The sequence below is a fragment of the Synchiropus splendidus genome, chromosome 4, assembly GCF_027744825.2.
Source record: "Synchiropus splendidus isolate RoL2022-P1 chromosome 4, RoL_Sspl_1.0, whole genome shotgun sequence".
Lineage (NCBI taxonomy): Eukaryota > Metazoa > Chordata > Actinopteri > Syngnathiformes > Callionymidae > Synchiropus > Synchiropus splendidus.
In genome coordinates, this window is record NC_071337.1 from 24,511,865 (window position 1) to 24,784,616 (window position 272,752).

At 42.0% G+C, this 272,752-nt stretch overlaps 1 protein-coding gene across 1 annotated transcript; it reads left to right on the forward strand.

Annotated features, from left to right (window-relative positions):
- The first annotated feature begins 69,194 nt into the window (after positions 1-69,194).
- Positions 69,195-231,964, forward strand: LOC128757289 (thyrotropin-releasing hormone-degrading ectoenzyme-like). Its single transcript, XM_053862460.1, has 20 exons — positions 69,195-71,043; positions 80,086-80,330; positions 92,944-93,220; positions 115,724-115,850; positions 156,876-157,030; positions 174,424-174,537; positions 181,797-181,934; positions 183,655-183,720; positions 189,574-189,639; positions 190,656-190,834; positions 197,867-197,955; positions 199,005-199,138; positions 199,225-199,280; positions 212,406-212,553; positions 212,703-212,806; positions 212,889-212,996; positions 219,795-219,962; positions 224,529-224,669; positions 224,751-224,832; positions 229,067-231,964. The coding sequence occupies exons 1-20, from the start codon at positions 70,546-70,548 to the stop codon at positions 229,217-229,219; spliced, it is 3,048 nt and encodes a 1,015-aa protein (XP_053718435.1). The 5' UTR covers positions 69,195-70,545; the 3' UTR covers positions 229,220-231,964.
- The last annotated feature ends 40,788 nt before the right edge of the window (positions 231,965-272,752 follow it).

Consider the following 272,752-nt stretch of genomic DNA (forward strand, 5'->3'; position numbering starts at 1 on the left):
CATGGACGGCAGACAATGGTCGAATAAAGAGGAAACGTGTGAGACATGTTGGGGAGTCAAAATCATTCTGACTTGTATTGAACTGCTACTGTTCGGTCTCCAGGCTCTCTCTCTTTCCAGGCAGCGAGTCGGGGAGTTGGTGCTGTCGCTGAAGTGCAGCGTCTGTTTCACCTATGCTGCGCATTAAAAAAAAAAAAAAAAAAAAAAATCAAATATCATGTTGTCAATATGAAGTGAAAATCGTCTTTCAGGGGTCATTCAATTTTATCTGCATAGCAAATTTTCCTGCTGGATGGTGGCGTCATGTTTGGCAGACACAACTGTATTTTTTTTTTTTTTCCAAAAGTTTTAATAAGCCAGAGGAATTTGAAATGAATAATTTGATGGCACTTTCTAGTGCATGTGCAACATTAATATCTGCAAAATACTGTGTTTGACATCGGGTCGTTTGCGAAGTGATCTGCAGAACAACGCGTCCGACGACAAGTGACGAGACAAGGCTTGGCTCAACTTAGCCAGACGATGACTTGGCGCAGGCGTAGTAGGGAACTTTGAATCAGAAGGTTGGATTTGGTCTGAGTGTAATCGAGTTGTTGTCGACCTCAAACGGTTTGCAGTCGACATGGTGCGTATTGTTCGCTCACTCTCTTGGCCGTAGAGATGGCAATAGTAGCAGTAGTGCCGCCTTGTCGGACAGAACGAGAAGAGGTGCCTTATCCGTTATCCAGAGGTTCAAACGGGGCACTTGTCAACCCACCCAGAAGCACCTGGATCTCCCACTTCGGACTCAACAGGGACCTCAGCCAGCGAACAAGTGGGTGATGACTAGGTGGGAAAATACGAGGAAGCTGATGATTCCGTTGACATTGCAGTATGAAAGTTTCACCACTAGATAGCACCATCGTTACATGTGGACGAGTTTCTCTTTTCTGTCCACATAAAAAGAACAGCCTGTTTGAGTGAGTCGTTTGTTGGTCTCCAGCCGCCTTTATCATATTGTCACGTTGACTTCGCACCATCAAACACTTCAAAAACACATCAAAGACTTCTGTGTCTTCCTAAGGGAAGTTTAAAGAGCAGCTATACCAACTCAAGTATTTGAATATTGAAAAAAGAAAAACCAAACAAACAAACAAAAAAAAAAAAACACATTAAGACATTTTATTTGAAATAACGAATGAACTGAGGTTATATATATATATATATATACTGTCAAACTCTAGCTGTATTATATCCAGTTTGTGTTCAGTGTGTTCTCTCCCTCCCAAAATCTACAGACCTAAGAGAGATTGAATGGATTTCATGGTTGAAAGAGAGACCAAATGAAAGACGGAAGCGGAGGTGAAAGAGACGCAAGAGGAAGAGAAGGAGTGTGTGTAATGAGGCCTGACTCGGTTAATACCTCAAGGCGAGGTCTGCCTCCTGATGCCGACACACCCGCACGTGCACGCACACACACATGCACACTCAACTTTGATTTTTTTTTTTTTAATGGAAGAAGTGAAATACAATTACAGAGATGAATGAGAGCCGTCGGTCAGATGCCGACAGGTCTGATTTACCATTCCAGGAGATAAACAACAAAGATTTGTTCAACTTCCCGCAATCAATGCTGTGACAGCCTCGTGAAAATACAACAAGCATGTCAGACGTGGATCGTAATGGATTCCCAAACGCACCTGGTCCAGAGTGGAAAAGGAAAGAATCTTACTTTGTTTATTTATTCATTTTAACCCAGCAAGTCTTTGTACACATACAGAGGGACATGGAAATGAAGAACTGAAGAACTGAATGAAGGCAGTTTGAAGATGACCTGCTCACCCAGTCTGACAGACAGGTACATGCTCGCTGCCTTCAATCGCAACACTTCCACTGAGACTTGTGATCTGTACGAGACCCAGTGGATTTCCATGTGCTTACAATAAGAGACCTGAGCTCTTGTGTGGTTTCTTCTTGTGTTTTTTTTTCAACTTCTCTGTGCTATCTGGAAGTAGAAAGACCTCAGAAGGGGGAAAATGGCAACCCATGACTGATGGGTTGAATTTCATTGAAATCTTTTCATCTGTTTTTGAGTTTCCTAAAGATAGACTCATGCAAAAATGTAAAATTACTTGTTTCTAATTATCTGTCATGCTCTCTCAATATTCATCTTATGGAGATTATATCAGTGTGCTAGATCTGACTGCCACAAGTTTTCTGTTCCTTCTTTTGCTTCCTCTGTTCAACTGTGCATGAGTCGGAGCATGAAAATTGAATGTTTATTTCACTCCCACACTGAGCTTATATACATAAAAACATTTCTTCCACTGAGTAAATTTAAGTGTAGATGGATGGATATAGTAATAGCACGGTGTGTGAGTCATTCATTTTTTTGACCATGTTGTTACACTTCTTTCGACATTCTTTATGACGTGTAACTCTCAGTCAGTCGATACTCCTCACTGCTTGCTGCCTTTGCTGATGGGCATGAAAAGCGTCCTCTGGTGTTTTGCAGATCAGCACATGACCCTCTTTGAACTTTACCCGCAGCTTTGCAGGGAAGACAATCATGCTTCAGTCTTAAATTCCAGGAACCTCTTTCTCATTGCTACTAGTTTCTTGTCACTATAAACCTTCTTTGGATAATGGTGGTTGAATGTTATCCGCGTCGGATTGTTCACGGTGACGTTTCCAGCCAGCCATGCTGCCTTGAGAACCTTGAAATTCATCACTTCCTGTTGGAATTTCACAAGAATGGGACGTGGTCTGGCACAATGCTCTGAGCATAGTCGATCACTAAGTCCTCATTGTGCCCCACCTTGTTCACCTCTGAACATCATCTGAGATCTTCCTTTGATTTGACAATTTCTTCCCTTTGTTCTCCGACTTTGTCAGCTTGTTTATTTCCACTTGTTGACTCTGATGTTGATTCACTACCATCTTTAACGTTATATGCTCTCTTTCTTTTCGTAATTCTTTCGTCATATCCTCCATTTCGTCCTTCATTTCCTTCGACATGATATGCAATTGTGCAAACGTTGCTGACTCCCCGGCCGAGCACGTAGTGATTTCTCCTGTGGAACTCGTCTTGTGGTTGTGAGGAGGCAGTTGATTTAGTTTGCTTTTCCTGTATAATTGCGACAACTCACGACTCCACGAGTTTCCACCAGGCTCTCCTCCCACTGTTCTCCAAAACGATTGTTTCACACCTTTGTTTTTGTCTCAATATCCTGCTAGCTCTCTGGAGGACAGGCGTTTTGTGACCGTACCATCCTGATGTACTTGTTTGCCATGTTTCCTTGTTCTGCATCACGCAAATGTTCTGACCCCCCCATTATACTAATTTCTATTTTCATAATGTCACTCCATTGTTTGATCACTTATGTATAGTTTCCTGTTCTTGAGTGAATGTTGACTGCAGTGTGTTTCTGTTCTTGTTTTATTTGTTACGTGTCCTGCTTGTCTCTGTTTTCCAATTCCTGTGACTCGGTTCACGTGTTCTACTCGGGATTCACTGGCGGCCTCAGTTGAGTTAACTTCCTTATTTTCATTGGCTCTGACTAAAAGTGAAGGTTAGTTTTTGACAGTGATTCAAAAAACAGTCAGGACTTTTCTCCGTACTCAGAGGCTAAAGTGCTTGTGTCGTTCAGCTCCCACAATTCAGGCCAGTTTGATAAGTGAATGCTTGGAATTCACTTCTGTTTCCAACTTGACCAAAGCAATGATCGCCATCCACAATTCTTCTTCTGCTGTTCTCCAAAACACGTCAAATGATTATAAAGCGGTGCTCTTTCATGACTGACAGCTGGTGTATCCCGGCAGGACACAGTTTCATTCAACATTTGTCAGAATCTGGATACTTTCTAACACGTGACAACAGCTCCTCGTCTGAGGCTTCAACTAAACACGAACGATGGTGACTCACTGACATGGATTTTTCTTTCAGTGTTCATTCTCAGGTAAATAAGACAAACATTCATAAAAGTATTTCTGAAGTCGTTGCGCCATAATTTATATTGTAAGAGACATCATCTTCCAACTTCAGAACTCTGAAACAATTCATTATTTTACTGCGTATCACTGGCTGTGTCTGCCCTGCGCTGTTCTTTCCTTCTCAGTCATGTTCGACGTGTCCCTCTATCACACAGCTCCTGTGTGCTTAAATCTTAAAAATGGCTGAGCATCTGACTAGGCGGGCGCCTCAAACAAATTCATTACCGCTTGGTCGCCCAAGAGGAAGCGTCTGCCTGAATCTTTCATTGATCCCCGCGGGAAGAAAGGATCTAATTAGTGATTCATCTCATCTTATCAACACTGATTCATTAACAACATCTTGCTGGTAACACCCACATCACTTGGCTTAAACCTTCCATCTGTCTCCACTGCTGGTGTCAGTTCATCACTGATCGCTCAGGAAGAGCACACAGCAGCCAGATTCATGAGAGCAGCTCAGGTTGGTGTCTGGTCATGGATTACACACACTTCCCCTAGAACAGGGGCCCTTAAGTGTTTTGACCTCGGGGCCCACCTTTCCCAGAACAAATGGGCCTGGGCCCCATTCAATAGAACTGATTCATTACTCCTGATTTCATTTGTGTCCAACAACCATATTTGATGCACTTACACGTAACCAACCAAAACCTTGTGAAATGACATGAAACCAAGACATCATTGCGGAGTTATTTATTTGTCATCGAAAATTTGACTGAATAAAATTTGGAATAAAATAAATATAATTAAACCATGTCTAAATATAACAAAATAAAAACAAATTATTTTCTTTAAACTCCAAAGAAGATATAAGTAAAGTGTAAATGAAAGTAACTCCATAAAATGTTTTTACTGTTTGGAGGGCAAATGGCAAATGTGTTAAAACTGAGACTCACGGCCCAAAGGTGTAAAACAAAAAAACTTTTAGCGGCCCTCTAGAAGGTGTTCGCAAGGACTTTTTCTCCCCCAGAAAGTTGTATATACAGACAGAAAACAAGTCTGAAGTTGTACAAATTAAAATAAAAAGAATGCATGATGGATGCATCTGATAACAACAATGCACATCTTCACGACTTTTCTCACTCAGTGACCAGTGCCGCAGATCACTCTAATTTCCTTCACTGCATTTTTATAAATTACAGGATAATAACGTCATTCAGGCTGGCTATGAAAGATCACTGATCAGACGAAGCGTGTCAAAACCTTGAGTTTGATGGACGCATCATTGTTCGGTTAAGTTTAAACGGCTCGACTCCATTTATGCTCTGTCTTGTCACAATCTCTTCTTCTAAGTCAAAAATGCTGCATTTCCAAAGCTAAAATACAGCCAGTGAAGCATGTTGTATTGAAAAGCTGCCATTTAACTCTGTCTTGAAATGTGGCAACACCACTGTTATTCAACTTTGTTACTATAGTGACCTCCCTGCATCCTAAATGTCCTTCATTTAATGCGCAAATAGGTCAAGCTGGTCAGTCTTTACAAATCTCTCTAGTTATTTTTTTAAGAGGACAGTACTACTAGACAGTCATTACAGAGTACAGTGGTACCTCAGTTTTTGAACGTCCCCGACTTTGACTCGGAGTTCCAACAAAAATTTTGAGATTTTTTTGCTTCGGATTTCGAATAAAAATCCAGAACTCGAACGCCCTCGAAAAAAGCCAGAAAAAACATAAAAACGTGAGCGGACCGATCAGCTGACCCACGTCGCGCTTTGTTATTGTGTATAACGCAGCCTCTGTATGCAGACGTGTCCCGTTAGCTACATTTACTGACTGTTTTTTCTTCATACTGAGGTGTAAAACCTTTCCTGTCTCCACACTGGACCGTGGTAGAGTGTCACAGGGGAGGTGCTCGCTCTCCACACCTCCGAGGCTGGAGCGCACACTCCAGGGTTTGATGTCCTGTTGTGGGCTGGAGCTGGGACAGGGATGAGGCGAGTCTGGGACAGAGCGTGACTTGGTTTATGACTTTGTCACAGCCAAACTGCACAGAAGCGCACATTCAGAGCTGGACACGCACCGGGCACCTCTTCACTTCTGGAGAGACGTCACTCACTCGGCAACCCCTCCCACATGCAGCGGCCACACACATAGAGGAACAGCGCACCTGCAGCAGACACTCTACATTCACTCCTACAAAAGCCTGTTTTAAGATTTGGAACGCATTATTTCTTTCTCCATTCATTGTAATGGGAAAATTCGATTCAGATTTCATACAATTCACTTCTCGAACAGGCTTCTGGAATGGCCTTCTGGAACAGTCGTCTGGAACGGATTGTGGTCAAGAACCGAGGTACCACTGTATTTTGTCATGAGAAGCATGACTCAGTGAATAATAATTTTGAACTAATAGGTATAAGCCTCAGAATAAATATACCAACTGTGTTTCAATAGGTTCTGCAAGTATATGTTCAGCTGTTTCATACGAAAGACAGAAAGCGTGTCTTCCTGCGTACAATGATCCAGCTGAGTTAAATCTTATTGCACTCAGATATTAAAACAGTTTCACGTCCTGCACCTCGGCTTGTTCCATCGCTTCCTCAGCTAAATGCCAGAGTGGGTGAATATGTTAAATCGGCGAGCTGCTGGCTCGCAGCTGCGTGATCAATGAAGCTTCTGGCTGTTGGTTCAGTTTCGGCTGCGATTGGGTGTCGGGTCATTAAAGGACCGGCAGAGACAGGCCTGAGCTGCTGATGAAAAATGATTTCAACCATTATGGAACACACATATTTTTCACAATTGAACGTTTCCATTTGTCATCTTCTTTGGCATTCTGCCTCCGAACTGTGAGAGGTTAGGAAAGAGACGAACAAGGCCAGAGCAAGGATCGATAGTTCTGTTTTCTGGGGAGTCATCAGTGGTGATGAGATGCAAAAAAGATTTCCCTCACAAATGTCCATCCTCTGCAACATTACCTGCAGACATTTGTTTTGGATTTGTGGAGAATGTTCTGGTTTGCACTACACAGTGAAAGTTCCAATCCCGACAGAGCCAATGAGTCTTTTATTTACCCATCACATTTCACCAGTTCACAAAGAATGGCATCGCTCCACATGTTGAAAGGGCAAAGAACTGGTAGTTGTCAAAATTACGATGCTCTGCATGCTCATCTCAATCCATCTAGCTCCTGAGAAGTCGCATTGCTGCTGCGGGTATCAGCATGTGACATGCTCTGCTGTCACGTTTATTCTCATCAACCAGTCACATTATTTTCAGATACTGACTATGCAAAAGCACACATTCATAAAATATATATATATATACATGTCATGTGCAACATTCAGTGACTTTATATCAACTTAGTACCGCAAAACCCTACTCATACGTGAATGAGTATATAATAATATACAATGTAATATAATAATATAATAATAACATATAATATATAATAATATAAACTTTGCTTACTACAGAAACCGACTATATTCTACACATTACACTTACACTCTTGTCCCTTATTTTAGGCCACGTGCAGGCCTCATGGAGAAGTCAGAACCCACCTGTATGTACGACCAAAAGGCACACATCTTTGGCCTGTGAACATGCTCTGATGTCAGGTTTATTCTGCAACTTCTGCCTCTTCTGGATGTTGAGTACATCACCAGCACAAAAAAAAAAAAAAAAAAAAAAAAGAAGTAGCAATATTTAAAAAAACTAAATTACCTGTCCTCGACATGTTCATGACAAAATTTGTAATTTTTAATATGAGGAAATATGTGGGTGGAAAAACATGACAAGGGAACACAAATTGGTAGTGATATTGCAATGAATTAATTGTTCATAAATGTAATTTATTTAAGATAAAATAGTCCTTTATTCATCTCACAATGACCTGCTTCATAAAATAAAAATGTCTTACATTTACATGGCTTTTTTCATGACCACCAGAGCTTTATGGAAGCCATTATTCATTCATACAAATGCGGAGGTGGTGGTAAGCCGCGCCTGAGGCCGCAGTTGCCCTTCAGCAGACCAAGAGAGGTGGACCTCTTGCCTCCACCATGATGCTGCGAGCACATTCATATAAGGGAAGGTGTCATTGCAGACCATGGCAGCAACAGGGATGGAGCAAGTTTCAAAACGCCAGCCCAAAGAACACATCGGAACACACCCACCTGGAACAAATTTTAGGCTCCTCAGAGAACTAAAGTAAGTTTTTTTTAAACAAAACAAACACAAAGGCATCAATGTGAAACTAAAAAGAGAAACTTGAAATTTGGTGCAACTACAAAACAACACTTTCAACAAGCTCATTTCCATGTCCTGCCTCTTTCAGTGGGTGACACTGAGTCCAGTGATTCAGACGCACTTGAAAGTATTGCACAGATAATTGATAATGACTTGTTTGTCAGTAGATTCTAAAACTCTAAGAACACGAGAACTAAATTGCATCTGATGCCACATGATGGGTGTTGGGCGCTGAGAAGTCAATGAAAAGCGCTACATAAGTTAGAGCCATTTAGCAGTGAGTTTGGCCTTGTGGCCGACTCAGCATTCTGCAGTTTCACCAATCTGACTCACAAACTTTTTCTTTTCTTTTAATTTGTCGAGTGCTTTGTTGAGAGTCAGCAGCAAGAGGGAGCAAAGTCATGAAAGGTCGCTGCATCAACAGCTTGTTTCTGCGCCTGTGATAACATTAAACGGTGCGGTAGTGTCAGAGAGGAAGCGGTGATTTATTGGAAAAGTTGCTCACCATTACACTGAGGGATGAATATTCACCATCTCCTCCTTCCTTCTGTTTAATTCTGGGCTGGATTCCATTCCTCCTTCCCGCTGAGGGATCGAACCTGCCCTCCGCTGGTATAAACTCACAGCAGTCAATAGCACGCTAATGGAAAGTACAATTTATGACTTTAATTTGACCAAACGGGGTCAAGCTGCTGCTTTCTACATTACTGATATGAAAGGTCAGTTAAGGATGATAAATTCACACACGTGTCAGCACCTCTGTGCTTTGAGCGTGTGACACGGATATTAGAAAACATGGCACTGCAGCTGATGGCTATTGATTCGCTTTGAATAACTCATGATTCATCACACTATCAGACAATGAATTTCCTGAGCTTCGATGGATTTTACTGTAATGACAGTTTGAACACAGAAGCCATCAATACAATTTAGCCACGGAGAAATGAAAAGACGTGGGTGTCGTCCATTAAGGGGCAAAACTGTGAGATGACTGTAAGTTTTAAAAGCCAAGGTGGTCAAGGGTGAAACTGTGGTTTTACTAGTTCATAAACTTGCACAATGTCATCAAAGAATAAATAAAATGGAATAACATGTGACTTTAACACACTCTAGACAATTTTAACAGCTGTCCTGGCTCCACACCAACGTAGCTGCAGTGCTTCTGTTATATACATTAGGCCCAATTGATTTTTTTTCAAACTCGCAACAATAGTTAGTTTAGTTTAGTTTCGATGGCCTTCATAGGTACCACAGTAGGGAAAGTCAACGTGTCACAGCAGCTAATGTCAACAAAGACACTGACACATATCAAAGACATTAAAGATACACAACAAACATCAAACGTGCAGAAAGCACGGCATAAAAAAAAAGTAAAATCAAACAACACAAGAAAAATAAATACCCATAATATATAAACATATATTATGATGGAATAAATACAATATACAAAGTTATAAGTAAATCAATAATACATAGATAACAACAAATAATATCAATAAAAAATGTCAGAAAGATAATAAATAAACAAATGGTCAGTTTGATCAGTCGGCATGCATTCAGGTTGACATAAAGGAAGTAGAATAGAGCAGGAAAAAATGCAGGATGATATCACACAGCAACACGTGAGTGTAACTGAGTTTTTAAAAGTGGAGATTCAGGCTTCAGCTCTCCGAAGGCGGAGTCTGTGTGCCCTCACTGAAAAGGCTGTGTCCCCTGTTTGAAGCAACTTTAGACATCTGGCAGGATTTCATTTCATCGTTCATTATAAGTCCTTATTCTACTGCACTACAGAACTGTAACTTACACAATAATGTGTGGTCACGTTCAACGTTTTTCTGTTAAAGGAATTTTTAGTCTTTTGTGTTATAGATCTGTATTTTCCTTTTTCAGTTCAAAACAAACCTTTGAAGCTTTAGAAAATGTTCTTGTTAACTACATTGTGGAGAAGAAGAAGCGAGGCAAAATAAACTTTAAGTTTAAATCTCTTCAGTTTGTAGGGTGCTAGCACACATAAGCACATGTGGCACCTTAACCTGGATGTTTACAAGAACTTGAGGCTGATGCTTTACCTTGTTTGTCTTTTTGAGTCTTTCAACATATGTTCCCTTCATTTGCATAATCGTGCTAGTTTTTAAGCCGCCACCGACTCCTGCCAGCCTTTTTTAGTGAGTAAACGTTTGGCTGGGTGAAACTGGAAATTCCCTTATATCATTCGATCTCTATTATTCTCGATTTGTCAAGATTGCTGTCTGGTTGCGAAGAAACTACAATAACATAAACCAGTTTACATTGAACAAATAAATAAAAAAAAACTTGAATAAAAATATTTTTATTCAATGCCTGGCACCGCAGCACGTAGCAGCCCGGCAACACGTACAACAGTTACGGCAGCACAGTATCCCAGCATCTCACTCTCACACAGCCATCTACCACTACAGTAGAACTTATAACCCTCACGTTGGATATTTTGAATGGCATTCGACTTACAGCCAATCCGACTTACGACCAGGATCGGAACCGACCGAAGTTGTTATTTGTTACTTGCATATGCATATATATATATGGTAACGCATAACAGAGAATGTAAGAACAATCTCCAGTCAACTGATGTAGAAAAATACCTTAAACAGCAAAGCTGATTAAATAAAAATAAATATCGTAACGTAACAATCTCAACTCTCCGTACTGAGGTTGAGCTGCTAGAAATGAAAACTTAATGCCAGGGTGGAACAGGTTAAGCTTCTAATGCTACAAACACCAGTATGATAAATTAGTTGAATAATTTTCAATTTTAGTATCAGACAGCCTTTGCTATATTTTGAACTGGCATATTTTCCAGTCTTCACTGTCATCTGTCAGATTCAGAACACAGCGACCTCTGGTGGTCAGGAAGAATCCAAGCATCCGGTGAGTTTCTATTTAATAGAGAAACAGAATAATCACCCAAAAATTTTAAATTGTGATGCCAGTCATAATTATTTCTGCCAAATAGAGAGCTTTTGCAATATTTCCCTTTCTGCCCAGGCTTCAAGTTACCTTGCAAATTCACCTCACCTGCTCCAAATAGACAAAACCACCACTTCCTCCCTTTGTCTCCTAAATCCTTCATTTGAATTTGCCATGAGTCCATTAAATGACCATGAAGAGTGAGAAATGCTGAGCCACGTTTTGCTCTCCTGATGTGCAAACTATTTTTTTCAATGACCACAGTGATCTAGCTTCAGTTTGTGTACAACTATTCCTGCTTGGCTTTTCAGGGTGGATGTTTTTTGCTTGAACTGTTCACCAAATATGAATGACATTATGATATCTGGAGTTCTGTTTAGTTCCCAACCTCCTTCAGGGTATTGAATTCAGGTTAAAAGACAATATACTATAAATTAGACTGCGCTCTTCTGTCCAATCTATTTTTACAAGTGACATTGCCATGAGGCGAACAACTGTGACTGCCAAATTCTATGAGCTTCACTTATCTCAGCTGGCATCCTCCCCGTCTGCACATATGGATTGTGCCGTTTAGCAAAGTCTAGAAATAAAGCCAGAGTGCACCCGGACTCCTCAGGGAAAACATGAAGGTCTCATCACAATTTAATGAGTCCTCCTAGTGGTAGTTGAGCTCTTTCATTTGAGACCAGAGAAGACAGTCATGTTCCGCCGTCCACCGAGGTGAAACGTTCACCATGAAGAAGCTGGAAAAAAGCATTGGGCTGGAAAACAAGTGAGATTTGTGTCAGGCGAAAGAGGTCCGAGATGTCTTTGGAAGTTGATCAATGAAAATAAAAAAAGACGATAAAGTCATTTTGTAGTTCCACAGGTGACAAATCTTGTCATGACTGTCGTCAAATGGATGAGAGTGAAAGGAGCAAAGATTAAAAAGTAAGAAAGTGTGCAGGAAACAACATTAAAGGAGATTAGTATAGAAGAACTGTCATTTATTCTTCTTATTCTTCAATTATTCAAGTTTCCATTTCCATGATTCACACTGGTACACGGCGTAAATACAACCCGCAAGTTCAGCAGTATAGATAAATAGATAAATAGATAAAAAGTATACAGTGTGAAGTTTATGTCAATCGTTGGTTGATATTTCACAAAAAACAAAAAAAAACAAAAAAAAAACAATACTTTAATCCTCAAATTACTTATCTGCAAATTGTTAAATGCCCATTTATACATTTTATTACTTGCTAACCCGACATGAGATTATATCCTCAAGTTGATCTCTAAATTCATGTCTGATTCTATTATACATAAGTGGGACATTGACAGACACACTGTACTCTTTTTAAGGCTTAGCAGACCTGTTTTTTCAAGTTATGAATTTATTGATAATTGTATCAGAAGTTCATTTGAATTATCCAGCCATGTGATCTTTATCATACACTGTGCAGTTTGGAACTCACTCTCCAAGTCCATATCTTGATGCTCAAATGCGTCACAATGACTTTCCTGAGGATGCATGTATTTAAATGAGCAGTTCTGCATGTCCTGTCATGTGGACCTTCCACCTGGAATGCCACTCTGAGTCCTCAAACATTTTCCCACATTCTAAAATGCTCACAGGCTTTTCCCCCTCGGCGATAACTTGAACTGAAATGCTTCAAAAAGGTGTTTGACTTCATCTTTGAATATACTGCACCTTCCCCCTCACGTGTGATAAATGAATTTTCACAAAGCATGCATGTTTAAATCTTCAGAGCCAAATTCGAGCTGCTGAACGTACAATTTGATCCTTAAAAGAGCGTGCAGCGCGACTAAACATTCATCATTTTCATGCATTCATTTTCTACTGCTTACTGCAAGGTGGAGTCATTTGCTGCTGTTTTTTTTTTAACTTATAAAACGTCTTTGAATCCCCATTTAGGTTCTCATGTGCACTTTTTCGTGTTTCCACACTTCTTCCAAGTATGTTGACAAAAAAAAAAATCTAAATTTAAATGTAATATCCCTATCGGAACACATTAAACACATTTTATTTGTTGTTCATTGCTTTTCTTTCTTTTTTATCTTCTTTCAGATGGACAAATCGACTTCAGTGTTCTCCCCATCAAATTGTAGTAAATGTCTGTTAACATTAGCCGAGCTGAATATCGTCTTCCTCAAGAGCACATTTGTCTGTAGCTCGCTGACACAAAGGAAGGAACATTATGGAGATAAATGCTGTGTGGCTTCTGATTCTTGGTGAATGAATCTGTTTTAGAAAAGAAGCCAAAGTGCTTTCAGTTTTATTAAAAAGAGCACTCGACGTGTATCATTTGGAAAATGATTCAGTGTGTTGATTCATTTATCTGCCTACCTTATGGATACCAGGCTTTCTGGTCGGTTAGACAGAATCAGAATCAGAATCAGAATCAAATTTATTGCCATGGTCAGTGGGGAGCCCACTGACTAGGAAAGTGCCTTGGAATAAAGTGCAACAAAAAACAAATAAAATAAAATAAAATAAAATAAAATAAAATAAAATAAAATAAAATAAAATAAAATAAAATAAAATAAAATAAAATAAAATAAATAGAATAGCATAACAACAAGGCTGTTGACGAATTTAACAGTCTGACAGCCGAGGGAAAGAAGCTGTTCCTGTGACGGGAGGTTCTGGTCTGGATGGACCGTAGCCTCCTGCCAGAGGGAAGAGGAACAAAGAGTCCATGACCAGGGTGAGAAGGGTCGGCTCTGATCCGACCTGCACGTCTCTGGGTCCTGAAGACATACAGGTCCTGAAGAGGTGGCAGGCTGCAACCGATCACCTTCTCAGCAGAATGTACGATGCGCTGCAGTCTGCTCTTGTCCCTGGAGGTGGCGCTGTTGTACCACACAGTGATGGAGGAGGTGAGGATGGACTGGATGATGGCCGTGTAGAACTCCACCAGCAACTTCGTCGGCTGTGGTAGTTTTCGTAGCTGCCTCAGGAAGAACATTCTCTGCTGGGCCTTCCTGATGAGGAACTTGATGGTTGGCTCCCATTTGAGGTCCTCAGTGATGGTGGTTCCCAGGAAGCAGAAGGAGTCCACAATAGGAATAGGTAAACCAGCCAACATGAGAGGGGACAGAGAAACTGTGACTCTCCTGAAGTCTATGACCATCTCCACTGTCTTCTGAGCGTTGAGCTCCAGGTTGTTGTTGTATTATTATTATTATTACTGTTGTTGTTTTTACTTTTGAGTTATGCTATGGCTCAATCCCCTAGTGCTAAAACATTCCTCTCATTAATAATTTGTCTATGAAGAAAAATTGATGCTGTCATTAGAGATGTCTGAATAATGTGTTGTTGACGTTGTGTGTGCTTTGGTGTACTTGTGTGTGTGTTGAAAACAGTTAATGTTCAATTCAATTTGCTGCAACTTGTTAGTAATTTTACTACATTTGTAATTCATGCTGCATTGAGTAACCTCTTCTCACCTTTGACACATTTTTTTTCAATAAAAAAAAACCAAAAACAAAAACATCACAATGCTACGTGATACACATTTTTTGAAGTTCAGAAACAGTACATGTGAGTTTTTTTTTTTTTCCGTAGTAGCCCAAACGCTTGTTTTTCATGTATCTAACAGAGATTTAAATGAGTGTAATGTGTAAAGGTAGAAGCCCAAACTACTTGCTGTAGGTGTAGGAATGTACTGCCAGGCTGCACTAAATGTAGCATTATGAGCTATGCTAAGTACAGTGGCTTCCCCAACACACACACACACATGCACACTGCTGTGCGGCTTGTTTCCACAGTCACAGTCACCCCCTCAATGGCTTCAGCACATATCAGTCTGTGCCTGTGTGCTTGTGTTAATGTGACTTCCTTTTTAGCTCGACTTCCTGGCGTAAACATAAAAAGTAGTAAGCATCTCACTGGGGTGCAGTTGCTGCGGATTCAGGGACACAACCTCGAACTCAAATCCATCCTCAAATGACTACCAGAGCAGATCCAAACACAAACCGACAAAGACAAAAAGAGACATGCGCACATACATCGAGTCACCACACAGATTGTCAGAATAAATTCACACCAAAACTCGTAGCATTACAGATTTGTTATCGATAAATGCAACGATACACTCAGTCACACATATTGCAGCACACTTACACATTGTTGTCTCAACACTAAGACTCAAGTGTGAAAAGTATATCCCCCCAGCAAATATATCCAGACAGAAGCTCAAACCTTCTCACCAAAGACACACAACTATTATCAAGGAAAACAAAACTGATGCAACCATAGACTGGCAGGTGCCACACACAGAACGACACTAACCCACACTTTCCAAGCAATGATAAAAGCAACACACCAATGCACAATCCTTTACGGACATACAAAAGGATTGTGCATTGGTGTGTTGCTTTTGCATCCCTGTTTGTGTAGTTACACAGACAGGGATGCACACATGCGGCAAATGAATACTCAAGAACACGAGCACACACATGCTTTTACACAGTGGCGTATTTTTAGTTTTTGTTCCTTTCATGAATGTACGCACACGCGTTTGTATTTCTATCCTTGTTCGGACAGGTTTCTCATTGCCATAATGCTTTCCCCAGCCTCTCAGCCTAAACCTAACCATGAAAAACAAATGGCTCACCTGAACCATGACTGAACCAAACTTAAATGTTATTATAATGACCCAGTTATTTTGAAATCTTCATCCTCAAATTGAGGCTTAACCTCGGGGGGTCCAGTTAAATGCCCCCACAATGTCATACGGTCCTCACAAGGATAGTGTTTTGTCAAGAATTGGCCTCCACAAAGTAAGATAAACAAACCCTGACACATAGACACACACACACACCACATTGTGTGAGTTGTCTAGTCCAAAAATAACCCAAAAATTGAAATAAATAAATACAAACCGTAATTGTTGTTCATCCAATGCATCGTCCCTCAACGGAAGAGCCCAGCCCCTGCAGAGATGAAGAAGTTGAACGTTAACCGTCGATGAAATATGTTCACTTTGGAACTACTCCCACCACATGATGGTGGGCCACATTCTGGGAGAGAAGCAGGAGGCATATCTGGCAGCAGGAACTTAAACAAGGCAAGAAGAGAGTAGCTGCTTCCTGCCTGGAGCCATTAAATTACCTTTCCTTTTTATAAGTCGGTGTTTGTCCGATCTTTCCCTTGATCCAGAGCTGTCAAATGTTTGTTGGATCTCCAGTTGGGTCAGTCACTGCAGCGTCAGTGATGGATAACTCCCACTCACCTGGGACAGCTCAAGGTTACGTGGGTCGTTTACCCCCCAGGGTTCACATCACAGGCAGATGCTTCCTCTCTCCAGGTATTAAAATATCCACGCTGAGCCTTCATGATGTGAACTTCGCTGGTGAAGCTTCATCACTTCTAAAAGGCATCAAATGAATGCAAATGTCAGTCTTGCACTTCCAAGACAAGAACGTTCTTGTCTTGGTTCCATCGACTCGCTCACAGAGACAGAACTGATCCATCAGTCTGACCCATCGATCTTGGATCCACCACCAGATGGCCGCCAGACAGACCCGATGCCACCGATCAATCAGCTGACCAATAAGGTCACGCGCCAAACATGGGCCACAGTTAGCCGCCGGGCAGAAACACTCAAAATGATCACCTTTCTTTTCCTCCTATCCCAACTTTCATTTAATCGTTGTGTCTCCCCTTTCTTGCCCTCTCACCCCCTTCATTTATGAACCCTTTCACCATGTTCAGGGTTATCTGCTGGTCTCACTTCATCCCTTCTTTATTGCTCTTTTGGGTTCCTTTTTCGATTTAAACCTCATATCTCCTCTTCTATTTCTCCATCTTTCACACTTTGTACTGAATATACACTGCGGTCAGACTTATTCCATCACATTACGCAAATGATCTGTGTAGGACAGAGGTGGGCAAATACATTTCCTAAGGGGCCAGGTTATATATTGTGACCGTTGAGACGGGACGCCAAACCCAAAGAAAGGAGGGTATGAGAAAATTCAAAATAAAAATCAAGTGATGACAACATGGGATTATGGAATTACACTATAAAAATGCACAGTAAATGTTGGTTTGTTGTGCTTTATTTAGTTTAAAACACATTATTTTCGATGTGTCTCATACATTTCAAAAACTACTCTGATTAAGAGACAAGAAATACTCGAAAATAATCAATGGAAAAGACAAACAAGAAGAATGATCAAACAAAACGCTTATGCTTCAGTTGCATCATAATGAAGAAAAAACAATGCACAAGACAAAAAATGTCAGAGACAACAACGTCATTTTTATAGTTTTACTATGATTCCAGGAGGGCCACATAAATACAGACAAAGGGCCCAATTTGGATTCTGGGCTGCACTTTGTCCAGGTCTGGTGTAGGTCATCAAACTTAAACCATTAAAATAATTTTCAGTCATTTAAAAACTATAATTCACACCATTTTTGTCAGCGTTATTATAACATTGGTGCCGCCAACCTCTCGTCTTTGTGACTGACTGTGAGTGACACTCCTCATATGAGGCACTATTTATACCAAGTGACATGTTAAAAGTGAGCCCTTAAGGAGCACCGCCCAATGCCTTGAACCAACCATTTATTTTTTAATGTGACGCACAGCAGATGGTGTCAGGAAGTGCTGCGAGAGGACAGACAGGTAACACAATGGAAAGCCATTCATTGTAACGCAGATGGCAGCTCCCACGCCGATCCCTCTTGACAATTGCTGATATTTGCTTTGGAGTGAGAAAGTGTAACCAGTTTGAGAAACTATGCCTCAGGTGGGTTCTGCGGTGAGGGAAGGCTCAGCCTCTTTGCTCTGGCTTCTGCCTCCAAGACCTTACGTTAGGTAGGCAATGGAAGATGTTTGTGTCTATCAATTGCTGGTATGTTTTTGTGTACAGTTTTTCTTTGGGTGAAATGCTTTCTTCTTGTTATGGCGCATATATTACTTCTGGTGAGCTTGTATTCCCCTGCAGTGTTATGATGACTGAAGTAGTTTAGACGTTGAAAAACAGACTTCAGTAAAGGGCACGTACTGACATGCTCTCGACAGTGTTTTGGTAAATAACTTGTTATCGGTGTAAATAGGAAGCAATCTCATCAATAATGATGGCTTTTATTGAAACCAGCCCTGCGGTTATGAATTTTGATTGGCAGTCTTCTGCTGTCTCACTTCCTACAGTAGGAAGCACTGATCTGAGCACGAATGTGTACCAACATGGACTAAATAGATCTCTATTGAAAAGGAAAGGGTCAATAAAAATCTCTAGCTTAGAAATAGATTCATGGCTAGATTGCAGCTCACCTTTCATTTGGAGGTTTAACAATCCTTCACAGGATTTCATTTTGGGTGATTTTTGTCAAGCACAATGAATGAATAAAAATGAGATCTTAGTATGGTAGGAGAAAGAAGCAGAAGTCACAGGTTAGGTAGAAGATGCTTTGGGTTAAAGTCATGAATGTGATTTAGTTCAAGGCATTTTCTAAGACAACAACACTTCTCAGCCACGAACGCAAATGACACATCACCAGCGACCCACAAAACAGATTATCTCCCAAATCAAACACCTCAAAACGCTCATTTATCTTCCCACCACTCGGCTGCTTCACCCTCGCTGGCATCAAACAGACACATCCCTTCCCGCTCCCAACTAGTCTAAAGAATAGGCTGCCAGACTGCTCACACTTGCCTCCCTCTCTCACTGTCGCTTCATTGGCTTTCCATTTAGAAATTGAGAGTCTACTGATCACTCCAATACGTCATCTTAGGGTGGAACAGCTGGTCTCAGAAGGAGTAGCAGATCCTTTTGAAACATTTTTTTCGATGGCTGGATCACAACCTTTGTCGTATTTCAGGTTACTGTTGAATTTTCTCATGCATTTCCATGAGGTTAAATGCTGCTTTATACAGTTCCCCTGACCCTCCACACTGACAGGACAGGCTCATGTACGCTACACTTTTTCTTTGTTGCCATATTTCAAAACCACCAACAACCATTAGTATTACTTGGGGTAATTTTCTCGGACCCCTTCACCAAAGGTAAAAGACCAGGGCCAATGCGCTCCGGCAAAGATCACTGACGTGGTCCATTCGGACTGGACTGAAATCACTGGTCAGTTTTTACTTGACTCCATATCCCTGGCTTAAACTAACCTTTTCTGAATTGCACTGTCGACTGTTTGCCATGTTTCATCCCCAGTTTTTCTTACCTGGTAACAATATCTGTGCTTCCACTGCTTTCCCTTTGTTAGTGAGTCAGGGAAAACAAATCAGGCTCAAGGTGACAGCAGACAATTCAGGTCTTTGACTAGTCACCAGTTTCTCTCAACTTAAATTGACATAGTTGCTTGTTAGTCTGACTGACTAAATCAACTGGTGCAAAAATCACCTGTTCATGTATTAAAGCATAGATGAAGTACAGTAGGCGCAGTTTATCTGTTCCCCTCCCAACACAGTTCCAGCACAGTCGCAGCCGACTCTCAGCACACTTCGAGCCGCTGGAGTGACCCCCCTCTTCTTGAGGGAGTGTCTTTGAGTAATGTAAACTCCACCTACTCATTGCGCTATGAGGTGTGAACTGAAGGGGGCGCTTTCTCTTCATACACAAAGCCCAGAGTGACTGGTGAAAACTGGCTCTCAGCCTCTGACTGGTTGGCCACCCCTGGCTTAAATTGATGATCTGAATTTTGAGTCAAACCACCCGCGGCGTGACCGTTTCTCGGTACACGCCATTCCCTCCAACCTCAGCGTGATGAAGTTCTGGACAGTGACTCCAGATCATAGAAAAGCCTTGTTTGTGCTCGGATCATTTGGGATCTCTGCACTTTGAGTAACTAACGTCTGATGACCATATATATCGCAATAATTTTTTGATCATACTGTTATGTCCGCGCGTCTTCTTCAGTGATGTGCAAGTCGGATTAGAGCCGACCCTTTTCATTCTGGTCATGGACTGTTTGTTCCTCTTCCCTCTGGCAGGAGGCCAGAACCTCCTGTCACAGGAACAGCTTCTTCCCCTCAGCCATCAGACTGTTAAACTTGCGATCAGCCTTTTTTATTATATTTTATTTTATTTTATTTTATTAACAGCTCTTTATTTTGAAGCACATTCCTAGTTGGTTGGGCTGCTTCATCTGTATATGGAGTCACTTTGCCTTTTTGTCTTTGTCTTCATCCCTTGTGACACCAGTTCACGTCTTCTTCTACCAGTCCCATGATTCTCATTATTAGTCTTTATATGCCTAAAAAACAAACAAGCAAAAACAAAAACAAACTCAGGGGGAGCACAAGTTCTAAGCAGTGTTGCCTTCACCTTTCCAACATGAGTTCAAGGAGCACACAGAGGCCAGCTCCAACACGCAGAGCCAACATTTCTGTTACAGACCCACTTGTCCCTGTCATCATGCGCCGAGCGTCTGCAGCCATTAGTGTCCCGGTTCTCATTCGATCAGTGACCATCATCGGTGTGAAAAAAAGCAATTCACTGTACACTGATTGGCCTGCTCCCGAACAATGCATCAATTTGAGGCGCGAATTAAACTGACTAATATCCCTAACAGAAACCGAGATGTGTCTCTCTCTCCTCTCGCCGAGCACCAATGAATCAAGATGGATGCAATTACTGCCGGCAGGCCGAGCGTACAGCGGGGTAAACTGTGGGTTAAACAGGGAGGCTGTGTAGAGTGAGTGAAGCGGTGCCGTCGTCTGTGTGAGGCTCAGATGGTGTGCGCCCTCGTCCTTCTGCAGAAGCCTTCCAGGCAGACGCAGCGTGCCGAGGGAGACTCATCTGTGCTTCCCTGTCCAACTGATCTCCGCTTGGCTATATCGGTTCATTTTCTTGGTCACAAACATTGTTACGTAACTCTTTTGCGGGTACGTAAGCTCTTATCAGACACTGAAGTTTGCCTTCCTTCAACATCATCTGATGATGTACTCTTTCTATCACTGCCTGTCAAACACAGTACAGACTATCCTGCTGTTCCTGCTCCAGCACCTTCAAAAGGGACCACAGTAAATTCAACCAACAAAGGGCCGATGGGCGGAAAAACAACAGACTTGAACAGATCAAAACCCTGATGTCGGGGAAAAGGCTGGTTGTTTTACTGCTGCACCGTCTCCGTCTCTGTGTCTGCTGCAACGATAAATCCAAGCATAACCACAGCATCCCCTCCTTTCCACTGTGATTATTTCTTTATGTTCTCCGCTCAGCTCATGATTGACTCGGGTCACTTTGTAGCCTCCGTTCTCCAAGCAGAAATTCATTCTGATCACGTGACGCATCTGAGCAGACACGTGACAGGTGAGTATGAATTAAAGGCAAATGAAGACAGACAGATGAGATGAATGGATCTGGGTGACAAATGAATCCAGCGATAATGATAAAACTCAAATCAGAACAGGATTAGTTTAATTACACTCTTGGCGTCTGTGTGTGTGGGTGTGTGGGTGTGTGTCCACACTGTGATCAGGACAAGCCGGGTTGCGTGTTTGAGCCGCTTCCGCTCATCCAGGCTATTGAATTGGTCGATGAGTTTCATCTGGTAAAAGGCTGTCTGACCTTAGTGTTGGCCTTTACTCGTGCTGCATGCTGGGATGTCCCCTCTGCACTTCTGTTCCAGGTCCAGCTCTCAGACCCATCACCCACAGCAAATCCTGCTATGAAACAGACTGATAATCATCAGCCTTTTATTTGAAATGAAAACTGGACTTGGTTGGTGTGTTAAGCTTGTATAGTGATCCCTCTCTAGAATAGAATAGAATAGAATTGATCCGTCCATCTTGCTGGCCACCCTTTTTAGATTCATTCATACGGCTTTTATCCAATATATCAAAACGTCAACTTTCACTCATTGCTGTCCTGTGAGAACACCATTGATCCTGCTCCGATGGTCAGGCTTCGCATCCTCTAGGGTCTGGTGCACAGGAGCATCTTGGAAAGGAATTCTGTGAGAAAGCAATCGTGCTACTGCGTATAATTCCTATACTTTCTATCTTATTGCCACGTTTCTTTTTGTGTTTTTTTATTTTTAGGATCAGGGAATTGGACATGTTCCTGAGCTGGTCTTCCAATAATGTACTAGCGACCAAAGCAGCCCTCAGGACCTCGACTTTCATCAGCTTCTCTTCGAAAGACTCCAGAAGAGGAAGTGGTTTCCCTCCTCTCACAACACACTCTTATCTCTCCTCTGCTTCTACTGGCTCTTGCTTAATTACAGTCCTGATTCTATCACTTCCTTATTAACCAGTGGTTTTTGTTCTTCTTCATTTTGACTTTCAGGAGTTAGAGATACTTTTGTATTTCGTCACCCATCCGTTTGTTTACTTCATTAACCTCTGGTACACATATGTGGACATTGCATTTTTGCAATTCAGCAACATGGTAATTTCTTTTTTAGAATGTTGACCGACTGCCACATTTAGGGTCACTGCCTGCACCATCATGCAGCGGTACAGCAACATTTGAGCCATTTAGTCAGAAAAAAAGAACACGAGCCGACACATCCAGCGGGAAAAAAATAAAATAAAATAAATGCTTAAAAATGTGGCGAAATACAAGAAGACAGGATTATACAAGATGAGACAATACAAAAGAATTAAAGTGCAAAATGGCAACAAGTACAAAACGTGGTCACACACCTCTTTAATAAAGTTAACAAAAAAAGGGGAGAGGGAGGGGACAGCCACGATTTAGAGACAAAACACACAAAGAAGAAATAAATAGGAGGATAATAGGCACAATTAAACAATGAAAATATGTCTGTGTTTATGTTCTGTATGTGTTTGTTGTTTCATCATTTGTTTCATCATCTCCAGCTTTTTGTTCAACTGCCTTTGTAAAAGCTCAACATGAACCGCTATATGCAGCATCAGCAACGAGTCCCCCACCACTATATTCCTGACACTTTCCTGTCTATTGGTGGTGCTTCTGGATCCAATTTTGTCAGGGATGTGATTGTCTTTTTTCCCTCCTTTTTTGGGCATTGTCACTACTCTCATAGCTCCACTCCTCTAAACAGTGTTTCCCCTATTCATGATAAAAACAAATTGTGTTTAATATTTGTTTGATGTTGATTCTAACTGTGGCAATCCAAATTCTGTCTTTTCCTGTTGCTTGACCAGTTGATCATCAAGTTTTTGTCTGAGCTCTCGAATCCTGACACGGTCGCCTTTATGAACAGTGCATCCATCCTGTATTTTTTGTCATCAATCTGCAGACTTTTCCACCATCCTCCAGGTGTTAACTTTTATTCAAATGATGACATGTTTTGGCAGAATGTTGATGTCCAATATAAAATGATACAATATTCAATTCGTTCCCGGAACGTAAGTAGGAATTAATTGAATGCATAACAGTCTACACTTCATTCCTGTTGTTACTGAAAGTACTAATCTGTGCAGAACATCGAAAGTGCAGCCGCACAATGACTCAGCATAAAATGTGTAGGAATCGAACAAAGTTGTAATACACTTTCACGAATGGGAATATTGCAAATAAATGCCACACTAAAAAAAGTGTTAAATGAAATGCACTGTTGACCGACATATGGACAAGTTGCACAAGTGAACAGTATATGTATTTATGAGATGTGTTAAATGATTTTATACTGAACCTTTCTGAAACCTGCAGTCTGAAGTGACATTTTCGGTTGTCTGGTAGCCATAAAAACATGGCGGAATATGAGAGGCCAGTGTGGATGCATATTTTGATTCGTGAGGCCAGTGCGCTTGTGCGTGCCAATCCTGCAGTTTTGTCAATCCTGTACTGACACCTGTGATTTGTGGATCCGAAAGCTGTCGGCAGCGCCATGCGGCAGAATAGCAGCTGCTGTTTTAAAGGTATAGTGGTCTTACCTGAACGACATATGCATGTCGATATAATGCTCAGCTCTATCATCCATCTATCTGTCCTTTTTTCCAACACCCTCCATGTGTTCACCAGTCATGCACCTCACCATTTCTTTGAGATTTTTGAGAAATCAATCCAGATGCTTAGTGTCTGTGACTGTGTGCTAAAATACACCATTTACATTACATTTAAAAAACATGCCACATGCAACTTTCCCAACAAACAAACCCGGCACATTTATTTAGCATTAAAAGCATTAAGGCCCCTCACTAAGCGCTAAAGCAAAATCTGTGCGCTCATCAGAAAAAAAAAAAGCAGCAGAATTGACACCAATGTGTCAGAGTGTTCCACCTCTCACTCCCACAACAATGAAGATGAAATGATGATGTGGCAGAAGAGGGAAGAACGGAACTGAGGTGGGAAGAGAACATATGGAGGCAGTCTGTCAGTCAAGTTTGTAGGAATCTACACTTCACTCCCTTTTCTGCTGTCACTGAGAGAGAGAGAGAGAGAGAGAGAGAGAGAGGGATGTCTGACTGTATAAATGTCCCCAGTAAGAGCCATGGGAGAAGGGAGGCATCTCTATACACTGTAGTAAAGAGAAGAGGAGAGCAGGTTCAAGTTTCAGGGCAGAGATAATTTGACAATTGTTTTTTTTTTTTAATAAATAGATGCAGCTTCCTTCACTGAGGCTGTGTGGTGGATTCATGGTGGGTGCATAAGCTTCTCAACAACAATTCAGTTTGAGTCAACCACCGTTTTTTTGTGGCGTTTGGAGCACCGCTCGGGCTCGGGTGGTTTGACCCCGGGCTCCACAGCTTCCTGCCGACAGCTACAAAAAATGGTTTAAATTCACATGGTTTTAAGGTGCATTTAGGTTTGCATGAGCATAAACGACTGTCTACCTTTATGTTCCCTGTTCTCATCAATCACAACAGGAAGTGGCACCAAGTGGAACAACCTGAACGAATTTTCCCTGGCAGTGAGGGTAAGTAACTGCAGGAATCAGTTCAAAGGTAACCCAGTATGTAACTGACAGCTTTATTTGTATCACAAGAGATGATCGCATGCAACAATTCATTTATTTGCTGTGGTTTGTTTCATTTCTGGGGAGAAATTGACTATGAAACATATACATTTGTGCTGTTAAAAAGCATAGCCACACTGGCTTGTCACTTGTGCACTCTTGTCTTGATTAGTGAGCATAGTGAGACAATAGTTAAAAGTCAAAAGAGATCAAAGTTTCCAAAATTGAAAGCATGTAGGGCAGACAGCCAACACATTCTTGGTACAGGAGGAGTGGCAGCACTGTACGTCTCCAGGAGCGTTTGCGATCATTTGAAGATGTGTTGCAGCCAACAGCATTTGTGTTGCTGTTGCCAGTAAAACAAGATGTTCTCGCCCCCCTGTTGCGCTACATCACAGACTCGGAACACAATGGCCTTTTTTCACATTGAGAACACCATTGGATGTGATTTGTTTTCACACCTACAAGACAGAGTTTGCATGAGGGAACAATCGTTGCTCTGACATTACTGACACCACGTCCCACGTCTCTGTGGAACATGGTTCAGGTTTATAGTGCAGTATGTGGCCAATATTTTCATTTGTATCACTATAAGAGTTTCAGTGACTAAAAACAAGCTGCGGCAACAGAAGCTGGTATGCATTAAGTTTATGAGTTTTTATGGGTGAAAACGGCATTAAACAAAAAAAAAAAGCAAAAGCAATACACTTAAATGCCTGTAAATAGTTTTAGTTCAAACAAACTATGAAGCGGAGAATTGTTGACAGAGCTGACTTCATTTGTCTGACACTTAAGGCAGATTATAAATACACAAAAGCACATCCTTCAAGCAAGCCGTGAGATGTCAGGTGCAATGTGTCATGTCACAGCAGTGCACTGAACTAAAAGCAGCTTTCTGCCACAATTGTGTGACGAACCTCTGATGTGCACAGACAGCTGCTGTAATCAGATGTAACATGGAGGACAGCAAAGAGGAAGTGGAAATCAGAGGTTTTCTCGCCGTGATGCAGACTTCCTGCTGATGCTTGACAACCGCGGCTTCATGACAAACCAGTAGGAGGCAGAAGACTTTCCACAAAAGATATGTGGAGCGAACTTACAGCTCTCACTGGAGTCGATTATAATAGTCAGCTCTATTTAGCCACGCTTCATCCTATGTTATTGACAGTAGGAAATAAGAAGAGAGCTACATCTTTCACTGAATATGAAGTTCACCTATGGATGAAATGTAAGTGATGACAATGATCGACTATAAAATCTCATCGACGGCATCAGGACGTCACTGCTGACTTTTCCGCACGTGAGCGAGGTAGAAGAAAAAAAAAAAAGTCAACCTATGCCCCGTCATGGAGGTGATGTAAAGTGTGTCTCAAGGTTTCCAAGAGTCCGCACTCCAAAAAAGAAATGATGCACAGTCTTGAAGGGCATTGGCTGGAATTGAAGCGGTGATGCAGACACTTTTTTGCCCAAAAGATTTGCGAGATACACAAACACCTTTAATTTAATTGTGCTTCCTGTTGCGAAATGCCTGTTGTTTAAAATGGACCACCAATCCACCATCCACTGCCTTCGCTGGCTGACTGATCAGACCCACTGACAGAGGCTCAATAAACTCTGATGACCAGAAGTTTTTTGAGCTACAGCGGCTGAACAATGACCCGTGACCGATAATGACCTCACTACTAGTTGACCTTCTTCACCAGCAGTAAGATGGCTACCACCAGCTGGTCAGTAATAAGAGCTGCTGATGGTGTCTTAAAAATAATAAAATCATAGTATTCCATTCACCTTTATTCACCCCACTGAGCAGTCAAGCCAGGCCTGTTCACCAGCACGTAACATGTCTGACAAGCCAGCCAGAAACACCAGTAATGGAAATAACATGTATCTGCCTCCCCACTCTGACAAAGACGAGGGGACCAAAATATTGGGGTTAGTGTTGGGAGGGAAGAAAAACCCCTGAACAGTCATTCCCCATGATGGCGGAGCTACAGATGATGACAGGCAGGTCTTTTCACAATTCAAAGAATCCATCAACCCTTCCTGCTGTAGAGAGATGATGCAATAGACAGCAACGCCATCAAACACACTCACACAAATGCACTGACATCACATCCTGTGAGTCCGATCCTCTGTTTGTGCTTGTGGGGGAAAACATCTTGAGAAAGGCATTTCCAAAACACTCAGCATTGTGTTTTGAACATGACGTGTGTTCTGCGGTTTATTTATAGAAGCTGAAAGCTGATATGATATCAACATATCCACCTGTCAGGAGAGGCTATCACCTTCTTCATCTCCCAGTTGTTGATGATGTTTTTTGTGAGGTTGCTGGAGGAGCTTACGCCTCGAATGTACTGCAGTGTGTGGTGACGACCGCAGTGCTGTGTTGTGATGGGAGGAAACTGGCATTTCCTCACTGAATATCAAAACAAATTCTCACAAGGTAAGGATGCTCTGACCATATTCTGAACATCAGCAAGTATTTTTGCCAAACTTGCATTTTGGTTGTTGACAGTTTTGATGTGAACACTGCACATACAGACAGTAACTTGCCAACTGAGTTTGCAGACTCATTTCTAGACATTATTGTTGGAATGTTTTGTAATTCAATGCTCTCTGATTTTATTTCCAATACAAAAGACAAACGATATATATAGTACAACTAAAGAACTAAAACAAACAAAAAACACTCATCTTGGACTCATCATTTTTTGAGAGGCATTAAGTGTGTTACATTAAGGATTGTATTTTTCGGTACCAATTTTAATTTAAAATCAACCTGAAAAACATATATAGTATTTTAAATAGTGTTGGCAAACAATGTAATCATACCATTGATATAATTCAAAATTATAATCAGCTTAACTCAGGGAGGAGAGTCCCCCCTCATCTGGTAGCAAAGCGCCTTTTTACACACAAAAACAAACAAAAACCAACACCCACTGCAGCCATTTTATGGATCTATTTGACACGATTGCTCTTGCTAGGTAGAATCTAATGTTGTTGCTGGCCAAGCCATCCTCACTCGCGTGGCGTAATATGTGCATTGTATGTCCATGCAGCATTTCCTTCCTCGGCAGGGGAGGACGTTTGGAATCTCTCTTCACTGACTTTTGCCAGATGTCAGTTGCTATTTATAACCCCTTGTGTGGCTGTCCTCCGTGACCGGAACACGGGCCGTTTGAGGGTCCTTAACTAGAAACTCTCACATTGTTACGTGTAGAAAAGGAAGGAGTACCATTCCATGGCTCACCTAAACCAAACCACTGCCTTTCTCTGACACAACATGCTCCCAGCGTAGTCAGGAACATCGCTTCAATTGGAAGCTTCTGCTGAAGGCTGCCGACGCAAAAGTTCCCTTTCTCAATGTCAATATATTATGCCATGGGAATGAGGATGTGTTGCAACATATGCAACCAACGACAGTAACAAGCTGACGATAGCTGGTGAAAAAAAAGTATAATACTCATAATTATGCCTCTCATAGCTTGCTTTTACATTTGAGTGCATAAAAAGTTCTGATAAAGGTGATGCTAGGGAGAGAGGCAGGGAAGGACAGCACCTCAGAGTTACAGGTAGCTCAAAAGTTAGATGTGTGGAGGCCAGATGTCCATAGATAATATCAGAATTCAGCTGTATATTACAAAACACAGAGGTACCTCGGTTCTTGACCACAATCCGTTCCAGACGGCCGTTCGAGAAGCGATTTGTTTGAAATCTGAATCGATTTTTCCCATTACAATGAATGGAAAAAGAAATAATGCGTTCCAAGCCTTAAAATAGTCTTTTGTAGGAGTGAATGTAGCGTCTGCTGCAGGTGCGCTATTCGTCTATGTGTGTGGCCGCTGCATGTGGGAGGGGTTGCCGAGTGAGTGACGTCTCTCCAGAAGTGAAGAGGTGCCCGGTGAGTGTCCAGCTCTGAATGTGCGCTTCTGTGCAGTTTGGCTGTGACAAAGTCATAAACCAAGTAACGCTCTGTCCCAGACTCGCCTCATCCCTGTCCCAGCTCCAGCCCACAACAGGACATCAAACCCTGGAGTGAGCTCCAGCCTCGGAGGAGCACCTCCCCTGTGACACTCTACCACGGTCCAGTGTGGAGACAGGAAAGGTTTTACACCTCAATATGAAGAAAAAACAGTCAGTACATGTAGCTAACAGGACACGTCTGCATACAGAGGCTGCGTTATACACAATAACAAAGCGCGTTGTGGGTCAGCTGGTTGATGTTTTTTCCGTCTTTCTTCGGGGGCAATCGAGTTCTGAATTTTCGTTCGAAATCAGAAGCAAAAAAATCTCGAAATTTTTGTTCGAACTCAGATTTGTTCGAAGTCCGGGACGTTTGAAAACCGAGGTACCACTGTATATTAATCCACTTGAGAGTATTGTATGCTAGAAGCATTTTGTCATCATTTCATGAGGAAAAGGAGAAGGCTATTAAATGTTTTCCAGAGGTTGCAGGGATCATTCGTGGAAACCCTTGTGAGGTAGTCCTTACTTTTAACATCATACAGGCTTTGTGAACAATGACCATAGATTTACTGTAGTTATTTAAGAAGTGTACTCAGAACAGTGGAATGATTCAACAAGGCCAGTCAGAGAGTTTTACACGGGCCTCATCAGTCCCAGTAATTGAGGATACAGGCTGGTTATAGTCCCTGGGCCACAGTGTTGACGCTTGCAGAAGTTCTTCAGTGCATCCTCTTGAACATTTCAATCAACACTCCCTGAAGACAAAGCTGTTCCGTAAAGCACCTCCGTGCTTCAAAAATAAACATTTCCTCAAAAGCGTTAAAGCAGTCTCGTATAGACTGGAGGCTCCTCATCACTGCCCTCCCACTCACTTCTTTTATGCCATTTTTGCCGACATAAAACAGGCTAACAAGCTTTTTTTATTGAGCCACAGAGGGAAATCAACTCAACTAAATAACCAGCTGCAGAGAACTCGACCTCATCAAGTCTTTTCATTTATTGAGCAAGGAGAATTGAAGTGGATACTAGAAACTCTACGTTGAGTAGCGAATAGTCTCATTGTGATTCAGCCGATTTCCCTTTGACTGTGTGTTCACTTTAATGTGGATTAATGCCTCAGATGGCGGTGTGGATTAAGTCAGAGTTAGTGAGCAGAGGAAAGTGGAGGAAATTAGCTTTGTCCATTGAATTACTAGTGTTACAGCATCATCCCCGGTTGAAACAGTAAAACATGGTCTAACAGCAGAGAGCAGCAGCCTGTTGTGGGTCTGTTCAGTGAAGTCAACCAAGACGCAATGAGAAAAAAATAAATGCAGTGTTTTCATTCTGCATATACAACAAATTTCAATCACATTTCCATATGCAACTATAACATGGTGATGCAGACGTGCCCAGTCGTAACTGGGTCAAACCGACGCCAGCTGATGATGTAGCCAGAGGAATCAATTCTGAAAACAAGCATGGCTGAGTGCAATGGAGCGGAGGAAGTGAGCAATATAAGCAAAAAAAAAGGGCGATTTGTCAATAGTTTTTGAGGAAGAAGCGCAGGTTCATGCAAACGATGGACTATCTAGTAGAACCACATCGTTCTGGTAGCAATGACATGCACTTGTCAGTGGATGAAGAGTCTGCTGGTGCAGGATGTAAGGGGGTCTGAATGCTAATATATATCACACTTATAAATACAGTATATTTTAATATGCAATGCATGAGGGTAGCTGAGATTTGTTTCTTGTAACAGCCCCTGTTGTTTTGCTGATCTGTACAAACATTAATGCCTGCCAAAATTTTTTTCATGCTTTCACTTCTCACACTGTTGCTTCTCTCTGCCATTTTGATGTGTTGATATGTTTCATGTCCCATTTGTGACAAGTTTCAGGCCTCAGGATTCATGCACAGCAGGTGACTGCTCAAAAATTCTCAAGAGTGGAGTGATCCATTTTCCCTTGTTCTCTGAACTTGCTTCATTTTTCACGAGCTACACTGTTGCAATTAGAACATGAAGCTGCCACAGAATGGTTTGTCAATTCCTTGCTTGTTACTGAAGCTGAGGAACTGATTTTCTTTGACATCACACAGATGAGGCGGTCGGATATTCCTCGTGTTTGTTCACAGTGGGATACTGAGCTGTTTTTTTCCTGCCAATCTCCGATGCAGGTTTCTCAGAGTGCTGATCACCTATGCCCTTCACTGGTACTGGTAAAATGGAGTAGCTATCCACCATAAAACCACATTTATTTTTTATAAATTGAACAAAATGCAAACAACCTTGCGGCCACAGCTCAGCAACTATTAGTCAAAAGGAGGATATGTGAGTACACAGCTCTGGCTACTTCTCAGCAGCACTTAGCTTGGCTCCAAGTGAGAGCGCGATTGAAAGAAGCTACTGTCTTCCTCCACTTAGAAATATTCTTCATACTCTGTTTCAAGAAAGGGTTAATTCCAACATTGCATGGTCCTGTTGTGAGATGTTTCAATATCTGTTTACCTCATTCCACTTCAAAAAGGAGTAAAAACCTGCGGCGACCTCAGAGGGTCATTACTGAAAATGAATTGCTGACCTTGTCCAAGGATTTCACATGAGATTTTTGTGAACAGGCATCACCCAGCACCTCTGCACTCGCTTTCATTTCACACACATCAACGCTTTCTGATGGTAACAGAGACAGACAGAGGAAGGGAGTACCTTGCTGCATTCATCACTAGAAAAGAATGCATTATTTCCAAATGATAATAATGGAGTGCACTCACATGTCCAAAGGATGGTGTGTGCACTCCAGGTTGCGAGTGGTTGGGAAAGTGTGTGAAAGAGTTTTTGTGTCTAAGGGTCTTGAGGGAAGGATGGAGCAAGAGATCGACTGACGTATTCAATAATTCAGATGTTGAAGAATCGCCGACAATGTCAACTTCTGTTGATGTGATTCTGTTGATGTCCTGCCTCTGACCATGTAAGCGTCTTCTCACCAAAACATGTAAGAAATGGGAGAAGCAACTCAAAAGGGACAATTTACAACCATCGGTGTCAATATGTCCACGGTATTTTTGTGTGAAACATTGAGAGATGTGCTGTCACTTGGGAGGATGCATGTCAACTAGATTTAAATGTGAGTCAGACTACTGTTCTAGTCCCACTTTAAAAATTTGGGAAAATGTTACTTTTGAATGTTAGTTGCTCTAACATCATGTTAGCTCTCACACTTGGTATTGTATGTCCTTAGCTGAGGTTTCCTCTAAATCATTCAGCAGACGACCCGCTTTTTCTTGTTTGCAGAAACAGGTGTACTTTAATCTGTTACTTCCATTAGACAGAAAATAACTTCATATCTTGTTCATGATTTCGATATTTTAGAATTGTGTTTTGTTGAGATACAAATCAGGGTTTTGTGTCTCCAGTGAGCTCATCTATAAATGTGAATGTTTTTAATTAAGAAGAGCATTGAATGAATATTTGAAAAAAAGGATGTTCTCGCTTTTGACGCCCTGCTTTTTAACGTGATCTCAGCCTTCATCACAGCTTCATTTAAATAAAGAACATTTGAATATGAGCGGAGATTCAGGATGTTCAGGAAGAAGAAGACAGACAGGAATTTTCCGCCTTTGAGCTGTTACCTTGTTTAACTGTATTTAATCTGCATCATCCACACAGCATACATTATTCATTGCATCCTGGAAATGTGTGGGTGGGTTTTGATTCAGTGCAAGCAAATGAACTTTATGTGTGTGCAAGTGTTTATAGGTAAAGAGGCTGACTTTCCCTCATGTTGTTTTAAATGTAAACATTTATTGAAATTGTGTGTCAGTGTGTGGCAACATTGTGCAAAGAAACAAAACTTTGGGGCACTGCCTTGGAAAGCACAAAAGAACCTGTCAAAATATTAAAAATACTTTAAATTAACTGAGAAAACTTCTTAGAAAATACATTATTTCATTTAGTTGAAACAATCTCTTTATTTTAAATCACAATTTGTCATTATTTGATGGAGTGCCTCAAGGCTCAGTTCTGGGACCATAATTGTTCGTACCATACATTAATAATATCTGTAAGGTATCAGAACAAATGATCCAAATATTGGTAATGATTTTGGTAATAACGGACAGGATCTAAAAACACTAATCAAGAAACATGGAAAACACGGACAAATAGCTTAATAGAAAAAGTCACTCCTTAAATTTAAGAAAAATTCATGATCTTTTCGAAGCAAAGTTTGAACAAGTGTCCTTGACTATAAATGGAAAGAGACTGGATCGAGAAACAGAGGTGTAATTTCAAGGTTTCAGTGTAGACCAGCAGCTCACATGGCAACAGCACTAAACAGCAGAATGAAAATATCAAGACAGCTGGATAAAAGGGACAAAAAACTTTTAGTGGATGTCATGTAACTCGTAACACAAATGCAAGGTATCAGAGGATTAAGATAAACATTAAATGATTTGCCCTTAAATTAAATATAATACAAACCAAAGTAATGCTATTACTGTCAATGTAAGTCCATAAGTTTATTAAAGGAAGAATGAAATAGACAGAAAAGAATGTCTACAGATAGATATTCAGGGTCAGGTGGTGAGTGAAGGTCGCGCAACTGGTCAGTGGGATCACTCCTGATGGATTTCACTGAGGAATCTGTTCTACAACTTAGTTTTCCCCCATTTTTTTCCTTACAGATAGATTTATTATAAGCAGATAACACCATGTTTACCAAATAATTGCTTTGATATAAAGTTTAACATTGTGTGGGACATGTTGAATAAGATGAATTATATACTGGCTCTAAAGAAACTGAAGAGTCACAGGGTGCTGACTGGTTATGAAACACGTGATAAATGGTGAGATTTAAGGGCATTAGTGGATTCTGTAAGGTGAGTGTGCAACTAGCTGGGATCATAAAGGTGTAACTTTTTTTTAATTTTTTTATTCTTGACACTGAAACCATTTTTGAGCAGCCGGCACCAACGTTTAACTCTCCAGTGCTGTCTAGGAGTCATTCAGTGTTTACTGATTCAATGCCCTGTGACAGCAAGAGTGTGGTGAATGTGCTTTACATTTAAAATGACCTTTTTGACCCTGAGCGGTGGCGTGCACTGACACTGCACATCTGTGCACAACTCTGGGGGGAACAAATGTGGCATTATTTAAAGTTTGGGACAAACATCTCACAGCAAATACAAAAAAATACCGTCTTATATTCAGTTGAAGCTAGAGTTGTGCGGATATATAAATGTTTTTAGTTTTATTTATTTATTAGTTAACAACAGTGACTCACGAAGTGAGCCTACACGTGAGAGTTGAAGCGGCCTACATGTGAGAGAACCAGAGGCTGGCCAAATGCTTCTGGGTTAATAGTAAATACATCCTCCAGATCATATGCAGCATAAATGTGCACGCTGGAGTTCAACTCCAGTGAACTGCTACAATAATACATCTACAGAAGGTGCCAGCAGTGGCAAATACAAAAAAGTTTGTGGACTTTTGTCTGTTATTTGAATTGAATGTAGGCAGCAAAAAGGAAACAACTACATATCGGGACTCAGGACTTATTAGTAAGAACACAGCATAAAATCAGCAGTTATTTGCTCACAGCAGTCAAACCTGTGTCACTGGGGTGAAAGTACGGAGTCCATCAAAATATATCTTGATAAAACGTAGCAAAACTGGCTTTTGGAGATGGAATGAGCTCTGTGGGTACTTGTCTAAATGCGGTAGGTCAGAGGAGACGTTTGACTCCACGCCATGATTGTAAGGGGCATCTGCGGGACTCGAGAGCGCCGCAGTGCAGGTCAGAGAACTATTCTGACAAGAGCTCAAATAAATTACCCCATCAGATGCCAAAAATATATTTGGGAGGAATTGGCGAGAGTAAGAGGCAAGTTTAAAAAACAAAAAAACCAAACCAAAACAAAAAAAAAGCTCCAGAAAAAGGGCACTTCATTCAAAAATTATCTGAACTTTTTGATTTGTCTTTGCAAACAATACTGCACGAAGAAAAAAGGCTCATTGGTTAAGGTGTTCTTTTAACAGCTGCATGACGCATGATGAAATGGTTATAAAGAGTATTTGCTGAAAAATATGTAATGACCTAAAGAGGACCTTGGCTGCTGACACGACTTTCCTGATTCAAGCATATAGTACGTTTCAAAACGTACAACTCCGTGATATAATGAATCCCGCATCCTGAAGTTACTGCTTTATTAAGCTCTTCTCCGACTAAGTTTTGAGAAGTTACGAGAGCCTGTCTGCCTGTCTGAACCCGCCCACCTCCTCGACCTTAGACCGAGCCATGGCAGATCAGAGAAGTTAGCTCAGAGTTTAACACAACCCTCAGTCCCATGGCGTAGAGTGGACTTTGCGTCCTATACTGACGGAAAAGGCAGCCTTCAGCCCTTGGAGCACAAGTGTTGTGTTTCAGTGGACTAGAATTTTAATGTTCCAGGCAGGGCTGCATGGAACATGAGGGTGCTGTAATGCAGGAGAGAGATGTGCTGAAGCTTTTTTCACAGAATCATACTGGATGTCAGTTGTTATTTATAACCTCTTTCATATCTTTCGTTTGATGGGCTTCAAATACCATTTGACACGTTATTAAACATAGAATGAATAGCGCTTCACACCATGGCTTACCTCGCCCGAACCTCTTTTTTTTCACGTATGGCGCTGCCAATCCGTCAACATGTAACCCTGAAGCCTGCCTTTGTCGTCAGTATAGGACGCAAAAGGTAACTTTCCCAACGTCAAGTTTCCCATGGGAGTGAGGATGGGTTCAGTAATATGTTGTGTGTGTGACTGAACAACACAAACTGTGAAATGATCTTTGATTTACGAGTGGCTGGGCAAAATGAGATATCAGCCTCTGTGAAACTATGCGTTTTTTTAATATGTGGGATGCACATTTTCTTCTGTAAATATCTCTGAACATAGAGGTTTTTGTGCAAACAGATACATACTGCTGGGTTCAATATCATTTTAAAAGGCAGCTGGTTTGGTCTCACACTTCAGCAACAAATGATTATCTGACCTCATGGACACGACTGCATTTGCTGTGTGACCCACACTCTTTCCACTGTCTGGTTCATGCCAGGAGTCATTGAATCATTTAAACCATGCCTCCACCACGAAAAGTGCTCTTCACTTTTGTGGGTTACAGGAGAAAACACAAGAGCACTCCTGGACCTGAGAGCTTCGTCGTGACATCTACATGGCTGAGTAGGTGTCCACCATGAAATTTTCATTTCTTTTTATTACACCTGCAGGGAGTTCAACTTTTTTCACCTCTCCACAGTCTCATTTACATGCATGGCCGAACACTGTTTTAACTATCCGTTTGTTTCAAAATGCATTGTGTTATTACCAAGTATTAATCTAAGCGCATTATTCCTGGTGTGCTGATCTCTGTGCTAAACCTCTGCAAAATCCAAAACATAAGGATGCTTTATGTCAAAATGTTGGGCTGCATGTCGAGAGTACAATGAGGGATATTCTCTTGCAAATAAGGAATGAACCGTGTTAAGGGATTTAATGCTCTCCTCGCTTCCTGAACGCACCTCCTCCTCAGACTCATTGTAAGCTTATTTTTAGTAACGAATGACACTTGTTCCTTCCTCAGGAGGGAAGTTCTTCTTCCATTAGGGGCTCTTTTAAGGACATGAGGTTTGAAGAAAGAACTCCTAATAGTCAGGCTCTCCATATATTATTCAAAGTAGAGTGGCTTTATTGTAATTGTTTCCAGCATTACTCTGCATGGTTTTAATAAAACGCATGTATTAAATGGAATGAAACCTGTTATAAATCCAGGGTAATCGTGCAGACAAACCTAATTCATCATTGATGAAGCTCGGAACATTACTTACTTTGCACTGCATTCTTTTTCTGTGATGAGTTTCGACATTGAGTAAACAATGTCTGCGAATGTGTCTTTGTGGGAGCGGCGTGGTGGCTTTCTAAACCTCAATTCAAAGTGCAAGGACAATAACATTGTCAAGCAGGATTCCTAGAAGCTTCCTGTGAAGAATGGACAACACTGTTGTGAAGAGAGCGTCTGGTTGCTGTGTCAGTTCTGGAGATCACAGCGAACATTCTTTCCCAGTCTTCAGATTTTTTTTTCTCATATCTTTGGATTCTTACTTCTGCAGAGAATCTGTGTGGCACTTGAATGAAACCTTTTATACACTTCTACAGCTCCTCTGAGGAGACAGTGGTGGATCATCACACTGAGAAGTAACATATGGGGCCACTGAACTTGGGGTTCTTGTTTCTACCACAGAAAAGCGCTCTAACAAAGCAGAACTCTCTCAAGCAGTTTAATGTGACGGTCACCGATTATTTTGTCACACATCTATAGAACTGGTTTATTTTTTAGCATTTCAAATATCAATAAAATCATCACATCCCATGATTTGGTGAATTGACCAGACGAAAAGAATTCAATATTCATCCGAAACTATTTTTTCCCTGTGCCCTTTTATGAAACTCAAGTCCCAAAATGTAATCATGACTTGTAGTGGCAACAGGTACTGTAGATAATGGTTACAGCATGAGGCTTCAGATGTGTCAATTCACTTTTTTTCCTCAATGAAAGGGCTTGTATGGACATTATTTCTCATCTCACAATTCCTCTCGAGATGCACTGCAACTTTAACTGCCCTGTCAACAATTTGCATCGAATGATGTTGGTGTGATAAAAATAGCAGGTGAGCAACACAATGGAGGAGGAGAATTTCCCATCAACTTTGTATCACACACTTTTATGATCTAGTTCGGTGCCAAATTTTGGATCAAGGAACCCAAGTTTGGGAAGAAAAAAATAGAATCCTTAACCCTCAACTTGAGCCCTAAAAACCAAATTTAAGAGCTACAGTATGTGTGGCTTAGAAATGCAAAGAATATTAACGTAACCAGTCGTGAAAATGTGTGCATACATTTCAGTGTCATTGTTCAATGTTTGTGTAGGTTTAAAGCTTGGCATACACTGTGCAATTGTCTTTCAGTCGTGTGTGATATGGTACATGTATTGTGGCAAACATGACAAAAGCATCAGAGTGTGAAAGTGTGTATTCAACTTTAATATCATCAGTACTACTATACAATACGTCCTGTGTGAGCTCTGCAGCAGAGACATGCATGATACTGAAAACAGTACAATAAAAGTATGTTTTGTCTCCATATGTTAGATATGAATTTGAATTGTTGTGTTTGAAGTAATGTAGTGTTGTTCAGTTTGTGATTAATACGTTTTACCTTTGTGTAATATTTTGTCACTTTCTCTTTCACTTTCTCTCAGGTGAATGAGTGACTGCATTTCTATCTTTATTTTGTAAACTTTACATTTAGTAATTACTCTTTAAAATCCTCTGTGTCTTACAGACCTTTTCTGATGTGACTCGTCCATCATTTGCAGTCCACAGTGGTGCGCGTGATCTCTTCCCACACTCACAGCGAAGAAGTCGGTCAAGTGCGCAGCTTCCAGTTGTTTTAAAACCTGATGCGCGTCTAACGTGACCACACACCTTCACGACAGAATGATGGATTGGTCATTGTCAGACCTGCGACGCCAAAGACTTCAAGAGCTAACTGCTAACGTGGCGTGTCGCTTCAACACTTTATTGACACCAGTAAACTACGTTTGCTCTGTGATTTGGAACCAAATAAATGTGCCCCAAAATCTGAGGAGTGAAAGAATCATTGTGAAGATGAAGCTGAGAATGTAAGATTGGAAGATTTGTCTGGAAATTCCCCAAACTAGAATCAAATCATGCAAAAGAGATCATGATTAAATTGAAACAGTTATTGAAAATAACTCAATAAATCCTGATATATTTTTGCCATTTAGTCCACCCCTTTCTGGAGACATTTTTAAACAAATATTTTCTGCAATTTTGATCTGCAAATACCCAAAAAAGCTGAGCGTCACTTGCTATAATTTTTCACAATTTAAAAGTGATTTTGTGCAGGACTTTCAAAGTGGCACAATTGAGCTTTGGTCGAGGTTCCTTTTCGGGGTTATGAGCTTCTGGATTTTTTCAACGAAAGAATTGTCCGGTGTCTTGAAAACGGTTGAAAAACACTGCACTAGATACACAATTGCAAGAGTTTGATGTTGTCCTTTAACTTCTTCTTAGCCAACATTACATAATAAAATTTATTTGGAACTGTATTATGTACAGGTATGTGTTTTGTGTTTGCATTTTGATATTAATGTTCAGCCAATGCTGCAAGTGGTTTTATTTACGGGGCTTTTGCGGCGCATACTGCTTCCGTCACTGAGACGGGTCGTGTCTTCTGTGAACTATTCATTTACTGTTCATGTCATGTATATAGAGATCGGGTGAACACATGGACACCAACCCGATTGGCATAAATCCATTTACATTTTGTGAAATAGTTGAGGATGGTTGAGGATTTTAAATGTAATTCATTCACACCAATATGACGTTGTATAACAGAGCCATCATCGAACTATGGCCAAGCTAAGCTAGTCAACAATACTGCTTGATGAAGGTTGACTAAAACGACTAAAAACAGAACATGTGCTAAACAAGTCAAAATGTAGTTCGTCATTGATCCTCTTCCAAAAAGGGGCTCACAGGAAAAGGACGGTCTTCTGTTGAGTTGGGTCAAACCAACCATTTTTGCTGTTTCACTGTGAGTATTTCTTCGGTTGTTTAAACCAAGTAGACTCATAACAACCATACAGCTCCCTCTAACAAGGCTTTAAGTAAATGTAGGTTAATATTTAATGCCACAGTATTCTCATCATTTTTGCTCCTTTATAGATCTTTGTCATGTTTCATATTTTTAATTGGTGTTTATACAGGCTCCTTGACTTTTCCGAGTTTCATGAATTATAGATGAGGAGACCACAGCTGCTTGCAAGAGTATTTAGAACAAAGTGTCATCATTATCTGTGTTTCAATGGACTGTAGATGTTTGGATCAGATTTGCATACAGCAAATAACTGTTTCTTAAAAATTGATGTTTACTTCATGAATCTGTGTTTCAGAAAAAAATCTGAATGCTGAAGGTTGTTAATAGTAATAGAATTGACATGCAATGGTTTCCCATCTAAAAGTTTATTATTCCCATAAAATTAGCTTTTTTTTTCCTTCAGAAGTAGAAGACATTGTCTAGTGTTGGTGTTGTCAAGTTAAACCTGGGGAACGGTGTCAGCCACTGTCTCTGATCTGCGATGGAGTCTCTCTGTTTTTCAAAATCATCTTTGCTCACTTGTGTTGCGTCTCCTCCTCTGATTCCGTCTTGCCTCATGTCGAATTTAAGTGACTTTCTTCTGAAACAGTTGAGTGTTGAAACACGTTCATGGATATTTCTATTGACTCCTTGAGGACTCACCAGGGCGTTCTTGGGGGAGGGGTTTGTTTGGCTTCACACGTCCAGCGGACGTCACCGTCTGATGCAGCCAGCCCAGAGTATCATTCTGCCTGCTGATGGGCTTCAAAGATCTGGAGACCCAGTGGGAAAGCCTGTTTGTGATTCAGATTCTTTGAAACTGAAGTATTAATTGCAACTTCTGAAGAAATAACTTTGCCAAACGGCTAGTTTCCACCCTAACTGCGATTTGTTTTCGGTCTTTTAAAGGAATAGGAATTTCATTGGTAGCAATTAGTGCAACGTGACAGCAGGTAGCAGGGGCACAGTGAGCTGCACGCAGCAGGTGCAGAGCTCAGGCTGCAGCACACAGAGAGAAGAAGCCTTGCAAAGATTTGTGCACCCTGATGCTGATACAGAACACCGCCCCAATTTGATCCTCTGTTCCCACGTCCCATTCGACACAGATCTGTCACTTTGCGCGGACAGTCAGATGAAAGCAGACAGTCGCGTCACCTCTTCGGGCGAGGCTTTTCTAATAGATGAATCATATTTGATATACCTGCTTAAAGGTGCCCCATTGTGCATTTCTTTCTCTCCAGTAATTGAATCTCATAATACTCATAGAGTCGCTTCGCGGCAAACGAAGATTTAAAATCTAATTTCAGTTATTTCAAGCCGTAGTTTCCAAAATTGATCTCAGCTTTCCATTAGATTAAGAATTTTAATATATATTCATAAACATTTGAGGCAGTCATCTCGGCAACAGGAGCAGTCTGCTTCAGGTTTCCCCCCAGTTTTCCCTCTGTTTTCATTGGCGTAGACCAGCTGCATATGATTACTATGCACTTGCAAAACTACTCTTACACTGTCCAGTCTTCCCATGCACTTGACTCCCCTTAGTTCTGGGTTCTAACCACTGAGAAATTCTATGGTAAAATTCCCCCCAGACTAACATTGCAGCAACAGGATTCTCACCATGTGCCAGTTACACTGTTTAATATGTATGAATTTTCTTCAGGCTGCTACTTCAACTCTGTGTAAAAATTTGGTTTGGCAAGAACTCCAACATTGATACTGCACATTACTGAACTGATGAACGATTGAGAACCTTTACAGACTGGTGAAATCTGTGCACTGCATGCTTTCGTCTGATCTAGCCCCACGGTAGCTTTCACTGCAGAGCAAACCTGCCACCCTGCTGGAAACGTCTTTCTCCGGTGAAAGTGGATCTCGTCTGTTCTCTATGTTACTATCATACCGGACAAGATAACTAACACCTGCACAGAGCATAAATATTTAAGCGGAACTGACAGGCTGCTGAGTACATTTCACAGTTTCATTCAGCTAAAATGCAGTACAACTCATTGTCTATTATGCCATGAATATGAATGAGAATAAACTAATTGAAAGGATATTTGAAGACCAGCACTCAATCGAAGTGACCTTGAGTAAGCTTTATTTAGTAAATGCAGTAAACACACAAACACTGGGTGTAGGTGGCTTGATATTGATCGTCTGTGGGCTCAGTGTTTGATGAAGGATTTATGGCAGAGCGCAGCAGACAAGCCGGATTGAGTTATTTTGGATGAAGCTTTATTTAACAAGGTTACTCCCTCGGGATGGGAAGTCACGCAGGCAGAGCAGAGAGCAGAGCTTACTGTCGAAAGGTCAGAGTTCGTCACGCTGCGTTAGTCGTCTTGACTTGAGCAGTAACAGCGTGGAGCTGAGCACGATCCAGTTCAGATGAGCTGCTGGGTGCGAGGTGAAATCTGAGAAAATCATCTCACTTGAAGTTCAGTTCTATCACTGGAGACACAAACTCAAAACCTCATCGCTTTCAACTCGATATTGACCACTCATCCATTTCTGCTCCACCGTACCTGAGATCGATTCAATACAATATAACACCTGACCGCTCATCCAATTTACTCCATTCAATTTTATTTTCTATATTTCTGCTAATGGTGTTCTTCAAATCAAACCTTTATCATCCTCCGATTTTGAGTCAGATTAACTAAAGAGTGGAAATAAGCAGAAGCCAAATGTGTAGGTGAATGTTCTTCTCCACACACTACAACAAAAACATAATAGTCAGATGGTAGAGCCAACAAACTTATGAGCTGTTGTTTTATCATCCCGCTGTAAAAGGTGCTGGTTTCACTGCATTTCTTTTCATTAACATGAGCAAACAAACAGCGCCGCAGTCTTTTACCTGAGGATGAGGTCACATTCATGCTCTGACAGTTCACCCACACAGAGGTTCAGATAATTGTCCATTATTTAGAAGAGCTGCCGTGCTGACTCCAACTCATCCAGAGAAAATCGAAAGCTCTGCAGTCTTTGGAGTACGGTACAGCTTGTAAATCCATGAGTGGTTAATTCTATTGTTTTCCGAATTAAACCATATAGCAAACACAGCACTGCCTTTGACGTTTTTGTTCACCTGCCCAGAGCAGAAGAACGGTTGTTTTTCTTTTGGCATTTCCCAACAGTGAGTCAGCCTCCTCCAGTTTATCCTATCTTCAAACTCCCCCGTCACTACTCTCCTCTTTGAGTCTTCTTTACCACATTCATGAGCCTCATTGGTTGCCTTCCTTTATTTTTCTCCATCTCATTTGTCATCCAAAACTGTCTTTCCTCTCCACATGTTTAAATCCCTAACCTTGTTTCCAAAGTTCCCTCTGATATATTTGTTTCTTCTCCCTCCAATGAGAACGTGAGCATCTCCAACTCTGCTTCTTGTCTTTGAGCTGACTTGAAACCCAGTGGGAATATGAAGTGTGGATAGATTTCCAGGATACCAAACTACTTTATTTAAAAACCATGTTGGATAGGACAAGAGGGACATTTCAGTAGCAAGGACGACTCTTCCGCTTGTTTACTTTCTCTCCTATCACACGTTATGACACAAATGGTCTACCGTGTCCGTCAACATGAACAATACAACATGTTTATACAACAACTCTAACAGATCTATCACCGCAACATAGCGGTGAAGCTGGCTTGGGCTCCGCCCTTTTCTTCTCCGTTGGTTCTCCCAACTAAGTGAGATTATCAGTGCAGATGCAAGAGGTTGCAAAAAAGTTCCAAAACATCTCCAACACTTGATATGCAGGAAACAAAACAGCACAGCAGCCAAAGACACGTCTTTACGCGTGACATCATGAAGTGTTGCCCCAATTTATATGGACATCAATCACTTCACTACGTCGTCGGAGGGCCCTCAAAACCAAGAGCTAGTGGTAAGTGCTAGTGTTCGGGTGAGAAATGGGACACAGCCTTAAGGTCCTATTATTCTGAACGGTCCATATGGATCCAGATGCAGATGGAGCCTCCTGTCCATGCTCTGTGTTCAATACGTCTGTATTTCTGCACGTTTCCACAAAGCTTTTGGATACGGACCAAACGCAGCAGTATCACTAGCAACCATGGAGCCAGAGTTAACTGTGCCGCCTGATACATAGCTCGAATGAGACTCAAAGAAGACATAGGAATGGCATTTTCTGTCCCTCAGTTGGGATATATTCAATGGCCGCACCGCCTCCTACAACTCATTGATTCATTGATCATTGACGGTAACATTGTTTGTGAAAGACAGGTACAATTTTGTTTGTAACGGGAGAATAAAGGCGCCTCTACACGTCATGCTGAGAAAACACTGAAGGGGGATAAAATATAAGAAGGTACTGTAAGATTGTGGAAGGGGGGAAAAGACAATGCTGAGTCACACATTCAAGTATGTACTTGTCTGATTCAGAAGAGACAAATGGCACAAGAGATGCATGTCTGAAAAATGGATTTTAGCTAATGCTTTCAGGAAAAATTTGCTGGAAAACCGTCAGTATTATTAATGCGTTCCATGGTGTATTGGTTGGAATCAGTTACTCCATTATCACAAAGAGGGCATGGATCACTGAAGAAGATCTCAAAGTGTTTGAAGGTGTGCAGGATGGTATCGACGGTGAGAGTAACAGTGAATCGGTGTAAAGATGACAATGGATGCGATTAAAAGAGACACACACAAGTCTTATGGGACGAACAGATATGGAACAGAGGAGTGAGCAAGTTTATCTGTAATAAATGACTCAACCTAATGAATATTTGTTCATGTCTTTTCAAGCATTGATCATGAAATTTTAGATCCATTCATTTCCGCATGAATCCGCGTTGATTTCATTTATTTTGTCCCAGTCATTCTTTCCCCTTCAGTGGATTATATTTTCCATTTGCTCTCTATAGCCCAAACTTCCTTTCCTTTCTTACATTTTTAATCCATTAGATCCTTGGTTGTCCTGCCTCCCATTCAACTTCGCGGCCGTCATTCTGGAAGAAAGTGATTCAGTCACTGATTGTGCTGAAACAAACAGCAGTTGATTAATTTGTGTTTGTCTGTGGTGTCGTTCTGACAAATGAGGCAGACGGTGGGACACACAAACTTGTCGACTCACGACACGCGGAAGATACACACGTAAAAGGAAGTGAGAGTTGGAGAAAGAACAAGTGTGTCTTTTGTTTACCACCGTGGTGCTATGTTTAGCCTTCCAGCTTATTTAAATTCAGTGTGTGTGTCCATTTGTGAGTGCTTGTTAGGTTTGTGTGGTTATTTATATGTGTGTGACTCTGTGTGTGTGTGTGTGTAGTCATTGATCAGCCTGACAGAGACTTATTATGGTGTCGCTTTATGTGACCCCTTTTGACCCTGTTGGCGGTTTTAAGTGTGTTTATGTGTGTATGAGTGTGTGTGCTGGTCCTGCTAATGACTTGTCAGCTTCCTCCACAAGTGCTAAAGGTGACGCTTCCTCCCAGGAGACACACACAAACGCACAAACACAGATATTATTTATTCTGCCGGTGCTCCACCGTACAAAAATCAACAAACGTTGCAGCTGTTCGAAGAATTTATATTCCAGCAGTTTGCGAGATGAAGCGGCCCAAAGAAGGCATAATTCTATCTTGAATAGATCATGTGATGTACCCGCGCAGAATATATCACAGGTCCGGCTGCAACATTTGGCAGTGTACATTTTCAAAGACATTCTTTTACTCTAAAATCCAGCCATGTGTGCTATCCTGCAGGGCTGTATATCTTGACATGGGTCTTTTTGCCCCGCACGGAACCTTCATGTCTCCACTATGAGAGCCTGATGAGCTGTTTTCTTGCAAGTGTATTGTTTAGTGAAATGAAAATTTGAAACATTCAATGCGTTTTATTTCTTTTCATGAATATTTACATTGTAGATTCTCACTGAAGGCATTAAAACAATGAATGAACTTGTGTGGAGTTATGCACTTAACTAAAAAGGTGAAAGGTGAAAACATATATATATATATATATATATATATATATATATATATATATATATAAATATATATATATATATATATATATATATATATATATATATATATATATATATATATATATATATAATGCTTTCCCCAGCTTCTAACTTAACCAGCAAAAACAAATGGCTAACCTTAACCAGGATTGAATAGTTATATTGAATTGCTAAGAGCATCACATTAGTATTTCTTCTATTAGCATTTCCCTCACAATAAATAAAAATATATTGAAATATATAATTTAATAAAATCCATTTATACCATTAAATGCAATGTTTTACCCATCATTTGGTTACTGAGATATTCCTATTTCAAAAGCTCTTGATCCACATTGAGATACATATTTTGTATTTTGTCCTTCTGTCTTTTGGAATGTGGTGGAAATTTAACTGCCCATCCCTGATTTAAACCCACTGTATCTTGTGCGCCACCCCTCATCACACCATTCCTCTTCAAGTGCTCCTTCAGAACATCCATGAACCTCATTGGTCGACTGCCTCTTGTCGGTTTCCCATGTGCATTTGTCGTCCCACGTATCCACTGTCTGTCCTCTACGTGTCTAAATGCAAGTATGGCCTCCCCAACTTAGTCTCTGGCAGTCATTTGTAATGTCCTTTCCAGTCATGCCCAATGACAACCTGGGTATTTTTATCTGATTACATTGAATATCCTGTCAGAAAGGCTTTCTAGAGTCCATCAATTAAATTTTTTGCTATCGAAATGAGGAGACAGAGAAGCGGGAATGAATAATGATGAGAGGACGGTAAGGAAAAACAATGTTAGGAAGACACAAAAAAGAGCAAGAGGAAGTAGAAGGACACAGGGGTGAAGATGGTGGATGATGAAAAGAGAAGGGAAAAAGAAAAGACGGCTGGATGACAGCAGGAGCGACGCATAAAAGTTTCGGTTCAATGTGATTCGCATTTAGCTGACTCATCAGAATCCTGCTGCATCATCACTTTTTCCTCTAACACTGCATCGTCTCCGTCTTTCACCATGCTCTTGTAACACATTTGGATTAGAAAATAAATGTGATATTATTTAAGAACAGATGAATACACACAAAAAAGCCATTCATTTCCGCTTCAGCAGATTCAACTGGGGTTAGAGCGATGAGTGAGTATGTGCTGTTGCTCTCGCTCCCTCGCTCCTCTTTAGGCAGTTGTCCAGAAGACGTACTGAGGAAATTCAAGTGAGTGGCAGTTCTACTCTGAGTCCCGACAAGGTGCCTCACCTTTACACTCCATTTGCTGATCTTTCTTCTACTATACATTAAGTAATTTACACCTCAATCAATTCTTCAACCTACTAACTATTCTATTTTCTCAACATTCTTTTACGTCATCTGATTGTAGTTCCTCAAATTCTTATTGAATGTTTCTTGAAAAAAAAAAAAAGTGTTTTATTGCCTTAAGAACATTGTGGCTTCTGCCTGAATGTCTGACGTGCAAATGTAATTACAGTTAAATTCGCTGTTTGGCTGCACGTTCACTCCTGCATTGTCAAGGTTTTTTTTTTATTTCAGAGGGTTTCTCATCTCTCTGGTTTTTGATTTCCATGCTGCGTTTTTATCTCCCTTCACTGTCTGATGGCACCTTTCTGCTCTGCTCCTGCTGCCCTTGTTTTTATGTCTTTTTATTGTGTTTTCCTCGTAAACGGTACCTCTGCAAACCTAATCTTTCTCAGAACAATAAAGTTTTGAATTAAGTCAATGGTTTTTATTGGAAATAACATGGCTGTACAGATCCATCGAAACACAATGACTCCTTATCAAGAATGAATGTGTGTAGGGGTGTGTATAATTTCAACAACAGAACTGTTATTCTGAGAACCTCGAATGAATGTCAACTGGAAACATGAACTTGTCTCTCTACTGTTGACTGAAGTGATGATTTTTCAGTCATCACAGCTTCAGGGTTGGAACGTTTTTATTTGACTGACAAGACACAAGCTAAAACCTAAAAGACAGTTTTTGGGTTTTTTTTTTCAGAAAATGTATCATATGAATAATAACAACAACAACGATAAAAATATTATTATCAATAATAATAATATTTTTTAATGGGAATTTCACTACGTACTTTGACGAATCAAAGACACTCAATACGAGTTGTTGTAAGGTGCCTATCAAGATTATATATAGAGTGGTACCTCGGTTCTCGACCACAATCCGTTCCAGAAGGCCGTTCGAGAAGCGATTTGTTCAAAATCTGAATTGATTTTTCCCATTACAATGAATGGAAAAAGAAATAACGCGTTCCAGGCCTTAAAATAGGCTTTTGTAGGAGTGAATGTAGAGTGTCTGCTGCAGGTGCGCTGTTCCTCTATGTGTGTGGCCGCTGCATGTGGGAGGGGTTGCTGAGTGAGTGACGTCTCTCCAGAAGTGAAGAGGTGCCCGGTGCGTGTTCAGCTCTGAATGTGCGCTTCTGTGCAGTTTGGCTGTGACAAAGTCATAAACCAAGTAACGCTCTGACTCGCCTCATCCCTGTCCCAGCTCCAGCCGACAACAGGACATCAAACCCTGGAGTGTGCGCTCCAGCCTCGGAGGTGTGGAGAGCGAGCACCTCCCCTGTGACACTCTACCACGGTCCAGTGCGGAGACAGGAAAGGTTTTACACCTCAATATGAAGAAAAAACAGTCAGTAAATGTAGGTAATGGGACACGTCTGCATACAGAGGCTGCGTTATACACTATAACAAAGTGCGTCGTGGGCCAGCTGATCGGTCCGCACACGTTATGGTTTTTCTGGCTTTTTTCGGTGGCCGTTTGAGTTCTGGATTTTATATTGCATCCAATTTATCCATAATATTTGATCACGATTCTAAGGTTATTTTTTCATATTTAATTTATTATTTATCATGTCCACTGTACCTGTTTCAATTGTCGTTTTCCATCGTCATTATTTCTTAAATCCAGTATATCAATTACACTCTTCAAGATGTAAAACAATGCCTTTCTTCTCATACATTTCGCTGCATGTGGCTGTGGTAGAATTGCTTCCATCATCTGTGCTTGTCTTTGTTCGTTCCTCCTGTAAATGGCCTGCAGTGATGGATTTTTACATCCTCCATCCGTCATCTTTGTTGAGATGTAACCTGGAGAAGCGGCCCACGCCTTTACTGCCGCTCTGCGAGCGAGGGAGCGTGTGCATGTGCACACGCAGGAATATAATAGAGGTTAAGCAAAAAAGGCAACGTGGCTTTGGCTGCCTGAAGGAAGCGGGGATGTCAGCCCGCGTGTTTGCTGAATAGCCGCATTTATTGACCTCAGTGTTCGAACCAAGAACAAATGTGTTTCCCTTTGTGTCGAACTGACAACCATCCTCTTTTGTAAGGAGATGCTGAGATGTAAACTTTAATGTTCTCATCCACAGGTAGAATGACAGGGAACAGGGAAGAAACCAGAATACAATTGTTAAAAAAAATCAAAAGACAAAAAGAATAATCAATAAAATATTTCATGATTTTGATCTAAATATTCATACACTCAAAATGAAAATATAGTAAATGTATTGTCTGTACTTTTAAACACACGTATCAACCAGTAATAACAACACAAAAACAGAAAGCAGATTGTTCAAACCATTTTCAAGGCACAGCTTGGAGTCATCCTCAATGATGAGCCTTGGGTCAATAGACATCTGGGTTGCGCTAGTAGGGTGGCTCAGGCCTCACTTTGTGTCTTACCTATATGTTAGTAGATGCACCGTTGTTTTCCTTTGTCCTTCCAGGCTTTTACAGCAGCATCTGTATCCCACTTCTATTGGCTCGCAGTGGGCTCTCTTGCCTCTCTCGCTGCTTGCCCCATGCAGCTCAAGGTATGTGGCCTTCTGATTATGGGTCTCCTCCATCCGCTCTTCGGAGGGGACTGCTTTGTTGTGCCAGATGAAAAGGACCCGTGCTGTTGCTTATCACAGGATGTGGTTCTTGATGCGACACATCCAGTCTGAGTCTCTCCCTCATCCCGATAAAGGTGCTGATAACGGATGTCTGCTCAGCTGGACCCCAGTGCTGATGGTGTCTGCGACTGCCTGTCACCACACCACATGTCACCGCCATCTTTAAGAGATTCAGGATAACAGCTCAGGGTGTGCTCCAAGGACATGATGGTTTGATGGGTAAAACTTTGTCCAGATACTTCCCTTGTATCACCAGGTGCTCCCAGCACCTTACTCTTATGTGGCATTCCTCTGCCACCATTGCACAGGTTTCTCTCTGCATCAACTGACATCCTTCTGACATCCTCCCTCGGCCCTGTGTTGTCTGGCTCCAGCTTCTCCGACTGCCTCGGAGCCGTCTGAGACACCATGCATCATGCCTTGCTCCTGCCCGCTCGACTGAGCAGGTACTAACTGATCTTACGTTCCAAAAATGATGAATGAGACGTCATACATCCTCGGTGGCAGCCAAGTTCTTGGCAGGTTGCTGTGCTAATTACTCTGTTCCTTCAATTCCCCTGGAAGCTTTAGAATAAAACTAACAAGCGAAAATAAATCTACAAAGAATCCAACGGCGCAGATTAATAGAAGTTAGCACCGCTGCAAATGTTTGGACACTAAGTAAGAAGACGATAATAAATAGACTGGAATGAGTTATAATAATGGGGTTTAAAAAATGCAAGACACAACAAATAAACTCCTTAAACTGTAGAAAAATGAAGAGTGAAAACAATTAAATACACAGTTACAATTGTTGATAACTTTTCTCATATGTTGTATTTCTGAAAACTTTAGTTAGAGTGACATTCTTCCTGCACTTACATTATTGAAACAGTTTTTTCTGGTTATGGATCTAGATATAGCCAGGAAATCTCAAACTCTGTCTATGCTTTTTAAGATTGTTTAAGATTATTTTGTGGCTTCACGATCAGTGAGATTAGGTCGATGTGCCGTGTGACCGACTTAAATAGCTATAATAAAGCATTTGCACCAGTAGTTCAAACCTGGTGGTGACGTGATATGAAAGTCATTCCCCAAATCTAGTCTGTTGCTTAACCAGACGTTATATTGAAGATGCGGATTGCTTTAGTCCAATGGCACAATTTCAAAACTTTCTGGTGTGTTGTCATAGTAACTGATGGCATTTGGTGACAAAACATCTGTACGACACATTAGCATGTGATCACCACTGGGTCGGCCGCCTGTTGCCGCGGTAACGATGGAGGAGGATGACACAATGAAGCAGCTGTGTGTGGGACAATCTGAGATCTCATCTCACTGAGACACGCTCAGCCACTCACGGGCAGATGCATTGTGGGAACCGGGGGGGCAATTCAGTTCGAGTGCCACCGTCTGAAGCACGACACACACTTGCCTTACTGCTCACACACACTTGACGTGATTCACTGCACTGAGTTACAACCCAATTTGTGGGCTGCTGGTATCACTGATGACCTGGCATCTCGGAGGCCTTCTTCATTTATTATTTTGAAACACGACACCGCATTACTTTCCCAGAGGCATCAGCAGATCTCTTAATTCAGTGAGGTAAACTAAAAGAATAAATGAATGTACTCGTGTCCTTATTTACCAACATCCTTCGCTCTAAATCTGAGTGCAACAAGCGGAGGTAACGTGGTAACAAGCACACGTTGTTGGATTCATGGCTGCCTTCTGTCCGCTCGCATGTGTGTGGCAGATGGTGAAGCCATTACCATGCAATCATTATAACAATGAACTTATTACTGCCATATTAACACGTTAACTCCAACAGGCAACTGCTGTTGTCTCTGTGGTATCAAGTGACAAACAAATAAATAAAAGTAGTCAAGTCGGGGTGGGCTGGAATCATGTCTGGTTTGTAATATGAATGTATTGAACGGACAAAAATCTGTCTTTAAAATCTCCAAAACTTTTTTGACACATTCCCAACATTCATCAGATCAGAAGCTACAAGACTAGTTTCAATTACATGGACCTTTTTAAGAACAAATATATTTCAGAGATATTTCATGAAGCATTGGTGGAACATTTAGGGACTGATATTATGCTCACCATGAATGGATTATGTTTTGAAGTGGATTATCCTTAAACATTAATTCTGTACATTTTCAAAATGACATGTATTATAAGACAGAATGTTTAAGGAAGTTAAATATTCAAAACCACAATTTCCAGCATATGACAGCACAAAAAAAGGATCTGGGTTTTCAGCTAAAAAGGCCATAAAGTCGCTGAAATTACTAAGGGAAAAAAAGTGAGTGTGTAGTGAAACAAAGCAGTGCACTTCAAAGGTCCTGTTGCCTCTGTAAGGTCTGAAGGCTGTTGTCCTCATCGCATTTTAATGCTTAACTGTCAGGATGTGACGGCAGGAATTCCTTTTGATCGAGGCAGATGTGAATCTTTGTAAAATCTTAAACAAGCCCACAACATCTGGGTGCTTGTGAGTAACATACGGACAGCAAACTTATTTAGGCCTTTCCAATGTAGACCAACAATTAGTGTGAATGGAGTTTGTTGACAAATGATATTTCATATGATATGATATTCTCTTCCTTTGCTGTTAGGCAACACAATATTTTCTTGCCTTTTGGTAGCAATCAGCAGGTATGAGAGCTGAGTGGTCACTGTCCAGGTCTTCAAGCGGCTAAATATCCAAGCAAGTCACTGCAACTGCTCCGTTGGTTCCCTTCCATGTGGCGTAGCAGCAACTCTACTCTTGATAAGTGCTCAGTTGTAGGTGCTCTTCAACATATCTCTGAGAAGAATCTCCAACATTTTTTCTAGTTTACCATGTGTATTTCATCATAGGGAGGAAAGAGAAGAAATGGTCGCCACCGTTATATTTGCCCTGTGTTTCAAATCAGTATCATGTTGTATTTCCTAAAATTAAATCAAGAATTGTTGCATCTCATAACAATCCAGAATACTTTCTGACCTATGAGCAGCCAACAGATCGACATCATCTGCATATGGCGTCATGAAATCCATATTATTGCACTTTTCACTCTGGCAGCATATACATCCTTTCAAACATAAACCAGCTACAGGACTTTTGGCTAGGTGAAGTAACCAATTTGAAGGTTGGTTACCACCGTTATCACAGTTTTCTGCCAACAGGCAAAGTAGTTAGTTAGCTATTATTTATTTTGGTGAATGGCTTTGACTGTACTGACATGTGCGGCCCAGCAAATCCATGGTGATATGTATCATAGCATCCTTCGTCTCGTACCATATTCAACCGTGATGACTAATAAAATGACATCCGTAGCTCCAAAATGATTAGTTCAGCAAGTGAACTTCACAACGAAGGGCCTCATGTTCATGTGACCCCAGTGCAACAAGTCAATGATACTGGGCCAAAAGAAGCAGATGGATGGACCTCCACAGCCCGACTCTTAATAGGCAGTGACAAAGGTTGTGGCCGACTGGGCAGTGGCTGATCTCTGCTGAACCAACAAACCTTTCTCTGCACAAGATCTTCTGCAGTGTGGGGTAACAAATGATCATCAGGCACACGGCACAGGTGGAGTAGGTCTTTAAAGAGAGGGAGCTCATTAGAGGCAAGGCTGTCTAGGACAAGTAGGTCAACCACGCTACCCAGCGCCACCCTGGACTCTGCTAGAAAACAGGAAGCATGGAGGGAAACACAAGCATAAAACACACCACAAGAACTGTATTCAAAGTCAATACAAAGAGTTGAAGTTATCATTAACTGATGCAATGAAGTTCTCTTGTTCAGCCAAAATAGTTCATTGAGTACTTTGCAGTTGTAGTTGCTGTAAGTTGTTCTGAGCATGCAGTTTACACGGAATAAATCATTTATGTCAGGGGTGGCCAAACTGTTCCGGAAAGGGCCTCTGCCGGTGCAGGTTTTGTTTCAATCCATCCATCCACTGTTTCACCAAACACAGCTACACTTATAACAAATGATGATAGAGTTCAGACACCTGAATGGTGAAGCTGTGTGGGCTAGTTGGGTTGGAAATAAAAAATCCACCCATGATGACCGGCTTGGACAACCCGGATGTACTTTCTGATATCCGGGGGGCACCACTCTGAAATCTCACAGTGCAAGTTGAACTTTGTTCGATCACCAAACAGTGTAGAAATGGTTAAAAGTGATCCCACAAAATTGAGTTGAAGAACGAGTCACCCTCACCTGTGGCTCCTGAGCCACACGCGGCTCTGTGCCCACTTTCATGCGGCTGTTCACCAAATGAGCTGAACTGGCTGTGGTTTTGGTCAAGTTGCCATTGGGATGACCGGTTATACAGGAAAAATGTGCTGAAAAAGTAAGAGCTATTCTGTCAAAATTTCCAAATACTGTTTGAAGAATCGTGTTTAACTTTGAAACATAAACAATCCCCCTGGAACTGCAACCTTATCGTGGTGGGGGAGTTTGTGTACCTTGAATGATCCTAGGAGCTATGTTGTCGGGGGTGTTATGCTCCTGGTAGGGTCTCCCATGGCAAACAGGTCCTAGGTGACGGGTCAGACTAAGAGCAGTTCAGAAGCCCCGATGACAAAACCAAAAACATCAAGGACCGTGACGTCGCCCGGCATGGCGCAGCCGGGGCCCCACCCTGGAGCCAGGCCTGGGGTTGGGGCTCGAATGCGAGCGCCTGGTGGCCGGGCCTCTGCCCATGGGGCCCGGCCGGGCCAAGCCCGAACGAATGACATGGGCCGTCCCTCCTGCGGACCCACCACCCACAGAGGGAGTCATAGGGGTCGGGTGCAAAGAGAACTAGGTAGCAGTCGAGGCCGGGGGGCCCGACGACCTGGTTCATGTGGACATTCTCTGGCTCTTGGGACATGGAATGTCACTTCGCTGGGGGGGAAAGACCCTGAGCTTGTGCAGGAGGTTGAGAGGTACCGGCTAGATATAGTCGGGCTCTCCTCCACGCACAGCCTGGGCTCTGGAACCCAACTCCTCGAGAAAGGCTGGACCCTCTACTTTTCTGGAGTTGTCCGCGGGGAGAGGCGGCGAGCTGGCGTAGGCTTGCTCATAGCCCCGCAGCTCTGCAGCTTCGTGTTGGGGTTTACCCCGGTGAACGAGAGGGTCGCGTCCCTACGCCTACGGGTTGGGGACAGGTGTCTCACAGCGGTTGCGGCTTACGGGCCGAACAGCAGTGTAGACTACCCGGCTTTCTTGGAGTCACTGGGAGGGGTACTCGACAGTGCCCCAACCGGGGACTCCATTGTTCTACTGGGAGACTTCAACGCCCACGTGGGCAATGACAGCAAGACTTGGAGGGGCGTGATTGGGAAGAACGGCCTACCCGATCTGAACCTGAGCGGTGTTCTATTACTGGACTTCTGTGCCACCCACAGTTTGTCCATAACGAACACCATGTTTGAGCACAAGGGTGTCCATAAGTGCTCATGGCACCAGGACACCCTTGGCCGGAGGTCTATGATAGACTTTGTGATCGTGTCATCTGACCTTCGGCCACGTGTCTCGGACACTCGGGTGAAGAGAGGGGCAGAGCTGTCAACCGATCACCACCTGGTGGTGAGTGCGATCCGCTGGCAGGGGAGGAAGCCGGTCAGACCGGGCAGGCCCAAACGTATTGTGAGGGTCTGCTGGGAACGCCTGGCGGAACCCGCTGTCAGTGGGGTCTTTAACTCCCACCTTCGGGAGAGTTTCTCCCAGATCCCGAGGGAGGTAGGTGACATGGAGTCTGAGTGGTCCATGTTCTCCTCCTCCATTGTCAGTGCGGCTGCACGCAGTTGTGGTCGCAAGGTCTCCGGTGCCTGTCGCGGCGGCAATCCCCGAACCCGGTGGTGGACACCGAAAGTAAGGGATGCCGTCAGGCTGAAGAAGGAGTCCTATCGGGTCTTGATGGCCTGTGGGACTCCTGAGGCAGCTGACGTGTACCGGCAGGCCAGGCGTGCCACTTCCCGTGCAGTCTTGGAGGCAAAAACTCGGGTCTGGGAGGAGTTCGGAGAGGCCATGGAGGAGGACTATTGGTCGGCCTCGAAGAAATTCTGGCAAACCGTCCGTCGCCTCAGAAGGGGGAAGCAGTGCCTCACCAGTGCTGTTTACAGCGAGGGTGGGAGACTGCTGACCTCGACTGGTGATGTTGTCGGGCGGTGGAAAGAATACTTCGAGGGTCTCCTCAATCCCGTCGTCACGTCTTCCACTCAGGAAGCGGGGACTGAGGACTCGGATGGCTCTCTCATCACCCGGGCCGAAGTCACCGAGGTTGCTCGTAAGCTCCTCGGTGGTAGGGCCCCGGGAGTGGATGAGATCCGTCCGGAGTATCTGAAATCCCTGGATGTTGTAGGGCTGTCGTGGCTGACACGTCTCTGCAACATCGCGTGGCAGTCGAGGACAGTGCCTCTGGATTGGCAGACCGGGGTGGTGGTCCCCCTGTTTAAGAAGGGGGACCGGAGGGTGTGTTCCAACTACAGGGGGATCACACTCCTCAGCCTCCCTGGAAAGGTCTATTCCAGGGTACTAGAGAGGAGACTTCGGCCAATAGTCGAACCTCAGATCCAGGAGGAACAGTGTGGTTTTCGTCCCGGTCGTGGAACACTGGACCAGCTCTACACCCTCCACCGGGTGCTCGAGGGTTCATGGGAGTTCGCCCAACCAGTCCACATGTGCTTTGTGGAAGGCGTTCGACCGTGTCCCTCGCGATGTCCTGTGGGGGGTGCTCCGGGAATATGGGGTGCGGGACCCTCTGCTAGGGGCTGTCCGCTCCTTGTATGACCGGAGCAGGAGCATGGTTCGCATTGCCGGCAGGAAATCAGACCTGTTCCCGGTGCATGTTGGTCTCCGCCAGGGCTGCCCTCTGTCACCGGTTCTGTTCATCACTTTTATGGACAGAATTTCTAGGCGTAGCCAGGGGTCGGAGGGGATCCAGTTCGGGAGCCACAGAATTTCATCTCTGCTATTTGCGGACGATGTTGTTCTGCTGGCCTCATCGGACCGGGACCTTCAGCATGCGCTGGGTCGGTTTGCAGCCGAGTGTGAAGCGGCCGGGATGAGGATCAGCACCTCCAAGTCTGAGGCCATGGTTCTCGACCGGAACACGGTGGTTTGCTCTCTCCAGGTTGGTGGAGAGTTCTTGCCTCAGGTGGCGGAGTTTAAGTATCTCGGGGTCTTGTTCTCGAGTGAGGGAAAAAGGGAGCGTGAGATTGATAGACGGGTTGGTGCAGCGGCAGCAGTGATGCGGTCGCTGTATCGGACCGTCGTGGTGAAGAGAGAGCTGAGTCACAAGACGAAGCTCTCGATTTACCGATCGATCTACGTTCCCACCCTCACCTATGGTCACGAGCTTTGGGTAGTGACCGAAAGGATGAGATCGCGGATACAAGCGGCTGAGATGAGTTTCCTCCGGAGGGTGGCTGGGTGCACCCTTAGAGATAGGGTGAGGAGTTTGGTCATCCGGGAGGAGCTCGGGGTGGAGCCGCTGCTCCTCCACATCGAGAGGAACCAGCTGAGGTGGCTCGGGCATCTGATCCGGATGCCCCCTGGACGCCTCCCTGGGGAGGTGTTCCGGGCATGTCCTTCCGGGAGGAGACCCCGGGGAAGACCCAGGACTCGCTGGAGAGATTATGTCTCTGGTCTGGCCTGGGAACGCCTCGGGGTCCCCCGGGAGGAGCTGGAGGAGGTTTGTGCGGACCGGGAAGTTTGGGCTTCCTTGCTCCGAATGCTGCCTCCGCGACCCAACCCCGGATAAGCGGCAGAAGAAGGTGAAGGTGAAAGGTGACATAAACAATACACCCCGCCGCACGTGGACCAAGCCCACCCCTTTCAATGCCGTTGAGAGTTCCGGTACTCAGACTTTGATCATCATCAGATCCACCATCAACACAATTACTTAGTGCTGCATTTCACAATGCCATTCGCTAAACTAAGCGTTTTATTCATCGTTGACTACTATGAAGCCTATTTCAATGAAGCAAAGAGCCAACATGAGTGTGTCGCTCACACACACACGCAGACTGGGGTGATGTTATTGGTGGCATGAGCCACATAAAAATATATATAAACACACACACATTTCTATCTACGCTGCTTGATATTTCAAGTAAGATTGCAGTAAAATGTATTAATTTTAAAAATAAATGCAAATGAGACATACACTGGAAGTGAACCAGCAACTGTGTGACACGCAGGGATGTGCTTTAGCCGCTATACATGCCATGTGACTTGCTGTTCAGGAGAGCCTTACTGCCTTGTTTGCCATACCTACAGATGGAGGATGTGGCTCTTTGCAGCAACACTGTAAAAAAATGTGGCTCTTTGCCTCTGACTGGTTGGCCACCCCTGCTCTAGTATTTGCCATGTATCTGCATATTTCATCATTTCATTATTATGTTACTGTGCTGCTTGTTACTTACCCTCCGCACTGGAGGTGTGCTGTATAATTTCTGATTCATTGAGGGGTAAAGGCTGTGTATCTCTTGCGCTGCCGTTATGCAATACTTACAGAAAGACAAAACTTTTCATTACAGCAGATGCTTTCTTTCTTCGCTGATTTTATGAGTTGAAAATTACTTCTTGCAAAGTGGTTGTTTATATTCCTGTATCCTATGCAAATGCCTACTAGCGAAAAAAAACCAAAAACCAAAAAAAAAAAAATGTTGATTAGATAAACGGTGTGTTTTCCTTCTGATTTGATTTACAATAAGTCATCTTTCAGCACGACTGGTTCTCAGCTTGGTTGTCAGTTTTCTGCTGGCAACGTGAAAGTACTGGGACTAGTCAAGCGTCCTGCCTTCATTGATCAACACACACCGGCTCATTCATCATTTTCACCAGCTCATCTGCATACATTTAAATACGGAGAGTTGTTGAGCGTGGCACTGTGGCTGTCGGTCACATTCTGTTACACGAGAAGCCCGGTTGTATGTGTGTGATCGGTGGTCTGATGTTTGCATACTAATAATTTCACAGAGGGATCAGGCAATCAAAAATCTCTCACTTTCAATCAGCGTCACAAAGAGGAACGCACACACACAGGAACTGATGTAATTGCGCGTACAGTGGTGAGTTTACGCATGTGACAAATTTGAAATGCAAATGAATGCGTGTAGCTTGTTGACACGGTTAACAAAATTAGTTGAAGATATTCCATGCACGGACTCAAAGCCAAGCGTCTTCATCAAATCGCCCTCATACTGATTTTGCAGCACAACTGGGAAAGGAAAAGACAAATAAAGGCCCACAGATCAAAGGATAAATGACTGATAAGAAAACAAAGTTGCTGTCTAGTCAGCCCCTCAGATCAATACCTGCCTCTGTTGCGCCTGCGTGCCGTAGCATCATCGACCCACATGACAACGACCCACTTCAACGGTCAGGAGATTTCATTTTGTGCCCAGTCTGTCAGTGCTTGTCACGCCAGCCATTTGAGTGAAGGAGTCAGCTTTACATGGCACTTCAATGACTGAGTTTTGAGAAGGAGAACTAACGTGATGATGTCTGAAATACAGAGAATGAAGTGTGAACTCAGACAGATTTGAAAAAGATGATGACCAAACACTTCTGAAAGTCAGAATCGATGGGCACTGCTTGACCGCAATGTTATCGATTATGATTGAGATGCTCCTGGTGTAATATCAACTCTCTGTTCTGCTCAAAAATTCATGAGCAGAAAAACTTTCTAGAGCAGATTTTCCTGGTTATTTACGTCGCGTCTGTTTAAGAAATCGGCTGTGAGAGGAATGTTCAGCACGTTGGACCGTGTTGGAAAATGACCCACCAATTTGTCCTCGCGGTTTCTCTAGTTTGAATTCAACTTGAGTTTGAATCACTCAGTCTGAACATAAGCTCTGCACAGAGAGCTGAAATCACATGTCCTGAAATCCGTAGTAGCACATTTTGAATTGGAGATGTTGGCAGTCCCACTTTCAAAAGCAGATTCAAAGCAGCTTTCTGACTGTTGAGGTTAATTTAATACTTGAATTGTCCACTGCAACAGTCTTTGTTAACAATTGGGGACAGTTTGCATCATCTGTCTGAACAAAATTTCATAAATACTCCACACATCTGTGATTTTATTTCAAAAGTAAATTGCCCCAGATGGTTTGGAAATGTCCAGAAATACCACTATGACCTACCTGTGTTAAGGACTACACTTAGATAGTTAGGTTAAAGCCAGATCGGCCCCTTTCCCGAGTCAGAAGTAACTCTTGTTGTTATACTAACCCAGTTTGTTTAGGGGCGTACGTGGGCGTGCGCAGAGCCAGGCAAAAATAAGGCTCACCAATTAAGAACATCTCACCTCATGCACACTAGAAGCGCTGCATCATAAAATAGGAGGCGTTGGCAGTGAGGCTGATGAGCCGAGATCTAAGTACTATTTTGACAGCTGTTATTAGTGTTGTCACATGTGTCAAGATAAGTCCCCTAAAAACACTAGACTCTATTATTGCGAGCAGATGAGCTTCTGGGGGAGGACGGCATGAATGAACTTGCTGGCAAGTTTACCTTGTTTTCTTATTATGGCATGCTTTTCAGTCTTTGTCTCACAGTCGAGGAGAATCAATGAGTTCTGAGATCGAAACAAACTAAAGGAGCTTTCAGACTATGGCCTTAGGCCTGGATCAAAGCCCATTTGATTTAAACAAATGGAATGGAAACAAAATTTGATTTGGTCCCAGACGTTTCCGGCAGTAGGTGTCAGTATGATTTTTTGTCTGAGGTTATTCTGTGTAAAAGGCAGACACAACAGCACAGTTGGTAACAACTTAGCGGCAAAAGGATGTTTGTGGAGTGGTGAGGAGTCACATATGGGACTTTTCTTCTTCATGGACCTCAAAAACAATTCTGTGTACAGTGCCCCTAGTTGGTCAGAATGAGTAATGAAAATGAGACATCTCAAAGGGCCGACATGTGCAGTGATGTGGGTGAACTGACATTGGCCCTTCATGACCAGGTTCCCTTGTGCGGCAGTGACAAAACGCAAACAGCTTGTAGTACAGGGGCCATGAACCCAAAACTAACTGGCCCCGTGTGTGTAGTGGCTGGAAACTGGGAGAGTTGACAAGCAAGAGTAGTTTAGTCTATTTTTTTTCCGTATGGAGTAACAGACATGAACCTGAAACACACACAGATGGTCACCAGAAACAAACACGGAAATACACAATGGGAAGAATGATGAACAATAATAAACAGAAAATGATGTGATATTCAACACCCACATACAATACATCATAAGAACAGATGTGCACACAGTGGAAGAGTTCACATATACTCTTCAGCGAGATTATGGAAAGTGAGCAGAGGTTCAGTGATGGGAGAAAACTAACCAAAAGCACAAGAAATATAGACAAGAGAAGAGCAGGAGAAGACTAAAGTCACAATACAGCTACATAGAAGCATAAACAAAACAGACTATGACACCAGAAGCAAAAAAACAAAACAAAAAAAAAAAACGCAGCACCACAATTTACCCCAAGAATCTACAGTGTGAGAATAATGGTACACCAATTAGCCATGTCTTGGGACGAGCGTTGAAAAGAAGGCCTCCTTTAAGAAAATAAAGTAAGTCTTTCGTATACAGTCTCTGTAACAGACATGAAAGCCTGAAGACTGAAGGACTATACTTTAGAATTGTGAAGCCTTTCAAGGGTACAAGACTCTACATGGAAATGAAAAGCCACTTTTTGGATCATTATTTCCTTTCCTCTTTCAAGCACTACACGTCTGCCTTCGCATTACAATCTGTCATATGGCAGTGTCACACCTTCATGTCGTTCGGTTCTTCAGATATAAGTGTTAAGCTTCAGGGCGTACCGCATGACTGTAAAGTGCTTGACAAACCAAAGACAGCATTGGAAAAATAAACAGAAACATCATTATCACAGCGGCCGTGACACTAATGAGGTGATAAACTGTGTGGAGAAAGATTAATAGAGATTGTTGACAGCAGCTGATCATCCCAAGTGTTGTGTTGCTCCATGAATCGCTAAAGCTGACAGTGAAGGATGGAGACGGAATAATAAACAGTCCAATTACTGGGCTGAGAGTCGCTCTATGAAACCGCCTCAATGACTCAGTTCTGCACAAAAACAATAGGTCTCTGTTTCGTCTTTTTCATTTATCATTTTTTTTTCAATGTTGACTTCAATTTGACCACAGGATACTCATCTGCATCCCTGTTTCTTTGCCATCAATGTGAGAGTTTGTAGCTGTGCCTCTGACCTGCTCTTGCAATGTCTTTTTGCTGGCTGCTGCTGCTTCTGCTGATGCTAGAATGGCAAGTGCAGCACACACACACACTTCGCACACAATCATAGGCACACACAATACCACAATCGAATGATGCACATTCATTACATTTTCTGCCTAGCATGTATGTTCACTTGACACCAGCCTACCCTGAGGTGGAAGCCGCCCACTCACCCCGCTCTCTTATTTTCCCTCTGCTATCTTCCACCTTGATCCAGTTGGCTGGAAACATGATTCTAATTGCCAGCTCAGTGTCAGAGCCATTGTAAGACATTGGTGAAATGTAGTCCCAGTGGGTTGGCGAACACATCCGAAAGGCTTCATCGATGGCTGGCTGAATTAGATTTGACTGCTGCTTTTCATTCAGACTGGGAGCCTGAACTCTCTTCACAATGTTTAAGTGACGTCTCCTCAACATGCTTTTTGTGCCTGTAAGTATACGTGACAGTTTGCTGACCACCACGGAATGGTGAGCTGGAGTGAATACATCTTTGAAAAGAAGGAGGCTGATTGGAAAATGATTGCACGCAACTTGCTGCTGCTGAAGCATTTTTCAAATCAAAGTGTTTTTGCAACAAGATGAGCTGTTATTTCATTCAGATAAAAAAACCTCAGAGCCAACCTTTGTGCTGTCATTGTTCTTGAATCTTTTCAGTGGCATTAGGGTTTAGTTTGGACTTACTACAGGGTCACTGAATTTTAGAAAAAAATACAAGGAGATGCTTATTAAAAACAATATTTTTGCGATTTTGTATCAGAAACAATATATTGTAAAACTGATTTGTTTTCCCTTTTTCACCAAAATAATAAACCAAAATATCTCCAAAATAACGCAGAAAACAGAAACAGCAAAGTCTCTGGGATTCACTGTGTTCAATCACCACTTTATTCATATTATTCCGATTAGTCCCGGAACTATTTGCAGGGAGGCAGAGGTTCATGGTTCATCCCAGCCACATGGGGTGAATGATAGAGAACACCATGTACTTGTTGCGTCCAAGAAAACCCACAGACAATAGGAAAACACTCTCATAAATGTGTAATTCTTATTCTTAAATTGGCTTCGGGAAGAAAGTCCAACATAGAACCCGAGAACTCCACACAGGTTTGGTCCATGACTCGCTTCATGCTGGATTTAAACCCTGGTTTCCCATAATTCTTTACTTCTTCACTGAGTTTCTGTATTCTCGTTCCCTTAAAGGCATCTGGAGTTGTTCCCTACAGTACTTGAAAGAGCCACAAGTGCATCAGTAAGAGCACAAGTCTTACTGATGCTCTCAGTTTGAAAATAATCCACTCATGTATAAAAACACAAAAATCCATAAAAAAAGTAGTTGCATTTCCATCTATGAGAAACAAAAGTCTACTTATTGCTCACTGTGTCATTTCCTATTTTAGGAACACCCCTTACAAAGGAAGACATACCTTTGAAATGAACCAAGCATTATTATAAAATTAAAATAATTATAAATTATTATAAAAAGATCTAAAATTGGCAACAATATCATTCTAAACCTCAATTTACAAGATGCAAGTCCATTCTAGGGTCAGTGTAAACATGCTGACATAAACATCAGATGATCAAGTGGAAAAATCAGTGCAAGACTGAATGGCTGGCAACTGATAGAAAAGCAAGCGTTTAACTTAGTTTTCCTAGATTTGTGGTGCAGATGAAGTCAGTGGTGTAGAGATGAACCGCCACGTGTGTTTATACTGTGGCAGTAACGTTTAATAAGGGATATGCAGGTGGATTCAGAAGATTCATTTTAGCAGTTAGTCCAATTGATCAAGATTCTTTGCCATGAAATGTGTCAATATGACTTTCATTATGAGTCACAAAATGAACAAAACATGATGCATAACTTAATTATCTCAATGGGATTCTAAATGAACAACGATAACAGAAGCACTAGCGGTTTCATTCCTGCCGTTTTAGTATCTGCCACACAGCCAAAAATCAATCTGACACATTCCCGCTCACTGCTGTAACTTCTTGCTGTATCCCAAATGTGTTGAAATGAATCATTGTTACTGCAGCATGGCTAAATTGGAAGCCAAAGAGGAAGGAAATGTGATGCTTTTCTAATTACTTTAATTTGCTTTGCTGCCACAGCTAAATAAGAGTTGTATCATAAAGCCGATGTATAGTCGCTTCATTCGTTTTCGGTTATTGATCAGCGCTTTTCAGTCATAGGTAGGTGTCGTGATCTAGAGTTGTCTCATGTAGCCTGCTCATTGCTCCTTTGAAAAGTCACCGCCCACTGTTCACATGTAAGTAACAGAAATGAATAGAACGTCTCTATTAGACTGGAAGGTTGTACTAATAAATGGTTCCTGTGATCAATACATCCACTAGAGTTGACCTGAAGGCCACCGCCAGAGTCTCCACGCTGGTGGATCACATATTGACACTGCTGTAAAATCATCAAGAATGAATGACTGTGAGCAGATGACAGCACAACACAGCCTTGAAAATTCATGCTGCAGTGATGTGGTTTAAGGAGGTCCAATATCAGAGGGGAGGTTTGAGCAACCATTTTTGTGCTTTTGGCTTCCTCAAGCCTCAAATTTTTGTGCATATATATATATATATATATATATATATATATATATATATATATATATATATATATATATATATATATGGCCAAGACTTTAGGTCATATAGAGATGTTTACTCTGCTACAACTAGAAGCTAACCAACTGAATAATACAACAGTCTATGCTGTCGTGAATGGCAGTCACACTCCAGTACATTCCTGACATTACAATGACAAAGACTGGTGTTGCCAGGTGAGAAATGTTGCCGTGGCTGTTTGACAGGAAAAACACAATCTCAGATTCACAGAATAATCATTATCCAGACATATGGCCCCTAAGATGGTATATTTTAAATGTATGAATTGGACAGATGAGGTTGTTATACAGCTGACAGCTCTGATAACTGTTTAAAGGGTTTTTTTTCTCTTTGTTTTTTTTCAGTTGAGGAATATTGTAAATTTGAACTTTATCTCTCTTTGATGCATACACTTTTGATTTGAACTGCTTGCCTGAAGGCGTTATAATGTGAGGGTAGGGTATAATCTAATGCTGCATTTTATGGAAAGCCTCTGTACTGGCTAGAGGCTGAGTATTACGAATCAAACACATTTTAAATGGATGGAATGTCATAGTAGTCGAGACAGGTTTTGTACTCAAGACCATGGACTCAAGGTCTTGGCCTTGTCTTGGAACAGACTGCAATTAGACTTGGTTTTATCTCCGTCCAGCTTCAGTTTGATTAGGTTAGGGTCTTTTAAATGGTCCGTCAAGACCATAGGTGTGTTATAAGCTTCAGTGCAATAACGTCATTTACCATCGTGCCCGTTAATTGATCTGAAAGGGGAACATGAGAGCTCTGGCTGTGTGTGTCATTCTAGCGCTAAATGCAACATAAATTGAATCAATAACTACACCTGCCAATCATGGAGGGGTCTATGTAAAATAAAAACTGTATATATCTATCTATATACTTTTAGGGCTGGAATGAGCCTGTTTTTGATGGTGTTCTACAGGTCTGTTTGGGTGTACGATGGCAAATAGACTGCATTCTGTATTGATCTAGGCCTAAGTTCTCTTGTCTGAGTCTTGGCTCCATCTCCGGTTAGGTGGACTCCACTGCTTAAACATATATTATCTATACATCTGACTGTTAAAAATGACAGTCAGGGGAGCGAAACAATTTAAAAATGGACGAACAAATCTCAGATTTTTAGCAGAACACAGGATGCTGATCGTAAGTTTTGGTAGTGTTCCTGTTATGATCTGAATCCATGTTTTGAAGGATTCTTTATTGTGGACAGAGTCCAGCAGTGCAACGTCGCTGGCTTCCTTCTTCTCACCAGTGTGTGAGGTGCGCGCCAGCTGCAGAACACTGCCTCCACCTGCTGTCTCATTGAGCTCATAATTACTGATGATATTTCAAATGCTAAGAGGCCTGATGCCGTGACAGATGGAGCGATTTAGCAAACTATTCTTGTGAAATTAATGGCTCATGTGATTGCCATTCCACCACTCGGCAGTCCGTGTCAACGGCAGGTCAAGCAGCTGCTTACGGGACTATATATGAGCCTGATGTCTGTCAGTGTTACCTGTGTAGCATCTGACCTTCAACATGAAAGCAGACACCAATTAAAGTGCTTGTTTTAATAGTCAATAGGATTGGACCCTTGGCATACATGAGCTCACCGCACTCCCACTTTGACGATGACTGAGTAATAAATTGTTGCAGATGTTCTATGTTTTTGTTCTCTCTTCTTGCTGAGAAGGAGGCAAAAATGTGCCAAACAGCTACAATAATATACCAATGTAATATGCTATTTTCAGTAGAATAATCTAAATGGCTTCCAACTGTGGCAAAAAGATGAACTCTGGTTCTGAAGTTAAAAACAGACATAATCATAAATTCAGAATGGCTGACTCTGAATGTCCTTGTGTAGCGGAATGTCCTTGAGCACTGCTAGCAACAGATGATGAACCACAAATGCTATTTTCCAAGCAAAGTACCACATTTGACTGGTTTGGGACGAGTGAGTATCTTCCACTGTTCACGACAGATGGTGTCAGAAACGAGATGGACATGAAAGGACATACTTTAGTAAGCTGATCCATTGTGTTTTCATTAGGAACCCAGAAGAAAAATGGTATGTGAGATGGACCCAAGACAACTGCTCAGTGAAGCCAGCGAAGCTCAGGGGTGGAGTAAATGTGACGCATAGGGTTGGGTATGCACACCGACTGCCACTATGTTGAGTTGGTGTCTACATTGTTCCAATGTCATAACAGGTCACAAAACCTGGAGGGGGAAGGCATTACCCACTCTTCAAGACTCTTCAAGGTGTCAAGGAAAGTGTTCGCCATCTACGATGGACCTAGAGTTTGGTGAAGAAGGATTACTGCAGGTGGAGTCTGTGATGGTGAAGTAAGTATGATGAGTGTGTAATGTAATGTAATGCATCTGTGGGAGCACAATGACTGGTATCAACAAACCTGCTTTTGTCATAGGATATCCCACAAGGGACCATGGGACCAGGCCAGGTGTGGGCAGATATTTTACACTCTCTGAGACATTTACAGCATGGTCATCTGAGGCTATTTGTGTTTGATGTTTATAGATATTTAAATCCCTGAGTTCCCAAAGTGATGGGAACTTAGGGGGCATTTACTGAGTAAGGTGCATGGGCACACTCTGACTGAGCTCTGTCAGAAGGTCAACCACAGACATATGCCTCTCTAGTCACAGGTGTCAAGGTCCGCATTTCATGAGGAAGAGGGTAAAATATGGGCGCATGATGGCAATGAAATTTGATCTGTGAGTAAAGGACCAAGACAGTTTACAACAATGAGTACAGTTGGGACCTCAAATCTCAATAAACATCATGCACTTTCAAGCCAATAACAACTACAGTCGAACAACCCAAGTTACTCACCTCAAGTAAGCTAAACAAAACAAACACGCAATTCATTCATGGTGAGATTGATATAGCTTTTTAACATCACATTGTCACATTTATATGTACTGTACTATTAACCTTGCATACATTGCATTTGTATTGGTGACATGTTGTATAATAATACATAATTACGCTTGCATTGTTTAATCTATAATTTTGTAGTGTTTTTCACTTCTGTCATGGAATCTCATGTACTTTTTAAGTAGCTTCACATCAAAATATTTGAGAGGTTCATATTGAAATGTTGGTTTTAGATAGCATGAGCAACAAAGACGACAAAAGTGGGCGATGTGCTGTGACAGTGATGCAATTCAGCTTCAGAATCAACGAAACATTTGGAACAGTGGCGGCTGGTCAGCAGAGGGCACCACCATTCAGCAAAGTACAAAGATTTGACTGGACGAGTTGCAGCAAGAAAACCATTGCTAAGACGTCAGAATACGACACAGAGGCTTGCCTGGGCCAAGAAACACTGCCATTGGACTACTGAAGACTGGAAAAAGGTGTTATGGACTGATGAATCCAAATTTGAAATCTTGGGTTAATCGCACAGGATGTTTGTATGGCGTGGAGTAGGTGAAAGGATTCTTCCACAGTGTGTGGCTTCAACTGTCAAACATGGAGGAGAAAGTGTGATGGTCTGGGGTTGTTTTGCTGGATTCAGGGTTGGTGACTTGTTCAGAGTGAGAGGCACCCTGAACCAAAACGGCTAGACAGCATCCTGCAGCGCCATGCAATACCCTCTGGTATGCGTCTAGTTGGTCAGGGGTTCATCTTACAGCAAGATAGTGACCCAAAACATAAGTCCAAGCTATGCCAGAACTATCTTAGGAAAAAAGAACAAGCTGGTAAACTTCAAAACATGGAGTGGCCAGCAGTCTCCAGACTTAAACCCCATTGACCTGGTTTGGGATGAAATGGACAGAAGAGTGAAAGCAAAGCAACCCACAAGTGCCACACATTGATGGGAACTTCTGCAACACAAGCATATTTGATTTCTATTGTAGAAAGAATGCCTCGCGTGTGTTCAGCTGTTATATCAGTTATAACAGTTTAGAATACATTTTGGTCTATAAATTTCTTTTTTGACTCCAATTGCTTATTTATACTATGCTTTCACATCTGAGTCCAATGAGACATTAAACTGCATAATTTTCAGTAAAAACACTGGAAGAATTGGGGTGTTTTAAAACTTTTGACCGGTAGTGTATATTGAACAATGAATAGAACAATTTTTAAACCTGAAAATAGTGTTCTGAACAAAGTGTTAGTTCTTTTACAGGAGCAACGTTTTGAACGTGAACCTCCCTCAGCGCTCCCCTGGGATTTTTTTTTTTTTTCCACCTGCCACCACTGATTTAGAGCAGCTGAAACAATACACGTTTGCTAATATAAACAACATTAACTCACATGTCATCTTTATAAGGTTTTTGTTGCTGCATTTCAATAGTGTGCCGGAAACCATGTGGTGTCACAAGAACTCCTGAGTGAGACGCCAATTTGAAGAGGGCTCATCTATTGTATATATATATATATATATATATATATATATATATATATATATATATATATATATATATATATATATATATATATATATATATATATATATATTGAGATTGAGAAGTTCTCTCTGTCAGTTCAAATGTTTGCCCTGGTTCTGGTTGTGGACAATGCAGAGCTCAGTTTCATTCACCAAAAGTTACTGGTCTTGGAAACAGGAAAACTGAGCAGGTGTCCCAAATTCGCTCTCCGTGGTCCTGATCTGCAAACAGCGCAGAAGTGACACACGTGAGCCTCAACTTCAGTCAGCTCGCGTCACTGATCTCAGTCTTCGGTGTGAGACTGCAGCATCAACCGCAGAGCTGCCTTCACCTCCCTCTCTCTCTCTCTCTAGCTCGCGCTCTCTCTGTGAGCGCGTGCTTCCCGCTCGAAGCGGCAGCGGTGGCGCGTGCTCAATCACATCCCGCGAGCGAGCGGACCGACTGAGCAGGCGGCGCCGACTCTTCCTCCTAATCCTCTTCATCTTCCTCTCCCCTTCCTTCGGTGGTTCATCTCCTTCTCCACCGGGCGAGAGAGAGAGAGAGAGAGAGAGAGAGAGGGAGTCGCTCTCTGCAGAGGCAAAAGTTAAAGAGCTTTAATAACGTGGAGCACCGGAGGAGCTGCAGCTCACTGGGATGATCCGCTGCCACGCAGCATTTTCTCTCGGAGGATGTATTGCTTTTAGCGGACCCCTCGACTTACGGACGACTCCTGGCTCTTTCTAGGCGGATGCTCGTAAAAAAAAAAAGTGCTCCTCGTCCGGAAGGATTGTTTCTCCGGGTCCATTCTGAGGGTTTCCTGTCAGTTCCCAAGGACTTCGCCGAATCCCACAGTCCGCGCGGACAGCGACGCCCGCCTCCAGCGGGAGGCTTGTGGTCAAGTTCACCAGAGGAAGAAAGTAACTGAAGGAGAAGATGATCCCCGGATTTTGAAAAGCTTTGCAGACGGTGACCATATTATGGATGTTGTGGGATTTTGAAAGGGATTTTCTGCCTGTAAACCACTTCACCTGGCAGCCTCATGAACAATAACTAGGGATCATTGATAACCTCCTGGGCAAATGATCTGCTCCACAGCCAAATAAACCCTCGTGCTGCTGAAAGATTAACCACTTGGTCCTCTCCGGGGCATATGAAGACGAGCACTCACTGGAAATAAGCCCTTCTTTCAGGGAGGCTAGCAGACAAATTGCTCAAGTGATACTGAACTTATCGTCCCTGCCTTCACTCTAAACTTAAAAAAAAAAAAGCATTGCTCGACGGCGTCTAAATGCTGGGATAGCCTTAACAGTGCACCAGTTCAGGGCTAGTTTTTCTTACTTAATACATTTCATTATCTACTTTCGTCTGAGCAGACGTGTCAGCAGCTCCTGCAGGAGGTCGAGCTACTCAGCTGATTTCTGTATCGGTCTATGGATGAAACGTTTACTGTACAGCCACATCCTTAACAGCATACCTCCTCCTCCTCCTCCTCATCCTGTTCCCTTCTTCCACTCTTGAAATCAAGCCCTGCAGCATTGATCCCACCCCTCCTCGCCGCAAGTATTCAAAATCACATGACCGCCTCTTCCACTCTGCTCGTCACTTTACTGAAAGCATGTTGTGCATGTCCTGATGGAAATTTTCCACCAGTGGCAGCAAAGAGGTCAAAGGTGAGGCGCAACAAAAATAAAAGTGGAGGAGCGGCAGACTTGAGCCACTCCAACTTGGACAGGTAGAAGTGGAGTCTTGCTGAAAGCCCTGGACCAACATCAATGGTTGTTTCTGGATAGCGACATTGTTCGAAGATCAATGGGACTCAACGACAGCAGTCCTGGGGCCATGCGGAACGGCAGAGGTCTCTCAGATCAGTGGGCCGAGTCTGTGGTGGTACGGCCTCGGACGACTGAACGAAACATAACAGTGCACAAGCGCCTGGTGCTGGGCTTCGCTCTCTCCATCCTTACCCTGATTATTGTAACAGCTGTGGCTGTTGTGCTCAGCGTTCGATTTGAGGAATGTGGAGGACCTGAGCGCACTGTGCTGACAGCGGGTGAGTCAGGCACGCGGGTTTCTGGAGGATCAGCAAAGTTAAATGGGAGCAGAGGAGAGAGGAACGGGGAGAGAGGCGATGAGGAGGGGGTCCAGCCATGGAGGAACACTCGGCTCCCCGGCACATTGAGGCCACGGCACTATGACCTCCGGCTTGCCGTCCACATGGACAACTTTACATTCTCGGGAGAAGTCAGCATCGAACTGGAATGCATCAATGCCACCCGATTCATCGTGCTACATGCGGATCGCCTTGAGGTACGGAGGCATGAATGGATTCATTAGCTTTATCTCCCCACATTCTGACTTTTTGGTACGTGAATTACTGACTAGTGCTTATCATGCTTCATCTTCTTAATTTTATGTGGGTAACTCTCATCGTCTAAAGAAATTCAAAGTAAAGCCACTTCTCCTTTTGTAGTCTTCCTAAGTCTAAAACAGATCCACGTCAGTCGTAAAAAATGGCTCTTATTAAAGAGAAGCTTGCTTGCTCTTGAATATATGTGTCACCTAGGGCAGCACAACAGTCTAAGTCGACAAAGTAGTCTTACTCTTCCTGTGTTATTTAAGATGGGGACCATTGGATGACTTAGCAGTTTTACAAACATGTTCGATTAAATTATATCATATATTAATATACATTATATCATATTGAAACTGCTCCGTATGAGTTGAATGCCTTGAAGCCAAAACCACGATGGCTTGTTGTCTACTCTTCAACACTCTCAACAACTAGACTCTCTCATTATGCTTCATTAATGCGTAAAGATATGCTTTATGGTCTGAGCTCTGGGTCTCGGGCAAATCTCTGTAGAATATGTAGGTTGTCCTCGGTTTACTTCAGGGAGGCCGGTTTCCGTCCACAATCCCAAAACATGAAAAAAAACAAAACTATTTAGGTTTGTGAGGTGAGTGTTTTTGCCATTGTTGTGTCGCTATACGTGTCTATGTGTGATGGACTGCTCCAAAGAGAACGTCCGTCGCTGGTCAGGCTGAAGCTGTCAAATATTTTAGTAATTGACTATTCTACCCAATATAAAATGGATAAAACATAATTCAGTGAGTTAAAGTCAAACATGACTTTTTTACCTTGAACGGTGGAAACCACCCATTTGTGTTGCGGTTGACAATACGTATTCCTTCCCTTGTCAAATGTATTAAAGAGAAAGGTTGGCCTCTAAAGTTTTCAAGGAAGCGCCCCGTAATGCACCATAATTGCAAAGTAGAGAAGCAGTAAGAACTGTCCATATTGTCACGAGAGCGAAGGGACGAGGGAGCTAAAGCCACGTAGGAGGACGTGACCAAGACCCAAGTGCGAGTGGTGAAAGGCACTGGAGGCAGGACGGAGTAAAAATTAGATATTTAATAATTAAACAAACAACTGAATCAGAACTGAAAGCGTCACCGAACCGGGAGAAACTAAGCACAAACTGAATATACAATGAACAGAGAATAAACTACAAAAGGGAACAAGAAACACATGGAGACTGGGGAGAAACAAAACACTAAGCTCAGGGCACCAGGGTTAAACAGAGAAATCCAAAAACTAGCTAACAGAACAGGAGAAGCCGAACACAGGAAGAGACACGAGAACCAGGAGTTAAACGAGCTAGCTGCACACAAAACAAGAAGCTTAACAGAGAGGGAGCGAAACGAGAACCGGGAGTTAAAGGAGCTAGCTAGCGCACAGAACAAGACAGAACAAAAAGCCGAACACAGGGAGAGACACGAGAACCAAGGAGTTACCACAGGGAACGAGAAGTCCAAAAAACACCGGAACGAGAGGAATAATCACAGGGACTTCCGGCAAACACAGGGAACAAACAATGGGATCAAAAACGGTCTGGCACACGTTGCTGGAGCCCAGGTGTTCTTGTAGACCAGTCATTAGAGGTTAATCGGCTCCAGCCGTGTGCCAAAGGAAGAGAGGGGAAAAAACCAAAACCAGGATTCGGAGCCTGGAGAGCGGAGTCATGACAGTACCCCCCCCTTAAAGAACACCTCTCGGTGTTCTACCAGTCCTGGATGGACGGTCGTCGTAGACGAGGGGAGGAGGAGGCCCATTGGAGCGACTGGATGAGCCGGGCTGCAGCGACCCGGAAGACAAGCTGGGAATTCGCGGCTGGGGTCTTCGGGAGGACGCGGCGGCGGCTTGGGGGTCACGCTGAAGACGTCGGGAGGCCGCGGCAGCGGCTTGGGAGCCACGCTGGAGACGTCGGGAGGCCGCGGCGGCGGCTTGGGAGCCACGCTGGAGACGTCGGGAGGCCGCGTCGGCTGCTTTGAAGCCACGCTGGAGACGTCGGGAGGCCGCATCGGCTGCTTTGGAGCCACGCTAGAGACGTCGGGAGGCCGCGGCGGCGGCGGTGGCGGCTTGGAAGCCACGCTGGAGACGTAGGGAGGCCGCGGCGGCGGCGGCGGCGGCTTGGAAGCCACGCTGGAGACGTCGGGAAGCCGCGGCGGCGGCTTGGGAGCCCCGCTGGAGACGTCGGGAGGCAGCAGCGGCGGCTTGAGAGCCCCGCTGGTGTCGTCGGGAGGCGGCGGCAGCTTGAGAGCCGTGCAGTAACGTTTGCGAGGCGGCGGCTTCAGAGCGGCGCAGAAGTCCTCGGGAGGCGGACGCTTGAGAGTCGTGCAGGAGTCTTTGGGCGGCGGCGGCTTGGGAGCCCCGCTGGAGTCGTCGGGAGGAGACAGCGGCTTGGGAGCCGCGTAGGGGCCCTCGGGAGGAGACGGCTTGGGAGCCGCGTAGGGGCCCTCGGGAGGAGACGGCTTGGGAGCCGCGTAGGGGCCCTCGGGAGGAGACGGCTTGGGAGCCGCGTAGGGGCCCTCGGGAGGAGACGGCCTGGGAGCCGCGTAGGGGCCCTCGGGAGGAGACGGCCTGGGAGCCGCGTAGGGGCCCTCGGGAGGAGACGGCTTGGGAGCCGCGTAGGGGCCCTCGGGAGGAGACGGCCTGGGAGCCGCGTAGGAGTTTTTGGGAGGCAGCGGCCTGACCAGGGGAGGCGCCGGCTGGAGAGCCGCGCCTGAGACCAGGGGAGGCGCCGGCTGGAGAGCCGCGCCTGAGACCAGGGAAGGCGTCGGCTGGAGAGCCGCGCCTGAGACCAGGGAAGGCGTCGGCTGGAGAGCCGCGCCTGAGACCAGGGAAGGCGTCGGCTGGAGAGCCGCGCCGGAAAACACGGGAGGCGCCGGCTGGAGAGCCGCGCCGGAAAACACGGGAGGCGCCGGCTGGAGAGCCGCGCCGGAAAACACGGGAGGCGCCGGCTGGAGAGCCGCGCCGGAAAACCCGGGAGGCGCCGGCTGGAGAGCCGCGCCGGAAAACACGGGAGGCGCCGGCTGGAGAGCCGCGCCGGAAAACACGGGAGGCGCCGGCTGGAGAGCCGCGCCGGAAAACACGGGAGGCGCCGGCAGGAGAGCCGCGCCGGAAAACACGGGAGGCGCTGGCTGGGGAGGCGCCGGCTGGAGAGCCACTGGCTGGAGGGCCGCTGGCTGGAGGGCCGCGCCGGAGACCACGGGAGGCGCCGTCTGGAGAGCAGCGCCGGAGACCACGGGAGGCGCCGTCTGGAGAGCAGCGCCGGAGACCACAGGAGCCACCGGCTTGAGAGCAGCGCCGGAGACCACAGGAGCCACCGGCTTGAGAGCAGCGCCGGAGACCACAGGAGCCACCGGCTTGAGAGCTGCGCCGGAGACCACGGGAGGCGGCGGCTTGAGAGCCGCGCCGGTGTCCACGGGAGGCGAAGACGGGGAAACACAAGAGTCACGAAAGAAAAAATCACGTACGGGAACAGACAGAATTGGCTCCGACGGAAGAGCAGAAGAAGCAAGCGGAGAACCGGACAGAGCAGAGCGGGAGGAAAGCCGTGCAACCGCCTCAGACATGGAGTCCAACAGCTCAAAAATAGACACCGTCATCCTCTCCATATTGCCTATACTGGTGACCTGAGCGTCTAGCTCGTCCTGCCAGCCCTTCAACACTGCTGGGTCTATTAACATGGCCAGACCGTTATGTCACGAGAGCGAAGGGACGAGGTAGCTAAAGCCACGTAGGAGGATGTGACCAAGACCCAAGTGCGAGTGGTGAAAGGCACTGGAGGCAGGACGGAGTAAAAATTAGATATTTAATAATTAAACAAACAACTGAATCAGAACTGAAAGCGTCACCGAACCGGGAGAAACTAAGCACAAACTGAATATACAATGAACAGAGAATAAACTACAAAAGGGAACAAGAAACACATGGAGACTGGGGAGAAACAAAACACTAAGCTCAGGGCACCAGGGTTAAACAGAGAAATCCAAAAACTAGCTAACAGAACAGGAGAAGCCGAACACAGGAAGAGACACGAGAACCAGGAGTTAAACGAGCTAGCTGCACACAAAACAAGAAGCTTAACAGAGAGGGAGCGAAACGAGAACCGGGAGTTAAAGGAGCTAGCTAGCGCACAGAACAAGACAGAACAAAAAGCCGAACACAGGGAGAGACACGAGAACCAAGGAGTTACCACAGGGAACGAGAAGTCCAAAAAACACCGGAACGAGAGGAATAATCACAGGGACTTCCGGCAAACACAGGGAACAAACAATGGGATCAAAAACGGTCTGGCACACGTTGCTGGAGCCAAGGTGTTCTTGTAGACCAGTCATTAGAGGTTAATCGGCTCCAGCCGTGTGCCAAAGGAAGAGAGGGGAAAAAACCAAAACCAGGATTCGGAGCCTGGAGACCGGAGTCATGACACATATGCTGGTTTAAAGGCACATTAAACTTCAATAGTAGTAATGGTAGTAAAGAGTCTGACATGTAAAGAGGAGGGATGATAAAGATGTGCGGAAGAAGCATGCTACTAAGATGCTGACCTGTCAAAGAAAGCCACTGTTACAATGATCCATTTCATGATTTAGTGTCTCATGAACCTCATGATGTTCTCTACATCCTTTATGCAAAGGGTTGGTCATCATTAAAACGCATCATTCCGTTTCTATCTGATGCTTCTACACTTTGTCTTCAGAGTGAGCTATAAAGGTATTTTTGGACTCAGCTATTTTTAACTTTTTTTTTTTTATACATATTCCAAGTCCACCTTATTTGCATGCATGAGTTCTCTCTGTGCAGCGGAGACAACCCCGCTCTCTAACAAAGCATGTTTATTTCCAGTTTTAGCCTCAGAGATTTCCTTAACCAGGCTAATTATCCGTCAAAGTTGCTGCTTCAGCCCAATTTTCGGAGCTTGTGGTGAGAGAAAGCCTCAGAGAAACGTCTGGGCAACTCTATTTTTCAGACCGGTCATTTTGGCTCATGTGAAAAAGGGATGAATCTGTCGTCCGACGTTGGAGAGGGCCAATTAAGAACCCCGCAGCCCCTGCTTGCAAGAGTGTGTCCTCAGCAACACACTGCGAATTAGAAGGTGTTGTTGGGCAGTGAAAAATGCTTTCCTGAGGTGTCCTCCCAGCTAATGCGACATGAAAACATCATTTGTTAGGATGTTGAAAGGCTAACCGAACAACAATGCGGATGAAAATAGAAGCCGTTGGTAGTTGGAGAAGAAACACTTTTCTCTGAGGCTGAATAAAATGTCAGGAAATGTCATTCAATATTATGTTAAGAGCTAAACAGAAAAGCACTCCAATAGGCCAGTGGGTGTTGTGAATTTGCCTCAGCATTAATAATCACACATAACAAAGAAGTTTTAAAAGGATGCAACTGGCTCTTGTCATAACCTCTACATTTATATCTCCCATGGTTAGTGCAGTGATTTATTCACTTGTTTGTTTTTTCGTCCTTAATGATGAAAGACATATCTGTAAAGCAGGAGGCTGTTCACCTGTGGTATAACATTACTTTATTTCTTCTAAAATTTAATATTGCTGGATTATGGAGGCTGGGCTCCAATGACATGGACATGCAAATAGTAGTAGGGATGGTTTATAAAGGGTTTTAGGTTGGGATGCACCGAACGTTTGGTGGCTGAAAATATTTGGCCAAATAGTGAAAACAAGGCAACATTCAGCTTCGGTGGTGAAGAGGCACTGTAGCCGGATAGTGGTGTGTGGCGTGATCAAACACTGTGCAGTGCTGCCTGAACAATGATTTTCACTTCAAATCAACATCAACGCAACATTAACTTTCTTTGACAAACGTGTAAATACGTTCACAACTATTTATGCAACTTTTTTTTAAACATAGTAAAAATCCTACTGTGACTACAATGGATTTTCGGTGTTTGGCCTCAAATTGTAAATTCAGTGCATTAGACAGCCAGGTAGTTATGATAAGTGGAAAGGTAGTTATGATAAGTGCTATATGAGGTATATTGGTATATGATGCAGAAAAACATTAAATCACCTCCAATGAGACACATTCATTTTAACCGTCTGAGAATTTAAGAATGTGTTTTTTTTTTAAAGCATAAACTTTGCAGGCACAAACCAGCAAATATTCAGTCCGAAGGACAACTGGAAAACATCTCATTCAAGGGGGAGTAAACGGCTGTGGCTGGCAGGGCTACATTAGTGAAATGTGCGTCCCCGTACCACGTACCAAGGCGCTGTCTTCAACCACTGGAACAACCGATCATTTAGCCCAGTGAAATTGTTTTTCAGGTTATTAACTTGCCTTGTGACTGTCGCACCCATTTTGACTCCATCAAGGCTGTAAGAACCAGCGGTCGTCTGTTAATATTCTGCCGTCAGTTTACCATCAAACCTTGTCACGTGTAGCCGCGGCAATGTATTTTTTGATTGCATTTGTTGCAAGATACAAACTTTACATCACAGACTAAAATTTAGCGCCATATACTGTAGCGACCATGTTTGGTTCGCTGCCATGTGCAGCTCACCGGCTCATTGTGAAGGGGGAAAGGCTCAACACGGCACACAGATTTTCTACGGCAGGGGAACAGAGAAACAAAGAAGCAGATGGGAATGTTTTGACTATCACTGTATTGGTGACAATAAAAATGCTAGTTTTTAGTCATGAGAAGTAAATCTCTCTCCAATCGGCAGCGGTCCGTCTCTTTATATGTCTAGCCGAAATGCATGACTTGAGTTCCGCGACCATCAGACTTCAGCCATTCTCAGGTTTCTTTCGTGATTTTTCTGTTAAAAACACGCCATCTAGCGGAAACTATGTACATGCAGCAGGCTGCAATTGGTCATTGTTTTGGTTATCTGAAACAAAAGGCAGAGGTGGGCATATACTGAACGCATACTTTTTAATGGATATCGGCCGATCAAATAAATAAATGAATGAAAAAACACCCTTTAATAGTGTATAAAAGAGAGAAGGTAAACAATAATAGTGATACAGCGACTAGCACTTTAATCAATACACAGACAAAAGCAAGTTAAATAAAATGGAGCTTCAAAACATTGCACAAACTGGTCCATATCTAAATTAAGCCACATGCGTCTCTCAACATCCAGGACCTGGTATGAAATTGCTAGAGCTGAACTGGTCCCCAGAAGAGTGTATATTTTTTCAGGATCCTCTCAGGGAAGGGTGAACCCGATTTTCTTCCTGTCTTAAAAAGTACAAGGCGTCACTCAACCAATTTTTAAATGTGTGTTGGTTGATGCAATTTCCTCAGAATGAGGATTGCACACCGAGCTATCTGGAAAGTCAACACAACAATATTCATCTTTGCCCCTGATGTCTGGGTCGTTGCTGGAGGTCTACCAGACAAAGCGATGTGTGGATATGGAGTTATTTATGACCCAAGAACTTTTGACATTGTGCCCGAGATCAGCTTCCATCTATTGTGAAACAAGTATGGTGCGCTTGGGCATGAATTGCTTTTATCTCAAATGTTTTCTCCATATATCAACAGGCTCTATTAATCCACGCCTTCACAAAAGAACGAACATCCACACAATACTTTATTGGGCGAAGGGTTGCTTTCGCCCGATGATGCAGAAGTTTGTAACGGCTTCATGTGCTGCCAATTCCTGCCCCCTGATTTCCTGTGCATATTCATTTGCATTTCTCTTTTAGGAAATTAGTTTGATTGATTTTCTCTGTCTGTTTTCGTTGTTGAGTTTTCAAAGCATATTAGCAATTTTAATTTCATGAAAACACACGAATGGAATAGAGGTCAAATTCGCAATCAAGTATGGGCAGGTGCTTATTTGCTGGCGGTGCCACATGTGCAGCTTTGAACGTGCTGGTGCATTTTCATATTTGTGTTCAAGCTTTAAGATGACAATAACAACATTGCTCAGTTCATGAAGATGAATCCAATCTGAGCAGTACAGGCCCTCGACTTTGTCACCATAAAATTATTGGAAATTTTTCCTTATCGTGAGCGGAATGATCACGAATATGTCAAGATGTTCCTCACTGGCACGTCATTGACCGTGGTTCCATGCAGTTGGAATCCCACTGATTCTCTATGTATTGGTCATGGTATGGAGCTGCTCTCCTGCAGTCTGCATAGAAACCTGCACACAATTCTCCTGCTGAAGAATCTGGTAAATAGAACATGCCAGCCATTGAGATTATTAGAGAAGGAACCTGGCGCCGTCTGTTCCTATTTAGAATTGTGATTACAGCAGCGACCACCTGTTTGAATTCTAAATTGACCTGTAATGAGATTAAAATGGTAATTTCTGTCTTAAATAAGTCTTTTTTTTTTACCTCAAGACTTTTCTCTGAATCTTAAATCTTTAATCCCAAAGTTAATGAAACTATTTTGCACTCACATTTCCAGCATCTTCCTGAACAGGCTGTTGCGAAACATACTTTGATGCGATAATATTAGAATATCACCTACCTCTTCTTCATTTTGTTGATAATCTTTTTATCGTCAGCAAAGTCCTCCTTGCAGTTGTTGATCCCCACAGGTGCTTCTGCATATTAGGCACGGTGCTGTGTGGGTGAGGTGACTAACCTGACCGTACTCATGAAGTGTTTCATCCGATGGGAACAGTTTTGAGAGGCAGTAAGAGTGAAGTCTTGCCAGATCAGGAACAGCTTCTGTTTCATTTTGGTGTGTCTCCTGTGACTTCTATTCTTGTGAAGAGCAAATTAAATCAATTCCCTTGCCTGTTTATGTGTAAATGGGAAGGTCATTCTGGTACTTGCTATGAGATAGTACAGCTGGTCACTGAGTGGTGCTACAGAAACACATTTCAAACAGAACTGCTGAAATGAATCTGGTCTGGACAGTGGTTTTAGAATATAGCCATGCATGCTTTTAGAGTGAGTAACGCTTCAGCTCATGGGTATCTGACTAGTTCATCGAGGACAGGAAAAACAGCGCTTCCCTTGCTGCAGTTCTTCTACACAATACACCCGCTCATCCCTTCTCCTCTTCCCAGGTGGACAAGGTGTCAGTCACAGCTGAAGGTGGCACCAGCAGCCGTCTGGCCAGCAGGCCTGGGGGCGGATCCATGAGAATCCATCGCCACTTCCCTTTCCCTGCCAATCAGATGTACGTGGTGGTGCTGCATCGCGAGCTGAAGCCAATGAGAGTTTACCGACTGAACGTGAGCTTTGATGCTGCCATAGAAGATGAGCTGCTGGGCTTTTTCCGGAGCTCCTACACCCTGCAGCGAGAGAGACGGTACGTACGCTCATGCAGCAGCACCAGGTGGTTTGACTAGAAAAGGTCAGAGCCTCACATCCTTGACATTGATTAGCTCACACTCTGCGTTGTTACAGTATACTGTATACAGTACACAAGCACCGCACACACACACGCTCAGACACAAATATCCTATATGCCTCCCCTTTTTTCCACATCAGTTTTCCCACCAACGGTGCTGATGGGGAGGCAGCCGTGTGTGCTGATACGCTAATTATTTCATTGGATTGTGCCAACGCAGGCTCCATCTGTGTGTACTGGTGTGTCAACTCCTCATCCTCCACTGTCCAGTTAATTTATGGAGTCGGTCGTTTTTCCCCGGATCTGGGCAGAGGAGAAATGTTGTGACTGCAGTCTGTCAGCCCACCTACTTTAACAGACACAAGATACATTCCACACCTGTCTACTTGAATTAATGAGGTCAAACATAGCTATGAAATACATTCATCATTAAGATGTGAGTTTTGGTGTGCTCCCAAATATAAAGCATAAAGGCAGGTAATGGTTATTAACCAATAAAAGAAAACCAAGCAAAACATAAAATAGACTCAAACTAAACTGAAAGAAAACCATACACTGTTTTAACAGTTGAACATGTTTGAAACAGATTTAGACGCATCACAGCAAATCCATTTTGCTATTTTTTCTCCTGCCACAAAAAAATAAAATAAAATAATGCGACTCATTCAGAGGACTGTGAGTGAGTCGGTGGAGTCATGTTTTCCAGATTCAGTGCTGCCAGACCACAAAGGGACTTTGGTAAAATTTCATTTTAAAACACTATTTGTAGACTTGTCGACATGGTCTGTACGCAGTATACACACCGTATAGACACCAAGGTTAGAGATTTCCATATATAATTTTGAAAATGCTCAAGAATGCAAAGACAAATCTTTTTAAACACATTTTCAAAACGGGGTCCAGAATCAAGACTGATTGATGGTGGCAAAAAAAAAACTTGACCTGACACCTCTGCCTCTACAGCTGCAGCATGGAGCTCCGGGTACTCGCAAACAAGGGTGGAAAGTGCTAGGAATCCAAACATACATTCATTGAAATTATGAATGAACAACATTACAATTTGACTCTGAGAAGTTGTCGCTACAAACCAAGCTCATCAGAGATGTGCGTCAGACTTGTCAAGTTGTGGCAAATGCAAAGGCAGGCGGCGAGACAGGAATCGTATTTTTTACTTTATTTCCACATGCAGGAATCAACTCCCCTGCCCTCAGAGTGAATATATATTCCTCAGCGCCCCTTACGCCTAAACCACCTGGGTGAGAGAACACATCTCTTGATGCTTGCCCCAACTAACATTTTCCTGGACACTGCTCTGTGGCGAACAGTACAATAATACTGTGTGTGCTAATGATGCGTGCAGCCTCATCTACGCACCCAACTGAAACTGGAACCAGGCGATGAAACCGTGACGGACCCTATCCAGTTTTGACATTTATTAAATTAGTGACTATAAAATAATTTTTAATCATGTAAAGTAAATCTCTCTCCAATCTGCAGCTCACGCCCTCACGCGATCTGTCCCTTCATATTGTCCGGTCAGATTCATGACTTGAGTTCCGCAAGCAGAGACGTACGTGGTCCTCTTATTGAGGTATTATAGTGTTTCTTTTTAGGTTTTTCTGTTAAAACCACCATAACCATGTCCCCCTCCTTAATATGTTACATGGTATCTGCTTGTTTTGATGTTTCCACCTCATTTTAATATGTTCGAACATGTGAGATTTCTATTTAAAGAGAGATCATTTTGGCTAACAAAGTCGTGGTGGTGCTCCACGATTGTTTGCATTTTGTGGAAACTCACCAAATGTGTGAGTTTCTGCAACCCAAGATGCTGGCTGGAACGGCGGCCGTACATTTTCCTATTAAAAAATGTGCCCTATAAGGCTAGGTTGTTCCTGCCCTCCACATGAATCCACTGAAACAACCAGAAACAACATAGTACATATGCCAGGATAACAGTGACACACTAATGCTCTAGTAACAAATGGGAATGTGGCATGCCGCATGTTCACATGAAACTTGTGGTGGCAGCAGGAGAAAGGTAGTAGGGGATGACCACCAAAGAAGTTACATGTGACCAATGATGAAGTTGGTTTAAAGCGCAAAGGTGGACTTGTTCCAGCATCCCCTCACTGGAAATGAAAACGTTAATTTAAGAAAATTGTTTATTCTCATGTTTGATGAAACTGAGGAATTATAAATTTACTTATCTAATTTTTGGTCTTCATAAAAGTATCTTTTTGGCCATTAATATTGAAACAATTTCACACAACCGAATGAGTATTCTACATTATCGTGGGAAACTGTTTATAAATTAACAATGTAAGAAATAACAAACACAAATTGGCTGGAATTATTGTGTTCTCATTCATTCATTTACACCGTGAGTGGCCCTTCATGCGCCAGCAGCTGATGTTTGGATCAATATTGGGTCAATACTGCAGCTGATGGACCAGCAGAGCTCAATCGCTACACTGAACCTTTTAGTTAAACTGTAATGCTTCCTCTGACTGAAACCTGGTCACTGTTGGCGCCAGGCACGAACAGAAAATCTTAAATGTCATGAGTGAAAGAGAAGGCCAGCTGTCTTATTAAGTGGATGCCAGAGCAGAAGCCTGAGAACAGAGGGTTCATTGTCCCTCAAGGCTGTTGTGTGGATGAATTTTAATAGAAAGGGATCAAAACATGTTGTTTACAACTGCGAACTTAAATCCATTCTGTCTGACTTGGTGCCGGCAACTCCGAAGTATGCATTCTCTTCAATTATTGTGCAGTTGGCAAAAGGCAAAGTTGAGGTCGATTGTATCTCCTGCCTTTACGATGGAACTGTAAAATGTGTGTGTATGCTGATGTCCTCGGATAGTAACACAAACAAGAGGACCCCAGAAGAGCTCAGTTTCTACAGCACACTAGTGATGCACCGAATGAAAAATGTGTGGCTGAAGTGTAATCAAATACATTTTTAAATGCTAATGCAGAACTCTTTTAGTATTTTTTTTAAACATTGCATAAATAGTCAAGAACATTTGTCGAAGTTTGTCAAAGAAAGTTAATGTTGAAATGATATTATATTTGACGGCTGCCAATGGTCAACAAAGAAATGATCAAATAAAGAGGGAACTGGCCGACCACGCAGCGATCCAGCAGAGTGAGTGGCTCATTTTTGTATGTCAAAAACATGTTCTATTATCATCATCGATGAGAAGCAAAAATTGTTGTTAATGCTACGTGGTATTTGATTGCGTCACATGCCACTATTCACACATGCTGCCTTTTTTTACACTCATTTTTTTTAGTCCATAGCTTTGACAGATTCCTTTCTATCCATTCATTTGGAAAAGTAAAGCAAATACTAAAGCGAAAAATAGTAGTGGGCTATAGTGCACCTTGGTTGACAAAGTACTGGTTGAACTGACTGAGAAACTGACTGTGAAAAACTAACACAATGAAAGTAATCTTATTTTATCATTCTTTTCAGTAAATGCAACAAAAATAAACCAATATTCCTGCCAGTAAACTCCAGAATTTGACTGGAATACCGCATCCATACGTCCTATGACCAATGATACATTGCAGTTGGAAACTGCTCTTTGAGAGCAATGGGAATTAAATGTAAAGGAGTATCCAGTCATTGATCTCCAAGCAATTAGATACCAAGCAATTAAACAATCAGTTGTAACTAAATAAGTCACTTGTGTTTGTGTGACCAGCCAATTACCCTGTTAATGTCAGATGGTCGATTTACTTCTTCTTCTTCTTCATCTTTTCCCTTCGGCTTCTCCCTTCAGAAGTCACCACAGCGGATCGTCCTCCTGCATCTCACCCTGTCCTCTGCTTCCTCTTCTCTCAAACCTACAAACCTCATGTGCTCCTTCACCACCTCCATAAATCTCCTCTTTGGCCTTCCTCTCCACCTTCTGCCTGGCAGTTCCAACCTCAACATCTTCCTACCAATGTACTGGCTCTCTCTCCTCTGTACATGTCCAAACCATCTCCATCTAGCCTCTCTGACTTTGTCTCCTAAACACCTGGCCACATGTGTTGTCCCTCTGATCTACTGCTTCCTGATCCTATCCATCCTGCTCACTCCCAGAGAGAAGCTCAGCATCTTCATCTCTGCTACCTCCAGCTCTGCCTCCTGTCTTTTCCTCAGTGCCACTGTTTCCAAACCATACAACATTGCTGGCCTCACCACAGTTTTGTGCACCTTCCATTTCATCCTTGTCGACACCCTTTTGTCACACCTGACACTTTTCTCCACTTATTCCATCCTGCCTGTACCCGCTTCTTCACCTCTTCCTCACACCACTTGGGTCCCTCTCATTCACACACATGTATTCCGTCTTACTGCGGCTAACCTTCATTCCTCTCCTTTCTAAGGCAAACCTCCACCTCTCTAGCTGATCTTGCACTTGCTCCCTGCTCTCACCACAGATCACAATGTCATCTGCAAACATCATGGTCCAAGGTGCTTCTTGTCTAACATCATCTGTCAACCTGTCCATCACCATTGCGAACAAGAAGGGGCTGAGAGCTGAGCCTTGGTGCAGTCCATCCACCTTGAACTCCTCTGTTATACCTGCAGCACACCTCACCACAGTCTTACACCTAGTATGTCCTGCACCACTCCAACATACTTCTCTGCTTAGATGGTTGATCTAATAACTTCTGTTTTTGTGAATCCAAATGGACGTACGACTGGGTGACATGATAAAAAGACATCTATAATAAACAGTGCATACATATTTACTTTATATATATATATATATATATATATATATATATATATATATATATATATATATATATATATATATATATATATATATATATATATATATATATATATATATATATATATATATATATAAAAGACTGAACGGCCCATATTAGGTGTGCATCTTTTTTAAAACAATCTAGTGTTAAAAAATGGCTCCATTTCTGACTCATCAACGTCAGTTTGGGTGAATGAGGAGTTACTGCTTGATTCCTGTTTAAGCTTACAAATCATCGGTGGGCATGTCATACTTGGCAGTCACGGCTGCAAAATATATTGGCCTGTACAAACACACTTGTTAGATACACCTTCGATGTAGTCGTCTTCTATGTCTCCTCATCATCTTAAGCCTAATATTTGGATGAAAACCAACATTTTCAGTACAGCAACAAACAATCTTGTTTTGCCTACGTGCTGTAGAGCTACACTTTATAGTATTCTCCCGCTTTAGTTCCACTTGAACGTATTAAATTACGGGCTGGTTCAATTGAAAGGCCCATGGTTCTTAGAATCCATAACAGCAACAGTTCCAGAACCAGTACCGGGCTGGTGTGGACCTCTCGGAGGCTCATTCCTTTCCTTATTTGCTTAAATGTGTTGAAAATCAATTAAGACGGTATGTTTTTATTTTTTGTTTTTTTTCCCTCTTGAGTCTATTAAGTTTCCCTTTTGATTCACCCTCTTGTCTCATGGTTAGTACTTTTTTAAGTAAAAAAATGTATATTGCAATACCAATAAAGTCTGTTGAGATAAGGTTGAAACATAATACGAACGAAAATCAAGTGCAAAGTGATAAAGTGTATTTGAATATAGAAACCTATTTAAGCTTAACCTGCATTATTCAACATATTGTGCTGTTTTCTTTGTTCATTGACAGCACACAGCTCGGTGTTAGCTTTAGGATTTGCATAATGCAGCTAGAAGCACACGCCTAGGCTTAAATGCTTCGGCATAGAAATGCTAGGAATTAATTAGAATATTAATTAAATCAGATCTCACGGATGGCTTGCTATTTATTGTATAATCTACATGCAAACATTGCCTTCATGAGATGTTGTTCTGCACTGAAATTCTGTTCTACTCAGCAATGAATAGCTGCCTCTGCTGTGTTGTCATTCTGAACCACTCACATGATGAATAACACCACCGGCGGGTGATGAGGGACTCATCAATAGAGAGCTTGTGCTTTTCCACAAATGCAGTAAGCAATTTTTTTTTACCTCACCTCAAAGACTGAAACAGTTTTTGCAGTTACAACTTAAAAATGCAATTTGTTCTTCGACTCCTTCACCTTCTTCTGCCGCTTATCCGGAGTTGGGTCACGGAGGCAGCATTCGGAGCAGGGAAGCCCAAACTTCCCTGCTCCGAATGCTGAACCTCCAGTTCCTCCCGGGGGATCCCGAGGCGTTCCCAGGCCAGACCAGAGACATATTCTCTCCAGCGAGTCCTGGGTCTTCCCCGGGGTCTCCTCCTGGTAGGACATGCCCGGAACACCTCCCCAGGGAGGCGTCCAGGGGGCATCCGGATCAGATGCCCGAGCCACCTCAGCTGGTTCCTCTCGATGTGGAGGAGCAGCGGCTCCACCCTGAGCTCCTCCCGGATGACTGAACTCCTCACCCTATCTCTAAGGGTGCGCAGGGCCTTCCAGTGGCTCGCGAGTGTATAAAAAGGCCAGAGTTCATGTCCTATCACATCTACACTTTTGTTTATGCATTCAAGTGAATCAAAAAAAAAAAGAGACAACACAAACATTAGGACAGTGCAACTCAGTCTTCTGTGAACATGACTGCATGCTTTACGCAGAACTGCTGTCTTTTAGCGATGCCTGAGTAGCAATTTGAGGCTGTTTTTAATTGGGTTCTTGAGAAAGTGCCGTTAATGTGGAGCTGTGATGACAAGGCAGGTGCGATGCGTGCAAATGAGAAAGACAGATCAGACAGGTCTGATGAATGTGAAAGAGGTACTGTAGCAGCTTCATCCTTTCTTCATTAGCACCTTCTCTGACATTCTGCTTCTCATTCTGGTGGAGTAATCCAGTGTTAAGATTAGCTATTGCAGATCAATATGCCTATACATGTGTGTGTGTGTGTGTGTGTGTGTGGGTCAGATCTAGCCTATTGAACACGGGTGTTGAGTGGAGCAACTTAGAAAATTCATGAGCTTGTGAGCCTCCACCACCCACTGACACACAGCAGCTAGATGTAGGTGGTGTGTAATGGAGTCCTTCAAAGAACCAATCTGACCTGAGATGGAGCCTTGGCTCCTTCTTCTCAGAACGAAATTGACCTTTTAGTTTTCATCTGCTAAACTGATCCCTCTTCAGGGATGACGGCTTGGATCAATGAGAGAATTTTGACTTTGGCGCATTAACTGAAGATTTCTCAGCTCTTTTTAAACAATAGAATTCATTCGCAATGTGAAATATAGTATTATATATAGTATATAATATATATATATATATATATAGTATTATATATATTTAATGATACTGCATCAATAACAAGCGCACTTTTTTAAAGTAATTCTTTCATTTATTGTCAGTATTTTTACCATTGTTAACGAAATGTATTTGAAATCACTCTTTAAAATAATGACAATAATTCAAGTACCATTTTAACAAACCATAAACATAATAGATCTGCCTGTGTCATGAGCTCTCTTATTTGCTGTCACCACATGAAAGCAAATTCACAAACCTCAGTAGGTTTGAAGCCCTAGTATTCCCACCACAGTGCTGTGGTTTTTGGTTTTGTAATTATCTTTTTTTTCCTGCCTTTATTTCAACAACAATGTCATGTGTTCCTCCTCTCAAGTCTCTCTACTTACTGACTGCTTCTTAAACTGTGCTTAGGCAACTGACAATGACATGAGAGACAGGAGGGTTCACTTTTTTCATTCCGTGGTGTTACAAACGCGCCCAGAGATGTGTCAAAGGCCAATGTAGAGTGACTCCTCCTCTCGGCGGGTAAAGATAGCACCAGGAGACAGGAGACGAGGAAATCCATCATATATACATACTGTACACATATGTGCATACACATGACAATTAGTCAAGGCCAGCAAAATGACTGAGTTAACTGATATTACTGTTCGATTAGTTATCATTGACTTGGTCCAGTGAAATGTTTGGATTTTCTTCTTAATCTCTTCTTAACTTATACTGTAAGAGATAATATTTTTAGACAATCATTTCAGAATATGTCCAAGGTCACAGAGACGGCTGTGTCACCCTTAGATGTAAGTCTTTGGGTCAGCGAGCCAGTACCCACCAGAGGGTCAGGTGAGGGGGGCGAGTGCAGTGTAGCTAACATTGGAGTGATGTGTGGCCGTCTGTTACAGCCAGCTAGAAGCCTTGCTGCTGAGTTCTGAACCAGCTGGAGGTGTGATACGGATTTCTTGTTGATGCCAGTGAGGAGAGAGTTACAGGAGTCCAGGCGAGAGATTTGAATGCATGGATGGCTTATAAAGCAGGTGAGAGCATGGGTTTGATTTTCAACATCATTTTTGGCTGAAGGAAACTGGACTGGGCCGTTCTTTCTTTCTTTTTTTTATACGGAGGTCAAATGAAAGTGAAGAATGAAATAGGACGCTGAGATTTTGGCAGAAGGGAGCAACCATTTTAGACAGGGTGGCGAAGCTGCTATCAGGGAGTGGAAGGACAGACGAATAATGCTGCATTTGACTGGTTCAGCTGAAGGACGTTTTGTGCCATCCGGATAGTGACTTCATAAAGACATGCTGAAACTTCTTGAGAATTCTTCATGGGTATGTAAATCCGTGTGTGATCCACATGGCAGTAGAAAGTAAATTAGTAAATTATTTTCTTTTGGCTGAGCCAGACATTTCTGTCGACAAGGATGCCTTACACCTTAAAAACGCAGAACCGATCCATTGCGACTCATGGTTGATATGTACTCACTATAGATTTTTGGAGTGTAATACATGCATAAAATATAAATAAGACATTTACAAGTTTGCTCATGGTGTGTTGAGTTTCTTTGAAAGTCACGATGGCACAGGTGCATGTATTTAAATACAGTTAAGTCATGTTTATATTTCATCATTGTATTTGCATCATATATAGTATGGATGATTTTCATCATGTACACAATATATTTTCATAAATTGTATTTAATGTTGTGTTGTCCTGTCTGACAAATTTGATCTAAGTGTGGAAGCAGCCCCTTAAAAGGTTTGTGATCAGCTGTGTCCAAAGCTGCATCTAGATCTAGAAGAAATAAAATGAATATTGGCGACAACATGATGAATGATCCTCTTTTCTTTTCTTTATTTCCTCCCCTAGTAGTCTTCAGTTAATATGACATTCTTTTGTCGTTTCTAGCAACTTAAAGTTATGCAGCCAAATTCAAATTCCATCTTTGTTTCCAACTCGCAACACACAAAAAAAGACACAATAAGCGTAATTATAATGTAACCACGGGAGCCGGCATCGCTCCAGTTGCAGTTGCGTTTTTCACACCAAATATGATGAATCATCCTTTTATCAACTTCCTGGGTAGAACTATAGCGGCATTTACTCACACACACCAACCCACAAACACAAAGGAGTGAGTGAGGAGCAAAACATCTGACTCAACAGTTTCCTGCTCAGTCAAATCTGTGTAAGGAATAATGTGTTTCAAGTTTCTATATGTGTGCCTAGGACGCACACACATAGAAACAAACAAAGAGCCTCGCACACACATGCTCACAGTTACTTTCTCCTTGCTCCCAATACATAATTTCCTTAAGATAAGATTGTTCATTACACATTTGGGTCACTTTTAATCATCATTCTCCCACGTGCGTGACTGCCTCTGTGTGTCTGTGTACGTGCGTGTATGTGTTGGTTTGGCTCCCTTTGTGCCTCTTCTCCTTCTCCTGTCTGCTAATATTTTGTCAACTATAAGAAGGGGGCATCATGCTATTTTAAGTCAGACCTCTTGTTTATCTATCTATCTCTCACGCTGTGTGAGAACTAGAGACTGGCCTGTCCATCAGGATGTCTGAGACAGTTAACCAGCTGAGATGTTTGTTAACTTTGGATCTTATGCGCCAGTCTTGGATATGTGTGCTTGTGTTCATGTGTTGGTTAGCGGCTCACACCCTGCTCTGATAGATTCCCTCTTTATCACATCCCTCTCATGCTGCCTCTATTACTTCCTCTCTGTCTGCCTCATTCACTCGGCAATATTATTCTCTTGTGTTCACCTCCTTTCATCTTCTCTTCCTCCCCGCGCTGCCGCATATCATGATCTCCCGTTAGCTTCTCACAATTTGATTATTTCCCCATCCTCTTTTTAATCACAGTCCTTTCTCTATTCATCCCTTTTATTCACACTTTCCCACATCAACTCCTATTCCCACTCAATTGCAGTGAAGCATCACTGTCGTATTTCTATTTTGCTTCTTTGCCTCCACTGATGATCATAATTCAACGCCATATTCTCCATTTCCACTTCTCTTCATTTCACACACACCTGGATTGGCATTTCTTTTGCTTTCGAACAGACCTGCCAACTGGTTTATTTTCCTTTACATCGCCACTTTCCTGTTTTCTCATCGTTCTTTGGCAGTGGCGTCACCTTCATATTACAAGCAAGGTGGTATTAGCTACATCAGTCAGTGGAGAGCAGCAACATTTCATGGGGGAACTAGAATTATAGTTCCATGTTCAAAATTACCGTTGTATATCGAAAAAACAATGTTGATTCCCGCCTTTTTTCGGAGTGGTCTGCATCCTGAAACTGAGCTGAGAATGTGAGTAACCCTAACACTTTGGTTCTGATTTACTAAGCTCCCCTGATCTACTGAAAATCTAAAGTATGGTTGGTAAAGGAATGAATTCAATGCAAGGATGTGACCGAGGCTTCTTCTACTGAAGGATTTTATGGACCTCCACGTGGCAGACTGCCGATCAGATGCAGTCAGGCCCGGGGACTTCTCTGCATTAACTTATATATTTACATACCACATACAAGCATGAGCACTATAAAGTGGGAAACACAATTCCATGAATATTCTATGGTTCAGTATTTTTATTCTTATGTCTGTGCGACTTCAAAATTGTAAATCATAAAGCAGTCTTTTGTTCACCTGTGTGCTTGCCTAAATATTATTGGCAAATTTCTATACCGTCTATATTCTTGCTTTCAGTATTAAATTTCCATGTAGACACAAGCGTCAGATATGTGTAAGACTAGTAGTAAGTACCTCCAGTTCCTGATGATGAACTGATGAAATTATGGGTGGGTTCTGATATAAAAAATAAATAAAACAATGAAAACTTCAAATTATTTCATGGTTGCAAATGAATTGTGGTTAATCTCATTTCAATGTTTGACACCAGAATGATCAGATATGCACATAAGCTTAAAAAATCAGGGTGGACGTGCTGCGAAGTCAGATCAATACAGAATATTCCATCTGTCAGGCCAACAGTATTTTAATAAGCTGAGCCTTTTAATTGCATAAATATTTTTAGGGAAGAGCTGAGGAAGACTAGGCTCAAGTTACCGTTGAATTTTGTGGTAAATAAAAGTAGACGACGTTCTGGAATTCTCATGCACGTCACTTTAAAATGGAGCGTTGTTATGGACTTGGAATGAACCCACTGCTTATCTGCGTCGAGCGACTTGGGGTGGTTTTGGCATCTGTCAGGACCTTACTGGGTTGCCTTATCTGGGAGATTTTCCTGGCATCGCTAGCTGTGAATAGAACCCTGGGTCAGATTCATGACCATGTGATGAGATTAGATCTTCTACCTCCAGTCTACTCTTTGCGCTCGCTTGAGATGGGAGGGTTTATATCATTCATCATCTTCTTTATTAGACGTTAAACAAATGTGGCCATAGTTTTATTGTCATGTTTTGTTTCACCTCCTCTCATTCCGTTCCGATGTTAACTCAACTTCCTTTCTAATGAAAACGAACATTTCCCCTTGTCTGGGTGCTTTATTGTAGCCTGCCTCCGGTCTATACTTCCGTTTAATGTGTCAGCCTATTGAGCGCCTTCCTTTTTATTCCCCCCATATTTTTCCACTGCTCCTTTTGCTCTCGCCTTCCCTACTTCACCTTCTCTCTTTCATCCTCCTCTCCACCAGCACCTTGAGTAAATGCTCATAGGTGATAAGGAAGTTTTCCTGGGGATTATTTCCCGGAGTTAAACTTCTAGGGCCTGTCAGGTGACTGACAGACAACTTTAACAAAGCGCTAATATGAAAGCATTCAGCCCAGCTTAACCAAATCTGAGAGAAACAGAAACTTCCCCTGTGTTTATTGTGGATTATCTCAAAGTGGAAGTGGCTTGTCACTTAGAAAGAGAAATATAGAATTCAAAGGACTTCCTCTAAAAGTTGCTGTCAGCAAAAACGTCATCCTTGACGGCAGTAGATTATCCTTCACCTCCTAGAAACACAGATTACACATTTTCCTCTGCTTTGGAAGATTGGCGAGGTTCAAAGACTAAAACAAAATCCTACCTTATATAACCATCATGTATTTGAATGGATTATTTCTAAAACTTCAAAGTTTGGAAAGCGTTTTATCCGAGCAAAACTTAATTGCAATTTAGAGATGAAGAATGTGTTTGTTTACACAGTTCAAACATGTCACTTTTTAACCAGCGACAAACTATTGATGTATTCTCAGCTGTCCTTTCATGTTCCTCCGTTTGAGTTCCGTTTGATTTACGTATTTAGCTTTTTTCCCCCATAGCACCGTGTCTTTGATTGACTTTTATTAAACAGCCACCGCAGAGTTTGTCCATCAGTCAGGTTCTCCTTCTGTCTTCCAGGTACCTTGCCGTGACTCAGTTCAGCCCCACACATGCCCGCAAGGCTTTCCCTTGCTTCGATGAGCCGGTCTACAAGGCCACTTTTTCCATCACTCTCCGCCATGACCCTCAGTACACCTCCCTGTCTAACATGCCCGTGGAGAGCAGCCTGATGTCTGACGAGGACGGCTGGCTAACCAATCGCTTCTCCCGCACGCCACGCATGTCCACCTACTACCTGGCCTGGGCCGTCTGCAACTTCACCTTCAGAGAAGCACACTCCGACAGCGGCGTCATGGTCAGTTATTTGCTCTTTATCTGAATAATTCATGGCTTTGTGTTCTCAAAGCTTACAAATGTTTTCATGAAGTGTTTTGAAAACGAAACATAGAGGCTGCTGACTCCACCAACAAGCTCACATTCAAGGTATTTGGATGCATAATGGTCAATTATGAACTCTAAGCTCTGTCTGTGGAATGGGATGTGAAAATGACCTTTTAAAGGTTGTGTCTCAGACAGAAGCATCGGAGATAATGCAGTGCTGCACCAATGGCTGGTGACTGTGGGACAGTATTTCTATGTGGAAATGCCTGAGAGAAAAATAGAAAAAGGCAGTGACCTGTGGAAAACCAGACAGAATTGTGTTTTAGTATGGTGCTTAAAGGCAAGTTAAATAGCTGAACAAAGTTTTTGACCTGGACTGAAGGTAAATGAGAATTTCTGACATTCTCTGTCATTGAGAGATTAACGCGTCCAATTCCTCAGTATCTGCAACTGTCAATTTCCTTCACAAGGACATGAAAGTGTTCTCTTCTTCCCTCAGAAGTTACATTTAAAAAAGTTGAATCATCTCATCCTTGCAGGGGATTAATTGAGAGAAAAAGTGTCTACATTTACTGTATAGCACGTCGATGCTTGATTTTTTTTTTGTTAAAACACAATTATGAATGATAGAATTTTGAAGCTTTTCATTACATCATGATGTGCAATAAATAAGGGTTGAACTTATCGACTGGCGCTGGTTGACCCATTCCTTTTCTATATATATATCACATATACCACCGCAAATGTGTGAAAGCCAGTTTCTGTCCCTTCTGCTCAGCTGTGAAAGAAAAGCTGACTCACAGGTACACCCACCATGTTGAGTCTGCACTCGCGCGTGACCACAGTCAGGCAGCACTGGTTTTTGTTCAAGTCAGTGGTCAAAACTTGTGTCGCCCCTCTCCTTTACTTTAAGCTAAAGGTCGCGGGAGTGGCATTCAGGACATGACCAGCCTTTTTCACCTGAGGCTGTGATATAATATACAAAGTGTTTGTGTTGTTTTGTAAGATTTTTCTGTAAATTGGGACTTTATTCTATTTGCTAGCACACTTGCTTTATTTTTTACAGCAAAATACAGATGTGTTGACATGTATTGTTTTTCAGTAATACACGTTTTAAATATTGCCGGTACATGTTGTCTGTTATTACAAAAATAATTCAATTAAATAATCCGGTCAGAAATTACTATGAGTGCATCCTTTGCAGGAAATGAGAGCAAAATGTAGTTACTGTAACATCGAGAATGTGACTAGATATCAATTTACTTATATATGCTTCATGTACAGTAGGATGTTCCACACAAACATCCTGTGTAATTGTGTCCTGTTGTTGGTTGATAATAATAAGCCCCAGATATATTTTTAAGTGAATAAATCGTGGTTCTAATGTCAGTGCTTGAAAAGAGTGAATAGATTCAATTCCTAAATTGCATTAACTTAAATCCATCTTAAATTTAATGAGGTAGAGAATTGAGTTTTGCTGTGACTTTTGCAAAATAGCAGAAGCATTAATTGTGGTCTCTGTGGAGTCACAAAAAAACCACAAATACTGTGTGAGACACAGAAAGGAAGTGGTTGAACAGCCAGTGGTGTATTTAGAGCACTTTCGTCTTAGGTTAATATTCAAGACCGTTTCTCAGAGCAAAGCATATAATAGTTCTGAGTTGCCATAATTACATTTTAATGATTGAAAACTCTCCAAGGCTTACTGGCACTTCATCTCAATGGTGCGAGCAACTGTGTGTGGTGATTAAAGGTTTCTCCTTTCCTTCTTTATTTGCTACAGAAAACAAAAATATGAAACATGTAATTATAATCTACTATGTAAAAATAACCAGTGGACAATTATAATTCGAATTTCTCACCTTAATTGGAATTTATATTATTATGTATTTTTGACATAGCAAGCTAAAACTGCTGAGTTCCAGGCACCTTGGAAGAGTCAATGCTGGTAAAAATCAGTGGCCTTAATATTGCAAGCGGGCTGTTTATTCTTACCAAGAACTATTACAAGAGTGTGAGAGAGAGGAAAAAGGAAATCCAAGAGTGTAGTGTTTTTGAGGTCATATTATGATTCAATCTTTTTTAATTCACATTCTCTCATACAACATTATCGTCCTCTTTCTGCGTTTCCCATCAAGAGTTGCAACAGCAAGTCAGCCTCGTCCATCTGAGCCTCTTAAGACACTTTGCCTTTGTTGAGTTTTGCTTTTAGCGATAGGAATTATTTAGAAGGTTGTAATGACGAAACTTTGACCTCGAGACAAAGAAGAATGACCTTGTTTGTGGGCAATTATTATTCACAATTCAATATATTCTAACTAATATATGTCAGATTTTCATGTCATATGAAGCTGGAGACTGTATTGTACATATTGCATGTACACTAGATTAATTCTCTGAACTTCAACAGAATGTTCTGTTCTATTTCCATTCAGGAGTTGTTGCTGTGTTTTCTCACTGAAATGGCTCTAATGTTATTGTATCACTACAAGATTGGGCAGGCAGTGTCCCTAAATGCAGCCAGTTGATCAACATTTAAAAAAACAAAGTACCATGGCAGTGGAAGACAAACATGTCATCTCCACATTGGTGGACATAAGGGGTTAAGCTAGCAGGATCAACCTCCCTAGTAACACCTAGACACTAATCCTCCTCATATACCACAAACATGAACTTCATTTGTTGTCTTCCTCTTCTCCTTTTTCCTGTATCCCCTATGTCGAACCCCCTGTGCCCCTCCACGTTCCCAAACTATCTGAATCTGGCCTCCCTGACATCATCTCCAAACTGGTTATTCAGTTTCCTTGCTTTCCAAGTCACTCCTAATGAATACTTAAGCATGTTCAATTCAACTCTCATTCTTTGTGTCAGTGAGCTATACAGCTTTCTGTTCACTCATGGTGCATCTCAAATCTATCCCATCTTGCCTGCACTGTCTTCCCCCCCTCCAGTTCACCATTATTCTGAATGATTGAAACTGATGCTTGTTTTGATAGAGATCTTATTATTCAGTAACCCTGGTAAATTGCATTTATTTGACACCAGAATGATTCAATTTAAGTCGAAACTGTACAAACAAGCTCAGATATCAAAGTAGAAGTGCTTTTGTGATGTTGCTTTAAGTGAACAGACAGTTTTTGTGCTTCACACAGAATCACGCAATGTCCCTTCATATAAGCAATTTTTATTATGCATAAAAGTATGAAATGCCTCCAGCAAATAGTTCTAAGAATGAAAAAATGTTCCAGCACTGTATGTTGTATTGCACAACTTATGAAAGTGCCATCTTTTTCATGGAAGGACATTCCTGATGGCAGCTGTCAGCAGTGGCTGGTGGAGGTTTTATAGGTACAGCCAACCCTTGACTCCTGGCCGGTCACAGCAGAGTGGTCGTGGTTTGCGAGATTTCAGCCCTCACTAATGTACTCATATACATTTTTTCACACACACACACACACACAAAAAATAAAAATAAAATAAATTTTATATATACATATATATATATATATATATATATATATATATATATATATATATATATATATATATATATATATATATATATATGTATGTATATATAAAATTTATTTTATTTTTATTTTTTGTGTAATATATATATATGTATATATATATATACATATATATATATATGTATATATATATATACATATATATGTATGTATATATATATATATATATATATATATATATATATATATATATATACACAAAAATACATATATATATATTTTATATATATTTATATATAACAAAAATTGTGATGTGTTTTTTGTTTCCCTAAAAGCCCTATTTCTTGGACATTTGAGTTTGACATGGTCTGCTTACTCTCTCCCTTGGCATTGGCCAAATGTCAGCCAGCTGTAGTCCATTAATCTATCCAGTCAAATGGGTCACTTTTGTACTTTCCTTTGTGTTCAGTGCCTGGGAACGACCCAATTAATGTCACTCCATCTAAAAACCAAAAATCCCCCTCGTCCTTCCTTCAGGCAGCTAATGCAACTTCCTGTCGATGCCTTGCTGCGTTTATCACGTCGATCAAGATGTTATCATTGGGTTTTGAAAGTCAAAACAACGCAATGCTGATCGGCCATCATCCTCTAACTACCACAACACTTAAGGCTGAAATATGCACACCCACACCCAGCATGCACGTATTTGGACGCCTGCTCATGTTCCTACACAAGGACAAACACACTCTCGACCTTGTTTCTCCTCCTCCACTTCTACCTCTTTCGTCCCCTGATCATCTCTCTCTATCAGTGTAATTACAGGTCATCTGTCTTGACTGCCAGAAATTCAAGGACGGAACTCATGCATACACACGTCCACACAGGATCATATTTCATGCAACATAAATTTAGTAAAATGCAGTTTTCATTGCATATTTAGGTCATTCATCACTTCAGTTGACATGTGTGTGTGTTGGTGTGTGTGGGTTACATTCTCAGTGTCTTGTACCTATTTACATCCCTTATACTGTATGTGGATAAAAGGATGCTGAGGTTGGTAATTGTTATGCTACTATTAAATATGTGCACACACCAGGTTATCTTGGAGTTTGAGGCAGTTATTAACTTTGTAGAAGATGCTGTGCCTGTGTGGAGTTCAGGTTATTGCTGCCTGCTTTTATATTTAGTCCCACAAGTGCTGGAGTGGAGCCTAATGTCAGACTGGCGCTGGATTATGTCTGAAGAAGGCTGAGTGCGATGGTGATGGTGCGAATTCAGTCAAGAAGGAGGGCTGTATAAAGGTGTCATGTGTAGGCTGGAGAGCAGAATCAGATCAGAGATTTGAGAGATCTTGTGGATTGCTTTTTTTTTTTCTTTGATGGGCATGAAGCTGAAGACCAATAATGTTTTTACAACTAACAGGAGTGGTATATGGAAATAGGGTCTCCACCTCTCTGTTGATTCCCAAAGACGGGCAACATCTTTGGCGAAGCCATTCAGCTACACTTCTGACTTACATCCCTCCTTTCACCATTGATATCTGGATATGAATTAATATGCAGCTCATAAGTGCTGCAAGTCAGAGTGGAATAAATGACTTTTCTAGTGAGTGAAGATGAGGTGAGCACAGGGAGAACCTTGTCTGTTCGTACTGTCTGACGCTCTGAAGGTCTTCATAATCGAAGCTAAGGTGAACTCTTGGCAGAAGCTGACCCTGTGTCCTTCATTATTAGTTGACCCTTCGGTCAGGGATGCGTTATTACACGTTTCAGCCAGATTCTGATGTATTCTGTCAATCATCATTGCATTGGCAAACACAGCATTGCACCAGTTTATTCCACTTCATTCATGGGAGTGTGGGCAGAAATCGAGCAATGAACAGAGCATGGATAATGCCCCATTTTGTCGGACAATATGAAGATTTTTTGATTTTGTAAAATTTCCTCACTCCATGAGGGCATGCCTCCATGATATCTGTCGAATCTAACGAAAGATGGACCTTCAGTTCTAGTTCAATTGCTTGTGGCTTAGTTGAACTGTGATTCAGCTGATAAATGACATTCTCGCTTTGCATAAATCTGGGAACTCCCAGCTGTTTGCCAGTTCAGCACTGGACAGCTCCTTCTTCAGCCCAAGTGTCCTATCAGGAAATGCGAAGACAAGTAACTGGGGCCCATCATCCGAGAGCCAAAATAGACAGAGATATAGACTGTGCTACTGAAGATTGAGCTCAGTTTTTCATGACAATATTGGTTTAGCAGCGGTTGCATTAAATAGACAATGAAAGAAGATATAAAATTCTAACACTCTATTCAGTTGGGCACCACTGAGAAACATCATCAAACAAACATGACCCATCACATAAAGCTGAGCACTACTTGCTTAATTAAGTGGATGCAAGAGAAGAACAAATGTGGTGTGTGGAAATGCAGCAACAATATTGACTCCCTAATAGTGCAGACGAGCAAAAACAGGAAATCATTGGGTTTACAATGAAGTTCTTTGTTCGTCTTGTTTGCGCAGCACTTTTTGAAGTCCCTTTTACCCACAATCAGTCTCTCACCACTACGTACTCTGTTGACTTTGTTCCAGCTTCAAGTCACAAAATGGGAAGAAAATAAATCAAGCCTGGTTTCACATTCTTGTATATATTCTATGATTCCTGTATATGGTTAACGTTCATAATCATCCAGCAAAGGTAAGCAAAGCATCGGAAGAGGGGTCAAACATTCTATTGATGGAAGACAAGTTATCACTTCATAACAGGCCAAGTCTAACTTAAGGTTGTATTTATCTTGACATAAAGTTGTGTCCTTGCTATGTGCTATATTTTGAAAGCATTGGCTTGAGGAGAATTTACTCAGACAAGGTTAAATATGCTGCGGGGTCCCAGTGCAAGGTAAACACCAGTGTCCCAACTGCACATGCTCTGATATACAACACTCTCAGGCAGGCAGAGGCAGCTGAGAATCAAAGCAGAGGAACATGCTCAACATTCAATGAACAGGGAAGATGGGGACCGAAAAAACATACTTTTAATTCATTTATTGTTAACAAGATGAGAACCAAAGTCACGTCACAACACACACGCTATCAACCCATTCAGTAATGTTAAAACAACTGTGTATTCATTGAAATGTATTTGTAAAAAACACAGACCTCACTAAATGTTTGTGAACAAAATCACCAACATTGGTCCAACATTCAGACACGCATTTGAATCTCCCTCTGAAAACATTTCAAGACTTGTTTTGTTTTTAAGAGCAGGGTATTTTTTTCTTTCATTTGGTGTTTAGCAATAAGGAAATAAACTTCTTGATTTCTTTACAGTGATAAGATCAAGTTAAGCAATGATCATGTCTTCATATTTACTGTCGGCCTCTCTATTCTTGTCGTGTGTTTTACAGCATCACTCTCATATTAAAAATCCCTGTCTGAGCCTGAAGGGATTGAGGAGACGCTGCTGTCGGTTTGCGTCGCAGCTTTGGATGACAGAAACATTAATCTTGCTATCCCTCCATCCTCCTCTGAACCCCTCAAAGAAACAGCTTTATATGTGAAACAAAAACTCATCCCTCTGTCCTCCCTGTGTATCAGGCAGTTTCGTCTGACAGGGGACACTCTTCTCTCCTCCCTCCAGCTGTGAAAGAAAACACGATCCACAAAAGGAGAAATTTATATCTATGTGGATGCAGTTTTTTTTTTTTTTTTTTTACCATACAGGACGTGTAAATATAGATCTTCTGATCTCATAAAAGTATGAAATGTAGTTGTTCAAGTCTTGATAATTCAAATTATGATTCAGACATAGACTGAAACACGTTGCCTAACACCATTTTTACTTAGATTTTTTTTATTCAACAAGAATAAAATGTACAATACTGTTAATAACAATGACCACAACAACAACAATGTATTTCTTTTATGACTGACTTTCAAAGCACTCAAAGGCACGTCGCAATAAATAATGGAGGAACATTGAATGAAACATGACAACAAGTGACTGGCAAAATAAAAATGAACAAAATAAACAATATTGAATATCGAATACAATTCATTACAAGAAAACAGAATGTGTTATAAATGGGACCCACTCGGTTCAGCTCAGCTAAGGTAGACCTCTGACAAAGGTAATCTGAATCAAGGTACACAGAGATTGCCAGGAGTGAAGCTGTACTACTGTACAGTCAATATAAATTTCACGCACTGCCGTCTGTCAGTTGCTCTGATGTAATTTAAACAGGTCGAGCTTGTGATCGCTCCTGCCACTTTCAAGAGAGACAAGAGCCGCTCCAGCACAGGAAAGAAGCTAGCAAAATAAAAGCTGCGTGAGATAGTCATGACATTTTAACTATAATACAACTGTGTACAAGTAACAGATTTTCAGTTTTCACAAGGAACAAATGATTTAGTTTTGGGGTGATCCACATCACCATCTGGATCCAGGACTTCTTTTTTTGAAGGATGCTTGGTCATTGGGGCTGGACTGAAGCTTCTTTGCGGAGGTTTGTGCTCCCTGAGTGCTTTTCCAGCCTGGCTTGGAATGTGTACTTGTTTAAAAACCCTTTGCTTCCCCTCGCACTGATATATTCCACTTTTGAGGGAAGTGCTTGCTATACATGTGATTAGTACAATATATTTGTTCAACTAGTTGTACTGAGCTGTGCAGTGACACAAATCAATGTTTTTTTTCCTTTTGTTTGAAAGGTCAGGAAATCTTGCAGTGGTGATCTGGGGATTAGATCACCGCTCTCCCTGGCCATTGTGCTGGTCTCGAATGAATCTGATGGTGACTCAAGTGCCAATGAAGTGTCGGGGTGGTGCTTTTAAGTGAATGTCCATAGCTCATAGCTGACAACCACTAGAGTGCTTTCCCAAGAACAGAAGTGAGTCCTTGCTCTGTTTGATTTTTTTTTCTTCCTGAAACTGGAGATTCATTTAAGAATGGAAGCAACAAGAGTCAGAGTGAGTTTTCTTTATCCCTTCCAATTTCCTTTCTACACTAACCTATGACCCTGAAACCTTGGCCACTAAAAAAAAAAACAAGATCAAGGATAGATACACTGAATGTGATGTTGTCTCAGATAGTGAGAGGATTTGTAGTCCAGCATCTATTCAGGCTCACGTAAGTTGTCCTCCAGGGAAGTAACTTCCAAAGCTACTCCATGGGAGTAGATCAGAACCAAGACAAGACTACTGCATCCGTCAGTTTCATGAGCATTGTGATGTTATTGAGAGGCAGAAAACTCGTACTATTAATTAAAACAACACTACTGAACACTTCACAACAGAAGATTCAAAGAAGGGAAACAGTCATACATATTTATGAGTCAAATACCCATACTGGCGTATTTACGTTACATCAAAGAGTACATGTGCCTGATATTTGCTCGGTTCCTTTGGTAATTATTTACATCAGCGTTTTCTAATGTGAGGGCTTTGGCCTGCCGGGCTGCAGCCTGAGGGGGCTGCAAGGTTCACTCACAGCCATCTTTCATTTGTATTCTTAATAACTTTCCCCACATGCCATCGGGGCTACATTTCCTCTAAATATAGGCGTCGATATTCAAACACCGATAAAAGCGAGACGGAGCCCCGCAAGCAGTCATCTGGGGAGAGCATGTTTGAGTTTGTTTTTTTCAATTAATCATTAATGAAATTGACTTTTTATGACAACTGGCTGCAACGGCAACAGTAGTATTTGGGAAAGTTTGTCGAACAATTTGTTCAAATTCAGCGTGCCATTTGTAATTCTGCGAGCCAATGTGGAATTGAAGTCGCTTTTACTCAAGAATATTATTTTTACCGTAGAGTGATTTAAAACGGACGTACCTGTAACATAGTCTCTCGTGAGCTCTTCCCTTACAAAAGGTGTCTTTAAAGCATTATATGGAGCAGTCGCTCTTGTTTTTACTGGCAAATACTGGCTCTGCAACTGTTTGTAGCCACATAGTGCCCAAGCACTTTCACACTTCATTTCCATGGTTACAACCTAATCTTAAAACTCAGACATCCAGCAAGGTTTGGGGAAAATAAAAAAATCATGCTTATCAAAACAATTCATACTTTGTATTGCTGTTATAAATACACTGTTTTTTTTGCATTTGTTTCATTTTAATAAACAAACAAAAGTCATTTCAGTTTTCTGTGAGAGTGATTATATAGCAGGATATTGTAATGTGAGATATGAGAATTTAAGAGGCACCTAAAAAGTGGTAGTAGCACTATAATATTGAAAATTAAATTCAATACAAATTGTCTCTCGTGCAGCTATTGTAAGTATTTCAGGTTTTGATCCCCAGCCTGTTTTTTTAGCCACATAGCATTCATAAATTGTAGTCAATTATAATGGAAAAAAAAGATGGATAATAAACAGGATTCATTGAAAGATGGCGAAGTGGATACAATGTTTTGCAACGATGAGAAAGTGTCAAAGAGGATTTTTAATATCACATTCAGTTACGACTCAATCGGCAGATGAAAGTCAAACTTAGTCAAATATCCTGGTGTGTGGTTATCGCACTGTTAAAGCGGTGTCGCCAGTCGCTTTACCTCAACCTGTTGTACTATACGTGTGAACATAAATAGACGTATTTAGCAGTTGCTATGTACCTCCAGCTGTCCAGGGTTTCTCCTACATGTATGGTGGCGCACCGCCGACACATCAATGAAAGCTGCTATGCTGCTTATGAATGAAAAAGATCTGTTTTCCTTCTTTAGTGAGATGAAAAGGTTGGGTTTTTTTCCAGGAAAAAGCTTTTCAGTGATGTGTTCTTGTGTGGTTCTGATGAAAGCGGAAGGACCAGTCAAATGTCTCTATTTTCCCTGAAGTTTTCCAAGTCTTCTCTGTCACCCACCCGACTTTGCTGATGTTTTTCTAAATCCTTCAAAGTGTCCTTCTTGCCTCCTTCAAGAAGCTGTTTGTCTCTCTGTTGTCTCTCGGTGTAATGTGTCTGTTGAAATGTCTGATGGTGTAATGAGATGCCCTGCCTTCAGGGAGGATTAAAGTCTGACAGAATACAAACAAAAGCAAGGAAGAAAAGAGTGCGTGCTGACCCACTGTTGGCATCTGCTTCCACAAACCTCACTATTTCAGCCCTTCAGCTTGTTAGCCTGTCATCCTTCTGGCTGCCAACGTCTTTGGCCAAGGAGAGTCTGTGTTTATCCACCATCTAATGGAAATGATAGCGGGTTTTCCTCAACATCGGAAACATTTTTTTGCTATTAATACTTGTTTTATGTCATGTACTTATGTCATGTAATGAAGCTGGCTCATGGTTGACAGCTAAGTTATTACAATGACAGTGAAATATGAACAGAATAATAACAGGGAAATCAAGTGAATGCCTAATACTGTGCGGGACATTTCTATGTATTCTGCTTGGTTCCAATACGATTGAAGCAGAATGCCACACAGCAAAGGAGTCAAAATGAAGACAGTGATTTTTTTTAAGTTTCAGTTGACTATATAATGAGTATTTACTGTCCTTTAAAATACATGAGAACTGAAAATGGATTTTGAAATATATGGGACAAATGTTGTAAATTGAAGACTTTCAGAATTTCAGACACAACCAACATTTTTGTGCATATTTTGCAGAATGTAATTTCAGAATTACACATATACACATACTATTCCTGCTTGACTTTATTCCCATTCGATTTTCCCATCAAGTCATTTTCACATCGTTTTCAGTGCCTGCCTTTTGGCCTTGATGGCCCCTCACAACAGTCACTGGATATAATGTGGCCCTTGAGGAAATTGCCCACCCAAGTCTACACCATCAATGTTGAATCACACGATGCCATGTCATCTCTCTCAGCCCAATATTTTAGGTGATGGACTATGCATGAACAACGAACAAAAACAAAAAAAGAAAACGATGCATGTATATCATTCACCACACACTGAACTGCACACGACAGCACAAATTTCTCAAAACGAAGCCATTATTATGGACAGTCATATAGAATATAAAATGTGACATTTATATTCCTCCTCGATAGAAAAGGTCAATTACATCTCCATATTTCATTTCACTAATACACTTTATATTTTCTTGTCTTCACAGATGTAAAATGTAGTTCTGTGAGAGGAGAAGCTCCTGACTCCTTCATTCAGGATCAAAGATAAGATGTGTTAGCGCTGTTGTACCCTGAATGGAAAACATTTGGCCTGTGTCTCTTACGGAGCTTGTATGTGGCTGTGTGACTCACAGGAAGGTGCAGAGGATCTATTTTGGAATCTTGTGATCATCTGCGTAAAGATAGTGCAGCTGTCAGACAAAGCTTGTTTGTTAGGAGCCTTGGATGAAGAGGGTGAAGCTTCCACTGACGTTTGCTGAACACAGTGTCAACAACTCAGTTTAAAAGAAAAAGTCGGATTCAATTTGTGTGATGTTATTAAAAAAAGGAAAAATATGCAAGCACAAATATATATCTTTTTTTATTAATTTATTTTTATTTATGGATTCTGCTGCAACCAATGTAGCCGTGTGGAGAAATATGTGTTTTTTTTTTGTTGATGTTGGCCAGACTGTGCATGGCCTTAACACCTGCAAGTGGAGCTTAAAAACCAGATCTTTTCACTCACACATTCTTATGCATCGCAGAAAACAGAGACGTTCCCTACCATGTTTAACAGTCTTAAGCAGAAATATACACATAAGTGAGCGTCCAATTCCTTCCTTCTCATAATGTCATGAGATTGTTGACATTGTTCCTTTACGATACATTCGGTGATATGACAAATCCATTGTACCTAAATTGGACACTGGAAGGTGTTAGTCCATTTGTGTTCGGGCTGGGAAAACCTGCTAATCTTAACATGGTGTTGTGCCTGAGGTTTACCCGCGCCAAGCGCACACAATAGGGGGAGAGGACTCTCTGTACTCCGAACCACCACAGCGGCCACCATGGCAGGCACAGGAATATCTGGCCGACACCTCTCTTCTTCTCTCACTACCTCCTGTGCCATTGCTTCCCTCATTAGCTGCTGGTGTCATGAGTGATCATCTCTCCATGTCAGTTTCCATGCAGGGGAAAGCCGAATAGCTCGATTTAGTCGTGTCCGATTGCAGCGGTTTGTGTTTGTGCTGTGTTGACTGAACCGAATTACTGAGTAGCAGCGGCACAACCGTCAAAACTTGAACTGTCTTTGAACAGTCTGAAGGAGCGCTGCGCTTACTCAACACTTGGTCATTGTGATCAAAGACACACATCTGACTAAAGAGGTCCAGAATCTCTGCATCTGAGACTGTTCGTTCAATAGGTTTCTGGATTAAATTCACCTGTATTGAAATAAAATTATTGCAAGTGGTAAAATAGTGTTGTTTTTTTTGGGGGGGGGTTTTCATAGCATCACTGCACCACAAGTAAATTTGTAAGTCAATTTAATAAGTAACACCTTCTATTCAGTGTTTTTTCTGTGTTTCTCATTCTACTTGGAATTTCTGATCGTGAAAGTGAGCGAAATCCCTTTATATAATTTAAGGTGGGCTCATCTGTGTTCAACACCACAGTGATAGCGAAGTGCTAAGCAATGTGTGCGGATTCATGCGTATGCACAGATCCTTACATGCAGATTTATCGGTATGCTCTTAACTGGATTTAAGCGCATGTTTCACTATGACATTCACGCAAGCACTTATACACCATGGCTCTGGTCTGATCTCAGTCAAGGTAAACTGTTACATGCAGGCTTAGCCAAACCATTGTTACCCAGGTAGCATAGTTTGACTAGGAGAAATTCAGGTTTCTGTCCCACTGTAGGACAAAACTGCATTTTAGAAGTCTGATCTTGGCCAGGTTTTCTGTGATGATCACTCAGCCATTCACTACATCAGCTCATAAAACCTAAAACATATTTATTATCCATCTATGTGTTGAGTTTTATTTGTGTTTTTTATACGTGTATATGTATGACACAATGAATCCTAAGGTTTTATGTACACAACGATTCCCTCTGACACACATTAAAGGATCCTGGACACAAAACTGTTTTGCCGCAGTGAAGTTTTGTCATCTTTCACAGATTGGATGAATTTGCGCCCTGTTTCCAGAATCGTTCTCCCTGGGAAAGCACCTCTCATGGAGGGTGTCTGGATATTAAGGACTGTACGGTAGCAATGTATACTCTGTTAGAATAAAGGTTTAATGGCAAATGTCATACTGAATATTTCTGCTCTCTTTTGCAGTTTGTTGAGTTTTAAAGCTTGTGTTTTTTGGCTGTCATTGACAGGACAGCTTCTTCCTTCAGGGCATTTTTACATGTCACCGACAGGGTATTTCCTTTTCTCCATTTCTTTAGAGTATTCCTCCTTGTCTACCGCCGGCGGGTGAATGACTGCATTGCAATCTAACACCTCATTACATACAGCAAAAGCACGTCACGGCCATTTTGGAAAAGATCATGTCATGCATATGATTAAACCAGTGCACCGCCGAGTATCTATTCTTCCCATGGCCTGTATGCAACAAATGCCTTGTCACATGAAGGAGCAGCTCTGTAGCAGGGTTTATATCTTGTGGCTACTTGTGTCAAGATTTACTTCGTTGGCATTTAAGAAACCCAGCTATTTGGTTGTCACACTTCAACAGTGCTCCATCAGCATGGTGATACAACAGGACAGACAGAGTGAGGTGCTGTTGACATGGGTCAGTGGTCAGAGCTGTGACTCATGCCTGTTGATCTGAAAGCCAGGGACCAGCATATGCAAGGAAGAAAGTGTTTGTTTTTTTTCCTCGCTCTCTCCAAGTGTGCGTGTTGTGCCTTGACTGCGCTCGTATCAGTTGCTAAACCATCCATCAAATTACAGCGGCAACTGAGCATCCATCACCCCATCCATCATCCAAGGGCAACAGACGGAGAGACAGAACTCAGCGTGAGATGTCACGGACGAGTGGAGGGATAACAAGGGAGACAGGAGGGGAGGCAAAGTTTAAATTAGCCAAGAAACTACCTCTTGCTAGCTATATTGAACTGAAACTATCGTTAGGTTGAATTTATTCAGATTCCGAGTAGTTTTTTTGTCTTTCTAGGTTTACAAACTCTCACATCTCAGATGTGGTAACCTGTGTGATCCTTTCTTTCTTAGGCTCTGATCCATTTTAACTTAACATGAGCACTTTCTTGGGACACTTCATGACGTCACACGTAACGACAATGTGGACAGCAAGACAACATTGGCTGCCGTGCTGTGTTTTGTTTCCTGCATATCGAGTGTTGGAGACATTTTGGAAATGCCAGCTCCAACGTTTTTGCAGCCTCTTGCATTGCCGCTGATAATCTCACTTGGTTTGGTGAATCAACGGAGAACAAATGGGCGGTGCCGAAGCCGGTTTTGCATGTTGCGGTGATAGATCTGTTAGAGGTATGACGATGTTAAGGTTAGCCTGGATGCTAGCTGATGTTGCTGTTGTTTGTTTAGAAGAAATAAAAACATATTGTTGTACGAACATGTTGTATTGCTCATGTTGTCAGACACGGTAGACCATTTGGGTCATAACGTGTGATAGGAGAGAAAGTAAACAAACGGAAGAGTCGTCCTTGCTACTGAAATGTCCCTCTTGTCCTATCCAACATGGTTTTTAAATAAAGTACTTTGGTATCCTGGAAATCTATCTACACTTCATATTCCCACATGGTTTCAAGTCAGCCACGGAGCTCCCTCAGTGTGAAGGGATGATTTCACGTGGTGAACAGCGACTGCCCTCGGTCTTAGGAGTATTGGCACACACTACACTTAGACGTGAACGCGCAAAGCTGAGTGTTACGACCAAACACGAGTGTTAGGGTGAGAAATGGGACACAGCCATAGCACCATCCTGGACAAACTTAACTTCAAAGGTCCATCAGAAGTGTGGTGTGAAGAAGATGAGAGTCCGCGTCTATTTACTTGTGATCATAATTTAGATTCATATCCGTAGCACACTGGAAACATTTCTTGTGGATCCACCGGGTACCATGTGAAATGATGCATGAAATAAGCATCTGCATATTTGCAGTACAATAAGATGACCCAGGCAAGGAGAGGCAATGATGCAGGTTTAAGAGTGAGTCACAGGTGCACCTACTTTGCATAACCGAAAACAGAAGGAATTTGCTGAAATGAAAGCAAGCCGAGGTACTGTTTGACAGGCAAAAATGCAACTGAAATTTTCATATTCCACTTTTATCTTGCTGGTCATCAGCAATGAACACCCAGACCAGAGCTAAGCCTCCTTGACTGACAACCCGAATGCGATTAAAAATTTCCACTTCAGCTGATCTCTCTGCATTGTATTAATCTTGGAGAAGGTCCATGCACACGGACATAGCAACATGGTGTTTCAACCTCTACAGACCAGAGCTTTTCTTGAGTTTTGCTTTAGTTAACTAAACTTTGTCTTGTAAGAAAAAATGTTTTTGCACAGATTAATGACCTTGTTTTTATATATATATATATATATATATATATATATATATATATATATATATATATATATATATATATATATATATATATATATATATATATATATATATATATATATATATATATGTATATATATATGTGTGTGTGTGTGTGTGTGTGTGACATATGCAGAGTCTGCGTCATTGCATCACGACATATGGGACGTGTACTGTATATCATGAGGCTTTGAAGTCAGTACACACCTGAAGTCAACACCTGAGTCTCGAGCCCAGTGTTGCTTCACATGGGAGACCGTGGCTGGAGGCATTTTTAGGATTCCTCTTGAGGAGATTCAATTCAGCAGCCGATTGAACATGCATCGTCCATAAAGTTGCCACTTTCAGAGAAGATATTCACTCGACTGGATGTCTCACTAGGAGATGGATTGTGCTAGAGGGGAGAAATTGTGGTTTATACGAGCAGTATAACTTTGAGAAGAATTATGTTCCACTTGGCTCATAGTTGAGAGGCCGTTCGTATGCAGTATTACTAGTGCTGTGTGATTGTACGATAATGACTTAGTGTGAAAAGGTTGTTGTTCAATTCAAAACATTGTGCATGCTGTTGTCACAGGAGTGAGCAACACGTCTTCACTCATCCGTCAGTGTCCCTCTCCTTCACACGCAGCTCACTCTGATCTCCTGTGCAGTTCAAGCCTCCACCTCCTCTTTACTCTCTCTACAAACCTTTATATCATCTGCAAACATCATTGTCCTCAGACTCCTCCCTTCCCTTGTCTGTCATTCTGTCCATCACCATTGTAAACAAGAGGGATTGACCACTCACATCTCACCGCAGTCTCGCCGTCTTCACACTCATATGCTGTAGCATCACATATGTCTCACACTGTATCACGCTGTCAAACCGTAGGCTTTCTTTAGATCAATAAAGACCCTGTTCTGACCTTTCTAGACTTTGTTATGTCTGCAGGGCAAAATATAAAACAATCAACATTCACCCTTTTGCTGCAGCTTAAAACCTCATATTTATATTGTTTTTATATGCATTTTCTTGCCTATTGGACACTGCCAACTGCAGTCCAGTTGATGAAAGCTTTCAAGAGTCTTTCTGAAAATTTTAATTGAGGGGATGAAAAAGTTTTTCATTCAATTTTTCAGAGCAGACACTTGAGATAACAGAGGGCAGTAAGGACAAGTAATTGTGAGCTCCATAATGTCCCGACAAAAAGATTGAAGAAGGTGAAAAAAAACTGTTGTACTCCGAGTCATAGTCTTACACTCTCTGTGTAATATATGGCAGGATTAATTAAAAGCTGAATATGCGGCTTGACTCAAGTGCCACGCTGAATTTATGCTCCTCCGCTGGTGTTTTTGATCGAATGATAAAGCAATTTCCCTCATATTAGTCTCTGTGACAGACATTCTCATCCAAGATCAGCATGTAGCAATTACTTTCCAAACCTTTAACTGAAGGAGGCGGTCATTGAGTTTCAGTGTCCAACTGTGCCATCTGTGAAACTGGCCCCTGAAAGAACTTCAGATCCTGCCTCAACAGAGTGAGCTGTATTGCCTCAACTCTTTGGTGGGGAAACAGCTGGTAAATGAGGGTATGCTTTTGCTATATTGTGGCTCAAAGAGCAGACAATTGTTCATTTGTAAGCTGTAAACCGGTGTAAAACATTAGTAGCTAGGATTTTAGATAACTGACTTTGAATTGAATTTATTAGCGTGACTGCGCAACACCAGACTGTGTTTCTCAGAAATCGAAACGGGAAGCAAATGAGAGGCTTTTGTTGTCACCCGTTTGTTTCAAGATATCATCGAGGCATCACTCAATCGTGTGGAGTAACCATAAACTCCTTGCATAAAGAACGATGACCCTTATCTGTTTGTAACGTGTACACAAGTGTTGCATGTGATAACAAGTCCCCAGTGTCCTTCAAACGTGTCCTTTGTTTTTCTGTTAGATTTCTCTGACAATTTATAAGCACAGTTATCCTTCAGTCTGAATGTGCACTCATCCAATATTTATTGTTGTTATCTGTCTGTGTTCCTGATACCTGTGTTTAGTTATGCATGAATGCAACATGATAAATATGACATTTTTACACAGCCTAACTCAGGTTGTGAAGGATGAATGTGAAAGATGTGCGACCTCATCGACTTCTAATCACCCTGGTTTTCATAACGTTTGCCTCATTTCATTGCATTCATGGTCACTCATGGTAACGCAGCAGGACTGGTGGGTCTCGCCACAATCTTAAATTAGATTTAGTTATATAACTGCTAATTAACTGTCGCTTCTATTGCTGAAGTACTTGGCGCAGACAGAGGAATTGAAATAACTGGAGTCTGGAGTCTGACTGTGCAACACAAATACTAGAGATATGAACTTGGGATTCCAAAACTGGTCGCACAGCACTGTTAACTTACAGGATTCTCATGATTCTACACCGCTGACTGAAACTAGCAGATGGCAGAGTCAGTGCTGTGCTGAGCAGCTAACTGTCAATCTCTCTTTCTCCTTTAAAAAAACAAACGCACTTTTACCTACATTGCAGGGACCAATATTGCAAAAACTGCAGTAGCTGTCATCAGTTTCATGTGTCCGTCTTAGATAGGTTACCCCTTTGGATTCTTTGTTGCTTTCAACAGAATGACGCCCCTCAGGAGTCAGGGTCACGGTTGTATTTACTGTGCAAAAAGATAGAAACACACATAGGTTCTCTGAATCGCAACACAACCCCTGCGCACCTACACATCAAACCCACACACACACAGTGAAGCACAGACCTCCACGTGGCTGATTTAATGCAGTTTTGCACTTTTATCCCATAGATAACAACATTGTTCATGGAAACAACTGTCCCTTCAACTTTTACATGATAAATACTGCTCATATCATAACTGAAAATCACTGAGTTGTATGTGAGTTTCACATGCCGTCAGTTTAGCAAGAAAGAAAACAAACTGCTGGAATTGTGTCATAACACAGAGCACCAGTAAAAATCAGACAAATCCAACATATCAAAGAGACTTCTAGTATAAATGTAAAATAAGTATTCCCCCAAATCTAGATAGAAATACAATGGAATACAACGACATATATAAAGTGACATCCGACTTGCGACCTGCTCGACTTACGTCCACCCGTACTTCCGACTGCGGCCAGCAGATGCTTTTTTTTTTTTTTTTTAATTCAATGTCTGGCACCGCAGCACGTAGCAGCCCGGCAACGCACACGACAGTTACGGCAGCACAGTATCCCAGCATCGCACTCTCACACAGCCATCTATCACTACAGTAGTACCTATAACCCTCACGTTGGATATTTTGAATGGTATTCAATTTACATCCAATCTGAATTATGACCGGTTGGTCGGAACCTGATCCCAGTCGTAAGTCGGATATTACTTGTATATACCAAACGTAGGATGGTTTTATATATATATATATATATATATATAGGCATATTCTGGCGTATTCAACAGTGGAAGCAACATAATAAAGGGAACTACATTTATAATATCTGTTGAATTTAAATGATAGACGCTATCTTATAGGTATCTCACCTTTCTGCAGTTTGTCATAGTTACTAAGCTGAGTCACACTGCATTGTCCATGACAAGCTACACCAAAGTATAAAACTTCTTCTTCTTAAAACTGTGTTTTTACTGAGGAACACTTTCAACAGCTCTCATTCACTTTGATAGACAGCAGCTATCAATACTGGCAGACCATTCAAGGTGGAATTGTGTGGATTTGTTTTTGAACCCTTTCATCCTTAGAAGAGAAAGAGACTTTTTATGATGACATGTGGGAGTAGCAATATCTTCACAATGGTGTTTACTCTTTCATACTAATGAGCCCAGGATTCTGTAGGCAACACTAACGCGTGTGAGAGCAGTTTGAAGATGCATTGTGCTTTGAGATTAGTGACCTGAGATACTGCGAGTCCCCAGAATAAAGCAGCTACAGTTCATTTAGAGTCGCAAAACAGATTTTGTATGAGAAAGTTTTTCTCAAGTTTTCTTGAAAGGTGCAGACATCTGGTGGTATGAGAGCATCAATGAAACACGGAAGACCATAATACAAATAACAGTATTTGTGTCTCGAAATAGCAAAAGTTACAAGCAAGTTTCAAGAGTTTTGGGGAAATTGGAACGCTTATTTTCTGCGTACTGTTTGTCAAGACATGTCTAAGGAACAGGTCAAGTTCCCGCATTCACTCAAACTTGAGTTTTTCTCTGCAAACATTTTCCCGGCGTGTGTCCCTTTACCTGCAGTGACGACTGGAAATGTTCAGGTTGACACAAAGGAACAAATGACACTTTTGACGCACTTTTAAAACCCATTGTGATTTCAACTCCCTTGAGATAATGTTTTTTTTTTTATTGGTCTGAGCGTTTCACCGTATTTAAAACATTTTTAGAACCATTTAGTTGGAATATCATGCTTAAACACATTCAAATGTTGCACCATTATATGGTCTGGAGACACTTGCTGGGAGTAGATTTTGAATGCTTTGTTAATATAAATGAAACGCTGACAATGCACCTCGACATGAAGAACTAACAAAACACGCTTGTCACCGATATGTGACGCATCCTGGTGCCACTGGTCTCTTGCAAAGCCTGAACATTTGGCGGTATTGCTGTTCTGATTACATATGCAGTCTCATCCCCAGAAAGACTCATGATCTGGGGTGAGTCACTACAACCTGGTTGTGGTACTGGGCTGTGGCAAACCACCACTGGATTTGGTGTGAGTAGGGAGTACGACGGAGTACTTGACAAAAAGAAAATAAGATGAATAACTACGAACAGTATGAGACTTCAGTTGTCATATTACATGCTGAAAGTAGTACAGAAATAGAGACTGTAAAGATGATGTCACGCCACGATGCACCTTGGTTGTGGGAGGCATTATTGCTAATGTAAACCAAGAAATGTGGGAAACAAACAAGATGGCAGGGAGAAATGAAGTAGGGCAAACAAAATGGGGGACACTATCATGACCGACCACAGGAGCAGTACAGTACTAGGAGCAGTACAGTGTGGAGTAACTGCTACTAGTAGTCAACATTACGACATTAAACTTGTAATATTATGAGTTCATTACAAAATTAAATGTTCTTTTTTCTTTGTGTGGCCTGATACTCATTGCAAGTACTGACAGTAATATCATTTTTGGTGAGGATTAATTTCGATGAATTAAAAGAAATGACTGGGCAGACTGGATGTGGCTTACAAGGCACATGCCATAAGTGATACAAAAGGTGTTTAGGTTCATTGACTGTGTCTCAATGTGAGAGGGAAGCTCTACAATTGTTAAAATCCAGTGTTGCAAGGGTGCTTTCTCTTTGATATGAAGTGATTTTCTTACACAAACAGAAACAGTTCCTTAATTTCTGAGACTTGCTTGTCTGTGAGAAGCAAGTAGTGGAGCAGCAAGAGAGAAGACACTTCTTCTGAAAGGACAATTATGAATAAATGGATGAAATAGATTTTCGCCCTGTCTTGCAGTGTTGATTACTGTTTATCTTTCAACTTAAAAGCACACAGAGACAATAAAAACACTCTTCGCAGCACAAATAAACAGATTTCTACGTCTGAAAGCACATAAATGCACCGTTTTACATTTCCCTGTTTTATAATTGGTTATGGATTCTGACTCCTGCTTTTGCGACTGCAGATGATGTGGCGGGAAATTGTTCCTTTTTTCATGACAGGAAAACACACAAGCATTTGGTGGGTTGTAAATACCCCAAACAGGAGGGAACCGGTCTTTATTTTAGGAGTTCTTGTGTGCATTTGCAAGCACCTATGACAGAGAGAAAGCAACTTGATGACGACTGTTGACAGTGACTGTGTGTGGATACAATTCTCTATAAAGACCATCGAGCACCCCAGTTTGGTCTCTGCTTGTGCTGCTGTCTATCTTGTTGCCACGGCTACACTTTTGAGCCTTGATGCTTTTCAGGCTTATTCAAGTGGAAGCCATCCCTCCTTCCCCACCACCAGTGCGTGAGTTGTGTGGCCTGTTAAACAAACATATATGCATGACACATACACTCACTCCATCATGTCAACAAAGAGGTCACCGATGAGGTCAGTCATTAAGGGCCGCAGATAGACATGGATGAGTCACATGACCCTGCAGGATTGATTATTGACAGTCGCTGCAGTGCATATGTGTCAGCTGATGTGCAGCACAACTGCTGTATGTTGAGCTGTTAGCTGGCAGAGACATTTTCTTTACCATCAATAGTATTTTTCTTTCATTTATAAATCTTTCTGTAATCGCACAAATACCAGAAAGTGAGCTCATAATAATAATTTCAACAGCGAAACAATGTTCAGGTGGAAAAACACTCGCTCTCTCTTAGGATGATGGATCACTGCTAAACTGCGGCTTGTTTATGATGTCCACAGGCTTGGCAACTGATTAAACACTTCCAAGTCTTGGTGGAAAATGACATCTTACCTCATAGAAGAAATGTAAAACCTGCTTGTATTCAAAAACACTTCTTGTTCTCGACCCCTGCTGTTCAACGCAGCCGGATTCCATTCTGCTCGCTTGTGTTTTCCAGATCCGTCTGTATGCCAGGCCCGATGCCATTTCCAGCGGAGCAGGTGACTACGCGCTCCACATCACCAAGAGGCTTTTGGGATTTTACCAGGACTACTTTCAAGTCCAGTACTCGTTGCCTAAGCTGGGTAAGTTGCTTGTATAATCCCTCCTCAGAACAAAGTTTGGTGTCTCATTGAGATGTGTGGATTAGTGATGCTCTTCAGTGAGCTGGCAGGGTGTTTTTTTGGTTCATCGAATTCAGTTGAGTCGAATTCTGTATTTGAAATCTGTGATGGAGATTATGAATTGGTGAGCCTCCTGGTAACCGCTTTTGGTTAAGGTTTGGTTGAAGACTGAAGCTGTCAATTGTCAATGCTGCGATCCATGAAAGTGTTCGAAAGTTTGAAAGAGGTCGACTTGTGTTTGTCAGTGTTACAACTTCTTGGTTTTTGTTTGTTGTTACCTTGGTAAATTACAGACGACGCGCCGCAGGTGAAATTCATGAACACACATGCATTCTCATACCAAAGCAATTCCAGATTATTTCGAGAAATGTCTTCTTTTGTATTGTTGGTACAGTCAAAGACACAATCTTTTCAGCAGGACCAGCGAGACCAAACATGGTGGCATTCTGAGGACAGATCCACCATTGTGAAGAGCGACAGCCAGAAAAATGCAAATGTTTCCACTGTGCAACTGAACAAGGTTGGCAGACTGATCTTGGCCAACTTCTGAATGTCTTGCTCTGGAAAGTATAGTATAATGGACACTGTGTCTCCTCTCCTGGCTGTAATAGCGAGGGAAAAACTAACATTTATCTCTCAGTCTTGGTCATAACATGAAGACTAGATCATCATAAAGTACAAATGGCAAAAGGGCACTTCAGTAAGCAGGGTGCCGGCAGATCAGAGCTCTGCTTGGTTCCAGCTCCAGCCTCATGGGAGTAGACGAAGTAGAGATGTGAATGAATGTTTCCTCATGATATCTGAACACGTTGAAAACAAATGATGTGGATGATGGTGTTATATTTAGTTGCCTCAAAGTTCATCCAGACAAAACACCCATCTCGTACCTAAGTAAAATAGCAACTAGATGATTTGTATTTGCCTCTACTGTAACTGGGTCTCATTTGGGCAGCAAATGGCGTGAACTACTCTAAGTACTTGTGATGAAATATCCCTGGCGACCGCATCTGGATCTGTTTCAGCTTGGCTGTTCATATTCTCTTCCTTACTCGTCACAGGCCAGTGGAGGGCAGCTGGAGTGATTTATTGACCACACCGCGCTTAAAGCAGACACGTGGTTTTGTGAAGTGGTCCGGACCACAGGACCTGACAGCAACTTCAGCCTGGCCCCATTAATGCCGTTAATATCGGCGTAAAGGTCACGACGCAAATGTCAAACGTGACCTGAGCCAAAACAAACACGCTGCTTTGAATGAAGGTGAGGTGATGAATGAACAGCAAGAGGAAGGGGGCGCCTGACATGTACAATACGGAGCCACTGTGATCACATTAGGTGGCTTTGGTGCGGAGGGGGATCAGGAAACGCTCCGTCGGGACACGGCTAATTGATTGGCAGGACGGAGAGGTAAAACAAACAATTACAAGGGCAGGCAAAGATGAAATATGGCCAAATGAGTTCTGACAGGTCTGACAGGAGTCATTAACTTGGAGAGGTAAGGAGGGAATAGAACCGCTACAAATGTGATCATAAAAATTTTTCAAGAGGCAACAAAGTACTGACACGAAAGCAGAAACGCTTCTAGACGCATATGTCTCCCTGACTTTTGTTCCCCTTACGTGCCTCATTTGAGGCCGGTGAGTGTGTTTCAAACCTTTTTTGTCACGTACATGAATATTTCATTTCTCTTTCCTGAGCACCAGGAACTGGTACTTTATTGCTTAGTACACATTACTGAGTCTGGGGTGTTTGTCGCCCATTACAAGTTTGTACCGTTGACATCCATTATGGGACAGACAACAGTGAAAAAAGCAAGTGCAACGCTTCCCAAATAAGTTATTGTGTTTACCAACATGTATTAGATTATTTCTATCAAGATCTATCATTTAAACATGTAGCTTGGACATGAGCTGCCTTGCGGAGGCGCTGATATGTTCATTAAAAAAAGAAAAAAGAAGCTGCTCAGCCATATGGAGACTGGCAGTATAGCTTTAGTGATCCATGCTCAGGTTGTTTTTCTCATTAAATCTTCACTACAATTAGCCGCTGTGAGTTAATGGCTGTTCAAAATTGGAACCGTGACAGTTCAACACGAGCAGAGTCATTTACGAGATCCTACTCTCTACGGCCTGTACTGAATCCCTGATACTACAAGTGAACTTGTGAGTAATTGCTGAACGCAGTCTTCCATTTATGACGATGCATTTGTTTCGATGCTGATGTCGACGTCATTCGATGCCACAGTTATTCCTCATAACTGCGGTGTCTGTGTGTGTCGGTATGTGTATTTGAGTCTGTGTGTGTTCGGTCCCAAAGCCGCAGGGCTCCATCTGTTTCCATGCAGGGCATCAAGTTCCCCTGAGAGCAAGAAAGAGGAATGATGTGCTGTGCTACATATTTAAAGGGACAGTTGTGTGGTTCATAATCAGATGCAGAGCTTCAACACTGTAAGAGTAATCAATATTAGGTTTAAATAACATCAAATAGAGTCTGTGGCAGAATATGCAATGTAGTCTGATATTGCATATATTTGAATATCGACAAGTGCGGCTCCCCAGTCCTTCCTTTCTCATGATTCCACTCTGTAATCCATTTTGTAGCAGAGTCAGTTTAAGTGGAACTGTATTTACAAGTTAAATATCTTTCTCCCTATTGAGAGATTATTTCACACACTAAAAAAGTTACTTTGAAACTTCTAAAATAAATTGTACTAAGTATAATTTTGCATTTAGAAAGTGACCATTTTTACTGATGAACGTAAATTTGAACAATGAATGTGTTATGAGATACACAACTATTGCAGTGAATTATGGAGTTGTATCAGTGAAGGAAAACTACTGAATTATGAATCAAGTTCTAGACTTTTATGATGATTATAAATTACATTACTTCCAATATACAAAAACAAAACATTTTTGCCTCATTTTCATTTTAAAAATTGTCTCCGAAATCATAATAATTTTCAAATAAATATGTGAAATGAAATTTGCTCCAGTATCGGTCCACTTCCACTATAACAACTGCACTGATTTTGGACACAAACCATTCAAGCAGTACATAACAGGCACCTGAGACAGTACAGGGCTTCGAATGTGTGTGTATGAATGTGTTCATATATATTTGCGTGTGAAGATTGATGTTGTAAAAATTTGCAAATTAAGCTCATATATACATTTGATTTTTTTTTTAAGGTTATATGAGGAATTTAGTAAGGTAAGCTAAGGTAAGGTAAAAAAAAATCCAGTTATTATAGTTATAAATGTAGGGGAAAAAAAACTGTGGAAATCAGAATATGGGTGGAAATGCTGCTTGGTGGGGGTCTGCGCTCTCTGAGCACATTACCAGTTTTGTTATCTGTACTGCTTCAAAGGCGCTTACTGAAAGAAATAATATCTATACTTTCCTTATTATTTCTGTCAAACCTGCAGGGAATCATTGCACAGCAGGCAACAGCTGCAGGTCACACAACTCGGTGTGGAATTATCTACTGTGTTATGCAGATATATGAAATATTGGTATATATCTATGGTGGATACAAATCACACTTGCCGCATTAAAACAAAAGATAAAAGTGTTATTCCGTGGATTCCAAAGGATCCAAAGGCAGCCATCTTTCACGATGTTATGAGGTTGCAGGCATCTATACAATAAAGCAGAGACAAATACATGAATACATTCTTTTATATCCTGTTACACAATGCTGCCTGGTCGTGCCCCAGATGGAGTTTTAATTTTGTTCCAGAGGCCAGACCCATCCAACTTGGTGAAACTGAACTTATTTACAGGTCTGCACTTTAGTTCAATTCTTACCTCAGCATTTTCAGCGCTTCTCAGGGTCCCAATATACCAGTAGCTCTCTGACTATCTGGACTGTGGCACATTTAATGCATCTTTATATTGCAAAAGGGGGTTTTAAGTATCATAAAGAAAATGCTCATGACTGTCCTGACCCCTCCACAAACATACAGGGACTCATAAAAACCAATGAAAGGCTAAAAATACGATATGCAGTGCTGATGTTGCGTCAGGCGAGTGGTGATAAACCCTCAACTAGTGGTGAGCAATATGACAAAATCCCATGCACAGTCGAATCATTTTTCTATCGCCATTTCATCAATTCAAGCGGCTTTGCAGTGTTGTTTAGGCTGTTATTTCCGCAAAGAAAATACCATTCTGTGGACTCTACGTTTGTGGTTCAGTGACATTACCCCTCTATGTTCGTCACTGTTATGAAATGTTATGCAATTCACACACTGAACTATGGGCCGTCCATGATGGCGTGCAGTGCTTTGCAGCTTTGTTGCATCGAGCGGTCCATTATATCAACTCTATCTGTCTGTGATGCTACGAACACATCAGGGTTCTACAAGAGATTTCAAACTACCTCAACACCTCTTTGGCCATTATGATGATTTTATTATTACTACAGTAATGCCCAACATTAGGTTTCATCATATAAAGTTTCATCATAAAACAGTCAAATTCACCAACTTCACCAATTTTAATACCAGCCACTTATGAGCATATGAAATATGATACCTGATACACAATAGTTAATTTTTCTCTCTGCCTTGTTGCACACCGTTCCTAGTTGGTGGGACCCCTCACTGACCATGGCAATAAATTCTATTCTGATATTCTGTTCGGGAAAAAAGGGAGCAGTAATGATATAAGAAGGTACATATTGTGAAAGAAGAATTTCTTTTCATATCACTGATCCTATCTATCTATCTCTCTCTCTCTCTCTCTCTCTCTCTCTCTCTATATATATATATATATATATATATATATATATATATATATATATATAAGAAATAGAAGAAAATATTGTTGGTATTGACAAATATTGTTTATATTGACTGATGCAAGTTTGCCAAGTGAAAAATGCAATGCAAATGGTTTACACTTCGAGAGGTCACAGTAAAATGGAAGTAATGGCCTGACTTTCTTAGAAAATAGTTCTTCATTATTAAGCCAAACTTGATGTCAGCAGATCTCCTCACATTGTTTCTGTTTCGCTACTCACAGGGACTTCATATGGATCTTCTAACCTTACAACTTTAAGATTTTTTTAGTAACTTTTAAAGCCGGCATTGACACTGTTGAACTGTTGACCCCTTACGAGCGAGCAGGACTCTCAGATCCGCAGTTGGGTCTAAGCTGGTTCTTGTAGATTTAAATCGTGATTAAAACCTCTCTTCAAAACTCACTTTTATGATGAAACATCAGCTAAACACGGTATTATTATTATTATTATTGTCATATAACATATTTATAGGATTCCAAATGAAAAGGGTTGTCTCACATGTGGTGCTAGAAATACTTAGAGTCATTTCAAATTTCACTTGGCCAAGGTCTTGGCAGCAAAATGAAGTTTGAATATGAAGTTCAAGGCCTCAGATAGATGGTTTGTTCTGGTCATATGAAGTTGGGAGCAGAATGTGTCCCCTCAAACTCAATGCAAATTTAATTTCAATAGTGCTGCTAATATTGGGGAGATATTGGGAGAAGTGAACAAACGCAAGATGCATGAATACATCTTAAAAGTCTTTATGTGGTGACCTTGGAGCTGTTGATCATTTTGAGACAAATAAATGAGAAACATTTCTCTGTCTTATGTTTTAATCATGTCTCTCTTGACAAAGGTTGGAACTGACAACTTGGAACTGATATTTCACTCTGGAGTGAGGATGAGATGCACCACGTTCCTTTTACTCCTTATTCCTTTCGACTTCAATCCCAGATATAGTCGAACGTCTTCACTTACCACATAGTTCTGAGCCCCAGACTGGGATTTCAATTCTTTTTTCCTGCACTTGAGACAGCAGCAAAGAGCCTCTCAGGGCGTCCGTAGGAATATTCTTTTTGCGCTTCTTGCAGCAGCAGAACAAGAAGGCTCAGGTGATCCCACTGTCAAGAGAATTACATTGAATATCTGAGCATCTCAGAATGCACATGTGTGTGAACATGCCAAGTGGACTAATGTGTTCTACTCCATCTGGGATCCATAGAGACACACAGACATAACTGCCTGAGGTCTGACACACACACACACACACACACACACACACACACACACAAGAGAGGCACACCTACATCGCTCAAGTTGTGTATCTTTTCATCTTTTCTTCTCATCCCTTTTTCTTCCCTTTCCCTCTTTCTCATGCCGTTGCCTCGGGGTGACGCAGTAACAGATGGACTAAACTAAAACACACACTCTTGCACAATAGTACACACACTGGAGGCTGCAGGCCAGTCAGCTGTCTGCCTGCTGCTGCCTCCGAAATGCTCCAGTCAGCTGCCTCATTCGGAGTCACTTGTAAGAACTTGAAGATGTTGCTTGCTCTGCAGTAACTTCATAGTTTTATATAAATGTACGCACTCCTACACAATATGCTCAACTTAAATTCCAAATGCTGCACCTCCAAGGTACCAAATTTCCTGCTTTATGGAAATGTGTCATGGAATGTTTGCAATTTTTGCAAGTGGTACAGATGTGAGGACTTGGTTGCAGATTATTCAATTTGAGGAAAAAGGTTAGCGGTAAAATACATCAGCGTTGCGTTTACAAAGTAAAGTCACGATGATAGGGCTGGACTTGAGTTCAAGTGCTAGACAGACTGGCTTTGTCCTTTGGGAAAAAGGATGGCATTCAGGTCTGAGTAATGAAGTTATTATACCACATTTGTTTCTGTATTTGTGTGAGTGTCTGTGCTGCCACTGTCGGGTTAATAAATCTGTCATTTGTAAGCTGCTGACCTTCATAGTTAGTTGGCTCTTGTTCACCCACTCAACACTCTCACAGGTGTTCTCTTGCCTATATATATATATATATATATATATATATATATATATATATATATATATATATATATATATATGTATATATATATATATATATAGAGAGAGAGAGAGAGAGAGAAAACCATCTTTTATGAGGAAAAGTTAACAAGTGGAATGTTCCCTTGTGAGAACGTCTGGCCCTTTTTGTTGGAGACCGACATATTATTTCCATTTTTATCTGAGGTCTTGATAACTGCTGCCACAAGAGATCTCCTTTCATATGAAGTTTAATGGCCGCTGCGATAGCACCTGTTTAATGGAACAATAACCGCCGTGACTGGGCTCTTTAATTAGAAGTAGAATATGTGACATTACAAATACAGTTGGATCAGATCAGACGATTTGACTCCACACTGGGATTTAGAGACACACTGCGCTGTCTTTATGCTGCTGGCACAGAACAGAATGAAAATAAATGAAGATGTTATCACCGTTATCACCCAGCAAAGTCTTTTAGCAACAATTTCCCTGTGCGACCTCACAGCTGAAAGGTAATTTGGATTTTGGTCAGCAGTTCAGAGGACAGAATGGATGAAAGCAGGATTTTTATTTATTTATTTTTAATCCAAATGTCCTTTTGAAAACCGTTTCATGGTAAAGAGCCAGTGGTGGAAGCTTTATGACTGGCAGTTAGAACCATCTATTCATAGATGGTTAAAGAAAGAGTTGCTGTCTGCAACTAAATGTCCTAGATTCAGAGGAGATATTTGAGAATTATCTTTTTTTAGAGAAGAAAATCTGTTCATCTCCCAGGAAATTAGGAGTAACACCTTAATCAGGAACACTGAAATGGAATCATATCTCTGGCATTAAGAGAACACATTAGCGCTGCGGGTGTCACAAATGAAGCTCATGATAACAATGAATTAAGAAATGGAGGTGTTCAGTCTGAATCTAGCATCGACGACTGCTCCTCATTTGTCCAAGTGAAAGGCTGAATTACTTTCTCTTACATGTTGGTGTTTAATATTGAGATGTTGACTTCTTCACAGAATCCACCCATGACACAAGCCTGGGGCAGCTTATACTCTTCAGCAGTCCGTCGCATGCTACACGGAAACAACCATCCACTCACACACATACCTACAAACAGATAACAGTGGACAGTAAGGTCATTGATATACGTGTGCATGTTTATATAACATTTTTTTTTTTTACATTTTTTATAATTTTAACATCTTTGCATGTATCCGTATTCAACTATATGCTACATATAACATGCTATAATATACTCTATTACACGGAGAAGATTATTTTTTTCTGTTGGGTTCATTTATTTATAAATTTACCATTTAAAAATGTATATTTTATTCATTTCCCTGCAACCATTATTATTGTCCTTTTAGTGTCCATCTTGCTACAAGAGAATTTTGTATGGTTCACCAATATGCATGCTAATAGTTTGCATGTGCTAAAGCCAGTGTTGGGACTAACGCACTATTAAGTAACGCATTATAGGAACTACATTAGCTTTTGTAATAAGGAGTGCCATAACGCGTTCCTTTAGCGCGTTTATCATTACTGTGATTTAACCATGCTTGTTACTTGTTACTTCGTATTCACAACTCAACAAAAGCATGGTCCATTAAACGCATGAAAAGCTTCCGTGGTGGACGTGGGGCATGTGAAAACAGTAATGGCTGCCATCAATGACCGTCCAGCTGTGGGATTCCCATTGTGGATGTTTTCTCATTATGTTTCCATTTTAGCCGCAAAAGACCAGAGGAATATTCTAGTGGCGGCAAGCTATGTGGCAGCTCGAAAACACGTCCAAAATGAGCATTTCCAATCTGGCAAAACATTTTCAGAAAGCGCACGCGTCGACCCAGCTCGTGGAAAAAGAGCTCGAAGCAGACGCTGTGAAGGTTCGCTGGTCTGACGCCACAGGAGAAGCCACTGCAGCCAAACAGCAGAAGCTTGACTTCGGGACGCCTGTTGCACAGCCTTCATCTCAGAAGCAGTTGAACACACTAGTAGCAGCGAGGTATGTTGTGGAAGACATGGTGCCTATCGCAGCTGTGGAGTTGTCACTGCAGTTCATGTTTCCAGTTGGTACAGATATGTTGCTGTTGAGATGATCCTCAGCATCGGTTTGGCACTATTGTTTGTTCTACTACTAAGTGTTCTGTAAAAGAGTTGATTATTTTGCACTGCTAAAAGTATAGTTTCTCATCTAAATGATCACAATAAATATGCCCATCAAAGGTTTCAATATTGTCATTTCGTTCACCTGCCATTGAACCTATAGGTCACTAAATGGCGACTTTGTAATCTTATTACACTTGAAGTGGGTTAGAACTTATAGATCAATAGATGGCCTTTATTACCTGACTATCTAGTTTAGCAGGCCACACAAATAATGATAATTCTGTTCCAGTGTTGCTGGTTCCTGACCCAGCCCAATGACTGTGAGTGTTCCAAGATGATTATGTTTGAGCTCCGCTACAGTTTTTAAAAAAAGTTACTTTTGCTAGTAACTAGTTACTTTGAAAGTAATGAGTAACTTGACGTAACAAAGTTACTTTTCAATGAGGTAACTAGTAACTGTAACTAAGTTACTAATTTAAAGTCACTTGCCCAACACTCGCTGAAGCTAACACTAAAGCTTTGTAGTTTAGCTTCTGTATCCCAGTTACAACTTTTTGCTGCAATGACGATGCACTGTTGAATTTTCTTGGAAGAGAATATGGAAGTTCTCACAGTCCCACTTCAAAGGTGTTAAATCAACCTTCATTTTAAAATGTTGTTTCACATTCTACTGTGTTCCCCAATGCTCTAGGCAGTATGTCATGTAAAACAGAGTTGGGGTTAGGGTTACACTTGAGGCACTGGGTATTCAATTCATATACTTCTTGTATAGACTATACCTCACATGAGCATGTGTTTTACGTATGGTGTGTGCTCGTTGGCACCATGAGTAAAACATATGGACACATTAAGTGCTATATAAAATATAGCATCAAGTTTGGCGATCGTCACTATCTGCACGTCCAAAACTCAACCCCTCCTTTTGGATGTCATGCAGGAGCAGACACATTCCACTCCACCTTTCACACTGACGTCAACATCCCAAGCAGGAGACTGACTTCCGCATCAATACTGGACATGAAAGTCCACTTGATGTGTCTATGGAGGGGGAAGCCTTCAAGTCTTGCTTGAAGCAACGTGACGTAAGAGCTTTGATAAACCACAGTTGACATGGTTTTGACAAAATTGACAGCATAAAATGCTCATGAACTAATGTAACTAATTTAGCAGCGTGCACTCACACACAATTTCATAAATGAACACTGGTGAAAAAAAACATGCAATTCCCTAAGATATTGCCCACCCTGGCTTGAGAGACGGAAAATTCCACCAAAGGACGAAATGTCAAAGACAAGCTTTTTAGTTTCCAGAATCAGTAGAACTTTCTACTGTTCCACATGGTCTGCCTGAATGAGTCAAGTTTTCACATCATACTCTGATTGGAGCGTCTTAAAAAACCCATTTGGGCGAACATGTGGAAGCATTGTTGTGTTGCTTCCACAACAGAGGATTGAATTAGCAGTGATGAGTAGAACCTCACAGATACGCAGTGCTCTCTCAGATAGTGGTCTTTAGAACCAATTTCTCTCAGCAAAAGACTGGAACCTGTCTGGATAACCGCTTCAGCGATGACACCCATCTGGCAAGGGCTCGGAGAAGACACAATTGAACGCTACTTGGTGTATTTCACTCTCACTTCGAGGCAGCTGACGGTGGACATAGAGCTGTGAAACACTGCAGCTACCAAGGACAGTCTGTAGGAAAAATGACGGGAAGATGAATCCGATAACAAGTCTAGAAGGGAGATAAAGAAATATAACCTGACCAAGTTCACTTGAGGTCGCGGATCAATGGAGGTATTGATTGATGGTGTGAGTGGATCCTTCCGTGTCAGCGCTAATGAAGCGTCGCAGGGTTCAAACAAAAACCTTTGCCTTCAGTGGATGTGCGCTAAGCCTGTGAGGGGGGTTCAAACTCTCAACGGACAGTACGCTGAAACGGGATTTGAGGAAGCGTGGTGCAGATTCCTAAAAGGCAAAAGCCACAGTTATCTGTCATGAATCACACTCCTCTTTAAAAGCCATTCGAGCGGCAACATGATGATTTCAGCTGTGCTTTTATGTTGTGATGTGAACTGATGCCCCCATTGTTCCGTGACCTTCGTAGCTCGATGAAGATCAGGCTGCCGGGCTGTGGAATGTTGAGAGAAGAACCGTCATACCTTTGAAAACACTGGAAGATGTATTGTGCAAAATATTTCAATTCTCTTTTTAAGGAACTTGTTTTGTCACTTTTAAGCACAGTCTGAAACTGTTTTTTTTTTCATTTATTGTTGAAGCTCACTGTAAAGAAGCACTAAGTTGTTAATGCAGTCATTGCTTTTTAAATGAATAATAATTCTCTCTGTCTCTCTCTCTCTCTCCCTATATATATATATATATATATATATATATATATATATATATATATATATATATATATATATATATATATATATATATATATATTGGGGATGGGGTTTGATTAAAAAAATCTAATTAATGAGAGAAATTGTGATTCATTCATCTCAATTTGTTTAATGGTATAAGAATATTTGCCCAACAAGCCACATTTTTCAATTTGAATGAATCTGGTATATTACTGAATCAAATGATGGATCCATACATACATACAACAACAGAATATTGTTTATTTTGCATCAGTTTGACAATGGCACCATAAATCACGATGGTGGCTATATTCAAGTTTTCATATCACCTTATTTAAACTAAAGCTCTTTTCATGTCCTGAAAATATTTGTATAAGAATTTCAAGTACATTCAGAGTAGTGGAAACCCTGGCCATTGTGTAGCAGAAAACCTCCCTGAACAAAAGCCAACAGATGCTTTTGTTTGCTTTTGTTCAGGGATTCCTCCATGTTTGTTGTTGTTGTTATCATCCTAGCTGCCACGTGTCTTGTGCATCAGTGTGATCAGTGGACCAGGAACTCTGCACTTACAAAGGTTCCCTGTTGTCTGGAGAGCACACTGTTTTTTTGTTTAATTTTTGTTTTTTGTTGTAATTAATTAATCGTAATAATGTTGTAATTAATTATTCATAATGAACTTGTTAAAGTCCCACCACTAATATGCATATATAGTAGAGAATTATATATATATTAGAAATTGAGTTCTATATATGAGAACAATTATGCTAAATGAAATTTGAATTCACTGTTTTATTCTAGCCATTGTGTGTGGTTAGTAATGCAGCGCATGTGAATGCAAGGCATGGGTGTGTTCATCTGTCCATGGCAACAGGTCATTTCAGTTCCTTAAACCAGGTTGAGGAGGAGGGCACAGCTTGGCACAGCCGACTAAATCCAGAAGCTTGTGGGTGTACGGAGCAGAGATAGCAGGTGGTGTGGATTGGGGGAGGCAGGTGGAGCGAGAAGCTGACTCAAGCTTCTGGTCTGACTCACGCAGAGGTAAACATGAGCTCTGGGACGAAGGTTTTCAGTCCGTGATGTCCATTACGATACTTGTGAGGTCAGTGAAAGAAGCAAAGTTGAGATAAAGCAGGAAGAAGATGCGGACATCTTGGGTCAAGTGAGTGAGTTCTTAACATGTGAGTGGGGACAATTGGAATAGTCACCTCAGCATACTGAGCTGACTCAACAAAGAGAGGAATGCAGATGATTAATGAGAGAATGTTTGTCGAGTGGAGTGAGGTCGAAGGAGAAGTCCACCAGCGTGCTGAATCCTAAAGTGAACATGGAGCGATTCATCACCAAGGTGCCGCATCAGCACATAAACCATCAAGTGGTCGATGAGATTTGGGTCCATATTTTGCTGTAGAAATTGTAGGATGAGGCCTGTCCCTATGGTCAAGATCATTGCTTCACCCTGCTTAATGCTCAACTCAAGAGTGTTTCTGAACCTCCCTACTTCAAGTGCTCCCAGACCTGTGACTCACACAAAACAATCTGATCATCCATTGGGGTTGAAGAAGAGGGAACTTAAGTGAGACCTGGAGAGAGCATTGTGCAGACCCACTGCGAAGGTGTTTTTTCAGTCACAAGCTCTCATTTGTCTCTGTTTCACTCGAAGGGATTGAGAGTGGCTCGAGGAAAGGTTTAATGGAACAAAAGGTTTGACTCTGCGTCATTTTGTGGAGCCCAGGCAACAAATAAAATCATCTGTCAATAAAAAGATGATTGACCTCGGGCCAGAGCAGCTCAGACTGTGAACCATTTGAGGCTCCTCGTGGTTTGACTGATCCCTGCAGTGCGCTGTCCAGACTTTCTGCCCACAGATTCCTGTGATATGACAGACAGCAGAGAGGAGCTCGAACTTGTATGGAAAAGCACATGGCAAAAGAAACGTAGCCGATGAGAAAATGCATTTTGTTCGTAATAATGTAACAGAAATACTCTGGGCAATTGGTGGTATCACACAGGTCATAAGGTTTCTGTGGTTTCAATCATGGCTTCGTGGTCTACGCCTTGCTGTGCAGTGACTAATGTAATGAGTGCTTTGGGTCAGCAGACTGAGAACAACAGCTGGCATGTTAACGCTCAGTCACATCACGTCTGTTTGAAGTCTAGTAATCTATTCTGTTGGATATTTTCTGTTGAGGACAGCCCACTGAATTACTCATTTATTATCTCTCAGTTTGAATTGCTGTCAAGAAGAAAGTCAGCATGTGGACATGTTGGCGATGTTTCAGTCTTCTCCTTTGGCGTTGTGTTTGCCCCCAATAAAATATACAATATCATCATTTTGTCTCAAAGAACCCAATAAATGTGCTGTGTTTGAGACGCGGAGCGGGACCCGAGTACAGAAATGGAAGAATTACAGGCGGCAGACAGCCGGTCAAATACAATAGTTAAATTTTAAAAAGGTGTCACAGAACCGCGAGAACGAAACAAGCAAAGTCTGTAAAAAGAGAGAACAAACACAATGAACAATAAAACACAAACTGATCGACCAAGGTCGTCAAAACGAACGCACAAACCAAGGAGAAGCAATAACAAGGAGAAAACCAGGAAGCCACGTGGAGCAGATAAACAAAGGACAGGCAAAATACAAAACTCAGAGCACCAGGGTTTAGAAAAGGTAAACAAAGACAAACAACAGCTAGAGAGTAATTGAACAGCATGAATTACCAGTGATACAAAAGGAGTTGATCTGGCACACGTTGCTGGAGTCCAGGTGTTCTTATGCTCCGAATATTAGAAGATGATTGCTCCAGACGTGTGCCACAAACATGAAGGAAGGAGGGAGAAACCAAACGGGGATCAAATAAAAGCGGATCATGACAAGATGTCATCTGTTACAAAGGTTAAAAAAGCCAGTAAAATGGATCGTATCGCCACATAAGGGGTTATACAACAAAAGCATTCTCAACCAGACTCTCTCAATATTGCTTGAAACTTTACATTTAGAACGTAGATGAGAGAAATATTCAACACCACATAGATAAAAAAAAATGGATATTTACAAAAGCAGTTTAAAATAATGCGTTCGAAAGGGAATTCAGTCAAAGCTGGCCAAGGAGATTGTTTGTGCTTCAAGGACAAAAACACTGCCACCAGGTATTCTCCGCTGTACACCTCGCAGAGAATAAGTGTGACATCTTGATTTGTAGAGTTGCAAATGCTGGCTGCGCTAAAAATCTCCTCACTCATCATAGTTTTCTGAAACTAAAATGAAGGTGGCTTCAGAGCAGTTAAAAACAAAGCTCACGTTCGTCTTTTTTTAATGGTGAGTCCAAGTGAAACAGGCACTAAGCAACATTAAAAGCAAACCCAACAAATCACCCAAGCACTTTCTCCGCTTTCTGATCATATCAGAAGTTTTATCACAGGCCGTCTCACTCCCCACAAACCGCTAAGTTTGCTGATAATATCGTCTAATTCTGTAAAGCGGAGATTAGCATGACAGTTTAATGACCCCTCTTCACTGGAGGGATTACGCCGTTTACCCTTTATCGGGGTGCAGTGCGAGTCGGCACTGCATTCGGTGATGTTCCACTGCTGGACAACATCACCAAACACACACCACCCAACGTTCCTGGTGGCTCATTCATTTCCTTCATCATGGATAAAGGGACAAATTAGGACACGTGTCGCTGATCTAATTACATCCTGTCATTGTCATACTCCTCTCTGTTTGGAAGGCGTGTTCTGGTTCTGGAGTGAGGATCACAGACCCCCCTGAAGCTTACAAATTGAAAGGTTGCGATCAGAAGGATTGCTGTTTTGATCCAGATTTCATCCGTTCTGGCTGACATGGTTGATCTGTTGGATGTTTTGACTTAAATATCTGCTCCGAACAACAAGCAGATATTTGCTTCCTCTTTGTGTGTTAATGAGATCTCAGTGGACTGGATCTCATGAGAGGTTTTTATCGTTCTATTATTCCAATGAAAACATCAAATGGATGTTGTGAGGACATGGAAAGTGGGGCTCTTGTAGTAAAGGTAACATCACTGGCATCACTTAACATCTTTCATATAAGATGAATGTAAAGACACTTTGATGTGGTCTGAAAAACTCAAAGCTAGCTGTATTAATAGGTGGACTACCAGTTCTGTGGTCTACTCTGTATGGACACACTGACTTACCGGTTTTGCTTCAGTCAAAATAAAGGGTCAATTTTGCACAAAAAAAGTTTTAAATGAAACTATGCAGCAACCAGAAGGTTGTCTTATTGGAGTAGTAGCTACTCATCTATTGCTGTGTAAGTTTGATGGAGAAACGTGACTGAAATGAAAATAAAGAAAACATAAAAGCGTAATAATCTGCTACTAACAAATGCCTGAAAGGCCATTTGCATGTGACCTTTATTCCGCATTGGAATGTGGAGCTGCTAATTAGAGAGCCAATGTCGTCCCTGCTATTTGAGACAGCCTTGCACAGACCTTCTAGAAATGGTGATCCTTAACCTGACCATGTAGGAGCCAATTAATTCATTTCTGCTGGACCACTCCTAAGAATTGTTAAAATCTTTGCATGCAGTATTGCAATATTACTTTTTAGTTCGCAATAGACAACAGCATCCCTTGTGGAGAGGGTTTTTTTTTTCCTTAGGAGACACAGTAGGGGCGGTTTCACACTGCACACTCTGTCTCGAGACAAAGCTCTTTCGGCTCAGAAGTCCATGATGTAAAGTGAGTCGGGTTTTGGCTGCGGACTTGATCCTGGCAAGAGAGCTGCACTTTCTCTCGGTAAACTCCACAGGGGGTGAACTTCTCACCTCATGTGACTCGGTGCTTGATGCCGGAAACTAGGTGTACAGCGCAACTCCACGCAAGCGTGATAGATGCCGGGCAGCAAAGGTTCTGATCGCTGTCTGGGTGGACAACATTGTTCAAAAACAACTTCTTAAGTGCTGTTGAACAGGAGTTCAGCGCAGCGGTCCGTGTTTTTGTCTTTATTAGGCTGATAAACACCTGGTGTCATTGACAGGCAGATTTGCGTAAATGAATAATGGCCTACAGTAACTGTTTTCCCTGCTGTGATGTGGCTGCAGCAGAGCTATCTGCATGAGGAGAACAGCCAGGAGAAAAGACACTGATTTTTCCCAAGTTACTGAAGATCACCAGACTATTCATTGACCATTTGTTCAACGTGCTGTGAGAGCAGTGTGGATCAATCAAGACGCTCCATATTACGCGGCTGTGAAACGTCACATTCTGTTTCAGCCATTGCGGAGGTCCGTCATCAGTTAATATCTGAAGTGACGATGACTCGTAGTGCTAAGAAGTGACTGAGAAATAAGGAGGTTAAGCTGATGGTGGAAAATATTTTGTCGCCCATCTGGTGACAACTTCCTTGAGACGTACTTCGTCGTGGGTCACAAACCAGTCAGTTTGCACAGTGCGCCACCAGCTGAGGAGAAAAAAAGGGACATCGCCTGAGGCGCAGAGGTGCGATGCTACACAGCAGCGGCCGAATCAGACTCAGCCCACCTGAGACAGAACCTGCAGTGTGAAATCGCCCTGAGATTAAGAAGGCTGCGCGTGATCAGCCCTAGATTAGTTTGGATAGTTTTGGAAGGTTGCTCCTGCGACCTGACTGTCTTGGACACCCACCAAACAGAAACTTCAGGCACTTTGGCATCGTGGTGTCATCGCTTGATTCAGGTCTGTTCAGCCGAAAGATTTGTGCAATTATTGGCCGGAAATAAATGTAATTGGACCAAGTTGGCAACAAGAACAGCTCAGAATATAGAGGTGCAGGGCACGTTAAAAACAGGCCTGTGAAATTGACATCCCAATTTTCGTGGCCATCTTTGGAAAGATTTGTTTACTCATCCAGAAAGGTGATTGCAACTTCAAGTTATAAAACCTCCTGACGGGCGCGGGAATGTTTGGCCGTCTAGATTTGTGAGAGCCTGAGTGCTCGCTCTTCGATAATGGGGAGATGATAGACAGAGGGTTCTTGTGGTGGTGGACAGAAAATCAGTGTGAGGAAAACTTCCCAGTTAGTCTTCAAGTGTTTGAAACCCCAGGGAATGTGAGATGATTTACAAAACTGAGAATGAGCGAACCGGACTGTCTGAGGCTATCACATAAATGCTTTCTTAATGTTTAGAGGATCTCAACATTATTGCATCTGAACACATTTGCAACTCACTCAAGAGTGAATAAGAGTTCTGTGTCACAGAAGGAGGAATTTGTTTCTCTCAGCGAGATGCGTTCACGTGGGGACAGTGGTTTGGGCTGTCGGCAATATATAGTTTAAAGGGGCTCTATGATACTTTTCCATGTTAAGTGTTACCTAGAGTGTTAGGAAGATTATATGTCATCTTAAAAGCTCCAGTGTGTAGCATTTTTAGTTGTTCAAAATCCAATTATGTTTCCTGTTCCCAAACGTATTCTTTAACACCATAATAAATTCCTGGAATTTCAATCGGCTCGAAATCTTACATTTGTTTATGCCTGATTCCGTAGGCACACACCAGGTTGAAATACCTTTGTCACAAGGTCAAGGCATGGAGCGGGACCCAAGTGCAGTGGTGAAAGTCACAGGGGGCAGGAGCGAGTCAAAAATAATTTTAATCATTAACAACAAAAAACACAACAGAAAGCGTCATCGAACCGGGAGAAATAGAGCAAAATCTGAATGTGCAAATGGAGTAACCAAACTGGCAGAAGTCCATAAACATGAATAAGAGTCCAACGGAAAGCGTCACCGAAACGGGAGAAACAAAGAAAACTCAAATCACAGGGAACCCAAATGCTAAAATTGCTGCTGCTGTACAGATGATTCGGAAATGAGAGTAGATAAACCAAGAGATTAAATACAAATACACAAAAGTCAAACACGACACCAAAACGTGGAGCAAAGACGACTACACGCAGGGAAGGGGGAAAAACCTGAAACAGAAAATGGACGAATCAAAACTCAAGCCTTAATAACAGGGACAACAAAAATGCACTCAGATAATCTTACAAGGCCCAAATAACAAAAAGCGCTCGGTGGTGGAACTGACACACACTCGAGGAGAAAACTAAGTGGAGAAAACAAAAGGTGAGTGACAAAAAACACTCACACACCGTATAAGCAATCAGAAAAGAGAGAGAGAACAAAGTCATGAGAGGGTGCTTTTTACCATAGGAACTCAAAGTAACCATCTGGCAACACAGTCTGGCACCAAGGTGGCTTGATTGGTTGATTGGAGCCAGGTGTGTTACTGTGAATCTGGAGGAGGTGTGACAAGGCAGGACAGGAAACTGAACAACACACAACCGGGAAATACCAAAATAAAAGCACAGGATACAGAAACATGACACTACAGGCATTTGAAATTCTTGTTTCAGGAAAAAATAGATTATGAATTATTGGTCTGTACAAGCATATAGAAATGAAGAGAAAAAAACAACACCTGCCACAGATTGTCATCACTTTTTTTTGCAGCAACCAGTTTCTGTCGCAGCACTGGTAATTACTTACGAGGCAAAACACACTATTTGCTGAAAAGCATCTCATGGACTCAAGGTGGTATAAAGCATTCACTAAACTCCAAGTTGATCTTTGATGAGTGGGGAAGTGTTACCTTGCTGTTAGCTCAGCTAACTTGAGGGCAATGACTTATCAAACAGCAAAACGCATGCTTTGATCGAGATCCTGTTTATTCAAACTTTCCTGGAACACAACATCATGTGTCAAGGTGATCTTTGGACGTCTTGCTGCTATTCAGGCTATTGAACGCGTCTTGGTTGCTTCCGAGCCGCTGAGTCCCATGTCACTGCAAGCGATAGTGTTAGAGAATTAGCTTGACAATGTTCTTGCTTTTTCTCGGTGGGAACCCTGTCTTTTTGTTCGACACCTCCTGGAGCCACTCAGAGAAACCTTTGAGGAGGAAAAGCCCTTCATAATGGAATTCATATCACAAAATAATACGGCTAATTGAATTCCCAGCTATTATGCAGAGGCCTGTGAAGGTAATGGGCGTTTTCTGGTGTTTGCTCCGTCTCTTGGCCAAACTTGAACCTGGTAAATTGTCAGAATCCGCTCTGCGCTGTAAAAAGACAGAACCAAATCGGCCTGAAGGTTCTTTCACACAGCTGGACAGCACTTCAGCCAGGCGCTGACATTCTCATAATGAGCCTGATCCTTAGCCCGCAGGCGGCTCGGACAAAAGAGGATTAAGTTTATATGAATTCAATCTCGGTTAATCTCATAATTGCGGAGCCTTGATGACATCTTCTTTGTCGTCCTGTGATGATGGACCTCATCAGCCTCTGGTGACAAAAGCAAGTCATCCGGGTGATGAGATATAAAGAATAGATGGTGGGTCGTAGCGTTGCTCCGCTCACCTTCAGAATAGCGTGCGGTGAGATTGTCTGTTTCAAAAGTAATGACAAAGACAAGTGTAAATATTACTGTTCTATTTTAAAATATATAAGGTGACATGCCTTCCTCAAAAAGTCATTGAATCAAACAATTCAGTCTTGCTGATCATTCAATATGACGAAACCATTGCCCTGTGCGAGGCGTGGTCCGAAATGGTGTCAACACACACCGCAGCAAAGTGCAAAAGAGATTGGAAGAGCAAAATACACAGCCAACAAAGATATGGTTCCAGCCCAACACACTTCAGCGCACATATAAAGAATAAAATGGATACGAAAGCAAACATGTTTGAATAAGCAGAACCAGAAAGCATTATCGCTTGACTTCACGCTCAGGAATCACGGGAGCAGGATAAACTGTAAAACATAAAAAGATAAGAAGGTGAAGCCAGGACAAAGCAGGGTAAAAACAATGAAAAATAATAAAACATAGTTGAACTTACATACTGTTGCCGACCAATTCAATACATTGTGAGAACTATCCAACGGTACTAAAGCTAAAGCCAAATTACAAGGGAGTCAGTTTGTTCTAAAATGATGGACATGTTGTTAAGGAGGCCTGTCAGTCACTTATGCTGATTTTTTTTTTTTTCTTTATTGCATGGCTTCTATTTTATTACCTGTGCTGAGGAGGTTTTTCTTTGCATTGTGTCTGTCTGTTAGCAAAGTTATGAATGTTATTCTCCAATCGATATTCCAATTGACTGTTTACCAAAATAAGGACAACATAGATAAACATTATTTTCCTGGTGAACTATACAACAAATGAGGTGAGTTAAGAAAAAGAGACAAAGACCAAGATCCAGACCAAACTGAAAACATAATGCAGAGGCACAAGTCAATTAGTCATGTAGATGTACACATTCATTTTTTAATGCAAAAAAAGGTCGTGTTTTTTGTTTGTTTGTTTTTTTTTCAAAATAAATCAAGAACAGACGTTGGGCTGCAAATAATGACTGTTTTCATTGTCGACTAATCTATCTATTTTCTAATTCGACTAATTCTAATCTTTTTTTTTTTTTTCACTTGGTGTCGACTAAGTGGGAAAAAATATATAGATTAGTCGATAACGAAAATAATCTCAGTGTACCTCCCCAGTTTGGTTCTGGTTATTTTCACTGGTGGACACTACACATACGTCCTGGAGAGACAAGTATCGTAGTAGCACGGATGTTGTATGTGTCTCTCTCTTCAGACAACAACAGCAGTTAGCTCCATGCTAACGCATGTTAGCTGTTAGCTTCAAGGGTGTCCAGCGTCACTTATCAAACATGAAACACTCTTTCATGAATGCATCATAATGTAGAAGGGCTTTAGTCACCCTAAATACGCATCTCCTTTGCTCCCAAAACCAAGCTCGGCGCTAAACTCCTCTGTGACTGTGATCAGCCAGAAGCGATGACACCAAGCCAGGAGCGTGCGAGAAAGTGAGAATCGGTCCTCTGTCAGCAACCGATTAGAGGAGAAGAAACATATACTGCCTGGCCCAAAAAAAGTGGCCACCTGGATCCTGGATCTGGGGTTGCTGCAGTTGGTGAGGTCTAGGTTCTGCAACATTATGGGCTCAAAGAATGAGGTCAGCTGACTACCTGAATATACTGACTGACCAGGTTGTTCCATCAATGGATGTTTTCTTCCCTGATGGCACGGTCATATTCCAAGATGACAATGGCAGGATTCATCGGGCTCAAACTGTGAAAGACTGGTTCAGGGAGCATGAGACATCATTTTCACACATGGATTGGCCACCACAGAGTCCAAACCTTCACCCCATTGAGAATCTTTGGGATGTGCTGGAGAAGGCTTTGCGCAGCGGTCAGACTCTACCATCATCAATGCAAGATCTTGGTGACAAATGAATGCAACACTGGATGGAAATAAATCTTGTGACATTGCAGAGGCTTATCAAAACAATGCCACAGCGAATGCGTGCTGTAATCAAAGCTAAAGGCGGCCCAACGAAATATTAGAGTGTATGACCCTTTTTTTGGTGGCGACTTTTTTTTTTGGCCAGGCAGTGTATTTTAACCATATCAGAGAATCGGACAATTTCGTACCAGGTCCTCATGGCCATCCTGCAGCCCGCGTGTGTTCAAACAAACAGTACGCGTTTACACATAGATTTTGACGTTGATCATTTTTGTTGTCAACATTATTGATGATGTTGACTAATTTTTGAGCCCTAAACTGAAGTGCTGTCACTAACACTAAGAACAAACTAGTACAGTTTTCTCCGTTCCGTTCCAGACGGGCGTTTGAGAAGTGATTTGTTCGAAATCTGAATCAGTTTTTTCCATTACAATTAATGGAAAAAGAAATAGTGCGTTCCAAGCCTTAAAATAGGCTTTTGTAGGAGTGAATGTAGAGTGTCTGCTGCAGGTGCGCTGTTCCTCTATGTGTGTGGCCGCTGCATGTGGGAGGGGCTGCCGAGTGAGTGACGTCTCTCCAGAAGTGAAGAGGTGCCCGGTGCGTGTCCAGCTCTGAATGTGCGCTTCTGTGCAGTTTGGCTGTGACAAAGTCATAAACCAAGTAACGCTCTGTCCCAGACTCACCTCATCCCTGTCCCAGCTCCAGCCCACAACAGGACATCAAACCCTGGAGTGAGCTCCAGCCTCCGACGTGTGGAGAGCGAGCACCTCCCCTGTGACACTCTACCACGGTCCAGTGTGGAGACAGGAAAGGTTTTACACCTCAATATGAAGAAAAAACAGTCAGTAAATGTAGCTAATGGGACACGTCTGCATACAGAAGCTGCGTTATACACAATATTATTTTACTTTAGTTTATTATTTATTTATTTTTGACTGCACGTTATTCCAAAACACTTTCCTAGTTAGTGGGCTCCCCACTGACCATGGCAATAAATTTGATTCTGATTCTGATTCTGATAACAAAGTGCATCGTGGGTCAGCTGATCGGTACGCGCACGTTAGGTTTTTTCCGGCTGTTTTCGGGGGCGCTCGAGTTCTGGATTTTCGTTCGAAATCCAAAGCAAGAAAATCTCGACATTTTTGTGCAAACTCTGATTTGTTTGAATTCCGGGACGTTCGAAAACCGAGGTACCAATGCAGTTTGATCTGTATTCTGTTCAGCCTTGGATGTAGTTTTGCCATCCACATTGATCTTGGTCTTGGTCTCTATCTACGTTGGTCTCGATACAGTCTTGACATGGTCTCGACCCCAGCACTACCCAGGACACATATGTTTCCCCGTACAGTCCAAAATGTTAATGTGTTGCACTTAATACTTAATTATACTTAATGTGATGCAGACATCAGTCCTGCATATTCCAATCCATCCAAGTCTTTCTACCAAATTCCCCTGTCATTCCCATTTCCCCCAACATACAGAGGGGAAATGGTGGAGAATTAATGAAGTCATTGCAGTTTCTCTGGTTCAAAACAATATTCTAAAAAGCGGCATAAGGGATGAGTCCACACGAAGAACAAAATCCCACTAACGTCACTTTAAGATCTGCCCCAAACGCTTCCAAGATTCTGCTTCCAAAATGCCTCTCCTTCTTTGGCGCTCTACTAAAAGCCTTTGCGTTTCTCATTTGAACATCCTGTGAGCTCTGAGCTGTGTATGTTACCCCACATATAACCAACTTTCTAATGATGAGAGGATCGTGCATCCTATATATAGAAGTGGGATATGTATAAAAATTAAACTGACATAAAACAAAGGCACATTACATGTTGAGAAGAAATAGCGGATTAGCATTTGCGGGCCCTCCATGTGTGCGTGTTAATCCCAGGATTCAGCCTAATTCATCTACTCTATTTGCTCTTCCTCTCCTTCTGCTGAGCTTTTGTTTGAAGGGAATCTCATTAACCAGGGAGGAAGTTTCTCACTCGCGTCTTTGAGAGTATGAAGAGCCGTAATAATGATTACTGGGTCAGAGTCTCCGCACCCAACCGTTCCAGTGTCTGACTTATCGCCAGCAGTCGGCATATTATGGTGTTGACTTCTGAAGCGAATTCATGGCTGCCTTGTTGTGTCGAGGTTTCCGCCACATAAAAGGACAAACAAACCTTGGTGTGAAGTTCAAAACTTAAATAAAAATGAAACACCCATCCATGTCCAGCAAAACTAGTGCTATACAAGTCCATTGTATTGGCTTCAAGATATTTTGTGCTGGAGATGTTTTGCCACCTACAAAAACATGAAGCATCTTTCCAAGACAGGCAAAGCATCGGCAGACAGCTGTAAATGTACAACACAGAGATCCAATATAAACTCTTGAGTCACAAACGTTTTTACTTTCAGCAACCTCTCAGGGGAAGATGCCGGCGGCGGCTGCCTGAAAGCACCATAGATTGGACTAGACCTGTGAATCACTGTCCATGGATCATATTTCTGGGATTGAAATAGGTCTTTGCTAAAAGCAATTCACTCCAATCAGAGATTTGTCAGCGGGGTCAAGTATAGGGGGCATTGCTCCTCAGTACTTTTCCAGAGTTTTTAAGCCTACAGTAATGATATGGTCCACATCACTGGATGAGCTCTCTCTCTCCGTGTCAGTCGGTTTCTTTACACACACAAGAAATAAATTGAAGGCTGCACGCTGTCACAGAGTTTGGAGCAAGTTTTGGACTCTGAAATCCGTGTGAGTGTGAAAAGTATTCACGCGTTGCTGCATGAAATAGCCATTTGTCAAACGCAATACTTCATCAACAACAGCGATTAAAAGTCTCAACTTCCCTTTTAATGTATTGTTCAGGCTGTAGTTTTGCAACAGCAACTTTCTAGCGCTTCAATTCAAGGTAGATGTCCAGCTCGCTTGACAAACACAGCAGCCTGGGGTTTGTGGATGTGTTGGGCAGCTGGTGTTTCCACTTCTCGGCATGTAGACATGTGAATAAGTGTCACAATAGAATTCTATCTGGGAACGTTGGTGTTGCAGTCACCAATAACACAGCCTCCACAGGTGTATCACGGATGTCTGAGTCACAAGTACTCCAGGACTGAATTCAATTTAGACTTTCACCACGTAGAAGTTATTTACATGAGCTTCAGCCATTGTCTTGCTCTATGGCACTTGCTGCATAATTGATGGAGGGGCTTCAGCAGCGGACCATGAGTAATAAACTTCATATATTATATCTCTCTGACTGGATGATGCATGTGAGTATGAGTTTGACTGGTGTGCTGTTGTTATCGCATGCAAATACAATTTCACCTTTCTTTCTTTTTTATAGTCAAGGAAGCATGCCTCTCTGTACAAGGACTCCTATAGTGGTCAGTTTAGTTTTACACATGAGACTCCACTGATAAATTATTGAGTTCAACATTAGGGGTGCAGCACTATAGCAATGACGCTCATCAAAATTTCAAAACTATGGTGGTTTGATTTATTATTCGTTATTTTTATTAGGGCTGTGACTTTGAGAGATTATTTTTGGATCAATTAAATATAAACAAAAACATTTAATAACTGTGAATAACACAAATTAATCTTAGACATCTTGGTTATGACAAGACGTCTAAGATACGCGATGACAGACGGTGACGATGAATGGACAATTGAAGTTTAAAAAAACTACCTTGTGGAAGCACAAACAACGTTCTGTGAACTTTATGCAGCAAAGTTCACGCATCGCTGGAGCATTTGCACCTTGACGTCTAATCTTATGTGAACAGATTCAAATAAATAAATCAGATCTTTCTGGCGTCAAATATTGAAATGCGATTCCTCAAGATTTACGAATGATAAAAACTTTAATTAATTTGATTTATTCATTCAGTAAACCTAGCCCCATCCTCATTTTTATCTCAAGGTAAGCCAAAAAGTACTCATGAGAGTTTAATCTCAACACAGACAGTCCATATTCGGATTCATCCTCTAGATTAAAAATAGACCAGAGGCTTGATGATGAACCACGAGACAGAAAATGGACATATTCAGGGGTCTAGCTGGGGAAAGTCGGTGCTGTTTCTCACCGTCAAACCATCTGGAGTTTACACTATTTGACAATCTGACAACTTAAATGCCACCTGTCCTGGGTGGCCTTTCACAGTATGTTGTAAGAATAGCCTTCAACATTGGTTTCTACATTGGTCACCTGCAGGATGATGGCAGCCATGCAGGAGTCTAAAAACAGTCCTACTCTCATTGATACTGATGCAAGCATCATAGAAAATCCCAGTGACACATAACTGTGTATGCACATGCACAACTTTGAAGTGACAGAGCTTTTCCAAGGAGTTAAGTGTGTCTTCAATGCAGCAAAATGCATTTGGAACTTAAGACCCAGGGAGACTCCTAACTGTCTCTAGTTGAAGAAAGTGTGCTGGCTATGTTAACTACTTGAAGTGAATAGCACGAGTATACTTTATATATGTGTTTCTTGTCTGTTCCAAGATGACATGTATATCATAATTCAGTATGTACTTTAATTCTGTTCATTCTAATTGTACCAGATGAAGGTTTACGGACCAGCCGTCTATTGAGCAAACTTGAAGAGTAAATGTGATGCCCTCATTTGTGGAGACATTTAGAAGCTGGCTGTCAAAACTGAGCACCTGAGTACACAATTGCACACCACCTGTTAATGCTGTTACATATGGGGCTTTCTACTTTTCATTCTGACTCATCCTCTGCATCTGCACTGATGTCACAATGAAGATAGCAGAAAACAGTACATTTATTTTTTTAGAAAATTCAACTGGAAACGTAGTAGGACAATGCCAGGTCAGACGAGTGCAGGCAGTTGGTGAAACTCAGAGAAACAGATGGCGGCAAGAAACGATGATTTGTGTGACAAAATGGAAAAGGAATTGAGCAGATGGAGCATTGAAAGAAATAGAGATGACAAGGAGAGAAGGGGAAGATAAGAAAAGGCAAAGATACACAAAAACAGATGGAAAAAGATATAGTGCAAACACACTGAATGGCAGATAAAGATGTTACATAAATAACCATCTGCTGGTCCAAGACATCGGAGTGTGCTGAAAAAGACAGGGATTAAAACGTGTGTTGCCATGTCAGATGAATGATGAAACTGTGAAGAAGCGTCCTTTAGCTACCACTGCATTTTTTTTTCACTAGCAGCAGACAAGGTAGTGCTCTAGAATTGTGTGGGCAGTCTGAAGAAGATTTTGCAGGAATTTTGGATTTTGGTTTTCCTATGATTATGAGCCATTTTCTACCATGTAGCAATATGTTTTATTCGTTCTTTAAAATCACCATTGCTAGTTTTATCTGAGGTGGAGCAGCATCAGATTATGACAAGTTTAATCTTTAATCTAATTATTTAATGTATATGAATCCCGGTCTTGGTAACAACCTTGAAACGCTTCTTGTCTTGCTTCTCTGTTCAGTTTATTATCGTTATCCAGAGGTGTTCAGTTTCTGCATAACTCAACATTTATTCCACTCACGAAATAATTCACAGCAGCAGATGTGACGATATCAGTGACAGAGGTTTGAAAACCAAGATTGATGTTTGTTCTCAAAAATATGCCATTAATCCAAAGTCATTTATTCATTATTATTTATTGTGAAACCACAGACATCATTGACTAAATGGATATTCATTTTGCAGATCGCCATCCACGCCACGTTCAGACTGCAAATCATTATGAATATCAAATATTTTACCTTCTTTTCACAGAACTAAAAAATCATTGTGTTAGTGGAGCTTTGATAGCTGAGCTCTCTGTGAGCTTTGTAGCGGCGCGTGCAGCTTCCGTCAAAGAGACGGATGCCGGCAGAGGACTTGTATATCAAGAATGAATTTACTGGTCATGTCAGGTGGGGTGAATATGCACAGCAACAAAAAAAAATCAGTCTAGACTCGGAGACCATCTGAGTATGAACATGAACTCAAACCTGATTCACCCCTCTCTATGTATACAAGATATCTTTTTGAAACAAGGTCAATTGGGTCAGTTCATTTAGAAATGTTCACATTAAGCAAATTGAATCTTAACCAATATTCGTTCATGTTGGAGCGGTCCATGTAAACTCAGCTTGTGCTGTATCTTGGTATGTACTCTGTACAGTAGAATCTAATGTGAGCATGGGCCTGACTCAAGTTGCAGGCACTAAGACTTAAGGTAATGGCCACATGAGGTACTTTAGGGAGCAGATCCTGAAGCGCCATCACCTCATGGTACAGTCCAAGTTAAACCTTGTGTCCAGATTTTTCAGTAGTCAAATCTGTCTTGTAACTTAAAAGTTATAATAAGTTGGCTGCCGAGTTCAATGAGCTCTGTTTACAATGTACTACCAACAAGGTGTAAAAGGAAGTACAAATGTTGGGGGTGAGTCCCATCCCGTTTCAACTGATCTCAAATGGCACTGAAGCAGTTAAAGCAGCTTAAACTAACCTGTTTGTCAACTGACTCCCAAGTCACCTTGGCCAGACCTTTGCAGCTGCATTTCAACAAGCAAGTTAGTGTTGTGGCGAGACCACATGACGCCACTCAAACTCCCAAACACTAAATGAGAGCTGCCACTGTTTATGTGCGGAGATGTTCTCTTCCTCTGTCAGTTTGTCCTCATTCTCACTGGGGACACCGTAAAGTTCACAGTCTTATGTATCCAAGAGGGTTTCATTGGTGTTTTGGTACGTGGTAGAATCATGTCAAGCCGCTTGACGACGCGAATGGAACATGTCGGGCTGAAGTGTATTGTTTAGGCTTATTTCTTTTTAACATGCTTCATCCTATGTTGCTGTGATGTTTGATCTAGCTAACACTGTAGAGAACTCTTCATGTATGGTCCCCTTTACAACGTCAGGAATTGCCACAGGAGGGAAGGTTTTTGATTCCACTGAAAGCCTCATGCTTTCAAAAGTCTCAACATATGATACTTGCGATTCAGGACCATTTGACTGTAAAGGGAATTCAATCTCATCTCCACTGGGGCGGATGATGTGGTGACCAGAGCAATTGTGTGAAGCAACCTAAACGGCCTCCACTGTGATCAAGGTACTCCATTTTAAAGAGTTGGACCATTCTCTCCAAAGTGGCAATTTTGTGTATCAGAGAATGTGGTTGACATATACAGCATCTTCATGACTGAAGACCGGATCAGCTGAGCTGGTAAGTTGGATTGCTGCAGCCCCACTTTTTTTCCCTCAACTTCCCAAACTAAATTTGACTCAGCAGCAAGTGCAGCTCCAGATTTAACAGCTACGTCTATGATTGACTTCTGACTTCTCAGACTTCTATGGTCTTTTGATCATTCGTCAGTGGAGAAGAGCAAGATCTTTCTATTACATCTGTTGACCACACTCAAAGTATTGAAAAAGGGCTGCCTCCGGCGCCCTCAATTTATTTCTAAATCCTTCATTTGTGTGGCAGTGAAAAATTTCCCCGATCTTCCCCGTGCCTCCTCCAGCAAGGCAGGCTGGCAGAGAAGCCTCGCCGTGCTGCTTCTGCCAGCTCCGTGGTACGTGATTGCTCGACTGAATCCTGCCATGCTGCTGTAAGCTCTGTAATACTCCTCAGGAAGTTGAGCCTCCCAGCTACAGATCTGGTCCAATTTGGTGGGAAACCTTTCAAGTGGAAAAATTAATTACTGCCAGATATCCACCTGCTTTTTCCAGCCACCGATCCCAGCAGAGGTCTCAGATTGCAGGCTTATTAGGATGCTATTTGGCATTTTTCCTTTCCAAATGAATGAGCACTAATGTCTCTGGGAAACTATGTCATACATTGTCATTTATTGAAACATTTATATACCGCCGACAAGATACAGGTAAGTGGCAAGGACGCTTTCTCGGACTAGAGAGCCGTGTTGAATGGAATCAGAGGGTCACAGTGGAGGACCAAACTAGAGTCTAAGCAGGCGCTTGGGTGGCAATCGTGCATCGTGTGTAAGGCTTCAATATGTATTTTATGGTCCATAATACCGACATTCGTTCTGTCGGATTGGATTAGAAAAAAAAGGTCCCCTCACAGTTCTAAGAGACATGTGTGCTGTTAGAACTGTTAGTATTACAGGAGCTCAGTGCCCAGCCAGAAAAAAAACATTACTGTAGACTGTTTATATGCTTCTGAACAATACAACATTTGTTGTGGGGGGAGAACATGAGCATCGAATCAAACATCAAATCTGACAAATTTACTTAAGTGCTGAATCGTTTTGATTTGAAACACCAATGGCTGAATACATCTTTTTTTAAATACACAGAAATAAAAATGGCTCACTCACCATGTAACTTTACCAGGCTACAATAATCTCAAGAGACAGCCTGAATTTTGGGCACGATTTCATGGTGTCCGTGTGTATGTGTGCATTCGAACTCGTGGGGACCAATTCTTGGAAACACACCTCCATGTGGGGACCCTTTGCTATTGCTATTTGCTACTGTCAGGTCCCCACAAGGTAAAACTGAATTTGAGGAGTAAAACATAATTGGGTAATTATAATTTAATTTAAGTTTGGTTTGGCTCCTGGTTGAGGTTAGCCATTTGTTTTGGAGGGTTTAAGGTTGAAAGGCTTGGGAAAGCATGAAAAATCAATCAAATGTCCTCACATAACATCAAAGCATGACATGCGTCTGTGGCTATGGATTTGATATTTTACTACTCAAAAACAACAACAAAGCTTCGAGACACCATTGAACATGTTTATTTGAAAAATCCAAGTTATTGCCCTGGTAAAACTGGTAAGGATAGAGCCTAAGAATGTGTATACATGTGTGTGAGAATTTGTTCAAATTAAATCAAGTTCCATTTCCAGTTTCCACCAAGTTTCCTCACTGTCTGGTGAAAATAATAGGAGCAGACTTGCACTGTACTGTGGAAGACATTGTCTGTATTACATGAATAATTTGCAGTGAAAACCCTCCCAACAGTACACTCTCAACAATAAAGACCAGTGTGTGCATAAGTGTATTATGTAAGTGTGCTTCTGGTTCAGCGGTTCTCTTAGTATAAGACAATTGTTTACGCTTTACACCATTTGGTACATTTTTGTCTCTTTTTCAAGTGGTTCGGCCTCATGGCAGCTAGAATATATATATGTATATGTGTGTGTGTGTGTGTGTGTGTGTGCATGCATTATGGAAATATTTGCTTCTGAAATGGCATTAAAAAGTCCTGTAAAAAAAGTACTGTAACAGACTTTATAGACCTTCTCCCTCAACTCTTGAGGATGATACTGTGGATCATTTTGACGCCATCACTCAACTGGAAGGTGTTAAAGTGTGTCTTCAGTAACTGTCAGTTATGGTTCCATACCAATGATTCACTGAATCAGTTTGACATCACGCATCACTCCAATGTGCCACACACTTTGCCAGGCTATGAGGACCATCTGCAACACTGCCCAGTCATAAAGCAGCTGGCCCCATAACTCACTAAAATGTCTAAAATTATCCTCCGAGGCTAATCTTTTTTCTTTTACACCAGGTCTTTTATTAGAGGGTATTTTACGGTTTGAGGTGTGCTATGACTCAGGAATTTCACGTCCGCTGTAAACTGCTCTCGGCTGATGTGGCTGTGGGGAAATCAAGGTTTCTGATTGGCCCAGCTGGCAGCCGGCCAAGCACATCATCCGACCCGAGTGGCTTGGTGGACGCTGTCCTCTGAGTCGCCGCGGTGCACACTCCACTTGATCACAGCAGTGAAGAGGAATTGTGAGTTTACATAAGGTCTGACAATTCTGCGTTCTCAGGTTGGCAACAGCTTAGTTCAGGGTTGTGAGCTTCACAGGAGGACCTTATAGAGCACTGCTGAGTTTTGGAGTCCTGAGGCCAGGATTATGATCGCACTGTCGCTGGGAAAATTGATTTATTATCTATCAATAAGTGGTTGCAGGAAATGACACCATTTGTTTCCCTTGCAAGCCTCTCTAGCCAGGGGTCCTCAAAAGACTTGGATGGTTCAGGACTTTGTTCCGACCAGTGGAGCACACATAGAGGGATGTCATCAGTTCATTGTCAGTTCAGTGCTGTTTACTTCCACTGACACCTGATTGGTCACCGTTGTGTGTGTGAATGGTTGGAACCAAAAACCAGATTCGCTTTCAACCATTCCACTAATGACACCCTTTTCATCACAACAATGTGGTAAGAAAAGATTAAAAAAAAAGATAATAATCAGCAGCAGCAGCACCACAACGTTCCCTAGTGAGAGCTCACTCTCTGAATACAGACCATTTGGACTTCACAAGACTTGTGTGAGGCTGTACATGCTTCCAAGATGATTGATTTATACACCACTCCTGCGTGGTGGCACCAACACCTACACAGTGAGAAACCATCCACCAACACAGTTTTTTAAAGGGATGTTCTCAGTGATGCAAATAAAATGAATAAAATCCTAAAAGAGATGTCTTTGGTCTTTACTCAGACCTGGTCTGAATGTCATAACATAGTCTTTGTCCGGTGGCTTTGTACTGGTACTGCGGGCGCCTCTAATAGTGGCTGCAGGTTTTCTGTTTAGCATTCACCCTCGCTGCTCTGTTCTCTGCCTCTTGAATATGGAGCAGCTCTTATCTGGAGGAGCTGAAGATAATTGGTGGACAAGTGGAGAACCAGCTTGACGAGGGACTGCGAGTGAGAGGAAATGAGGAAACATGGAGGCAAAATGTTGGAGCAGGAAAGTAGAATCAGGAAATTGCAGGGATGTGACATAATTGTGTGACACGTGAGTGGGACAGAGGAGAACCCTTGATTTAACTTGTTAACCTCCAAACACCTTCTAAGGAAGAGAAAACATTTAAAGGGAAGTGACGTTAAAAAAAAAAATTATGTCTCACAGGTGTAACTTGGTTGGCATCTTGCAGCTGCTCTTGTCTTCTTTTTTCTTGCTTTGGTTTCAGCATGTTAATGTGAGGGAACTGTAGTTGTGAGGCATGTTTTAAACAAAAGGTGCACGCAGTGTTTTTATGTAAGAACATGTCACAATAAAGTTGTGTCGCTCGTAATGAGCCTGGGAAAGATGAATGCCACGATAACAGGAGGAAAGCCAGGTGTGAATGCATTGTGTTGGTATAGATACATTGATAGAGAGAAACTAATGTTCCACAGTGGAAAAATACCTTCATGCGAAAAAGCACATCACAACAGTGTGGCCTATTTTTAACTGTTTAAAAAGGTTTTGCAAGAGTTAATGGATACACTCCCTCACAAGCAATACAGTGATAACAATGAGCCCATGTCAAGTACTCTCTACGATAGGTTTATTAAACTAAGCGTTAACCCCCATTCAGAAACTGAAAACTTTGAGCTACGCCGATCAGAGCTGTGAGAGAGACATTAGTACAGAAATACCATGCGTTCATGTGAGAAGGCAGATTTTGAAATAAAAAAAATGGTCTGCAGGTAACAATTGGTGGTTTGAAGAATAATGAAGAATTGCTGTAAAATGTTAAAACACACTTGGTCTCAATTGAAACTCAGTAGCACTTCTGAAGTTTTCTTTAGCCAGACCTGTGAAGAGACTCACAATTGTCTGGCCTACTTGTAAAAATGAATGGCAGAAGTCTGATTTTGAATTGTATTTCAAGTGGTTGTTGAAGTGTACAGGTATGTCTGCGTTCACACATCACAAAGGTGATGTATTTTTCATAATCTGTGGTGATGGGAGCATTGAGTGGTGTTGAATCTGACACAGCATGTAGTCTACCCAATAAATACCTTTCTTATATTTCCACCCAGTGATTAGTTAAATTATTTTTTCATTTGCGTTTGCTAATTCAGTTGTATAGAATCCTGTTTTATCATTTTACAGCTGGATTCTACTGCCACGTTTTCTGCCCTACTGAACTGTGAGCCTCCACAGTGGGAAAGGGAATCCTCTGGAGGTGAAGAATTATTATTAAAAGCTCAAACCTGTTGCCGTCCTCTTCAACAACAGGATTTACAGTGTTTTCCTCCACAACTTGGTGGTTTGTTTTACTGCCTGGACGGTCTCTTGAGTAAATGCATCCGGCTCTCTGGACAAAGAGATGAAATAATGAAAAGGGGCTGGAGGTACAGTGGTATCCATGTGAGGCATGTGAGATCGCGTGAAAAGAATTTCTTTTAGGTTGGGATGTGTGCGGGCAGGGGGCTGGGGAGTCCCTGCAGGTTCACTTCGCAGCAAAATGCAACGATTCATTCCCTTTAAAATTCATCCAATTTAATTGTCTGGTCGGTATAATGCCTCATTTGCATATTCCACCTTAAACCAAACAGTCCTAGTCTGCACTTTCCCCTTAAGTTAAACCTTTTTTCTATTTTCCTATTGCCAACCAATCAGTTCCACTGTCTGAGCCTCAGCCAAGTGAGTAATGAGCTGTCAGCCAATCACATTCAGCCCTGAGAGCTTACGCGGAAACGTGATTGGACGCCGCATATGGAAGTAGCCGGTCACGGCAGTTTCTGCAGTAACCTCTTAATGCATTTCATGTGCTGCCAATTTCACACCGCTGGTCATGCTCCGCCTCTTATAACAGGTGTTTGAATGTGATATGCTTGAATTTGCCTCAACGGCGTCTTGTCAGAAGGAGCCTGCAACACTCCCCAACATGTGGTCTGACGTTTTCTCAAAGGTGGTGCCTTCATAGTCATAAAATCAAATGAATTGCAAATGAAATACTGTATTGCACCCCACAATTCCATTCTGTGCATATTTCGGAGATGGGTATATTTCAGGGACTATTTGAAAGCTACTGTATTCATTTTTGCCATCCATCCATCCATTTGTAAGCGACAAATGGATGGATGGATGGCATCCATCAATTTGTCGCTTACAACTACATGAATACATGACAGTATTCATGTATTTTTTCAGGTACTTTATCTTGCTCTTACCTCTTTATCTTGCTCTTACCTCTGAACTAACTGAATAGTTCCACCACATGAAGCCATGTCTCTATCAAAATCCATAGATTTGAATTATTTTGCGAGCAGCTATGTCAGAAAAATATCTTCATTTTCATCGTCTCTCTTTGTTGATGCAGATATTTGTCATGCTGTTTTGTCTGTATACATTTCTCAGCCAGAAGACCATGAAAACCATCACATCGTCCAAGGCAGAGGATGTTTCTAATATTTTTTTGCCAGGGTTACTAATACTACTGATAAATGATCTAAAGTTCACAGCATCACTGTCGTCTCTCTTTCACAGTTTAGTAGACACAACACAATATATTGAATACTGCCAAACAACAGTCTCAGTTTTGTCACGCTTTCTCTTCCGATGGATTTTAAATTCTAAGTTTATACACTTAGCAGTGAGACATTTGACATGAGGTTAAGTGAGGGGTGTATTCCAAGGCCATAAGAGAAAGCGTCTGGTAATAACACTCATCATTACACTCAAACTGAGCATTTCATTCTCATTCGATTTCTCATCACAGACAGAATGACTTTCAGGAAAGATGCTGTGTTTGGTGTCGTAGCACAGAACGTGCACCAACATAAGTTAACAGAGATCATCGAATAAATAATGAGTCAAATGCAAAGGTGGACATGAACAAAATTCTGAATAAAATCAATATAATAAAACGTCTAAATGTCATAAAATATTTTATGATATTAAAGTGTACCATAAAATGTTGTCATTTAAACTGGTCCAACAGGACAATAGTTTTTACTGTTGGGGGTGCCATAACTTTCTTTATATATATTTTTTTCTTTTCAAGAACTTCTCCATAGTTGTTAACTATCACAGATTTGTAGCTGTCAAGTTAAGTCAGTGACACACTGGGTGTATTAAGTGTTTAAGTGTGTTAAACCTGAACATCTCGCAGCCTGCTCAGTGATTCCTAACCATAGGTTCTGGGGCCCATAAGTGGGCCTTAAGCATCCCCTAAAGGACCGGGAGGGCCGCGAGCCGCTCAGTTTTAATAGACTTGCCACATATGGTGGTGTGTAGTGTGTCACTGAATTCACTTGACTGCTGCAAACGTGTGATAGTTAACAACTATGGAGAAGTTCTTGATAATGATAAAGAAAGTCATGGCACCCCCAGTCACCTATCATGTCATCATCCTGTGTTATATCGTTGTTGTAGCCATGTCAAAATGTGATTTTTCAGGCCACCGACATTTGCAGCCAGGAGTTTAGAAGGTGACACTGTGGTCTTCAGTGGCACTAGCTCAGCTCATGAGCAGCCAAGAAGATCCTTCAGAAGCTAATGCACAGCTCAGATTCAGAATAATTCAACGAAAACAAAATCATTCTTTGAAACACATAGTTGTTTGAAGATTCCTGGAGTGGAAAACGGAGCTCATTAGGAGTAATTGGGCTTTTTATTGTAGGAGGTGCAGCTTAAACTGGAGGGCTGATGACCCTGTAGTTCCAAGACCTTGACTCTTCAGATAGCGCTCTTTACTTTTGAGTTAAGAATTAATAAAACTCTGAAATTCAATGAGAGAAAGTTTCTTGTTTTTTTTTTCCCTTTAATTGCTGAACGCTTCTTCCAAGTCCAGAAAAAGAACTTTTGAGTTGAGTGCAGCTGTTTTCGTTTCTCCAGGCAACAATTGGCTGCATCGGCTGGCTGCGCTGACCCTTATGTCAGTTTGCTATAAATATTCATTCCCTTTAAGGCAGTTTTACCGTTGTTATTATTATTTTTATGGAGATGAAGCCAAGTATTATTTCTAGTGTGATGGGACAGAAGGAACACTCATAGTTTTTGCTGCAGTGTGGTCGATAGCATCTTTATAGTGTGATCAAGGAGGCGACACAAATCATCTTAACATTTGATATCAGTTGTTACTGCAAGTTTCATGTTGGACAGTTGGCAGACTAATTCTGATGTTATTGGCGACTTCGTCATTTGTTGGGATATTTTAATTTGGGATTTTTGTTTGAATGCACACGGGTGTCAAACTAAATCACATAAGATGCCAGTGCTGCAGGTGCAACTGACCAAATTTAATATTTATTTTTTTCTTGAACACGTCGAAAATGCAGTGGTGAGATAGAAGTTACAGACACAATCCTTAAAAGCTCTTCTGAGTCACCTACGATTTCTTGGTGGGCCACATTTGACCCTTGGGCATTGTGTTTACCACATGATCGTTGACAGCATCAGGAAGTTCAAAAATGCACAAGGCTTTTATCATTATTATTAAAAAGTAGAGTCAATGAAAATATGCTGAATTAAAGACCTCCATATCACGTCTCACTTTCCTTCTGAACCTGAGCTCTTTTGCCACACAGGCGTAGACTTGAGAGACGTTAAGTCTGTTCTAGCTCAGTCCTCTGAGAATGCTGACCTGAATGAGACCAACCATACACATCACGGTTAAGGATCCCGCATAGTTTCACTGAGCAGAACGTCCTTGTCAGATGCCCCTACTGTGGAGTATAATTTTTCCATCATTATGTTTCAGTGAATTCATTCACTTAATTTAGTCATTTTCAGAGCAGCCAACCTGCCATTACTGCCAATTTATCCCCTCTTCATTTCCTTTTTTTCATAACCTGAACACACTTGGCAGTGAACTGTTGGTGTATCCTGTCAGAACAGTGTTTCACACTGCTGCCTTTAACGTTAACTGCCCTGCTCTTGGACCGAGGATGCAAACCTCATTCTCCATCCGGATTATTTGTTTTATTATTAGCCTGTACTATATGTTTAAATAGCTAATATGTCACTGAAAGGAAATCATCATTTCAGGTATTGCTGCCCACATGCCTTATCAAGATTAGATAGCTTCATTGAATATTGTCAGTTATTGTTGCAAGAATTTTTCTTCTCTCTTGCTCCTATTCAATCCACCAAATATCAGTTTGATATAGAAGAGTTGTGTGTTTGATGTAAGACTGAAATAAAGGTGTAAAATTCTATTATTTTCACCAACATTGGTTTGTTTGTCAACAACATACTCATCTGTCATCTGTGCCATTTGTTGTTCCGTTATTGTTCATTCAATAGTGTTACGGCTGGTTGGAAAACCGCCCTTCAGTATTCAGGTTTCCGCTAGCATTGATTTAAAATGCATCCATGCTGTAGAATTCTCATGTCACATTACCAAAACTGCGATGCAAAAAAAGGTGAAAGTCCGAAAGAAATGGTTATAAGACCTAAGTTTTTCCTAGTGGCAGTCCATAGGGACTGCATTCCACTGAAAGGTGTCTCAAGTTCAAATCCCAGTCGGCCATTTTGTTTTTGCCCTGAGCCAAAATAATTCTGTAACTATGGAAGTTGTTTTATGGATTTGAAATGAGCGCCTCAACAGAGGTGCACACACGTATTATTATGACGACTTACTATTATCAGAAACTGTTTTCAAGAGAATTCCAAATCAAGACATAAAAAAAAGCATCTGTTCTACTGTATCCAGTGCATCTGTGGACCTTTCTTCAGTGTTGAGAGCTTAAAGCATCAATGAGTAATTTACCATCACTCTGCTCATGAATTTTCCACTCTACCAGTCAACAGTGACAGACCTGAGTCTGACTGATGACTGGTCTAACTGAGATGAAAGACAAGAATGGAGGGATATAGAAAGACATGAAATGAGGAATGAGATGTAGTCTGGAAATCAAGAATATTCCATACAATAAATAGATTTGGCAAGAGTGGACCCGAAGAAGTTTTAGTTTAGCTGTCGAATTTTATCTTCACAGAAATCACAACTGTGTTGTAAAAACAAATAATAATATAAAATAATAAGAAAATGTCATTTCCTTTTTGTGACCAGCGAGCTCAGCAATGTTGTCATTCCTTCCATATTTGCTAATGTCTATTATTTCTGCTGGCCAGTTGGAGGGCATCAGAATATTTTTTAAATTTTTTTCAGTGGAACCTTGGTTTTCGAACGTCCCAGACTTCGAACAAATCGGAGTTCGAACGAAAATATTGAGATTTTTTTGCTTCTGATTTCGAACAAAAATCCAGAACTCGAACGCCCCCGAAAAAAGCCGGAAAAAACATAACGTGCTGTTGTGGGCTGGAGCTGGGACAGGGGTGAGGCGAGTCTGGGACAGAGCGTTACTTGGTTTATGACTTTGTCACAGCCAAACTGCACAGAAGCGCACATTCAGAGCTGGACACGCACCGGGCACCTCTTCACTTCTGGAGAGACCTCACTCACTCGGCAACCCCTCCCACATGCAGCGGCCACACACATAGAGGAACAGCGCACCTGCAGCAGACACTCTACATTCACTCCTACAAAAGACTATTTTAAGGCTTGGAACGCATTATTTCTTTTTCCATTCATTGTAATGGGAAAAATCGATTCAGATTTCAAACAAATCGCTTCTCGAACGGCCGTCTGGAATTGTTCTGGATTGTGGTCTAGAACCGAGGTTCCACTGTAAATGAAAGAATCACAGTCATCAGCTTGCCAACAATGACATATTGCAATGTAGTAGGCATGTGTTGCAAACTTAACCTGTGTGATGAAACAAAAAACAGGGGTCATACATCATTTAAAACACTCACCTTGAAGATGAGAAAAGGGGGCGGGATGATTTCGGTAGTATGTGGATTTACTTGTGATCATTCTGTGCTGTTGCTGTCCTCTTTGTTCCTATTGTGTGTGCAGTATGAGCGAGTTCTGTAATGATCCTGCCACCCGCTGGCCTGTTGAGCCCATTGAAATCAATGGTATTTCTAATGCGCAGAGATATCAATTTATATAGATAAATACATTTAGGACTCACAATCCACTCACTGTGGGACTAAGAAAAGATGTCTAATCTAATCCTACCTAACAACAAAATCACCTAATACAGTCAGACTTGTTGTCTTAGATGAGTGAGGGTGGCTCTGACCTCTTGCTTTTATTTGTTTATTGTGAGATTCAAAGACAGATTTGATTCCCCATCAACACTTCAGGAAAACCATGAAGAAAGGAAATCAACTTTCAATCTTTCTACATGGCTGAAAGTTGCTAGGTAGAACAGGAACACACAAGGTTTTGACCCTTCATAATCACAGCTCTGCCAATAAGAGACTGGAATAGTCCGAACAAGGCAGATTGATCTCAATTCGTCAAATGCCTTCCAGAAAGAATTCTCCTCTTTGTCAGTACTTACTGTTCAAAGGTGGAAAGATAGCGTGAAGAGGTTTGGAATTCACTGTTTCTTGTTTGAGTTGGAATGGTATTATACAAAACAAAAGTCCCTCTCTGGTGTATTGCATTTCTAGTGGTGTCTCCTGCATGATGGTCGGAGTGTTAAGAAAAAGTCAAATTTACTGAATTCCACTGGCAAACCCGAAATGCATTTATAGCTCAACAACTGAATACAAGATAAGATGTTAAATCACGCTAATCCTCTAATGTCAGTCCAAGTCACATCACTAATGCTAATCTCAGTGTTAGTTACAGATAGTTGGTTTAGAAAATAGAAGAAGTCTGATAATTGTGATTATTTTACTGCAGTATCTTCATTTGCTTTTGTCTCCTATGATCTCAGGAGGCCGAGTGGACTGGAGGCTAGGACAAAATGAGAATTGTAAAACTGACACTTTTCTGAAGTTGAACAATTAGAGGAGCCTGCGATGTCTTTTTGCCTCAAAGCTGCTTTTCTATCTCATGTTTATTTGTCATTTACATAGAAATACCGTCAACACTGACAAATCCCTGCAGTTTTGTTTGCGGTTCCCTCGACGGCTCTCTCTCCCAGCTTAAGCGAAAAGGCACCACACTTTAGTGACGCCTCTTGGCTCTCAGTCTCCGAACCATGAATCACTAAAGTTTAACGTGTAAAGATTTAGAACTGCTCTGCACATCAAGTCAGTGCTGATGGAACTGTGATGATGAAGTATGATCGACTGTGGTCTTCCTGTTTCTGACACCAAGACACCCCAATGTTTCCAATATGAAAGAAGAGATTAGAACAGTGATACAGACAACTAAATTAATCAACTTCTGAGTCTTCAAAAACGAAAGTTAAGAAAAAGAAATCATATCTTAGCCTTTGCAGTAAATGAATGTTCAAGTTTCAATCTATGACATTCACTTTGTCTATAATGGTAATTCAACACTTTGACAAGTTTGTGTCATAATTTCTATCCGTCCTTGTTCTATAAATCTCCCTGACCAAATGCTGTCTCCATGCCCTCCTCTCCTGTCGTATATCTTTCAAGGCTTTGGCTGTTTTAGTGCCTTTCAGCTCCATTTTTTTTCCCTCCTCCTTTCTCTATGATTTAAATATCAATGTTTTCATGTTGTGAGGGACAGAAAATGACATTAAAATGACTCATGCGTCTAAGTGGAACCAAAATTGTGAAGGTCTGCGCTGGCTGTGGATCTGTCACGATGACCGACTGCTCTAATGAATGTGGTGAACACGCACGACTTTATAGCAGCCCAGCACATTCAGTGGGAGTTGAAACGCTCTAATGCTTTGTTTTGTCTCTGCCAGACTTGCTGGCTGTGCCCAAACATCCGTACGCCGCCATGGAGAACTGGGGGCTCAGCGTGTTTGTGGAACAAAAGATTCTCCTGGACGCGGAGGTGTCGTCGTCGTCCTATCAGATGGAACTGACGATGGTGGTCGTCCATGAGATCTGCCACCAGGTGAGCCCGTGACACACTGCGGCCTTTTTATCTCTGCTAACATTGGTCAAATACAAAGAGGCCGGGGAGCAGCTTGGATACAAAGATGGCTCTGCTCTGTTCTCACCACCAAGGTTATCTGAAAACTGTAATAAATGAGAGTGAAATAAGGAGTGTTCACCGAATCATGACCAGCCTCTCGTGTATTTGCACAATATTCTTTTCTCTGAGATTTCAGCATTTGACAAAAACTACAATTTCATATCCCTTCATTATAATCCATACCTATTTAGCATTTGGAATATCTCTGACTACGCTAATAGTCAAATTCAAATGAGCGCAGTGGGACAGCAGGTGGCAATACGGCGCATTCACACCAGGGCAATTCATCTACGCTGCCCACCTCCTCATGTCCGGCACTCTCTCTCGTCACATGAGTCTGCAGAAGGTCCGAGATGCTGATGAATGCTGGGTAATGGCTCCAGTGAATACGTCATGTTTTAAGGTACTGGAACCTTCCGTTCATCTTAACTTTCCATGATGATGTCCCTCAGCTCCAAAGATGGTCACCAATCTGTCCAAAAGCCTTTGGATTCTTCTCTAGCTGCTGCAGGAATGTCTTTTTCAGTTTGCCATTTTTGATGGCGTTTTAATGGGGCTCTTCATGTATACATGTTACATCATGTCTACTTTTCCTACAGTGAATGTGCATCACCAAGCGTGTCGTGCTCGTGCACACCTATTCCAACTGGGCTGTTCTGAGAAAGCGTGCCATACTTAAATGAGGCACATGTGCACTGTAAAAGCTTCTCGAACAAAATGTGATGGGACGGCGACAGTGCGCTGTCTACACTCTCGCACATGCACGTGAAAGACAATCCCACTTGAAACTTGAACACCACAGCACATGAGCAAACGTGAGATAAGGGTCAGACAATACAAACATTTACTGCTTAACACTCAGACACACATTCATACGAACAAGCCATCAGCGGACGAGTCGTATTGAACAAGCTGTCCCCACAACACTGGTTATTAATCACTTAAAAAAAATCTCTGCAGCTGCATTGCCGTACTGTATAGGAGGATCAAGTCGCTCTCTTTGTGCAGATGTTGGCCAATGGCAATGGCTTGTGCACACTCCTTCAGTGGAACATTTTCGAGACCGCACCACTTCTGTGCGTAGGCCTACGGTGGAAACCTGGGGGCAGTGTTCATGCAAGGCACAATAGTTGCAAAAAATAAAGTTGTTGGTGCTCACACTGCAGCTGTTGACAGAGTTTGACACATCCTATGAAAGATTTGAGGATTCAGATGCTAATCCAGATGGTCATTTGGAACACCACCCAATTCAATAACTTATTTCTTGTCACATTATAAATATATCCTGAAATTAGTTCATCGATATTTTGCTGACACACAAAATTATTATGAACAGACAAGGCTTGGACCCACATGCAGGAGACGAGGCAGATGTTTTCAGTTCAACAAAAGTTTAGTCCAATAAAGAAGAACAAAAGGAGCACCACAAAAAGGATTGGGATAGGAGAATTATTGTCCAAACTAAAACGCCACAAGAACAAAAGGAAGGTTAGTAAAAGAATGACAATGAATGTCTTTAAAAACAATCAATTTACACAATTGACTACACAAATGTATTTAAATATACAATATAATTAATCAACATGCTCAGGATGAAATTGTTGACTTTTAATTCACATATTTGGCACTTTATTTAAGTGGCTCTGAAGTCTTTTAACTACAAACCTTTATGTAGTGCAAAAAAAAGCTCTATATGCAAGACATGTCAAGTGTCAAAGAATTTTAAAAGCTTCCTTCTAATTTGTGAAGTCAAGTTTGTCCTTGTGCTGCGAGGAATGCCAGCACATTTGACTCTATTTCCTGAAGAGTTTGTGAAAGGTTCTTCACACGTGTGTACAGTACTTATGAGTCACTTTCCATTCCTTGATTTATTTTTGACAGCCACTGAGAGGCGGGGGCAATGACCTCCAGTATGCTGACCTTATCCTTGACTCTAGCATATGGGGATGGGCCACAGTGAAGGGGCGCTTTTCATCTACATTTGTCACAGAAAAAAAAAAAAACAGGCTTGTGCTGATTCAAGTGATCTGTCGACTCAACTTGTCAGAAATCGACAGCATTTTGAACTCAAATGGCAATGAGCCGCGTGTCAGTGAGTTTGTGACATAGCTGTTCCAACAGTGTTTTAAAGTATGTCATTGAACATGTGACAAGCAGACAAATGCGATGAAGCATGAGAAAATATAAAGGTTACCGTCTGTGAGGAGACGAGAGACCCGGATGACACTATGGAAAGCGGGAGAAAGATGAGAGGAAAAGACAAGCTCAAGATCAGGAAGGGTGAGGATGATATTCCTTTATTAGAAAAAGACCAAAGGGGAGCTGCAAAGAGACAGAAAGAGGGCAGAATGCTGTAAAGTATAAATACTTCATTCATGTGACAGTAGGTGCCCTTTGCATCAAAGTATTGTTTCACTGAGGAAAAAAAAACAGCGTATTCAGGCCAGGAAGATTAAAGAAAGAGGGATAAATGTTTTACATTCATGAATGTAAAACATTAACACACAAGAAAAAGCTTGAAATGTAGAAAGCATTATTGAAAAGAACTTATAAAAAACCTTCATTCCACTGCAGGCAAGTGAGTTGTCACCAGGCAAAACGGGGTCAAGCTAGCTGCGGATTCAATTTGGCTCCTTATCTGTCTGAAGATATACAGAGAGAGCAAACTATAGTACAGATTAGTGGAAAAAAAATTAAATTGTGAGTTTTCCAAAATGAAATATAAAATATATTAAAATATGTATTGGATAAAGGTGTATAGAAGCATACATACCGCTAATCTATATGAAGCCTACACCTATATATATAATGTTTTATACACATACTGATACATTAATGTATATATTTCCTGAATGAAAGACCCAGAAAAATTGTGAAAACTCATAGTAAAGGATGGTAAAGCACAAAGAACCTGTGATGGAGATGGGCGAGTATGAACAATGACAGGTGAAGGACAACTGATGATTTATTGAAGAGCAACAGTTCCTCAGCTTCCTGAGGAGCTATGACGGAACACCGTCGTGCGTGCTGACCGCTGGACCGAGGCGCTGGCTCTTCAGGGTCTTATACTTGTTTTCCTGCTTAAGAGTAGAGAGCAAGTTTCTCATGTAACTACATGTAAAGCTGCATTCGTGGACATTGTAAATTCAAATTGAATGTTGACATGCAAGGAGCTGAATCAGCATCTTGAGTTTGAGTTTCTGCCATTTCTATATCGCTGAGCAGTTTATGAGCGTGATGCACCAAGAGGTTTACTGTTTTTCACATTCTAAAACATGTACAAACCATTTTGCAAAATAAAAAAATAAATACACAGAAAAATCTAGTTTGATAGTCAACATGTATCATTTTGAAAGGAGGATCATGACTGAACGTCTTCATTTCGGTTATTTTCAAGACACAAATTCACTAATCCCCTGTCAGCTGGCAGGACCACACCTGGGGATCAATTCCTTTACTCAGTTCAGAGTGTTCCTCTCTCTCTGAACTGTCCCGGCTGCTAACTGTGATACTCACACTCCCTTTAAACAGTAGATTCTTACTCTCAAGGCATCAAACACTGACTGTTTACAAGTGGAATGCATAAATTTGCAACCAGGAAGGCTGACTTCGGCGTCAACATTGGATGCCAAATTGTACTTGCCACCTTAGGAATGGGAATGTGTTTCTTTAAATTGTGTCTCCAACTTTGTGTCTAATTCACTCAGTTTCATTATAAATCACGAAGGAAGCTGTGGTCCTGCCCTCTGTGCAAATTTGTTTATACCATGTGCTATTTAGTACACAGAAACTTGCCAAGGAGATCTGCCTTCTGATGTGTTTGGCTTCACACCCTTAACCACGGCTGGCCTTAAAACAATGTGTGACAGACTCTCTGCTATCCCATAGGGGTCTTAAGATAACAGCAACTGAAGTGTCAGGACCAGTGGAACGGAAAAGGCCATACCTAGAGCAATTGTTAAGGCACCCAAGCGTGTTTTGATGCCGCTGTCTGGGGCACTGAAAAATCATATAGGCAACCATCATCAACCTGCATCAGTGTGAAAGTATCACTTTCAGTATTGCACATGCGAACATACCTTTTCTATATCTGTATCCCTGAATGTTTATTTCAACTCTCTAATACATAACAATCATTTTACCTTACCACCTGGCTTCTTCATTGACATAGTATACAATTTCTTCTTACGTGACACAGAGAATGAAAAGGAGTTCTTCTAATATAATATATACCAATCTAGATCATTTATGTGTCATTTTAAGTGGTCTCGTACTGTCATCTGAGGCTACAAATGAGTGGTATTAGTGTAACTAGTTAGTAGATGAAAACTGTTAAGTACCTTCCTCTGGCTTCACATGTGCCTGCTTTGGTATTCACTCACCTTGAGAGGTCAATGGTTTGCATTTACTCCCTTATAGCTGCTTTTATGAATGGAACAATGGAAATCATTTACAACTTTGGCCAGAAATCTGACAACTTTGCCACTTAATGAGATATTTGCATGCATCCGAGAGTCTTACCGTTCTCATTTTATTGTTTAGAGATCATTTTACGATGGAAATGAAACGTCTCAGATCAAATATTGCGGCGCCTTCGGCTGGATGCTTAATCTTCCTTAAATGTGCCGACATCACTAACACTGGATGAGTGTTGGAATGGACTAAATAAGAGCGCTCCAGACTTCAGATGTGCAGCGGTATATTTATTTATTCATAAATATTATTGGTTGAGTCATAAAATGTGATAATGGCGTTTTTGCTGCGTATTGGGACTCAATGTGCGTCTTCCTTCATCCGCTTTGTTAGCTCTGAGGAGCGGATGAGGATGGACTCCATTTCATCCTGCACCCATTTATCTCTGTCACAAACACAAAGCCAGCGAGGGGGAGATGTTTGATGCTTTCAGTAGTCGTGGCATTCACATGTAAGGAGTTTAACTGGGGAAAACAGTTAGAATCCAGCAGGTGACCCTGAGCTGCCTCGGGGCCCAGGTCTATACTTCATCCACGTTCACCTACATACACCAGCGATGTTGTGTTAAGGTTAATTGGGGGCTTCAATTGGCTGTGAAATGTCAATAAGTCAAAGACGACCCGAGACCTTACCATTGTAAACGCTGCTGGAGTCAGCAGGTGTTGCCTCCATTAACCGGGGACCACTGTAATGTGAAGTGACAGAGATTAATTGAATTTCGTGTTTGGGAATTGCTGGGCTCTGTCTCAGTGGTGTCGTTGTTCAGGTTAGTTTGTGTGTGTCTCTCTGTGTTAATGTGTGCGTGTGTGTTTCGTCATATCTCTCCTAGTAATAGACCGGTTTTTCCAGACCCCACAAGGTTAAGCCTCAGTTTGAGGAGGGTGGCTTCAAAATAACTGGGCCATTATAAAGAGAGTCCTGGTTAAGTTTAGGATGGTTAGGTTTAGGGTGAGAGGCTGGGGTTATGGCAAGGAGCGGACCCCACAAAGAAGCCTGTGTGTGCGTGTAAACAGCTGCTTTATTTAACATCTTTTGTCTATTTTATGTTGATCGAGACCAGACTGTGGTCACTGTGCTCCAAAGATTTTGTCTCTCGGTTCAACGATTCCGCTCCGTCTTCACCCATGTTGACAGCCAGGTTTCCTTCAATATGTTGTCTTCATCAACAGACAGGTGAACAAAGTGAAAGTGCGTCTGTCGGTGATGAAGATGTTTCAAGGTTCAGAGCTGTTGTGGTGGTGAGGGAGCAGATGGGGAACATGTGGAGTAAAACGTGGACAGACTGGTCGTTCTGCGTACGCTGTGGGGAACCCAGATGGAGATGATGGGCTCCGACACTCTGATGAATACAGCTGATGCTAAAAACAGTCAAGCTCGTGCTCAAGTGTTGGCAGTGTTTGAATTCTCTTCTGAGTTAGCATAAACCGACATCCTGCTGTGAGGAAGATGTTGAACTTCTGCCACATTAGATGAAAATCTGTGATGTAACCGTTTCATTTGAAAATACAAAAAACAAGCTCTAGTTTTTCAAAAGTTTCATCAGGATTATGTAAAAGCCAAATTTAAATCCTTCAAGTCCTCTGATCCTCTGTAATTGGTCTGAATTACAATGGGATGTGTTCACACAATAAACATATTAAAACCAAAGATTAATAATCGCTGTGTTATAGTAATAGAAAAAATAAGTTTTATTATTTAAGAAACAATGGCATGACATGATGGCACATTTCATTTTGGGTAAAATAGTTTGGCAGTTTGGATAAAGCTGTGACCCAAACCCAGAACACAGCTGTAGAAACCCTGCATGTTCTGCTGCATTATAACCTCAGCCCAGGAGGTTATGTGAATATTGTGTTTCAGATTAAATCAGATGAATGGATCCTGAAATGAAAATTTCAGGATTTGGTAGTCAGTACCAAATTTAGGAGGCGTTCTCGACTGCTATTTGGATCCACTAATACTACTTTTTAGTGGCATAAGTTTATTAAATGCTTACTCTGAGTGTTTCTCAAGTAAGTTCCAGGCGCCACTGCCTCCTATAATCCAAATCAGTTTATTTGAATTTGACTGTTGACAATATTCATGTCTCCAGCAAGTCTCCACAAAAACGTCTGACACAAAATATTTTAATCACGACGGGCTGCTTATTCAATACCTGTGTTTATTATAATGCTATAAGCAGCTTAGGATGTCTTCAGTCAATCTCAGCAGGCTTTAGTGTAAATGATGTCAAACCTCAATTTGTCTCGACAAAGGCAGTGACACAAGCACAATTGTGTCCCACATATAACCCGAAATTATTCCAATCATCTGTCAGTTAATTAAACGGGACAAAGAGAGAACCCTGGGACGGGATTCAGGGGAGCAGATTTGCACCCATCATTTGTTGACTCACATTAAATCAGCCATATGCAAGAGGAAATAGGACAGTGCTGACTTTGGCCAGCTGACAGCAGAATCTGGGCTGGAGTTTGAATCCCTGCAAATAAACAAATCATCTGAATGAAGCCGAGTCATATATCTGTGAGGGGCTGGTTATTTATGTGTGTGAGGAGTACATCTCACACACCAGGTCGGATTCCCTGCAACATGTCTGGCAACTCATGCCCTGATCGTTGCATTTGTTGGACATGAGCATCTTGAAAATAAACCATCTGGTGACGTATGGAAATAGGATCTAAGATATGAGCTGTGAAAGTGAAAGGTAGCCTTTCTCTCCTGCTCCTGCAGCATAACAGGCAAGGGCTCTTCTCTGTGTCTTAGTGTACAGCATTTTGGCTGTAAAATGCTCTACAAAACCAAAAGTATTTTCTATGTGGTTACATTGTTTGAGCTTCAACTCGAGGACTTCTCACTTTCGGTTGCGGTTGATGGTCAACCATATAGTACCCATTCGCATTGTGTGTGCGCTTTTCTCTCATTTTGCTAATTTAAATGTAAGAACACACATGTTTATATATAAGCACCTTGATATGTGATCATGCAAATGCTCTTACAGAATAATGTACAAGAACATTTCACTTAATTTTGTTTACTCCATGTTTGACAACCATTGTATTTCTACTCTAAAATTCACACGAGAGATTTGGCTACATGGTGCAGAGTTCTATTTTTAAATTGCTCAAGAACTGCAGTATGATTTTGAAATACAAGGGTATCCATTGACATATTGGTGAAGTCAGTGAGTATTCATTGATTTCAATGCATCACACAATGTGACAATTGGTGAAAAGTTTGTATATCTTGCGGACTAATAAGTGAAATCATCAATGCAGTGAATGAAAATACAATTGTTACGTGGTATGAATGTAATGGTGCAAGCACGTTCCATTCATTCTACTTCTGAACTGACCTTCATTGGAACAAAAAGAACCTTCAGCATTTGGCTGTGACAGCTCCTCCAGTTCACTCACCTTTATGAATCTTACTCAGTGATTGATGATATGCCGGTAGTTTGTTTAGCATTTCATGTGTGGACGTCCTCTCCATGACACCTGTGCTCAACACAAATGTTCACCAGCTCCATCAGCTGAAACTTTTGTCCTGGGACAAATACTTCTCTTGAGAGTTTTTATGTGTGCAGACAATTCTTCTAGAAAAGTAAGTAAGTTGGTGTTTCACACGTTTCATTCAAACTAGTGAGGAAAATACAATATGCCAAAGTGTTTTACTTTGTCACATCTTATGGTTGCTTCACTGGTGTGGTTCATGTCCAACTCCCTTGGTTTTGAAGTACTAAGTTGCTTGCAGAACAATGAGTATTCATCTAATGCTCTAGAATGGACATTGTTTACACAAGATGTATATACCAGAATAGAAGTGAAGCCTGAAAGAATGAATTATCTTCCACAAAGACCATGGTGTTATGACCCAGTTCGGGGCCACAGGTGAGCTCAGGCCTTCAGCTGAGGTACTCACATGCCTCTGCTGCAGCTGACTCCACTGTAAAATTGATGGCTCACATCACCGAACAGCAGAAGGTGCTTGGGAAACTTCCATTGCCTCACTAGGAAATCATAATTTATAAATTGAATGAATTAAGTGACCTCATGCATTTCACTAAAATCACACTCAGTGCACAGCCTGTAGCTGCCATTTTTCACCTGGTTCACCTGCATAATGGGCAACAACTCCCTCACACTTCCACACAAACTCACTGCATGAAGTAGCTCCATTCGTGACTGGATGAACCACCCAAAGTGCATGAAGAAAATGTATTGTTTGTCCTTCCTTCCTGCTGCAGTTTGACTTGGCAGGCAAAAATCAATTCATAGAAACCAAACTGCACTACCTGTAAATATAATTAAAACTTGTAAGTCAACTTTTCTTTTTACTTATTTATTAATTTTTGTCTTTTAATGTTCTTTTAAATGTGTTTTATTCATTGTTATTTCTATTTGTATTTCTTTTCACATTGTTAACTTCCCCTTGCAGCACGTCATAAAGGAATATGCTGTGCTATGAGAGATTTGTAATAAATTCAATAGAAAAAAGGAGGCGGTAGCCGTATTTTGTGAGCTTGTTTATCTGTTTAAATGTACTGCCTATGGCTTTCAGAACTGACACCAGTTTGCAATCTGCTCATCTGTGCTGGTATCCATCACAGAAAGCAACAAATTACCTCAAACACATCTAAATTGGCTCAATGGCTGCAATGTTGTGAAGAAGGAGAAAAGAGACACTGATTAATCGAGACCACCTGCTTTCCCATGGAGTATAAAAACAACCTGTCTGCAAAGCACACTTGGTCCTCAAGAGAGTAGGAATAGCATGAAAACAAGCTTCTCACACTGGCGTACTGGACTCCAACACTGTGTTTCTGCCAGGTGTTATATTTCAATGTGCAGTCTCAGTTCAAAGTAGATCATTTATTACTCCACCTCAGCTAGCATGATGTTTATTGGTGAAGCAATAGGTTGTCTCATTTGTCTTCCACTGTCTGGCTTTCTTTCCTGTTATCCGTGCCTCACGTTTCTAGTGGGGCTGTTTTCTGCTACTCTGCAGCAATGAAAGTCCTGTAATTGACAGCTGCCCTGACATGGCTCTGACCCCTGACCTCACGTCTGCTGATTGTTTGACTTTTGTTTTGTTGTCGTCCACCACAGAAGTGAGTGTGCGGGAAGTAAGTGCTGCGCTGTACTTGTATGCTGATGACAGTCGATACAGTAAACGGATGTTCTTGAGTGGATGTGATTCACAGCTAAAGCTCAGCTGATTCATCTGTCACCAGATTCCAGATTTGTCTCTGCCGGTGGCCATGCTTTAAAATGAAACATCTTAGCCACCGCTTTTTCTCTGTTGGAAAAAGGGCCGGTGTGTTTGGATATGCAGCCAGCGGTGTGATAGGACATGGTGTGACTGGCTGCTGCGGGCTTGACTGTCTCTTGTTACCGTTGTGTTTGTTACCAATTTTCTGTCCTCTGCGCCAGTGAGCTCGGTTGTTGGACACAAACACAGCAGTGAGTTTTACAGAGAGCCCTGCTTTAATCCCCACAATGAGTAAACACTGAGCCAACGTAGTTACTATTGTGTCTTCATCTGACATTCTAAACATGTCCCTTAGACGATTATTTACTGTTTTGTTCTTTAATACAGTGCAGTATAGTCTCTGTTTTCAAGTCAATTTAAAGTGTCCACTCAAATGTGAGGAAGTCAACTGGACAAGGAAAACTAGTTTTTGTTTGACTGTTATATCATCTCTGATTTGCAAATTGTATTGTACAAAAAACAGTAAAATAACCTTCCATAGTGGATATATTTGAAAATTCTGGCTCCAAATCTCCCTGTGTACAGCAGATCCACATCTCTTTGAAAACATTCACTGCCTAAATCAGGTGCCCACACTTTGCTTGCCTGTGAGCTGCGGGTTGTTTCAAAAGCAGGTTTACTTGCCAGTGTTTTCACTCACACCTTTGTAGATGCCTTGCTCAGAGTGAAGCGGCGGCAGGATGGTTATGTGGATCAAACCGTTTTCTGGACTTCTTTTCTACTATTTTTTATATATAAGGATTTACTGGCCAAAGTTTTTCTCGAGCAAGGTTAGAAGTTCACAAATCTCCAAGGTTTTACGGGAGCTGAGAATCAATGGACTTGTATGTCAGTCCAGTGACCTGCAGATTCTTCTCTGGGTGGAGGTGTTAAGCTGCCCTGAGAGGCTGGTCAGCGTGTGCACGGTTGAGCAGTGAAGCTCTTTGTTTGACCGTATAGACAAATATTATAGTGAGACTAGGTGACTGACTGACGTTGATTTTTTTTATATCATAATGTACATCAGCTCACGCACCCTCATCGATTATATGGGCACTGCTCTCGATTGTCTCAGGTGGGAGAGGTCAGATCTTTTCAGGATGTGAGGATTGGCTCCAGCCAGTGACGCATTTTAGGGAACAAGCAGAACCTTAAGGATGTTAGGAATCACTGTGTCTTACGTCTCATTCACCATGTACACACCAACAATAACAGTGGGTTTTGTATTGTGTGTGTTTGGCAGATATTGTAGAACCATAATCCAGTTGAGTTAAAGACACGTTGCTGATGAAACATTGATCTCTGATTCTCTATCATGCCCTGTGTTTCTTCTCTGTATCGTCCACGGACTGCAGGCTGAATGCTGCAGGCAGCCTTTGAGAGCTCAGCTTTAGTGAGATACATACCATAGCGGGCTGATCCACTGAATAATGGAAACAACATTGATTTTCTTGATCATGTTTTATTCAAAAGAAGCAGCCTTTGTTTGATACAGCAATAGCAAATGTTTATTGGAGCTGCCATATATGCTTCATGATACTCCTTCATGTTTCTCAAACTTCTGGATTTACACCCGTCTCAAGCCCAATTGCTTAACTTTCCTTTTCGTTTCAATTATACCTGAGGTCAGAGCGAAATAATGAAAAATCACATCAGCTAGAGAAGAGGTCACGGAGAGCGTCTCTGCAGTCTTCTCCTAGGTGTCAGACTCCTTTCATTCAGGTACAGTTTGATTGAAAGGCGGACTCTTTTCTCTGGGTATGTCACTGGAATGGATGAGATTTATCAAATAATGTCTACTCATTTTTCATAGTGATATTAATTTTGAATGAGAAGGTGTTTATTTAAAAGTCGATCCTTTCTAAAGCTCAAATGTCATTCACGTTCTCAGATCTTGGCCTGGATAGTCCCAGAAACCAATGTATTGGATCACATTTCATTTTCTAAATATGAAGTTGAGGTGCGGTAGTCCTCCCTTTTATATACTCGAGGTATTTGCACTCATTCAGGCCCTGCAAGAATTTCTTTCCACCTGTTTTGCTAAATACAGGGGATTAAAAGGGTAATGACCGTCATCTGCAGCCACATTATGAGGCCCTTTTGTGACAGCAGATGCATGGGAATTGACCCACTGAGCCGGAGAAATGCCATGCTGGATTAATGTGTGCGAGCAGCGCAAGCTTAGAGAAGGTCCTATAAATAATACACATACTCCAATTGACTCATACAAACTGAATTGTGAAGGTGTAAAATAAAATAAACGGAATCAAAAAAGGGTTCAGTCATGTGATGAACTCTGAACTGAATTAGCTTTTCCAAATGTTCCAACCTGTTTATTCTGGGTCGATTCCCAGAAAAGGCAAATCGTTGTCTGATCACAATTCTGGATTGTCTACATACGTGTCGGACTCATATAATAATTAATCCTGGTCACCTCTCCAAGAGAAAGTGCCTGGAACGAATATCAGTTCCCCCAAAAAAAGAACATACATCTGCTTTCATAACATCCCCTCAAATTTGTTCTCCTGTGAACAGTAAAGCTGAGACACTGCAGCCTACACACAGAGTGAGTCTCGGTGTGTAGGCATGGGAGATGATCAGAATTCTGGTATATGGCATGCAGTTTTAAATGAACCTGACTTGTTGAAGTTAAAAAAAAAAAAAAAAACGAGATGAGGAAGTTCAAGTTCTCAAAATAACTTCACAGCAGTTGGCTAGTGGCCACTTGGAGCCTTCCATAGCCATCCCAAAATTAATTAATCTGGAGGTTTGGGAGTTTGCACTGACTCTAAATGACTGCTGGTTTCCAATTCAGCCAGTCGGAGTGGAGGAGGCGGCGAGGACGCTTCCTGGCGCCGCAGATGTGCACTGTAAACAACACTGGTGCCAAGCAACATAGGAGAATACTTGTGTTGCTGGCTGCTGTTGAACTTCATCCAGACATGCAACGAGTGTCAGCCTCATCCTCCTGCTGAACAGAGGGATGCATATTAATGAGCGTGGGTCATTTTCAGGGAGAAGAGGAGGACGATCAAAAGCACCAGTCTGCTTTGTTCTATTGAGAGAGGCAGATGCAGTGGTGGAAGGCAAGACAGTAGATGGAGGAGCCCAGAGGGTTTGTTTACATGCTCGTGATGTCACGTTTAAGCGGAGCGCCGTTGTATAATTCTTCTGAAATTATTCACATAAACACGTTGACGATGTGGTTTCTGAAAAAAAAAAAATGCAGCGGTCAACGACAGAATGTTTGTGTGGAGCCAGAGGACTGTATCAATTCTGCTGATAAACAAGTCCCAAGACTGAGTTGGACCAGTTTGAAAAACCCAAATTCAGCTTCCAACAATGATGAATTGTGGCCTCTGGAGAGTAAAGTTAATTAAAATTCCCATATTAATCTTGTTTCAGAGTTTGGTGTACTGGAAGCAAGACTTCACTAGTGTGACTGTTTTTTTTTTTTGTTTGTTTTTAGTTGAATAAAAGGTCACATGACCTGTCCTCCATCATAACGTGCAGCGCCAAGGTCTTTTCGATTAGACACAGGTGTACTTTTACCAGCAGTGGTATTCAGAACAGACACACAGACAGAACTGTCATTGCCTCTATTTTGGTTTGAGTCACTACAGCACCATTAGCCATAGAGCAGAAAACATGACTTAAAATGTATGAATGCATGAAGCACTGCAAACATATTGTGGCGCTGACTTTAGAACAGACCAAGTTGTTTAAGCGTCGACCTTATAGCAGATGCTTCTAGCAGTTGAGGGATGAAATCTCAGCTTCTGTTGCACCAGTCGGGGGTTTCCTTTGACTGACTGCTATATTGATAAAGACTACAAAAGGTCAGAGTGATCACGGGCGAGCTGCATTTTAAACAGATGTCCTTTTTGGGTTGAAGAAGTACAGCAATATTGTTAAGATCATTGTGAATAATTTAGGATTGGGCTGTGAATGACTTTAAGTATACCAACTTAATGTTATGAGAATGGTGTGGACACAATTATTTACGAGTTAAATTAATTACTTATCGCATGAAACATAATATTCAATTGTTATTGCGCAGTCATTATTCATATTCATACTTACTGATGCCATCCATGTTCGTAGTTTCAGTTTTCAGCAAATACAGCTGTTGATGGTTGGGTGTGTGTTTTCGTAAACCCTCTGTAAACTGTCTCATCACTTGCTTTACACACACCTTCTCCTCTTACAAATCTCACCCCTACTTGTAACCATGGAAACTGAAGGATCGCAGAATTTCCAGTCGACCTTCCCAGGTGACACAACCAACCTGTCGCTGGGTTTTTGCGTTTTAACCGAGCCTTAAACAAGATGAGCGGCGTCAGATCGACTAATGAAGACAAGTGTAGAAGCCACAAACGTTGCCGCTTTAGATGTAGGCTAAAGTTCTTTCGTCTATAGGGATTTCTACATCAAATAACATTGAAATACTTTGATGTGAAAGTTTTTTTTTTTTTTTTTAATCAACCGAGCTTTCAAACCAAAAGAGAATGCCATCAGCTGACATTTTTTGTGACCCACTTTGAGAACTCTCCCAGCAGGATGAGGGTCAATGGTGTGACCGCAAAGATGAAAAATTAAAATTGAGCTGTCACATTTAATGAAAGAAATAATTAAAAAAATGAAGATAAACACCCCCATCTTGATTTCATTGCGCCTGTCGCAAGGGAATGAAGAGCGTGGGTCACATACATTTTACATGTTATGTTGTTCAGTGAACTAGAAGGGAAAACACAGCGTTCACACACAAAATGAATAGCTCAGGTGGTTTTTATCACAGCTTATGTTGACGTTGCTCACGAATTTGACTCTCGCCTTGCCATCTCCCTGTGATTCATTTATTTATGAAACATGCTCTGTCTCGTCTTGTGTGATCCGATGTGTGTCGGACATTTTCCATCATCAGTAATTAGTGCGGTCACATGAGAAGAGAACAGAGAGAGGACTTTTCCTCTGATGAATGACATATAGCCATAACAGTGTCTTTCTGGTATTGTCATGCACAATGCAGTAGTACCAATAGTGAGATCCATGTAGTCAAGGCGACATGGACAACGATTTAAAATAAGAGTGGAAAAACGTCGTAGCTAATGTCCCATGCAGGTGCAAAGTCTTTTATTTAGTAGTTAGGAACAAATGACATTGTTTTCATTTTTGCTTACTAGTTCAGGCACTGCATTGTATTTGAAGTAAAGCTGCAGTCATTCACCTTGTGAAAGCGATTGACTACCTACAGTTCTCACTCTCTCTTCCAAACAGGGGCAGTGTCCTGCCACTTCTGAGGCCTTTCCACCCAACATGCACATAAACCTGTTTTATTTGTGTTGCATGTCAGGCTGATTCTGCTCTAGAGAAGTTGGAACTTCCACCCAGCACACTTAGAAGTGCATCTGTCGTTTGCAGCTACTGTTAGCAGAAGGCTATTCATTAGAATCAGTTCAGCCCCGCTGGTTGCCTGCTATCACAACGCATGTATCTGCACAACAGACGGAACAAATATTGCAGTATTATTAGTTTGGCTGCTCTGTCACGGAGGACAGCTGTTAGCTGCATATTCAGTTTATGACCGAGACACTCTCGAAGTTCCATCCATTTCAGAAAGGCACAGCCAATTTTTTTTTGTGTTTTCTGGTCCGATACCTTTTTTGTTTTGTTAGGATTCTGTCTTCTTCTTCTTTGACTCCATTCTCATATAAGAATAGCTTTTTTCCCAATACATACCCTGCCAGTGGTTACAGTGGCTGAAGTTAAGGCAACACACATGGATTACCTAGCAGCCTCTAAAGCAGGGGTCACCAAACTGTCCCAGAAAGGGCCGCAGCAGTTGCGACGTTTTTGTTCCAACGAAACACACAACCAATCAGGTGTCAGCCGAAACAGCAGCTTGATTGGTTGAAACAAAAATCCACACCCATTGCAGCCTTTTTCCATTTTTGGTCCAGGAGCGAAAGCTTGATCACAGGGCTGAGCAGATGGGCTGAGGTCTCAGGTTTTGACAGAATTGTAAATCAGCGAGACCAAAAAATGTCGACGGCTGCAGTCGGTTTAATATTGAAATATTATGCAGTAGTAGTACCCAACATGTAATTCATTTTAAAAGAAACTTTACACGTTCAACATACATTTCAGGAAATATAATGCAAACTGAAGTAGCAAATCTCTCTGTCTCAGTGATCAGAGTCATGAGAAATAATGAGAAGCAAAGCTGCTTGAGTGAGTCCTGACAAGACGGTGTCTGGACATCAATTCAAGTGTAGATGAAAGCCAACTTGAAATTGTGACCGCTGACGGGACTTTGATTCACACTTGTTTACATCACATGTGTCAATCACAAACCCCATCAATGTGCTGCTGCCTCAGGGATGACAACCAGCACCTGTTGGCCCAGCCACGTGAGGGATGTGCTGAGCAGCATGCCAGCTCCCAGTGGTGGCCATTTGGAATCTTCTCCTGGACAAACACAAACTGCTGGAGGTCGACCATGATGTTGCGCATTGAACAGCTACAGACTAATGTCTTTATGTTGACTATTTATGTAAAGCTGTCATTTGCAAATGATTTCATGACACGTTGCCACTTTTCTGAAGTAGAAAGCAATCCTTGCTACAACAGCCTCAAAATGTACTCTGTAAGATCATGCAAGAAGAAAAAATGAGGGGAAGTATTCAGTGCTAGAAATGTTGTTGTCAAATACTTCCTAATGTTACTTGCATGAATGGTCACACACTTCTGTTTCAGAAACAGTGATCACTGCCAAGCATGTCTCTCAAAATGAGAGAGCATGTTTTGGTGGATGGAAGCTTTCAAAGAGTTCAGAGCGTCTGCCATCCACGCTGCAGCCGACGGCTTCAATAGACTCAATAGAGTCAGGCACAGACTGCCAATACCGAATCCCTTTTGTTTCTAAACCATTGCTTTCAGTCTATGTCCATTAACAGGTTGGGTGAGAAGATAGATGTACGGGTCACTGATGGTGCATCATTCTGCTTTTACATCATCACATAGGACAGAAACAGATGTGCAATGAACCCAATGATCCCCATAGTTGCAGCAGACAGCGGTGACAGCTCGGTTTGAATTATTTTACATTAGATAAGTGCAGCTAGCTGAACTGCTTTAATTCCTCAGGAATCAAACGACTGAGGTTTGTAGTATCTTATACCAAATGAACCATAAACCAAAGGATTTATAGTATCATATGGTTTATAGTATCTTTAACTGTTATTCTCAACTGGAGAATATGGCCTCTTCTTGTTAAAAAAAATATCATTTTAAATATTCTCAGAGTTTGTCACTTAGGTCCTGTTGGGAGCCAATGTTAAAACATCTTCAGTCGCTGTCATCCTCAGCTAAAATTGACATTCTCACCCATTTTATTTCCCACTGACATGCCACCTCTTGGCCACGTCCTCCAACACCACATCATAAGTCTCCACCGCTGGGAACAAGTCTTTAAATCAATTGAATCTGCTTGGTGGTTGTTTAAGATCAAAATTTGCTTGACTTTGAACTATGACTTTACTTAACTATGAACCTAATTCCAATCATAAGTCAGGATTTCGTTTGTCTTGCAGTGGTTTGGCGACCTGGTGACTCCAGTCTGGTGGGAAGACGTCTGGTTAAAGGAAGGTTTCGCTCATTACTTTGAGTACGTCGGCACAGACTTCCTCTTTCCCAAGTGGAACATGGTGAGTATGAATTAAGAGAGGGCAATTCTATTCTCCTCTGGCTACCAACTCTTCATGTTGTGAACCAGTTGTACAATAATATAAAAATGTCCCAGATTGTGTGTCCAGTGTGTGTCTAATGAGATAAGAGAAACACAACATTCTGCTCCTGCAGTGATGATGAATTTAAAATAGAAGCCTTGAAAGGGTTTTAATCAACAGCTGCCTGCGGCAAGATGTTGAAGTATTACAAAGCATATGTCCACGATGAAGGGTATTGCTCAATCTGCTAAAAGCAGTGTATTTCGTGGTGCTGAGAAAAATACCTGCAAGACAACTTTGGCAGTTTGGGCTCAGATCTGTGATTGGAAGTTTCCCAAACACACCCGTTGAGGATGAACATATTTTACAATGCCTACAGATGAGAAGTCAACTACACGTGATAAGCAGTGCATGTTTTCCAGCTAGCAATGTCTAGTTGTTATTTCAGCCTCCACCTTATCCATCACGAGCTGGTGCCTTGTACTGGAGCCACTGCCGTCCCTGAAGGGATGATGTACTGCACAATAAAGTGAAATAATCAGACCAGTCCATGCTTTTGTGCGACTGTTAATATCTGTAGTTACCATGGAAACCCCTCGATATTGTTGGCTTTGTATCAATAACAAGCATCTTCAATGGAAAATGGCAGATGGACCCAGTGATGAGTCATGATGAACGACCTAACGTTTTTGTCTCGGCGGTAGAGGACAGAAGGAAGAGGATAAGACAGTGAAATAGTTTATGGCAGCTCATGTCATGTCTTGCACCAGTAGTGGGTTTTGTGCGTCCCCTCAGGATCATATATGTGAGTGGATAACAGCAGATTTTAGATTTACATTGTTGTGTGGGGAAAAGTAGACCGCAGAGACGTTTGAAGAAAATGTGGACTCATCTTTCACTCAGTCTGGTTCTCAAGGTCACCATCGCCTTCAAGATCTAATCTGGGCGATAATCTCTCCGCTAAGTCTGTAGTCTGCACTGCGTTCTCAGATGTATTAACCTCCACAACCTACTACTGGTTTTGAAACAAAATTGATCTAGATGTTTGAGTTGCTCCCCACAGTTATTATTGTCACTGTAAGCTTCTTTTTATTCTTAACCTCCTCAAGGTGGTCACGGTTTGTCTGTCATGTTATGTATTTTCTTTAGATGTCGATCGAGATTTTAGATCTGGAACTTGTGTGTTCTTTGTACTCATTTGATTCCAGTGGTTGCATGGTAAAATTGGTAGCGCCTTATTAGAACCTTATTAGGGACAATGTCACCACTGGTGTAGCACATTGGTTCTCAAACATTTTTCACAGTTTTAAATATTCTGTCAAAGATATATCCTGGCAGTGTCATAACAAGTTAAATTAAAAGCAGCCATCACATTCCTCTTATTGTCATCATTAATAAACAATTTAAATACCAGCATAACAGGTTGGATTATATATTATTTGCCATGTATGTCGCAAAACTTCAGAGATCAGATTAGAAGCCGTTGTTCCAAACTTAAATCAGATCATCACATAGGTTCAAACTCAAAACAATGCGCCAGGTTCTGATGGTGCTTACAGGGAGGATTACTTAGGGAGAAGTGGTGGTAAAATATTTGGCCCAAATTCCTTGTAGTCTTGTAGTTGAGGGGCAACCAAAGAGTGTTCTAGGGCAGAGGTCGGCAACCCATGTCTCTGGAACATCACAAGGCTCTTCAGCCTCCTTGGCTGTGGCTCTCTACAGTGTTGACTAGTGACTATTGTTGATGTTTCACAGTGAAATGTGATTCATAAAACTTTGATACAAATGTTATTACTTGTTTTCTTTTTATATGTAAAAATATTTGAAAAAGTTATTAAATATATATATTTTAAATATTAAATGAGTCAAGTTTTATTTTAGTTTTACGCAAATACAGAAAGGACTTAATATTTCCACTGTACTTCAATATTTAATTCATTTCACGGTTGGCATACACAGTACTTCTGTTATATTCAGTTGTAGTACTAAGACCTAACTAAACCAATACTACTAGTAGTACCAATAATTAAACACAACAACAACAACAATAATAATAATAATAATAATAATAATAATAATAATAATAATAATAATAATAATAATAATAATAATAAATGTATAATAAAAATGTATATGCGACATTAAATTTTGTGGCTACACATTTTGTCTTGACAGCAAAAAGAACAAAATGGCTCCTTTCAATTGTGTTGGCATTCCCTTTACTTTTATGTTAACTTTGTTAACTAATGAAGTTGTGCGTACTTGACTAGAGGCTTTTCATCACCGCTAACGCACACAGATGGAAGATCATCTTTCTTCTATAGTGATTTACAAAAACAAGAAAGATATTTCAGAGGCCTCCACATTCTTCACAGCTGTGCATCAGACAGTTGTTGTTGTTTGCAACACCAGACTCAGGTCATGTCAACATACCCAACCAGCTGTTCCTCCTCATTCTCTCGTGCCTTCTCTCACCACAGAAATGAGTCTGACAGTCCACTTATGGTTATGTATGACTTGAACCACCACACATGCACACAAGACATGAGAGGGTTCGTAAGACCAGATGTTCCAGTCAAGCGCAATTATAGTTCATCAGCAGCACTGGAGCAAAGGAGAGCAACCCGGCAGACTCAGGGGAGCGAAGTGTGGAGATGTTCAAGCTGCTGGGTTGCTGCACAGAGCAGGACATGCCAGCTACTTGAGTGTCGCTGGCTTGACAGAATGACGGCGGTGTTGCTTGGGTCCTTAACTTCTGTAGTGTCTTCTGCCTCTTCATGTGCTTCGCACCTGCAGCGGAAGAATTTAATGAACCGCAGTTCCGATATATTTTCCATTTTCATTCACATCAACTATAAACTATAGTCAAAAGAAAGTCAGCCCCAAAATCAAAGCAGCACACGTAATTTATTCACCGTCAACTCAGTTGAAACAACTCATGACAGAAGTAACTTCTGGCAGTCTCTGCAGAACTTAAATTATAGCCCACCCACTTCTCTGTGCTTTGTTTCCGCCATGAAACGTTGTGATTTTTAAATGTTACCCTCTCAAAAAAAAAAAGAGGGGGGAAAAACACCTTATCTTCTGCAAGCACACGCGGTCTGTTTCGGAGCGACATGGCATTTTTAAATCCCTGTTACTGCCGTTCCACTCCGCGGAGCTCTTTAATAGCAACAAAGTGTTTCTCCAATAACAACAACGATAAAGGGGCCGGTCCCTGATAAAGCTAATGTATTCATAATGTAGGTTTTCATTTAAAAATCACTTTTTTTTCGGAAAGTGAAGAGAACGCTGCGCACCAGTGGAAGCGTACTAATTTGAATAGAACTATTGACTCTCTCTTGGTATGTCTCAACTGGCCCACTTCACACCACCGCAGCGTGTCAGTGTCAGAGTGAGCGGTCCGCCTTTAGCGCTCGGGGTCAGGTGACAGATCATAGTTCCGGTTTAAAATTCAGGCAGATAACACGGATCACATTCGGTTTAACCTTCAGCAGGTTCTAATGAGGCCCTCATTACTGTCACACATACACAGAGAGAGCGGAGTCCTTCTGTGGATTTCGCCTCAGCAACCTGGGGAATACAAATACTTGCCTGTTATTTTGAGTAAGAAAGATGAAGTACATAGACCTGTTGCTATTCATGCTAGTTAAATAAGATATTTGAAGTGTTTGACACCATATATTGTGGACTGAATATTTATTTTTGATATGCTATGCTATGCTCTTTGCTTTGAATACGGTTTAAAATGCTTAAAAGGCCACCAAACTATATACATAAATGAAGGGCAGTAGAAAAAAAACAACTATGCTCAAAGATGCCATAGTTTTCTTATTTGTTTTGCAATTATCATGACATAAACATATTTTGCAATTGTTTTAATTCTTCCAGTTAAGTTGTGTTAGTTAATAAGGGCCATGCTTAATATTTCCATGTCCTCTACAATTCACATAACCCCCTGTTAGGCGCTGTGTGCGCGATCAAATAGACAATAATGAAACGATAATGGCACGGAATTAAATCCTGCAGAAAAGACTGTCTGACCTGTTTAAGTTCATCTGCAGTGAGAGAGATAGCAGGGCGAGCGTGTAGGTCAAAGGTAACAGTCCTGCAACAGCTACCCGATGTGAAGCAAAATAGAGTTCTAACAGAATATGAAATATTCATGATAAAGAGAGTGCAGGACAATCAATATTCATCTTCTGCTTTGCTGTCCAGCCTGATTACAAATGGACAGTTTCCCACCGAGAGAGGAGCCGCTTCAAGCTGCAGCTTCACCTTGTTAGAACCCACCTCGGCATCGCTCTCCACAGACGCCCAGATTCTGTCTTATGATGAAAAGCACGGTGGGATTCAACACTTGGTTGGAACAGCTGCTTTATTTGGGGGCGTTATTATTTTATAACCTCAGGAATCTGCCATCTTGTGGCAACTACATTCTCACTGTAATAGGTGAATATTTCCTAGTTTACAAAAGTGTTTATTTCTTTTCCCATCCGGTGAAACTGCAGATCCGTTTTGGATGACAAGATCGCTGCCAAATTAAGTGTGTTCGCCATTTGCAGTTATTCTGGGCAGAAACATCCTCTCAAGTGCTTTTGAACACGACTGCTCAGTTTTCCTTGAAAATGACAGAATGCTGACGTAGCTCTTCTTGAGCCCGGCACACACTGGTGCTGACTGTTATGGTGCTGAAGTGTTCCTTCATCCATCGTGAAATTCTGACTGACAGTCGCCGTCTTGTTTGTTATTGTAGCTTGACTTCCAAATTCCTCAGGAAGGCAGCTGCACTTTAATCCAAATCGTCCCAAAACTTTTTATCTTCATATCCTAGTTTTTTGTTGAGGACGTCTAGAGTTCAACAGCTGTTTCTTCTGACCACTCATCACTCCTCTGTTTACACTGGTCTCTCACCTGCTGGACCACATGTGGGTCCATCTGGCTCATGATGACCATATGCACCATCTGGACATCCTCTCTTTGTTTGCTCCAGGTGATTCACTGTCTGTGTGAATTAAAGGTGATGTTTCATTTCTCTTCTTCAGCTGAGCATTTCATATTTCATCCAATTGTGCAGTTCGACTGATAGAATAATTGTGTGGTTGTCCATGGAGTCGTCTGGATACATTTGCTTTAGTGATAAAATCTGTCCGGCTCGATCCACTTACTGCGATTGTTAGATTACCATCATGTGCTGTGGAAGCTTTGACAGCTTCGCCACGTGCCTGTCGGAGGCATGACTCTCAGAAACCAAGGTTAAAGATTGTTTCGGTCTTCGCATCATGGCTGCAATTTTAAAGTGATTTTTGCTTCTTCAACCGTTGGTCGTTTCAGTTATTTGTCAATGGTTGTAAGATATTGAATGTTTCTGGACTCCTTTGACAAAGTACTGGGTCTGTGAGAGATGTCAATGACGTTTGTTTTTTGTGGGGTTTTTTTTACCTCATAGTTATTAGAAACGGTGTTTGTAAGAAATGGTGGATCATTAATCGTTGCTTGCACCTTAAAACAACATTGCGTAGTTTTATAATATTTGTTTTTGATGGCACCGCTGGTAAAGTGTAATTACACTTCCCTTGTTTGTTTATGAGCAGAGACCGTGACGAAACAGCGAAAAATATAATCACAGATGGCAATATCCACAACACTGTGCAGCTTATACTTGCAAAGGCAACTCTAGAAGCATCTATCACTCAACATCAGAGATCGAAGTCCATCATGCAGCCAGTGAGGAGAGGCAGGATCCAGCGAGAGGCGGAAGCAGCAGACAGTAAAAGTTTATTTCAACTGCACGTTTCAGAACATTGTTCTCAAATTGCCAAGTTTGGCTAATTTGGGATTTTTCATTAGTTGTCATTGGTTTTTGTTTTTAATTAGTTTTGATTTTTTGTTTTCGAATTTGAGTTAAATTTAGTTAATTTAAGAATAGGTTGGCTAGTTTTCATTATTTTCCGTTTTTGAAAAACTGAGTTTCTGTTTACTTTGAATAGTTTTATTGTTAGTTTTAGTTATTTGTTTTAGTTGTTTTCCTCTTTAATATGGGATATTGGAACAAGATTAATGATTGTTTGTAACTTTGTTTTTATTTTTATTTCATCGAACGAAAATGATTTACAATTCTCGTTTTCGTTTTTTTCATTAGTTTTCCTTAACTATAATAGCGTTGCAAATTGCTTCAGTAACGAAAGCACGTGAACAGAATAAAAAGCACGTCTCAGCTTTTTTTCCTGTCTAACTTTATTACATCATGACTCAGCATGTTGCTATATGGAGCATACTAACAGTGTCAGCGTTATAAACTAGTCTTCCTCCGTGAGTTCTGGAGCAATAGCCAGCGACGGTTGCGTCTCTCCGCAGCTCGGTGCAGGAGAGTGGAGTCAGCTGCGGCAGATGCAGGTGAAATAGAACATGTTACACTTGGCCAAACCATAAATGACGAAGTGGCTCAACTCTCTTTTCTGTCTGACTGAAACTCTAAATGAAAAAAAAACCGAAAACCGCTCCATTCTCAAATCACTTGAGTCACTTGATAATCGATCATCTTTGATGCATGGATGCTTCAATAAAAAAAGCTCAATGTCTGCAGTGAATATGTGTCCATTCCTTCTAATAAAATCTCTTAAGTAAATGTAGTAATCCACAGCAGCGGCAGAGTGACGGCACTGGATTAGGCCAGGTCCCAGAGGTAATTTAGGCTGAGCTTGTTAAAGCCCGACATGTTTGGCGACGTCTGTTCGAAGTGTGAGAGCAGGAGGGAGGTGTGAGGAGGTGAGAAGGAAATGAGGCTAGACCAGCAACGTCGCAGGCAGGAGTGGAGGGGGTGGCAGGTAAGAGAGACAGAAGCAAGGGAGAAGAGGAAGAGGAACTCATTACACGTCTAAACATTGTTTACTGAACCAACTGTTCTCCGAAATGACACTTTGTTGACCGATGGGCTGATTTTAATTGGAGTCTGTTGAAGGCTGATTGGGAACAAAACAAGCTGCAGATTTAAAAAATCTGTTTGGAGAGTGGTAATGACATTGTGGAGACAGTCTGAGCCGCCTGTTCGGAGCAGATGAGGACAGGCAAGCCGAGGTTAACCCGGCTGAAACTGAATTTCACTCTGCTTGTGAGGAAGGAGCCGGTGAGTGATGAGCAGATCATTCCATGCTTGTACGATGCAAAGGTTGTTGGGGTGAGCGATGGAGGGGGGTTGACTGAACGCAAACGTCCAACCTCACATCACTCTGTTCCAGGAAAAGCAGCGGTTCCTGACTGATGTGCTCCATGAGGTCATGCTGCTGGACGGACTCAGCTCCTCTCATCCAATCTCTCAAGAAGTGCAACAGGCGACTGACATCGATCGCGTTTTCGACTGGATCGCGTACAAAAAAGTACGTACCACCTCTGTTACACCTTTGTCACACGCCCGTCTGTGAATGTTATTGATTCACTTTTCTGTTTTTCCAACTGAGATAATGAGCTAAAACGATAGTCTCCAAGAATTCATTAATGACTGAAAGTCAATCCATCCACCTGCCAAGATGAATTCCCCTCTAAAACAAGGTTCATTTGGAAAATGCTTGCGCTGCCTGGTGAAACATTTGTTTTATAAATATTCCCCAAAATAGACCACAGCTTCCATTTGGAGTCAAGAAAGCAAATTCAGACATCCATTCAGCCAGTCTATATATAGTCTGCACCCTCTCGCTGCATGACAACACACATAAAGGTCCAATTTAAATTCAACATTTAGGAAGTGGTTAACTGTTGTAAGAGCATGCAATTTCTGTGCTTTATAGGATATGATATAAGAGGGAGGCGTGTTTTCTTACCGTGTCATTAATAATAAACATTGTGGAATAAAGTTCCAGGCCATTAACATTGGATAAAGGATTACTCAGGTCTAGAGAAGTACAGTAATGGAATATACAGCAGCCAGTCAGGAAGCAGTCCGACAAGGAAAACAAGGGAGCAGAGGGGGGAAGTTTTGACATTCAGTAAATTGGCGACAATAAAAACGCTAGCTTTTAATCATGAGAAGTAAATCGCTCTCCGATCTGCAGCCCTCCTCACGCGTTCCATCTCTTCATATGTCCGACTGGAATGTCTGTCTTTAGTTCAGGAAGCAACTACCTTGATATTATGGCATTTCTTTTGGGATTTTTCCGTTAAAAACACATCCCAATTACCATGTCCACTTCTATGGTGTGTTACAGGTTTTCTGCTTGTTACATTGTCTCCTCTTGGTTTTTATGTTTGATCCTGTGAGAGGTCATTTTTTTTAAATTGATCATCATTCTGAAGGCAAGACGGCTTTCATTTGTACCTTGAAACCTGCAGTATACAAAAAAATACACGTACAAAAATTCATAAAAATATATTTTTAAATGATTTTTTTTTGATGAATGAAGAAGAAAAAAAAATAATTAATTTAAAAAAACAACCATATAGCAAAAGCACGGATAAATAGAGCTCAAAACTCTTTTGGAGGTGGAAAAAGTGGCTAAAAAATGATCAATCATAAGTCCTTATGAAATATCCTTGTTAGTTGAAACAGGCTACAGGTACCTCCATGTGACTGTTGGGCTCCCTGCCTTCCTCTTAAAATTAGAGTATTGCTATTGGGTAGATTAAAAAAACATACAAGTGTAGCCATGCCTGAAAAAGAGTCCTGTAGCTGCTACATTTTTAGCTCATGACTTTCTCCCCAAGTGAGACTCTCTGATACCAACAGGTGAATAGTGGTTATAGCATTGGGTTTACTTCAGTTTGCTTCAATCTCGTTTGCATTACATACGGAATAAGCAGCACTGCGTCACATAATGTTATGGTTCAGAAGAGTGGACAGATAAATTATAATGGGTTCGTGTTTCGACCCATAGTGTAATGTATATTCCTCATTTGAACCACCATTCATCTGTCAGCTGAACTATGAATATTAATGACCCACACTCGCCGTCGATCTAATCCAATACAAACTTTTTCAGATCTCCGAAGTCGCTGTGGATTTGCATGCCATTTATCTGACCAGAACGCTGAGCCCAGATCCGAATGTCAGATCAGAACCGTGAGCTGTAATTATTTATCACTTTTATTTTACGATGTCCACAGGGGGCAGCGCTGATTCGGATGCTGGCCAACGTGATGGGGCAGCGTCTGTTCCAGCGAGGCCTGAATGTAAGTTTTCCAGCTGTGTTTCAAGAAATGTTGGTTTGTGCAACAAAAACTAGGGAAATTGATTCTTGGCTTTTAAGCGGTTCTGGGCCCTGAGGGATGTTGAGGGACTCATCTGCGCGTGAAGCATCATTTTAGCCACCCACTTTGTGCCATATTGAGCTCACAGATGGGTAGTGGATAATTGTAAGTGTCTCCAGACAAGGTTTGTTTGGGAGTTTTGCTACTTTTTCCTGGCAAGAACGTCGGTAATGTAGTCTGAATATTGACCACTTGAAAGTTTGTCTCATTGCTGCCCTCTTGAAAGTGACCTTTCTTCCCATACGGTGTGCAAAGTGATATAGTTCTGTCCAATGTAATATTGCATCTCTGGTCCCTCAAAGATTTCTTGGCTTGTTGCATCCCAAAATGTCTGATTTTGCTGCATACTTCAGTGAAAGTTGCTATAATTTATGGTCATGGAAAAACATGACAGGAAATAAGGACCGTTGTAAATTTCCTTGTTTAAAAAAAAACACTTTTTAGCCCAAAAAAGCTCCAGGCTGCAATGATTTTAACAAAATGTGCTTTTTATATTTTCAAAAAGAGTATGTCAAGTGCAAAGAACTCATACCCACGCACATACAAACAAAATAAATACATGAAAGATGCTGATAAAACTAGTACATCTTTTTTATTATAATGTTCATGAGTTCTTCTTGGGCTAGCAGTGTGTAGCTTGTGCCTGCAGTTTTGAACGGAGCTCCTTTCTAGGGCGGAAACTGACATATGGATGAGTGTCAACCGAGAGGTAAAGGTGGGGAATGTTTGTGTGCGTGGGACCGGAATTGTTCGCAGCACATTATGACTGTCGATATAGTATGTTACACAGGGTCGGGATGTAGAGTGTGAAAGAGATGGATCTCGCTGTCAGCCATGTTTGTTTACACCCTGAATAGTGCTCGGGTGACGGTGCGCTGCACTAGTGAGTTTCCCTTTCAGACATTTATATCATCAGAATTTGGACATTTAAGAATCGTCCAAGTCGGTATTGTGACGCTTGGCAGCAATATGTGTGGGCATGTGTGTAATGTGGGTATTTAGCCTGGCAAAAGACTTAAGTAGTGCGAATACATTGTAGTAGCTAATACATTGAAGTAGAAGGACTGATGAAAGGAGACTAATGTGATCGGTCGAATTTGCTGGAAAGTTACGGTGTTTGGACAATATTGCAGCGCCTCGCAGAACTCGCAGGGATTGGATGAACTTCTGTTAACAGTTGCGATTGCAACATAGCAATTTCCTGGAGAGACTGACTGATGTAACAGCACTGACTTTGGCTCAGCTTCCTGGATTCACTCATGAAGCCAGGTTATTCACCCAGCTGGCTTCATGTCAAATTCATACTTTTAATGGCCTTTTGAGAGCACTCATATTTTACTTTAGGTAGGAACATAAATGAAGAATCACTTGGCTTGGTCCACGCAAGTGTGTTTAACGTGGAAGCGAAGAACAGACTTGCATCCAAATTGAAAGTCCTGCGCTCATGGATCAAAGCCAGTGGGAGCAGTTTGAAGCCTCGCTAACATTTCTTTTCATCCAGTCCCACATGATCTATGGCTTTATGTTTAAACACACTCGGTCGTGTTGTATAAATTATGCTTTTAGGGGAAAGCTCAAAACATCATTTATAAATTGATACATGATGGAGTAGAGCTGTGCTGGATTTTTTTTTTTCTTCCAAAAACATAAATCACAGGAGAACTGAGTTTGGTTTCCCCCACATTCACAGTCAAAGTTTGAAGCCTATTGCAACCTGAATGGTTTTATCGGTTGTGGCCAGGTGTTTTCTCATTTAAAAATTTGAAAAATAACAATCTGGTTGATGACCGTTTCATCTCGACAATGCATTTTCAGCATTTAATAATGATAGTATGTGTATAAAAATAGGTCATGTTCACCTACGTACACAACAGATGGATCTAGTGACCTGGAAGAAACTATATATAACCTTGCTGAGTGAACAGAACAACAGTACGCATGTACACTGTGTATTATGACATAGAACTAACATAAGAACGTAGCTGAAGATTCTACTCTGTCTGTGTTCAAAATATACTACAACTACTACAAATAACAACAACAATAATAATAATAATAATAATACCTTCTGTTCTGGTGATACAGCCTTCCATTGACATATACTTTAAATATACCATCAGCAACATTACGCTATATATTATAGAGAAAAGTTGCAGACTGAGTAACTTCCTAATCTCTGCTCCTTATTTTTTTATGACAGTCTTTAACAGTCTCTGATTTGTGACATGTATTCTTCCATAGAAGTAGATAGAAACAAGTACAGTACAACAGTCCTCCTGGGCATCTGAAAAAATTGAGTTATTTTCACCAGTTTTGTTGCTCGACTGAACAATACAGTTCTGTGTAAATATTGGATATTTTGCCAGATTTTTTTTTTCTTGTTTCCTCTCAAGAGACCAAAACGGTGCAGGTTTGAGCTGAAGGTTGAACACACACAGTTTTTCGGAGTTCAGTTCAGGGATTTAGCGCCAGTCTCCAGAGAGAGAACCAGATCATTTTGCATCATTTTCTTTTTTCTTTTTTTTTTAAACTCTTGATCATCTGTCAAGATAAAGTGAGACAGTTTTTCATTCTCACATCTGGGCGGCAGGTTGCTGTTATAAGCTTTAGTTTCAATTCAATGATAACCACTTAAAAGTCAATCTAAGTGGTTATCATTTATGAATGGGCATTTGATAGAGAGAAATGAAACCTCACTCAAACGAGAAGTACTTTGTAATGTCAAGAGAAATGTCGAGTGATGAATAAAAAGAAGAAGAAAAAAAGATACCATACAAGCGAAGAAGGAAAAGTCAGTGAGATGTGAGGAGGTGCACGTAATTGGGCTGAAATATGAACCAACTTAGAAAGTGTTTTACTTGTGAAAAAAAAGGTTCAAAATTAAGATGAAATATTAAGACATATAAGATTAAATCCAAGATGTTAAAAGGGACACAATGGAAGATATGTTTTATGAAGTGAATAAATAAAACATGTTTATTTGAACACAATAATATAAATTATCTCTTTAAAAAATGTGCAAAGCTGAAGGGTTTATATTTGATCAATGGTGTCAGTTGGAGCTCCTCTGTTGATGGACTAGATAGACAGACGTGTGCTGACATAGTTCCAGAAAATGAGTAGTATTTTTTATTTATTTTTTTAACTTGTTTATTTTTTCATGTCATTTTGGCCTCTGAAGGTGCTGCACCTCTGTGAGTAGACATGTTAAAGGATTGGATAAGCGATGTGCCTAGAGGTGTCATGGGATTCAGAATTTTGTTGTTGTTTTTTTGTGCTGTAGATTGTTTTACTATCTGCGTAAGGCTTAAGAGAAGTATTTTTATATTAAAGTCAAAGTAATGTAATGTATTTACATTTGATAAAATGTAAAGTAGTATTACATTGAAAAGGAATTAAACTGGGATATTAAATAAGAGACCAAAACCATTATTTTTGATAGACTATTATTATCATATGACATAACATTCATTGAGAATGTGTATCATATCCATTATTATTAGTATTACATTCATTTCTATTTTGACTTTGACCTATTGGGAGATATGCTCTCGGAGAATGTCATTGATGAGAAAAAAAAGGAAAATAAAAAGATATTTTATGGCTTTTTAATACTATAAATATTCTATTACAGTAGAAACAGCTATTAAAAATAATAGAAAAGTTGATATAATTACCCTCTGAGAATGTGTTGACATTTCTTCATCATAATACATCACAGTATCTTTTGAAGCTCTCAGGAACCATCTTGCTTAAAAGGAAGTCAAAATCAAACGCCTGTGTGAATCCTGGATTTGTTTGCTCTGAGAGAAGAGGTCGGAGTTCTCTCTGTCCTCATTAAGAAGCTCTCAGTACTAAACCCTTGGGCCTTCTTCCGCCGGTTGTGACGGCACATCGCTCAGTATTGAAAGTGGTTGGTGGGTGAATCAGGGTGACAGTTAGCAACAGACGGGCTCAGGTCTCTCATTGTTGAAACGTTAGCTAATGTGCTCGGACACTGCATGGTAATCCAGTGTGTGGTCCTGATCCAATAAGTGACAGCGAGGACTTGCACCTACCTATAAAGCTGTTTCTTTAAACCGGTTATTTCCCTTCTTCATCATTACAGCATCATTGACTCCGCTCTCTCCGAAACATCTTTCATGGCGCTGCAAAACACCCTGTGAATTTTAAGAAAAATGCAATATAAAAGCCATTTCGCTTCTTTTCGAGAAGAAAATTGCTCATTGATGTAAGAGACGCTGCTTTTGCAGAGTGAGCTTGACCCAACTGGCCTGTATAGGGATACAGAATAAAACTCCCAGACACGTAGCAGAAATGTACAGTATGTACGGCTAGCTGACTTAACTAAGTACGGAACTCTCTTCAAGTTCTGAGATCAATCCATGAAAAGCAAAAGAGTTCCTGGTTAAATAAAGAAGAAAAAGGAAGAAAAGAAAGCTATTCAGTCTATATCGTAATTGAGTGTGATGCGGGTTTGGAGGCTTCAGTTTCTAAAGGCATCAATTTTATGTCTTGATCACTCACTGCCTCATAACACTGGAAATATTCTGGTGTTGGAAACATTCAGTCTGAAGTGCAAATACGTCTGCTGCAGCATCTTTCAGAGAACTCTGAAAGTTTAGGAAACATCAGGGTTCTCCTCCTCAGCGTAGGGTCTCTCCACCACTAGGTGTGTTTGAATTTGGGGAGCATCAATGGCATCGATAAGAAGCGCGGCATGTGTCCCCTCCTGAACTAGTCTTCCTCAAAGGGAGAGGTTAAGGCCAGTCGCACTTCACTAGACGTTGACAAGAGCAACAGAACACTCCTGCTATGATTTGATAATCTGAATGATCTAATCTAAAAACCATTCTTTTCCTCCTTTTCTACTAGCTCACCCCGATTCTGCGACCCTCACACCCTGATGTCTCTTCTTCTGCCTTACATCCCTGTGCAACCTTTCAACATGGTTCACCGTCTTTTATTTCACCGTCATAATAAGCTCACATATAACACTGGTGGATGACTCATGAAGCTGGATCGTATATCAATTTGAAAGATGTTTATGTCATCATCGTGTCAGCCGTCACTCAGAGAGATTGGTTTGGCTCGGCCGTTTTTGTGTATGTGCAAAATACCCAGAGAACTGGACGACTTTCCCCTCCATGCTGCTCCTGTCAGCTTGTGAATTCATATTTAAATCGACATCCACTGGAGGCTACTCATCAGATCTTGCTAAGCTAAAGTCTCTCCGGAGGCTAGACAGCTTTAAACATTCATCCACATGCGCCGAAAATGTGTTTGTGTCGCAGGCAGGCTGCATCAAGAGGGAGAAAATTAAAATTTCAGGACATGTTGACGGTGGGATGTAGCCCTTGCAGAGGATCACGTTTTGGCGGTGTTCATTTGTACCTTGTGAATTTCAAATGGTTTTGTAGGTTCCGTCATCTGTCTTATATGGAAAATGTATATGTGCAGACAAATCTATTTTTTGAATTCTTATTTCAATTTTTAAATTTGTTTGGACACATCCGATAATGACAAAAAGTCAGCTGTTTGGGAATATCTAAGTAGGTGACTTTCCCTGTGTGGCTGTTTTAAAAGATGTAAGTAGAATGAGAATAAGGATTAAAAGCAGTAATCTGGTCACATTTCCTTGTGTTTACTCGAGCATTTGGACTTCGTCGGCTTAGCCAACAACACCATTAAACATTCAGTATCAGTGTGGTTTCCTGCCTCATTATGAAGCACTTTGACCTGTTTTTTTTTTTTGTTTGTTTGTTTGTTTTTCAGGATTATCTGCTGAGTCACATGTATGGCAACGCAGCCCGAGACGACCTGTGGAGCAAACTGTCTCAGGTAAGTCTTTCCTCTCCAGTCTGCCTCGCGTGGCAGCCTGTCTACATTCAACTCTGCCGGGATAAAACAACCACAGCGACTCTGGTTGTTCATTATTGAACAAAGCTGGCCTAATGAAGGCCCGGGAGACGGCTGTTAAGACCCTCTCCACATGTTAGAAACCCAGGAAGCCTTGTTACCTTGCTGTCATGACTGGCAGGTGCAGGCCTGTCCTTACGTTTCTGCTGTGTTGGCATGTCAGTCACCCTGAAGTCACTCACTTGTTCGCCTCTAACAGTCACATCAGTCCCAAATCAGTCTTCATTTCGACGGCAGAATTCAATTTTGTTTTAATTCCAATTTGATCATCTAAATCGTCTTTCAGTCTTATAAAAAGATCACTGACAAAACAGTACATTTTGTAGAGTAAAATGAAGTTTGTTATAGAACATCTTCTTATAATAGAGGTCTTCTATAGCTGCCATTAAGAAAGAGAACAAATAGGTTTTTCATCCAATGATATTGGTATCAGAGTAACGCTGACTTGCTGCTAGTCCCCAGCAGAAGCAGTCTCTCCACAGAAAACTCTGCTGAACAACCGCTGTCTAAGAGTACAGCCCTCTCCTTCATCCAGATGAAACAAGACTGTGTGCATATGTTTAAAAAAAAATACCCCTTCTAACATTTTACCCCAACATTTCAGCACCTCTAAAACAAATTTTTAACGCTGTTAATCTTTCATCAGAAACATGTCTGATCACAACTATTAAACTTTTATTGATTTTTCTTTTTTATGATTTTTTTTCTTTTTTTGTGAAAGCAAGTCAAAAACACTTTCCAAACTCTGATCACCATATTAAGTAACACAGCTTGATCAGCAGTCCAGAATGGCTCTAAAATGCCATTCAGTCTTGCTCTTACTTGAGCGGCAGATGGTGCTGGTCGAGTTGAAATCCCAATATGTGTCCATGGAAGGTCCAGCACTCCAACCAAAGAATTAAAGTCGTCATTTTGATTATTGTTTTTGTCATCTCCAGGCCATGCATTTGGAAGGGAGGGACATCGACATCGGTGCAATGATGGACAGGTGGACCCTACAAATGGGATACCCTGTGGTCACCATCAGCAAGAACCAGTCAGAGCAGCTGCCTACTTACTACGTCACCGTCAGCCAGGAGCACTTCCTCTACGGTCATAAAGTGAAGGCCAACAACAGGTAAGATGTTCGCGGTGTATTCGCAATTCTGTAAACTGAGTGGCAAAACATCTCAAAAAGTTCGGAACACCTTCAAACTGAATTTTCCGGGCATGTTGATAATGGAAACTAACCCTAAACCAACCCTTTCGGAAGTTCCATCCGGACTGAAGAAGGTTTTGAAGACGTCCTCATTCACTCGCATGGCTTCTATCCGCTGCTGAGTTCAAAAGATTCGGAAACTGTATCTTCACAAAACAGTATAAAATCAAATAAAATAAAGCAACTTCCATATGACTGTGAGGCCCTGACCATGAACTGAGGCTCTCTGCTTCATCTGAAATTGGGGCCATCATCTCAGTGAAGCCAGACGACCTTTACACTGATGATCTTTCTTCATGGACCCCTTCACCTGGTTGTCATGTTTTCACAGCCTCTGCGCTTCCACTGGCCTTCAGCTTCACACCTCAGTAACCAAATTTCAGCCCTCCCCTCGCCGGTGGCAGGGCGTTTTCACCTGAAAGAGCACGTTTCCACACATTCTTCAGCACCTTTACATCATTTATATTTCATTCATATTTGATTCACATGTTTTATTCACATTCATCTGCTTATTTTCTCTCTTTATCGACCCACTCCCTCCTCCTATCAATACTTCATCAACATGATTTCTGTTCCCATCTTTTTTTGTGCTGTAACTGGCATTTACAGTCCCTCTGACCCACTCAGCTTCTTGCCGTCTTCCCCTCTTTCATCTGGAGTCTTTTGTTGCTGTGGCTTGCTGGAGGTTGCTCCCCAGGTCCGGTCAGCCTCAACTTGTTTGTTGTAGGTGGAGCCCACTTCTTTTCTCCGTTCTTGTTGCCTCTCATGGGAATACGTTACAACTCTCACCACGGTCTCTGGGCATCTGCCAGCACTTGAGAAGAATAGCTGTTCTGTTTTCAACTGAACCTCTGTCATGGCTGAACTCTGAGTGAATTCCAGTTTGATAATGTTGTTTGATGCTGAATAGGAAGCAGCGCTGCTTTCATTTTCTAGAGAAGAAAGGACAATAGTTCTAGGAATAAACACCCTGCAATTAAGGGCCGGATCAAATGAACACATTAATCAATCTTCATTTGTTAAGAACTACTTTAGATTAAGCAAGATGAGTTAAAGGAATGGAAAAATGAAGGATGTGAAACAGAGACGTGCACTAATGTCTATATCTACAAACATCATATCACAAACCCGAATCAAGTATATGTACAACATATACGGTTGGTCGGAAACGGTCCTGGTCGTAAGTCGGATGTTGCTTGTATATACATATATATATATATATATACAAGCAACATCCGACTTACAACCAGGACCGGCTGGTCGGAATCGGTCCTGGTCCTATAACCCTCGCGTCAGCCATTTTGAATGGCATTCGACCGATCTGACTTCTGACCGGTTGGTCGGAATCGGTCCTATATATATATATATATATATATATATATATATATATATATACATATATATATATATATATATATATATATATATATATATATATATATATATATATATATACAAGCAACATCGGACTTACGACCAGGACCGATTCCGACCAACCGGTCGTAAGTCAGATCGGACGTTAGTCGAATACCATTCAAAATGGCTGACGCAAGGGTTATAGGTACTACTGTAGTGATAGATCACTGTGTGAGAGTGCGATGCTGGGATACTGTGCTGCTGTAACTGTCGTACGCGATGCCAGTTTTCTGCCATGGTTGCTACGTACTGTGGTGCCAGACATTAAATAAAAATAAATTTAAAAAATCTGCTGGCCGTGGTCGTAAATACCGCTGGACGTAAGTTGAGCAGTCGGTGATAGTGATATACAGTTGAATATTCAATGTTTGATTCAATTCCAGGATTATGAAACACACGTGGAAGTTTAAGCGTTCTCCAGATGCTCTGAATATGAATCCTTGGGCTCATTCTCTTTCACATGCTGTTCAATGCCAAATTATCTCTAAAACCAGTGTTGTGAAAAGTCGAAGTTTTAACTCTGGCCTCTGAACTGCTCTCTCTATCAAGTTCTCTTCAGACAATGAAACGGTTGAGAGATCTTTACTGACATTATTAAAACATTGAATGATGTTCTGCTCTATCTAGATGTTTAAAATTCTTAAGAATAAAGAACACGTGATCATCGGGTCCTTTATCTCCAGTCCAGCGTTTTAGAATCACAAGAAAAGTGATTCATGCAAAATTATGAATGATGAAAACACTGAAAACTTCCTTGACATATTTAGCAATGTCAGCAATTACAGGTGGTGCACTCTTCGTAAGATTTTCTTTTAAGTTTATTTCATGATAAAAATCATTTTGTTTTATTGACTCATTCATTCATCCATCTTTTGGGGCTGGGCTTCACTGGGTGATAGGTGGGGGACACCCTGGACAGGCTACAGTGCGACACCAGACAACTGTCCAATTCGAAAAAAAATGGTTATGTAGAAAACAATACCGATGAGTCATGCGATTTTGACTGCTGTTCAGATTCCAGCTCACTTGTGAGGGACTCTGACTCCCCTATTTAATGGGTAGTGTCAGTGTAGCGTTCATATCAAGTTGAGCTCTTCTCCTGTCAATCATGTTGATAAAAATAAAAGATGAAATGTTAAGTTGCCCGGCCACTGCATCCATCGCCCACGGCGACAGATGGCCGATGTCGAACTGCAAAATAGGACTTTCTGTGGCTGATTGTGTTGGAATGACCTGCGCACGTCGGCACATTGCGACAGTGTCAGGAGGTGCCTTCCTGCAATTAAAATTCACCTTAATTAATATCTGAGCATAATTAAACGGATACTCTGAGGATTCCTCGCTGATGGTGGAGAAGCGCCTTCTGTCATGACAGATTCATTTTAACACGAGTGGAAGATTAGGGATTGTGTGTGCGTTTGACCTTGTGCTGTGTCAGTTTATGTTCTCTGTAGTGGCTCGCTCTGAGTGACTCAAATAATGAAGATGAGGCACTGAAGTGCACTTCTTCTAAGCCAAACACATTTAATCCACAAGCACCTCACTTGGTTTGCACCTGAATTTAACTTCTCTCACCAGTGGTCCACTGGTGCAAAGCTTTGTCAACAATCTGTGTTTTTGAGACTTTTTTGTGTTCTGCCTCTTGCAATACATGAGTAGACACCTCTGACTATGACATATATTTTCACTCAGTTTCCCCGTTCTTCGTCCATTTATCTTGACTTTTATGCATGGCAGTACAGCGTGACGTAATAGCTGGTGAGTTTTGTCAGCTCTTATGCAGAAGTGATCCGACCAGCGGAGCCTCACTCACATCTCCGACATCCACAGTCGACACGTCATGTTAAAATCATGAAGTTAAACCATCAGAGCTGAATTAAACCGACTGGTGTCTGAGTCTCGTGGACAAACTTGGAGAAACAAAGCAACATTTATGTAGAATCAGGAAAGACGTGGTCTCCACATTGTTCACATCTCCACAATCGGCTTTATTGCACATCATGACAACACCCCCATCAGTGTGGCGTTGTCTGGACGATCCTGCAGCTGGAGATGATCACAAGCTTTTCTCTCTCTAATAGATGCTTTCACAAACCCGTTGGGTCTCTAAATGATTTCAATTTGCCTGCAACGAGTATCTTACCTTGTTGGCTTGTCAGGTCCTGCTAAGCAGGATAAACACAAACAAGTCGAAATCCACTGAATTTGGAAGCAGCACTGCCATCGTGGTCATGTGACCCATTTTGCTTTGGAGGACAGCCAATAAAGCTTTTGTCGATGCGGCTCACACTTATGGAAGCAAAGAGCTAAAGACTTTCACAACACAATATTGAAGATGATGATGGCCATTACGGCGACAAAGTAACCAGTATTATAGCCCTCCATTTATTTTGTCAACACTGTTAAAAACGCATGTTGAATTAACGGACAAGAACTGTAAATTTACAATATAGAAGGTTAAAGTGAAAAAAAAACCAAAGCTGTTTATTTTATGCCTTTGGTTATGTGACCACATATTCTGTCGGATTTAATTGATGACTGTGTTTACAAAGCCCGATTTGTACATCAAGATTACGTATTAAAACTTTTCTCAAATACAAATTCAGTGAGCAAATGATGATAGAAGTTTCTGATTGAGAGCGCCAGTGAACATGACTGAACGTCCCCATGTGCATTGCTGGACTGAAATGTGTCTCCCTTTACCAATGGATTTCGATGTTCTGTTGTTTTTTGTCATTGTTGTCAACTAGCATGCGTCTTTCAGGCTTTTCACAATCGTCCCACTTGATATTACCAAGTTGACATATCAAAACCAAGAACATTATTCAAGCATTACCACATAGGTTTCACAATTTTAACTTCAAGAGTTTTTTTTTTTTTTTTTTTTATCACCACTGTATATAATTCTATACAATTTTGCAATAGCATTTGAAATATCGTTGACGGCAATGAGCACAATGGAACAGCTGGTGGCAGTGGAATTCCGGGATAACACACGCACAGTAGGCCAGCAATAATGGGGGTGACCGCTCTTTGTGCACTGCAGAGAGTAACAAATCTTCACAGATATTTGGCTCCAGATAGTGATCCAGAAAACCACCAAAGTTTAATTAGCTGTTCCTTGACCCATTACGAACATTACCTGAAAATTAAAGCAGTCAGACACTGAAGAATCACTTGCCAGTTGTTATTCTGTGTCAAATTGCTCTTCATTCTTGCTGAAGAGTAAAAATTTGAATATTTAGAAAGCAGTAAGTTTTGGACAACAAAAAAGAAGACAAATACACAAATGTAATTTTGTTGTAGATCAGTGTGTCTAATGTTGACTTTCCACACACAGTGAACTTCAAACCTATGAGAACATTGTGGCAAGAACCACTGATAAACGTGATGCCATTTTACAAGAAGATACACTTTTAATGCTACAGTTTTAAACAACTTTTGTTTCAATATTTAAATGTACCACCAAAGATCAAGCAGCAAAGTATAGCGAAAATAAAAACATGACTTGTTATGCCCCCTGGAAATGTAACTGTCGTGATATTAACAGAATAAATTTCAAAGTTCACCCTCAAAGCCAACTGTCTAAACACAGTGAAATATCTTAATTCTGTCTTCAGGAGTCTGTGGTTATATCCAAGAAACACAAGCTTAATCGCTCACTTCGATAAACTCCACTTGACTGAAAGAATTTTCTTACTGATCTTGAAAAGAAGGCATTGATTATGAACCAAAGAACATGGAAGTTTGGAGAAAGGCAAAGAAGTAGTGTTTCAAACAACCTTGAATGCACACATGCACTTGATTCTGGTTCTGGATGACTGCAGATGACTGATGTTGGATTGGTGTTAATTTTGTGAGTTGAGACGAAATATGTTCGCCAACACCACTTTGGCCATGGCTTCAAACAAAAATGCATGTAGGAGGATTATCACGAGTGCTGGAGACGGTAGGTCTGCCATGTCAGGGTTTCGGCGACACGTCCACAATTGTTGCGCAGCCATCCCTTTAGCATATCAATCTCTTCATAAAGATGACTTCTAATGTGACCAAACGTATTAAAACAAAGTGGAAACATTGAAACAAGTGCAAAACACATGATGACAGCCGATTTCAGGTAGCTTTTGATAGGCTGCTTTCCATTTCTGTTTCAGTCATTTGAGGGGTGAAAACCTTGCATTTGAAGTTTGTATTTTATTTAAACCTATTGATATGTTTTATTTATTTTATTTTGTTGGTGGTTCTAATAAATATAAAACGCGAACAACTGAACATGTGTGTCATTTGTAAATGCAAATTGAGTCAACAATCGAATCAGCAAAGTTTCTTTGAGGATTCATTCATTCATTCCTTCATTTTATTCAAGATGCTTATTATTACAGATTTCCTGTCAATATTTTAACCATGGAACAAAATGTACAGTAAGTATGTCTGGAATGAAAAGAATTACTAAAATATTTTGACTAAAACCTAAGTAAAACATGACTGAAAAAAACAAAAATGATATGTGACTGAAATGTGACGCAGACTAGGAATTAACTAAAAACAGTCCCATAATCTAAACAGGGAATGTGAAAACTTCAGTGTATACGGTTGTCATCTCAACAGTGAGAAACAGAACGAGGCTGATGCTGGCTAGTGGCACACATGCCAGTGGTACTAAACCCCCCCCCCCTCAAAAATGAGTTGAATTTAAGATGATGAACCAACTGGAGAAACTGAGAGGCCAGTACCTGGTGTTGCGTTCAGGGATGCCTCGCTCCTTTAAAGCACCAGTGTGAGCCTGGAGCTCACTACAGTGATGGCAGCCTCTGTCGGGACAGAATGAACTAAGAGCAGGAAACAGAACGACATAATACAAACAAGGCCAGAATTATGATGATGATTAACAAGCGTTAATGAAAATAATAAATAACAAGTTTTGGCAGCGTCGAGTGTGCTGGAACTAAATGTTTTTTGTGTTCTTAAAAAGTTTAACGGCATCGAATTAAAAAACAAACAAACAAACAAAGAGCTTACTTGAGGGCGGGCGGCAGCAGAGCTTGTTCTACTGTGATGCTACCCATTGTACCCTTACCAAACCGCTGCATAAAACACACTTGTGTTTGGTACCTGGGTGGCTGGAGAACATGCTTTGGAGTGGGGAATGTAGCGCTTTGCTGTCTGTCTTCGAGCTGCTTTAAAATCGATGTGAGTGAAAGGCATTGATAATATACTGTCCACAGCAACATCGACCTGGTGTCGCCCTCCACACACATGGATAAAGAACGTCCTTATCTGTCCTTCTACTGATCACTCAGCCACAACACTATTCTCACGAGACAACATTTAAACCCTGAGGATGATAACAAGACTCCAAAAGACCTCTCCGTCTCTGTTACATTCCAAATGTCACCCATCCCTAGTTCCAGCTGACAGATGTGAAATCATTGCCTCTCTTCAGTCTCGGGCTGCAGAACCTTTTGTCTGATGAGAGAGCAGATAAAGCCTGAGCCAATTGCACTGCCCATTACTGACCTTGTTTTCCCTCCCTAGCTTACAGTGGCTCGTCCCATTGACTGTTGCCGTTGGAAACACTTCTTCCGTGTGCGCCGAGATGCTCATCTGGATCAACAACCACACAGGTACGGTTGTCATGGTTGAGCAGTACATTACGGCATGAATCTTGAGGGGCTTTCAAGTGTTGAGACTAACTACATGTCACATGATTCGTAAGCCAATAAAGAAGCAGCAGAGACATAGTTGCTTTACAAAGAACACCTAGAGGACATCTGAGCTATTCTTCCAGCAGCAGAAGTGGACCAGCGAGTGGTACTGGATCTCTTTCTAGTTCATATATATATATATATATATATATATATATATATATATATATATATATATATATATAGCTCAGACAGGGATGAGGCGAGTCAGAGCGTTACTTGGTTTATGACTTTGTCGCAGCCAAACTGCACAGAAGCGCACATTCAGAGCTGGACACGCACCGGGCACCTCTTCACTTCTGGAGAGACGTCACTCACTCGGCAACCCCTCCCACATGCAGCGGCCACACACATAGAGGAACAGCGCACCTGCAGCAGACACTCTACATTCACTCCTACAAAAGACTATTTTAAGACTTGGAACGCACTATTTCTTTTTCCATTCATTGTAATGGGAAAAATCGATTCAGATTTCGAACCCTACGCTTCTCGAACGGCCGTCTGGAACGGATTATGATCGAGATCCGAGGTACCGCTGTATATATATATACTCTGTAAAACTGAGGTCTGTCTATCAAGATGACAAAATCGATCTGAGCCACGGAAGCTGACCACGGAGCTTCTCCTGTTCCCTCATGCATCAGTGGGCGCCCTTGGTGCTGTTGCTGTTTTTCATTCTGTATTTGCTGCCTCATGCTGTTTCGTGGCCAGTAAATACTCCCTACGCCCCACAAAACAAAGAAAAAAAACATCCTATTTAAAATCTTGTTTTTACTATCTATCAAACTATACATTACGATCTCTGCAGATTGTGATCATCATACATAGGAGTTGAAGCAATTCAATTGCCATTGAATTTTGTGATGGCTTTTATTTAAAAGTTCTTCTGTGCCACAGACAGTGACTCAGCAAGACAGATGTGCCCCCTCAGCCTTGACTTTGATCTCTCATCTTATTTCATGTTTCAGAAACCCACAAGATCAGTGAAATGGACGACAACACATGGCTGCTTGGGAACATCAATCAAACGGGCTACTTTCGAGTGAACTATGACCTTCCAAACTGGAAACTGCTGATTCAGCAGCTGCACACCAATCTACAAGTATGTTTTATTCATGCTGATTTCAGATTTAGCGTGTGTTTCCCTGCACTGATGTCTTGTCTTCTCCTTTTTGACCCATTTTTCAGATCATCTCTGTGGGGAACAGGGCTGGACTAATTGATGATGCCTTCAATTTAGCCCGGTAAAAACATTAACTTCTGTCTTTTTTTTTTAAATCTCCACTGATCCCTGTTCATTCATTCAGTAGTGTGGCTCACATATTAGAACGCTTCATGTATTTCTGGGTTTGGAAAGTAATTGAGCTGAAGCACTGAAGTACAAACATGGGTTGTGTGAACTGGTTTATTTTTAATTGTAAGTCACAAAGTGCGGGAAGGAGTGTTCATGAGATGATGAGCTGAGGAAATTGATGGCTTTCAAAGTGGTGGGTATTCGTCCTAACTGATCACAGCCTCCTCTGAATAGCATGTTTGAAGTGTCAGATTGAGAGGGACACCGCATGAATATGGAGATGGAATCAAAGGATTTTCTGTCTTGATTATGCTACGTGTCTGTAGCTTTTTGCATGGCAGACAAAAGCTCTCATTTTCATGAAAACAGAACCTCTCTTGTTGGGTGTTTTGGGTCTGCTGTGGAAACGGCAGGCTAGAGACCCATTTATGCTCAGCATTACACACTGATCCAGATACATACAGAGCCTTCTGTCCATGATCTGTGTTCATTTCACGTGTATTTCTGCACGTTTCCACAAAGCTCGTGGATACAGACCAAACGGAGCAGTTCCACCACAAACTGTGGTGGCAGTGTTGCTCTTACCTTACCTGATATGACATGAAGAAGACAGAAGACTTTGTCTCTGTCACAAGACAAAGTCTGTTTGGCTCAAAAGTCAAAGATGTGAACACAAACAAAGTGGGGTTTTGGCCGCACAGGATTCGGTGGTGGGAGTGAGATTTTTTTTCAAGGCGATTGGACTTCACCATGCCGGGCCATAGTCCATACTGTGAAAACGCCCAAATAGTGATTCAATCATACTTGTGAAAGATGTACTGAGAATTGTACATTTTTACCCCGGAAATATCTGCAGGCCTGTTATTTATCACGTTATAATATCAAGGAAAGACATAAAAAGTCATGTTACCTGTGCTAACCAGATAATTGAAGTGACTGGTGACTATTTATTATATGAAGGTGATAAAATCCTGCATGGTACTTGACGTAACTATGAGAAATGTGCATAATATCTCTTGAAAATTACCCCATATTTTATAGACACACTTAAAACACAACATGAAAACAAAGCAAGAGACTGAAGATTACAGGCGCTGAGCTGACAGCACCCTGGTGCATTCAGGACTCCTTGTTAACAGGGAATAAATTGTGTTCCATAATTGGTCCGTAAGGGACACTGTGTCCGCAGGTCACATATATGACCAGGAATGAGTGCCGACCTACTCTGAAAGTGATATTACTACTGCAACATTTTTTAACAATCTCATCTGAAGCTAGCTGCATGTGTTATATCCCCGTATCTAATATTTTTTGCAACGTCTGCTGAGTCATTTCAGGGTTGAATAACTCCACTATTGCTATTAAAATAATCGAACCATGGAGCAGTTGCTGAAAGTTGTATCTGTAAACAACACCATAATTACAAAGTATTCACGGTAAGTAAAAGTAATTAAACCTTTTGAACCTTTGAACCTTGAACCTTCTTCTGCCGCTTATCCGGGGTCGGGTCGCGGAGGCAGCATTCGGAGCAAGGAAGCCCAAACTTCCCGGTCCGCACAAACCTCCTCCAGCTCCTCCCGGGGGATCCCGAGGCGTTCCCAGGCCAGACCGGAGACATAATCTCTCCAGCGAGTCCTGGGTCTTCCCCGGGGTCTCCTCCCGGTAGGACATGCCCGGAACACCTCCCCAGGGAGGCGTCCAGGGGGCATCCGGATCAGATGCCCGAGCCACCTCAGCTGGTTCCTCTCGATGTGGAGGAGCAGCGGCTCCACCCCGAGCTCCTCCCGGATGACCGAACTCCTCACCCTATCTCTAAGGGTGCGCCCAGCCACCCTGCGGAGGAAACTCATCTCAGCCGCTTGTATCCGCGATCTCATCCTTTCGGTCACTACCCAAAGCTCGTGACCATAGGTGAGGGTGGGAACGTAGATCGATCGGTAAATCGAGAGCTTCGTCTTGTGACTCAGCTCTCTCTTCACCACGACGGTCCGATACAGCGACCGCATCACTGCTGCCGCTGCACCAACCCGTCTATCAATCTCACGCTCCCTTTTTCCCTCACTCGAGAACAAGACCCCGAGATACTTAAACTCCGCCACTTGAGGCAAGAACTCTCCACCAACCTGGAGAGAGCAAACCACCGTGTTCCGGTCGAGAACCATGGCCTCAGACTTGGAGGTGCTGATCCTCATCCCGGCCGCTTCACACTCGGCTGCAAACCGACCCAGCGCATGCTGAAGGTCCCGGTCCGATGAGGCCAACAGAACAACATCGTCCGCAAATAGCAGAGATGAAATTCTGTGGTTCCCGAACCGGATCCCCTCCGACCCCTGGCTACGCCTAGAAATTCTGTCCATATAAGTGATGAACAGAACCGGTGACAAAGGGCAGCCCTGGCGGAGACCAACATGCACCGGGAACAGGTCTGATTTCCTGCCGGCAATGCGAACCATGCTCCTGCTCCGGTCATACAAGGAGCGGACAGCCCCTAGCAGAGGGTCCCGCACCCCATATTCCCGGAGCACCCCCCACAGGACATCGCGAGGGACACGGTCGAACGCCTTCTCCAAATCCACAAAGCACATGTGGACTGGTTGGGCGAACTCCCATGAACCCTCGAGCACCCGGTGGAGGGTATAGAGCTGGTCCAGTGTTCCACGACCGGGACGAAAACCACACTGTTCCTCCTGGATCTGAGGTTCGACTATTGGCCGAAGTCTCCTCTCTAGTACCCTGGAATAGACCTTTCCAGGGAGGCTGAGGAGTGTGATCCCCCTATAGTTGGAACACACCCTCCGGTCCCCCTTCTTAAACAGGGGGACCACCACCCCGGTCTGCCAATCCAGAGGCACTGTCCTCGACTGCCACGCGATGTTGCAGAGACGTGTCAGCCACGACAGCCCTACAACATCCAGGGATTTCAGATACTCTGGACGGATCTCATCCACTCCCGGGGCCCTACCACCGAGGAGCTTACGAACAACCTCGGTGACTTCGGCCCGGGTGATGGGAGAGCCATCCGAGTCCTCAGTCCCCGCTTCCTGAGTGGAAGACGTGACGACGGGATTGAGGAGACCCTCGAAGTATTCTTTCCACCGCCCGACAACATCACCAGTCGAGGTCAGCAGTCTCCCACCCTCACTGTAAACAGCACTGGTGAGGCACTGCTTCCCCCTTCTGAGGCGACGGACGGTTTGCCAGAATTTCTTCGAGGCCGACCAATAGTCCTCCTCCATGGCCTCTCCGAACTCCTCCCAGACCCGAGTTTTTGCCTCCACGACTGCACGGGAAGCGGCACGCCTGGCCTGCCGGTACACGTCAGCTGCCTCAGGAGTCCCACAGGCCATCAAGACCCGATAGGACTCCTTCTTCAGCCTGACGGCATCCCTTACTTTCGGTGTCCACCACCGGGTTCGGGGATTGCCGCCGCGACAGGCACCGGAGACCTTGCGACCACAACTGCGTGCAGCCGCACTGACAATGGAGGAGGAGAACATGGACCACTCAGACTCCATGTCACCTACCTCCCTCGGGATCTGGGAGAAACTCTCCCGAAGGTGGGAGTTAAAGACCCCACTGACAGTGGGTTCCGCCAGGCGTTCCCAGCAGACCCTCACAATACGTTTGGGCCTGCCCGGTCTGACCGGCTTCCTCCCCTGCCAGCGGATCGCACTCACCACCAGGTGGTGATCGGTTGACAGCTCTGCCCCTCTCTTCACCCGAGTGTCCGAGACACGTGGCCGAAGGTCAGATGACACGATCACAAAGTCTATCATAGACCTCCGGCCAAGGGTGTCCTGGTGCCAAGAGCACTTATGGACACCCTTGTGCTCAAACATGGTGTTCGTTATGGACAAACTGTGGGTGGCACAGAACTCCAGTAATAGAACACCGCTCAGGTTCAGATCGGGTAGGCCGTTCTTCCCAATCACGCCCCTCCAAGTCTTGCTGTCATTGCCCACGTGGGCGTTGAAGTCTCCCAGTAGAACAATGGAGTCCCCGGTTGGGGCACTGTCGAGTACCCCTCCCAGTGACTCCAAGAAAGCCGGGTAGTCTACACTGCTGTTCGGCCCGTAAGCCGCAACCGCTGTGAGACACCTGTCCCCAACCCGTAGGCGTAGGGACGCGACCCTCTCGTTCACCGGGGTAAACCCCAACACGAAGCTGCAGAGCTGCGGGGCTATGAGCAAGCCTACGCCAGCCCGCCGCCTCTCCCCGCGGACAACTCCAGAAAAGTAGAGGGTCCAGCCTTTCTCAAGGAGTTGGGTTCCAGAGCCCAGGCTGTGCGTGGAGGAGAGTCCGACTATATCTAGCCGGTACCTCTCAACCTCCTGCACAAGCTCAGGCTCTTTCCCCCCCAGCGAAGTGACATTCCATGTCCCAAGAGCCAGAGAATGTCCACACGAACCAGGTCGTCGGGCCCCCCGGCCCCGATTGCTACCTAGTTCTCTTTGCACCCGACCCCTATGACTCCCTCTGTGGGTGGTGGGTCCGCAGGAGGGACGGCCCATGTCATTCGTTCGGGCTTGGCCCGGCCGGGCCCCATGGGCAGAGGCCCGGCCACCAGGCGCTCGCATTCGAGCCCCAACCCCAGGCCTGGCTCCAGGGTGGGGCCCCGGCTGCGCCATGCCGGGCGACGTCACGGTCCTCGATGTTGTTGTTGTTTTCATCGGGGCTTCTGAACTGCTCTTAGTCTGACCCGTCACCTAGGACCTGTTTGCCATGGGAGACCCTACCAGGAGCATAACGCCCCCGACAACATAGCTCCTAGGATCATTCAAGGTACACAAACTCCCCCACCACGATAAGGTTGCAGTTCCAGGGGGAGTAAAAGTAATTAGTAATAGTTAATATGTGTTCCCCAGTCTAAAGTGATTTTTTTTTTTTAATTTCATCTTAGCACTTCATTTTCCTCTCTACTGCTCCTGCAGATTTGGGGTAGTTCCCTGTGTTTTCCTCATGGAAGGTCTTGGATCCATCTGGACTAGATGGGTGGTCAAGACACCGAGACAGACATGCCACTGTTCTATTATTTATGTTAAAATGGATTGTAGATGCTGGAAATGATGCCTTTCCTGCTTCACGTCTTCGGATTGACGCCTCATTCAGTCGTCACAAAGCCCCGCAGAGGGAGTTAGGATGATAATCGTTTTCCAATACTTGGGAGTGTCAGCTGTCTAGACGGGGCAGATGAAGATCTATTTCTGATTGACTTCTTATTTCAATAGCAGGGAACCTGCTGGTTTATAACTTCGCCTCACTCTTTTGCCGTCTTCCTGTCACACCTGCTGTCTTCTGATCATTAACACCAAGCTGCTTATAGAGTCTTTTCAACTTTGCCTATATCTGTATGAGTCATGGCCATATGTACATATTCAAGCCATATGTTTTCTTTTTCAGTCCATCGCTCAAACAAATCTAGGAATAGTAGATGTGAACACTGCGTGCTTCGTTGTTTGTTGGCATGTCTACGTGTGGAGGCTACGTGGCTGTCGAGTACAAAAAACAGCAGATGCTGTTTTTCGCAACATGGTAAACACTGGCCTTGTATCAGTACCATCACTATATTTATGTTTTGTGGTTGTAATTACTTTGACTGCCACAGATGCGTTGAGCACTACTATCGAGTAAACCTGATCATGCTGAATGGGAAATATGAGTATAGGGTGGTTGTTAACGCCTGGTGGTTGTAAAGGATGTGCGAGAGACCATTTCTAATATATTTCTTTTAAAATATATTTCAATACATGTTATTGTTTTGGGTCTAAAATTCTTCTTCTGTTACAACAGAGACAGTCTACTTGAAGCACAACTGTACGTCCACTACTTCAGCTTCTGTTATAGCCATGGAGATTTCCCCTGTTATGGGAATCAGTGACATTGACCATTTCTCATTCATATTTTTGCATAAACACACTGATTTTCATGGGTTGTAATAAGGGGTGTGAAATTATCGCGCTAATGGTGGTGGTCATTAATTACCAAAGTAATTAGCTCTTTTTTTCTCAGCTGCCTTAATGGAGCCCCTCTCATGTTTCTCATGCATTTTGTTTGGGGAGGAGTTGTGAAACTGTACATCAGTAGAAATACACTGATAGCCACCCTTTTGAAGAAACATTTATTTCTCAGAATAATCAATGCGGCTATAAAAGGTAGAAAATAAACTAGAAGGAAAAACAAGGAAGCGGCAGAAACGACACGCACAATAGAAAGTTTACAAAGAACGCAGAAGAAATGAGAGGAACTTTAGCGGAGGGTGGGGAACAACTATCTGGCAGCGCAGACTGGAACCCAGGTGTAGTGAGCGTGATCATCGGACAAGTTCTAGCTGCGCTACACAGACAGGAAATAAAAGCACAAGAAAACATGTCGCATAACAGCTCTGACAAGGAGTGTGGGCAAGTGGAGTGAGTTGATGAACGAGGAATGAAAGGCTGAATGGGTTGATCAAGCAGAGATATTTCTTTTCCTTCAACTCATGTAGTGAAATTAGGCTGAGGCTTGTATGTTTCAATTCAAGGGGTGCAAGAGCACCTGAGGGTTCCATCTCCAACTGAATGGCACATCAGTCAAACTGAACTGGAACAATGTATTTAAAGGGACAGTTTTATAAGAAAAAGAATCAAACTTCATTTTGACTTGAAGGTTCCTAATTGGGTCTTTGAAGACCTTGTAAAAATATATAAATAAAGAAATGACCACATTCATTATACATAACAGAGGAGTTTAGTCCCGTCATGTGGTCTGCGTGCTTACCCAGAATGTGCCCACACTGATGTGAGGGTTTGGGTTTCGTCTTGCTACATTGTGTAGCACGGGTCGGGAACCTTCAGATGTGGCTCTGCAGATGAATGTGTCTGGCTTCTTGTACGCCGCCAACCCATTGTTAGGACAGATGGCAGTTTCCCCAACTTCAGACTAGTTTATCCATCAAGTTCGGCTGCTATTTATAATTCATGAATTCTTGTCGCATGTGAGTAGTCATCACTCTCAACAAGCTCATTTACAGTGTCCTCCCCTGATGCACTGCAGCCCAGTCAACTGATCATAACCCTTGAATGCTATAACGTGGATTTCTACAGGCACAGTAGCTTCACGCTGCCAAGAATGAGCCTTGTCACATCAGACCAATGGAATTACAGGCGGTTCCATTAACAATAAAGTGGGAAATGTGCTGCTTTCGACCATGTTGTCTGACTTCTTCTTCTTCCCACTTCTTTTCTCTCTTTTATTGTGGTGCCGATCAACCCTTGTGACAGGTTGACTGGACTGGAAAGCATCATGGGAAAGCATTAGGTGACTGTAGCTGAGTTCATTGATGAGAGTGAGAGCTTGACACAGTCAATGGCCGAACTTAATAATGACCGCTTAACTGTTGTCTCAGTCGTGGCAAGCAGCGTGTCACAATAATCTCTTGCACCCAGTTCCCGGCCTTGAGCTGTGAAAGTAGTGAAAGCTCAATGCAGAGTATGTCATTTCCCTTGCTATTTGCAAAGTTAGCAGTCATCACTGGATGCCACTGTCGGCCTGGGGCATTGCAAGAGGGTTCCACTTGAGTGGAACAATTCTAACATTGTTGTGACTTTGTCACTGAATTAAATTATTGAAAATAAATTCATATTAACCCTGTGCATTTGCAGCAGTTAATTTTAGTTGTTAATCATTGCTTTTTACTGTATGTACAGTGACTTGCTGATGAGCATCTTGTTCAACATGACTACCTGTATATTCCTCCCTAAGAAGAGTTAAGTCAGACACCTCTTTGCTTCCCCCAATACGTCATCACTGAGATCTTAAAACCTTGCTATGCTTGCTGCAGTATAATTTCTATGAGTGACTCATTTCATGCTTTTGGCCAGGCAGCATGAGGAATGGAGAAATGGATCAAAGTCTGGCCCCCCATTTACCTGCAGTCCATTATAAATAAAGCCCATTTTCCAAACTGGTCTGATCACAACTACGTGAAGGCCAATTGAGAAACCAACTGAGCCAGATGGAAACCCTGTGATGAATCGGGAGAGGGAGGCAGGCGAGTGAGTCCTTCCACGGAGTGAAAATTTCAGCCTCCAGCTTTCTGAGCACTGTAACCAAAATCCAGTGTGACACCCAGCCTATAAGTCAATCTCCCCTCCTCTCTTTCCCTTTATTTCCCATTCAGGCTCTCTCTCTGCCATCTGTCTTCCGTCCTGTCGAATATGAAACAGCCAGACGTGGTGTGCGAGCTGTGAGTTAGGGGCTCAGCAGGGGGGGATCCCTCCACACAGAGTCAAAAACACAAGAACAGATCCATTAATATTCACTCATACAGAAAGGGACTCCACTGACATCTTCCTGGATCGCTCTGCAGAGATCATGCCTCTCTACTGCTTTCATGTCATCTGAGGTTTTCTTTGTGGATTTTCTTTTTTCTTTGGGAGCTCCAGAACAACTTAATGTCACCGCGTTTGGATGGGGCAGCAGGAACATCTCAGTCAAGTGGAGATATCCCTCGGTCTGATGGTAATAAATATTCATACATTTGATTCTTGCAATGACTCTCAGGGGCCCGGACAGGTCACGTATGAATCACCTTCCAGGAATGTTCTGCAGAACGTTTATCCACTTTCCGTGTTGCATGAGGAGATTGGAGGAAAGGTCAATATTTACGACTCAGCCCCACAAAAACACTAACCCGACATACCAGAGACCAAGCGAGCGCCCCATACAGAATATTAATATGACTGGATGTCTGCACTGTGATATAGTAATAACTGATTAAAGGTCCTTAATTATGTCAATAGGCTACGTGGCTCATTAAGACCTAAACACTCAGAGACACGAGCTAAGTGCAACTGAAAGAGGAAAATTGAAAATCCATATCGTAGAGACACAGATTGCAATGCTGCCAGCGCCCTCTAGAGAGATCTATTGATTCAGACTTACGGAGATAATGAATCAGATGAATTCCTTATGTTAAAGTGTTGGAACCATTCTCAGTAAATATATAAATATATGTATATATATATATATATATACATATAATTCTCTCTGTACTTTTTTTAGCCTTGTCCTGTAGGATTCATGTAAACATTTGTATTTACACCTGTGACTCATTTCATAGTAGTTAAAGATTTTTTTGTTTTGTTTTTCAGAAAACGTTCCCATTGTTCATGTTAACAGTGGGATCTCTGTAGTACATCTCATATTTTCTCTTTGTATTCTACAGATATAGTATGTTTTAGTGGATATACAAAATGAGTCACTGATTTTGGCAAAGGCTTTTACACTGACTCACAGTCCTTACGTTGGGTTTTAACACTGTTTATGTCTCCTGTGGAAGACGTTAGTTATCCAGACTGAAATTCCATCTTCTGCCTGACATGTCCTCTGTCAACATCAGTACCAGTTTGAGGATAACATGTCTGACCCCTTTACTTCTACATGGTCATGTTTTTTTGGAAAATTGAGGCTAAATTGTGGGCCTGGAAAGAACAGCCGACACAAGTAAGTATGCTGTGAATCAAGAAGCGATCTAATAGCTATGGGAAGGAAGATAATTTGGCCAACCTTTGAAGCTCTATTTCTTTGTAGTGGGATTCAGAAAAACCCTTCCCACACAAAGCAAAAGCAATGTAGTGGCTGACCTTGTCTAGTTGAAGAAACAATGCCTTGATAGGACATCTGTAAAAGCTGCCCACACTAGTGGCTGTAATGCAGCCTCATACTGCACTGTCAGAGATGCAGGTCTTTGATCAGTGTATGGACAACAAGCTGGTTTTCTCAGCACTACCTCACCAAATCCCTTTCCAAAAATAGTTTCACATTTTTCAATTTTACCTGTCATTGAAACAGGACTAGTAGTACTGCAATAGTACTAAGAGTAACTCATTTTTGAAAAGGTTATTCTTATCCATAGCACACAGATTTCTCCTGAACCTTCCTTGTACACAGCTGCATCTATAAAGAACATTTTTTGCTTAACTATTTTTGTCAAGCCCAGATCAAGCCTGGGTCATTTCTGTGTGGAGTTCACCCTGTGCTTTCCTCTTATGTTGCAAAAGCATCCAGAGTTTTTGTTTGGTGACAGTATGTGAGTGAGTGGTTGTCTACACATGATGTGACTGGTGTACAGTAGGGTCACCTCTGTTTTTGGTGAAAAGGATGAGGCATCGTGATGAGAAAAAAATGCTCAGCATGTCATTTTATTTCCTGTAAGTTCCGGACTATAAGCCACTACTTTTTTCTTGTGGTCTGAACCCTGTGGCTTATACAACGGGGCTAATATATGGATTTTTACAGGCTGAACTCAGATTAAACCAGAGGCGATGAAATCATTGAAATCGAAGGCTTTTTATTTAACCCGTAAAGCACTCAAAAGCACTGTTACTTGTATTTCCTCACTCTGGAGGCTGGACACCGTTTTCAAATTTAGTTTTGAAAAGCGTTTTTAAGACGGTGCACCACTGACCTGTCCACAGCACAGGCAGCACCACTGAACCTGCGGCTTATATATCGGTGCGGCTTATGTATGAACAAGATCTATTTTCCTTCTTAAATTTAGTGGGTGCGTCTAATATTCCGGTGCGCTCTGTAGTCCGGAAATGATGGTATTTATGTCTGCTTTATTGAGGTTGTAAGCCCTTTAACGTGACCTAGTTTTGACCAGAGGCTAAACAAGGACTTGTTGATGCCGTTACATCTCTACAATGGCCTCCGGGTTCTCAGCTGGACCTGGCTAATTTGACCACCACAAAGACAAAAACTGTTACCTCTGTAACTCTGCAACCGACAAGCGGTAAAAACTAAAGAAAGCAGTGGAGGAGAAAAGAAATGTGATCTCATGCCAGGAGGGAAGCTCATACACCCCCAGACCCTGGAAAAGTCAGCACAGAGAATCTGGAGAAAAAGTTTTCAAATTCATTGACGTTGGAAAAACAGTTGTATTTTCGAAGTTGTTGAGCCACCATTGGAGTAAGCCTATCAGGCGGGATTGCAGCGGTGTGTCACAGTCAGATGGTGATAATCGGCAGACGAGTGGGAACGTAGACTGTCAGATAAACAGCATATAAATGATGTTGCTAGGAAACAGCATAGGTTTTTGCCATCCTCACCTCTCCCCATAAGTGTTGTGAACGGGCTGAATGGATTATGCTAATGTCATCCGAGGCCCAGGTGCATGATGGGAATGGCGATGAACGTGTGGAGATTGGTCGGGTTGGATTTGAGGCAGATTATGGAAATATGAATTTGGAGTTTCTGTGCAGCTTAGAGCCTTCAAGAGCCTTATCTCAGGCTGATTAACTTTGCGAAGAAAGTTTCTGAGTCTTCCGACTGTCTGCTGTTGAAATTTGGCTGAAGCTTTATTTCTGCGGAACGAATGATCCCGAAAGATTAATCCTCATTCGATAGCAGCAAGTTTCCCACTCGAGAATAATCGGAGGAACATGACCGGGGTGTCCTAGCGTGTCTGCCTCATTAATATTAAAGAGCAGAGGGCGGAGCCAGATGTCTGAGGACGAAACAGGTGAATGCATTCTACCCTCAAAAACATCATAAATGTTAATGGATTCACAAAGTGAACATCCTAAATATTCATGAGGTAGTGGCTGTAACCCTGGCTGTGGCGCAGTGGCCCCGAGGGTCGGGCTTTAGACGCTGACTTTCTTATAATGAGCTTTTGATGTTTGTTACCCACATGAATTGAAGAGAAATCAAGTGTAAAAATAATCTGAAACACTCCTTCCCCCCATAAAGTCTGTGGGAAATGACTCGTAATATTTTAAAATCCAATGCTTAATTTGACAAAATGTCCCTCAGCTGTGAGGAATTGTTGAAATGATTCTACTGTCCCACAGGTTAAGATTCATTTGGAGACATGATGCTAAAGTGAAGAAAATGTCTTTTTTAATATATATATATGTTGGACACGGTAAGATAATATGATGCTGGATCATTCATCATTGGTAGTTTTGGCATCAAAAGCACGCATACTGTAACACTTGAACCATGAGGCAGAGATGCAACTGTAAATGTCCAGCAATGACAGCTACGTATGTGAGCGCTGGTTCTCTCCTGTCAGACTCTCTTGGTGATTTGTCCACGTAGGATAATATGGGCATGTCAAATCATGTCGGCAGCCACAGGCTTGTTAATAAGAGGCGATGAATAACAGTTCAAATAACAGAACTGGCTGACGGGTATACGGCCTGGAGGACGCCCCTTGACTAACTGGCCTCTGAATCCTCTCTATTGGGACCAGCGATGAGTGATTGACCAGTTGAAGCAAGACATGTTCCCATCCTCACCTGTGGCCAGGTGAAGTGATGCAGGTGGATTAAAAGAGTTAGCTCCAGAGGACTGTACTTTACAGACAGGGAGAGATGGACAGTCACCCAGCACAGACACAGACAGTCAGTTGGGTTAGACCAGTTCTTCTCAAATAGGGGGGCGATGCCAACATCGGAACATTCTTTTTTGACGTACTGGAATTTTTTTTTTTCAATTTCAGGCTAATTGATGCAGTTCAAGTCTTTTCTGTTACAGACAAAAACATTGTTAATAAAGTTATGGTGAAAAGGTGAAAGGTGAAAGGTGATACTATTTACAGAAGCGTCGGAGAGTTGGGGGGCGCGAAACGTTTACTTCTTCCTGGTGGGGGCGCAATAGAAAATAATTGAGAAGCACCCGGCCATGATCACGATCTTCAGAACTTCAGTCTAATGTGCTCCAAACTGCATATTTAAATCTGCATCTACAATACATCAAGTTATTCACATGCAGTGTGGAATTGAGTTATTTGTTTCTTGCCTTCTGGAAATGTCATCCAAATCCGTCTTTGTAACTTTTTGAGTTATTTTGATACAGACAGGCAAATAGACCAGCAGAAAAACCAATGGCGTCAAAAGAAGTACGTCCTTGGTGGAGGTTATGATATTTCTGTAACAATGCTCCTTCCTTCCAGAGGATTTGCTTACCAGGTCTCAGCTGCTCTGCTTCCCCCGAAGAGTCCTCTACTCCATATATTTTCTTTGCCCCCTCTGATCCAAAGTCAACTTTTATTTCCTACTTCTCACCCTCCTCCTCCTCCTCCTCTCAGGGCCGGATACCTCCCCCAGGGCGTTCCTCTCCAGTTGATCGGTTACCTCCCAGAGGAGACATCTTTCCTCCCGTGGCACGCCGCCAGCCGATCTCTGTACCAGCTGGACAAACTGCTGGACCGCACCGACGAATACAGCCTCTTCAGTGTAAACACGCAGTCAATCACTTCCATAATCACCGTCACCCTCCATCAGTCAAACTCAGATGGTGGCAGGAACGATCACACGTCCCGTCACTGCTGCCGGTGGAGTGGCAGATAAATGGCGTGATTGTTGTTGTTCTCTTGTCTTGCCAGGACTATGTGTTGAAGCAGGTCGCCTCACGCTACCATCAGGTCGGGTGGCCCATGAATCTGCCCAACACCGAAGGCAACATCCTGCAGGCGTCCTATCAGGCAGAGTAGGTTTCATTGTCTCCAGAAAAGAAACTGTCATGTTAGTCTACCAGCAGTTCGGTGACAGCGCCACCTCTGTTTTTGCAGGGAGTTGCAGAGGGAGCTCATCATGTTAGCGTGCAGTTTTGGAAACAAACATTGCCACCGACAGGCTGTTGCCTACATTTCCGACTGGATCTCCAGCAACAAGAACAGGTACAGTACACTAGAGCACACACACACACGTGCAAGTACATGCTGGGTTTATTTTATTTTATTGTTTATTCCTGGCATTATTATTTCTAGTATGATGGCATTTCTTTTAAATGAATTAATGTGGTAATGTTAAAATGTTTTGTTTTCCATAAGACTCCTAGCTTATAGCCATCTAGGATGATGGTTTAACGCACAAAGTGTGTGGACTTATCCCGTTTATACTATTTTGTGGGGACCAATTCTTGACAAACACTATTCTTGTGAGCACCGTATGACTTTGTTGGGACATTTGGCTGTGCCCCACTACGTTACGCCTCAATTTGAGGATGAAGACTTCAAAATAACTGAGTCAATATAATTCGGTTTCAGTTTGGTTGAGAGTCCTGGTTAGGGTCAGCCATGTGTTTTGGATGGTTAGGTTTAGGATGAGAGGCTGGGGAAAGGGTTATGTCAATGAGCGGTCCCCACAAACTTGTGCATGTGTGACAAAGTTGTGTGTCTCGCTTCTGAAAACCATGTTTTTGAAACTACAATGGCCGGTAATCCTTTTCTTTTGCTGTGTTCCTGCATAAGCAATATGGCCAGGACGAAAGGGTGTATCAAAGGTCACAAGCAACACCGACACCTTTTATGGTCGACTTGCCTGGATTTATCGATTTTCGAGAAAGAAAAAGGCCATGCTGTTTTATAACCATTTGGTGAAAGTCAGTTCAGGTTGATGTATTTGTTGCAGGAACACAACAGAGGGCAAAGTTGAACCTGAGAGCTTTTCTGACGTTCTGTTTCATCTCAGATCACTAGTTTGTATTTCATAAATACTGGTAAATAGGTTCTAGCTTTCAGCTGTCCTTTTGCAGCAGATATGTAGTAGTAGCTGTCATTAGAGGAGATCGCCCCTTTGCTTCCTCTTAACTGATCAGTATGTATCAGGACACACTGAGTGTGTCTTTCAGTTGTATTTGAAAATTGTTAATGTCAACTTACTGCAGACAAGTTTCTCCTTTTCGATAATCATAATTTTATAGGTAAAAATGTAAAGGAAATGTTCATCAGATTTATATGGTCACAACCACCTCATTCTGAAATGTTGCATTTTTAGTCAAGCATAAAAAACGAGAACCTGTTAACTGATCCTGTTTCCATTTGCCACATCTATCAAAGAATGTAGTCTATTTTGCTGAGCTCAGAAGGAATATGTATTTTTATAGTTTCCTATCTTTTCCCCCCGAATAATGCCTGAATGACTGGGTTATCCTCAGATATTAGTGAGTGATCTCCAATATTCCCAGCTTTCTTCCGGCAGGCTGGATGCAGTTCTAAATAGGATGCGTTGGAATATCTAGTCTCATTTCAGATCCCTCCTCAGCCCATTCATAATCCCACTTTTGATGTCGGCTTTATATGTTTTCATGTGGAAAATGATTTAATGTAATATTTATGTGTTAATTGAATTTTTCTAAGCCACATATTTGAGATGAAAATATAAAAAAACGGCACTGTGCTTTTATATTGACATTTTTTCAGAGGTCGGAGGTCATCCGGAGTTCATTGTGATTATGTTTTTGCAAACTATGAATGATGTCTGCGAGCGGGTCATTTGAAAAGTCGTGATACCCGACTGAAGCTTTTAACATTCCAAGGCTGTGAGTGGGTTTTTAATTCGGAGGCCCACCAGGATGTGCGGCTGCAGCCACCTTCACATCGATCCATTCCCATTCTCTGCGTTCCTCCTTGTCTCCCTCCCAATATTTCTCCTGTGCATGCTGCAGGCTCCAGTGCTCCCTCTGGCCTCTTAATGAGATCTGCAAAATTAGATTTCAAACAGCAAATTAAATGGAAACAGATGCTGGAGCCGTGTACGGGACAGCGGGAGCTGATGAGAAGAAGCCCGCCTAAATTCAAGACTCACTACATTAAGTGCAGATTCACATTCATTTTTAAAAGAATCTCAATCCAGGAGCTCACTCATTACACCCGAGTATTTCTACTTACCTTCTTCCCGACAGCAGCTGGATAAATCACCTCTATTTGTTTGGTATAAAATTCTAGTTGTCAGGCATCAGTGCCGACTAGAGAGCCTGATTCACGTTTTCCAAACTGTAGCTCATCGTAGTATTATTGTGAATAACTTAAGAATAACTTGAGGCCCAGACTGACAAGGGAATAGGATACATGAGTGAGTCAAGACTCCAAAGCAAAACAGATAAGAGTCGCTCAGATCGTAAACTGGGCATAACTGACTCAATAATGGCTGCACAAAGATCTAGAGGATCAGCTCTGGTTCTGAAGGTGGGAACATTAACATAGAACAACAATGTCAAACTCAATCCCACACGGGGCCAGAATTTCTGCACAGTATAAGCGGCAAACTAAAGAGTGCAGTATGTATTATTTATTAAAGTCTCAAAATAGAATGCCCTGTAAAACCATTTAGCATGAAGCTTCCCTGTGGTTCATTCGACAATTTCGCAGCATGTTTGACACGTCACAGCAGTGACAGTAAAGTCAGAGACAATAAAAACATTAAAGGAAACGCTAAACAAAGATGTGAACAGAGAAACTGTACATATAAAATACAAAAGTTCCACATTCCATATTTAAACAAATATGATAGATTGATAGATTTGCCCAGCAGACAACTTCATAGACAATGGAGCGTTCCCTGCGATGCAAAGGACCTCCTCCTCCTGAGTCTGCTCGGCCCTTAGAGCATCCGTGGTTTTAGTCCAGTCCAGTTTGTTATCCAGGTGAAGACTGAGGTACTTGTATGTTGCCACCCTCTACATATCAGCACCTAGGATGTTCACTGCTGCAGGTGGAGAGTGCTGGCTCCTGCAGAGGTCCACCAGCAGCTCCTTGGTTTTGCCTGCGATGATCTAGAGGTGGTTTCTCAGGCACTAGTCCACAAAGTCCTGCGTCACCTCCTTGTTCTCTCTGACATGTCCGTCCTCAATGAGACGGACGATCGCAGTCATCTGAGAACTTCTGCAGGTGGCAGGATGGAGCATTGTGGGCAAGGTCAGCGGTGTAGAGGGTGACAAGGAAAGGAGCCAGGACCAGCATGACTCAGCTTGTCCACCAGCAGAATGGGCTGGATGGTGTTGAAAGCACTGGAGAAATCAGAGAAAATAATCCTGACAGCCTTCTCCAGGTGGGAGAGGGATGTGTGGAGGAGGCAGATGACGGCGTCCTCCACACCGATGCCAGGCTGGTAGGCGAACTACAGCAGGTCCAACTCACCAGAGCTCACCACTGGGCACAGGTGGGCGAGAATGAGTCTCTCCAGAGTCTTCATCAGACGAGATGTCAGCGCCACCGGCCTGTAGTGGTTTATCGTGAAACACCGACTCAACCAAATTTAATTTCCTTGATCCTGGATCTTATGATGATCCAAGTCTGCGGACCATGACTCTCATCGAAATTAAATGCGGGCGAGGGCTTGGTGCACGTCTGCGGTGACGTATTGCTTACGTTTCAAGTTACTTAAACGTGATTCAAAGTCTTCAGACAGTGCTTTAGTTTGAAATTTCACCGGAAGTCCTTTTACTTTTTTGACTGGCTTATTGCATGGTTGATCATCTCAACTACAACTTGGTTTCAACATTCATAGCAGTGCCACAGTCTTGCTGACCACATATAATGAATTGCGGATTTGGCTTAGGAGGCCTGGGATTGAGACATTTGATCTATGTTTACACAGTTCAGACTAATTGTAGTTTCAAACTGGTGCAGCTCAATGGAAACTTCTGTTACCCCTGAGCCAAACCTAATAGAGGGTGTCCAGAAATGAGCATGGCACAACAGCATGTGCCGGTGGCCTTTCCAGCTCCGCTGGGGTCCGGTTTCATTCGCACTGCAGCCACAGCAAAAAGACGTTGGATTCAGTTGGATTCAGACAGAGTCTGCGCCATATCAAGGGAGGCCCCTGTAGAATGAGGCAAATGAGCAGGGTGGCTGTATGATGGCAGTTCATTTTTTCAAAAAGCCTGGACTAGTGTCAGCTGCAGTCTCAGTCCTGATACCTCCATATGCTCCTTTTTGGAGGTGGATCTGGAGGTAATGCAACATATTGCCTGACACCTTTGTTCCAACAAAAGGTGGACGACAAATAGAATTGGCTGAAGGTGGCGTCAAATGACAAGGTCATATGCTATCAGTTTTAATGTTAAAATGCATGCCAAGAAGACAGACCTCATTCGATCCAAAATGATTAAAATAATGTTTATTTACCAGTAAAAACATTGCTCTCTCTGTCTGTGTGATGGCCATTGAAACTTTCCACCGTCTGCAACCTTAGAAATAGTTTCCCCTCTCCTTATGTGATGAATTGTCAATATAATAGATTGCCTTAGTTCCTTGCCTTAGTTCTCCTGCTTTCAAAAACAAAGAGGTTCTATCAAAAGGTTAGACCGACATGTTATGCAAGAGTATTTCAATAAAGTGGGCTCCAGTGAAGTGTGTGTCAAACATCGTAAGGTTAAAGGAAAGCCTCACTGTTGGTGGTTAAACTGAAGCAGCTCCCTGAATATTTATAGAAAATCTCTTTTCCCACTTAAATGCAGTTCTTTATAAGTAAGCACGCAATGAAGAGGGTCTGTAATATGAAAATCCACTCTCATACAATATTAATCTAATTATTCATGCGCTGTTCTGTGACTTTAATCCTATCAAGAGCACACGCGTGTGTTCGGCAGATCATGTTTACATTACACAGCGCCGTTGTTTCGGAGCCCCACTGTCAGGAAGGACAAGGCCTTCACAGCCCCTGACTTCTGTTTGAGGGACCAAAGTTCCCCTTTGTGCTCTGACAAGGATGATCCCAATTTGTCAAGCTACGACTCACACCTGCCACTCAGACCACCGATAACCAACAGAAGAAATATTTCTATTTCAATGCTTGAGAAATTCTACCCCCTGATATTTGAGCTTCAACTTTCCGTTAACCAAATCCATGTCCCGCAGGGAGAAATTGTAAATGAGCCTTTCTGAAAATTCTTCCTACAAATATATTCGTGGCTGTGGCTGCGACGGGATTAATCTGCTTGGAGGTGGCTCTCATGAAGCTGTAGGACCTCATTAACCCCTGAGGTTTTCCTTACTCCCCACTTGTCGTGCAATATCATGTGACTGCAGTTTTGCAAAATTCAGAAGCACAAAGTGGCCTGTGTGCACTCTCCGTAGCCCACATTAGTTCACAGTTGATGACAGACTAATAACATGAGCATGTGTCCCCTGACAATCCAGACGTTAATGAAATTCTACAGTCGGCAGCGGTGGCACCACGACTCAGTCAGTACACCAGCCGTCCTAAGTGACGCCTCAAACGTCTGTCACTCCTTCGCTGAATTACTAATGCGACTGACAGCAACTTTCAAAAACTGTTGGATTGACGGCAGACGTGCAGTGGTAGAGCACATAGTGACATGTGGGGTGGGACTTGGATGATGAGGGAGGGGACATGATTTTGACTGAAAGGATGGAAGAGCTTTTGGTTACAGAACAACCACAACAGACTCTGTGTCAGACTCACACACACACAGCTTCAATGGATGTTCAGAGAACTCCTCGCTTTCTCCATTTAATATTCCATGGGGAGATTATTCTACATTATTACTGTTATTTTTAATAGTAGTCATGGCAGAAGAAGCGCATGGAATGAAAGTTTTAAAAATTGATGTAGGAAAACCCAGACGCTTATGTTCTACCCCTAAATAATTCAGCGGTTACAGCATGCAGCGCACATGTGACAATGTCCAAGGGAGCAACGTGTTTTTTTTGCTAGATTTCATTGTATGATGCAGGCAATTCAGGGCACCTGTCAATCAGTCGAATGGTCAGCGGCGTCATCTTTACGTTGTTGGTAAAGTCAAGTCTGTCATTGAGTTTTGAAATAGCAAAAGTCACATTGCATCAGTTCTGGGTCACACACGAAGGGGACATTCATGAGTGTGTGCGCGAGAGCGCGCGTGTCTGCAGTCTTGATGCTGAAGTGGAGCATCGCTAAAATGATTTCCCAGGTTGGTGAATGATGCAATTCTCTGTGCATCAGTCAGAGAGAGATTCTCGCTCTCTGTGTGTGTCTCTCTCTCTCGCTGTTTCTCTTTCACATACCTACACACACACACACACAGTTCACACACAATATTTCCTGTACATGTGATTTAGGCGAGTGGCCAGCTGGGGCACCCAGTGCAGTCATGACTCCGTCAGGGCAGTTGAGAGGAGGTAAAACAACACCTCACTAACTGAAACTACACCACAAACACTGCATTCATTACGTAGTCAGTTCTATGGCATCATTCGATCATTATTAAGTTCTGCGTCACACACATCGACCACCGATGTCCACAACTCTAATCAGATACATGAACCCGAAATATGATTTTAACAAAAGTATTTCCTACAAACTCATTTTGATCATAGCCTCAATCATGGCAATATATTTACAATGTTATTAAAAATGTCAAATTAAAACCTATGCATCATCTTTGTAAAATGAAATTGGGTTAATGGATATTAAATTCAAGATGCTCATGTTCATGCTCAGCTCTGTATATGAAGAACTGTTAAGTGTTCCCTGACGTATGTTTGTACAATTCTATCTCCCTCAGTCCAATGGTGGTGACATCTTGCAGTCCCTGTTTTACAGAAATAAGGACTTCATGTTTAATATCATTATGTGTTTTTGTCTGATTTTAATTGTCTTTTTTTTTTCGATGTTTTTATCTGAAACACTTTGTGACCCAGGTGCTATATTTTCAAAGAATTGCTGTGTTCTTTCCACCATCATCTCTGCAGGATTCCTCCGAACATCAGAGACATTGTGTACTGCACCGGCGTCAGTCTGATGGACGAAGACGTGTGGGAGTTTATCTGGATGAAGTTTCACTCCACGAACGCCGTCTCTGAGAAGAAAATCCTGCTGGAGGCTCTGACCTGTTCCGACAACACCTTCCTCCTCAACAGGTCAGTGTTCCCTGCAACTCCAGAGCTACACTGGAAACTCTTTTCTTATATAAGATTAACCAAACAGTAAGTGCTGAATATCTCCCGGCACTCTGGAGGATACGACGGTCCAGTACAAGATCTGAACTCGGATCTAATTGATATTCATAAGCTTGAGCACATAGTTATATCTGGGCAAAGTGGAACTGTGGACATGAAGTTACTTGTAGAAATGGATTTACTTGACATGACAATGTTATTGTTTGAGTCCTGAATCACATAACAAACATGACAGCATTTAATATATCTGTTATGTCTGCATAATATGTATTCCTATGAATATGTAGTTAGTGGTTTAAGAACGAGTCATTCGGATCCTAATCATTGAACTCTTGTTTTTCGACTGAATTGACTCACAGCCAAGCAGAACCTCAGTGTTCATTCAATGACAACCAATTGATGCGTGGAGTCTCATGTCCACAGTTGCTATCGCGGTCATCATCTTATCCACTCACTTAGATCATTCCCCACTTGTGGCCCGACTTCATATTTCCACCAGCTCCGGGCAGTCAGTGCAGAATCAGCCGTTGACAAATGATCACAGAGTGAATGGGTTTCACCGTCACATAAATTGCAAAGTATTGCCTGAAGTCAGTATTTGTTTCAGCGGGTTGTCGTCGAATTTTCATCTGCTGTTTTGCGCCGACCAGGTCGGGCTCAGTGCACTTGTTTGGGCTTGTTTGCCGCGCACTCTTTCTGCCCAGATTAATGAGCGCAGTGAGAGTAAACACCGCTTGCAGTAAAAATTAATGACCTGTAAGACCCTAAAACACAATTTCAACTTAACAGAGGCCTCGAAGTGTCTGGGTCACTTACAGCGGGCGGATTTCTCACCACTCTCATCGACTTGTTCCTGATAGAAGAAATGTAAATAAATGATGGGCCTTTTTGTCCACTGTGTTTCACTTTCTGTAACACGCCGCAGTCGCTTGGGCTGATGCCGGACACCGTCCTCCACCACCCATCTATCGCGCCGTACTTATCCTGAGGCACAGGCAGAAGCACAGACTTTCCCCACACTCACACTTCCTCCAGGTTGGCTGCGGTAACTGAAAGACAAATTGGAAAACAGCTGAAGAACTAAATAAAATCATAACTAAACAGTAGCATCAGTTGGAAATCAGATTTAAAGCCATTTCAATAAGTCAGTGTGCAATAGACTCCATTACTGGGAGTCGCTCAGCGATCAACTTTCAGGTCCTTTCAACTGTAATTTCATTTATAAACAGTAAAAATCTGGAAAGAAAGAAAGTGCTTAAGGAGCACAGTCTGCAGGCAGCAATAACAGTAAAAATTAGAATGAAAAAAATGCAAATTACCGCCCAGTCTCCTGTGGAGAGTTATCTGTTGTCCTACGGCGCTTTCCTCTGAGCACTATCAGCAGTTTGTCAATAGACACAGTCGCTGCTTCACAACTGATAAAGCAGATTGCAGAATAGCGTGATTCAATTTGCTTCTTAAATGCTATTATGCTAATCGTTTATCATAAATCATTATTTCGGAAGAATGTCTAGTGTGCTTCTACAACTCCTTTATTATTGCATATAGCTGCAGGATTTAAATCTGTCTCACTCCAATTCCTCAGCAAGTCATAGTGGGACAGTGGTGAGGAAAGACCATGACATCACCAGACTCAAGGTGGTGCTGGCTGTGTCGATGTGGTCAGACATGTGGACAAACAAGGTCTTGTTGAGTGGATCACTTTTGATTCATATGACAGATTTGTGTCAGAGTGCCCCCGATAGACGATAAGTAAGACAATGAACTTGGTAAACAAATACAGGGAATGGCTTTCTTTTAAATTCTCCATTTACACGCAATGACCAACAACCGCATCTGTGAGTCTGTGAAGCTTCATCTTGCAACAGTGCAGAGAAGTCTGAAACCATTGTAGGTCCCTTTATAGTTCAATACTACACTAGTTACAAGTGCAGTATTGAACAAACACACACAGACATTGAACAAACATGACTATTACTAGGAGTCAAATTCCAATGAGCTTAATGGAGCAGCAGGTGGCAGTAGCGTTTTGCTTGCACAACCCTGTGAGGAGCAAGGAAGATACCCAGGTGAGCTGGCGCTTTAGTTAAAACACGTGATCTATGAGACTGCAGTAACAGTCAAGGAAGATGTCGGACAAAAAGCAAATGGAAAGAGGCATTAAACTTTTTCAATCACGGTGTATATCAGAAGTGAAACCTTGAATTGAAATTCAAGTCATGAACGCATGAGTGAACACTTCATTCACCCATTATGAAAGACAGTTTCTGATGCCCATCATGTATGGGGGGTTAATGTGACGCCATGACTGGCCCCATTTCCAGGGTGTCCCCCCCCTCCCACCTTGAAATTCAGAAAGCCACTGGTGTGCGAGCCTCCAATTTCCTGCTTCTGTCTGTTGCTCTCAAATGCGCTACCTTGTTCATGCCTCACAGAGCACAGAGACACACCAAGCTGCTGAGGAAAATAACCAACAAAAACACTTGTATTCCTAATATTGTATTTATAATCCATTTAAAGGGCTTTTAAACTTCTGAGAGCTCCTGCAGGGGAACATTACGAGTCCATGTGAGTCAATTTTCATCCAAAAGAAACAGTTAAGCCAGTGAGCTGTGAAGGTTTGCCCGGCAGCTCAGGAACATGTTTGTAAATCCAGTCTATTTTTTATCTGCTGTGATCTCTCATCGGGAACAAGCCGCGTGGATCTCAGACATGCTGATAGACAGATGGGTGCGTGTCAGGTATCGATTGTGCCGCTCCAGAATGTGCTCAGCAATCAGGCGTAGCCAGGCGTGTTCCGATAGCAGACATCAGGCCTGCACACCCAGAGAGGCCCACGGCACAAAACCGCCATGATTGGTCGCACAAGAGATGTTTTCTACACAAGGGGATTGATGTGAAAGGGGCAAAAATTGATTTTAGGTTTAATGAAGGGACAACCGGCTTACATCTCACACACACACAGAGGACGGAGAAATTGGGAAGTTTGAGAAATTCTTGACACCATCTTGACAAATCATGATGGAACTGCGGAGTGTATTTGAGTCCAGATTGCAGCTCCCTTAATAGCAGTCTGCATTGTTTTTCCAGCTTTGACAAATGGACTGCTGGGCAGTCGTCCGAAAATGAGTTTGTACTGACTCACTGTAGTTAGATGTTTGACTGATCTGGTTTTTGATGATTTCAAACTCTGTAAATAGCATCTTCGAAAGACTCATTGGACTGAAAAATGTCCTGCAGTGTGACAGCATATGGACAATTTCAACTCAAGCTATTGCAGTGCTTTATTGGGTATTAAACACATAAAACAAATGATATGACGCTTGTTCCAAAAGGAGAAAGAAAATCACTGGATCTGCCATTTGGTTGTATTTTGGATTCAAGGTAACAGATGAGTCAGATCTGTGTGCCAAGGAGTGTCAAACCATGAGATGCCGTTGCCGTCGCAGCCTCCGAGGTCCACATTGTGCTCACTAATAGTGCAGCTCGGCGCAGATGACACTGCGTTTCATTTTTTCTTATTTGCACAGCTCTGCAAGAGCTGAAGTGTTGGCTAATTCTCTGATTTAATTGAATTCAGCTGTTCATCTGTCTTTGAGAGAATGTCTTAAAATAAAATGGGCTGTGATACAATTCTCATGCTGTGTTCGCTTGAATGAACTATTGCACTGTTTCAGCTTAAAAACTATCAAGACAATATTGTCCTACTCACCAGCAGCGTCAAATGGAGAATAAAATGTTCAACATTCATAAAATGTGAAAACGTCTACAATAGACATTTTTTGAAAATGACACAAAGATTTCTTAACTTTGGTGTCCCAGAGTATGGCTGCATCACTTGTTGGTGCAATATACTTTCAATTGAAGTACATGATCTGTCTTCCGCAGCATAGCCTGACATGCATGGGAACGTCACGTCAAAGCTAGACGGAGGTTGGGGTGAGGTTTAAGCCGTGGGGAGGCACTGCTTTCACTCTGTCTTATCAAATCTGTCACATAAAGTGATATACTGTATATACCAAGTGACATCTAGATTGAAATATTGATGAGAGTTCACAGTCGCGGCCACCGGTGTTGCACAGGAGGGGAAACAGTGCTACATGGAAACACCAACATGCAGGCGGAGGGCGCCAGCAACGGACGTAAAATGCATTTGCACATAGTGACTATTTGTGTCTGGAATGACAATGAGATGCTTGGCAATACCCATTATATGTGTCCTTTGAAATGGACTTAGTACTTTCCCTGGACAAGTTGTATCCTTCACATCTTCTGGGATGTCTCAAACTCATGTCAGTTTCAAATTGCTAGTTGTTGTCTGTGGTCGTTCGCAATGAAACCATTGGAGGAGTCATGCTTTGTCTGAGCCATGTTACGGTCACATCAACACACAGCTTGGTGAAAAATCATTTTAGATATCTTCATATCTCCAAAACATTTGTGATTAGCAAATTCCCGACATTCTTGACTGTTGCCATAGCTACGCACTCTTCATGTCTTCTCTTCTGGATCTCTACATGCCTGCAGGTTACTGAACCTGTCCCTGACCTCAGACCTGGTCCCGGAGCAGGACGTTATAGACGTAATCATCCACGTGGGAAGGAACCCGCAGGGTCGAGACCTTGCCTGGAAATACTTTAGAGAAAAGTGGGACGTCCTCAACGCTCGGTGAGTGGTGGTCCAGCAGGGGAGAGAGACACCTCCCTGCTGTCTTAATAAGGAGGACTCTTTCTCTCCATGTGTGGTCAGGTACGGCGAGGCGCTGTTTATGAATTCCAAACTCATCAGTGGAGTCACAGAGTTCCTGAACACTGAGAAGGAACTCAATGAGGTAATATTCACACTCAGACACGGAGCTGCCCCTCATATTTCGGCAGATAAACGATGAATCATTCATTTATGAAACGACTCTTAACAAGTCTTTCATGGGACTGTCTGACCTAAAAAAAAAAAAATTCTAATCATCTTTGTTTTTCAGTAGAAAATGTTGGAATCCAACTGAAATGTCATGAAGGTGCCTTTCTGAGGATATACCATCCAAGCTTTTGTTTTATTTCACGTCCTTCAAAAATCCTTCTTCGAGCCCAAAATGATACACGATCACTCCTGAAACACACAATGCTTCAATTACTGAAGAGTCAAACTCACAACTCAGGACTTAAATCCAACTCATCGTTCTTGCTTTCTGTGGCCCACAGAGCTTTCAAAACATTCCTTGAGCTGTCATGCAGTACTTTACACTTTGAATAACACCAGCGAGCATTGTTTTCCTACAGTGTTTAACCCCTGTACGTAATTATGCCACAGTCATTTGGATTGATAGAATTGGTCTTTAAAACGTGATATGAAGGAGTGTTTGTGTGCATTTTCCCAAGAAACATTACATTGCAATATCTGGCAGTTTTTCAATGTTATGATGACTTTTTGACTCAGTAATAACTATTTAAATGGACTTACATGCTTTTTGTGTTTGGTAGAAATATTGCTCACCCAAGAGAAGATAAAGGAAAAAATCAGAAGGTTGTAGTTCGACAACTGTTGGAGATAATGGTAAATACAGGGTTAGGGTTCAATTCACTCCTTTAATCTGTATATTAAGATGTCACCTGGTGGCAACCATACTGTATTAGATACAAATGTTTATTTGATCCGCTGGAGACACCATCATCACGGACTGTGCAGCCCCAACTACTATTCGCTGAGTCTTTTATTGGTAGAGTGTTGTTTTTTTTTTTGTTGTCACATTCCTGCTACACAGTAAGGCGTCGACTACTGAAGACTTTTGGCGAACAGACACAACACTACTAAAGGATGAATATTCCTCTTCAGAATCTGAGTCAGTCTTTTTGTTCTCTGGCTACCGTGTAATACAGCCTCCCTCGTCTCCTCAACCGCGGCCAGTTTCCAAAACTTTGATATAAACACACCCACAAATGCAGCAGGGGTTGCTGCAATGTCATGATGCTGGCCCTTTGTAATGTAAGGGTGAGCATCAAACAGAGAACAGTGGCCCAAAATTTGTCTGCCTTATTGAACTATGCGATTAAAAGGCACGTCTAATTCCTTATAAAAACATTTTCACTTAACTCTTCAATAAATGTGCATTTGCTGTTGCCAAAAAACCTTGCTAAGTTTATTAAAAGGTTCCAATTGAAAAGACGGACTGTGAATGCCAAACTGCTCAGCAGCAGTAAAACAAAATCGATCTTCCAATTGAAAGGGTGTCAAAGAAGCAGTACTTTGAAAATAAATGACTCTTTCTCTTCTTATATTTTGCCACGTTGGGATGAATGCGCTTGTGGGGAAACAAATCAGTCAGGGACTCAGGCAAATACCACTGCCATGGTAGCAAAGAGGCTCATTGTGTGTGAAACCTTGAGCAGGAGAGAGAGAAAATAAAATGTTAGTTCTTTGGTATAAACTGGTGCTATGAAGATTCAAGGAATATGAAGAGAGAGGGAAGGTTAATTGGTTTGGAAGGAATGAAACAGAAGACGGAAAGTATGGCGTTTAACAACATGAGCGCTATTAAGCTGTGCCGACGGATGGATGTTCCCCTCCGCTCGACTGGATCTGTCAGTTCTCCTCCTCAGTTCTTAACTTAAAAACAAGTGCCTCCAACTCAGTTCTCTCTGGACAGAACACTGTCTGAGTGAAGCGAACGCCTTTTCTGTAATAATCATCTTGTTTTCAAAGAATTTCCCTCGCAGAGGCTCATCTCTTCATCTTCCTGCAGCACAGTTGCGTTTAATTTCTTGTTTTCTTGACTCAAAACAAAACTTCACCCTCATTAGAATGCTTGTGTCGCTGCCTGCTGATAAACACCTAACTGTGACAAATGGTGAGGGCAGATTCGAGCTGCGTGCTTCTGCAAGGAAGAGAAAAATATCATTTAGAGTATGTAAAATGTAGCATTTGGTGCCCACGTTGTTTGGTCCTGGATTTTCAGATTCCATGGTGCCGTCTTAACTGGGTGAAAGAAGCTTAACTCAGGCTGAAACAATTTGCATTTCAACTCCCCAGGAAGAACCATAGAAAGAAAGTTCTTTAGGTATAACTGGACGCCGCGTTGGTCCTTGGGTCACTGCTGGTATCTGTGTTTTTCATGTGTGATGGCGCAAATATCTGCATGTGAGTCCAACTCTGGCTTCTCTCAGGTTCTAGTGACAAGAAGATGAAGAAAGAGGTCACCTCATCAGCGAGGCAACAATACTCTTATCTTATGATTCACTCCACTCTGAACTTTGAAAACGCACCACCTGTAAAAGTCTGGATCACCAAGTGCAAAAACTGGCAATCTGAGTGGCTTTTTCAACTTATGTAGACCAATGTTTGGTGAACAAAACTACCTAAAAAAAACAGCATAAACAGGGGTGTATGAACACCAGTGTTACGGAGCCTATAACGTGAATTCATTTTACAGCAAGGGCTCTGGATAACGTCCTGACGCACTGCATTCCACTCGTGCTACAAGGCAGTTTCCAGGTCGCCAAGGTTGCTGATATGAGAGGAGTTGCCCACCAAGTGTTCAAGGGGTGGCAAATCTGGTGACAAAGCAGGCCATAGAAGTAGAGGGATGTTGTGGTTCAGCAGATACCTGTGTGGAAATGTGCAGTGCGTGTTCTGTGACTGATCTATGCAGTCCCCATTATACCCTTAAATTTTCCCTGTCAACCAGTGACTCGGCAGCCAAAGTCTGCCAGTTGTCGAGCTTCAAACATGGTTCACTCTCCTCTGGTGACAGTATTGCATAAATAGCTTCACTTACAAAAGTAGTGCAAATCTGAGAACTGCATGTACTCCTCATGTAATGTGAATATATGTTCATGTTTTCATGATGTCTTCATTTAATTCGTTGTTTTTTTTAACAGTGTTATTTATGGTTTTTAATGGCGTATCCAAACACTGATTTGATTATCATATTTCGCATTAAATATGATATGCTTTTCAATGGAGTTAACATAAAAAAAACCTCCCTGGTTCAGGAAACGTGGGTGGTTGTAGTCGGAGCATATCCGAGAGCAGGAGAGCGAATTTGACTGACTCAGACTCTACAGAGGAATATTCACCTGCTGCCTAAGCATTTGTGGAGCCGATACTTAATGTCCTGGAGTCATGGTCAAAACTCATAGCGGGAATGCAGCTATGCAGTAGAAGGTGGGGGAGAAAATTCAATACAATACAAATAGTGGTGGCGGTAGCAATGATCCCACCACTAAAGACAGCCACCCCAGCCATCATCAATTCTGCTTGTGGGATGTGTGTGAGTATCTCAAGTGGATCAGATAAACCTCTGTAAAAGTTTTCAAGTTGAATATTTCAGTGAATCTAAAAACTAAAGGGTTAACATACCTAGGCAGTGAAAAGACAATGTCTCTCAAGTGAAGTGGGAGCACCCCCAAATCTCTGCTTTCCCCCAGAAGTCTGAGCGTCTTTGGATTGACTGCTGCACCAACTTTAGGTGAGCTGCTTGTCAAGTGAACATAGGATGTCGAATCAATGCATCAGTCAACTGTTTCAACGTCCATTTTTGTTCAGGTTTGTCAAGCTGAGCCTCCAAAAACCTTTCCGAAGTCAAACTGTGCATCCCTCCTCCAAAGTCTGCATTGTTACTTTCATAATAAGCTGCACAGAAGTGGCACGGACCTGACTCCAGCTGTGGCTCGATTGTGTGGCAAAGTGTTTTGCTTGCTGTCCTTGATTTTAATTAGCAGGAGTGAGGCGCTGTGACTCTTTTAATGGGGTCCCTGCTGTATTCCACTGGCGGCCAAAGGATCCAATGGTTTTCGTGACTTTTCGAGTATTTGGGGAGCATGGCTCTGGAGAACTGTTATTTATCCTTTTTCTAGCTAAATGTGTTCATGCTCGTCCTCATACTTTCTTGCAAATGTTAAATCTTCACCTCAAGAAGTGAAGAAGGTGGTGCTGATAACAGGCAATGTTTATTTCTCCTGCTTGGTTTGTGTTGACAGTGAAGCAGCATGAGTGAAACTTATCATAACTTTCTTTCTGTTTCTGTTTTTCATCTCTATTCCCTCCCATCATGATTTCTGCCCCTCTTCCAGTTGAAAGAGTTCATCCAGTCCAGCGGTGTCGGGGCTGGGCCGGCGCTGCCACGAGCACTGGAGATTGTCGAGGGGAACGTGCGCTGGCACCGCTTGTACCGACGGCAGTTCTACCAGTGGCTGCGCAAACCTCCGAGCCAATCGGTTGGATAACACCACGCCAAACCGTTTGAGACTTTGAACTGACTGCTACGATGAAGAAGTGAAAGATGATGCATTATTTAGCTAGTTTCTACACTTCTGCTTTTGAAGAACTTTCTGTGAGACCTTTTTTTGAAGTGTTTTTTTTTTTTCCAAAACGTAACCCATCTGGTTCTGTTTCTGTGCAGTGGAATAGCAAAGACAGAGACGGCGATCACCTTAAAATGCTAAGCAATGGTGCAGCAGACCCAGATGGGCTTGCAAGACAAACACAAAACGAAAACAAAACGTCAGCGACATTAAGTGGAGAGAAAAGAGAGAAATCAATCCGTGTTTGAAGTGAATACAGTTCGAGATGTTTGTGACATTTTTTTGGTTGTATGAGGTGAATGTTGTTCATTGTCTGACAGTGGTCATCCATGCTACAAAGACTTCATGGACAGATAAGGAAGACTGTGGTCCACTATACACGATCCTGCAGCCGCTTTCCCCAGGTTCCCAAAAGTCAGCGGATCATTGATAACTGAGTAGAGGTGAAATTCTCCTCGCTGGCACTGACAGCTCATCTCAACACATTAGCTCGCTGCAATCTTTCAAAAGTTCCCACTTCTCCTTCAAAACAGTGTGAAATGAACATTCAGCATACAAAACAGCGGTGATGATGAGTTCAGGCTGGCGTCGGTTATCTTATCTTCTGTTTATTCAAAAGAATGGAGCTGAAATCTGATCCATACATTCAATCATAGCCACTGATCATTAGCTACCTGCATCTGTTTATCCCCCGATTCATCAACTGAATACTTATGAGTGAACGTTCATGGATATTGGTGGGTAATCTGCTCAAAACATAACATAAAGGAGAACTGTAAAGAGTCGCTCTGAAAGTCAAGTTTCCTGACTCACCTGTGTGTTTCACATGTTCAAGTCTTCCTCTCCCTGATGCAGTGAGGGCTTCGCTCTGCCTTCAGCGCAGCCCTGACCCCGCACACCTCCGGCCGCGGCGTGTCTGCTTCGCATCTGATCAGAGAGGTGATGTGTGAGTCAAGTTAGTTAGTTCAGCAGTTCACATTTTTATGTTAAAGAACACGTGCGTCTGTGCATCCATGAACAACACACACGTAGGGGAAATTAGATCTCTCACTCCAGTGCGATGTGTCCGTCACAGGCAAACACAAAGCACAAAGTCTCATTTAACCAGTATTAAACACTCACGTGGTGTTTATTGATTTTGGATATAGATCCCACCTCACTCATGGTTATAAGGTTGTTTTGAGTGCAGAGACGCTACAGTGACATTCAACTGTTCCCCGGTCCACTGAAGCAGGACTCCACATTTTGTCATCTCTCAACAACCAAGCACGTACAGTAGATCCGTCAGCAGGTCTGGACCGACGAGGGAGTGGGGCTTTGGCTGCAAGAGATTTTAAGATTTAAGATTTTAACTTCCAAGAAGGCTGGCTGCCCAATCATAGCAGAGTGGATATTCCTGGGGAGAACGAGATTTCAGCACCTGGAAAACAAAGCATTTTCAATGGGTGGGGCTTATGCATATTTTCTAATGTAAATATTTGAAATCATAAACTTGGTGGAAACAGACACATACTGATGTGCTCAATATGGGTCCAATATCATTTTAAAAACACTTAAATGTGTTGCTCTATAAGGAGGTTGGACATGAAGTTTTTGTAAATTGAACATTTTCATACTGTCATTGTGCGAATATGGTGGGAAACTTGGCCACTAACCTCATGGGGAACTATTCAATGACAATTGTTTTGATTTATTCAAAATAATACATTAAATACAAATAATAATATACAAATAACTGAACAGTCTTGTATTTTTTTATTATTATTTCTACACCATCTAGACTGAACACACGCACTCACACTTGTGTTTCTATCCTTGTGGGGGCATTGGTTTCTCACTGCCATAATGCTTTCCCCAGCCTCTCACACTAATCTTAACCTTCCGAAACACATGGCTCACCTTAACTATGACTGAACCAAACTCAAACTCAATAATAATGACCCTGTTACATTAAAGTCTTCACCCTCAAACTGAGGCTAATCTTTTGTGGTCCAGCCAAATGTCCCCACAAAGTCATACGGTCCTCACAAGGAAAGTGTTTTGTCAAGAATTGAACCTTCTTGAACCTTTCCTGACACTGATTTATGTCTAATATATTTTATTACAGACCTACATAAATTAATCTAAAAAACCAAATTCAAATTGTCAAACCAACATTACAGAAAAAAGAATGTTGAATTCAGTTATTCATCACGATTTGTTGGATTTTCTTTCTTTTTAAAACTTCTCACGCCATTGTTCTGATTGGGATTGTTTCACTTTTAACGTAGAATTATACTTGCTAATGACATCAGCAATATATTATCGTAATTGCTGTGTTTCTGTGATTTTATTGTCTAAATATTTTTAAATAAGTTTGTGTAGCCTCACATGCAGAGGCGCTGCCAACACAACCTATTCTACTTTATTTCATGTATTTTTTTCAATTCAATCTTTCCATTTCAAACCTATCATGTCATGTGACAACATTCCAATCTATTGTAATTGATTTGTCCAGCATGAGCTCAAGGAATCCACACGAGGCGAGTGCTGCGGGGTGATTGTTTTGCTGCTTTGTGATTCGTCGATGATGAAGTGATTTACATGATGACAAATCCCAAAATGTTGATCAAAGATAATGGTGGTGATCAGCATCTGGCGTTTGCAATCATCATCCATGGTGATTAAACTGTTCTCTTCAAAAAAAAAAAAAAAATTTAAAAAAAAGTGTTTTTGCCTGAGAGATGGAGTGGCATGGTTTTACCTCCTTGGACGAGACTTGCCGGCTCACGTATGTCACATTTCTGATGACGGGGGAAGAGACCACCACGAGGACTTTAAAGGATGTTACGAACTGATGAAGGTTCCATGACATCTCCAGTTCTTTTTTTTTTATTATTCCTGAGGATATTTTGTAGAAATGGTCTACAGCAAATCCTGAGGCTGTGCAGAGCAGAAAGACTTGGACACACCTGCAACAACTCCTCCTGACATTTTTGAGGAAAAGACTCAAAAACCTGGTGTTCCAGCAGCAAACCTTTGGAAGATGTTCATCCTTCAGTCCCCTTTGATGTTAATAGTTGAGCCATATACCAACCAATGGAGCGGCCTGCTGCCCGACACTGTGTCCATGAGTGTGTGTGAGTGTGTAAAAGAACTGAAGCAGTGTGATGCTCACAGCTGTGACAGCCATGATGTAACGATAATTGTAATTATTAAAGTTGTGGGACGATGGCGAGTCAGTTGTTTCTGGCTAATATGTGGACTCAATCAATTCGCGTTACGAAGAGGAACACGCTAGTATGATGCAGTCTTTGTTCTGGACAGGCCTACAGACAAAAGCACACAGCGCTGCTCCATGCAACAACAACAAAAAGCACTGTAAATGACCTGAAATTTCAAAAATGGTGTTAAAAATGATATGTATAAGTGATATGTAAAGTGATGCAGAGTTGGGGCCAAATTAAGGAAGGGGGGAGGTGGGGAGAGTCGTGAATGGTTTTTGGCAACTGCTTCCTGTTTGCACTGCTGTGGTGTCCTGATATTAAAATGGCTAACTGTTGATTCTTGGTGTGTAATAATTTGCAAGTTAAAGATTTACCTGATGATCTCATGCAGAGGAACCCGACACGCTGACCACTACTCGACAGTGGCTCCCAAAGCTCCACCACTGACACAAACAAAATGACCAGAACAACTATTATTATTGACTACTACTATTTCAACTTGTTCCCAGTTTCCAAATGTACAGGATCCGACGACTGATAATGTCGAATCTGTCTGTGTGACGGTGTGTTACAGGAATAAAGTGGTAAAATCATGAGGTGAAAGTTCCAATATTACTTGGATAAAGTATTGCAAGAAAGACAGTTATATTGGTTCTAAGCCACCTGGATCTACAGTCACCGGAATCGATAAGTTTTGAAACCGGACCACTGAGAGGATAAATTTGAAAACACCAGCTCGACATGTGCACAGCTGATCCACAGCTTTCATCATTTCGTCTCGCTGAGTGACTTCACAACAATGACTGCGGACCACGAGGTCAGGACTATTATTGTTGATATTAACGCAACAGGTGCTTGTGAATGATCATTCTCATTGTTCCCTCTGAAACCACTATAGAGACACATTTTTATAATTCATTATTTCATCTTCCTTTAGTAAAAATGTTGTGCACACTCACCCAAATCCTGACTTTAATCTTGTCTTTTTGTTCTTTCTGTTTGTGGATCTTTTTTAATCGCACATTGGTGATGCAGTAGCATTGACACAAATTCTTCATCTGTTCAGTTCCACTTGAGCATCTCAGTCTTGTGTGAGGGAACATACTGCACGGTGTTCAACTGTTCAGGCTAAGGATGCTGCTTAATGAGTGTCGAGCATTTTTATTATTTTATTCAAATATGTCTGTCTATTCAATTTTTTTTAACTAATGTGAAAGTCCAAAGGCAAGAATGGACCACTATTTGTAATCCCTTATTTATATTTCCTACTACTGCACCATCCTGGGACATTGTGCTGTGGATCTGGTGACATTTGGACGCTTTTTATTTTTACTTGCAAAATATAAGCAAGCAGCTCCAACTGTGACATTTCCAGGGTGTGAGTATGAATTACAAAGCACCGGTTGTTGTTGCTGCAGTACGATGTGAGCTCATACATCGTCCTAGCACTCAGCTGAGTTACGATGTGACTGCTATGAGCTACGTTATTCACATGGAAGACTTCTCTGACAGTTTGGAAATACTCAAGCTCAGTCAACTCCAAAAACAAGCACCAAGCTGCTCATTTATAATTCATCACTTCAATCAAGAAGTCTCATTTGTTATCTTAAAGTCTTCACATTATTCACCAGTAGAGAAGACGCCTGGTGGCACCATCGCACCATCTCACTGGTCCTTGAGAATGTGCTGGTGAGACAACTCCATCCTCTGTGATTTTAGGCTCTAAAAGTGGTTTTATGTTAATTTGGAATATTTCTGGTGAATGTGAAGTTGCTGTCGACTCACTGTGGCAGCAGAGTTAGAAAAAGAGATTTGTAAAAATAAGACACAAGTGAGATTCCCATCCAAACGTCTATTTTTTCTTGCCATGAGATGGTGTCATCAGAGAGCGTCTATCTGCCACAAAACAAACAACACACACAGCTGGCAATTTCTGTGCTGTTTTCCATCCACAACAGGATACAGTGCCTTCCCACAGAGGCGCGGACTCCAAGCTGTTTCTGCCATCCACACGGGTCTGCTGGAAACAATATAAAATGATGTAGTTACTATGCCAGGACTGTAGAGGCGCTGTAGTGCTCTAGCAACAAACAAGAAGTCGGCACAGCGAATGACGCTTGGAAGCTAAATTTAGCACTGGAGCACAACAAATCAGTCACTAAAAGAAATGCAGATGTTTACCGACATTGCGGTTCAGCTTTTATTCAGAGTCCGAGACATGAGAGTCAGAGAGTGTGTCTGGGTCCAGGTGTTTTTAGCAGCTCTGTGGTCACCTGCCTCCTCCTCCATTGACACCACAGAATAACCATCTTGAATTTAATTCAATAAGTTCATTATTGTTTGAGAAAATAAACATTTGCTCGAAATATCACACTTTATTATTATTACACTATAATACATTGTGACGGCTTCAGAAGAGTGAGTGCTGCTCACAAGTCGGAAGCATGTCTGCCTTTCCATTCATGTTCATTTTTTGGTATTTGAGAAAATTCAAATAACAATAGAAAGCCCTTTACTGCTGCATATCATTTTTACCGCTCATTTGCTTCATTTACATTTTTTCATAATTTAGGAGCAAGCAGAGGGGCAACCTTGAGTTGTCTGATCTGAATTAAACTGCAGAGGAAATATTCAATAAGTGCATTTCAGAATTGTACTCAAATTTGAGTGCCACATTCTACTAACTTTGTGATCTCGACATTGGAATTGCTATAAAAGAGAAGGAAATAACCCAAGAATGCTCCTGCCTCCCGTCGTCATGTCAAAACGTCCCAAGGATGGTAAATGCCGAATTATCTTGGGTGAATGAATGAAAGTTTAATTCAGTCTCCTCTAATAGACTGTAAATACATTTGATATTTGAGTGAGTGTTGGAGTTCTCTGCGGTGGTCCAGAGGGCCGCCTCTCTGCAGCCAAGACTCGAGGGAGGAAAAGCTCAGGCTGCTGTTTGTGTCAATGTGCCAAACAGCAGTTTGGAGTATTGGACCATCTTGGTGCGACCAGTTTGAATCTGAGTGTGAAGCGACTGGGATGAGGTCCGAGGCCATGGTTCTCAACTGGAAAAGGATGGATTGCTCCCTCCAGGTGAGGAATGAGTTCTTGTCTCAAGTGGAGAAGTTGAAGTACTGTATCTAGGGGTCTTGCTCTCGAGTGGGGGGTTCAGGGAGTTGGATTTTTGGACTATTGCATATAAGCACTTAAACATCTCCAGAAATATCTGCAATAAACTCTCATGAAATAGAGTGTCGTCTCTGCTCATCGGGAGTTAGTTTAAAAGTGCCTTTTTACAGTATAGACAATGCGATATCTGACCATTTCTGGCTCTAAACATGACCAGCACTCTTGTTCCGTGCACGCAAAAGTTATAAAAGTTATTAAATGAAACTTTTTTCGTTTTTATTTGTAGTTAGTAAAGTTTGAAGAGTGTCACCTCAGGCTCTGCTCTCACTCTGGAAAACTGTCCGGTCAGGTTCCTCTTTCACCCCTTAAGCGGAATCTCACTCCCATGTTTATTCTTTTGATATAAAGTCTGATGGAAGGCAGCGCAAACTTTTAAGAACAACGTGTCAAAAGACTGATGATGATGAAGAGGAGGCTAGGATGAAGAGTGACAAGGGTGTTATTTCTGCTGAGCCATAAATCAAATTTAATCTGACTGACAGGAAGTTGTGGCAGTTGTTATGAGTCTGGAGGAAGACAGGCTCAATCAAGCTTCTCAAAAAATAATGTGCCGCAGAAAGGGTGCAGTTCAACTCCCTTGGAAATGAATGTGTTTCAATGAAACTTTCAGGGTTGTTTGGAAACGATGTATCTGAGAAGCGATTTGAGTTTCATCTGGATTACTGATCATTTTGGAGACTTGTCATTCATCACAATGGTTGTCACGGTGTGTGCGTGTCTGTGTGCGGAACCAGAGTCCTGGTTCAGGTGAGCCATTTGTTTTTGATGGTTAGGTTCAGGGTGAGAGGAACCTCCAAAAGTCCTAACAAAGCTAGAAATAGGTGTGAGGCCTGGAGGTGCATGTGTTTGTGTGTTGCTGCACTTTAGCGCTACTGCCACCTGCAGTCCAGTTGTGCTCATTGTGGTCGATTAGATATCCTTGGTTTGTCCCAAAGTGGGGGGAATTTGTCATGTCCCAAACACAATTCTATTTAAGAAACAATCGTAAGGCCTTTAAGATCATTGACGTCCTCCACACTCAGCTTCCATCTGTTTTCTTCTAACTGGCTGGGAGGGATCTGATGAGTAGTGACCATTATGGGCTCTTGGGTTGAATAGAGCGTCTTGAGTCAACATTCATTGTCTTTGTGTCCAATGTTGACGCAGAAGTCAGCCTTCCACGGCACATGTTGATGCAGTGGAATGCAATGTTTGCCTTCCCACAGGATTGATGTTCAAAAGCCTGGTTGGGGTTAGAAAGAGTCCATCTGACAATAGTCCATCTATGAGAATGTATTGGATGAAGCCGCACCACAAGGTGAACAACTTGTTTCATCAGTCAAACTACATTTCTGACCTAAACTAACTGCCAACATATCTTTCATTTTTCATGTTTGACAGTCTCAAAACCTGGAACTGAAATGAACTGTTTGAGGTTTTCCACCATTCCACTCTCGGAACATGCCTGCAAAATGTATGTAACAAGATAAAAACTTTGTTGCACAGTCTTCGTACCAGTTAATCTCCTGCCTTTGCTTATTTATTCATGTCAACAGATTGAGGCGTGATTGACTAGACTAGTGATACCGATGAAGCTGTGTGCTTCAGGTCCTGCAGGGAGGAGAGCCAGATCTCAAATCACAGACAGACTGAAACAGGTTTGCTTTGGACTTGGATCAGTTTCCCAGTCTCTGCTGCTGAAAAACATCCCTAAAGAATGATGCTGTCACCAGCATGTTTCACTGTGGGCATGGTGTTTTGGGGTGATGGGATGTGTGGGGTTGCTGCCAGACAATGCATTTCCCTCCGTGGCTGGGAAGTTCTATTTTAGTCTCATCAGACCAAAGCATATTTTCCATACCTTTTGTGAGTTGGCCAAACACCCCTTAGCAAAATATGCCTTCTTATTTTTCACACTTTTCATGGCCACTCTTCCAAACAGCCCACCTCTATATGGAGGGTACAGTGGCTCTGTAGTCAAGACTTTGAGGAAGCGAGACCAAGTCCAAGACTGAGACAGGCTGCATGACTCATCAGTGCTGAGACACCAGCTTTATTCTTTGTTTTTTATTGATGTTGTTTTTTTTAATTTGCAATGGGATAAAATGTTCTATTATAGATGCACACCGATGCTATTAAATAATGGCAGCCGTTTCAGTTTTACTCTTAGTTCTTTTGGTCTTTTGGATGAAAATAGTAATAATGTAATAGATTAGAGTTTTAGTCACATTTTAGTCATGTCAACTTGTAATAGTTTTTGTCTAGTTTTAGTCAATGAAAACTCCAAAAACATTTTAGTTAACTTTAATTAAAATAATAAGAATAAGAAATAAAAGAGGGGATACAATTACTGTACTTACCACTCTACAGTATACAAATTAACGTGGGTACATCAACTATATTATGAATAACTAGAGTGTTATGTATATAACACACACACATATTTATGACGCATCACATCATGTGTTTACACACATCACTTTGTCCCAACGCAACAATGATCAGAGAATAATGGCCTTAGCAATATAGTTGATCATTTGCTTATTAACCACGTGATGTCGCACAACACAAGTATAAAATATCTCAACTGTTGAGTTTGTTTTGTTTTGTTTTCATATGTGCTGACAGCATTTATCCAAATTACTACAGATAAGTTGCGGTTAGCTCAGCCAAGCTAACTAAAGTTGGAGATCAGCAGCATGAACCAAGATAATTCAAGCCTGTCATCAGCTCATTTGCACCAAGAGGTCTGTGGGAAAAGTTGTGTATGTATCCCAACTACGTAATGATCGACTAATAGTAGCAACATATGGTGTGTGCATTTGTGACTCACCTATGCAGCCCTCAGGTGCTTTGTCACCGCCCTGTTCCTCCACTCCGTGTTCAGTTTTTTCTTCAGGGTCATTGTCAACAAAGTACCGCCACACATCAATATAAGCGCCGCAACCAGGCAGTTGTTGGGCGTGTACAAACACGGGCGCTTCCTCTGAAGGATATAGCAAATTACACGGACAAGAATGTCACATATTTTGAATGTCATCGCCATTTGTCATCACCACATTATCGTCATGAAAAAAAGGGTCATTAACTAAAAAATTTTGTCACCATCATCGCTGACGAAAACTAGACTGGACTTGAGACAGAGACCAGTCTCGACTGCTACAACACTGGTGTATGGCTTATGAACAGATTCTCCAGTTCTTGCAGCTCCTTCAGGATTACCTTCTACCGTGTTTAGCCTCCCTGTTGCCTGATCTGTGAGTTTCAGTGGGCACTTTGTCATATCCAGTTTGCCGAGGTCCCATGTCGATTCCATGAGGAGGATTTTATGGTGCCCCATCACCACAGCGATTAATATTTTTCAGATCCCAGTCCTGACTTGTATTTTTCACTTAGACTCCTGGGTCTTCAGTGTGTCGTGCCTCTTGAAAAGTGACTTTTCTTTCAGTAAAGGTGTGTTTATACTGAGACCTCCCACAGGTGAGTTTATGGCTTTTCATTCCCTTCATGAAAAAGTAGAATTCAGAAAACAAACATAGTATTAGTGTATAACATTATGAATGTATAACAACAATGGTAATAACGCAGCTGCATCTCTGTGGGAATTTGGCCTCCGTGATGGAGCAGCCAGTGAACAACGTATGTGTGTGAAGCCGCAACACGCTGAGATTAATGACCCTCACTAAGATTGTGACAGATGGAGAAATGAACGAACCAGGAGAGTGAAGGAGGAAAAGTAGTGGGTAGCCGTTTGTCTGCTTCATGGACTTGGATGAAGAAGTCGGCCTTCCTCCTCTGAAATCAAACTGTTGATAATAAGTCAGTCAGAGCCGGAGGATGGAAGGAGAAAATGACTGAAATGTGAGTTCAAAACATAATTTCCAAAGTCCAGGGAAGGAAAAGTACAGTGGAAGCCGAACAAGGTTTACCGGCTGAAGAAATGGATAAGAGTGCTAGGAAAGATAAGGTGTGAGGGTGGAAGGCCGGGAGGAGGTGATGCGGACGGAAATGTGGAGTAAAACGTTGTAAAAGATGCAGCCGGGGAGATAGATTGTTCTGTAAATCCCATTTTAGATGACACACACAAACACACGCTGGATAATGGACAACATGAGGAAGGAGGCAGCCGAGATTGATAACACGCGCTGATAACGTGAACATCTCACCGACAGAATTCACTCGGTCATTTTCAAATGCTGAAGAAATAACAGCGACCCCCAAACTGGATGGGAGGTTGCGGAGGGGGAAGGAAACTTTCTTTATCAAACTTGCTTCTCGGATCCTTTTTGTCTTTTGATAGAAGAGAGCGGAAGTCTGACCCAGTTCTGTTGAAACCCAAACCATCACATTTGTTATTCACTCTTTTAATTCCACTTCAAGCAGGAAGTTCTCACTTGAACTCTGTGCAGACACCATCATTACACCTACGGTGCCATGAGTGTGACTTCAACAAGCTCCACTAATAGCTGCATCACTTCATCTGCGTCTCACTTGAGTGAGATGCGACACATTTTTTTTTGTTTATTTAATGATGATTGATGTATGCTAAGATGTCTAGTTATTGTTGCAATACATTTTCGATTGGTTTGCATGAGATTTGGAAAAAAAGAACATCAAACAAATAGAATTCATCACGACTGGAAAGACTAATGTCAAGGTAATGTCAACTACCTCCTTGCCTTTGGTGGCCGATGAAGCAATGCGAGAGTGAGCAGGGACAACAAGAATCCAGATTATTTCCCGAAGTTGCTGAACATCTAATAAACTAGTCGCATTTTGATATTTGACACCAGAGTGTTTAAATATAAGATGAGCTGGACATTTAAACGTGAACATCAGTGTGGACGTGCTCCAGTGATGATGCATGAAGGGCTTCTTCTTAAAACACTTCTATGTCGTAAGTTTTTAAACTTCAACTTTCAGTCCTCCAACACAATCTCTTTCAGTCTCATTTATAATTTTTAGTGAATTCATTATTTTTGGCCTGTAAATAATTCAGTGAAATTAATCTCTTAAAGTGAAATCTTCAGTTCACTTTATTGTATTTTTTGTTACTCTAATATGCACTCTGTCCTTCTCATTATATGGAATAGATTCAGTTCCTCAAAATAACTGCTGAAGATGATAAATTATTGGCCAAACCACTTAATACCTGAAAATTATAAAACAGTTTGAATATTATTGAACTAATGCTGTACTCAGCAGGGAGCACTTGAGTATGTAAAGAACTACATAACACAAGCAAAAGTGTGTAAGGAAACAAGTGGTGTGGAAGGTTCACAGAGTTCTCACGGTCTCACAGTGCAGACAAGTTGAACTTAGACAAGCTCTGCTGCTCTGGGAGCTGTTGGATTGAGAGATGACCGGCAGTTGAATGTCTGCCTCAAGGTTTGGTTTGGAGAGAGTGGAAGGATCAGCAGGTCAGACGGATTCTCTCCCAGGTGACGGGCATCAGGCTCCACTTCGCTCCAAGTCACAAATGAAGATGAAGATGAAAAAAACACATCTTCAACTACAGTGTAACAGGACTTAAGTTCTGTAACTTCGCAAGTCAGAATGAAAACTGGATTCGTGTGAAGTCAGTATTAAGCATTGACTGCTGCTACTGTACAGGTGCCTTGAAATAACTACACTAAGTACTCAATTGTAATATGTTACTCAATTGTACTATGAAAAAGTGAACTGTATTTTGGAAATATATCAAACATTTTTAAAACATGTTCCCTATAAATCTGTAGTGTGAAACTCAATCACACATCTAGTTTGTGGGTTCTCAGAGTCAAAACATATTTTTCTTTATTTAGTGTCAAAGCACTCAAGAGTGAGACTCATGACATGACTCATCGCAGACGGTGATATTTTTATCCTTGAGGCACATTGACACACATTTATTTTTTGGACATTTTGGATTCATCATTAGCAAACTCTTGGATAATGAAGACTAAACACCAAGATCTTCTGGGAGCACAATGTTGACCTGCATTCTCCATCTAGTTTTGGACGGGCTTTAATGTGAGAGCGTGAAAGAGCGTGTGATGTATTAAAAATGCAAAATTACAGAAGAAACCGAAAAAAAATGTGTTTTAAAGGTTCCCAAATGTTTAAATATATGGTAACATATTACTTAAATCAAGAATTAAAGATTAGATTAGAGGCATTATGTCGTCGAAAAATTCGTACAACCTGAAGAGGTCACACACACACATGCAAAAAAGTTTTCACTTGTTTCCCACTGACCCACAGGACAGGATGTGTCCCTGCAGCAGTGCTCCACTCTCTCTATCATGCCTTTCCCCACCTTCATTTTCCTCATTAGTTTTCATATCCCTCCTCTTCATTTCATTCTCTGCCTTTTCTTCTTCCCACTACCCTCATTTCTTGTGTTCTTCTCTGCGTTTCCTGTGTGAGATTTGAGGCAATAAATAAAAGTCATGAATTCACGCTGCTGAATCACGTTTCCTGGAGGTTCCACATGTCACTCTTCTACTGACTGGCAACATTTCTGTTTGAGTCTTTCATCATGAAGCACGAATGGATGGATGAGACTAGCAACACGTCATTAATGCTGGAAGGAGAGCCACCTGCTGGATTTGTGAGTGTGTGCGTGTGTTGACAGTGGATTACTTTCCCCTGAGACAGCAGTGAAACAAGGATTCCCAGATAATGTCATCCCCACTCCTCCTATCGCCGCTTCACCCTCGGTCCTCGGTTGCCGCTCTTATCTTCTCCCCTCCTAATCCGTCTTTCTTCTCCTCTTTCGTGGCTTCATTTTAATATGAATGAAAGTTGAGCTGATTTTCCTTGAGGCGCAACACTCACACGCACACACACATTAAATATTCATTTGCATTTTTTCATCTCGGCAAACGGAATTAATTTCATTTCTGTTTGGCTTCATTCACACCAGGAAGGAACCGTCAGCGACAGCGTGAGGACCGTCTCCTCTCAGTGACTCAGTGGAATATGGAGGATTAGGATCAGAACTTTGGGCAGAGTGTGGAATAAAAGCCTAGATTTATAGGTGAAAATCCTCCTGGAGCTCTCATTGTTGCCTTCCCGGTGAGTGTGTGTGTGACTCCAGAGGCCTGCTCAGGTTTCTCTGTGTTCACCTTAAATTGGCTGTTTCTCAGCTGCACAGAGGTTCTGCAGCGTCTGCGCTTTGACTACAGCTGAGTCAAACATTAAGTCTCTGCAGCTCAAGACTGAGCCACAGGACTGACCCCACGGTTCCAAACACAATCCATAACTTCACACTGACTGTCCAACACACAGCGTTTCAAAAGCCAGCAGGAAGGCTGCTGAATGAGGTTAATATTCCTCGCCTAACTGGATGCAAGCATCCGGGACTTCATGGATTTATTTTTCTTTTCTTCAATTCAGTCATTGAGTTATTTTAATTGATTCACCTGACCCGACCTGGTACTCCTGAACGCTCTGCCACCGATGGAAAGACTTCTCTGCTGGATTTTTAACTTTGCCACCATGAAGACAAGGTTTGTTTTTCAGGAAAACAGCGCCGGCCCGGTTCAACCGAGCTCTCCTGACGCAGCAAACATGTCCTTCCATTTGTCCAGGATCCGAAAGTTTATGTCCCCGTCAGAATCTGTGAATTCATCTGGATTTAAATCGTGATCTATTAACAAATAATAAATAATAATAATAACTAACTACAAAAACGCCCATCACAGTTTCCCACAGACATTTGGTCAAAGTGGCGACTGTTGTATTTTTGTATTTGTAAAGAGTATTATTCACTATTTATAAATATTCATAGCAGTTGAAGCAGAACAGGTTCTGGTGCATTAATGTTTTGGGGGGTAAATTGTTTTGAGAGTGATTCGATTGACAGCCTGCTATCACAGACCAAAGCGCAGATACAGCAGGAGAGAGACGTCGTGGGAGTTGGAGTAAATAACCAATATCCAAATATTTTCGTTTCAGTTTTACAGCGCAGGACGACCATCCATCGCATAGATGGTGTTATTCCAGTATCTACAGTATACCTCCAGTGCTATACTGAGCAGCGCTTAGCAGAGAGCGCTACCATGTTAGCACAGGGCTGCAAATTCTCTCGCAACCGCCGTAAAACTCTCATAAAAGAGACACACTTCCCATTTCGCCTTTCGAGTCAAGTAGCTTCGTATGTATTATGTATTATATATATTATTAATATATATATATGTTATGAATGCCGTCTGTGGTGCGCTCGCAAAATGGCGCTGTGGAGTGACAGTTGGCTGCCCGATGCTTGGCATCAGCTAGGGGAATCCAGCAATGAGTCCTTTGTATATATTTGACGAAATAAAAGCTTGTCACGAGTATCAAACTAGTGTTTTCGATCAGCTGCTCTGTTGAGCAGAAGACACACTTGAGCTCAGCTTTCCAACTGTTTACCAGGAAAAGGCTGACTGCTGGAGCCGCACACAGACACATCTTTACTGGAAACTAGTAGCAGTTTGTTGCTCTGAAATTGCATAAACCAATGCGAAACAATGGCATCTGAGTGATATTTTCCACTCATAATGACAAACCTTTTTTATTTATGGCTCCGCTGAGGCTTTTAAATTGTGCAGATTGTCAGCAAGAGTTACAAAGAGATGGAGGAGGAAGGTGCTCCATGAGTCACAACTCTACCCGAGACTCTTCCACACACAGAATCACTCACTGCTTCGGTTTCCTGTTTGTTGGTTCCCTTCCCTGGAGAGGTTTAACAGTGGAAGCACATTGGCCAGAGATTACGATCGCCTGATACTGTGAACATGATTTGAAGTGACATAATGAATTATCAATCTGCAGAGCAAAACACAGGAGGAGAGGTTTGAGGGAAATTGAAATGTTTGAGAGAAATTGGTTGTTTCCTCCAAACAAGCGGAGAAATAGAGGGACATGACGGTTGTGTGTTTGTTTGTGTGTGTGTAGTAATTATATCAGCAGTCCGAGTTGATGGATGATTGAGGTTGTATCTGCAGCCCGGGGCCCTGAACGCACCACAGAACTATTAATCTGGCATCAGTGGAGTGTGTTTGTCTGAGTGGGTCAAATAGAGTCGCCACTCTGTGTAGTAATTTATGTTGGACTACAGTGAGAGGAAAGTTTCCACGTCAACTAACTTCACCCTCGTAATATGTCAAAATAAAAGTACTTTTGGGCCAAAACCCCTGACTGAGCACAGCAGTAAATCTTTATGTGGTGGGATTGCATCAACGCCGCCGCTGGGAAATTATGTTCACATCATACCAGACTATTGGAGGAAATGTTTGTCTGAAAACTGCAGTTGTTGAGTTTATTTCGGCTCATCATGATTGTGTTGGAACAAAATTATTGATCACTGCACTCCAAAACTTGCAAGCCAACCTTGTTAATGGCCGACTTGAGCAAGTTCATAATAACGCTGAGAAACGCCAACAAGAATTCGGCTGGTTGTGGAAAAAAAGGCACTTCAAACCAACTTTGTTCCAGAAAAAATGGTTTCTCATTAAACACAATTCTTTTGGTTCCTACTTTTTTAATGAATTATTTTCTGTTCAGATGGCACATCAGGATGTTTACAGAGCTCCTGTGGCCCAAGACAATTTCATTTAATTGTTGCCAGAGAATAAAATGCATTGTAAGAATATAGCACCAAAATAAAGAATTTTATTTATGCTTGTGCAATGAATGGACATTTTAAAATTAAATACTTTGTACTACCATTAAACTGTTTGCATACATTTAAGCGTGCATTTATTCATTTAGTTGTAGATGCACTGCAACATGATTTGATTTTTCGGTAGTCACTGCACAGTCTTAGGGAGGATGTTGAGAGGACTGCATGAACAGCATATTGTTTTGCTGTTTTTTGTTTCCCATGTACACAAGACAAGGGATGTGTCATGGTTGCAAGTGCTAGATTGTGACTGGCTTACAGAAGACTCGACACTCACTTACGAGGTTACGTTTAACAAAATCAACAGGGCACAGACAGGAAACGAAGAACTGAGTAAGGGAAACACTGAAGTACGGGGAAAAACCTGAAAACAGAAAAGAGGCGAATTATTATCAAGTCAACTAATGGGGACAGCCAAAACCACACTCGGATACATACACGAGGCCCAAACAATGAAAAACGCTGGGTGGTGGAAGACCCAAATACGCACGCGAGGAATACAAAAGCCAACAAGAGAAAATAAGACACGAGTAAGAAAAACTCTCGCACAACTCACAAACGTGGCTAGAAAAGACAGAAAATAAACTAGAAGGAAAGCAGCAGAAACAACACGGCCAGTAGAAAGTTTGCAATGGACACAGAAGTAACAGATTTCGAGGGGAACTTTACGGAAGGATGTGGAACAACCATCTGGCAGCGCACACTGGAACCCAGGTGAAGAAATCGGCGAGATTGATCATCGAACAAGCTCCCACTGCGCTGCCATGAAGCCGGGGGGAACAACGGAAAACAAAGACAGGAAATAACAAAATAAGAGCACATAAAAACACAGAACATAACAGGATGGTCCTGACTAGCAAGTTGAAAGGTAATTCACTTCTGTACCCTTAACAGAGTGCAGAACAATGTGGCGTATTAATTATTACTGTCTGCTCCTTTAATGGTGAAAATTAATGTGAAACATTATTATTAATATTATTATTATTATTATCCCATATTATTATACCTTTATTTTGTTGTTATTTCCTGTTTTGATCTTTCTTTTGTTTGCATGACAAATAATGACACCCAACTGGAACCAGTCACTAGTCTATCAGTGAGACTTCACAAGTTCGTTTCCTGCTTGAGCTTTTGTTACTTTTCCTACTGTGACAGTGTTTTTGAACCTCTGAACACTTTTTATTATCTCCTTATTTTTGGATTCCTGGACATACAGAGGTACCTCGGTTCTCGACCACAATCCATTCCAGGCGGCCGTTCGAGAAGCGATTTGTTCGAAATCTGAATCAATTTTCCCATTACAATGAATGGAAAAAGAAATAATGCGTTCCAAGCCTTAAAATAGTCTTTTGTAGGAGTGAATGTAGAGTGTCTGCTGCAGGTGCGCTGTTCCTCTATGTATGTGGCCGCTGCATGTGGGAGGGGTTGCCGAGTGAGTGACGTCTCTCCAGAAGTGAAGAGGTGCCCGGTGCGTGTCCAGCTCTGAATGTGCGGGAAGTCTGGGACGTTTGAAAACCGAGGTACCACTGAATATGGTGGTGAGTTTTTCCATATGTATTTTCTGTTCTTTGTGTGTTGGGCGTGAGATGTAGCAGCCTCTGTTTGCATTGTTTTTGTACCAGTGTGTTTTATGTGCGATGAAGTGTCTGCAGTACATTAATACTTTGTGTTTGTGTGTATGTTTGTGTTGTTTCAGGTTTTCTCTTTGGTTGATTATGTTTTTCTCGCGTTTCACTCGTTTTTACTGTATTGTTATAGACATTGTAAATCTTACTTCTCCCTGTCACTACATACATTTGTGTCCAGTTAGTTCCGGCTTTTATGACGCGTATTATTACTGTGTGTTGGTACAGATGGCTTGTATAGGCCACGTCTCATTACTTCTGGAGAAAATTTTTCACCAACAGACGGTTGTGATGCAGTTTCACTGCTGACTGTTGACTGTTTTCTTTCAAAATCTCCACATATCTTTCTTTGTTAATGCTTTCTTCCACCTTGACGTGGTTTCCAGATCAACTGAAGCATCCACACAGCGTTTCACTGTGGGGACTGTGTTCTTCAGGTTAGGTGCCTCCCCCTTCTTTCCTCCCAGCATAAGATGTGTCTCTATGAGCTCTATTTTCGTCTCATTAGTTCAGAGGACACACTGACAGTATGCATCATGCACCATTCTCCGTGTTGTCCTGAGCACACTCAGATCTGCCTTAAAGTTCTTCTTCAAAAGTGGACTTTTTCTTGGTGTGCAACCGCTCAGTCCATGCGTACCACTCTGATGATTGTCTCCCAGAGAGACTGATTCCTGATATGACCCAGCCATTAATCTGTGCCGTGGTTGTTGTTCTGGGGTTACACCTCTCACTAGTTTTCTTCCCATGGTGGAGAAACATCATTCGCTTCCCGCCTCTACCAGGCTTGTTCTGTACTATGAGCTATCTTTCAATTTCTGGATTTTGATCCTATTTCTTGACACCTGGAAATCCTTGCCTTGCTTTGTATGTCCTTTTCATACTTTACATACATCACCAATTCTTTATCTCAAGTTTAAACTGATTTCTTTAGTTTCCAGCATGGTGCTTTCTTGCAGTGACTCAAAGGGGACCAATTATTGCATTGGTTTTTCACGTGTTAAGAGTTTAGAGAGTTGGCAAGACGAAGCGTCACCTAATGGTGAAGTGTGAAAATGTGCTTTTAAAATAACGTATGGGGCCTACACAACATGTCACCCCCCAATGTTCTTCTGAGCAGGGTTCTGGAAGGTGCTATATAAATAGAGATGTATTATTACACGACCTGTTAGTTCATGTAACAGACAAAGAATCACAGGATTGATGCACACCACGCGCTGTAAACGGTGCCCCTTCCAGACTTCACTGCGCGCCTGTGGTCTTGAAGGATGAAGTGTGTTTGTATCAGTGAGGGGGAGGAATATGGCAGGGTGAACCTTTCTGACTGAGAGCCAACAAAACAACTATATTTAAAAATTGTAATAATACCATGAGACCATATGTTTTTTTTATATGGAGCATTAAATGAAATTAACATCTTGAGAGTTTTATCAAACTTTGTGTTGATATTAGAATAATTATTTACGTATACCATGTGCCAAGTCGACAGCGCCATCTAGTAATAGTTGTTTCGTCTATATCACAGAAAGTGTTGGGGATGGGATGCATTCAACGCACTTCTGTAACTCTTCCAGCCAGAATAGAGAAACTAACAATGGCATCAATCCATTCTTCACACACAGCCCAACTGGGCTACCATCATATCCACTGAGTCCTATAGCCAAGCAGCATGGTCCCATCACACTCTACAACAAATTCAGTCAGAGACCTAAATAGTTCCCATGATGCTTTGATGATGTTTGGGGTTAGTTGAAACTGGTAGGGACTCACAGCTGTAGCTGTGTTTGTAGTTCTTTGTTCTTGTTGGTCATTTTATGTAAATGGTCCATTTCGAGTCAGGCAGACAACATTTTATCTTGATGTGAAGCTCATATATAAGTGGACAACATGGTCCATTTTTAATAAATAAAACAAAATCTTTTTTTTTTAAGAGGGCCAATAATAGAGAAGTTGAGAACTGCCAGTGTGATTGATGTTGCTGCTTATTTATTTTGAACATTCTCATGACCATTCATTCCACTATGTATTTGATCATTTTATTATGTTTTATTCGCCAAAACCTGTAAAAGGGAAAGCAAGAGGTGAAGCCACCAGAATACTCTCACTCGTCTTTATTTGATAATGGGGACTCTGGATGTCACAGGTCTACAGGCGACAGTCTCCGCTTGACACATTATTCAGACTTGGACTGGAAAAAAAACATTTACTCAATTTGTTATTGACGTTGGTAAGTCGCTATCACAGATATTTCATAGAAATCGTTCATACAGAGAATGAAGTGTTCTTTTAAATAAGAAGAAAAAGGGAAACGGACACAAACAGAAGTGCAGAGAGAAACAGAAGAAAATATCAAAGTCAATTCACTCCATCAACCTGGTATCAAAATGTTATGTTCAGAACAGTGTGACATGTACAAAACTTCCCTCCAGCGAGTCTGTAAGAAAAGACCACGATGCTCAGAGGCAGCTCATTATACATGTATGAAATCAATCTCAGTGAATCAAAGCGCCGCCCTCCAAAGTTTGATATGGCATGAAAAGACCCCAATGTGCCTGATAATGACGATAATTAGAAACAGTCAGGCTTCGTCACTGCTGCTGACTCCTGGTCTGTCTGGACGCACACCTCTTCTGCAACGCACCTCTTCTTCTAATGAGTGGTTTCAGCCTCTTTTTTTTTCGTTCAAAAGAATGGAAACAGAAAATGGAATCTATTCTCTTGCTGCCACATGGCAACAGAAGAGTGTGCGTGTGTGCGTGTCCCACTCATTTTGATATTTCCATCTCAATAGTTCTCTCTCACACCCACATCCCTTCTTTCTCTTGCTGTTAGTGTCAGTGCGGACAATTGTCAGTTGAGCATTTAGCTCTTGCATACACAACTCACACACAATCAGAGGAAACACACGCTGAGTACAACATGGCTTACTGGCAATAATAATAACAATAATAATAATAACAATAGCTTTACTGGCAGGAAGGTTTAGAGGAAGCACATTAATAAACAGACATACAGACTCATTGTCCTCTCGTGGTGCAAAACACAAAGCATAAACTCAAAGTTATATTTATAATTTAGACAAATCCAGACGATCCAAAAGCTTAGAGGGGAGCGCATTAACCTGATGATGACAGGAGTGTAAAATGGATCCCTCTCAGTCTCAGCTGAAAGAGTCATGAAGTACTTGGAATAGAAAGGGCGCTGTCAACGTTTAGCAAATATGTCTTGTTGTTTTAGTCACCTGGTCAGTGAATCACCTTTATTTTGATGATTGATCGCAAACTTCCCACCAACATCTGAACCACTGGATTCTGCTGGTTCTGTTGACACCATTCAATTCTACAGCATTTACTTTAATTCTATTTGTGCTCCACCAGAACGTGATGAGATTAGCCAGGCAGTTGTGCTGATGGCTACAGTGCAAAAAATTATGATTATTATTATTATTATTATTATTGAATTAGAGCAGCAATCTGTTGCCAGATCATTCGCTTTTTTTTAACAACACAGGACAATTCACACATTTTTATGACTTTATTGAAATTAGGACGTTCCCACCTAAAACAAAATCTGAAATATAATCGAAGGAAGTGTTCGTAAGTGGCGGAAGAAGATGCTGTCACTTCAGTGCCTGATGAAGAGGTGCCATCTCTGAGACAAATAGTGACTGGCTGGATCAAACACAACATTTTTCAAAACCTTGCTGTGGGTTACTTACTCGAGTGAGTGAGTGAGCTGAGAGAAGACCTCCACTGTGATTATGAAGAGACAGCGTTTGTGATTTCTAACTTCTGCACGCAGTCGCTAGCGCCATCATTAGAACTGGTGGGATGAATCAGGGATCTAAATATTCCATGAGGCTATTGGAATGAAGCATGTTTGAGTCCATCTGCCGCTCTTGCAAGCCCATATAGTAAAGCCGCTGTTCCTCTGCGGAGACTTATAATGAGACAACAGATAATATGGTCATGTCCTTGGCTTCGTCTGAGATTTTTAGGATGTTCTGTGAGCTCTGCCGCAGGGAATGTACTGTTGCATGCTCATCATTATAATGGACTGCTACATTTGCAAACTGCGTACACATCTAACTGGAGCTGACAGCAAAATATCTAATGAACCAACGCGCCTCCGGCGCAGGAAGTCCAGCACTAAACATATATGCGTTTGTTTAATGGTGAGGAAGAGAATGTTGATGTCTTGCTTGGAGTTGGGCTTTGAGAACTGATGCCATTCCTTTGGAATCATTATGCCTTGATTTTGGCTTCTTCTATCGATTCCTGACTGGCAAGTGTGTGCTCACTGCTGCCGGGTCATGGTCTGACCTGCAGCCATGGAGTAGAGTGATGGTTTGTGACACGCTCAGAGGCATGGCTTTCGTTTATACGAAGACGAAGCAGCTTTATCATGCCCAAATACTTTAGTCTGCACGGGATGATGATGTTAGAGTGCATACATTTGTGTAACTATCTTGTTTTAATATATGTGTAGGACATCATGCCATCATGGAATGTTGGGCTTTATGTAACAGGGTCCGTGTTTGTAGTCCGAATAAGTGAAAAGCTACAACATTTCAGTTAAACTTTCAAACTTTCTAGAGGGATATGGGCCGACTCAGGATTCATTTGATGATGGTGTTGTGTAGGCTTTTAAATGTTGTAAAACATAAAATTAAATCCACGTAAATTACCAGCTTTGCTTGTGGCGTGTGCCAATATGCACCAATATTTGAACTTTGGATCCCTATGTTAACAGATCTATCACAAATGCATGACATCAAACTGACTGCCTACTTTGCCGTTGGCATATTGTTTGATTATTAATTTGATGGCTTGTGTTATGTGTTTGATCCAAAAAAATAGCATTTTTACAAAGCTCAAGTGCGTTCCTTTAAATAGTCTTCAGGCTCAAAAGTGTGGTCCGGTCTTTTAGAACTCCTCTGTATGTGAGATGGAGGCTTGAGCAGTGCCAATGCCAGGGTGTGGCGTCACTAGTCACGCAGTTAGCAGTGTGCTCTGTGCATGTGATAGAGGAATGCTGCGGATATTCAAGTGTATTTAAACAGCGTGCTTTTAGTCAGGATTAGAAATACTTCCTCAACTATACAATAGTTTAGTGCCGAATGAAGAGCCAACCTTCAATTTTAAAAATGTCCTGTTTTTCCTGTTCCTGTTTCCTGCACATAGTTTTCATTTTTGAAAGTTTGTCATGAGGGCGCAGTAACTCTATCCCACTTTTTAAATGTCCTTTATTTTCCTCTAGTGCAATCGTTGAACTGTTTGTTTTTAGTGTCAATGTACCCTTAGAAAAATTCCGAAAAGGGGTGTTGAATTACCGTGTTAACCTGCAATAAATTAATGAACTGTGAGCCTCTCATCTCTCATTCACATTTTACTGCATATACATGCTCCTTTATCACTGGGTTGGATCTAGAAATGAAGTATGAAAAATACAAAGCCAGCAGTTTGACTAGTTCCCCAGTGGGTTCACACACATTCACAAGAGTACAGGTGCCGTCACAGAACTGCCATACTTTCCGTCTTCCCTCCCTCGATGTTCAGGGATGGTCACTGAAGGGATCCAAGGAGTATAACTGGGTCTTTCTCACACAAGTACTGCCAAAAACCAACACACCTAAACCTGAAAAGTGATAAAATGATATGAAAAGAGTACTTTTCTCTGTTAAATAAAAGCAGATGATTACATTCTTCTGTATATATCAAATTTTGCCGTGCATTTTAAGTCCCATTGATTCAGGCAACATCTTAGTTTTTATCGTGTTCTTTTCACAGAACAAACTTTATATTAGTAGACTTTATCGTTGTCACTTGCATGTGTGTCTGTGTGTTTGTGCTGTGTGTGAGGGTTACATATGTACCTTATCACACGTCCATGTCCATCTGGGCTGCATCGCCTCCTATGGAAGAGAGAGCCACTCGCTACTGTCTGTAAATAGGTTTTTGAGAAGTCAATTTACTGCACAACTCAGCCTTCCGGCTGAATTATTGATGGCTAGTGTGCATGTGAGTGAGTGCGAGATAGTTGACCTGTTCAATGTTGGTTTACAGTCAGAATTTCATTACACATAAGGGACGCAAGAGAAGAAAAACTACACAGCTGGTGAATGAAGTTGCTAAACTATTTAAAAAACAACAACGTTGCAGTCGGCAACTGGATGAAGTTTGAGAACTAATGCTTAATGCTTTTAACAACTACAACTCTTTCCTCTTCTACCTATCAAAGCAAGCAGAGCGAGAGGGTAATGGAGGTCACTGCGGAAACTCTTCCACTCATTCTACCGTCAGTGTCTCCCGACCCTCATCTGGTGTTTCTCTTTCTTCTACTTCTTTCTCATTTTGTATCATCACTTCATTGGCGCTTCCGTACATTTAAATAGTGATGAAGGGTGTTTCATCCTCTTCAGTTCCTCCTGCAGAACAATCTGGGACTAAAACAGGGCCAGTCTCTGTGAGTGTAACAGGCAGTATATATTATACATACAGCCGCGAGAAGATCAAACGCAACATACACACTGCCAGCAGATCAAACCAGACATGGGAGTATAATGAGGAGAAACCTAATACAAAGAAATAAATCAAAATTAAACTGTGCTTCTGAAGATCGATATGATCAGAACATGAAAACAAATAACTCATATCACAAGCAGCATCTTTTTTAAGATTTTTTAAGTCAAACAAATGTTAGGAACCCGAGAAGAGACGTCACTCGAGTAAATGTGTCACCAACACTCGCTGGAAAGCTTTTCTTCTCTGCTGGAAATCCAGACCAAACTCCACTTCAAGGTGCACCAATTTTCGTGCCACAGCTTCACAACTGCATTTTGTCCTTTTACACACCAGCTTCAGCTCATTCTCATTTAGCTCAGACAGTCTTCCCTTTCACTTTCAAGAGTTGGTTAAAAGTGAGAAATAAATCAGTGCGGCGTGAGGGATTTTGTCCTCGCTTTGATTCTTTTCGTTGTTATTTTCACTTCACTTCACATTTTCCGTCTTTGAGCAAGTAGGAGCTTTAAAATGCTATGTACTCTCCCCTGGTAACCAATTTGTCAAAACAGTGATTTACACCTGCAAACAGATCAATGTGTGTGAAGGTGGTTTTCTATTTGATTTGACTTAAGGTCATATCGATGAAACATTTTAAGGCTCCTCTGATGCACTGAGTTTAGTGTCCTGGTTTAAAGCTCATGCTTAAACAGATATGAATGCATCTGAACTCTTGTTGGAAAAGCAGCCATAAGCATGAAGCAACCCGAGATGAATTGGAACCACATTTCTATTCCATTCACTCCCATGGAGTAAGAGTTTGACATTGGGAAAGTGGGCTTTTGTGTCCTAAGCTGACGATGAAATCCACATGCCACATTGCTTGTTGATGTATGGAGGTGGCATTTCAATGGAGTAAAACGTGTCGCCGTGCTGGCAGGACAGTGGTTGGGTTGCATAGGGGTAGTAATAATATGTGCAGGAGACAATCACAAGCTGATCACTTGGTATATATAGCACCTTGTGTAGTTCTCTCTTCAGTCACCGTGACTGAATCATGCAATACAATGACGCACTTTATATACTGTACCTGGTGACACAATGAAGATTATGGAGTGAAAAGAGCGGCATGCTCTTGCTTTACGTGATGCACCACCCACGGCGTTGGGCTACACTGCACAAGGTGGAACATTTGCTTCAGATGATGGCCTAAAGAGTCAATATGCAACGCTGAATTTTGGTATATAATACAATAACCTGAGAATAGAAAGTTATGTTTCCGTTACAATCTTACCCTTTTTTCTGTGTGGTGCCATTCCCATTGGAAGTGAGCAAATCAGCAACTGGAAGCTGTCTGATTTGCATGTTGGCTTGTCACCCTGTGTCCTGGAGGCTGCACCTCCCGATACGCTCTCAATTCCACGACCTCCCCTGACACAGGTACGTCCTCCATTATGGTTGCTTACGGCTAGCAGGCCCCTCATTTCCTTGTCAGGAGAGAGAAGGCGCCATCCTGGGCTCACCTTGGGCAGATCTGTCTGTAGTCTCACCAGAGACACCTTATCCCAGACCCCGCCTGTGTATGGATCCTGGCGGACAAGCATCGAGGCCCCGCTCCTCCTTCACTCGCCAGGATAGAAGGAACAGCTGTCACCCAGAGATCTCCCTTTGATATGGCACTGCCTGAGTTGGAAGTGATGATTCTAACTCAAAAAAGTGGCCTTTTAGTCCGACTGGATTAGTTGTTTTCTCAGCGGACGCTAAAGCATGAGCACTCAATTATGGGAACATTTCTCCTCATTTAAGTGTCAGTGGAATTTCTTTGTTTCAAACAGAAGAGCTCTGCCGCAGAGCTCTGTTATTGGACATTTTTTTATATAATTTGACCTCTATCCTCTTCATCAGCCCGATCTTATAATTCAGACAAGTCTGATCCATTACTTTATAGCCGGATTGCATTGCAACACTGCATTTAATTTCCATCTGAAGGAATGTAAATACAGCACTGTGCTGCTGCCTCACAGCTACATGGTTCTAGGTTTGAAAGTAGCTTGAGCAAACTCTGGGGTGTCCTCTTGGGACTCTGATTTAGTCCCTTAGTTTAAAAATATAATGATGTTAATCTGGTGTGCGTGGTTGTCCGCCTGTATGTGTCTTAAGAGAGACAGCAGCCTATTCAGGGTGTCCCCTGCCTATCGCCCCATGTAGCTAGGATTGTTCCTAGCCTCGGTGAACCAGAAAAGGAAATAAGCCAAAGAAAACTAATATCAAAAGCCATTTATCTATGGCTGTCAAAACTGTGTCTGTCTTGATAAATCTCATCTTTCCCTAGTGGAATAATTCTCCATCCTAGCGGCTTCCAAATCAGAACATGCAGGTTCAAATGTTGATCATACAGTGGAGATTCATCTTATATTGTGTGAAGTATCAGAGGATTCCACCTCGTCTCAGAAAGAGGAGATCACCCCGGGTTTGTTTGCAGACATAAAAGCGAGGACAGGGACAGTGTTAGGACAGCCAGCTGAAGTTCATGAACTCAATTATCATATTAATTACCTGCTTTGTATTCATCATCCAGTCCCAGAGGAGGTGGAGAAAAAAAAAACAAGCTCACATTTAGTGGCATGAATTTTAAATATTGGGGTAAATGAAATATTAATTTGCAGGGTTTCTTGTAAGATATGTGAGGCAGGCTAAAGAGGGCGATCTGGGAGAGGACACGTGTGATTTATGACCGCGTGGAGTTTATTATGTGTCTTGCTGTCAAGGTCAGGAATGATAAATGACGACACAAGGCCTTAATGTTGTGGTTAGCTTCGAGGTAAACAAGGACACATTAGCAGTCGTGCAAATGTTGAAGTCCCTTGTTTACCTTCATTTCATGTTCATCTTGACAAGCAGCCAGGTTTATGGTCCAGTAATTTAATGCGCCTTATGCTGTAATGGCATCTTGTTTGATTCATTTTTCATTTGATGGTTGATGGTAATTTTTTTTTTTTCTGGCCAATATTCCCTTTCCTCTGCAAACTCAGCTGGATGTGACTCCTGAAGGACTCCTCCAAGGTAGAGGACTTTCATAGATCCATCGACGATTAACCAGCACTTGGTCCTGTTCAGGGTAGCAGAGAGTGCTGGAGCCTATCCCAGCAGTCATTGGACCAGGGGTGGGAATACAACCCGGACAGGTCACCAGTCCATCGCAGGACACACACACACCATTCACACACACACGCACACCTACAGGCTATTTTAGAGTGTCCTATTAACCTAGTGAGCATGTCTTTGGCCTGTGGGAGGAACCCGGAGAAAGCCCACACATACAAGCGGAGAACATGAAAACTAATAAAGATGGTCTGAATCGGGTATCAAACCCTTGCTGCAAGGTGAGAGTGCTAACCAGTAGGCCGCTGTGTGGCCCATGGTCTGTGTTCAAAAAAATTCCAAGGAAAGGTGCTGTGACATTTGCCTGTTGAAAAAGTTGATTTGACAGCGGACACAAGTGGTAAAGGCAAACCTGCTGCTGTGGTGGACAAACACTGCACTCAACTACAGAGAAACTATAAAAAGTGTCCAGGATTTGATCAACTGTGGCATCGTGTCAACTTGGTTTCTGTCTGAACCTTGTGTTTGCTGTCCAAATTTACTGCACCCTTCCATGATTTTTTTCCACACAGTGTTAGGCAACAGTGATCCATGTTTTGGTATTTTGCACCTGTCTATCCATAGTTTTCACTTGGTGGTGGTTAACAAGGGCTAAACTTCAATAGGTAACCAGATGTTTCATTCATGCCAGTTGCTGTCTACAAATGGGATGTACCTATTGTGAATATCAACGTTGGTTTTGAAGCATTGGTCACAAAAACGAAGCTTGGTTTGCTCTCAAGTCATATAAAAACTTTTTAATCAGCACCTTCCTCTCAAAATTGAATCAAAGCTCACTACACTCGACCTGGAAAAACTCACTCAGCCTGCAAAGTTTCAGCTCCCTCCTCTCAGATATCAGAGCGAAATCACTGTCCGTTTCAGCTGCTTGGCTTTTCAGTAGTTTTAATAGAGGATTTCACATCTCTCCAGTTTCAGGTCCACTGCATTGGCTCCCAGCTCTTTCACACTTAAATGTCCTTTCAGTCTTATCCAGTGTCAGCACAGATGGCATGTGCTGTTGAAACTGTTTCAAGAAAGTTGGCAATATCACACTTTACTATTGATTGTTAAAACGCTCTGCATAGACAATACTTCTTCAAAACAGTAACAAATGAAGTCTTGATCGCCTACACAGTAGCGTCCTTGTTAGCCTTTTAAATATATGGAAATTAATTTCAGAAATAGTTTGCATTCATAATGCACCGATGATTTTCTCATTTTTACACTAGGACAGAGTGTGATAAATAAATAGTTTGAATTTAGGAACTAGGTTGAAGACCGTCTTAGGTACTTCAGACAGCTTCCCTCCTTCAGGTGCACTGACTCCAGATAAGTTCCCGTGAGATGAGCTGGTTGTCTCACTATTCAGAACGCAGAGACACCAATGAGGTTTTAGCAGAAAATCAACCTCAAAGGGTTCATAATCTTGTTGATGCAGCACATACTGCCTTGTCCACTGGCGCACCCACACACGTCCCACACACTCCAGCAGAAGCGCCCACAGTCCCACATTACAAAACAGACGTGTAGGCGCTCCTTGCCTTCTCAGCTCTGTGGAAGGGAAACACAAGGTCTCACTGCGAGCTCATTTCAGATTCTGTAACGTGTCCAATGTTGGTTTGTGGTGTGAAGCTCTCAGGGATCTGTTTAGCCCTTTCAGTTCGGTCAGAAGGATGTGTTGGGAAATGAAAACCGAGAGGTTCAGACCTTGAATTCTTAACTAAACTAGCATATTAGCTGAAATATTATACCCCACGGCCCTTACGAATGGTTAATATGTTCAGCTAAGATGATCCTTGTTTGCTCATGACGCGCCCCGATCTGTGGATCTCACACCCCAAACCTCCAGATAGCTGCGCTCCTCCACTTTGGGTTTCAAGATCCCAGGCAGTCGTTCTGCAACTTATTGAACAAGGCTAGTTTCTAACTAGTCTGACATTTGACTCCACTGTCAACTTGAAAAAAAGTGTAAAGAGACATTTTGGTGCTCACGCTCTGATCGCTGTTTGTACGCACCTTATTGAAACACATTGAGTCATGAAGCAATAAAGTTAGACAGGTACATCATCGTCTTTTTTATTCTACAGTATGTTCACATACTTTTGCTACTGAAGCAACAGCGTTCTGAAACGTGCAGTAGAAATAAAGTTTTAGTATTGAGATCAGTCTGTCATGGCTTTCTGAGGTTAGACCCAGGTGCAATGTGCGCTGGACGACAGAAGGCACGGAGACGAGGTTAAATGAATGATTTCATAAACAAAGACGAGGTTATACACAGACCAACAGGAACGAAGAACGAAAGGCGCCGGAACCAGAACACGGACCGGGAGTTACACGCAAGAGCTGCGGAAAAAAAACCTGGAACAAAAGAGAGGTGAATTATAATTAAGCCTTACAAACACACTCAGAAGTTACTTGCAAGGCCCAATTAACCTGAAGCGCTTGGTGGTGGAAAACACACACACAAAAGGAAATAACTATGTCAATGAGAAAACTAAAAGTGAGAGCTACAAAATACTTGCGGAAATTCACCGGAGAAGGAAAGTGAAAGCAGGAATGGAGCGAGAAGAATGAGAACTAAGGAGGCGGCTGAAAACAAAATCAAGCTGTTCAAGAATATTCGAGGAAAGTTTAACGAGAGAGAGAAGTCTTGGGAGAGTTTACCATTGGAACACGAAGAAACCATCTGGCGACACAAGCTGGCGTCGAAGAGGTGATATCCGTGGAAAGTTTGATTACCAAATGCACGCCAGCTGTGTGGCTCAGAAAGCAGGAGAGAGAACAGCAAATGGAAACCAAGGAACAACAGGGAATCACAAAAATAAAAGCATGGTTAAAACGCAGACATGACAATAACAATACAGACCTGGAGGAAGCGGACATGACACAGTCGGTTTTGCGGCTGCTTCAGCCTCCCGCTGGTTCCTGGCTCTCCACACTGGCTGAATGAGTTCGATCCCTGACGTTGACTGAAAGATAGATGCTTCTAGAGTTGCCTTGCTTGACAGTGTATATTGTCATCTGCGATTACATGTTTTGCTGTGCTCCGTGGTCCAGACGGTCTGTGTGAACAGCGACCCTACTGGATAGATCAATAGAATCTAAATTCCCCGACGGCTGGTGGAGGAAGTTTTTGAGTAGAAAAATCTGGGTCTCTTCTTTGTTTGTTTTGTTTTGAGGGTACATTAAATAAAAGTGATTCAGGTCATCCTTGGAAAGTTGTATGTCTTTCTTTAACAGACATGGCGCAGCAGATCAAACAATCATATTCAGGGACTTTTCAGTTTGACTGTTTAGGCTGTAAAGTATGAAATTTCCCCGATTTAGAGATATTTTTCACTGATCCGGGAGCCGAGGAACAAAGCAGCCAAACCTCTGGGCTTTGTTTGATCCACGGTCTCACTCTCTTGACACCCACTGATTTCTCCCAATGAAAGGTTGAGAGCGAACAAGAGGAGGCCAGGTTTCATTCTTCAGCCTCCAGCTACAAGACACAAAAAGCTGAGAAGAAGGCAGGAAGTAAAATGAAGGGAATTTTTCCCTTTGGCGAAGAAAAATCAATCAACCACATGCACCTGTCTTTCTCCAACATGAGAGCCAGAAAGAGAAGTGAATTATTTAAACGTAGAAGTTGAATGAGCGTAAACAGCGACACTCGCACATCAGCTGTGCTGTTGCTCTCAGCCTTTGAGCTTCTTTTCTTTTCTCTTTATCCCCTCCATCCTTCCTCTGTAATCACAGCGTGGCAGCCAGAGTGTGTGTCTGCGTGCGCACAAACCTGTGAGATTACATTCAAAGTAATGACAGAGTGAACCCACACCAGGAACTGATGCAGATTTAAGAGCGTGTGTGTGTGTGTGTGCGTGTGGAGATGAAGGGATGTGGAAGAGGGAGGTCTTGGTGTCCTGAAGACAGAGAGAAACATCTGCTACTGACACACTGAAGGCCGGACGAGGACAATTAAGAGAGTGTTGATTTGAGCCGCAGATGTTCCTCATTTGTTCTAATTATCTTTTCTTCAGCGGCTTTGTGCGGAACGAGTCAGTGGACATAAAAAACTCAGGGGGAGGTTTGGCAAAATCGTAATCTTACATCCTTAAAAGTTGGTCTGGACATTGAACTAAAGTGTGTTCAAACGCTGCAATAACGTCTTGCCAAGACGACACATGAGTCAGAGCATTTTCAGCATGCCTGCCATTTTGGACATTTTTACTTGATAGAACTTTGAGAATGTTTACATTTTTATTTCGACTAAGCCACACTACTAGTATGTGAGTTTCAAATAGGCGAGAAAGAAAGCACTATAGGACACCGTTAATAAAAGGGATGTATGGAAGGGCAATAGTTCATCAGATAGTTGTCTTGAATCAGGTCTGAAATATAGCTTTTACCTATGTTTCACTCAACACTCATACGGTCTGACGATGCAACACTTATACACTCATCGATTTGTGTTGCTTGAAATCAATGAGAAATTTTTTTTTTCCTGACATGAACTATCCACCCCAAGAGGTTTCAGGAAGTAAGTGGGAGTTTGGTTCAGTTAAACCCTGTCAGGCTTATTTACCATCCCAGAGACAAACACTTACTGTGTTCAATACTGGTTAAAGCTCAGTTGTTCCTACTCATGTGGAGGATGGTCACAGCAGCAGCATTTTTCCCTCCAAGTCTAGGAAACAATGTGCCTTCTTCAAATACATTTTTTGTCAACATTATCAGTTGTCGTATATACATTTCGCCAAAGCAGGCACAGGCATGCACAATTTCTATGTCAGTGATGTTGTTTTTCCAATCCCAATAAGAAAGAGGATCCTGTTTTTGACATGCTTTTGCTTTCCATCCCTGCCTGCTACAAAGTGATGTGAAATCACATTTCTTTTTTAACAAACTCTTGTTTTATTTAAGTTCCTGAGGCTGTTCCTGCTTCCTTTCTTGTCATTTGCACTTCCTCTCTCTGGGTTTGCCTTCATTGCCTCTCTCAAGGGTGTGTCTGTGTGTAGGTGTGTGAGTGTGTGAGTGTGTGTGTGTGTGTGTGTGTAGGTGTGCATGTTGCGCGACAGAGTGGGGAATAAACAGAACAATTTACAAGTTCACCGAGACTCCAATAAAACAGAATTATTACTGTATGTCCTCCGCTCCCCTCAGTGACGTGACAACTCATTTTATTTCACATTTCTATTTTCTTCATTTTTTTTATTTGTTCCACCCACTTGTTTCCCACGTCTTTCTTTGTTTCTTCTTCTCATCCTCCCCGTCTTTATCTTTTCCATCCGCAACACTCTCCTCTCATTCGTCTCTAGTTTTCTCTACCTGGCTGACGACACTTGACTTTGTTTTCTACCTTCTAAGCTCTGCTCATCTTCTCTTCTTCAGTGTTCTTCTCAACCCGTTCCATCACTTGCATCCAAATGTGAGTCACAGTGTCAATACAATATATTAAACGAACATTTTTATTCTTTTATTTTAGTTATATGGACTGATTTACAAAAGGTTTGTTAAGTGTATTAGGGCATTTAAAATGTACAAAACAAGGGTGACATTTGAAAGGTTTTGTTTTGCCTTTGTTCTCCTTAATCGCAATGTGCCTTAAGTCAAGCCGCGAGTCTTCCAGACATGCTCAACAAGCGGTGTGACCATGTCGTGACCAGACTGGGAACAATAGAATGCTCTTGCAAAAATGTGCATATGTCCTTTGAACAGCAACCTGCAAATGTCTGCAGTAGCGAGGCAGCATGTCATTGTCATGCTGGATGCTGAACGTTCACATCCACATCCTGCCCCTGCGCTCTAATCATCATGAGAATTGCATGTTGTGTTGATCATTTTGTTCAGTATATATGTGTAATTTGTGTTTTTGTGATTTAATTTCTTTCAGTTTCATTTCCTGTAGCTGTGAGGACCTTTCTCCACCTGTGTCTCTCCTACCTGGCCATGGCCTACAACCTGATGTAGCTTCTGTCTCCACCAATAATTTGAATAACTGTTCAAGAGACGTACTGACAATTAATGTGGATGGAATGTCAAGGACATAAGAAACGTATGTCAATTCATGTCAATGGATGAAATGAAGTTCAAATAAATGTCAGCTATAACTGTATTAACTGAGCATGTATTATCATAATTCAGCAATATTGGCAGAATATGAATAAACATGGCAAAAAAAAAAAATGAAGTCAATTCATCAGAATCTGACTCAGAATCAACTTTATTGGCGTGTACTGCAGTGGGGATCCCACCAACTAGGAAAGTGCTTTGGAATAAAGTGCTGTCATGAACAAAAAAATAAAAAATAAAACAACAAAGGCTGATCACAAATTCAGCAGTCTGACGGCCGAGGGGAAGAAGCTGTTCCTGTGACGGGAGGTTCTGGTCTGGATCGACTGTAGCCTCCTGCCAGAGGGAAGAGGAACAAAGAGTCCATGACCAGGGTGAGAAAGGTCGGCTCTGATCCGACCTGCACGTCTCTGGGTCCTCGTACTGCCGCCACTCACACTTCATGTCCCATAATGCATTAAAGCAACTGAAGTAAAAGCTTTGAACAAAATGTGCACTCCCTATTTTAAAAAGGGAATATGTGAATCTTCTTCTTGAAAGATATGTTAATGCTAATAAATCAAAAAACATTTAAAAAAAAAACATTTGCTTGTTCCCCCTGGAACTGCAACCTTATCGTGGTGGGGGAGTTTGTGTACCTTGAATGATCCGAGGTGACGGGTCAGACTAAGAGCAGTTCAGAAGCCCCGATGAAAACAACAACAACATCAAGGACCGTGACGTCGCCCGGCATGGCGCAGCCAGGGCCCCACCCTGGAGCCAGGCCTGGTGGCCGGGCCTCTGCCCATGGCGCCCGGCCGGGCCAAGCCCAAATGAACGACATGGGCCGTCCCTCCTGCGGACCCACCACCCACAGAGGGAGTCATAGGGGTCGGGTGCAAAGAGAACTAGGTGGCAGTCGAGGTCGGGGGACCCGACGACCTGGTTCGTGTGGACATTCTCTGGCTCTTGGAACATGGAAGAACGGCCTACCCGATCTGAACTTGAGCGGTGTTCTACTACTGGATTTCTGTGCCACCCACAGTTTGTCCATAATGAACACCATGTTTGAGCACAAGGGTGTCCATAAGTGCTCATGGCTGCACGTAGTTGCGGTCGCAAGGTCTCCGGTGCCTGTCGTGGCGGCAATCCCCAAACCCGGTGGTGGACGCCTAAAGTAAGGGATGCCATCAGGCTGAAGAAGGAGTCCTATCGGGTCTTGTTGGCCTGTGGGACTCCTGAGGCAGCTGACGTGTACCGGCAGGCCAAGCGTGCCGCTTCCCGTGCAGTCTTGGAGGCAAAAACTCGGGTCTGGGAGGAGTTCGGAGAGGCCATGGAGGAGGACTATTGGTCAGCCTCGAAGAAATTCTGGCAAACCGTCCGTCGCCTCAGAAGGGGGAAGCAGTGCCTCACCAGTACTGTTTACAGTGCGGGGGGGAGACTGCTGACCTGGACTGGTGATGTTGTCGGGCGGTGGAAAGAATACTTCGAGGGTCTCCTCAATCCCGTCGTCACGTCTTCCATTCAGGAAGCGGGGACTGAGGACTCGGACGACTCTCTCTTCACCCCGGCCGAAGTCACAGAGGTTGTTCGGAAGCTCCTCGGCTCCTCAGATAAGCGGCAGAAGAAGGTGAAGGTGAAGATGAACATTTGCTTTGCCGAAACTGAAGCTCTTGGTGAGCACTAAAAGTCAAGATCACACACAGCATTGATCATGATGAATCATCATGAGGGAAATATTTGCCAAAATTATCCCTGCGTAATGAGGAGGCGAAGGTCACGCTGTTGTCCTTGAGTTCTGCTAGAAAAGAGGAAAGAGCTCCAATTACACAGTCTCTGTATGGAAAAGCAGAAAAGGAGCCTGGCTTCACTATTGGTTGAATATCAGTCAGAGTGGTTGAGACATTTTGAAAATGCATGCAATGAATTGTCTTTTTTTTTTTTTTTTTAAGATGGATGCAGTTATTGCTGTATTCAGAATCTTGCCGTTGCATATTCCTCAAGAGTAAAAGTCTCGTTTTTCGTTCACTCTCTAAGTCACATGAAAAGATAAAAGACACCAGCTGATCAGTCAACCCTTCTGTGGCTATTGCACCACCATGTGGTCTCTCCACAGTGTTCCGACTGTCTTGGTCACATAGCACAAAAAAGCAACGTAGAATACGATCAAAGAGTGTTTCCCGACAAATCAACCGCCTGCTGAGAGGAAGAATAGAAAAGTGTGAGGCTGGAGGACAGCGACCTGCAGCTGGGCATGACCGAGCAGCCATTATTCTGTGTGCTGGAAGAAAAGCTGGAAGAAAGTTCTTCCATCTTTTCACAGCTCACCCTACAATGCAGTCACATGAAACGAGGTCTTAGAAACGACAATTGTCGGTAAGTGTTGACAAACATCTGAACACGTCACCACAGCTTCTTAAATAGTCGTGGCTCGGTTTAGTGTCTGTTGGTGAGCTTACGATGCTCCCCTCCGGGCGCAGGCGTGAATGAGAATGTGCTACCGTCTGATAAAGTCTGGTGTTATGGATCTCACAAGCGAACCACAAAACCTGCCCTTGTGTCAAGTGAAGCTGTGCTATCGTGATGTTTTATTCAAAGGTAAGGAGGAATGTTTTCGTCCCAACCCCGAGGGTCAAGTCATGACTAAAGGAGTAAAATGAAAGTCACCACAATGAGCTTCATTGGTGTGTGTGAAGAGGAAGAATATGCTCATTATAATGCTGTAGAGCTTGTGGTTCTTTGCTAAGGAGAGTCAGAAGGGGGCGCTTTACCTCATGCAGGACATAGTCATGTTATGTACAAAATAAAATCAAAGTGATGAACAAGACAGATACATATTTATTGAATGATCCAGACCAGGAAGCTTGATTAAAGTAAAAAATAAATAAAATAAAATGTCACACAGCCTAACTTCGAGTGAAATCTTCTTGTCTTGTCCAGTCTGTCTAAAAATCTATTGTCTTTATGTGAACCAGTCTGTTCCTACAGCATCAGACAAATGGTTTGAACTCTTTATCCCGAAAATCTGACCCTCAACGGTCAAATGAATGGAGGCTTTCAAAATAAAAGTCATGCCCTGGGTGAAAATTCCAAAAAACCTCGAACTTGAAGTTTCCAGCCGTGTGAGTTTGGTGTGACATAAAGCCACGTGAATCCCCGGCACAATACAAGACCAAGATAGAAGTTGAACCACACTACTTACTGTAACAGCGCTTGAGTCACCAAAACAATGGAAATGGCAGGACAGATGGAAATTGACAGGACAGACTTCAGGACTGTCTCACGTTTTTTTCTGGATGTGAGCTCCAAAAAATCACATGCCATTTAACCATTTAATAACTAAATATCAGCTAATCATCCATCCTCCGTTTAAATGTATCACAAGAAGAAAACACTCCATTTTCACAATCTATTTACGCCAAACCTCAGAGCAGCTCAACTTGTTTGAATGCAGCAGTGTTGCTTATCACAATCCTGGGATGATGGCACTTACATCAAAAACATGCTCTTTGCATGATTCTTTTCTTTCACCATTTCCAGTTTTGCGTCCATCCCATCATCCCATCACACTATCCTCTTCATAGTGACCTTCATCCCATCTGTTAATGTCTGTGGCGTCTCCCTCATCTTCTTTTCCTGCTACCATAATTTCTGGACTATAAGATGCTAGTTTTTTCTCGGAGTGAGCCCAGTGCGGTTAATATATGGATTTTTACAGGCTGAAATCAGGTTGCATCAGAGGCAATGAAATCAATGAAATCAGAGGCTTTTTATTTACCCTTAAAGCACTCAGTACTGTTTTCGCCCGCGTGTCCACAGCTCTGTCAACAGAGTGGATCTCCTGGAGGTCTGGAATCAAGAAGCAGCCGCTGAGCCGCCAGCAGTGGGGTCAGAACTTTGGGAACGCGGGTGAAAACAGTGCATTTTGAGGGCCTTAATGTGAATAAAAGATGTGAGACGCAGTCTCGAGACAAAGTGCGTTCAGCTCAAAAGTCCGACATGAACACAAGCGAGTCGGGTTTTGGCCGCTGACTTGATCCTGGCTGGAGAGCTGTCTATTGTGAGAGCAGTGTGGATAAATCAAGATGCTTCGTATTACGCAGCTTGTTTCCACTATTTCCTCACTCTCGATGCTGGACCCCATTTTCAAAACTAGTTTTGAAAAGTGCTTTTTGTCTATGGCGCAGACGGCACCGCTGAACCTGCAGCTTGTAGACCGCTGTGGCTTATCTATGAACAAGATCTTTTTTCCTTCTTAAATTTAGTGGGTGCGGCTCATATTCCGGTGAGCTCTATAGTCTGGAAATTACGGTAATTATATGTCCAACATTCCATGTCTTAGCATGATCGATAAGGGCTTTAATAGCACTGACTACCGCGCATGTTTTCCCCCACAGGTAATGTGTGTAGCCATGCGTGTTATCACCTCAGATGCTGCTCACATATTGATTTTGCGTGGTGGATAAATAACCAGACGCCGAGTGACACAGAACAAGCTGGATTTTCGGGCGAGCGGCGCTTCAGCTGAGACCTCCACACGGAGCAAAAGAGAAGAGGCATTTAAAGAAGGATTGCTCCAAATCCCTGGGGCAAGATTAGAGCCCGCCAAGCCCGGGAACATTACATGTAAGAAAAACAGGGCTCAAGTAAAATTCGGAGTCACAGGAGAGTCGAGGATCCAATAATGTCTTTGTGTCTACATGGAAATGCACAATATACATGACAGCACTGCAATTAGCAGATCATGTTGGTGGGATAAAGCAGGTAGAGTTGAGATGAGGAATGTTTTTCACAAATCCCTTTTTAAATTGGAAAACTGCTTCATTTGCTACTTAAATCAAATGTAAGGTGTCAGTCTTTTCATTATAAAGAATCTGCACAGCAACGCTGTCCGCGTTGTCGTTTTCATTTGCATCAGTCCACCCTGTCAGCACTCTCCTGTTCACTGCCTCATTACTCGATGGATTGATGGAGGGATGGATGGGCGGATGGATGGATGGATGGATGGATGGATGGATGGATGGATGGGTGGATGGAATGATGGATGGATGGATGGATGGATGGGTGGATGGAGGGATGGATGGGTGGATGGAATGATGGATGGATGGGCGGATGGATGGATGGATGGATGGGTGGATGGAATGATGGATGGATGGATGGATGGATGGATGGATGGATGGATGGATGGGTGGATGGAATGATGGATGGATGGATGGATGGTTGGATGGATGGATGGATGGGTGGATGGATGATGGATGGATGAGTTGACATGAATGGATGGATGATGGAAGGATGGATGATGGATGGATGGATGGATGGATGGAGGGATGGATGGATGGATGGATGGAGGGATGGTGGAATGGAGGGATGGTGGATGGATGGTGGAATGGAGGGAAGGTGGATGGATGGGTTGACATGGATGATTTTTTTTAAGTGACACATTGTTTACAATAACCTGTTGAAAGTCTATAAATGTTTTTAGACATGTTTTTGTGTCACAGTTGGTGTTGTAGTCATTGTAATGTACTAAATTATTACTGAACTAAAAGCTGTTGAAGGTCTTATGATTAGTGCTGTGACTTTAATGTGATAATTTTGATAAATGAATCAGCAAAAAAAGGCAAATAACACAAGTGAATCATGAATAACAGGGAACACTTTTCAGACAAACCAATTCTGGGTGGCCAGTGTGACGGATTTCAAAACCACAACATCCAAAAGTCCAGCTCCTTCCTCAGTTTCATGAGGCTCTTCACCAAATGAGCCACCAAACTGAACAAATTTTGGTCAAGTCGCTATTGAGTTGATCGCTTAAACAGGAAATAAAATGAAAAGACTTGACTTGCGTTTGACTTTGAAACGTAAACAATAAACCTAAGTCTTGGACCGTCATCAGATCCACGATCAACATGATTTACATGACTTAGTTTCACTCTGTCATTCCCTAAACTGAACCTAAAACATGTGTTTCACCTGTTGTTCATTGTTGATCGTCGTCAAATCTGTTTAATTCATACACACTCACACACCTTATGGGTGAACCACATAAAAAAAATAAAAATACTGTATATAAATAAAATAAATGGTGCACACATTTCTTTCTACGCCACTTGATATTTCGAGGTGGATCTGGGTAAAATGCATGGAGTTAAAAAATATATGACAAGAGACATATGCCGGACGCAAACCAGCAACACACAAGGATGTGCTTTAACCACTATACTGCCCCTAAGTCACATGACCAGTCACTGTTCAGGTGAGCCTTACAGCCTTATATAGTTGTAGGATGTGGCTCTTTTCAGCAACTCAGTAAAACAATATGGCTCTTATCCTCTGACTAGTTGGCCCTCCCTGCTATATATTATATATATTATCAAAAATAACTAGTCTTATGTTCGTATCTGTGCTTTTATTTTGTCATTTCTCCATTTCCTCTTGGGTTTCCAGTTTTTTTATGTGTATTTCCGTTTTGTCTCCTAGCTACCTCAGCAACCTTTAGCGTTTAAGCAAAAATGTCACCACAAAGAAAGGTGTCCTCACAAGTAGGTGTGTTTCCAAGACTCAAAACACTGAAGCAGCTATCAGAGGGGTAATGTTTTGTTCTTTTTTAATTTGCCGAAGCATTCACCCAAGGATGCAGTATTCCCCAGCTCACATCACTTTCCCTTTGCTCTCAGCAGCAGAGGTGCCCATCTGAAACCGTGAACATCACATAATGACGCCGCTTCAGCCTCTGAGATCCAATCAACAAGCAGCCTGCAGTGCGCCCTGAGGTCGAACGTTCTCAACTGTGTCAGTGGGCGAGGTTGGAATCAAACCTGCTGTATGTAAACATGCGGCGGCATCAGGGAGCTTCTGCCTTCCTTCTTCCCACGCCGCCGCTGGTAAATCAGCACATTAAAGATGGCCACACTGCTTTAGAAAGTCACCTTGATGTTCTATCGATGTGTATTTTTGTGAGTCCCAGCTTCCCTCCAGCTGTCGGAAGACGGCTGAGTCCACACCTACATGATTAATAAACCTGGACAGACAACGCACTCACAAATAATACATGTGCTGTGCTGTGGCGGGAGAGTGTGCACGCATGTGCTGTTGTTAAAGCTGACGTGAATTGACATGTGAAAGTACCCACAAGCTTTGCACTGAGCCGTTTCACCTGACACACGCTCACATCCGCCCTGGAAAATAAGTCATAGACGTGATGAGCTGTGAAGGCAAACATACCCGGGAAGCAGTGTGTTATCTGAGACATGGCGATGACAGTATGTTGTGCCGGACCAATGGGTGAGGAGAGCTGCGCTTGCAGGTTTTCTTGCTTCCCCCGGCAGAGCAGTGACCAAGAACAAGGTGAAGAGATTTTACCTCAGTTGGAGCTTCCTTGTGTTTCATGGAGGTTTGTTAAAACCCTGGTGGAAAGGTTGAGGCACATCGAAGCGGAGTAATGGTCCTGCTAGGGTTGTGGGAGTTTCTTAACTAGAGAAAGGATCTGAGGTGGAAAAGTATGAAGTGACCAAACCTCAGGTGCAAATGAAATACAGACTCGTGCCGAGGCTTCTGCTGACATGTCACCACAACTATAATGGTGGTATAAGGGGAACACAGACTGTAGGAGCCCTTTCTTTCACACAAAGTATTTGCACCTCAACTTCAGATTGAAATTCTGCAGCCTCTAAATTCCCCCCAAATTGCTAGATATCATGAGTGTGTCAGGCTCCATGAGGAATGATGAAATTCCATTAATGGACAAAACGGTTTCAGAAGCAGCAGAGACGGGGACAAGCCGTTTCACGCTTCAGATGCACCTAAATAACAACAGCGGGGTTTCTCATTTTTCCTTTTTAGGAGTTCCTGTCAAAAAGTGCAAATGGTTGAGGGTTGAACTCAACAGGGCTCGGTGTTCTCCTCCTTAAGCTCCTCGCTGTTAGTGATGGACGGGTGGAGGGTTATCGATAGCAGCATGGAGAGATCGATAGAGGGTGGAGAGAGGCTAAAACTAGGCCACCAACCTCCTTGTCCATTTACTGACTCTGATTTCTCCCCCGCAGACTCCTGACGAATTACAGGTAATAAGCAGAGAGGAGAACAGAGGCGGAGCTGATGGACAGAAAATCAAAAGGGACAAATTAAGAAAGTTAGAAAAGACCAATGAGTAGAGAAAGTCGGGTGGAGTCGGTGGGAGATGAGACAATGCTAAATGAAGAAAAAGATGAGAAGCTGGATGAAGAAGTGGAGGCACGGAGGTGGAGAACTGAAAAAAAAACAGTTTCTAAGTAGGAAAGATGAAAGTGCAGGAGGCGAAGAAAACAGATAATGCAAGTAATGATGATGTTCATCGTGTGGTAGTTCCAATGATGTGGATTCATGTTTAAACATGAGGATGTATGAAGAAGAACCAGTGTGCCATCTGAGCACATATAAATGGCTCATTCCAGACCAAACATAGCATTTCATTTCATTTCACTTTACATACCTCGACTTCTTGCTCATTTCATAAACACAGAATTTTTGCAAATACAGTGTACAAAATCACATTCTGGAAGCGAAATATGCAGGTGTGAACAGCCTATATGTAGTTTCATAAGGAGATCTGCAGAGGTGAATGAGACTGACCAAGAAGCCCCATTCTAAAACACACAGTTTAGCCATGACATTATGACTGAAACTGAAGCCTTTGTATGCAATCCTGCCTGCAGGGCTAAGTACCTACCCAATGTGGTTGAAAGAAGAAAAAATACTGCACTGGATGATGCAGCAAACAAGCTAGCACAGGTTTAGGTGACACAATTGATAACAATGGAGGTGCGACAATTGTACGAGTCACAACTGTAAATAAACATTAGCCCAGAAAAACTCAACACACCTCCGCAAACATATTTATCATTCGCATATCATTTATTCTATCTCTGTGATTTATTATTTATTATTTTTTTAATCAGAGGAAATATTGGTGATCGCAATGAGTCAATTTTACAAAAGTTGGCAGTGGTGTTCCAGATGTTGCTGGTACAACAGACACAGCAGACATGAGTAACAGAGAGAGACGAATATTCTTCAAGGATCCAAACTGTCGTCCGTAACACCACCAACATTTTATTATCTGTTCTTCAACCCCACATAAATATTTCCTGATGATTTAATGGAATCCTCAATTTTTGAGTTATTTTATTAACAGACAAACACTGTGAACTGCCTGGCGAATTTGATGGTATCAAGACATATACGCCATAAGAGAGAGGTATATTGGACTAACAAGTCAACCGTCACTCTGTTTATCTCCAAACTGGCCATAACACCAGAGTGACTCAAGACCACGTTTTCAAGGTCTTAATTTTGTCTTGTAATCCATTGGATTTACGCTCAGGCTCATCTCAAGGAACATACTGGTGCAACTCACAGAACCAAAACCAGTCTGCAACAGAATCATGCTGGTTACCACAGGTCAGACAGCAAGTTAGGAGTTTAAGATGTTTTTCCATTGGGCCTGACTGGAAAATATAAGATTGGAAATGAGCACGTTAGAGGCACAGCACATATAGACGTTTGGACTAAGAGTCAGGTCATTCAGTCTCCTCGAGAGGAGAGGCAGAAGAATGTTCGAGGTAGAAGTACCAGGCAAACGGAGAAGCGGAGAAGAACCATTGAGGTTCAAGGATGTGATAAAGGAGGACAGGGACTAGGGATGGGCTAAGGTGGAGTAGGCGGACTTGGTGTAGCAACGACAGACAGGAAAATAGCAAGAGAAAAAGAAGAAGAAGAGCTGCAGGAATCAACTCAGAGTGGTTGCTCACCTGTCCGTCTGCAACATCTCTTATTAAAATGAAATATCACATCATTCTAAAGTAGCCTGCTGGTTGGCTGCCTGCAGCAGCACAAACTGTTCCTATTTGTATGACAACTGAGATTTCCTGCAGGAGCCAATTACACCTGGTTCACCTGGATATGTTGCATGCACTCACACTTACATACACACACTCACATGTTTCATTCCAACATTTTGTTTCTCATTGCCATAATGCTTTCCCCAGCATCTCACCCTAAACCAGAAGTCTGAACCAAACTTAAACCTAGCCCTCATCCTCAAATTGAGGCTTAACCTTGTGGGGACCAACCAAATGTCCCCAGAAATGCATCTGGTCCTCACA

Coding starts and splice junctions, on each gene's coding strand:
- LOC128757289 (XM_053862460.1), top strand. CDS start 70,546: ATGGGACTCAACGACAGCAGTCCTGGGGCCATGCGGAACGGCAGAGGT. Junction 183,721..189,573: donor TGTTCCAGCGAGGCCTGAAT/GTAAGTTTTCCA, acceptor TTTGTTTTTCAG/GATTATCTGCTGAGTCACAT. Junction 212,997..219,794: donor ATCTCCAGCAACAAGAACAG/GTACAGTACACT, acceptor TCATCTCTGCAG/GATTCCTCCGAACATCAGAG.